The following is a 283,834-nucleotide window of genomic DNA, read 5'->3' as shown; positions in this document are numbered from 1 at the left end:
CACCTGCAAGCAAGCGTGGCGTGCAGTGAGCCCAGTGATCAGATATCCCTCAGCAACGCACATGCACAAACATCCACTTGTATGCATGAGGCAGCTATATACTCACCCAAATCTTCACACAGGGTGAAACCGTGGGCCTGCATATGCTTACACTGATGAACATAAACACATACAAGAAAAAAATGACGTGAACATGGAACCTGTCAAGTTGATGTATGGAAAGAAAAATGTATTTCCCAGTTGCAATAAACAGTGCTGCTGCAGATTCTTAAAGAATCAGAAATATTAATAGAGCTAATTTTGTTTACATATGGTACCTCTCCGACATAGGTTTCTGTTCAAAGCCATGTTAAACGGCAGCAAAAGCAATGAACCCTGATGAAAATGAGGAGGAAAACAAACATCATGATGGATACAGCATTGCATGGTAAGATCGCCGTCCAAGAAGAAACTAAAGCCTACTTTGAAAAGCAGCCAGGAGGACAGCGGGTGCTTGTCGACTGCTGTCCCCTTCAGGGCCTCATTCATTTACACATTCTGCAGTCGGTCCTCAGCCTCCCCTCTGCTCCACTGAGACATCCCACCCTGTCCAGATGTGCAGCTGTTTGTGTGGAGCAGTGATTTAAAAAAGAAAAAGCAGCTGGCCTGCATGTCTACAAAACGAACAGATGAGGTCACCATTTTCAACAGTTCTGGTAAAGATAGAAAAGTTTACCTTCCTAATCCTTAACCAAGATCAAAATGATATACGATTGAAGGCAAGTGGTGTTTCAGGTCACTTTTAGGGGATTACAAGTTTGAAATCAATTGGAAATTTGTATGTCTCATCACGGGAAAAAAAGACGGTTTTGCGTAATGTGCAAATAAAACACAATTTCTGAACTGAAATTACTGATTGGAGTACAGTGAAAAATCAAAAATCCAGGGTAAACAGGAAAAAGTGATTTTGATGTTATCAAATGTAAATAAATCTATAAACTATCCTGAAATGTATTATGCTAAATACATTCTTGTTTTTGAGATGGCAACATCCATCACATCAGTCTGAACTTTGCCTCAGGTCTAGCGCTGAACCTCCTGGCAACTTCTTAGACACTGGTGACATCCTGTGGTCAGGTTGTGTCAATGTATTTTTCAAACTCTGTTTCTCCTTTTCTCCTTTTCTCGCAATAGGGGCGCTACATGCAAAGCGGAAGCTCCTGGTTTGTGGCTGTTTGACAAGGGTACCAGCTGCTTAGGACATCATTATGACACGATGTGATGATGTCGCCTGACTGAATCAAACACAAGCCTGCTGCTAACAGGCTGCAGTGACACTGAAGGGAAAAATGTAATGCAAGAGCATCAGTCACACATCTCCTCTTACACAAAATGCAGCACTGAAATCATTGTCAAAGATAACCAAGGCAGTGTCTGTGTGGAGCTGTATGGAAAATAGAAAAATAGAAAAACTAAATGAGCAGAAACACCAGTGAAAATAATCCTATTTGTATTTTTGATTAGTTTAAAGTGAAAAACAATAGTATTTCATCTGTATCTGGAGAGTTTGTGCTTCAGATCCCATTCAGCTTAAAATTGGATGCTAAGACAAATTTGCTGTAAACAATGAAAAAAATAAGTTTTTTTTCTCTTGAGGTAGTTTTATCTTCCTTTGACCTGCACCGAACAAAAGTTCTAGCAGCATTTCTTTGTCCAATGCTTCTCTTTAGCCCATTGTAATCTTATTTTCTTCAGTTTGAGTGTTGATATTTAGCTTTTCTTGATCCCCTTTCCTGCTGCTGTTTTTTTTTTTTTTGAGCAGTTCGAACACAAAAACTTTCTCCTGTTTCTGTTGGTTAACGTCTGCAAGAACTCCCACTTAGCTGCAGACTCACCAGATATTTGTTTCAGAGATGATCATTATAAGGTTATGCCGTTTATAAAACATTTTTCCAGGTTTTTACATAATTTCTACATATGACTTATAGCCTGGATAGTCAGCTATTAATTAATTTTAAAAAAATGTATTTAATCACCACTCTTGGAGAGGTTGGGCATCCAAATTACACAGACTCCCCCAAAGCATCAGTTTGTTCAAGTACACCATGCAGATTGAACTGAGCAGAAAAACAGTTGACTCCATGGTGTGACTGAGGGAAAAAACTAATCATCTCCTTCTGAGCTGCATTACATCATGTGTTAAATAATACAACAAGCTGTATAATACAACAAGAAAGGGGGCAAGGGCTCACTTTTTCTTTCTAATGTAATGAGAAAAATGTATAGGCTATTTTAGTTTTTCTCTAAAAAATGGGACAACTGAGCATTTAATCTTCGTCACAAGGTGGCAGTGGAGGCCTACCTGCATTATACCATCTGCCCCTGCAACTGCAGGCTGTCCTGTGCACCTGCTTTCACAAATGTAGAGCCCACGAAACAACTGTAGTCTGCATCGTATGCGGTGTGAAGGTCAACTATGCACCAGAGGTCCATGACAGGGTCGAGTCCTTAAAAAATGAGCCTTTAATGAAATTCGTAAAAAACAGTTTGTAATAAATGAATCTGTGATGGACCCATGTGCTTTCTTGCTTGCTTTGTGCATGCATCGTTTGATATACTTTGAAAGGCCAAACCCCTGTTTCGTGACCATTCATTGTTGCTGCAACATGCAGGCACTGACTTGCCCTTGGAATAAATTTGTGAATGAGTCTAGGCAGTTAAACTCTCTCTCTCTCTCTCTCTCTCTCTCTCTCTGTCTCTCTCTCTGTCTGTCTCTCTTGCTCATTTGGATAAGTATCACCGATTACCTAACGAGCGAATCAGTGTGTTTATGTCATTCAGGAGGGGCGTACGACTGTCATTTTGTTGCCTTGGAGATTACAAATCAACTGCATCTTGCGGTTTCTTTTTGCCCATTCCCAATCCACAGCTTCTGTCACAGTTGTCGTCATCAGAACTGAGGGCGGAGGGGGCCCTGAGTCACCTGCGCTCCGATTGGCTCCTGCTGTTAATGAGTTGCCATTGAGGATTTTTGGCTCGTGCAGAGGGGAGGTGTGTCTCTGGCTGAGCGAGTGTACGCCTCTCGAATAAATACTCTGCACAGCTGTGTCTGTGATCAGACGCGCTAATTTGAGGAGCAACGTTCCTTGTTCGTTCAGTCCGACCCGGTGCACAGTTACTTTCAATTTGCGTGAGTGTTTGTGACTGGGGGGGAAAAGGAAAGAAAAGGCAAAACAAGACAAGACAAGACAGTGAGAGTAGAAAGAAGTCAGTGGTAGTAATCAGATCCCTGAGCAGAAGTGACAGCAGGTGTGAATTCATGTCTGTATTTTCACCGCAGATATACTGGTGAGTATCTCCATCTTTTCGCATGTCACCCGTTCACATTGAGTTAGCTTTATTCATTTTGTATTTCTAAATTTTGTGCCTACAACTATTTTTGTTTTCGTTTTGTTTGTTTTTTTTGTTCCGCTTTCCGTAGTTCCTGTATAGAACTGAGCAAACTCGAATATCAAACATTGCATGTGTTGGCTTTGTACTTAACAGGAAAGAACAATGAAAGATATACTTGTGGTTTAGTTTGCTTGGTGATTTCCCTGTGAATCAGCCACCTTTGTTGCTACACCCACTCTTGTTTCCTTTGAGATTTTCTGTGGGGTGTTGCCCCTGAAATTGGAAAATTTCGGGGCACACGGATTGGAAACGAGAACATTCAAGGTCTCACCACACATGCATGCATGCACACATGTCAGGGTCCACCAAAAAAAAAAAGCTGCTGCATTGGTCAATTTAAAGACGGACACATTGGTCTCGCAGTATCTTAATTTTCCAGACGCCCCCACCCCCGACTGCTTCTTATTTTTGTCCAGAGTTAGCAACTGGTGCCTTCTGATTCACTTCTTGATAAGAAAATGGGAGTGGAATTTTTGTTAGCGCATTTCTGCTCTGTCAATGGTTTCTTTTGTCTCGGTGGAGAGGATATGCAAGCTGCTTTGAAATATTGTTTTTGCAAACACGATGAAAACCCCAGCAGGCCTGTCTCTACCAGGAAACTCAGAAACAGCCTCTTTACTGTAACCACACTTTATTTTCTTGCCTGTGCCTGCTTGCAGCTGGTACATTTGCCTTTTTGTAGTATTATTTCTGTGAAACATGTCTTATTTTCCCCTCTCAGAAGCAGCCCCACAGTTTTCGGTTTTATTTTTGCAACATGTCTGAGCACAATTTCATTGAGAGCTGCATGCTCGTTGGTACACATTATCTGTCAGTTTGAGCAGGAAGCCTGGTTTCCTGAAAAAATATTCTCATATCTCTCTCAAAATGCATGTAAAGATAGAAAATCAAGTTTGGCTTTTAATGAAAGCAATCCACAATGGGCTTTCATGGACCAAGTTGACCCACAAGATCTGGATCCAAACCATTGATTCCTGTTTGCACATAGGGGCTCTTATTCACACCACCACCACTTGCATACCTGCAGAGCTGTGACTTGAGTGGTGGAAAGCAGTGTTTGTCTGGAACATCAGCAGATTTGCCATGCTGCCTCACAGGCTGAGATTTATGACAGTTGTAGTAGGATCTTGAAGTGGGGGGTGGCGATGGGGAGACGACAATGTCGATTATGCACGATGCTAATTCCCTTCTTATACAGTGATCGTTACAGAGACCACCTGAGTGTCTTTCTGCAGCTGGCGCAGTAGGAAATGTTCCTCATAATTTTGATCAGTGATTAAAGCTGGTGTCTCACTATCCCTATGAAGGCTTGATGCATATTTTAAAGATGGGTTTTGACGGTCGGGTATAGCTTATATGACTTTGGAGACCCCAAACAAGTGTCTCCTGTTAGTGTTACTAAGTTTAACTGAAATGCAGTCACTAGATGATTCAAAGGGAAAAATATGAGGCAGGAAAATTAGTCAATTTCCATGTAAACAAATTGACTTTGAAAAAAGGAAAAAACATTTGAATTTCTTTTTTAAGAGAGGGATGCAGACGTGCAACTGCAGCAATCCCCTAATCAGTCCATTGGATATTTGGTTCAGCTCTTAACTGTTGTAATCCACATTTTCTGATATGTTTCGCTCTACACGACCCTCTCGTGACTGTGTCTATGGTCAGTCTTTGCCCTGGCTGGTTTTGGCAATGGGAAGTTGGCAGGACCAGGTATGCATTATGTTGACGGGATAAAGAGGTAAAGAGATTTACTGCCATCTGCCCCACCAGCCTCGTCTGTAAAACAGCAAGGTCATTTAACTTAATGTGTCTTGCTTACAGATTAGTCTGGCCATTTTAAACGTTTTGTGTTGTGAGCTTAATAATTCATGTGCTATAGGGAACTGAAGTCCATGCTGAGCTCAACTGCAGATTGCTTGTTTGGAGAACTTAAACATGTCCTTTAGGTGTTCTAGTATCCCACTAAGGAATATTTTGTTAAGTCTGTCTTTGACGCTTGAGGCAGTGTTAGCTGTGACCTGCAGTTGTTGCATGTTTGTTTCCATCCAGGTTGACTTGTTACTTGTGCATTCCCACTTCCTCCTCATTGTGCCCCCTTTATGTTTTATTAGGCCGATGTTCTGTTATTCTTAGCCGAGCAGGATGTTTATACGATCCTCGAACAGAAATATGACTGGCAAGGCCTAAGTGTTTATCTTTCTTTCCCTTCACTCCCTCCCTTCCCCTCTCCTCCTCTGCTCAGGTCTTTTGCTGTCATTGTTCATCCCTCTGTCCTCCTCCTGCTGCTTTTTTGCATGACTGCTTCACCCGCCTCTGCAGCCCCACACGTAATGAAACAAGTTCACTTTTTTCCATGCCAAACCTTGAATATCCTTGTGTAAATATATCAAGTCTCTCCATTTTATTTTTGAATATCCGGCTATTGTTCCAAGCATGTATCTGGTGCAGGAAAAGTTACTTGGATTTTTTTTTTTTTTTGTCCAAATCTTCTGAATTTGAACATTGCAGAGCCACCCTTACACTCTGCCCTGATGTCAATGTTTACTTGGTGATGGAAAAATTGATAAACTGCCTTTGCTGTAGTGTTTGACCTCCTGAAATTGAGTGACTCGCGTCACGTTTCAGTCCTCATCAGGTTGAATGTGGGTTAATTTGGCTTCTTAATGTGTCTGCAATATTTAAAAAAATATATTTTTTTAAATCAAAACTTTGACAGTCCCCTAGAATGTTCTAGATACACAAGTCTGACTTTAGTTTTGACTTATACCACTAGTGACACGTACGAGATAATGGTTAATGCTAAAATGTCTCGTGAAGGGCTCACAGGTTTCGTATGTAATTCATAAGCCTGTCGTACTCCACTTTAGAAATTGTGACATTCTGCCTCCATTTGGTTTTTCAGTTTAACAGTTCGCAACACATTTGTCAACAATATATTTTTTTCCAGTTTGGACAGTACATAAATGCTAAGAACACTCAGATTCTCATGAATGGAGACCATAACAGATCTGCGCATTACTCAGGAATTCCACAGAATATGTAATCTTTCATGTTGTAACTTTAGATTGCATGAAAGTGGCACAGGCTTCGATAGTTGGTTTCCAAAGAGGAATGTTTAACTTTAAACTGAAATGTGTATTTTGTTCTTCCAGCATCATTTGGTGGACTGTTATGCGGAGGTGTTGCTAGACTAGTGAAACTGATTTAGTTGGGAGCACTTCTTTTAAGGTCCTACTCAAATCATCGCTGCCTTTGTGGAATTGTTCACGTTACCGCTGCAGCCAGAAAAATGTTTTGAAATGAACTTGGTCAAGTGAAGCCCACACATTGCGTCCCGGGGGGGAAAAACAAAAAACAAACAACTGGTCCACCTAATCGGATAATGTGAGGATACGAGTGAGCATCTTTGTCCCAAATAGCCGGTGACCACACAAACCACAAGCTTCTGGCCAGTGATGACCAGTCAGAATGCTTTAAATATAGAGCGTGAGAAAGCCGCTCGGCATATTGTCTCAAGATGGCTTCATGTCAGTGCTGGGATATGTGTCAAATCTTTTTATTTATATATATATATTTTTTTTCCTTTTAATCTTTTTGTTCCCCATTCTAAGATTTAATGACAAAATGCTGGAGAGTGAATGGCCTGGGCATGGAAAAACAACCCGATTTTACTTTAATCTAAAATGGAAACTTTGTCCAAGCTTTGATGCTGCTTAGTGCATGAGGTTCCTCTCCGTTCGAAGACCACAGCGTGTTCCCAGCACGCTCTCGCAATGACTGTTCCCTGGTTGCAACTGCAAGAGCACATCATTCTATATTCAGAAATGGCCACCTTATGCAAGCATTACCATGAGCTGTGCAGATTTGCAGTGCATTAGTACAGTTGAACAGAGACCTGATGTTTGTTGTGATGTGGTCAAGATGCACAAAGTATATAAACAGAACTTAACATGTGCAGGAAAGAATCATTGCACTCGGTCTTTGACTGGATGTAAAGCGTCAGTGGCATCTGTTTAGATTTTTTTTTTTTTTTCCAATGACCCCATTTAATCTCATTTAGTTGCACCAACTGCATTCACCTCTACTGTATTGGAAACCAAACGCATTGCCTTTACATTTATTTTAACTGTACCACTTGTTTATTCTTCAGTAAAATCCTTTTTAATGTTGCACTTCTCTTTTTAATGTAAGGCTTCCATGGAGAGACTTTTTGCTTCTAAATGCATTTTTTTTTTTTCTCATCGCAAATGTGCATCCCTCATCATTCTATCCAGTTACATAGACTCTTGTCTTTCAACCCTGCAGCCCAGTGTTTGTGCCCAGCCGAGATATGACTGAGGTGATGATCAGCAGCACCTCCATGGAGGACATGAGGCTCAGCCCCAGCAAGGACAGACTCTCCTTCCAGGTAGGAGACGCAGAAAAAGTGACACATTTGCTTTCCCGTCAAACACGCTGCCGCTCATTTTTTTACATGGCATTGATAGTTCAATTATGTGCTCATCCGTGTTCGCTTTCTGTTTTTTAATCTACAAGATTTTTGGCCTCTTCAATTTTTTTTTTTTTTTTTAATGAAAGGACACTTTTGCAATCATTTGGCTTGAACCATATAAATGTGATTACATTTATATGAATAGCATAAAAAAAATGCAGAGCCAGATGTAAATTACTAAAGAATCATCACTGGAAAAACTCCAGACTTTTTCACAGTGCTTTAATTTTTTGAGGGATCAGATACTTCAGATCATAGCTGTCATAACTGTAAACAGGAGGATGTGTTTTTGAAACCCTGCAGATTCCCAAAAATGACAGGAGTAGCCATCGGGTGGTCTTGGCAAGCTGTTGCCAGCAGCTTTATCTTACTTCTAGCACGCCAGGGTCCTCTTGGACTGTAAACTATTTAAATTCACAGCTGCTTGCCTCTTTTTGGTTTCACATTTGAACCAGAGTGCAAAAGTGAAAGGGTTTTTCTGAATATTTAAACTCTCTTCCTGTGTGGGTGTGGTGAGGAGGGGGGTGAGTTAGATGAAAGCCATTTTTGATTTGGGCACAGGAAGATGGATGACTTGAAGATGATATCACAAGATTAATCCTTTCATAATTGGTTTGAGATTAATTCACAGCAAGTTTTTTTTTTCTTAAATAAACTGTATAAAGCAGCCTGCTCAATGCCGTATGCGGATAATAGACTGAAAGGATACAGACTGACCCAGAGGAAAAGCCTTCCATTCGATCCTCAGTTCACACCCCAGCTGTGAGCCTGTCTGAGAGGACGACAGCAACGGAAGGAGAGGAGGCCAAGAGAAAAAGAGTTCCAGTGTGCCACTTCTCCACTTTTTCCATTCCCACTGTTTATTTCCTCACTTCGGCCATTTGCCCAAGGTCCCAGGCTTTCCTTGGAGAAGTATGTATGAAGTTGTGATGCTTCATTAGTCACTTCCTCCATCAGGGACTTTGAGTCAAATTAGATGACCATGACATTCCAGATGGTCTTACAAAAGGTAGTAAAGTGAATGTGACCCATAGTACTACAAGAGGAAATGGAGTAGATGGATGTTGAATCGCTTAGTTAGCCTCTCAAAAGCCAATGTCATAATTGAGCTGCCCCACCCCTCTTTGTTGGAAGCGAAATTGCTTATGTGTACTCTTAATACTTGCCCAACTTCTTGTGGTGCTGACGCACAATGAGCATTGGTTATGCAGGCCAAAAATGCAGATGCTCTCAGGCATTAGACATGCATATTTACAGGTGATGGTGTGCCTTTTATGAGCAGTAGGGTTTGGATAACTAAGCTATCGATGATTCATGCATGACTAAATCGCCTGAGAAAAAGCTTCTCCACAAAGCATATCTATAACCTTTTTGTCGAACTTTTATGGAACAACTTGGACACAGCTGCGTCTCTTTACTTCTCTCGGTTTCTCTCTCCTGCCTCATCAAATGCTCTTTTTTTTTTTTTTTTTTGCTCGGCTCTTTGCCCAGACAACGACATCGCCCCCTCCCCTCCTTCCCAGTGTCTTCAAGTGAAATATGCAGGTCTAAAAATATTAATCTACTTTAACCAAACAACAGCAAAAACAAAAAAAATGCTGTTCTTGGACCAGAAGTGGCAGGCTTTTCTTTTCCCCTGGGGGGGCCATTTTGCCTGTTCCTGAGAAAGTAGGTTGATGTTGAATCTTGTCAGGACGGGGAATGCTTGTAATCTGTCAGAATCCTTCATACACTGCAGTTCAGATCCAAACCTTTCAGTCAGGATTAGCTTATGGCTCGAACAAGTGGATGTTCTTTTCTAAAACTTTTGAGTCCTTGCATAAATGTGTAGTGTTTGCATAGGGACTATGGCAGGGGTGGATATTTATACATATTGTCTCAGGAAACCTTATCCTTTTGTGGTTTCCCATTATTTACACAATCTTCCGAGCAGTACCTCAATTCATACTAAAGTATTCGGATGAAACATGATGTGTCACTGGCTATAACTCTTACTAAGAATGTCTCATCTACCTCACGCACATGAACCCAACCTGTATTTGTGCAATTTGTTTGTGGGTGAGCAGCCGTCCATGAGGAAAACTAGAATAGTGACTGAAAGAATGAGGGATGGGCAAAAGCAGGTATGTCTTTTGGATTGGTAGCGACTTCCTCTTAGATATGTGCAGTCTTCACTTCCCTCATAGTTTCTTAGCCCTTTAAATGTACCTGCAACACTTTGTTCTGGTATCCAAAGCTATCAGAAATTGGCCTTTTTTTTTTTTTTTCCTTTTGTGGGACAGCCGACACTCATCCTGAAACAGCCTGCCTTGCATGCGAGATATTTTTATTTGAACTCTTCTTAATAAAATTTTAATAGGGTTTTAAATGTCTGTCCTTTTCAGATATTTCCAGACCCCTCAGATTTTGACCGCTGCTGTAAGCTTAAAGACCGCCTACCGTCCATCGTGGTTGAGCCGACAGAGGGAGAGGTCGAGAGTGGCGAGCTTCGCTGGCCTCCAGAGGAGTTTCTGGTCAGTGAAGAGGAGGAGGAGGAAGAAGAGGAGCAGAATGATGGCAGCATCCAGAATGGACAGCCAACACAGAATTCTCAGCAGTAGAAGTTGTTCTAGCACCCATACACTTTCTTTTTTCCCTTATTTTGTTACTGATGGGTTCTACCGTTCACACACTGGTCACTTCACCGGAGCACTCCAGCAGACTTGACTGACACATTGTGTTCCTTGATGCCGGCTTTCTTTGCCCATGGCAAGCCCCCACCCACACACGCATACACATACATTCTCGCGCATTAATCATCTTGTGTTGAAATCCACCTAAACAGAAGTGAAAAGCTCAGACAATGCACACCTTCAGCCCACACGTAGTTCCTAGCATGTCCTCCACCACATGTCTCAAGTCAAAGTGGGCGCCCTATTAGTGAGCAGCAGCTCATTGCTCCATGGACAGTTCTTACTCTGCAGGGGCCCACTGCTGCGCTCTACCTGACTTCAAAATGGCTGGCATCATGACCCCAAGAGCTTCAGACATGGGTACAGAACCAGAGTGGTACCTGTGGGGAATTATTGTACAGTACACATCCATGTTGTTTCCTTGATTGCTAACTGTTTTTGCCACTGCTGCAATTTGTCTTAGAGCCGAATGTTGTAACCGTTTCTGAGAAGTGGGTATCTTGTGCAAAATGTCACTGGGATTTTTCTTTACACGGGATTTGTCTAAATTATTATTTTGTGAGCTTAGGCATTTATGGTCAAAGGGCAACGGGGGGGTGCAGCAGCATGCTATGCTGTGTAGTGATCATTCACTTTTAAAGGCTTGTTATGCACTGAAACCAGAGTTATGCTATTATTCTTATCTATGTGACCTCTTTGAAGCAGTCTTTGGAAGACTAAGCAAATTTAAGAGGGTTTAACGGAGGTTGCTGTTCAAATGGGAATCCTGAGAGATGGAAAATTGTTTGCTTATATATTTCTTTAAAAAAAAAAAAAAGAAGCAATGTGCAGTGCAGAACCGATAAAGGCTGTGTAAATGCAAGTTCCCAGTGAGCCAACCTGAGGTCTTGTGGTGTGCTGAATTGAAAGTTGACAGTCTTCCGTTTTTTTTTCTGTTTGAAAACTGCCGTAGTTTTTGCCACCATGATGTTCTGGTTGCAGAAAATACACACTGCAGGACAGAGTTTGCATAAGAGCATGGACGATACCTGAAACAGTACTCTTTATTCACTAATGTGACCTACTTGCCAAAATCTGTTGCTTGGGGGGGAAAATTTTTTGTTTTTCCTCCCAAGCGGTTGCTTAGTATCTGTCTTTTTATTTGCCTGCATACAATTTCAAATGAGGTTCTTCTTCCGCCCATAATCATGAAGAGGGGAAAAAAAAAAAAATCTTTGGAACAAGTCTATAGAAAATAACTTCTTGTGGACTGTGTGATGTTACCATTGTAGAAGTATGATTGAGATGTTCCTTTCTTCAAACTTCTAATTTGAGTGGCATTAGGGCTTTGTACAGAACATCTCTTCCTGTCACCTACAGGTCCCACATTGTTTTTTGTAAAGCTCAGGGAGATTAGCCGCCATACTTCTCTTGCTGTTTTTGTTCTTTTCTTTTTTGTATTTAGACCACTTTTCTCATTGATAATTGCATAGACTGTAAATAAACATTTGAATTTGCTATACATCTGTGTGTCTTCAGTGAGACCAGGTTGCCTTATTACTGGGGTAATCCTCCAGTGGATTTGAAGTAGTTTCCAAGAGACTTTACCTCAGTTTAATTTTCCTTTATAACCCCCCCCCCACACACACACACACACACACACACACACTCACTCATTTCACCTGCAGTGGTTACAAAAAGCAGTGTTGCTTCCTGCTCGGCATCTTTCACATACAGAACTTATCTCTCCCTCTATGAAAACAGATGCGTCAAGTACGTTTATATATAGAAGCGAGAGCAGGCCACATGCAGCTTCCTGTCTTCAGCTTGCACACAATATTTCTTTTAGTTGCAGCAAAATCTTAGACCTGAATGCTGAACTGCTTTTGTTTTTTTTTACAATCCGTTCTTAAAATGGTCTGAAATATCAAATTGATGGCATTCAGCTCTATGGAGAACACAGGTTTGATTTGGCAATCTCTGAAAGTTTTTGAAAATGCGAATTAAGGAATAGTACAGAGTATTTCCACTCCAGAAGCCTCTGGAGTGGAAGCATTGACTCAAGCTTGAAGGTTAAAGTAGGTGACTTAAGGGGAATTTTGGAGGATTTAGAGGAAATAAAATGAAGCTTTCTGGTTACTATTAGAATGGAAAATGGTGATTTAAGCCCCGTATTACTGACTCTTAAGGTCAAGTTCTATTGCCCGGTACCAACAATTGTCTGTCAGATTTGCTGATAGGACCTGAAGGCTTTAAGGGCCTGATATATAGGCCAAATTGCAAGGATTTATGGTCACTTCCTGGAAGGGAAACAATGAACTGCATTCCTATCTTATTTCCTTCTTCCTGGGAAAAATTGAAAATAAAGTTATTAATATCCCACAATTGATAATGGTGGTCAGCAGCAAAGTGTGTGTCTGTGTGGCCCAAGGAGCCGGTGTGTGGTACTGAATAAAGTAACAAATGCCCTTTGTGACTTTCTGAATGATGGTTCCTTGATCTCAGTGGAAAAAGTAATGAGATCATGGAAAAAAAAAAGAAATTGCAAGAAGACAGAGCAACAGTCCTTCAGAAACACACTGAACTTGGACCCAGCTACGCAATCGTGTGACGTCAGCAAGAGACCTCTGAACTTTGCAGTGTCTTTCGAATATTACAGCGGAAAGTAATATATTTCAGCTTTAATAAAGAATGGTCCTGTGCCTCGGAGGTTAGGGAGATATGAAAGGGAACCCTGCAGCGTCTCTCTGTAGCATTTTGATATATTTGAGTAGCTCTCGTCGTCAGATTTGTTCAGCAGCATCTCAGCATATTAAGTTATCTTTGCAGACAAGGAATTGTTTGCTTATTTAGGAATAATGTTTTCAAACCAAATAGTGACCCCAAGCCTAAGATGCAGGAAAATGATGGCTGATTTATTACATTCAATCATAATAGCAATTTCTCTGAACTGGTTAAGGTTTAACTTCAGGGATTTTTAACTAACATCTAACCTCATCCTCTCACTTTAAAGGCACTCCTCAGTTTCTTTTTTTATATGTATAATGTGGTTCTGTTTCTGAAACAAAATTAGAAAGGTTAGAGTAAGATAGATGACAGAACGGTACTTATTAGGTTGTTTCCTTGTGCTCCCAAATCAGTGCCAAACAAATATGATTAAACCACAGCTTCTCAGACTTGATTTGGCACGGCCTCGTTCAGCATGTGAAAACCAACCTTGTGAAAACCAATCAATCAGCATCTTCTCTAAAGCTCACGAGGGTATCACATCCTCCTTGTTAATCTGCAAAAAAACATTTACCTTCGCCTACCAAATCATCTACAGACATCAGGAAAGGATCAGTAGCCCTCTGTAACTTTCCGAAAGGTATGGGACTGTTTTGTTAAATTTAGATGAACAACCCTGAAGCACCATGACTTCTTGTTTTTAAATGACACTTTTTTTTATAATACTGAACGGATACTTCACAAACCACCTTTATATCTTCCTTCTCTTGAATCGCAGGAGGTTCTGTCCATGGTATATATTTTTGTTAACCACCTTGTCAGTGGTTAGAGGTGTCAGTAGTCATTTTGCAAACGTCAGGTTTCAGTGAGATTCACTGAGAACCACTGACACAGGGGAACAGAGAGTGTCTCGTACACCATTGCTGGCATGAGCTGCAGTTTCTTTAAAAGTGTGAGAGACCGTTTGTGGTTGGCTATGTATTAAAACTGTTGTCCTCTGAGTGAAGTCACTGATAGCTCTTCTAGCTCATTCTTGGAATTCTTTCCAATGGAAACAATCCCATTGCTGATCCCAGTGTGTCAGCAGAGTCTGACCTGCCAACCCCTGAATTCTCCCTGACTCCCAGCTAGAGTCCACATTTACACTGTTTCTCTGTGGCTTCTCTACACTTAAACTCACACCAACCCTTTAAATTCCCTCACATTACCCCTCTTTGTGTCATGAGGAGAAAAATAATGTTTCTCCTTTTTTCTTTCCAGTTCCTCTTCATGCCTAATTTTTTTCTCCATTTTGGTTGTTTTCTTGTTCTTTCTATTTTTTGCTGCACTAGACTTTTACCCTGTTGTGTTGTTTCAGTAAGTTTCCCATACTTACGCGGCACTAGAAATGTACTCTGCATTCCCACAGTGCAGGTTATGTTTCACTGTAAACACTGCCCCTGCTCTTATAACCCTACTATCTTAGCACTACAACCTTACAGTACAAGCCACACGTTTTATTCTGTTTGTTCTTGCATAACTGCATCCGTGTGTTTGTGCTAAGCTTGCAAACGGATGGATCGCTAGGAGGTTTTATGTATAACCATGTCTGTTATTATGAGGGCCATGTGCGTAAGGGAAAGATTCTTTTCCCATGGTTCCTCTAGTGTGAGAAGAAAGTAGAGCTCTCAGCACACGAAGCAAAAACTCTGCTAGTTATTTTTAACCTGTATGAAGTTGGCGCACCAAGCATAGACGCATATCTAGCACTGTCAACAAGACAAGAGCTAGAATAAGATACGCTGAGCAACATATGACAAGAAGAATGGATTAAACGATGCAGTAGTGAAAAAGGAAAACATTGCATAAATAAAGCACAAGTAATGCCTGCACTGTTTCTTTGCTAAATCATAGGTTTAAAGAAAGGTTGTATTTCCTGGTGGCCACTTCAGATAAAGCTTGGTGAGATACGGTAAAATGCAACCAAAGCGAGACTGACACTTGTGTCACACCATTGTGTCATGATGCTCCAATTAAATTTAACCAATGTACTTTCCAAATGACACAGCAAACCACAAGAATGAGAAAGTAAAAAATAAAAACGAGAAATAGCTTATGACTGCTATAAAGTGATGGGGACACTCATTATGGCATCTGTTCTTTCCGTGAATTCTGAGTGCATTTGACATTTGAAAACCACTCGGTGACACATGCTGACACAAGTCGAGCGCAAACAGCCGCCAAGCAGGGATCTGAATTAAGAAATCTAAAACAAGCCCTTCACTGTTTCACTTGAAATCAAAGTCAAATTGCTCTGTTCATGTACCCACCAAACAAGACATAACACACCTTCATGATTTGCATCCTCAGCACAAACCGACTGACGTGGCTGAGCAACTTGGGACTCATTCTCTGCACACCTGGGTGGTGTAAGTTGCATCTCTGACTCATCCTAAAGCTATTAAAGTTTTGATCGAAACTAAAACGCTGGCATGTGCTTTGTGCGGCATGTCTTGTGTGCTAATGTGCGAAACCACAAGCGGCTGCTCTTCCATACGCTGTTGTTGATATAAATAGTCAGCCTTGTGACCCCAGCACTCTAATCCTCATTGCCTAGAGACCAGGGTGGAAAAACTGAGGAAAGAGAGAAGGGATGGAACTGGGGACACATACTGGGATAAACACACAGACGGTAAGATCCAAAAGTGGAGTTACACCAATGTGGATGTGTTGTTACAGGTGCAAAACTCAGACATGAAGAGAGAAAAGAGAGGACCCAGGTTAAACCATCCATGTCCCCTCTTTGAACTACCCAAAAAAGTACAATATGTTATTAGAAGCAAGAATGTTAAGTACAAAACAAAACAAATCCTCCTTTTCCTTTCTAGCAAAACCTCATTAAAGTTCTATCAATAGACTCCATTAAAATTAAACCAAAACACGGTGTACAATGGACGAGAAAAGTTCCTCTGTCTCTCCTGCATGGGCTTATGTAAGTAGAATGGTATGTCTAACATAAATTAATGTTATTGCTGGTGTCGACATTTATCAGTCAGTTTGATCTCAACATTCATTGTAAAACAGTTTCTCTTAGCTTGGCTTACCTCCCAAGTCGCCTTTTATCTGTAACCATACATGTGTGTATTGTGTTTTTCTTGGATTTAAACCTTATTTTAGCCAGAGAGCTTTAATACTTGGAATTCTATAAAGGGAATGTTTAAGAGTACCCGATCACATTACTCTTTTTGAATAATGTTGGACTGTGCACATCAATTTCGAGGAAAGGTGAGTTGGCAGCAAACTGAAAAAAAAAAAAAAGTGAGGTTGTTACAAAGCAAGATTTTTCCTTCTTCCGTCAAATACGTTGACCCTCGAGGAGTTTACACTGATAAAGCTATACAGTTCACTCAGTCTCTCAGATAGAGTGCATGCCATGGGGAGCAGGTCATGGAAAAGTCTTGAGTTTGACTAAGTGCACTCTCTCTTTTACCCTGTCTGTCAGTCCGTCTCAGCTCACCGTGTGCACACACACACACACACACTCACTCACACAAGAGAGCACAAGTCCATGCTCAGATACACTCAGACACATTGACCAGTCTACGCACACACATCACTGAATGCTGAGGTAATTTGTAACAGTAGAGCAGCTCATAACTGTGGGTAAAAGAAACAAATGACACATGCTAGGATTTACACTGCTTTAAAAGGTTATGTTGGAGGACTCCAGTAAAGGAGTATATCATCAATACCATGCTGAATGAGTTTAGATATATTACTAACATAGGGGTCTTGGGGGGGACACTGTAACACGAGACAAACCTCTCAAGGCACAGACAGAAGATTAGTGTTCACAAAATTAGTTACAGAGGTACACATACCTTTCCACTGGATGTTTATTTCAGCGAATTTAACATGATTAAAAGGCATTTGGGCTGTTTCAGAGGTTAAACTTCCTGAAATGAAGTAGGTAGAGTATGTTAAAACGATGCACTGTCTGCTGCTTATTTCCTCTTTAAACACCTCAACTAAGGGGTGGGAATGATGAATGTTTTGACAAACCTTTCAGTTTATTGTTCTAGATTGGATCTGTTCATTCGTAACCTCTATTAATAATTGAAAGGGCGATATTTTGTTTGGTTAATCTGACGAATGAGTGTCAGAGATTTTTTCCATTCCCACCTCGTTATAAGAGTTAGCTTGAATTATGGTTCTCTAACAAGATAAGTGACTTTCTCTTCACCAGTGTGGATTTGACCTTTTTTTTCACTGTGGTTTTAACCATAATATATTGAATTTGAGGCACTGCGATTCAATTGTTTTCCCCCATTAAAATATTTGCACGTTATGCCAGTCTACTACTTCTATTACCTCATTTGAAATGTTACAAAAATCAGTCTAATTCTTAAAAAATGTGATGAATTGTTCCTAACAATGCTGAGTAATTTAAAATCCTCACTCCACTTCCACCATTAACAACAATAATTTACCTTATCAGACATTATTGCACCTAAAATACTTCAGTAATATGATTATTTGAAAGGCACTGTGGCTCTTGACTTCTTTTAGCTTTTTGGACATGACTTTAAAAAAGTATGCAACATGCAGATAGTAAGTTCTACCCTCGCGAGTACATGAACTGCATGTGTTTCTATCTTTTTTTTTTCATTGTTTATCTAAACTCCTTTCAAACATCTTGTCAAAGCCTCATATGTGCAACAACATGAACTGCTACTTGGAATACAACAAAGCCACAGCAGTCAGTGTGAGGGCACAACGTTAGCTGCTCGTATGGAAGTATGTTGTACAAACAGCTCCCCCTGTCGATATATGGGTGTAAGGACAGGTGAGAGGTAAGAAGTTGAGAGGTCGTTGACACTACGGCTGCACTTTTGCTGCATTTGCTCTACTCAACTCAAAGACGGCGGGATTGTCTTGGCTCGAAAGTTGGATCAGCTGGCCCCTCCACGAAAAACAAATCTGGTGCGCAGCAGCCTCCACACGCTGCAGCCCTAAGGTGTGATACGCTGCTGCTCATGAGCTTTGCTTGGCAACTGCCGTTAGCTAACTGCTAGCTTTCCGGCTACTATGTGGCAACCAAGTGTTTGGGGCTAACTTGACAAGCTCACTTGAATCAGACTGTGACCGCAGAGGAAAAACACGAAAGGTGCGTGCTTTTATTTACAGTGTGTTGTAACCCAGCACAGGGTGCTGCATTAACGTCGGGTAACCTGAGCTAGTTTGCCATTTATGTAGCATTTCGTTTGCGAAGTTAGCAGGTAGCAGTTAGCATTCATGCTGTGCATGTTAGCCTGGCTTTGAGATTGTCTGCACTGCAGTCAAATACACTTGGGTTTTACTTGATTAAGTTTAATAGAAAGCAAACTGGAAATAGTTGATTTTTGCCTCCTATTTTTTTCATTATAAGTTGACGTTATGTATCTTTGCAGTTGCATCAGTTGTGCTCAACTGTCACAAGGTTCACTCTTAATTTTAGCTTTGGCAGACAATTTGACTCGACAGTATTCAAATGCTTCTTTGCATAGAGAAATGTCTCATATTTCTCTTACACTGTAATCTATGAAGGAATTATACTTATAGAGGGAAAATGGCATGGCTCATGGGTTAAAGGTTAATCTGTCTGGTTATTCATTATTCATACACTGCCCTAACCGTGGATGTGGAATACGGATTTCCTTTTGATTGAATCTTTTTATTTATTTTTATTCTTTTGCATTACAACCTGTAATTCTTCCTGTTTTGGAGTGGTGGGATTTCATGTATTGGACACAAAATCGTCCAAATTGGTGAGGTGAATTGAAGAAAACAACAGTTTATTTTAAACAACAGAGTTGTCAGGTATGGATCAGGACTGGGTTATAGAATTGTATCAGAAACTATGAAAATCCTACAGAGCACAATTAAAAACAGCATCACCAAATAGAAAGAATATGCCAACTATACAAACCTGCCTACAAAGGTCAGCCAACCAGAACTCACAAACCAGTCAAGGAGGACATTGATTAATTAAGTTGCAATAGAAACCAAAGATAACCCTTAGAGACTGGTGTAGCGGTCCATTGGACCACTACAAGAGTTGCCAGATAAAAGTCATTGCTTACAGAGAAGTTCACCTAAAGGCTTGTGGGAGACGGCCTCAAACATAAAGGGAGAAGGTCCTCTGGTCAGATGAGAATAAAATGAAACCTTTTGGCCATCAAGGAAGATGCTATATTTGTCGCAAACACAACACCTCTCAGCCCCCCGAGAACGCCATCCGCTGAGTGAAGCATGGTGGCTGCAGCATCATACAGCGGGGGATGTTTTTCATCAGCAGGTTGCTGGGAAATTGGTCAGCAGTGAGAGCCCGATGGATGGTGCAAAATACAGGGAACTTTTGACCTTCCAGCAGGAGAATGACCCTGAGCATACTACTGAAGCAATGCTTGAGTTGTATAAGAGGAGATGTTTCGGTGTGTTTGAATGGCCAAGTCAAAGCTCAGACCTCGGTCCGATTGAGAATCTGTGGGCATGAGTTAAAGGATGCTGCAAACCAGTAGAACCCAACATGAGTTAGACAACATGAGTTCGACGGAGCAGCTTAGCTTTTGAAGAATCGGCAACAATCCCAGTGGCTAGAAGTGGTAAGCTCATAGTCTCAAAGTGACTCTACAATATGCTGACTTTTAGGGTGTGGCTACCTATGCATGTTCAGAGTTTCTTACTTTTTTTTGTATTATCTCTATTTACCTCTTATTGGTCAAAATAGTATTGCAAATAAAGGATTCGGGCTAACTTAATAATTTCTCTTACAAAGCCTTGTTGAGTATTAATCAAGCAGTTCCTGGTATGTCATTACTTACCAAGGCCTTTTCATAGCTGGCTTTCTGACTTTTTAAAGCAACAAAAAGACTTAATGGGAGTTCAGTCCCATTTAGTGATCTTGTTAACCGTGAACCAGCACCAGCTGAACCTGCTCTAAATGGCATCTTATCATTAACACTGCATTTCCTGCTATGACCTTCTGGACATCTGCCAGGATAAAGGTCTTTATGCTTTTTTTTTGGACAGCTTAATAAGATATTTAACTACCACCTGTTTGGACACAAATAAACTCTTTTGTGACACTCAGAAATGACTGAAAGTTCTTATCTTGTAAGCGTTGTTTACACAGGATTTATTTTTAGATTTCCTTGTAATAGATTCTGAAAACTTCCTTGCCAGTGTGGATTTGAAAAAATGCTAACCTCATCTTCCTCCCCAGATATTATTAATCAAGATTTTTCCACTATACTCCACTCCATTCCAGAGGTTCATTTTATTTCCCCACATATGGACAAACGCGTCTTGTTAAATTGTCAATTTCTTGCACTGAAATTTTTTTCCGATGAAAAAAGAGGGGAAAAGTGTATGGAATTGCGTGGACATTGCATTTCTAAAACAAATTCTGAGCAATTTGAAAATTGTGCATAAGTTCGGAATTAAGAGAGAGCAACTTAAGCTCTGCAAGAGCGTACTTGCAGAGCTTAAGTTGCGATTATGCTCGCTGCATTGGTAATTGTGCAAGCGAATCGTTACGCCAACACAGTGCCGCAAATACCGACGCTTCGGGCACGCCGGCATGCATTCCAAACAGTAGGCTTCTCCACTGAGCCAATGGTGTGCCGACGCCACAGGAATAGTATCAGAAGAAGTCATACAGGAAGTGTGATATGCATGTGCAACAAACGCAACAGTACAGTTTCAACTTCTCCGTTTCACTTTTAAGCCGTGCCTTTTTGGGTTTTGATGCGTGGTGCAGATGCCTGTAGAGACAGACCTAATCACACACTCTTCCCTTGCCGCTCTTCCTGTTTTTCAAAGTCACCTGTCGGGCTGCTTTTGCCAAATAACAAGAATTGAGAGGTGCATAACCGGCTGAAATAACAGCGCCAGAAGTGCCAGCTTTTGTCAATTTTGGTGTGCAGCATTGACAAAGGCAAGAGTAGCTAGCATAAATTAAGCATTAAACAGCTGGAGGAGGATTCTAAAGCTTCTTCAAGAAGGTAATGTCATCTTGAAGCGACAGAACTTTGACAAACCGACCTAAGGAAATATGATTTAACATCCGGAAAAGCCAAATATTATCTACTGCTAACAAGAAAACAAGGTTATAGTGACATAAAGGAAGCAGTCATGGACTGGACTACTGAATAAAAAGACATTCAACAATCTGCCATTCCTAAGCTACTTTCCACAATCATTGATGATACAGGGTTAATTTTGGTGACATAACCAGATGTACTTTGGACACTTTTCTTATCTCGTTCCATCAATCTAAAGGCGGTTTGGAGTTGCTGAACCCACCATTGCTCAGAATGATAATGCATCTTGCCACAGGGCATTCATAAAATTGGAACTTTCAATCTTTCCCAGGAATCGTAGATATAGAGAGGGGTTTGCTTCTGGCAGCAAGTTATGGAGATTGAAATCTTTGGCATCACCTTTTCATTCCTCTGCCTTCTTTCCCCGTTTCTCTGTTTCTTATACAGACCCATACACACACGCACACACACCACTTAAGCTCATTGTTTAGCCTAGACATGTTTGACCTCTTCACTCTGTTTTGCTCTGTTGGGATGTCTGGTCTTAGCTTAAAGTTAGGAATGCAAAATGACTGCCAGAGAATTCAGACTTGGACGGCGAGGAGTATGCTCTGAGTTGTGTGTGTGTGTGTGTGTTTGTGTTTGTGGTGTATCTAGAGGAGCGCTGTCAGGACTATTTCTATGGTGAATAAATACATTTAAAACCAACAAACAAAATAGATGGGACTAAATAAAACTCACGAGTAGCCCTAGCCCTGGTCTATGACAACAAAGGTCTCTGTGGATGCCTTAAAATAAATATCGATGAGTCTCTGGTGTTCAGCAAGCAGAAGAAAAATATGTTTATTGAACACTTTATATTTCGTAATTCCATTCGCCTCCTATATCCCTGGCTCCAGGTGTGTCATGTCTAATGTTGTTTTATGAATAGTCTTATCTAATTGTTTCAGCAGGCACCCAGGAGGTGTTTTTTTTTTTTTTTTTTCATGTGTTGGGACACAGCCCTAATTGCGACAGTTGTGCTGAACACGCCTGTTGTCCTCACCTCTCATGCCTCACATTTTCCGTTGTTAAAACCAGCAACCCTTAAACCCTTATTACCAGCATAACCGTGCACACAAACACCTCTTGCATTGGTTAAATGCACCTTTAGACACTGTGGTCGCCGCCATGAGAAGTGCTGCGTAACGGTCCCCCTGAGGATGTGTGTATGGGCCTGTGTGAGAAACATCACGAGCATGTCGGCTACAGCCACCAGAGTAACTGAGGTGGGAAGTTGTGAGCTTAACCTCATATAGGTGAGGGGAAACACCTGTTGTGGGGAAATAGCTCCCTGTGGGATCAGTTCAGACTTCCTGCATCAGCCAAGGTCATGGCCTGGATAGATACCCTTTATATTTCTTCTTTAAACATTAGACTTCAGGGACTTGATAGTAACTGAATTTAATGCTAATAAAGGACTTTTTAATTTGTCAGTGATGTTGAACGCTTTGGATGAAACACTGCCTCGGGTCTAATAATTGACTTTATCATTTAGCCAGGGATGGATTACACAGCTAATGTGACGATTTTTGTTCGGGACATTAAAATCATGTTTGTGACACAGCATGCATAAGTGGTAAGTAACTCGCTTAAGGGAACTTAGCAACTTTGCTTTGTGGAGTTGCTTATCCAGCTGCCCCAGACTTGTTCGAGATTAGAACTGACCACTTGTGATTCAAAGAAAACCTTCTTTAGATTTCATTCTGACTTGCTCCTGATTTTCTCCAGCGACGCAAATATTAGCAGCGATGACTGAGAAGGTCAAGATGCTTCCCACAGTTTTTGCTGCACTCTTCTGCACGCTTGGGGTCGACTGCACGGAGCTTCTTATGTGACACATGAGGCTCATTCTCTCTTCAGCTGAGAGCTTCAATTAAGGTTGCTGCACACACTCTGAGTAAAAATTATTATAGTTGTATAACTATTACAGTTATTCTAGTTTTTTATGGCTATTAAATGTTCAGTTTCCATGGAAACTGTTATCGTGTCTTGTAATTATTTCAAACAAATTGTATAATAAAATAAAACAATATCTGATTTTATTTACAAGCTAACCGGATGTTGATTTGAATGTTGAGTCTTTCTCTTAATGAATTGATCTTCATGTTGTCCAAGCTCTTTAATCCCGATGCATTTTCTGTCAGTCGGCCCCGGACCCTTGGGAGGCCGAGCGTGCAGCTGTCTCTTCCTCTGCTTTTGTAGACTGAACTTTACTGCGGTGTTCAGCTGACAGGTTGACTGACATTCAGTGATTATTATGGGGCACCATTTCATTGTGGACATGCATTTGCTTGCCAGTAACTCAGTGGAAAGATCCTGCAGCATAAACCATCAGACCGATCATTAACTGACGATGGCTGAAAGAGCACAGCTGTGGAAAGTAGATCAGACCGTAAATGCCTGGGCGAATCATGAATTATGGGTCAGTAATTTCTGTAATGCAAAGCAATCGCTTGTTATTATGTATAAAATAACCGTCTGGTCAGAGAACAACACACTCTGGATATGTCTGATTAATTAATTTATTGCCATAAACTCTGGTAATATTGGGTCCTTGGGTCTTTTGTTCAAGGCTTTTACTAATTTTAACAAATTTAACTGAAGGAAAAGGTCAGGGTAGAGAGAGAAGCCTAAATCATTTTCAAGTAAGTTTTAAGGACAAGAATCGAGGATCACTTGCTCACAATTTAATCTAAAGAAACACATTTTTGTTGGCTTTTGATGGCATCTTTTGTGGCCTCTTCAACATTACAACTAATGTGTGTGTGTGGCTGTGCATTTGCAGGGTTCGCATTGAAATTGAGCTTTTATGACGTTTGGGTTAGGGATGTCACGATTGCCCGTTTTCACGATTAATTGCGATATTAAACTTTATGATGTCTCCTAGTAAGTCGTCAAACAGTTTCAGTGTCACGGTGCAATGACCTGCATGAGAACTTTACATTGTTGCTATATTATGTTGTTATGAGAGCATCCAAAGAGGCGAAAAAAATTCAAATAAGACCTATAAGGAGTGTTCATGGGATTTTTACTTATTCGTGGTAGTGTGAAATTAATTCATTAAAAAAAATAATCGTGATGTCGTGATTATTTCTCTGACAATAATCGTACCAAGAAAATCTGTAATCGTGACATCCCTCGTTGGGGTTACATCCCACAACTGAAGGGGAGCAAATTCTTTAGCATAGGTTCCAGGTGCTTTGAAACAATATTTGTTAATTTAGCTGTTCATCCAAGCTGTTCTGGGCCTTACGATAGATTGTGGAGGTTAATCCACAAAGGTGGTGCTGATCAAATGACCTGTGTAGCATTTTGATTGGATGGTCTGTCATTTTGGGAAAAGGAAAAAATTTAAATTTTTAATTTAGTTGTAATCTTCTTTTATGAGGTGTGAGTGTGTTGCGTTCTGTCCATGTGAGAACAGCTTATTTCTAGGAGTTGATGATTACTCGGTTACAACCTGTGAACTGAATCAGCAACGGTGACTTTTATTATTTGAACCTCTACTCACAGTGGAGCTATTCTACGAGTTCCACGAGGTCAAAGTCTGTTTTTTGTCGAACGTGCAACAGAACAGGTGTGCCAGAGCGAACAGCGGAGTCGCCAAGATATCAACCAAAGCGCGCGGCCTGAATGAGAGGTCGGCGCGTTTCACAGTTTGTTTCCGCCTGTAGCGGTGGAAGCTGAAGTGGTCACCTCTGATGTAATTGAAATGACAGGGGATCCCCTCTGGCATGTTCAGATGAGTCATTTTAACCTATCAGATGTGTCATGGGCGATTGAAGGTCCTCTTTTTTTTTGGTTTTGACTTTCACTTCCCTCAAGAATCCGGTGACCACGGGTAGTCGGTGTCGCAGCTACAGACAAAAGCAGTATTCGACCTCCTGATACGGTTTGAAACAATATATACACTTTTTTTTGTTTGACCTTTTATGTGAAACCAGTTTCTACAGTTACTTTCAGCACTGCTCAGTTCTACACCCATGTTACTTGGAATAAATCATAAGGATAGTCACTGAAGAGTTGTTTTCAAAGCATGGTGAACTTAATTTTTGGTTTAATAGAATTCTGTTTCAGTTAGAGCAACTCGTAACAGCGTGGCCGTCCTTGATTTAGTGGCAGTGCACCCACATTTTTATCACCCACCGTCGAAAAAGGTTCCCCTATTTACATTCCGTGCTTGGAATGCCTGCCCTGGATTTTCCATTGTTTGTGGGAAAATATGTCAATGGAACAACAGAGCAGTAGTCTTTGTTATTGATAAGAGTGTCAATAATCACATCTGTTTCATGTTGCAGATATTCGGCTTCACTGCTCTGTTCTATAAAGGACATAAAATGTAGGAGTCTACCCATTTATTTGTTTTGGACTAATCTTGTGGTGTTTTTCCCTCGCAGATGGCTGTCTCGGTGCGAGGCCTATACTTTGTCGTTACCCTATTTTTGGGTAGTTTCTTTGGAAGTGTCTTCATGCTGGGTCCATTTTTGCCTCTCATGCTGCTGTCTCCTGCTTGGTACCGCTGGATCACTGATCGAATCGTTGCTACCTGGCTCACACTGCCTGTGGTGCGTACACCAGCTCGAACCTTTACTTTTCCTTCTAATGTGCACACCGGGTGGTCTTAAGTCACCTTTTTTCTTTTTTTTGTTTTTTTTTGGACATGACTGGAATTTGCACCATCTAGACGTTATTTAGTTATGCAAATTATTTTAATTTGTCATAGTTACACCTCATTAATTCAGATTATACTTGAACTAATCAAATACAGACTTTATGTATAATAACCTCAAGATATGACTGCCTCATTTATCTTATTACTCTCACAATCTCTCCAAATTCTGTCCACGTTTCCTCTTCCCAGTCCCATCTCGCTCCCACTAAATTGTTTTTAAACTATTACTCTTGTATCTCCTCCTTCATCCACCTCTCTGTTTCTGTCTGCCACTCTTACAATCCTTCCACACTCTATTCTTCCCGCTGTTCCTCTCTCCTTGGTAGTCTTTGCTGGAGCTTGTGTTTGGGGTGAAGGTGGTGATTACAGGTGATGGCTTTATTCCGGGGGAGCGAAGTGTGATCATCATGAACCACCGCACCCGTCTGGACTGGATGTTCCTTTGGTGTTGTCTGCTCAGGTACAGCTACCTTCGTCTGGAAAAGATCTGCCTCAAGGCTGCACTCAAGGCTGTGCCCGGCTTCGGTGTGTATGCAGCGGGAGTTCCTTCCCACACACACTCACAAGCACACTCCTGAATCAAACAGTTGAATCTAAAGCTAGAAGAGGAACAGTATAATGCAGATTTGGTGTGATGGAATGGTATGAAAAGCAACAATTAAGACTATCAAAGAAAATCAGCATTTGACAAGACGCTGGTTAGGCAAGCTGTATTTATCTAGTAGGTCTTAACGAAGGGAAGGCCGAGTGTCGGGTGTTTTTCCTGAGAAACACGGGCCCAGTCAGGTTTGAAGATTTGCAGAGCCAGTTAAAGATGATGGCTTTATTTGTACTTTGCAGGTTGGGCAATGCAGGTTGCCTGCTTCGTCTTCATTCAGCGCCGCTGGGAGGTGGACAAGAAGCATTTGGAAAACATGCTGGACTACTTCTGTGACATCAGGGAGCCCCTGCAGCTGCTGCTGTTCCCCGAGGGGACAGACCTCACGGGTGAGGAGTAAAGATCGCAGCTCTCTGTACATCCATGGGACAGATTTCCTTTATTTCATTCCCAGAATGTGTAACCCAACAGCTTGTTTCCAGAGCATAAGTCATAACTAAATCCCTTCACACACACACACACACACGCATACCAGTGCCTATAGCCCCATCAGATCATAGTTAAGCTAGTCAAAGTCCTGGGTAGCTCACTTCATGAAGGCGTATTCTCTCTTAACACGTCATGTCATGGTGGTCTAGTTTACTTGCAACATAGTTGGTCTGTTTATTTAGGGTTTTAAATATTGTTTAACTGTCATGTGTGCACCCTGTATTATGTCTATCCATGCTTGCATGTACACACGTTTGTATCTAATCCTCCTAAAGCCAAAGGCTTAATTTGATGCATGAAACCAAGGTATGTATACACTATGTTCTGGTGTCTTATACGTAAGTTGTCATCTTTATTACTCCTCTTATACTTGATTCTAGAGGCTAACATTCCGACCCCCATCTAGAGGATGGACTTCAGGGTACACTTAAGCTTAGAAACTTTCCATGACTCCATGTGAAGCTAAAAGAACCTGTGAACTGAATGAAAGATTGTGTGAGAGTGACAAGCCACCGTGTTGTTTGAGAGCAGGGGCCTGATCTTCTCCAGTCTGTCTGTAGTTCTTTTGTCTTAGAAGTTTGTCTGAATTAGCTGCTTGTTACATAATGTGACTGATGGATCATGATAGAGTTTACATGTTCCTTCAGCAAGTTCCTGAGGAATGCTTGGTTAATAAACAGTTATCTTCCCTGTGCAGTCACATCCATTAACAGGTGTCATTATTGTAACTGCAGTATTTAGAAAAGTGGACTACAATTTTGTTATGTAGCTTTGTTAGCCAAGTTTTGCTTTTGCTATTAAGAGTAAGTGGCTTACAATCGACTCTTTTAATTGTATTACCAATTTAAAATGATGATAAGTGTAATGCATTAAGATTAAAGGTTTTTGTGGTTACCTAAAACTTAAAACAATCACAATATGGAGGCACATAGCATGTGTAAAGTGATTTTCTAAACTTAAAGGGGAGTGCTGTTGCCTGAGGTTTCTTCTATGTGTCGCCTGCAGAGAACACAAGAGCAAAGAGTGACGCGTTTGCTATCCAGAACAACCTGCCAAAGTTGGAGTATGTGCTACATCCTCGCTCCACCGGATTCACCTTCATTGTGGACAGGCTGAAAAAAGGTCAGCATGATCCACATCGCCGGTCTCTGAAATTACGGAATGTGTACATTCAGCATGATGACGGTCTATTTACAGTTAGTGAGACAACAGACACGCACATTTCTGATGATTGATGATGTTTGTTTGAATGAGAGTAAGCTGGACTTAAAGCCTGACATCAGGGTGGAAATATTGCATCAGCGAAACCAATGGAAAATGATATGTTAGCACGATGACTGTAGTTATTCCACCGACGTTTGTGGAAGAGGCATCACACCTGTTATTCTTTCAAGTCCTAGACCTATGCTTCATCCCGCTGCCAGCCATTACAGCTCCCCCGAGACTCTCGTGTTTCTGTATGAGCTAATTCTGGCAGTCCTCCAGAGGTCTTAAATACCACCTCTGGCCCTGCTGTCTCACCCACACTCTCCCTGGATGCTGAGCATAGCATTAACTCTCCAAGCAGGTGTTGTGAATCGGCGTGATATCATCAGATTAATTCTCATCCCCTTCTCTCCGCATCACTGACCGACACCACGTACATGTTCTCTTCGTCCACGTCTACGATGCCCCTCTCAGCTCTATTTTTACCATGGTAGAGCTAAGCTGTGCAGGAGCTGGCTCTGGCAGGTGTCACCCTGCACTTTTGATATTTCATTTAGTTCTCCTTGTGTGTTATAAAGGCCCTGCAGATTAGCGATGATGGCTCATGGTAGCTTTGAAGCAGCAAGTCCCTGGACAATTAGTTGTGCCTGAATAATGGGGTGAATGCAATGGGATTTCGAACGCAGTTGCTTAACGTAGTGCTTAACGTGGTTGGAATAACCAGTGTGGCTGTTTGAAATGGCAGTAGCATGACTTCACATTTTGAACTTGGAAGAGTGTCGTCAGTGGGTCTGTTTAGCAGTTCATGTTTGAGCTCATAATCAAATTCACTGTCTTTACACTAGGTTTTATGGTCATTTTAGCAGCCAGAAGTCTCCCCTGGATTATATAAATCTGTGTGCCTTTTCTTAGGAGACAACCTGGATGCCGTCCATGATGTTACTGTGGCATACCCCAAGAACATCCCTCAGACAGAACGTCACCTTATATTGGGCCAATTCCCACGCGAGATCCACTTCCATGTCCGACGCTATCCAGTGTGTTCACTTCCCACCTCGTCCTCTGACCTAGAGTCTTGGTGTCGAGAACGTTGGGCTGAGAAGGAGGTTCGTCTGCGGGACTTCTATTCAGGCCAGCCCCGTGGCTTCGACAGGGACGGGGTTGCACGTGTGCCACCTTGTAAGTCAGAGCTTCGAGTGGCTCTGATAAAAGCTGCCTCGTTGCTGTACTGGAGCAGCTTCATTGCTTTCTGTTTCACTGGCCTGTGGCTCTGGGCTCCTTTTAGGCTTTATACCCTTGTTATGGTTGGAGTATATATGGGCCAGCAAAAGCTAGCTGGAGGGCTGGAGCTGCTGGAGTTGGCTTGCCATCGATACTGGAAGTCCAGGGGTGCCGACATGGGTGAGAAAAAAAAAAAAAGGAGCTAGATGGAAAGATGCAGTAAGCATGCAAAGCAGTTTTAACTTGACAATGAGACCTTTCCACCCATAACCAGCAAGGACACTGAGGTAGATCAGTTGTCCTGACTTGTTCAGACCAGAGGGCAATGGGGATCCCTTTGAGGAACCCATGGTTCCATGCCTTAAAAAGAGAGTAACAAGTGCACCTTCTGATGTAATGCATGGCCTCAGTGGAGAGCTTACATTTCTGTCAAAACAAATTAGGAATGTAAAGTATATGTATCCTTGCTGGGTTCAAGGAATTCATCCAATGTGATGTTTCACTTGCTGTTTTGTATATTTCTCTGTACACAGTCATTTAGCTTGATGTTGGTACATTTTATCATTTTATGTTGTTTGTGTTGCTCAGAACCTCAATGTGGACATATTGATGTTTTGTAATACTCTTGTTATATCTTAGGGACTGGTTTTATTGTATTCTACGTTGCCCTTAGTTTTATGTCATAAATGGAGCAGAGCCATAGTACAGACCACCTGTACATGTGATGACTTGACTCTAACCAATACTCAAATTAGCACTGCTAGCTGGATTAGACATTCGACCGTTTGATTCAATCACTTTCTATTAGCGGTCTCTATAAAGGACACAAAGGGGTCTATGTAATTTTCAGAGAATTACAGAGGAGTATACAGGTATATACAGTCTGTGTCTTTGTTTACCTCACCTGGGTATAATAACCCTTTTTATACGGATTGGAAAAGTAACTTATTTCCAGTCAGTCCATAGAGACAGCCTGTGGTGTTCATTAAGTCATGTTTGCTTAGATTTTGCACATAAAAACCAAAGTTGAGAAAAGCAGACATGTTCTTTTTTTTCTTTTTTTTTAAAAAGAAGTAACCAAACAGATTGTAGTTTTGTACATTACCGGCAAAGCAACCTGCAGCTTTTATTGCGGCAATCCTCGCAGTACTATGAGATCAAAGATCAAGGTAAGATCGCACGTCTGAATAGTTCTAAAAGTAGATGAGCTTTGCTCCCTTTCTGGGAATGAAGGGATGGCTTGTAGAGGCAGGATGTGGGTGGTGCTGGGTGGAAGAATACCCTGTTGGGACAACATTACCCTTCAATGTGCAGGGGGGGGCACAGAGAACCAGACTTGGAGTGGAAAACTGGCCCTGAAGTCAACCTAATCCAAAAAAGCCCTGTAATGCCCACCTCTGCCTGTGTCCCTCTCTGGAGGACTGGCACCGAAGCTCCTGCTAAATTCAATTAGCGAGGGACAGCTGAGAGAGCTCCAATTGTGCCAAAAAGGGACAGAAATTAAACGAGTTAAGAGCATTACTTCAGTCGCACTTTTTATTCTCTTCGTGATTTTTTTATATTTTTTTTGTCCAATATTTTTTCAGACCGCATCACTTCTGTAGGAAAGGAAGCATTGTGTCTTAGTATAAATCAGTTTCTGTAACACTGTGCAATGTGTGATGTAGCTGACCTCTTCAGCCTAATTTTGTAAGACAAATCTCTGTCACAGTCACCCACACAACAGAAGTGTCTTTTTTTTTTAAAAATATTTTTCTGTTTATGCAAATCTGGAGCTCCTGTTGTTTAAGTGTTAATGAGTTGATTCCAGCCACTGTGATGCAGCTGTGTTAGCAGTTTTATCAGCATGTAGTAGTTTACCAAATATGGTACTGTTTCTTGAAAGCATTTAAAGCTCCTGAACCAGCCAGAATCCCTGTGTGTTCGTCTTTCAATTGTGTCGTTTTGAGTTGCTCACTTTACAAGTTCTCGCTCATGCTGGACCTCTTCAAAGTCACTGTCCTCAGGTAAATACATTAAACACTTGCAAGTCAGTCTCTTTAAAGGAAGAAATGTATACATATAAATAAATATATCTCATTATTAAAGCGTCCAGTCATTGTTTTTGGTCTTGTCTTGCTTGTTTGGGGTTTTTCCTTCAGATTTTGAAGGAATTTTTAGGTGTTTTACTCATCATTTCCAATATATGTTGTCATGTTTAATGCTTTCATTTTTATCAGCTGCAAGCCACCCTGTGTATTGTTTCAGCTGCCCATTAATCTATAATGTACAGTAACAGTCACTAAATTGCTATGAATGAGTCAACAAGACCTTGAATGCTCATATTACACAACACTAATAACATGGTTTGCCTTGCCTGTTTTGCACGCAGACACACACACACACACACACACACACACACACACACCCCAACCACAGACAACCAAAAAGGTCAGAAGCTTTGAAGGTGAAGTGCAGTCGCCATAGTAACTCATGTTGACTCCCCTGTCTCCTGGCAACGGGATGTAGAATGATGTCAATGGAAAGCATGCTATTTTCTCCTGGTGACAGAATGATGTCACTCTTTTGTGTGTGTGAAGAGAGAGGTGGAAAGAGAACTTTACATCTATATTCTGTATCTCTATGAGAGGGGGGGGGGTGTTGCTGAGATGCTGTCAAATCAAAGAAAGACTAAGGAAGAGGGTAAACTAAAATAGCTATCCAGGGATGATGAATCATGAGCCAATTAAGTGCTCAATTATGCTTCCCTGTTTTTTTTTTTTTTTGTTTGTTTTTTTTTTTAAATCTAATTTCCCTCCCACAGGTCGTCCGTTGCAGCTGAATATAACTTCAAATTTTGCAGTGGGTGGACAGATGATCCACAAAGACTTCATCAACATATATGAGACACGAGAGAATCTATGAGTTAGTTTTCTCATTCGTAGAGATGTGATCTTAAAACCTCTTAGTCGTAGAGCTTCTGCGTGAAATGAGTGCACGAGATCAAACAGGGAATTTCAATGTCCACGTGCCTGTACCAGGTACATTGGAGTATTTGAGGGTTAGTAGAAATGCAGTTTTGTATACTTGCACACTTGTGTAAAGACTGTCCCACCAAGGTTTGAGCCATGTTGCATGCAGACTAATAGGATCAACAAGGCAGTTAATTACCCTTATCTGGCCAGATGGCTTTTTCAATAAAGACAGCAGACAATCTCGTGATTATGCAGGGATAAAAGCGAAGACGACAGTGAATTATCAAGTATCTATGAGTTCTCTGGAGTAAGAGCTTCCTTCTTGCCTCAAGTCATGTGGGGCATTTAAATGGCCTCAGGCAGGGTCATGAAAACATTAGTGTTCTCAGTCCAAAAATGCCCTCTGTGTCTCAAAGAAGGAAAAAAAACTGCGGTATGTTCAAAAATAGCTGCAACGACATCAGCTCATCGTGTTCAAGAACAATATTTGTGAGCTGGATGCTCAATGCTAAGAAACCTCCATCAATGAATGCAGAAAAGCAGACCAGTTGTTGATTTTTCCCTCGGTGACACAGACACATCGACAACAAAAAAAAAAAAACGCCTTCCAGCAGCATCTGAGCTATAAATAACTCTACGGCAGCACTGCAATATTAGTGGGTGGATTAGGAGTGAGTCGTCATTTCCTATTTATAAACCAAATTCAGTCAAACCACCTCTTCTGGAATGATTCACAGTGACTGCTGCATAGCTCGGATTAAAACTGGGCTTGGTTTTTAATCTGGTGCACTTTTGCCTTTGGTTTTAAATCAGACGCAGACTTTGCAGACTGCTATTGGCCCACATTAGATATTTACGTTGCTTTAAAGAATTGATGAGAGACATTTCCCTTAATTTGCTCCAAGACATTACATTAATAAAACGTCTTTGCAGACTGCAGTGAAACCCTTAAAATATTGCCAAGCACGTTAACGTCAGAGGCAGGCAGAGATTCTGCAACACCAGCACTTCCAAGAGGGGGGGGGAATATCGCATCTCAAACCTGATTCCCAGTACTGTGCTGCCACCTAGAGGTTCAGAGGTTAAAATCATTTCTCCTCCTCATCATCATCTTGTACTTATGCCAGCAAAACATGTTCCACCAAAACATGTTCTATCTTGTTGACATTAAGCATTTTGTGAACACAGTGCTTTTAGGTTTCAACAGTATTCATATTGATCAAACAGCAACTTGGTGCAAGAGCCAAACTCGGCAAGACGACATCTTTATTTAGAAATCACATCAGAAAAAAGCTTGCCATAGCCACAGAGGATAACAATTTTTTTTTTTTTCAATTCTCAAGTCAAGAAATAAGATCAAGATCACCATCAAGATAAACAAATCGGTCCAAATATCATTCGTATAATGTATGATAAAATCCAAACAAATAGGCTGTGAACAAAATGACAGCAAATACACACTGCACTGACTTTGGAACAAGAATGGTGTCAGCGTTTTGTATTTATTCATCTTTTATCTGGTAGAAATGACAACTCGTACTGCCTTGCAAAAATATCGAAGGTTGGACCATTTTGGAAATGCCATGAGGGATTCTCACCAACCTTAACTCAAGGTTACACCGGGACTGCAAAGCGGTGCGATAAACTCAGTCCAAAACCAACCTTAACAGTCTTCAAAAGTTTTTTTTTTTTTAAATCTTACAATTTGATCATATAAAATCGAGGCTCTCTTCTATTCTATGCACAAGGCTTTGACTTTCAAGAAAAAAAATACTCCATTAACATCACCTTGTGTTGTGTTTTTAAAAAAAGACGAGTCATTTTGCTGAAAGCAGTTCCACGCGTTCAGACAGCATCTGCATTGAACCGTGTCTAAATGTACATATTATGGTCCAGCGCGGGCAGGATTTTAATGTATTTCCAGACTTGTACACCATTCACAGAGTGTTTTTATCATTTCTGTGTTATTACGACCATTTTCAAACCTGACCCGTCTCATAAAGCTGTCCTTTAGTCAGCAGGCAGCCTGAAAATGCCTCCGTCACCGTGGCAGCGAAGACACTTGGCTGAAAGATACAAGCTCCTGACAAGTCACTGAAGGGACATGTTGCTCTTCACACAGCACGAACAGGCACAGAATCCATGGTAACAGATGTGTGTTGCTGTAACTGAATTAAACGGCAGAACTGTGTGGGGTATCACTTCCACAATTTGGACAGTAGCAACTGCACAATTAGACCACTTTGCGTGCATTTGAAAAATGCCAGATCACTAACAATGCATGCAAGCAAGATAAAGAAAATAAAACAGCTTAATCAATGTCATGCACAACAACGAATACTTGAATATGACATCAATCTGTGCAGTCCTCGTTGTATCATTTGGATGAGAACAGATTTTAAACTCTAATACACCCATTAAACAACAAGCTAAGAGAATGTAACCATTGGAGAATTGACAGCTTGTTCAGTGCTAACCAGTGACGCACTGTGACAAAGTTCACAATACAGAAGCACAAGTACCACAAAAGCGATATGCAGAGTGACATCACAGTTGGGGCTGGTTGCTTTGCCTTTGTATGGACAGCGATCATACTCAGCCGTCCACTTATATAGATAAATAAAACAACTTGGTGAAGATATTAGATGTGACCTGTGTAATGTCGTGCTTTTATTTAATTACCATGAAAGTGTGTTGCGGACCTCATGAAGCGATAAAAATTCTGCGTGATTGTGCTCACACTTGAGTGAAGGTACAACTCCCTAACAATGTTCCCAGCTGTGTCGGGGGACTGCCCAATGACATATGAATTAAGGGATATTTTTGAGGAAGCCTATTCAGTGAGAATAGATCCAGCACGCCAGTCTTCGAATCAGCAAAGGTTTGTGGTCATATGCCAGAGACAGGGAAGGGGTGTGTGGGGTTGAAGTCAAAACTTCACTGGCCCCTAAGTTTGCAGGTGGTGATGTGCAGCGCAGAGGCAAAGGGTTAAAGGAGAGGGATAAGGAGGGCATGGCAATGTCCAGCGCTCAGGAGTTATCTGAGGGGACATGCTCTTCAAAACCCTCACTCTCCCTCACCAGAGCCCTCTCCAGGATAACACGTCCCTCTTTGTAACGCTGACTATCCTCAGTAGCAAACTCGTAGATCCAACCCAACTTGCTGTTGCAGTTCTTGCAGCTGACGTCCCTCACCATGTGCCTGCCGGTAAGCATCACTCTGTCCTGGACCTCGCTATACTGGAGGTTCACCACCTATGGGGTCGATACATAAGCTTGATACACCTTCTGAAGCATGAAATTAGACATTGAAAATGTATACCTTGGATTTACCCGTAACACTGTACCTTATTGAAGAGGAAAGCTCTGCCCGTAGCCCCTGTGAATCGTGTGGAGATGAGCTCAGATCGATTAGTCAGGATAGTGTCGCAGTTGGCACAAGAGAAGAGGCGCGTTCCGCCAATGTGGTCCAGGAAGATGCGTCCCATTGTTCAATCTCAGTGAATTAGGAAACTATAACCCAAAAAGGACAAATGATTAACTGTTTGAGCGTAAAATAAAAACAAGCCTTGACAACAAACACTATAGAGACAGTAACATCCTACATAACAGCCTCGAGTTGGCCAACATAAGAATGTATATTAATTGGAACAATAGGTTTGTAAACTCTAACAGGTTTAGAAATCTTGTAGATGAAATTGTAACTATTATTGTGACACTAGGTGAAAGGCCTGACTTAGAGTAACAACAGTGAAATACAAACCAAGTGATTTCAGTCACTGTTAGGTTGTGCTCTTATGCTCTTTCTTCCCTTATTTTTTTCCCTTTAACTAACTGTTTTTAAAGATTGGCTAAAAAAAACAATCAGAAGAGGGAAACCTATCTTAAGTCACTTAATTAATTAATAAAAAAAAATTAAAAATCTTTTTCACTCCCTTATTAGCTTTACTTATCTCATAGCAGTTATGCTACCCCTCATCTTACACCATTATCACCTGTGATGTTCATAAAAGGGCCACAAATTTGATTGATGACGTGTGATGTAATCATTGGCGGATTCTCTTATTTTCACAAAACAATTTTGACTGTTTTCCTGTTCTATGCTTGAAATGTTGGGGATTCACTACGAGGAAACCAGATAGGATCAGAAATACCATTAAAATAAATGCATCATCAAGCATTAAGAGCTCATATTGATATAAGTTGAACATTACGTGGAAGTGCTCTTGTTACCTCAGCTTGTCATAGTCCCCCTCCCCCTGTTTAAACATTTTAGTGATATCATCAAGAACTTCCACGTTATTGACTGGCTTGTCATGAGTAATGTTGACTGTAGGTGGCAGCTGGGCTTTATACACTGCTCATTATAAATGCCACGACGGTAAATACTTGGAAAAAAACCCACTTTGACAGATGTATGACCTGCCTCACGCGAAGACACACGTTAGCTGGGTTTCAGTTTTATTTGAGACCATTTAGCTATCAGGTGGAATTAAAAAGTCACTCGGACAGAAAGTCCAACGAAAATAACGTCAGGCTAGCTGCTCAGCTAACAACGACAACAGGCTCGGAGAAAGAGAACGACAACAAAACGCTTTTCTTCGGCTTAAATCCATATGAATGATTCCTACCTTTGTAAACTGTTTGCAATAATACACAGCTGTTCGTCCAGAAATGATGTCACCAATATGCAAAGTATAATTTGAGTGTAAGACTATCGTTTTGTCGTCGGAGCTTTGTTATTCTTTTTCAGCTGTTCCTGCCTGAGCTGCGCTTCAAGCTAGTATCAACATCCGGTCGTGACGTAGCGGCCTCTGCTGCAGCTTCTCGTGCTTGCTTCGGTTCTCCGCCAGGTGCCAGCAGAGCGGAGCACAACCCGTTCACTGTGGAACAGAAGCACATAAAGTCGGGTTTCCGAAAGCAAAAGTTGCAGGCTTGGACGGGATGTTGAACTTGCCAGTCGAGCACAGTCCCAGAGGTTTTATTCCAAAGTTTCATGTCCCACAAAAAACAAGCAAAACAACCATAAATGAGACGCTAAAGAAGATAACCGCAACAAAAAGATGTAAACTAACCAAGGTGTGACTAAATTAGTAAACCTAGCTGCAAAGGAAATCAAATAAGATAAACCAAATTACACACAAAACAAGAGACCTCAACAAAGAGGCAGAATCGGACAAAATATGAATAAATAGATAAAACGTCTTTGATACAAAACAACTGTGCACTTTGTGTTTGATTTTTGTGTCTTAGGTTCTTGTAGGCTTGGATGTGGTTTTGGAGGATTAGTTTCAGAATGCAGTCATGACTGGTAAGAAAAGCACTGGTGTATAAATTATGGCTGCATAGCAATCGGTCGACATTCTACCCCTGCATAGGTTGGCTGCTGCCACAGTTATTATTACTAGTAACACATGGGCTTCTGCACTTCAAGCAGATCAAAATGTCTTCTGTGAGTGATATAAAGTTTAACAACAAGGGGTATGACAAGTAAGAGAGTAAGAGCACCAGAGACTGAAGGAGATACTGGAAAGTAGTAGAATTTGTTTTCCCAGTGTGGCTGCAGCAGATTGTCTTCAAAGATCTCCAAGTGCAGACCCCTCAAACTCCCAGTCTTCATACAGTAATGCATATTCACTATATTCCGATTGCAACATACCATGTCATAACACCCTGTAAACATTTTGGCTGCTAGATTAGAATCTGATAACTCCAGAATATCAAGATATATTTTACACAGCACTGATCGGCAGAGTCAGGCTATCTGCACAGTCAGCCTCAGGACAAGGTCATAAAATACAGAATATTGCAATCTAATCCTATCTCAAAACATCACAAAAATAACCTGTCTGGTTTTATTGTATCAGTTCTTGGTAAGAGATGTAAGTATATTACCATGGTGAGATAGATTCAATGTAAGGATGTACGTTTTATCATGAATTGTGAAGAACTATCCTGCCAAGACTTTCCATTAAAAGTAGTGCTTAAACAACTATAAACGAGGCTGCACCCTGTATAGATAGATAGATTCTTTATTAATCCCGAGGAAAATTCAAATGTATGCTACCCTTATAATTTGCATAATTTTGGAAACATCATCAATGTTATATTTCCTCAAGGGAAATCTGCCTTGAAAGCTAGAGAAATTCTGATTGTTTTGAAGATTGTAAATTCTGATTTAGACTTTACACCGACTTAGAATTGTATGAGGACCCAGAAATTTCCCTGGAAAATAACAGTGCTTAGTTCCATTGTGTCTCGCAATGAATGTGGAACAGTAATGAATACAACACTATTGATTTGATGAACAAATGTCATCTCAAGGCATTTAAATAATATAGTCTAATTCAAGCCAATTGGAGTTCAATTCATTGTAATCATAATCCAATGAAATCCAATTAATTAATTTCAAAATAATCCAATTCATTATTAACCACGTTATTCATGAAGTGGTCATAAATGTTGCCTAGCATCTCAATACCTTCATACTATGTCAGTTTGCCATGTTAGTATGATAGTTTAGCTGTTTCATTCATAGAAAACCGCAGCTGTGAAGAGGAGAGCTGTAGAAAGAAGGCGATGTAACAAAGTTGAAGCAGACGAGAAGTATAAGCAGACGAGAAATGACGGGACAAGATTGAATTTAAAAAAGTGAGGAGAGATTATCAATGCACACGTTTTCACATGAGTAGTTTTCCTGTTCCTAGTTAAAACTTTGCCCTCCTGGAACTCATTGTCTTCTCCACCCCTTTCACAGGTACAGTGTGTTTTACAGCCCGTGACAAGTTACTGTCATTCTTCCTCTGAGGCTGAAGGGAAAAACAAAGAGGAGGCAATGGCACAAAGCCCTCAGTGTGGAAAACATTCTGTTCCTCGCTGCATGATGAGTAGATCGGCACTCTTGGTTCTGGTGGTTCTCAGCGGATCCTCCGCTATCTTTACAGGTAAATAAAGAGCATGGTAGTATTTGTAAGTTTTGCACAAATTTGGAGCACTGAATTGCTGGGAACACTTTAGGACTGGAGGTGCCAAACAGCAAAGCCATATGATGAGATCAGAGTGATTTGTTAACTAAACAACCGGTTGCTATGTCAAGGTTTTATTATTGACATGTTCACACTGTTTGCTGATGCAAGTTAGTAATTATGGATCATTTACCCAATTGTGAATGGAAAAAAGTTACATATTCACCTACACAGTAGCTGCGATTCTTTTACCAGTGCATTAAAGAGTTTAGACTTTCACCAGTGTTATAAAACTTCTGGCCTTTACAGATGTGCACAGTTTAGTGGAAGTTTATAGTGTCATTATTATTTAGACATAAACATCCATGTACTTTTGTCATAACAGAAAGACAAAACCACACTTATCATTTTTAGCACTGATGTTTATTGCACAAAGTCAGAAGGGTCCAACAACACAAGCAATCTGCAAAAATGAATAGCAAAGTCACTGCTTCGGTTTGTTGAGAAAATGAAAGGATGTCTTTTTTCTTTCCCGCTAACTTTTTAAGCTTCAGTAACTTTTCTTACTACAATCTTAAACTCACAATTTCCCGCCACGAGTTCATTCCTCGAGTTCATTCAAGTGTTATGTTATTTTCTTGCATTTTGTCACATGTAGACAAAGTTGGAGTTGATGTGCAAGGAAATGGAGTTGCAACAGATACATCCCAGAAGGTACTGAAAGCCAATGATGACTTCATGAAAAATACGCTAATTGTTTGGTCCATTGATATTGTATTTCCTTATAATGTATATCCTATGTCAACTGTATTGCCAGTGACAATCTGATTTTTGTTCTTACATTGTAGACAGGAGATTACATGCCAATACTCTGCTCTCCAATACCTGCCCCCTCGTCCCCAACCTCATCCGGTAATGCACTCTGCAGTCATAACTAATGGGCCGATGGAACTGTTGTTATATGAGCATTTGATTTGTTTTAGTTATAGATCAGTGCTGTCATTGTCTCGTGATATGTTCTGATTCATTTCCTTGTTTTCTCATCAACAGTTCATGCCCTCACACCTGCTGATATCACAGCTCTTTACACGCTGGGGATTCCTGTCTCACACAGGTACTCAACTGAAAATAACATGAACAAACACACACATGCTTGAAATGGCAACACATATATACTGCTTTCAGGTTAGATTTGTAGATAATTCTCATACAATAAATCTTCAATCATTGTTTGCAGTTTCTTACATTGTGTTTTTTGTCATTATCAGGGATGAAGCATCCAGAGTTGTCAGTAGAGTTGCAGGTAAGCTTTGATCTCAAAAATACGTTGTTTAGTATCAGCAGGAATTGATCAACTTTGCTCTGATTATACAGGCATTTTCTCACCTTTACATATGACAACTGAAAATAACTCGGCAGTTTTCCTCTACGTAATTACACAGCTTCATGAGATGAGGCTTAGGTCAAAGTCATTCACAAAACACCTTGCAAAACAGCAAGGTGCTTCACATTCAAATCAAAATGTATAATTAGAACATCAAGGCATTAGTAGCAGATAGAATGTGGGAACCCAAGACAAAATTATTAATTTGGGTATTAAGTTTATTTTAGTCAAAAGCAAAGGTAAAGAGCAGATTGAAAATGTCTAAAGACCGCACGGTACGTATATGTAGAAGTAAACTCTTCAACAAGTTCAGGGCAGCCACTGCTGAAGCTTTGTCACCTGTGTATGTTTCAGTCTTTTTCGTGGAACATCTGAGAGCTTCGACTGATTGACCGCGACACTTTTACAGTTATCAAATGTGAAGAGAATGGGTTAAAATGTTAAAACGTTTCAAAACTTTAAAAGTAAGCAACAAAATGTTAAATCAATCCAGAAAGGGAAAGTCAGCCAGTGACAGGAACGCCAAGACCGGAGCTACATGTCCAAGTTTTTTTCATGCCAGTTAGAAGACGAGCTCCTGTTGTCTTAACTAACAATACAGAGATTATTGATCTAAACTGACACAGAGCATTGCAGTAGTCCAGTCAAGAACTGATACAGGTGTGAAAACTTTTCTTCAGGTGTGGGGGAGATAAGCCTTCACTTTGCCACTCTTAGTGATGAAAAAATTAATTTGACAACTTTTTATCTACCTTAAAAAACTGTAGAAACATCACACACAGATTTTTGACAGTAGAGCCACTGTATGGTGGCAAAGCGCCAAGAGTGCCAGCTGAATTGCTCAACATATCAAGATTTCCATCTTATTTTCAATAAATTCTATATTGGATTTTCTTAAAGCAGACAGTCTTTACACTTTTAGGGGCTCTTTGTGATTAAAAATTTGAAAAGAAAAGAAAAGCTCAGTATTTAAAGAGAGTTCAGTTAAAGTTCACATCTTATCACAGACAATTTCAGATTAGCACACACTTTAAAGAAAAGTTATCAAAACAGTAAAAGTTTCAGTTCTGCTGATTATATCTGTAAAGATAAGATAAATTATCATAAACGCAGCATGCCGACCTTCATTCTATTACAATATGCATAAATGACAACATGAATGAAGTTGCTTTCACCTGCCCCCCCTTCCAGCTAACAATTGCAATACTTTATGATGAACATAATCTGCAGAGTAGTTGTGTTGTAAGGGATTGCACATGATATGCACTTATTAAAGTCTCCTTGTCTGAACAGAGTTGCTATCGATGTTTAATCCTGAGGTGATCACTCAGCATGTGGATCAGACCTCAGTGCAGACCAGGTAACACACACACACACACACACACACACAGGCAACACACATACAGTATAGAAGCTGCGTGAGAAAACTGTTGCAGCATCCCTCATACGTGAATAAATGTGTTGCAGGAGCTTATTACAGGAAGCTGAGGACATGCCTGTCTCAGTTTTAAATCAGGTGTGAGCTTTTTTCTCTTATCATTTTATACATGTCCATTCAAAGACTATTGCTTATGTTTATGTGGGTTTTATCTGTGTGATCTCCGTGGATTCATGTATTGGAGTTAGATGAATATAATATCTACACCAGCCAGCTGAAATATACGACAAGTGCACTGATTTTGTGTTCCTGCAGGGGACAGACTGGAAGATTGTTCTGTTGTTTCTCCCAGCAGATTTGATGTGTGCCTGTTCACCAAGTGTAAGATTCGTTATTTCACATCTAAAGAATCGTGCTTGCCGTGATACTTAATACTTGATTTCTGAGAGAGTGTCACTCTTTCTTTGCCCTTCAGATTGCTGCGGACATTGACACCTCAGTGCAGGAAGTGGAAGCCGCTCTGCAGATTCTGCAGAAAAAGGTACTGTTCATATTGTAAAATGCAGTTTCGCCACAAGCACATAGAATGGTAAAATAATAACTATAATAACATGCTGTGCATTTGTTTAGTTGCATCGCACTTTAGTTCATGTGGCGGTCTGGAGTGGATATAACCAAGAAGATAGGTGAGAGCTTCGACTGAAAATCTCGCAAACATATCCCATGAGTACAGTATGGAAATGACAGTATGCTGTTTTATTACTGTGTCAATTGTAAAAGCCCATTAAACTTACTTGCTGCTGATTATTATTTAGCAGGTGTGAGTGTATGAGAGATGAAGATGTAAGCCAAGGCCTACTGAAAGCAACACTTCTGAAAACACTGCAGGTACAGTACTGATCAATACATGACCTTTGTGTGCACGTTGATTTGCACCTGAGCCATGTTTTACTGCTTCTTTGACGATTGGGCATTTGACTTGCTTTCAGGACTCCCTGAGTCATGTTTTGGAAAATCCAACATGGCACAGCAAAGATGGAGACTTCACTGTTGTGCTGCAGTCCTCCCCAGTTATCCTAGAATCCAACTCTGATTATGTAAGGAAAAAGAAACTAACCATCTGTTCCTTTCAACTGGAAGCAATAAATCCTACCTTCCAGTAACAATGCATGAAGAAATAGATGTTAATGTATAACGTACATTGTTTGTTTATTTGTTTAAGGAAAGCGTTGGGACCATGCTTAATCAATTAGCTGTTCAGCTATGGACAAATCTGGTAAGGTTCTATAAATCACAGTGACACAAGATAGATGAAAAGGCCAGTGTGTGTTTTTACAAGGGGCTGTGTGACAAAGTAGAACGTTGTACATCAGTGTGTTGTAAAATGGGTCCAGAAAAAGTCACCATGATTGCTCAAATCAAAAGTAAGATCGAACAAAGATTAGATAAGAGATGTAAAGATTAACCCCATGACATCAAACTCAGGATGTGTTTCTCCAACATCGTTCTCTGTAATCACTATCGTTACACAGTGGTCGGCTGCACGGACCGATCCCATGTGACCCTAAAAGCTTAACTACTTGTGGTATTCTTCTTTCAGCTCCAGCCATCAACAAGCCACGCAGAGGTCACAGATAGCAGCGTCATCACCATTCCCTGCCCCACAAAGGTGAGGCATACCCACAAAGTCAACTCAACAGTTGCCCTCAACGTGATCTAATGTGTTGCTGCTCTCCAAATCACCAAGCTGCCTTTAAACCTATTTCAATTGTAAGAATAAAAATGCTAAAAATTGGACTTTTCAATCTTTCCAGGAGCGGCCTTTTCTACGAACACAGATCAACTCCCCCATTGAAAGAGAGTCAGAGGTTCTCAGCAAAGCCTCTGCCCTAACAGATCTTGTGAGAGTCCTTCTTTGACAAGCTCAGTCCAAGATTTACAGAGTTTGTGGTTGTTAATATTGGAGTATTTTCCATGTTTTCAGGTTATGGGTACTGAGGTGCCATGCACAACTCGTAGCCCCTCTCCTACCATACCCACATCAGGTAAAAGAATGTCTTTAAGCTTTGTTGACAGGTTTTTTTTGGGGGGGGACATTGTTCTCAATTTAACCGCGCTCAACCAAAATTTTATTTCACCCGTGTAGTTCATGAGGTCAGACCTGCCGATATCAAGGTGATCGGTGCTGTAGGCGACTCTCTGACAGTGAGTGCTTCCCCTCTATTACCTTTTTCTGCTGATGGTCAGATTTCTTCCATGAACCAAGACCTATTCACATAAGAAGATAAGGAATTCGGTGACTGAAACAAATGGGTGAAATATGTAAAACCATAGATCTATTGTGTTTGTACTGTTTGTGTCTGTGTGCTGATACACAAACACAAGCATGGTGTACACACTGTGATCAGTTTAATACTGAAAAAAATGTGCTGCTGCTTGTAAACAACCGTGTTGCAGTTGGAACTGTTGCACATTATATGAGTTTAAATAATATCCTCTGTGTTTCTATTGGTTCTAGTTGTAATATCTGAAATACAATGTTTCTGTAGGCAGCCAATGGTGTGGGTGCAAAGCAGGACAACATTTTATTGGTGATGAATCAATACAGAGGTTTGTCATGGAGGTAGGTGGCTCACTTTGTGATAGTGTGGGAGAATACTTGAAGAGTTTGGGGGTTTTTTTGCGCAATGTTACAATCAAACTAAAGACTTTCTATCCAATTTTCAGCATTGGTGGTGATGAAAATATAACAACTGTGACCACTCTGCCAAGTATGTCTGTCTCTTATTTTATCTTATTTTTTTTAAATCAAAACATTCGGTGTTATATAAATGCTTCCATAGCTGGAGAGTTCATCAGATAACAGATCATCACTGGCGGTCATATCACTGATAACATCTAAATTACAGCATATTCTCACCCACAATAGATACCTTACAGCCCACCACACCTGCCTTGTGTATCAGCTATAATGACTTGAAGAAAATGATAGACGCTGTATAAAAAAAAGAGAAAAAGTTTTTTTTAAATATATATTGCAGTATATATTGCTCCAAACATGTAGAAGTAGTTCAGCGTTTATGCTGCTTTGACAGATATCTGCACCATTTGCATTGATACAAGCCGGATGGACCTTCTCCTCTTCAGTCCCTGACACACAATACGTAGAGCCAAACTAAAAATGCTGATTCATCGGATCACAGGACAGTTTTTCCGGGATGTTCACAGGCCATGTTGTAACTTCAGTTCTGAGATCCTGAAGATCACACAACTCAATGTTTTTTTTTGCCCTTTTATGTCTAAATATTCTGTCCAGTCTTTCCCTGAGTTGTGAGCTCCTGTCTGTCTTTCCTTCTGATAGAACTTTTTTTTTATTGTTGTTTTTATTAAAAAATACAAATACAATTCCTCAGTTAACATTAGATGTGCACAAACTCTTTGTGCTACTTTCATTATATTTATACAATTAGATATTGGTTTGAAATGATTTGCAAATAATAAATACTCTTGTTATCTATTTAGACTTTAGAAAGCATCCCAATTGTTTTGAAAGATGGGTTCTGACCGTTTTTGGTTGCTTATATTAGATTAACTTAACAGATGATTAAATCATTAATTGGTATATCTGAAATTGAACCAGACATGCACCAGATCACAGGATTATATCACAATGAGGAGATTTCTTTCCATCAGAAACTAAATTCATTTGCACATTTAAAAATAATAATAAATCAAAACTAAACATTCAACATTTTACTTTTTGTATTTATGTAAACACAAAGGCTTATAAGTTGAGAACATCTGTTACAGAAAGCACAGAATAGGACACAATAGGATGTTCAGTTAAATGTCTGTTTTAGTTTTCTGACCTCCCAGTGATTGCTTACAGACATACTGAGGGAGTTTAACCCCTCCCTGATTGGATACTCAAGGGGAATTGGTAAAGAGGACAGTCCAGGAGCCTATCTGAATCAGGCTGTGTCAGGAGCAAAGAGCAGGTCAGTCCTAGAAAATTTAGAATATAAATTCCTCTAAATATAGCAGAAGTTATGAAGCACCATAAAGAATTTGTACAGCTTTGACAATCCAAATCTGTTCCACAGTGACTTGGTGCGGCAGGTCCGCATTCTTGTGGAAAAAATGAAAAATGATTCGGTAAGGCAGAGACACATCTATACATATTTTTATAGCAACATTTTCTCAATCTCATGTTCACATTTAACAGCAGAACATTTACATCTTCTCCCCTTCAGAATATTGACTTCCACAACGACTGGAAAGTGATCACCATGTTTATCGGTGGCAATGACATCTGTGACTTCTGCACAGACAGTGTGAGCACTAAAAGCCACAATCAACCAAAACGTCATTCATTCTGAAGAATTTCTCAATAAAGACACTGAAAAAAAACAGACAAAATTTCTTAATTTGTTTTGAAATTCATCATAAAAGCTCTGGGAATTTTGGGGATATTTGGCATTTTGCATGCTGATAAATTGTTTTAAAAATAAAAAACATTCTTTGCTCTACAGGCCCTCTTCTCAGCCAGGAACGTGGTCCTTCAAATCCGTCAAGCTCTGGATATACTTCATAATGAAGTATGTTTTAGTCTTCTTGCCCCTTGATAATACAATCAACAACTTTGTTGTGTGTTTATCTTGTCAAAATTATCATCCGGATTACAGAGAGCCAACAAACTGTTGTGTATTTTCCAGGTGCCTCGTGCCATTGTCAATCTGATTGAGCTGTTGAATATTGTACCTCTGCGTGATTTACATAAAGATACATCTTTGGGCTGTCCCACCTGGTTTGTGAAGTAAGTAATTTACTGTTTGATGAAAAAAGGGAAAAAAACAAACAAAAAAAAACACTCATAATTTAACAGTTGGATGTTCACGTTTCAGTTTAGTTTGCCCCTGCGTGCTGAAGCCTAAAGAGGGAACCTTTGAACTGCAAAGACTGAGTAACATGAACAGAGCTTATCAGGTACGAAACAAAGAAATGTCAAAACTGAGTCCTCAGCCATGTGTGTAGCAGATTTCTGAACTGAACTAATTTTGTATCACAAAAGATGTGTGCAGATTTCAAAGGCACCTTTTCCTTGCTTTAGACACACAGAGAAAGACAGTATAAAAAGTGTTGGCCTGAACAAAGTACAAAGGAAGGAAAAGTTCCCATAGCTCCAGTTTTTAAATGTTAAAAAGGGATATACTGTGGTCACAGTATTGTGCTTTCAAATTGATTTTCACTGTAAAATACTTCTTCACTCTGTTTTTTCTTGGTGCTTCTACTTTTAGTTTGCTATGAGGGAGCTAATTGACTCTGGGAGGTATGACACGCGCAACAACTTCACTGTGGTACTCCAGCCTTTCTTCAGAGAGATTTTCCTCCCCCTGTTAGAAGTAAGAACAAGTAGATCGGAAATACTAGTCACTTCAATTAACCAATTAGCTATTTTTTCAATGTATTTCCTGTACTCTTTTTCTTTGCTGAAGGACGGCCGACCCGATCGTTCATACTTCACACCTGACTGCTTTCACCTCAGCCAGAAAGCTCACACATTAATGGCTCGAGCACTTTGGAACAACATGGTAGGATTTGCTTTATTTGAGGACATTTTACATATTTTCGTTGGAACTTTTGGTTTTAATTTTCTTGTAATGATCTTAAATCATTGACCCTCATGATCTTATAGTTAGAGCCAGTTGGCAACAAAACCTCCACACAAAACTTCACAGCTGGCATTGATCTGAAGTGTCCCTCAGAGGTAACAATCTACCAGAAATTATATATCAAATATGGCTATTATCTTGTGTATATGTTAATTCGGTTATTTCTTTATTAGACCAACCCATTCTTCCGAACAGCTGTCAATAGCAACTACACCTTTCCAGACCCTCCACCCACTAGTGCTCCAGTAACAGTAGGTTATATTTCCTCATTTCAGAATGCCAAGATTTACGATTTAGATATGCTGTTGAGAGATTATGATTAGAAATATATATTTGTCATTGTGTAGAACTGGGGCAGTGACTTCTCCTGCGTTAACACAGCTCCATCCAACTCGGTGCCCACTTCAGGTAAGCATCCAGGTCACGTGTGGTTATCAACCTCAGCAGAATGCTAGTGTTAGATGTAAGATATGCTCATAATGGCCTTTTTTCAGCTCACAGAGTACGGCCAGCGGACATCAAGGTGGTGGCTGCCCTTGGAGACTCTATAACGGTAGGTTTTATTCAGGGGTACAACCAAGGCTGTGAATGATGCAAATCCTCAATACAGCTTGGCAAAAAAGAGAACTTAGGCTATATTTGTCCTTGTTTGACACATATGGATTTCTTCCTTAGCGGCCTTTAGAAAGAGAATTTGCTGCTATCACTGCTTTTGTTCTAATGTTATTGACAGATGCAGATGCATATTTAGTCAGCACATATATAAGTGCACACTTTCATCTCCCTTGGATGATTTTCTATCCATCATTTGTGCAAGACCCTCACTCACGTATCTTTTGAGTGCTCATGAGAGCTTGAAATAAAAGTTCTGTGGGTTTGACTATTGCTTGAAAGGGCAGGATGATACAGGCCCCTGTAAATCATGTTTAAGCTCTGAGAGCGAAATCAGTTTTAATGCACCAGCAGGTGAAATAGAAAAAATAAAACTCTTGGTGTCTGTATTAAAACAATTTTTTCCTACATGCAGGCTGGCTTTGGTGCAAAGGCAAAAAGTTTCCTGGAGTTAAGAACTGAGTACCGAGGGGTGTCATGGAGGTGATACACAGCACACAAATTACATAAACAAATTCATGTATTTTGTCAACATTTCATGAAATTCTTGTCTGTTTTCCATAAATAAGCATCGGAGGGGATAACACTCTTGAGACTGTCACAACTCTCCCCAGTAAGCATTAACCCTCTTAAGTCTTGAAGTGTAATGTAAATTATCTCCACTAGATGGCAGAGATGGTCCGAGCAAAGCTAGTGTTCAGTCTTCCATGCAGCAACATCTCTTTCATTTCAATTTTTGATTTCAGATATTCTTAAAAAGTTCAACCCTCATATCAAAGGAGTGTCAAAGGGGGAAGGAAAAACACAGACTGGCTTCAACATGGCTGTGTCCGGGGCAAAAATATCGTGAGTTTAGTCATTAACTCGTTATTAGCCACTTAGTGATGTTGTCAGCACTTTATGCACTCATAAAAATGGATTACTTTATTATATGTGATTGTGTGCAGGGGAATCCCGAAGCAGACCCGGCGTCTGATTGATACCATGAAAAATGACTCTGTGAGTTTTAAAGTGAATTGAATTCATTATCTGATTGCTTTGATGCCACAAATATATATATTCTTGCTAATCTTTTCTCCCTCTGTTTGTCTCTCTGAATCCTCCTCCTCCATCGATTGAATGGAACTAGACGGTGGATTTTCAGAATGACTGGAAGCTTGTGACCCTGTTCATTGGAGGCAATGACCTGTGTCAGTACTGCCATGACCGGGTGAGCTGCTCTAAAAAGTTGTCATCTCCCTTCCACTAAGTAAATGAATGTCATGCAGAAGTAGAGTGGTTAAACATCCCTGGGTGTTGTGTGATGCCCTGTGTAGAGCTGTCTCATGATATTACTTCTCAAATGGATCCAAGCACTGGAGCAGAATAATGAAGCTTTGTGAAGAGCCTTCCCCTAATAGGTTTATTGTGTCAGAGTGAGATGAGAGCAGACATGGTTTCTTTTGAATGGGCACATTCTGTTGCTCTAAAACAGATCTCATCCCTCCCTCCTCGATCTCAGCCTCTGTTTGCATTAAACAAGCACAGGTTGCACAGTGACAGGCCTTGTTCTCCAAGAGGCATAAACAACACAGAAGTCAACCCAGACTCTCTTCATCCTGCGTCTGTCTTGCTCCCACTCTCTCCATCTCATTTTGCCTCACCAACAGAGTGCTCTATCTTTTAATGTTTTCTCTTTGAAGCATGAATATCAAAAAGCAGCATTAATTTAAGATGGGATCTGACACTGTCGCAGTGATAGTGAGTTATAGCTTGTAAGGTCTTACACAATGCATGGTTCTTATGGTCGATATGTGATGAGATTCAGTGTTGGACACCTCATTATGCCTCTTTTTCAGAGATGAGAAAAATACATGAGTTAACCATGAATTAAGTTAAGTTATTGAGTTATTTTTCTCAAAACTGCAGGCCACTTATTCACCTCAGAACTACAGCTATCATATGATGACAAGCTTGGATATGCTGTACAAAGAGGTGAGATGATTTTTTTCTAAATAATAACTAAATTCCCAAGCAACAGACCTTTAGGGTCTTGTTTCTTCAACTTTACTTAAGTTCTGATTCATCCATAAAACTAATGTCTTATGTCTTTCTGGCTGTAGGTTCCAAGAGTGTTTGTCAATGTCTTGGAGATCCTGGAAATTGAAGGCCTTCGCAGGATCAAAAGGGACAGTTTTGGGTGTAACCTGTTACAAAAGTATGCTTATCGATCCTATCAATTCTTAATAAGCCAAGACCAATGGAGACAGATCACTCTTTTATTCAAAAACACCTTCATAAAGGCAAATTCTCTATCAATATATGCATGTTAAATTCAGTGAATTTTCCTTTGACCTTGCTCCACTTCTACTTCCAGCTTCATGAATCTTAGCCTCGTATTTTTTAACTATGAATCTGTGATTTTTTCAAAATCAGCTGTTTACTTTCATAGTTGATCCACAGGTATGTCTGCCCCTGCTTCTTGGTACCTGGAGAAGATTCACCAGAGTTGGCTGAAGTGAAGCGGATCAATCGGGAATTACAGGTTGGGAGACAGGAACAGTGAGACCAAAATGTGTGTGTTTACATCTTTTTTTTTTGTTCCAGTAATGACTTGAGCATTTACCTCTGTCAGATTGAGACAGAAAATCTTGTGTACGGAGGCCGCTACGATGGCAGAGAGGACTTTGTCGTTGTTGCCCAGCCTTTTTTCAGAAACTCCATCGTTCCTTTAAATTCTGTAAGCCAGCTGTGCACCCCCACTCTCCACTGCTGCACACTATATGTATAAACATTTATCTACAGGACCCAAGCACTCATATCTCCTGAGAACACATGATACACACAAACAGTGAAGTTGTCTTCACTCTCCCCCAGGATGGCATACCTGATGACACCTACTTCTCTGAGGACTGTTTCCACTTCAGTGAACGGGGACATGCTGACATGGCTGCTGCTCTGTGGAATAACATGGTGAGTCTGGCAAGGAAAACAGGAAAAGGCTTATTGAAGAGCTTGGGATGAAGTCTTTTGAATTTATTACATCCCAGTGGCATTTGTTTGTGTACTGAGCAAAAATACAGTATATTTCTTCTTCTTCTTTTTTTCTGATCTCTAGTTGGAGCCAGTGGGAAGAAAAAAGGCATACAACAATTTCACAAATGTCAGAAATAACATCAACTGCCCAAGTGAGGTAAGAAAGCTGCCACGCATGCTGCTGCTGATCTAGTTGTGCACAATCAAGTTACTGTAAGTACATTTGGCTCAGTTTAAGGCCTTTCTGTGTTCCAGGAGCATCCCTACATCTTCACAAAGGTGAACAGTTTCCCCAGTTTGGCCACAACCACAGCACCCACAACACAGAGCACAGCCCAGCCTTTCACCTCGGATTGTTCAGGCAGCGTGCCATCATGGGTCGCTGCTGTGCTGGCTGTTGTTGGTCTTCTGGTTGGCTTGGGCGTCACCTGGCTCCTCTTCTCCTGCAGAGCAAGAAAAAACAAGAGAAAGATGAATGCTGGCGAGGAGATGAAGAGCGCGATGTTTTAAAGTGCTACTCATTGTGCTTTTGCACCGGACAATCCAAGGCTAAAAAAAATGAAGAACCACACCTGCCAAATATCATCAGCTCAGAAAGCATGTATTTTGTGGAAATGATAAGGTCTTTCACATTAACATATGATGATATAGCTGTCAACTATGACTAGAGATATCAATTACTGTCCTTTCAACCACAAATAATTCACTGGATGCAAAGGTTTTAAAAAGATTAGGCTGTCTTTACTGAGACAACTACATGAAAGTCCTGCTTGTAAACTCCCCAAAACGTTGAAAACGACTGATTGTGAGGAATGATTTCCTTCAACAGTTAGACGTTGCATTCAACTGGCATATTTAAATGTTGTAGCTGGTCTAACAACTAACATGATAAACCAGTAAAATCACAGACCATTACAAGTGAGTAAAAGGTATGTGCAAACACCTGCTAACTGCACATTAACTTGTTCTGTGTTGTATATTCAATCTTATTCTAATTAAAATTAATGTATTTTAATTCACTGTAATATGTTTGACCGTAGTTATCGGTTAACGTGGAGTAAGCAACACTTCAAAATTTGTTGAAAAGCAAGAGTAAATATATATGTCTTGCTTTTCAAAAGAGTATTTTGTGCAATCACTCTTTTTTCCCATTTCTCTGTTGAATAAAATATTCTATATTTTATTCTTGCCAAAACATGTGTAACTGCTCACTCCAGATCTGATATGATGTCACCAGATGGTCTAGGAAATGATTGGAAGTACAGAGTGGCACCATTGATAAGACAAACTACTCCTATGTGCAACCATATGGCTTATCAATGCCAACAGTGATATTGCAGATAAAACATTGAAAATAATCATTTATAACCCTGTCACTATGATGAAAGCAACCGACAGCTTCTGCTAACAATATCACAAACCGAAAGGAGCTAAAAGCACATGTAGCATGACTTTTTAACCCTTTGACTCCCCTACTTTTAAGGTAGAATGTTTTTAACTTTACTGAACTTGATTTTTCATTAAGTAGTTGCATTTTAGGCAGTGATGTGTGCTGTAATGAATGAATGAACAAATGAATAAATGAACAAACAGAATAAACAGATAAAATAATGAATAAGAATATGAGCAATTTACAGTTTGATTTTTATCATTTACTCTGACAATATTATCTTTCTTTTCATTCGCGTCTTCAGTGATAATCAGAGTGATAATTAGAGTAACAAGTCTGTAATAACCTGAATAATGATTAGTGTGGTGTTTACTGTACATTTCACACTGACTTGTTATGTATTTCCACAGTTGTAAGGTGTGCTAACATATACACAGACTGTATTCATTCAGTTTTTCACAATTCAAGCACATGTTTTATGCTACTGAGGAGGGGATGTGTCAGACACTTTTATTCAGCAGAGTTGAGCTACATTACTTTGAAATTTGGTTAGTTATTGCACACAAACTACATTAATTCGTAGCATAATCTATATGTACTAAAAGATAAGACAATCCTAATTAGAACATTTATTACATATTTCATAATACTTGTAAAATTGTAATGTTATTAGATGTATATGTTACTCAGATCAAACACTAAAACCATGCATGTCCTAAAACCGATTTCCTCAGATAGTCCTTTATAATTCATTGAGTGCATAAAAGTGTATAAAGATTTCAGGGCAGACAAAAGGCGTTTCACACATATAACATTTAGTGCTGGTCGTACCAAATGACACTCACAGAAACAGTTCAGGACAAACTACATCAGCCCTGTCGATGTAGGATGCTGTTTGATTTGTGCATATCTTTGCTGTCTTATTTCCATATAAAACCATGACATACACATAAATAAATGTCCTTTACTGATTCATTTGTTTGCATTTGCACCCACTTGTTATTTAATCATTGAATATTTTCATATGATCTATCACCACCAAAGCCAATCAAATATCATAAAGGCGGTTCAACTGAATTGTTGTTTTTCCCTCAATGGCGCCCCCTGGTGTTCGCGGTGGGAATTGAACTGGTAGACGCTACAACATCAGTGTAAAAATGGCGGAGGGTGAATTGAACGTGGATAGCCTCATCTCTCGGCTTCTGGAAGGTACGCAATTTTATGTGGAACAGAGGGAGAGGTTTGGGTTGTTTTAGTTGGAGCTAAGGTTTACTTAATTGTCACCACGGCTGCATCAGGAAACGCAAGACAGTGTGTGATAACAGGGCCAATGTTGGTAACGGTATGTGCGCGGCTAGCTCTGGCTAACGTTGCCGTTAGCCGCCTGGCCATGTTTATAAACACTGTCAGCAGTGAACGCCTACGTGTCTCACGTAGCTCCGTTCACTTTTGATAACTATTATATCAAACGGTGGTCTCTGCCTTAGCGTGTAATTGGCTGCAATTGCCTGCTTGTTTGCGGAAACATGCCTCATTTATTTGTCAAACGTATTGTATTCAGAAGGAGGGGCAGGGACGTTCTTCCTATTCATTGAACATACAATTATTTCTAACGGTAATGACATATTCGAGGGAATTGTTTTAAGGATAGAAAGACAGGAACCGTGGCTTAATCAGCAAGTTCTTAGCTTTAAACATTGGTAAAAATCAGGCCATAATGCCCCTATGCTAAGAGTAGTCACTGTTTAGTTTTTAATGGTGACCCGAATCATGTAGAGAATGAAATCGTTTGACAGGTAAAACTAATGGGGAGGAAAACATAAAACACAAATAAATAGCTCACCCGTTCCAGTTGATAGTGGGTGTTCTTATAGCTCCAAATAGTGCTTCATAGTTTGTATATCTTTGCGTCTTCCATCTGGCTTGTAGATGTCTTTGACATCAGTGGGCAGGTTAATGTGATTCATTGCTCTCAGATTCCCTTTAGCTGTCCATGCGTTAATACAAGTCAAAGAGAGTTCCAACACATTAATGTGAGGCATTTGTGTTTTGATATTCTAAAACTAATGAAATGAAGGTCAAGGAAGGGATCGTTTCTTTGACCTCTACACAAAAATGTTTACATGCACAGCGGGGATCGTGCTGTGTTTGCAGTCACGGAGCTGCTTTTGTGTGTAGGATGTTCGTTGGTGTTTGAGGACCAAGTGTAAGAAAAGCAGAAAGAGGGATGTTCAAATGTGCTTTTGTGTTGGCAGTCCACCAGCTCCTGAGAAGAAGGGGAGTTTTTTTTTTTTTTCTGTTCCCAGGTGAGATATTCTGAGTCAGAAACGGACCGCTAAGGCAAATTCAGCTGTCCTTGGCATACTTTATAACAGATTCTGTGACTCATCTGATGTTGGATGGAGGTGACAATAGCTTTCATACGAGCAAGGTTAATAATTCAACTGGTGTGTACCATTGATTTATTTGACGATTACTTTAAGAGTTTCTTTTCATGTTTACACACAGACTTTTTTTTTTCAAGAACTCAAACAAATCACAACTGGTCTCTCCTTTTTCATTTGGCTTGCATTAAAACCAAAACGCACCCAGCATCATCCTGTGATGTTAACTTCACTTGATGATCATTGCAAGGGGCTCTGACAGTAATATAAAGGGATATCCCTCAAGATAATATGACTTATGACTTTTCTGTTAGTTTTATCCACCCGTTTTGGAGTGAAATGATGATGTTAACTGATCTGAAAAAGATCTTTATCATGCAACAAAAGGGGATTTGATGTCCAGTGACGAATGACACTGATGGTTTTTTTTTTATCTCACTGGCTAATAACAAGTGTTTAGCTCTGCTGTCTGCGGGACTTGTATCTCAGGGAAAATCCGAGCAACAGTGACTGTACTTATTCATTCCAATTAAAACTCACAGTACACGGTGTCACTTGAACCAGAATCATGTGCAGTCTCACAGCTTTAAATACCCACACAAACAGCTCTTTGGTTCCTAATGGTTGCAAGTCCTAGTCAATGCTTCATTTCAGCCTTTGCCCCTCAGTATTCGGAAGAATGTAATCTCTTTAAAAAGTGCCGGCCAGCAGAAACTGTGAAAAGGTCCAGTGTTGAAGCCGAGCATCCAAGCTAAACTCACTCTGCTCTGATGAGGCCTGGTAAGGAGCCCGACCTCTGCAAGTTCATGCTTTATTTGGTGCATGTCATTTGGACGTGGAACAGATCGGGGATAAGAAAAATTGAAGGTGAAAAGCATCAAGGATGACGGAGGTATCAAATACTTTTTGGCAGTCAGATTCATCATCTGCTGAGAAATTTCACCGTTTCACTTAACTTCTCTCTGATTTGGTTGGATTACATGACTAATGAGACTCTTAGCAGTGCATTTGAACACATTGTGTGTGTGTGCTTCTAAATGCACAAAAGTAGCGCTCTCTAAGCTTTTGGAATTTCTTCCTAATGCATCATTAGTCCATGTTAATTGCTCTTAGTTTTGCCATTTTTGTAAATTGTCATTCCTCGTGGAAAGAAACCAAATAGGTAACGGAGAAAAATAAGAAGGAAAAAAAAAACCCCACTAAGATGCATTTGCTTCTCTAGACTTAGCAACCCTTTATTAAAACGTTAAGTGGGCGTTTAGCTTTAAGGCAATTGGAGAATGGTTAGTGATTACATAATTCCTCACTTGTGAATTTCTTCATCCTTTTGTTTTCATCGCAAAAGAGTTTTTTTTCTAAAAATTCAACTGAATTTTAAGCACTGGGCCTCAACTGGGCCTCATTTCTTTTTTTACATATAATACCACCGCTTGTTTTGGCTGTTGACTGTTAGGATTTCTCAGTTTTAGTGTTATCGTAAGATGATAAATCTGAGACGTGGCAGAACGCCTTAAAGCAGGCTTAAGCTAACAGTGGAACTCCACAGCCAATAAAACCCACGCCACTGCTGAAGATGCAGGCTGTTCTCATAGTTTAAGCAGTGGGTTTCTAAAGCATGGCTGAGACTGAGCAGCAATAAGCCACAGGGTCATTACGCCCACAGTTCATCAGTGTGTGCATTAAGATAACTATGTGGTTCTTGTAGTATTGTTTTTCCCTTTGTTGGAACTGATGCCATCATGGGCGCATTCTGATGAACCTCGTGGTGCAGGGGGTTGCTGCTGCTGCTGTTTCATAAGAGTTGATGTTTTCAATAACACTGACAGTGTCTTTTGTCTCCCATCCAGTGCGGGGATGCCGTCCAGGAAAGATAGTCCAGATGACCGAGGCAGAGGTTCGGGGCCTCTGCATCAAATCCAGAGAGATCTTCCTCAGCCAGCCCATCCTGCTGGAGCTTGAGGCGCCTCTGAAGATTTGTGGTCAGTGTTTTCCATCTCTGCCCTTCTCTTTCTCACCATCTCATGCCTATTTTTTTTTTTTTTTTTACTTGCTTGTGTGTATTGCTTTCTGTATCTTCCTCTCTTTTGTTACCCTCTGTGCCTTTCCACAGAAAGAGCGTCCGAATTGAATGCTTTGCAGGGAGTCGAGTAAAACGAATAATCTGGAAATTGTCGGAATAACTGTCCTAAACTGAAGCACGGTTAGGACCTGTCAAATTTTCCTCACTGCAAGTGGAGAATCGTATGAAAGCTAAACAAAATGCAGAAAAAGGCAAACTCATCACACCTGAAAATAAGCACACATGCAAAAGAAAAAAGCTTGGCATTTTCTATTTTCTGTCTCTGTGGGTCAGTTATCGATTTCATAAGCACTATATATGTTTTGAGTGTTTTCGTACGGCCTTCCACAAATGTCAAACCACATAATCAAAAAATTTAAAGTGCAGCTCATGCAGACAGCTACATTTTGGCTAACTCCCACTCTGCAGCGCACAGACCACAAAGGCCAGAGCAGCAATCCATTTCTTTATGTAACACTGCCACAGCCTTGGTCATATATTAAGTCTCTCTTGCGTTCTTGACTCAGCTGCCCAGTGTTTATAAAGAGGGATCCATATAAACACAGATTGTGTATCACTAGCACACAGACATTATAATGGAGCTGGGTTGAAGTCAAGCAAAGAATCCCACACTCACAAGAGAGCTCCTGCCATTAACTGCTGAAAAAGCCACTGCTGTCTGTCTCCAGCTGGCTTCTGCATATCTAATCTGAGTCCTACGTACTTTATCTCTTCCCACCAGCGCAGCGCCGCAAACTCTGAACCAACTAATGTATGTGCCTTTCCTTAAGAAAACCAAAACTATCTTGTCCGCTGAGTTTCCGTCAACCGCATATGAAATGATCATTATGCAGGTCTGATACTGTACCAGCATCAGATCGTGTGATCAGTAATAATAATGCAGAGTAGCAATTTGATGAGGTCAAGTTCAGTGATATTTTTGGCATCCATATGTTTGATGCAAGCAAGTAAACCCCCCCCCCAAAATCCCTCCAACCAACTTTGAAAATATGGGTTTCTCCTCATCCTCCTTTGTTACTGAACTTCTAACCCCTGGCTGATTTGGAACATTTCACCCACACTACCCCGACGCCAGGCATCCTTAGCACCGGCGCTACATATAAAGCATTCCACGTCTTTAATTATTTGCTAACATCGCATGCTAACATGCTAACCTTAACCTACACCTCACTGGTGTATTTTAGTCCAGGCTAGCAGGTTTGCCACCGTTTGGTTTTCTGATTTAGTTGAGTGATATTCTAAAAATCCTCCCATTTGGAAAGTGACAGTTAACAGGCAGGTGTTTCTTACCAGGTAACCACCAGAATATATTTAGAATATAGTTATAGTTAATGTAGTTACCTTTCAAGTCACTCTTTTTTTTCTTTTTTTTTGACCAGTATAGAAGAATCTTATCACCACAGTGGGAGTTCTCCCACTTTGAAGTGTTTGTAAAACGGCTGCAACGGAGACATTTGTGTGTGAAGTGCAAAATATGCTGACCGTGTAGGTTGAGTTAGATTCCCAGACCCATCAGACAGAAAAAGGCGTGTTTCAGCAGTCAAACAGCGACTCGCAGTCGGAACAAGAAGTCTTAGCCTCGAATGGAGTTTGGATGGTCTTACGAATGTGAGGGTTTGTCGAGTCATAACCAGGGTCCAGGGTTGAAAAAAGACAATTTAATAGATGAATAAACCTGAAAACGGAAAAAAAGATGGTGAAACTCAGGCCAACTGGCCAAGGACGTCAGGAGCTCTGCGTACAAGTCAGAAAAAGACTCTCTTAAATCATTCATTTGCACGGAAAATATGCTTTTGCACCCTGGGATGCAGACAAAAATAAGTTTCGGCCTGCAGCTATATAGGTTTTGGTGCCAGTTGTGGTTTGGGTTTTGGTACATTGAATACAGATGGGCACCACAAAATAGAAAAAAATATTGCCTACCGGTTTCTTGACCTCAATATATTGCAGCCAGTTTTGTTGGTCATTTTAATCTCTGGGCCAGGCAGCTGCATGGCTTAACAAGGGCTATCGCTTCATTTTAATTTGTCTTTGGTGCCATCGTGTGATGGAGCGGAGCCATAAGAATAGTGTGGCACATGCATTTACTTTCCTTTTTGGTCACCATAAAGCCTGTTGTTATTGTCCTGTTCTGGTAGGACTCTCCTCAGTCATCTGTGCCTGGAGCACTTAACCCAAATTAGAGCAACTCTTAAGTTGGTGCAAGAGGATATAAAAGGAAGCAGGTCTGGGCTGGGTGATGAAGTGACTCTCCACTGCAGCAATTGTGTGCTTTGTTGAGAGCGACTCCAGCTAATCGCTTCCTGACTGATGTCAAATATAGAGGAGGTTGACCCCACATCCTGGGAGAGCTGTTAAAATTAAAGTTAGTTTGTGTGGATTATGTGTGTGCTTTACGTTGATCAACCTAGATCACGACTGCTCCTGGTGGTCCATCCTTTTGCCCCAGTGTGGTGCTTTTTGTATACATATCCTTTTGCTTATTGATAGAGCCACAACCATACCTCCTTATCAGTCTACATATCTGGAATCGTTCTAAAAATCTAAATACCTTCAAATTGTTGATGGGAGCTGGTGCGTATATACGTGGCAATTAGAATGTGGTTGCCTTTTTTTTTTTTTTTGTAATTTCCTGCAATGGCTTTGATGAAATTCTGGTATATTTTGATGCTCTCTACATCCTCTCCACTAACATCTCTGCTTTTACCCTCTTAGTTATATTTACACTTAAATGTTGCCAAAATAAACATCTTGTCTTCCTGTCTGCCCCTTTGCCTCCCGTGTTCTTTTTAGGTGATATTCATGGGCAGTACACAGATTTGCTGAGGTTGTTTGAGTATGGCGGCTTCCCTCCCGAGGCAAACTATCTTTTTCTGGGCGACTATGTGGACAGAGGGAAACAGTCGCTGGAAACCATCTGTCTCCTACTTGCCTACAAGATCAAATACCCAGAGAACTTTTTCCTGCTCAGGGGCAACCATGAGTGTGCTTCCATCAACCGCATCTATGGGTTCTATGACGAGTGTAAATGGACTCAAATTGCACAAAAATACACACAAACGCCTCTGAAGCGCATGCGCTCGCAGCTTGGTTCTGAAAATGTATGTTTATGCATTTCCAGGCAAGCGCAGGTTCAACATTAAGTTGTGGAAGACTTTCACCGACTGCTTTAACTGCCTCCCCATTGCTGCCATTATCGATGAGAAGATCTTCTGTTGCCACGGAGGTGAGCGCTTGCTCTGGTCCCCTCTTCCAGAATCCAAACTGTGGCTTTTCTATACTTTAGTTTCAAATGTATTTGTAGCTTCTCCAACCAAAAGAACGGTCTCTTCGTTTCCTGTTTCAGGGCTTTCACCTGATTTGCAGTCAATGGAGCAGATCCGCAGGATCATGAGGCCAACAGATGTGCCTGATACAGGTACTGTTCCAGTCTGCATGTGTCCACTTGATCCTGAACATGTTCACTTCCTCTGGATCTCTCCCAGGAATTTATGTTTGAATAGGAGAAAAACAGCCTCTCTCTTTCTGAGTGAATGATTTTCCCATCAGAAGATGTTCTGTGTTGCATCAGCAAAGTCAGCACAGAGCTCCACTCCATCTTTATGCTGCCTTTTCAGCTCTTTCCTGCCGTGAGTGTTTTTATCCTCCGTCTTTCTTCTTTTGTATCAGGTCTGCTGTGTGACTTGTTGTGGTCAGATCCAGATAAGGATGTCCAGGGCTGGGGAGAGAATGACCGTGGGGTCTCCTTCACCTTTGGAGCAGATGTGGTCAGTAAGTTCCTTAACCGTCACGACCTGGACCTCATCTGCCGAGCCCACCAGGTAATTAGAACTGCAATTAAGTTTGAGAGCCTGGATATGTAGCACACAAGAAACTGACCTTGCTTTTTTCATTTTTCTTCTGTGCTTTTTCTTCTTCTTAAAGTTGCTTTCAATTCACTTTAATGATTGCTGGACTCCATTTTTGATTACTTTACTGAGAAGAAAATAAAGATACCATAGCTAAACCACACCGTAACAGCAGCTGCTTTTCCTGAATTCCTGCTTTCATTTCTCCTCTTCTTCCACATGTGTCATTCTTTAACGGTTAAAATTGCATTAAGCAAAAAATGCACTTCATGCTCCGGAGTCGGTGAATTAGCCACATCTATTTAAACTCTATGTCATGTGTTTGAAATGGATTCGGGTGTTGGTGTAGCTGAATGCTCCACCGTCATAGCAGAGGTGGTTTCTTAAACTAACTAGGTATTGATCGCTGTAGGTGTTGGACTAACGCGTGTCTTCCAACAGGTTGTGGAGGATGGATATGAGTTCTTTGCCAAACGCCAGCTGGTCACACTTTTCTCTGCTCCAAACTACTGCGGGGAGTTTGATAATGCAGGCGGCATGATGAGTGTGGACGAATCCCTCATGTGTTCCTTCCAGGTAGTCCATAAAAACCAAAGGGAGAAGTGATGTTTTTCTGAAATGGAACGCTCTCTCGGAGGTAGTAACTTGTGTATCTTCTTTCTTTGTGTCTTTCTGCGTCTTCCAGATCTTAAAGCCGTCAGAGAAGAAGGCCAAGTACCAGTACGGTGGTGTAAATTCTGGACGGCCCGTCACCCCACCCCGCACCGCCCAAGCCCCCAAGAAGAGGTGAACACTCAGCCGTGGCTCTCCCCCTCCTCTCATCTTGTCCATCCCTGGTCTGCCGTCATGGCAACCCCTGTAACGCCCCCTGTAGAGTGAAGACATGGGGTTATCTAATTGCCCGAATCTTTCTCCTCCTTCTTATCCCCACTCACCCAACTTCTCCTCCACTCCACTGACAGCTCTTTTTCTTAATGTGTATGTGTACATAGATTTGCTGTGACCGATCTGTTGTTCTTTTTTTTTTTGTTTGTTTTTGCCTGTTTGTTGGGAGTTTTGATATTATTAACAAACATTATTTTTGGTGGCTTTACTTCCAATGCTATTTTGAAGTTTTCAGAGTTTTTTTTTTTTTTCTTTGCTGTGTAAGGAAATGCCTTGTAAGTAGAGGCAACGTGACCAAGTTACAGGACACCTTTTTTCAATTCGTTTGCCTTGACCTCTGAAAAAACAGAGAGAATCCTTCCGATGCTTCATATGGGACCGTGGTTCCAGTGCAGAGCTAAACCCACAGACGCAAATAACATTTCTCATGTTCCAGCCTAACACGTTTGACTCATTACAACATGTGTGGTGTGCTTCGCAAGTTCTTGTGCCCACACATATAGGTTTAACCCCTCCCCCCCAGTTAGTTTAAATGAATGTGTGAACAGACCAGTTTGAATGAAATACACAGGCTAAAACCAGACAGTGCTTGCTGTGGACACGATCCGAACACAAGGTCCTCTGAGCATCAGTTTCTCCACTCCGTTATGCCTCCCTGTGCCTCGGCTCAACTCCAACACAAAAGCATGCTACTTCTCAAACAAAGCTGGTATTGACCGCCCCCCCCCCCCCCCCCCCCCCCCAAATCTACTTATTATATCTTCTCATCCCTGTAATTTCCCCAGTTACTAATCCTCTTGTTTTGTAGCCAAAGATGGGAGTTTTGATGACACAAATTTGAATGAAACCACTATAGATGACAATATACGTGTTTACTGAATGTGAACATGTGTAAGGAGAAGATGACAATTACAAATGTCGAAGCACGGGTTACAATTTTGCATGTGTCTAACTTGCCTAAATTAAAAAAAAAAAAGGAAAGTATTACAAAACAAGACATCCCAAATCCCCAATAATGTTTGAAGTGTTAAGTGTGCATAAAAGAGGTTTGCTTTTGGAACCTTTTTTGGAGAAGCGATAGCTTTCTTCCTCTGATATCACCCATCTGTTGAGGTACAAGGTGTGAAAGCTGGGAGATAGGGAGTGGGTGGAAGGCTCAAGCAGTTTTAGCATTTCTGTGGGATTGTGTTGCCACCTGGTGTATAGATACAGCACTACTGTGCAAAGTCGTGCACATCCCGTGTTGTAAATGTCCAAAGCGTTCAGGAGATTTCATCTTACCAGCATGAAGTGTGGTTTCTTCTACCGCTACAAGGTGCCACAGTTCCACCGGCCAGCAGTAAGTCTGGTTAGTGCTGCACAGGAGATGCAGTTGAAATGTCGTGTAAAACAGTTGCCTCTTTTCTGCCGTTTCGTCCGTTTTGCCTTTTTGTTTTATTATTTCTGTTTAGTTTAGTTTTTTTTTTTTTTCTTCAGCAATATTGTTTACTTTTAGTCCACTTAATTTATTTCCTTTCAAGATGATGGGAAAAAAAACTAAAAGTGTTACCAAAAGCTGTTTTGCAATTTGTATAAGTTCGTTTGAAAGTCTATACATTCAATAAAATGGATGGAACCAAAAGTTGCTGCTGTCTTGGTCTTTACTCGATGGGCATTCACCTTGATAGTCCCAAAAATTTATAAACAATAATAGTTTGTGTTTGGCATTGTTCCTAAAAAAGGAAACACAAAGATTAAATTAGGTTTGGTGATCTCATAAGGAGTCTCAATTCTGAGGTAGAACAAGATGTAAAGCAGGAAGTGATGAAAAGTTTTCCGTTTCGATGATGTTTTATTCCTCAAATGTGTGTGCAGTTGACTCGATGCAAACAGTTCAAGTAGCTTGACCCCTGAGACGCCTCTTAGCCCAGGACAGAGCAATCTTCATTGGCCCTGAATACAACCAGAAGGTCAGCGTCAAGAGAAAACATGGCGCGCCAAGGTGGAGGTGTGACAGGATCCAGACGAGGAAAATCCACAGTGCCACTTTCATAACGAGGAGAGTGTAGTAGAGGATCTTCTGAGTTGTCCTGGAAGTTTTCAGTGAGTTTTCCTGGGAGAAGGACTAATTATATTTAATTTCATAAAAAATAATTATACGATATCTTTAGGCTTGTGAAAGTTGTGTTGATGCACCAAGTCTATGGAACAAACCTGTTCATCCTCCATCTTAAAGTATTCACTGTCCACAGACCTCAGGTAAAAGGTGTCATCAGAGCAAAGTCTTCCTTTGTCCTTTCTTTGCCCAGATGATCGTCGTGGCCGTGCTTCCTTCATTGTTAAGGTGAGGGACCCCTTATCTGAGTGCTTCGAACAACGTGATTATGATTATTGAAATATCATAAACAGTTATATAGAAACATACGATCAGTAAGATCAAGCTATTGTTTCCTGTTGGCTTTTCTTACTTAATTATCAACATTACATAATCGTTAAAGCTAAGTTTCATGTTTTAACATTTTGAATACAATGCCAGAAAAGAACATTGAAAGTACAAAAATGAATATATTTTCATTTCAGATGCAGTTTCAGCCTGCTTTACTTACTTGTGCTGTAGTGCTGTGTATTCATAATGTAAGCAAAGGCTGCAAAGAAAAACTCAGAATGTTTAATTTTGAAACAAGAACGACACCAAGATAATTCTATTATAAATGCATTTTTTTTCAAATGGAGACGGTTTCATGTAATACACCCTCCAGACGTGTGGGGGCGATATTTTACTACTGCTGAGGACGCGTGACATCAGCCTTAGATGACGGATAGGGACAGCCATCGATTATAAATAAGATTTCATTTACATGTCTATGGTGACAGCCGTTGGTGTGCCGCAGAACCAGATTAAGCTTGCAAGGAGGAACAATGATACACATTGATTGGTGTCGTCACAGATCACATCTACCCTCATTTTTCTTTATGTTGGAAAAATGTCTTATTTGGTCGTACGGATTATGAAATGCAGCTAAAATCTCGCTTTTGTGTATAACCTGCCAATTATTCTGTCAAGTCCCAAGTTCTCTAATCATAATCCAAGTTTCACAGAATGATTTTTTTTATATATAAAACACAACATTTTTTTTCAATAGAAGAGAGTACAAATAAGAAAGCATTAACTTGGTATACTCAAGTTGTATTTATCTCTGTTCTTTTTCATGTTTTCTCTCTTGTTATTTTTCTCCTTTCTCTATGACAGCTTGTTGTGTTGTTGTGCTTGTTGTGCCAAATAAAGTAAAAGAAAAAAAACCCGTTGTAAAATGTAATCTGAACTACAATTTCAACCTTTGTTGCCTCCTGTGATGGAAAATGTATTGCTCCTCCTTTAGGAGAGTACTGTGTTTTTTTTCTCTCTGTCTTACAAAAAATGGTTGCATCATCACTTGTTTTTCTACAAGTGAAGTTTCCTGGTTGAATCTGCTGTTTGCTCAACCGAGGTGGCTAAGCCAGGAAGTAAGAATTATCTGTTCCATGCAAACACTCCACCTTTGTATTTGATGATGTAGGGGATACATCATCAAATACAAAGGTGGAGTGTTTGCACATGTACATGAAAGGTACTACCTCCAGTAGGGGTCCTTAGGCAAGACCCCCTTACCCTATCTGCCTACCTGTAAGTCGCTTTGGATAAAAGCGTCTGCTAAATGCATAAACATAAACATAAACATGATGAGTTATTTCTTCCTGTTAAAAGGGAGTCGTTCCTTTCCACAGTCGCCACAGGCACGCTCAGGATGGGAGATTGGACTGAAGACAAGTTTCGGTGCAATCTGTTGGTTTCCTTAGCTAGGATATACATTTTTGAATTGGCTCTATATGAATTAATTGGATTATGATTACAATGAATTGAATTCCAATTGGCTTGAATTGGACTATATTACTTAAGTGCCTTGAGATGACAATTGTTGTAATCTGGCGCTATGTAAATAAAACTGAATTGAATTGAATTGAAATGAATTGAATGAGTACTCATGTAAGTTCAGACTTCTTCAGAGTTGCAGCCTAGTGCTGTTACTCTCTTTCATGAAGCACAATAAACCTTGGGAACGTTGGTGCAGACTCACTGTGCCACCACACCTCCATAATATGTAAACAGCTGTTGAAGCCATAAAACTGGGTGTGTTTGATGTTAGATATCCGACTGATGGCTTTGTCGCAGGCACAGCGGGTTATTTGCTTTTAAGAGGATAATGCTGCTAATGTGTCAACCTTGTAATGGCTGGCTGCTGTTGACAAGTCTGAAGTTCATTGATTGCTCTTTTGAAGTTTGACTGCTCAAAAAACAGAGAGAACCCTTCCCATGTTTCATATGGGACTGTGGCTCCAGTGCAGACATAAATCCACAGACACATATAACATTTCTCATGTTCTGGCCTAACACATTTGGCTCATTACAACATGTGTGGTGCACTTTGTAAGTTCTTGTGCCCACACATATTTTGTAGATTAGACTAGACTGGATTTTGTAGACATCAATTGATCAAATATCATCAGTTAGGCCTATATAGAAACAAACGATCAGTCAAATCTGTTGTTTCCCATTGGCTTTGCTTACCTAATTATCAACATTGCATCATTGTTAAAGCTACGTTTCGTGTAATTACATTCTGAATACAATGCCAGATAAGTACATTGTAATTACAAAAATGAATATATTTCAATTTCTGATACAGTTTTAGCCTGATTTATTTTTCATGTTACATGTTACATGTTTCATGTAATACACCCTCCAGACGTGTGGGGGCGATATTTCCCTCCCTGGTTCAGGTAAACTGTTGTTGGCTGCTGAGGACGCGTGACATCAGCCTTGTATATGTTATGGGTGAGTGACAGCCAACGGTTGCTCTGTCACAGAATCGGTTTAAGATCTTTAATGTTTCCTAGAACAAACTTCTGAATGAGGGTTGTTCCATAACAAGCTGTACAACCGGGTGCGTTTGATGTTAGATATCAGACTGAGATAGCTTTGTCGCAGGCACAGCGAGCTGTTAATGCTAATGCGTCAACCCTTGTCATGGCTGGCTGCTGTTGACAAGGCTGAAGTTCAGGTAGACATAGGTTAGGGACCACAAACTCCGGTCCTCGAGGGCCGCTGTTCAACACACCTGATTCAGATTAAATTGAGCTCTTCAAAAGAGTGTTAAATTCTGCACAAACCAGCTAATGAGGCATCGATTTGAATCAGGTGTGTTGGAGCACGGAAATATCAAAAACCTGCTGGGCAGCGGCTCTCGAGGACCGGAGAGTTAAGGTGACTACATTTATAAGCTCGCTGATTGTGTTTCCGCTGCATTAGATGGTTGAATATTCAGTACTCTTGATGACTTTTTTTCAATGACAGCACAGAGTAACACACCATATTGGCCAGCTATCCGTCTTATTCCATTGCATGTTCGCGTGTGCTCTCATTCGGAGCACAGCGTGTTCCAAAACATTGGAAATGCTCGAGGCACGAGTTAAAACGTGATACTTTGCTGATCTTTATGTCTTGTCTCAGTGAAAGTGGAAGAAAAGCAGCAACAAATGGCCATTTAACTGGTTAATATCTGGTCAGGATGTAATTGTGTTAAAATGAATCTCTGATTTGGTCTGTTGGTGACGCAATAAGGAATTCCCACGATGCACATATACATACTATATTTTTCAGTCTGGGGAAATTGTATTGGATTCAACTTTTGCTAAAATTTAGCGGCCTCCATTGTTATATTACATTTAAAAAAAGAAAAACCGCATATTAACAAGTAGCACATGCTATGGTAAATCACAAGCCCAAATTACAATTCCACATAATGCTCCTATTTCACATAATGTTTATTACCCATATTGAGCATTTTATGCCACTGCACAATTGTTGGTTGGTTCTCTTTTGTCAAACACATATCTCTTGTATGTTTAAACTTTTCCAGGCTGATCCAAGTCTAAGTTCCACGTGGACCGTGTCCAACACCAATCCCACACTGCTGACTCAACCATGAACTATGGAAAGCTTCAAGCTTTAAGTGAAGAATGGCAAGGTTTAGACGCAAATCTTGCATCACATTGATTGCTTTGGTGTTGCTTGTACTCATCGTAACGGTGGTTTTAAAGGCGCTCACACCTGAGGATTCTCCTTTCAGCGGCCCTGAAAGTGTCGCGCTGTTTCTAAACGGAAAGAATGATCCACAGATCCAAGGAGACGACAACAGTCGCTCTGACAAGACCAAAATGAATGACTCCGTTCAGTCGGACAAGGATTTGGAGCTGGAAGCCACACTGAGGAAGTTCCCGCCTCCGAACTACTATCTTCATGCCTTCTACTATCCATGGTTTGGTAACCCCAAGTTTGATGGCAAATACATCCACTGGGACCATCCACAGCTTCCACACTGGGACTTGAAGGTGGCTCAGGGATATCCACAAGGAAGACACACCCCCCCTGATGACATTGGGTCCAACTTCTACCCCTCCTTAGGTGCTTACAGTTCCAGGGATCCCTCTGTTATTGAGGCGCATATGCAGCAGCTGCGCACAGCAGCAATCGGTAAGAAAAACACGACTCAAAATCTCTGTTTAGAGTCATGAGACTCCTCAGAGATTAGAGCCTGTTAAGTCTGTCAGATAAAAGATCCGAATCTGTTTGATTGCGATGTCATGATGCAGTGATATCACGATGAGGCACAAAATTATACCATAAATGTACACCAGCAGCAGTGGAAAGTAGCACATCAGGTGCGATGGGAAAACTATAGCCATATATAACGGATCCCTTGTTCATAAAACTTTTTTTTCTTCTCTTTCTTAAATACACTCTCATTTTAACATTCTCAGGTGTTATTGTTGTTTCCTGGTATCCTCCCAAGATGAAGGATGACAATGGTGATCCAGTAGATGAGATTATGCCTTTGCTGTTGGAGACGGCACATAAGTACCACATTAAGGTGATCAGCAGTTGCTCAGCTGTAATGAGTCCCGAGAAAACATTGATATTTTAAAGATAGAGTGTAATGGTTGATGTGGAGCTTTTTTTTTTCTGTCCACTCTCTTTTTTGCAGGTTGCTTTTCACATTGAACCATACAGAGGAAGAGACGAAGTCAACATGTTCACTAATGTCAGATACATCATTGAGAGGTGAGTACTGATGTGTTTCCACCATGATCTGACTCTCTCAGTGGAGTCATTCTGTCATGATGCATTATTTTACTCAGTAATGAGATTATTTGCACCAGTTTTACTATTTAACATCAGCATTTCTATCTTGTTCCTCTCGTCTCCTCAGATATGGTGAGCACCCGGCGTTTTTCAAGTACCAGACGAACACTGGCAAACTCCTTCCACTTTTTTATGTGTATGACTCGTATCTGATGAACTCAGAGCAGTGGGCTAAACTGCTGAAACACACAGAGAGCAACAGCATCAGGGATACCCCGTACGACGCCATCTTCATCGCCCTGCTGGTCGAGGAGAAGCATAAGAGGGACATCCTGACTGCAGGGTTTGATGGCCTTTACACCTACTTCGCCACTAATGGTTTTTCCTATGGCTCCACTCAGCGTAATTGGAACTCTATTAAAGCATTCTGCGAAGATAACAACCTGATATTCATTCCAAGTGTGGGCCCAGGATATATTGACACAAGCATTCGACCCTGGAACTTTCAGAACACTCGAAACCGCATCAACGGCAAATACTATGAGACTTCGCTGAGTGCAGCGCTAGAAGCCAGGCCTGATTTTATCTCTGTCACATCTTTTAACGAGTGGCACGAGGGGACTCAGATTGAAATGGCAATTCCTAAAACAAGCCGAACGGTGTACCTGGACTATCTGCCCAATAAACCAACAATCTACCTGGAGATAACGCGCAAATGGGCAGCGATATTTGGTGGTGAGCGACGGAGATGGCAAGAGTGAACATAGTACATGTTCTTTAATGGAGGTGCAAAGTAATTTGAAGCAAAATAAGTGAAGTTCCTTTTTCAGAATGCGCAACAAGGGGCAAATGAATGATTGTATGAGAAAATGATTTGCGAAGACACATGGTGACTACGTGACTGTCCTAATTTTGGCTTCAGTGATGAATGTTGGTTTTTGCTTTTGGGTAAATCACTGTAAATATTGGTCTTGTTTATACTGCCTCACACTTTTGGGTTTTCACAAATGATCTGCATGTTCTCTCTATCAGAACCAGCCAAAACATGCAGGCATTTAAAAAAATATATATATATTTTTTTGGCCTTAATCCAAATAAGTTGTACCATGTGTGACAAAGAGTGGTGGAACAACGACACAGTTCAGGACTGAGGAGGCAGAGACAGTAGGTTTAAATGAGAAAATAAGTCTATTGAAATAATACTGCCAGTGATTAAAACTAAACCTAGATGACATGAGGGATAAAAGCTGCTGGGAAAGAAGAAAATGCAGACTCAAAATATAAGAAAGGTAATTTTAGTCACATAAATTAACTAAAATTACCAACTACAAAACAAAATCTTCATAATTATAACAGAAGACTAAAAGCAGGGGGCTGGGGCCTCAGTGGGAGGCAGACTACTGGGAAAGTGCCCCAGTGCCTACTTGCATGCAGATGTGAGGTCCTCACCACGGTGCCTCGCCTCCTATCTGGAGACACCCAGTCCACGCTGAAACTAAAGAAACTTCCTAGAACGCAAAACAAGAGTTTAACAAAAATCCAACAGAACAAACAAAATCAACAACCCAATTGGTAGATGAACAATATCTTAAACCCACACACAAATAAACACGACAGGAAAAACTGGCCAAGGTAAAACAAAAGCACTAAAAACCCAACCTAGCAAACCAACAGGGAAGCCACCCTCAGGACCCAGCAAGAGACAGCTCTAGAAACTGGGCCATGTGAGGCCTTAGTCCTAGTTTATGCTTCTCTGTCGTTTAATTGACGTTATGGAAGACCATAAATTAAGCTTTAAATGCTGCACCGAGGCAGGGGGAGGAGCCTAACTGAGTTTACTTCACAATGGTATTTCAAAGGGAGTCTAAAATATTAACACGAGTCCAAGCGCTTCCAACATTTAAGGCATTCCTATTAAATGGTCTTGCCTTATTAAATGGCCAGCCTTCTAAAGTCCAGACACGTTTGGGCACATTATACACACAGGAGAAAATATGGCAGTGTTTCATTTCTTTTTTTTTTTCTTAATCTAAGCAGTCACACGTGTAGCCTACAAGGTTTCATTTGAAAGTATCAAAGTGCTGAAGAATTGGAGCCATTTTTAAGGTCTCTTCATTTTCACAAGCTAATTAATTATACTAATTAGACTTTTAGCTGATTGGTAATTTTGCGCTCCTGCAACCGCAAGCGTTTTATGTGCAAGTATCAAAACCAACAAGCCTTTTGAGAGTTTGTCAAGATAGCTTTTTCAGCCTTTAAAAACTGCTGCACCTCTTGAACAGTTATTTTATAGTTGCTTAATCCGTAGGATTAGAGCTGAAAGTCCACACCTCACATTTATCTTTGAAATGGCTTCAGTTCAGTCCATTCAGTCCACGTTCTGAAACGTTGTGTCATTTTGCAAATACCTAAAGGCCCGGCCATCTTAATTTATTCATTTTAAATTAATTCAACTCAACGCATACAGAAAGCAGTTCTGAGTTATTTCTCAGTTGTAGAGGCTCTTTACAGTTTCGTGTCATGTGCTTCATTTTCAAACTAAGTTCACGCCGGACACCTTGGATGACTGGTACCAGAGCCGGCTCCATACCACCACTAACAAATCATCTCGCCTTGCTGTTATGCAAAGCTGCTTTTGCTCAGGTGACAGATTGAGATATATTTTGGGAAGATCTGATATCTGAGCTCGACCCTCACTGTTGAGAGGTTCAAAAATTGGGTTATTTCATCCACTGCGGCCTCAGTTTTGATAATTTTTAAATGAGTCTCTACACAATATTAAAACAGTGCCCTTACAAATGTTTCATTCATGAGCTTATTTAAGGTCCAATGGTGCAAACCACATTTGAAAGGCCTTTTGTATAAAGTATCCTCTCTGGTTAGTCATGTTTTAATCTTTTTTTTTTGTTGGATTTGTTATCCCCTAAGCTAATGTGAATAAAATCGTCACTGAACTTGGTGATATTTTGCATGAATTTACTATTTTTTTCAAGCTGTGGTTTTAGAAGGTCCAGGTTGCCTTTTGGCCACATCCCAGTGCACGAGTCTCGTTATTTGCAAGAAGCGTCGTGAGATGAAACCATTTGATCCCGTGCTTCTTGCAGCAGAAATGATTCACATGTTTATCCAAATGTGAAGCTGAAGCAGATTGCTGTTAAATGCACGGACACTGCATAGGCTACTAAGCATCCTACACGCACACACAGAGCCGGCCCAAGGCAAAAGCGAACTAAGCGTCTGCTCAGGGCCCCATGGCTACCAGGGGGCCCCCAAGAGCAAATGACAAAAATGATTCTTTTTATTTTTTGCATGTATGAGTGATGATTTCTACATGATCAAAGATATATTATTGTACAAAAACACGATTTTATGTCAAAGGGGGCTGCAGCCGAGTGATTCTTGCTGCCTCTTGTCAAAGCTCCACTACAGCGGTAATGTGTGCCTCCTGCTGGGCAGTGCGCACTGCTCATTGAAAGCACTGGTGAATGCAAAACGATGTCACAAAAAAGGACATATCCTTCAGGGGCAGAGAAAAGAAAGAGGAAGAGGAGAAAAACACCAAGATAAAGGTATGTTTGCATGTCTTGGTAGTGGAATTTAGTCCTTATTGGTACAAAGTCCACCCTCTCCAAACATCCCAGCTTCACCCTCAACATCAACAATTACTCTGTTTCCCCACAGGCTAAGAGTCTGGATGTCATCCTCGACAGCTATCTTTCCACACCCACATCAACAACTTACTTCCACCTCCGGAACATCAACCGCCTCCGCTCTTCACTCACTCCCAACAGCGCAGCTATCCTCGTTCACTCTCTGGTCACTTCCCGCCTGGACTATTGTAATTCCCTTTTATTTGGTCTTCCCCACGAGCTCCTCCATAAACTCCAGCTGGTCCAGAACGCTGCTGCCCGGATCATCACCAAAACACCATCGATCAGTCACATCACCCCCATTCTACACCAACGCCACTTGCTTTCCATCAAACACTGTATTAACTTCAAAATCCTCCTCTTGACGAAGCACGTTAATTTATGTGAATAAAATAAACATATTCTTTTTTACATCAACTCGTAAGTTATGTGAAACTTCCCCAGGAGCACTGTTAAAGTACTTTGGAGGCACAGAATCAGCCCAGTGCCAGTCAACATCCTCAGGCTCAACTGTGGGTAATGCATCAGGTGAGGGAAAGACTGTCAAATTTCCAAGTATAAGAATTACACCTAATGGGAAATTAATTTGGTCAAAGTGTCTAATTAATATATGTGTATATGTATGTATGTATGTATTTTATCTTAGGTCCATCTCCATCCTCTACAGAGCTCTGTCTCACACCCCCATCCATTGTGCCCACTGTCCCCTCCGTGTCTGCAACCACAGTTGATCTAATTGGTAAGTTAATAGCAAAACACCCTTTAAAATGGCTCATTGTACTGTAGAACATTCCGAGATTGATAATTATGTCCAAAACTGTAATTTAATGTCCTGATAGGTCCTTCTTTTTTTAGTCATTGTCTTTTATTGGTCACTTCCTCAGCAACTTCCACCACAACGTCCCCTTTTCACCATGGATCATCATCAGCTCCACCAGCTGACCCAGCTGAGTGGCCTTCTTTCCTCTCAGATTTAGAGAAGACTGAGCAGGTGATCAGAGGGCCACTGCCTAGGGAGAACTTTTCATCCCCCAAAAGGCATGATGGCCGAAGTTTCCATTATCACTATACCTACAGACAGTTAGTCAAAGGGGAAAAAGTCAAGCGGAGCTGGCTGACTTAATCAAGAAGCAAAGATGCAGTCTACTGCTTTTGCTGCAAATTATTTTCCAGAAAGTCCTTAAAACTAGCAACCGAGGGACAGCAGGATTGGGTCAACATAAGTGCACTGCTGAAACAGCATGAAAATGGTGAAGATCATTGTAGCAACATGGTGAAATGGAAGGAATTTGCCTTGCGTATTTCAAAGGGGAAAACTATGATGAGACAGAAATGGGCCTCCTCGAGGCAGAAAAGAATCGCTGGAGAGACGTTCTCACACGCTTAATCAGCATTATCCGGTCACTGGCAGAGAGGAACCTGGCGCTGAGGGGATCTGTTGTCACATTACATCAGGCCAACAATGGGAACTTTCTAAAAGAAGTGGAACTGATGGCTAAATTTGATCCTGTGTTGAGAGATCACGTGAGACGCATCGACAGTGGAGCAGAGATAAACGAACACTTCTTGGGGTTTCTTCTAGCTCCTGAATCTACTGGTCAAGGCTTGTCTGAACTAATTCTTCAGAGGCTTGAACATCCCCTTTGAGGACTGTAGGGGACAATCTTATGACAACAGTGCCAACATGAAAGGTGCAAAAAAAAAGCGTACAGGCAAGGCTTTAAAAAAAATCCACATGCTTTTTATGTGCCTTGTGGAGCCCATAGCTTTAATCTAGTGGTTTCTGATGCTGCTAACGTGTCCATGGATGCCACTTGCTTCTTTGGAAATGTGGAAAAATATACAAACACTTTGCAGGTTCCCCTCAAAGGTGGGCTGTCTTGAAGAAGCATGTGACCATTACACTCAAGTCTTGGAGTGAAACACGGTGGGAAAGCCGGGTTAAAAGTATCGAACCATTACGCTACCAAGCAGACAAGGTCAGAGAGGCTTTGTTAGCAGTCAGGGAAGAAAAACAAAGAAAATTGAATCAGTTACAGGTCAACTGGTTTTAAAGATGCACCAATCTCAGCAAAAGAGACGTGAACAAATAAACACTGAAGCAGTGCTGAAACAGGTTGCAAACCACAAAAAGACACTTTGCCTATGAGATGAGCCACAATCTGATGCGACAAAGAGGTTGGAAGTATCCTTTTTTAATGCCGTGGTAGACTGTACCATCCAGTCCTTGGAGGACCGCTTTCAGTCCCTAGGGGAAGTCAAAAGCATTTTTAGAGTGCTTTTCAACTTTGGCCAGCTTGATGCACAGACAAGGAAGGACCAGTGTAAACTTCTCAGTGACAAACTCACCTTCGGAGAACAGTCTGATATGGATGGAAGTGCGCTGGCTACAGAGATGGAGAACCTTCCAGAACTCCCTAAAGAACAGATGACCCCATTTGAACTGCTCACCCACCTCTCTCAAAATGAGATCTGTGAGTCGTACCCAAATCTTTGGGTAGCTCTACGGATAGCCAGCACTCTTCCTGTGACTGTTGCCTCTGCAGAGCGGAGCTTTTCCAAGATCAAATCAATAAAGAATTACTTGAGATCTTCCATGGCACAAGAAAGACTGAGTGGACTGGCAGTGATAAGTATTAACCACAAAGTTGGCCATCAGATTTCTTATAGTGATGTCATAAATGACTTTGCCTCCAGAAAAGCCAGTAAGCACAGGTTTTAAGGAGTGAGTGGAGTATTGAGGAAGAACAGTTACAAAAAAAATGTCAAATGTGTGGATTAAGGTAGTTTATTTTCATTTTTTTTTTATTTCATTTTATTTTTTTGCACATTGTTACATAGATTTAAATAGTTTTAAGACCTAATTTTTCAAATTTATATTATGTTATGTTGTGTTTTTTTTAAACCATTTTTGTTAACTTCTGTCAAGTAACTCATTAGAGTTATTGAAGTATTTGCTTGGTATTTTACTTAATTTTGTCATTTTATTGTACAATTGAATTTGTTATCTTTACATATCTAAGTGATTTTATTTGTTGTTTAACTTTATTGTTGTTCTTGCACTACACATTATTTTTGCACATATAATACCAGGGCGCTGTTGTAGCCCAATTTTTGCGATTAAAAACCGTATGTGGCACCCCGGACATCATGTATTCATTGGCATTCTTTGTATTATTGTTGCATTGGTATTATTTAAGTTATTAACTGGGCCACCCCCTTAAATGTGTAAAGACGTGTCAAGCTGACCACAGGATAATGTAAACAACGCTACCAGAGCCGCATTGAGTTTATAGTAGGTGTGTAAATGATCAACAACAACATTATTGGCAGAAATAGAGGGCCCCAATATCCAATTTTGCTGAGGGCCCCATGGAGGCTTGGCCCGGCACTGCGCACACATATATGTACACTCACGCTGGAGCTCTGCCACAGCCTGCAGTAGCATCAACGGTAAACAGAGCAAGGTAGCGCATGGGCAGCCAGCAGGGAATTATTCCCAATCGCATCACATCCCTGAGCCTGCACGGTGTCCTTTCACACCGACCCGTGAATTTAGTGTGCACGCTAACGAGATAGCCGCCTATTTTTCCTCATCTTCTCATTTGTAAGCATCGTTCTCTGTGTCGGGGTACGGCAGAAGGGAAGATGCAGCGCTCACTGCCAGAATAGTCTCGGTATTTATTTATTTTTTTATTTTTTATTTTTTGGATCAAGACAGTGGATGTGGGCTGCACGCACAGCGGACGAGCTCCGAGCTTTTTTTAATTCCAGGCGCATCCTCATCTTCTGTGTTGCAACTTGTCTTGAAAACGGATATGGACCTTTGGGGGAAATGAGAAGGGAAGCTTTGTTTTGCATCACGACTGTCAAGATGGTGAGTAAAATGCAAGGCTGTTTATTTATTTATTTATTTTCCTTTCCCTTGCAGTCCACGATTTTAACGGCATATCGGCTAATTAGCCACGATCTCTGCTGAAAAATAACAGATATCCACTGAGCGGTGTTTCCACATTTTACTCGGGGTATCTTTGACTACATCGTCTATATCATCGATTTTCTCACCAGTGAATAGAAATGATATGTTCAATCTTGCAATCTTAGCTTCATTCAATCAACGTTATTCAAGCATATTCCTGGCGTTTGAGGTACAGAAAGGGGTGTCGTATAAATCCCTGTGGATTTAACACCGTTCATCAACTTCAATACAGTGTCATTTTGCAAGACAACCATTTTAACGTTAAAGAGTGTCTCCAGTGTAGCATCATGTTAAAATGACCTTCAGTGTTCAGTGGTGGGAAATTAGTTTTCACCTGGGATGGTGTGTCTGCACAGTCATTAAGCTTCCTGACACGATTTTAAGCCAAGGTTATATTAGCTATTTGCTGCACGTGGGCTCAGCCTCTATCCCCTTTTTGTGTCCCTGTTACAAAAAGCACATCTGGGAATTGAAGCACCTCTGGTGCAGCCAAAATCAGTGGCTGCGACTTTTTTTTTTTTTTTTTATGTGGAGCCCTACTGCAGACTACTCACTCATGCGGCTAGCGTGTCCCAAATAAATCAAAATGCATTCACCAAAACCCATGTTATTCCAGTTGTGAATGGTTGCTTGGGCTGCACAAGTCTCTCTGTGGTGTCGTTTTGTTTTTGCAAATAGAGAGGGAGGGAAAACTCCACAAAAAAAGGGACAGAAAACATTTTTAAAGGAGTGAGAAAAGCACAAACGACCTGATGGGTACAGCTTTGTTTATGCGTGTTGTACTTGAACAGTTTCTAAAATCCAGGACGATAATGACTATTTATCAAAGACCTACTTAGCCATTTCGTTAGGTAATGATGAGATTGAGCCCTAAATACATCATACTTTCCTGTGTCTCTGTTTACTGAGAATCATTAAAGAGTTACTTATTCAGTACTGAATTATGAATAGTTCCAGTTATTGTGGGATGAAATGACCTCTTGTAACATTCTTTGTTGCAGGGGAGCTGAAGAAATCTCTGAATTAACACGCTTTTGCATTTGAATACATGTTATGTAGAGGGTGTGTATGTTGTGCCAGGTAACAGCATTCATCTTTGCATAATCAGATCCATAGGCTCCAGAGCAGTCCCCAGCACAGAACCAGTCTTCGTTTATCAGTTTGTTCAGTTTCTTTCACTGACTCTAATGCTACTAACCCAGCAGATTTCATTCTACACCACAGACTTACGTATTATATTTCTCCTGTCAATTCAAATTAATGTGGTTTAAAAAATGGGGCAACTGTCAAACCTGGAAATGCAGCACGCTTTAGGCATTGTTTACAACTGGACCACAGTGCACGTCTGCGGGTTACTAGAGTGAGGTACACAGGGCACAAAGCTAACATTAAATAACTTGTAAGCTAACATTCACACGATGACAATTTACCTTTAAATGGAAAGCCATAGTATTTGTCTGTAGTCACCCAACACAATATAATTCTGAAACTCTGAGAGTGAGAAACTTAAGTGTAATAAACTAGTTAGATAGCTACATACATTAATCCAGAGCTACTTGCAACACAGCACTCTGGCGCAAATTTTTTTTTTGTGTGCACGTGCCGACTTGGACGTGAGCAAGTGACAGTTAGATAGACAATCAAATGAATTTTTTCTAAAAAATTCTAAAAAAAAATTTCTGAAAAATAAAAATATATAAAGTATCCACAATTGAAGACGTTTTCATGCCCTTAGAAGCTCATTCCTCTTCGTTTCCAATATTGCGACTTTTCCCCTTCCTTTTGGGGTCTGCTTCAGGGGTGTCTGGCATTTTACTACAAGCATCTTCCTGGCATGAATATGGAATTTAATGTGTATTGTAATATTTACGATTACGGGTAAGAAAGATAAATGTTTCAACCTCCCCAATCTGTTATTTGTACCTCTTTTAGGGGGGATGAAGTCGTAACTGAGGGGAGGGTTAAACCTCCCCCAAACCCCCCCATAATTCGCACTATGACAGCAACTGCAGAGTAATCTGAGTATTTCTGGAGGTGACAGGACTCCGAGTTGTACTGGAAGTGTGAAATGTACGGTGAAGAGAAACGGTGAGAGTACAGACTTTCTCAGACACACAACCCTCAGAAATTCTGGTCTCTGGTCCAGGCAGCTGTGGAGCTATTCATCTTTATTTTATTTACTTATGTTCTCGCATTATAGAACAGACAGAATTGTATTTAAAACACAGGAGAAATTAAAGAAGCTGATCCTCACAGTGCTCACCTACTCAGCTGCTCCTCACCTGTTTTGTCCAGATGAAAATATGCTTGTTGTAGTAGGCAAATATGTAATCTCCATCCCAACCCCATGACATTAAGCAAACTACACAGGCCTTCAAATGTGTTTACTTGCTTACTTAGTTGAGCCAATAGCAGGCTTTTCAGTATTCTCATGATGTGGGATGTAAGAGGAACTGGACTGTAGTCACTGAGGGCAGATGGATGAGATTTTATAAGCCTCAGAACAAGGCAGGATGTCTTCCACAGCAATGACACTTTTTCCTGACTCAGGCTAAGGTTGAGGAGGTGCTGTAAAATCCAACATAGCTGTTTTACACAAGCCCTCAGCACTTTGGGGCTGACACCATCTGGACCTGCAGCCTTGTTCCAGTTTAGTCTCTCCAGCTTCTTCTTCACCTGACAGTTGGAGACAGAAAGGCCAGAGTGGGAGGCAGAGGAGAAGTTGGTGAGGCCGTGTTAAGCTCCATAACTGGTATGCAGGTGTGAAAGCTGTGACAGGGAGAATGTGGGTTCAGGAAGGATGAAAAAGTAAATATCCTACACTTACTTTATATCGAAACAAGATTTATGGGAAACATCTATCCACAAATGTTCTATACTACCGGAGCCAAGGGTTGGGCGGTAATAAGGTATACCGGTGGTGTCTTTCAAAAACAACGGTATCAGTTTTAATACCATTATTTAAAAAATTGCCTAAAAATGACTATGTCCAGCAGCACTTATATGTAGTTGAATTTTCAGTTTTACTTCCACAGTAGTTTACTTTTGGAGACTTTTGATAAAGTTTATGATCATGATGTCATCATGTGACAGCATGGAGGAGAGAGAGAGAGAGAGGGAGAAAGATGGCAAGTCACGCACCGAGTAACCTGGTCCCTAAGAAGAACACAACTTCTGCAGCCTGGCAGTATTTCGGGTTCCGAGCTAACGAGAAGGGAGAGCCGGTAAATATTGATGAGGCAATTTGTAAATTGTACAATAAAAAGGTGAGCTTTTTGTGCAAACAAAAGGGGAATTGGCATTGTGTAAGTAGAAAAAAAATTAAGGGAGGGATACTATTTGCTTGTACAGTTTGTGTGGAACATTTTTACACGATGATATACAGTAACACCAGTGTGACAGTTTTGTTACAATAAAAAAAGAATACTTAGACACTGAATATGAAAACAAAAAAAAATACAGATCCGCTGAGAAGTGACAGAAGTCAAGACATCGGTGCAAAATTATGCATGATCTTCCCCATAGAGACAAACAAGCAATGAGGAAAAAATAGATAAAGGAATACATATTGGAATCACCACTTTTGGAACCCATTGAGATAAAAGTCTCTTTAGAGCATTATCTAAAAGAATAAACAGGCACCCTATAAATAAACGTTTTGGGTCAGCAAATATTTCTTGACTTATTTTACAGAGAGTGCTAAATGTAAATCTAACACAAAGATTTTAAATCAAAATACTGTTTTTTTTTAACATGTACAATAGATATTACAGTATAATGGGATTTGTATCTTCTGAACATCAGAAAATGCAACTTTGAAACTGAATACAACTTCTAAATTTTTTATGTATCTGAAAGACTAGAATTAGGAATCCAGCTCCTGAGGTTTCACTCCACTATTTTCCATTGAAGGTTGAGTGTAATAAAGTAAATAAAGTAATAAAGTAACGAGCGTTAGAGTAAATGGGTTACTGTCACAATTACTGGATTGTTTGTGTAATTTGAATTTTACAAACTTTGTGCGTAAACAGTTTCACCAAAGTTGCTGCATGGACTGGTAAAGAATTAACACAACAAAATTATCACGGTTCATGTTTTGATTATTGTTATGTTTCAGGTTCTGTCATGTTTTATGTTTGATCTTCATGTTTTCAGGTCTTTGTTATGTTTCTGGTCATGTTTTTTCCCCTGTTACTTAGCTTCACTCAAGTCACCTGTTTTCTGTTCCACAGCTGCACATCATCACCAATCACTTCCCCACAGCATTTAGTTTCCAGGTTTAGTCTCACTAATTGCAAAATCCTCACTTTCCCTTCCACGCTCATGCCAGGAAAGCTAAGTCTGGTTTTGCCTAATAGTCACAGTGCCTTAGTCTTGTTAACTCATAGCCATAGTTTTCACAGTCTTGTTTATTTATTATTCACAGTCTTGTTTTATTTTTCACAGTCAAGTATATTTTCATATTCTTCTGCGCCCTTGGTTCATGCTTTTGTGTTTTTGGAAATAAACCTTTTTGAAGTCTGCATCTGGGTCCTCCCTTCCTGCATCGTTCTTGACAAAAATTTAGGTTTTATTACAGAACAAGTGTGTAACATTGAAATAAATATTTTCATTTGTGGGGTCTTGGTGACACACACCACCAGAGTGACTGCAGCCATTACCACCAGCATCCAGTCTTATCCAGTGTGTGGTATATCACTACAGTCATTAAAGTGGAATGTGTCTGTGTAAATGTTAAACAGAAAACATGAAAAGATGACGCATTGGTGAACTGTCGAGAGTTACACACAATCGTTTGTTTCACTTACTGGTGTATTTGGTTTATGTTATCGCATTCTGTTTTTTCCATTAGATCGTTGCATTTCACAAACAATATCATATTTGTTCACACCTGTCCCTGTGAAACGAGACCTCCTCCAAGAACGATACACTCACACAGTTTTTTCCATCCACACGTGTGAAAAGGATGCATATTTGCCGTTCCCCAAAACTTTTGCAATCACCTCTTCTTACATCTCAGACAAAGTGGCACTATTGTTTCTTGCATCCGTGATTCCCTTTTTTTATTAAAAGCTATTCTTATAACTTTCATTTTGGTGGGATATACAAATGCTCTAAAATTTCATATACACTAAAGCTTTATCTGGAGTGATGATATAAACGAACCTGTTCTTCTTTTCCTCTTGTTCAGATACTGTTGTCCTTTTTCTAGATTTCTTTACTGATTTGAAATCATAAAAAATGTCCATATACACAACATAGTGCTTTTCCACCTTCACCCTTATGCTTCTGTCATGTTTAGACAATAAGCATAGTCACATTTACTTTTAAGAGAGGGGAGGAGAATGCTGAGTGTTGTTTGGAACTTATCCTTTTGAGAAATATCTTCACTTCATTGGCTCTGTCTAGATTTGCTTTAGTCTTGCCCTACATTGTTTTACTCGAGTCCGTCTTTCAGCAGTTTTTGTATATTTCCTAGCTATCTATTTTTTTCTTTTTCAGCTGTTTCTGTGTACTCCTCAGTAACTCCCTTTGTCCCTCTGTGAAGGCTTTATTATTCATGCTCAGCAGCTTTTTTTAAGGTCTTTGTGCTGACAAAGATGGAATCTGTATATTTTGTGCTGTCCAGCACAATTCAATTAAATTCAATTAAGTTTTATTTATATAGTGCCAAACTACAACAATTGTCACCTCAAGGCACTTAAATAATATAGTCCAATTCAAGCCAACTGGAATTCAATTCATTGTAATCATAATCCAATGAAATCCAATTAATTAATTTCAAAATAATCCAATTCATTCATATAGAGCCAATTCAAAAAACAATATCCTAGCTAAGGAAACCAACAGATTGCACCGAAACTTGTCTTTGGTCCAATCTCCCGTCCTGAGCGTGCCTGTGGCGACTGTGGAAAGGAACGACTCCCTTTTAACAGGAAGAAACCTCTGGCAGAACCAGACTCAGGAAGGGTGGCCATCCGCCTCGACCAGCTGGGGTTTGAGAAGACAGAAAAGAGGGGGGGAAAACACCATAACACCATTCAAAGGATACTTGTGGGAACAGGCAAACACAAGTTAATAACCACAATAATTTCACATGTATCATTTGAGAAATTAAACGGGGGGAAAAAGAGAGCAAAGTGTGGAAAGGTGTGACAGATGAGGTCCCCCAGTAGTCTAAGCCTATAGCAGCTTAACTATGGGATGTTTCAGGATTACCTGAGCCATCCCTAACTATAAACTTTATCAAAAAGGAAAGTTTTAAGCCTAATCTTAAAAGTGGAAAGGGTGTCTGCTTCTCTGACATTTATTGGCAGCTTATTCCACAAGAGAGGGACCTGATAACTGAAGGCTCTGCCTCCCATTCTACTTTTAGAAACTCTGAGAACAACAAGTAAACCTGCAGTTTGGGAGCGAAGTGCTCTGTTAGGAAAATACCTTACAATGAGATCTTTAAGATATGATGGAGCTCGGTCATTAAGAGCTTTATATGTGAGGAGAAGAATCTTGAATTCTATTCTGAATTTAACAGGGAGCCAATGAAGAGAAGCTAAAACTGGAGAAACATGATCTCTCCTGTTAGTTCTCATCAGAACTCTGGCTTCAGCATTTTGGATCAGCTGAAGGCTTTTCAGAGAATATGTGGGACAGCCCAATAATAAAGAATTACAGTAGTCCAGTCTTGAAGTAACAAATGCATGGACTAGTTTCTCTGCATCACCCTGAGACAGGATGTTCCTAATTTTAGCAATATTATGAAAGTGAAAGAAGGCAGTCCTAGAAATCAGTTTTATATGTGCGTCAAATTATAAATTCTGGTCAAAAATAACTCCAAGGTTCCTCACTGTAGAACTAGAAGCCAAAGAAATACCGTCTAGACTAACTATATAACTAGGCAATTTCTCCCTGAAGTGCTCAGGTCCAAAGAGAACAACTTCAGTTTTGTCTGAATTTAGAAGCATACAGTTCTGAGTCATCCAGGTCTTTATGTCTTTAAGACATGCTTGTAGTCTGACCAACCTATTGGTTTCATCTGGTTTTATAGATAAGTACAGCTGAGTATCATCAGCATAACAATGGAAATGTATGCCATGATGTCTAATAATGTTACCTAATGGAAGCATGTATAAAGTAAAAATAATTGGTCCAAGCACAGAACCCTGAGGAACTCCACGACTTACTCTAATGTGTAAGGAAGATTCTTCATTTACAAGAACAAACTGGAATCTATCAAATAAATATGACTTAAACCAGCCTAATGCAGTTCTTTTAATCCCAATAACATGTTCAAGTTTCTCTAACAGAATGCTGTGATCGAGCATATCAAATGCAGCACTGAGCTCCAACAGGACAAGCACAGACACAAGTCCGCTATCAGAGGCTAAGAGGAGATCATTGGTAACTTTCACCATTGCTGTTTCAGTCCTATGATGCACTCTGAATCCTGACTGAAACTCTTCAAATAGATTATTTCTATGTAAATGATCACAAAGTTGAATTGCAACTATTTTTTTTTTTTATACAAAAAAGGGTTGGATATAGGTAGATAATTAGCCAACACTTCTGAATCAAGAGTAGTTTTTTTTAGTAAAGGTTTAATTACAGCAACCTTAAAAGTCTGAGGTACTTATCCTGTCAACAAAGACAGATTGATCAAATCCAATATGGAAGTGTCAATTAAGGGGAAAACCTCCTTGAACAGTCTGGTTGGTATTGGGTCTAAAATAGAAGTTGATGGTTTAGAAGAGACTATTGCTGTTGTTAGCTCAGAGAGTAATATAGCAAGTAATATATAAATAGTAGGACATGTATTTTTTTAATTTAACCGAGGAGGCAAGACGTGGCAGCCAATAATTCAGGAAAAGGACATTTTCAAATGATACATTGTTGTAGAGTAAGTTGTTATGCAAGCCATGATGTTTTCCTAAACTTAACCATTTCATTTTTAATGCCCAATCTTAACCAAGAACATTGTTATAGCTAACCATATGAACCATGCAAGTTTTGATACACGGTTTCATACATACTTCACTTCTCAAATCCAAGTGAGCATAAAGTAATTCCAGGTATATGAGACTATACTTGAGAAATTGTTGTGGTCACAAGACCCACAGGGATCAGAAGGGATCATTTTTAACATTAGGTTATTTATAAGAGATTGGGGTCACATGAGTAATGAAGGAATATACCCAGGAAGGAATATACAAATGCTCCAAAATTTCATATGCACTAAAGCTTTATCTGGAGTGATGATATAATTGAACCTGTTCTTCTTTTCCTCTTGTTTAGATACAGTTGTACTTTTTCTAGATTTCTTTACTGATTTGATGAAGGTATCCACAGGTTCTAAGCGCTTCTTTAGGTGTGATTTATGGTAGCATGTATACATCCATTTGCGTAACTTTTTTTTGTGTCACAACCGATGGTAGAGGGGTTGTGCGTGACGTGGTGGAGAGAGCACCCAGATGCAGATATCAAAGAAGAACTTGATTTATTTACAAAAGAACAAAAAGCGCGGCTGAGCTGGATAACATGATATCTAAATTGTGAAGTCGCCTCCTCGTCTCCTCCGCTTTCGAGCCTATACAGGGATCCACCATCTTTTCCAAACTGGACCTCCGCAATGCGTACCATCTGGTGTGCATACATCAGGGCGATGAGTGCAAAACCGCTCTCAACACCCTGTTGGGTCACTTTGAATATCTGGTGATGCCTTTCGGTTTAACCAATGACCCAGCAGTGTTCCAAACTTTAGTTAATGATGTCTTAAGGGACTTCCTCCATAAGGTCGTTTTTGTTTATCTGGACAACATTCTTATTTTTTCCTGCTCCCTGGAGGATCACAAGCTCCATGTTCGAGCCGTACTTCAGAGATTGCTTGAGAATCGCCTTTATGTTAAGGCTGAAAAATGTGAATTTCATACCCCTTCCGTGTCCTTCCTGGGTAATATTTTAGAGGGTGGGCAGGTGAGAACAGATTCTTAGGGTTCGTAAACTTCTACTGTCAATTCATTTGCAACTATAGTCAGTTTGCTACTCGTCTCACTCACTTAACCTCTATGAAACTGACATTCCTGTGGTCTCCCGAGGCTAATACAGCATTTGCTACCTTCAAGAACCGCTTCACTTCAGCTCCTATTCTCATCCAGCCAGATCCTGAACGACAGTTTATTGTTGAGTTGGATGCATCCGACTCTGGAGTCAGGGCGGTCTTATCCCAGAGATCGAAGACAGAAGGGAAGATGCACCCATGCGCCTATTTCTCACACAAACTGTCACCAGCCGAGCGGAATTATAATGTGGGCAACAGGTCCAAAGAGCTCTGACCAACTCTAGGAACTCCTTAATTTCTGCTGGGTCCATGCTGGCGAAATCCTACTGTCACAACCGGTGGTAGAGAGGTGGTGCGTGACGTGGTGCGTGACGTGGTGGAGAGAGGACCCAGATATCAAAGAAAAACTTTAGATTTATTTACAAAAGAAGAAAAAGCGTGGCTGAGCTGACATGACATGATATCTAAACTGTGAAAAAACAACAAAACAAGACTATGGCTGTGGAAAAACAAGAGGCAAAAACCTGACTTGACAAAACCTGATGAACATGGAACTCGAGTCAAGACTTTAGGAAAGGTGAGGAAAGGTTAGATGAGGAAACACTGAATCTTTACACTATAATTTTGGACATTTCTATATTACTACTAGGAATTATATTGATTGTTCTCTTGTTTGTAAAATAATAAAACAAGAAGGGTCAATTTTATTTTTATTGTTTTAAATTATGAAAATAAATAAATTAGTAAATTATTTTATTTACTTATGTTATTAGCTCAAATTTGTTATCAAATGTTCTTTACTTATATGTTTATGTCACTCTTCAATTTCATTAGATTGCTACAACACGTATACACTGCAAAAGAAAAAAAAAAGTACACTGCAAAAAAAAAAAAGATCATACGTTTACCGTGGTGACTATGACTTGCAATCAAACCAATAAGCTAACTGAATGACTGAAGCAGGTAATGCGAGTGTGAAGTTAGTCTGTGGAAAAGTACATTTTCATAACTTACCTGGAAGTCTTGCAGCCTCACACATTTTTCCCCTAAGCCTGCTCTTTTTTATAGTTCTGTCTTGGTACATGACCGCTGTTATCATAGAGCTCTGGTTGACAGCTATGTTAAATTTGTCCTCTTTTGTTAATTAGAGTAATTCATCAAACTAATTTGCTGATTCTCGCTCTCAGTGGCGTCAGATGAATCTCAATGTTGATAGACTGTTGCCACAAAACATCTTGCCAATTATTTTCTCAAGTCAAGCTTCTTTTAATTGAATGTAACATTTTTGCCTGAACACAATGCGGAAATGGGAAGAAACAGCAATTCACTGTCCAGTTAAACTGGCTCACTTAAGTCTCACGCAATGAGCCGGGTTGCAGGAATATGGGGGCAGTTTCATTAAAAACTCCAGTCAAGCGTCAGGATGGCCGGCTCATTTCTGTCGCGAGAACAGGGAGAATAGACAGTGTAGAAGCAAAACTGGATTAAAACCTCACCTAGGATTCTCTGAGCCTCAAGCTGAACCAAATCTTTAGACCCTTGTCTAAAATTAACCACACATTAGAAAGCTCTATTTTCAAAATGATCTGGTATGTGGCATATACCAGATGACAGACTGCTCTAATCACTAATATCAGATTCCGCTGTTAAATGTTGTTTCCTTCACCTGCCCGTCTCTCACATAGTCCTGTGTTTGGGTCCTACCCATCTACCTTTGCAAGCCAGGCATTGTGACATTAAATTCTGAGGGCTGTTGTTGAATGCAGATAAAGCCATGCAAACTCATTCGTTTCGCACTTGTAACCACAAAACCATTCAAAGTTTTTCTTTTTTTTTTTTCGTTTTAACTCTGAGGGATTTTTAAAAAGGTGTTTGATACTAATAACTGCTTATGCCCCTCTTTATTTTTTAGATTTAGCCTCTCTAAGGTGTTCTTTTTATACTAACAATGAAAATATGAAGTCCTCTGATCAGAGGTTATTTTGTTTCTTTGCTCATAACCAAAGGAAACCATACTTTTGTGGTTGTTACTCTTAAATTATGGTGCTCTTTATTTGGATTGAAAGCATTACAAGATTACGTTACATCACTGCTGCCCCTGCCCGCAGACTACCTGCACTATCTCCTCACTTAGGCTCCAAGAACATCAGGTAAAAAGAACGCTAAGGTCAGTGAATCCTGGTAAAGCCGCTGGAACCGATGGAGTACTCAAAAAAGTACTAAAAGCCTATGGAGACCATCTCTCAGGAGCTCCTTACCAGGACATTCAACCTGTTGCTGACATAAGCTATCATTTCATCCTGTCTGAAGTTGGCGACCATTGTTCCTGTCCCCAAAAAGATGCCAGTCAGCAGTCTTTATAACTACAGAACAATAGTTTCAACTTTTTTAGTATAAAATATTTTGAAAGACTCATAACTGACTACATCAAAGCAATCCTCCCTCCCACCTTCGATTTTCATTGCTTGCATGCAAACAGATCCAGAGAGGATGCCATCACCACAGCCCTTCACTCAGCCCAGCGCCATCTTGAAGTCCTGTGTAACCATATCAGGATGCTCTTTATCTAACTCATTATCCCTGAAATATTAGTGGAAAAAAGGTCAAACCTGGCCTCCATATTTGATTTGTACTTGTACTTGTTATCACACATTCAATTAGTCAATTAGTCAATAAGTCCACTCTTTGGCTCTATAGGCAACAATTTTTTAAAGGAATCACAGCTTCAACCTCCTGATTTCCAGCCTACACAGAGCAGAGGGAGAAATGATCATGACTGTATTCTTTTCATGAATTTGAACACATATCAGCAACCTCACTGTCAGAACCAAGCAAATCAAAATGAGTGGAACAAGAGAACTAATCAGTTATCGCTTACTGACAACAACAATAAAGCTAAATCTGCATCTGTTTGTCATCCTGTGTTTTTTTCTCTGAGCTCTTTCCAGCAGTAAAATGGAGCCTTGTCTTGCTTGTACACATTCTCTTTGCCAATTTTGATAAAACAAACAAATAAAAGTCAGTTTTAAGGGTAACACATTTTACCAGTGCTTTACACTTTCCACTTACACACCTTTAAAGAGCAACTCAACATCCATTAGTTTAAACTGGCTTTAATTTATTTTATTCTCTTTCATTCTCTTTCATCTTGTCATGGCATTTTTGTATCTGATCTTTTATTTTTTTCAACTTTTTTTTTTTCATATTATGTGTCTGACTTTTTTTTATTTTGTTATTTTAATTTTTGTAAGGCACTTTGTGACATTTGCAACGTACGTGCTCATAATAACTTGAGCAGTCGAGAATACACAGATACTTGTTCTGCGGTGCAGTGAGTGCTGTGTGCTGAGCTAAGAAGGCCATAAATATGTTTTCCAGCAACTCCAGATGAACTGTGTCACTTATGGAAGTCACTAAAGTCAGTATACTACTTCATAGTAATAGGTGTTATTGAAGAAAGGCAAAATTCTTTAAAGTTAAGGATCTGATTATGGAAATCAGCCAAACAGGTGTGAAAACAGTTTTGTAAGCTACCTTTCAGTAACACTGTGTTTCCTTATCAACTTTCAAATAAGTGGATGACGCAAACAAGCCAAATATGCTGAAGTTGCACTTGGCTTCTTCATAAGAGATGTTACTGCCGAAGTGCCAAAGATGTAAAGTTTAGTATCTGATTATTCACCGATAAACCACAAGACACTGAAATGACTACATTTTAGTACACATGATATCATTTTATATTTTGTCTCTGCTTTTGTTCCAGTTGCGCTACAAGGGGCTGAAAAGGCATTCATTCGAGGGAGGTTCCTATCAGGTAGCGCCACTCCTCTCCCATTTCCCTCCCCTCTCACATCTTGGGTGCAGACAGAGATGTGGATAATCATCACAGGTAATAGACAGAGTTTTATCCTCCGCACGGACCCCAGACAGACCTGCTCAACAGCTGCAGAATCATCTCATCTCGTCCTCACAGAGGGTAAGACAAGCTGCACATTTGTACTCTTCCAGTGTACTCTTCCTTTTGTATCGCACGGCAGGACAACCCAATGTGCATATACACGTTTCTGGGATTTGCTAAATATTAGAGAGAATGAACAAATATGTTCATAGAATCAGGTTGTTCAAAATGAAGCTCTTCCACCTTAATAGTTGCAATGACAGTTAAAGGATTACGTGGAAACCTCTCACACACACACACAAGTTAGCCGTTTGTCTTTATTTCATGTTCAAACACTGAATCTTTATATCAAGTAGACTGTAGTTTTGGACATTTCTATATTACTACTAGAAATTATATTGATTGTTCTCCTGTTTATACACAGAAGGAGCTTTGCGGAAATGGAAATTCACTGTGCAGTTAAACTGTCTGAACAGCTTTTCCCCTAGTATCCTGGATCACTTAATGATAAGGAAGTCAACTTAGAACTGTCCAGGTAAATAATTAACAAAGGTGTCACTATTATACTATATATCTCTGAAGCCATTTGCAATGATAAACTAAAGGTTTAAAAGTAGCTTTACGACCATCATATACACCTAACTGCAGTCTACTATGTAAAGCAAGGTAGGGTGAGGTACGCTGTGGCGTGGTGGAGGTTTATGATCCGGATGGAGATATTTAAAGTAAAAACTTGATTTATTTAAACACAGAAAACAACACACGGCGTGGCTGAGTCGTATTACAAAAACTTAACTATGACTATGAAGAAAAAACTTGATTATGACAAAACGAACAAAACCAGACTGTGACCAATAAACAATAAACAAACCTGACACACATGAAAGGCGGAAAGGATCTGACCGAGTGCATGGGGGAATCTGGAAACTAAATACTTTAGTCAGTAAGGGGAAGTAATACAGATATTAATACAGGAATAACAAATGAATGAAGTAAGAAATTAAATTAATTCCTAATAAATAAAAACAAGCTGAAGTTAATGTAGTTTAATATTAAACAGAAAATGTAATTATTTCACATTTTGTTAAATTATTCTTATTAACTTTAATTAAATTATTTTGGTATTTAATTTTAGTTTATTATTACCATATAAACATATTTATTTAGCCATTCATATTTTTTGTATTTATTTTGGATTTTGACAGTTACATATTTGTGGGTTTGGCAACTCAATTTGTTTGGATTTGTTTTTGCTTAATTTTCTACCAGTTAACTTGTTTTTTTGCAGAGATACATGTTTAAGTTGATTGTATGTAAATGTCACACATTTCATTGAAGTCTCATTTTGTTTTGTTTTTTTCTCTCCTCTTGCTTAATTGATTCTCTCTCTTTCATGTACAGGAGGCTATATTTGGAAGACCTGCTGATTCGACATCAAGTACATCTTTGTAGGTCACCAAGGATCTCTATTATTCTACATATTATCAAAGAAGCAGCTGTTACCTGAGACTGACACTTGATAGACCTGATCGAAGTTTTTTTTTCTATGATCACACAATCACTTTGGAAAGTGATCAGCCCTGTTTTCACTCTAATTCCCACAATCTCTACTCTTGAGTGGATTTTCAGCATACGGTCAGATCCAGGTTGGTATGATAGTGTCATTAAGAAACCATAACAGCTGATTATTGAGCCACACTGTTGGGTGTGTTATAAATACAAGGGTATTTATTCGAGCTAACTGTATTAAAATTATTTAGTTTTATTACAATTTATTACAATAAAGAGCAAAGACCTCACATAATTTTGTGACTGGTGTTGTTGTTGAATCTTGCTGATCTTGACTTTGTTCTTGCTTTTCTCTATGATTTACCTTTCTCAGGACAGAGCATGTCATCGGCAACTTTTCACAAAATCTTACGACCCCTTCTGTTTGCTACTTTTATTCTGGGATGCTTTGTGACTGTGTTTTTGATGTATTTTAAGCCATCCACCAGCTGGTTTTACAGTCCGGTAGATTCAACAGTATCCACAGACAGGGTCAAGAACCTCTTTTCCTCCAAGACCAATAAAAATGTAACCACTATGCTGGTTTGGCTTTGGCCCTTTGGACAAACCTATGACCTGAGTCTGTGCAGTTCTCTCTTCAACATCGAAGGTTGTTTTATCACAGCAGACAGAAACCTCTACAACAAATCAGATGGGGTCCTCATACATCACCGAGACATCTCCAGTGACCTGTCGAACCTGCCGCCGCCCCAGCGACCATCATTCCAGAAGTGGATATGGATGAACTTGGAGTCCCCATCACACTCATCCCGCCTTCCTGGGATTGAGAACTTGTTCAATCTGACTCTTAATTACCGTCAGGATGCTGACATTGAAGTGCCTTATGGGAACATCATAGCAGCAGAATCTGAGGAGGACTTTGTACCACCTAGCAAAAACAAGCTGATCTGTTGGATTGTGAGTAATTGGAACCAGGATCATGTGCGGGTGAAATACTACAATGAATTGTATAAACACATTGAGGTTCATGCATATGGACAGGCCTTTGGGGAATACATCGCTGACCAAGACTACAACCCCACTATGGCCAGCTGCAAGTTCTATTTGTCTTTTGAGAACTCGATCCACAAAGACTACATAACTGAAAAACTATACAACCCACTCTTATTGGGTACAGTACCAGTGGTTTTAGGCCCACCTAGACAGAACTATGAGAACTTTATTCCAGGAGACGCCTTCATCCATGTGGATGACTTCCCCTCGCCAAAGGAACTGGCTGAGTACCTGCTGCTCCTGGACAAGAATGAGGAAATGTACCTCAGGTACTTTGCATGGCGGCGGCACTTTAGAGTAAAGAAAGCTCATTTCTGGGCAGAGCACACATGCCTTGCTTGTGATTACTTGAGAAGGCACAAAGAGTACAAAACATTCAATAACCTTGATAAGTGGTACTGGGGCTGATAGTTCTGTGAAGGGCTATAATGCCTCCATCTCTTTTCCGTGTTTTCATGAAGTGATATACAGCACACATTAAAAATGTGGTGGGTGAAGAGAAAATGTATATTGACTATTTAAGTGCGGCATTATGATAAAAAAAAAAGAAATTTAAAGTGATGTGGTCACCTATGCATTGTACTCAACTCAAATGTGAAGGTAATTCAGTCATGTCATGGACATGTATTTTGAATTCTTTCTTTTTTGCCCATATTTTCGAAGTTTTTGTTTGCACTACTAATTCAACTGATATCTGTTTTTACACATATGAAGGAAGATAGGCGCTCATCGCATTGGATGAAGGGAGCATGGTACACATTACCTCAGTAGTCTCCCGCAGCAAATAGGACTTTGTCCTGTGAGAGGAAGTTACTATTTCATTATGCTGCCAATTGTTCACTGTCACTGGTATTGTGTATTGGTACATAATATAGTGTGGAGCTATTGCACTAAATCTGAAGTCCCAAAACACCTCATAATGATAAATGTTTTTTTTGTCATTGTGATTTTGCTGCTGAAGGTAGTTTCTTTGTGAAAGAGGGTGTAATTACTGTGCTTTCACTAACTATAAATCATCTCTATTCTCTGTTAGCTGGTAATTTGTTGGTTTGCTACCGACTACAGGCGACAGCGTCCTCTTCTTCTGTTGGCTCCAAGGCAGACTGGACACCACAGTGGCTCACGTGCCATCAAGTAGCACAAAGTAGAATCACAGAAAAGTCTGATATGCCCCTGAAGGTTTCTCATTTGTATATCTCGACTGCACAGTACTGCTTTTTTCATTTCTGATGATAACTGTTTTCAAAACTTTTTTTTTGAACAAAGAATTTTTTGTTGACTAGAGAAAAAACTATGAGTCGAGACTGAGTAGAAAGCGCATCTGCATCACATAACCAAATTATTTGATTGAGCTATTTTCTCTCTACTTTCATGTTACATTATGACCTCAAACAGCTACTCAAATTGTTTTTTTTGTCAGCAGATGTTATATCTTGGGTAATAATGATGGTTAATTGAATCTGAATGATCTTGTTTGGGATTTTTTGAGGGAAAAAAATTTTAAATTTATCTTGAGATATTAATATTCCTCTCTGTGAGTTGTCTGGGAGTCTGTCTGAACATATGTTCAACATCACAGTATTATTAACATGACATCATTTTTTTCTCCCCAAAAAGCAGAACTAAGCCACATTAACATTTTATGTATTCAATATGTGCCACTGATTTCTAGGTCAAAGCCAGTTGCAACTTATTTTGGGTCATCATTTTGTAAAATTAACTGCAAAAGGAACCAGCATATAGAATAACGTGGACTTTTCAGATAGAATCTGATCTTGCGATCATGAAACCTGTATATGAACCTTGAGGTGAACTGAGGCTTAAGCTGGATCAAACCAGCCTGCTAACTGAGATCATTCCTGTATATGTAGCAGTTTGAAGGAGCTCCAACTCTGTTTACATGTATCAAGGAAAAATATGGTGTGTTGTATATATTCTTGATGTTCAAATCTCTTTATCACGTGCAAATGTTGTCAGGAGGTGAATGGGATTCCATTGTATCTCTGTGAATATTACCTGGTGTTTCAAGAAGCTGTGAATCAGTGTGAAAAGCTCTTGAAGTAGATAAACAGGTAATGCTGTGAATGTCAGGGCAGCCAATTTTACATTCAATTAGTTCTTGTATCAGGCTTTGTTGGTGACTGTGAAAGTTGTGCCAAAATGCAGAAGAGATTTATCACTTTTATTTATGTGAAGATGTGTGACTTACTGTCTGTTTAGCCATCTTTGTTGGAGCTGTTGTGAGTTTAGATATTATCATGCAAGACCATGGCTTGTCCCACAAGTTAGCTATGAAACCCCCCACTCATGGTTTCACATTGTATTGTCCTAACTCATATGAAAACAAAGCTTTCTTGTCAAACATGTGAAGTGAGTTTGAACAGCAGTTTTTTTTTTTTGTTTTTTTTTTTACTATTTGGGCTGTCTCTCTTTCATTCTTTCATCTTTTCCCTCTCTCTTTTTTTCCACAAAAACAAGTATGATGAGCTGTGGCTTCTCTGTCGTCCTACCCGAGTCTGTGAATGTGCCACAGCACCAGAGAGAGCAGAAGGTCTCCGGATATTGTATGTCCAGACACTTTATTAATGCTCTTAAAAACACTTTATATGGAGTGGGATAAAATCTGTAACTGGGGTTTCTCCATGAATGCAAATATTCTGCCAGTTCGCTGAAATAATCAGTCAGTCAGTCAGTGCAAGTTTTTTTGCCAAATCATTGTATTTGCCAAATGTTTTAAGTTTAGGTGTCTGATAGTGTAAAAAAATAAAAGATATGGACAAATGGGTAAACGTGAGTGAAGTATATTATTCTTTTTGTAAACACTTGGTCAGTGACGTACAACTAACGATATGACAATCAGTTAAAGTCAATGTTTAAATGAAAACTTTTGAAAGCTGATTTTGAGCTTGATATTAGCAAGATGTTTTCAAACGAGGCGGGCAGAGGCAACAGAAGACCAGAAAACCGTGCTCGCACAGCTCACAATTAATTAGGGCAGGAACATGATTGACTATAAAAAGACTATCCCAGAGTGGCTGAGTGGGAAGAGTTCACTTCTCTGTGAGAAACTTTATGGACTAATAGATAAATGGTAAATGGACTTGTACTTGTATAGCGCTTTTCTAGTCTAACTGACCACTCAAAGCGCTTACTAATACTTAATACTATAACACAGAATATTATTGAAAGATTCAGAGAATCCAGTAATATATGCACTATATAAGCCCTTCAATACTGAAGGGTCATGTTCTTCGGGCTGAAATGAAACTGCCATCTTCAGGTCTGACCTTATTAACAAACCCCATTTCCAGGAAAGCAGAGAACTTTTCCAGAGTGCAACAAAAACTTGAATCTATCATTTTCTTTATTTAACCAACACAAGGACAATGACATTTTCTTTTTTCAGTGTCTTCCGTCTAACTCCACTGTATTTCAAAAGTTTGAACAAATACAGAATTTGCTGTCAGAATATGTGATGCATATTTACATCCCCACTCCTTTTAGTTGCACTTTTTAAACGTTTCTAAACTGAGAATTATTATTGTAGCAGTTTGGCAAGTGGAATCATTGTCCATTCTTACTGAAGATTTCAGCAGCTAAACAGTTTTTGGTAATCATTGATTCTTCTCATCTTGATAAGAGACAGATAAGATGTGCCACATGAGCCTCGATCAAAGTTTCTCAGCACACCCTCAATAAAACGCTTGGGAGGTTGTCTGGTATCCTGTCTTCTGTAAAGTATATTGCAGCAAGGGGACAATTTGAATGCAGAGGCTGTGTTGCACATGTTCAAAGATACAAAGTTCTCAGGAAGCTTTTATAGCGTAGAGTAGATGTATGCTTGTGTTTTTGCTGCATGAGACGTTCCCTTCTGCCCTACTGGGAGCAGACAGCAGTGCTGTTAAATCCGAGGTTGTGGTATATTCTCTTCTCGGAACAAACAGTGGTGTTGATACCGCCAAGACTATGGGGCACTGCGTTCTGAGAGCAGACAGTGCTGACCTCTCAGAGTGCAGTTATCATTCTCATGCATAGGTACAATATTTGCAAAATAAGCAACATAAGCTCTCACCCCATGACAGCTTGAACAGACTCCCACAGACGAGATAGATCCGGAGCTCACTGAGACTTTATACATTATCAATGCAGAATTTAATATTGTTAGAAAAAAGAGTAAGAAAACATTCTTGTGGAAACTCTACTGCTTGCGTGGAGTCGTATGAGGTAAGTATGCTTTCTTAAGTGTTTTACTAAGTATTATTAAGTGTTCCCCACCTTCTATAAATATGGTTTTAGCAATCAGATTGAAATTGGTCCCACTGAGCACATTCATACCTGTTCTCAGCGCTGTCTACTTGTGATCACCCAGGAAACAAACAGCCTGAACTGGCCTTTTGTGATCTGAAAATGTTATAAGAATAAGTAAAATTGTGGGAGAAATTCATAAGGACAGAAAAAGATAAATTCAGTTCTTCAAAATCTGTCAACATTTAAACCAAGCTCTGGTATGGCTGTGCTGCACCAAAAATAAACAGTTCATTACATATCCTTTTAAATTGACTGTTGCCAAATAATCTAACAGATATTTTCAACATCCACACCCCTGCAAGAGAACTGTGGTCGACCAGCCAGCTTCTCTTAGATGTTTCAAGATCTAGATCACGTCTCATCTATTTTCCTTGGCTTTTAACCTCAGGAGTGTAAAACACTGAAATAGTGAAAAAGTGAAATTGTATTGCGGCAGTCTTAACTATTATTAGTCTTAATTTATGTTATTGTTAAAGATAGATAAGGAAAAAAAAATAGCTGACAAACATGTAAAACGTTTAAGTGTAGTAGAGAGGAATGTGTGGTAGAAATCTTCAAAGGTCTCCATCAATGGTTTGGTCTGTTTTTGTTGCTTAACAGCCGAGACGATGATGTCATACACATACCTGTAGATGGCCACTCAGGGGCTGGGAGATAAATGACAAGTAATGTCATTTTAATCTTGACTATAGTGAGGCTGAACTCTGAACAGGTGAACTCTCTCAGCAGACAACATGGACAGGAACTCACTCACATCTAGGGTACAGAAACACTCCTTTTTGGGGACATATTCAGGATCATGCCATCTGTTATTAATAAGGGCTGTAATCCTCCTTTACTGTTACAACTCTGTCTGCAGTCTCTGTCTGCCCGTATAGTCTTAAAGTTGAATGGAGAGGGTTGTTCCAGCACCTATGTCTCTTGAGCCTGCTGTGTCCTCATCAAGGGTCAAAGCTTGTCCATTTTATTTGCCAGTAATCTTACGCTTTCCAGGATGATCAAGGGAGGAAATGGTTTAAACTTCCTCCTCCTCTCTCTCAGTTTTGTTCCTGCTCTGCATCCCAGCTCTCATCTTTTCAGCTCATTTTGATTTGAGGTCTCATTCTCTGCATTACTTGGGCAAAAGGAAAGTTAATTTTCCTGCTCCAACTTTCCTTTTGCCATGGTTCTGCATCATAACAGATGTAAAAAAAAAAGGGCAATATGTTCATCAACATTCATATTTGTTCATAGTAATTTTAGAGATTTTACAGGTGTAGTGTCTGACTCTTAACAGAAGTTCAGAAGGGCATCAGGTTCGTGTGTTCAGTGTGTCCAGACAGGAGATGAAGAATGGTAACCATGAACATCTGGAGAAACGTCCCTTAGTACCCATGCGTAACTCCCTTAGTGAAGGATGTCCTGAACAGCCATACCAGGGATATATAGATATACATATATCTTTCAGCCTAACTATTGAGCCCACCCAGGCTCAACCCAATAGGGAAAGGTTTTACCCAATATAAGGGAAGAAGCACCCCCAGAGAGGGAGAGATGATACAGACTTTTTGGCTTCAAGGATCTCTCCAGATTTGATGCATCTATCTGTAATTCTGATACGGACCTGGTGACCAATAAGCTACCTCTGTGTTTGACCAAGTCTGTGTCAGCAGAGTTCTTCCTGTACCATATTCACATCGGCTGTTTGAAGGCGACCATACCTGATACACCACACAGGTATTTGTACAAACCACTGTTTCCTTCTCTAAGAAGAACGATTTAGGCTTTACAACCAACATTTCTATTCTAATGCCACTATTCCCTCATATTAGCTGACTACATACTTAGCTTAATCATGTTATTATAAACCAAATTCCACAAAATTTGTGATACTTTCTAAAATATAAACAACATTTTTAAAAAATGCATTGAAAATTAATCTTGAATTTGATGACAGCGACGTGTCTCATAAACGTTGGCACATGGCCATGTTTACCACTGCGTAGCACCCCCTCTTCCTTTACAACAGTCCATAAATGTCTGAGAACTAAAGAGACCAGATACTGGAGTTTTGGGAGAGGAGCGTTGTCACATTATTGTCTGATATAGAATTGTAGCTGCTCATGATAAGTCGAATGTTTGTGAGTGGTGACAGGTCTGAACTGTAGGCAGGCTAGTCTTCTCCTACAAAGCTATGTAATACAGTTCAACTCAGTTCAGTACAGTTAGATTTATTGATACCTTATTTTTATGCAATAAAGTATTATTGCAATAACGTATCAACATGCAAAATAGTACCAATAATAGAATTATTGATTGTCTTTTATATAACTTTGATAGATGCAGAATGCATTTCTAGCATTGTCTAAGTAAAAAATGCAAGGCCTTTCTAGAGAAAGATGTCATTTTTCTCCAGACATGGAGGTTGCCAGTTTCATAGAAACTAATTTACCAACATACCATCAAAATGCAGGGTTTTTATCTAAATGCTCATAATGAGCTGGATGGTCTCTCTGCTCTGTTATTTCCAAAAAGCATTTCAAATTTTGATTGGTCAGACCACAAAACTGATTCCTTGTGCATAAATCCGTTTTAGATGAGCTTTGGCCCAGGGAAAATGTCTGCATTTCTAGAGCATGTTCACATATGGCTTATTTTGCATTTGTGGATGGCATGGTAAACTGTGCTTACAGACTATTATTTCTGGTAGTGTTCCTCAGCCCATACGGTGAATAAAAGGACAGAATCATTCCTCTTTTTAATTAAGAGCTGTCTGAGGGCCTTAACATCAAGTGGAATCCAATATTGATTATTAGCCATTCCTTATAGAGATGTCTCCAGATTCCTGGAATCGTTTGATGACATTAAGTACCAAAATGGTATATTCAAAGTCTCAGTTTTACACTGGGGAACATTATTCTATAATTGCTTCACAATTTGTTGCTGCATATTTTTGAAGTTTGTTAATCTCTGCCCATCTTTACTTCTGTGAGACTCTGCCTCTCTAAAGTGCTCTTTTTATGTAATAAAAGAGCTTTGACTTTTAAGCCTAGGAGCATAATTTTCATCAATTTTTCATTTTTCAGCATTTTGTTGGCCTTGTCCCAACTTTTTTGAGATATGTTGCTGCCATCAAAGTTAGGATGAGCTACTAATATTCATGCTATAATAAAACGTCTCACTTTCATTTTGTTTTTAATCTGATATTGTTATTTTTTTATTAAAAATATTTTGTTTGTTTTTTTCTTACTCTGAACATAGAGTCCAAACTTTTTGGGAATTGGGGTTGTATACCATTGTTTATCTTTTTAATCTTTGTTTGTTGAAATATGGGGCATCTAACATTAATTTGTCTAATTGGTCAGTGGCAAAAACAAAGATTGTGTCATGAGTGCAATAGAGTTGTTTTTGTTACAACCTGGAATTTTTTAAGGTAAAGCAATATGTTTGCAATGCATCCAATGCTCTGCTGTGAAAGATAACTAATTCATCTGTTCATTATATTATTAGTTTTAGGTATGGTATTCAGTGGCAGCAAACACCTAAAAACTCATGAGGGCTGGAAAAGATTACATAGAGGTAACAACCACTGCAAACATAAGCTTCTAAAATTGCTATTTGAACATCTCAATAACAATGAATTACAATAGTCTAACCTAGACTGCATTTTACAGAGTTACACAATGCTTATATGCATTATATACATTATATATATAACACAATGTTGTCACTGATACTATTCAAGTACATACCATGCACTCTGATATATATTGCTGTCCATAAATACTGTTTATAATCTTGGAAATACTCCTTGTATATATTGTAGTGCCCTTGTGGCTTTCTATAACACTTTCCTTATGCCTATTCCCTGTTGTAATGGATCTGATGCTGCTACAATGTGACTTTCGACCCTGTGGGACTAATAAAGTTTAATCTAATCTTTAGTGACCTTTTGTACAGTTGAAAGGAGAAAGAAGAAACAATATTTTTTTCACAATAAGATATTTTCAAACATGCCAGGCAGCTTTTCTCACTGAAGCAATAAATGCCTCAAAGGCAACTTTCAACATAGGATTTGAAACAACATGCATTTGCATTACTATGAATCTCACTTACCATGCATGGAATCTCAATCATGGTACAACATTATCACCACCCACAAATGATTTTAATGCTTTGTACATGCTTGTTTAGTGACATTCTCAATAGTACATTGCTTTTAGAAAAACAATCCGTTAATTTAAAGTTTTAAGACATATGCTTCTTTAAAGTATGCTTCTCTTTTCTTTAAAGTATATAGAATAATTGGACAATACTTGATTTGTTGATTTTTTGAGTCTGAAGTCATCAAATTGAGGACCAGAGTCTGACTCAAAACCAAGTCATGTAACTTGAATTCACACCTCTGGTAAACAGTGGTAAAATTTCAATGGAAAATAGCAAAGTCCTTTAACGTTAATTATGGATTTAATTAATGTTGCATTTAAGCCCAAGTCCAACACTCTGAGACTCTGCACTGAGCAGGTGGAGGGAGGCCAGGGGCTAGAGAACATCAGAGTTACTATCCAGGATGAAACAAAGTTCAGAGAATACAGTAGAAAAATGGCTCCCATGATGAAAAGCTGAGACCCAGTGAAGTAGAGGTAGAGAAGGAACCATCACAGAAGGATAAGCCTCTAAATGGCACACATCATCAACAGATTGTAGAAGTGGCTAATATCAGGGGAGTCCCATCAGTAGCTAGACAATGGTTATCTGAAAGACAGCACAGAAGCACTAATCATGGCAACTCAATACGGCACTGAGCTCAAGAGCAATAGAGGTCTGAGTCTACCAAACCAGACAGGACCCCAGGTGTATGCTGTACAAAGAGCTCAAAGACAGTCTAACTCCAAGCAGTGGGGTGAAAGATGCAGGCAGGTATAGCATACATGATAAACTGGTGATGGCTAACCAACTAGACATCGTGGTGATTGATAGACTACAGAACAAGGCAGAAGATATAGATGTAGCTTCATGCAAATCAGTTCCTGTGGAAACCTTCCTGTGGATAACTCACCTCAACAACCTATCTGCTTGCTCACCTTCCTATGGTTCCCACCAAACACAAGCAGTGGCTCCCCTCGAAATCCCTCTGAAAACACAAAACAGAAAGACAAGCTATTCCATAAAGATAACTCTTCTTGGATTCATCCCTGAATACTCACCTGCCTTGAGTACTGGAATTAACTTACTTCTCCTCTTCTTCAGAGACTCAAAGCTCTTTCCTGGACTGGTTCCCGGATCCCCTGTCAATACATTTTCCAGCATCTTCCTAAATAGACCTTTTATACCCTTATTTGCGGGGCTGCAGAGTGGTGTGGTGGTTAGGTGTCAACTCCCGGCTGGGGCCTTTCTGTGTGGAGTTTGCATGTTGTCCCCGTGTATGCGTGGGTTCTCTCTGTGTACTCTGGCCTCCTCCCCACTGTCCAAAAAAAGATTAATTGGTGTCTCTAAAAATTGTCCTTAGGAGTGAGTGTGAGCATGTGTGTGGTTGTTTGTCTCATTTGTCTCTGTGTGGCCCTGTGATGGACTGGCGACCTGTCCAGGGTGTACCCCGCCTCTCACCCAATGACCGCTGGGATAGGCTCCAGCCCCCCCGCGACCCGACTGACAGATTAAGCGGGTATAGAAAATGGATGGATGGATACCCTTACTTGCCTCCATTGGTGTCTGCTTAAGAGTACGCTCAGTACTGGCTTTATAAGCTATGTCACAACCAGTGAGAGTAAAATCTTAAAGTTGCTGCATTTGGCCTGCTGGAAGTTTTCTGTAAGCAGTGGACTGACAAGTGTCTTCAGCATCATTATTTACGTTTGTAGAGAAAGCGGCATGTAAATGTTGACTCAAGCAGGTCATATGATGGATCTTTAGTGACGCACATACACAATTGTCAGGATTTACAAAGTTATCCCTGTTTATGAGACTTTAAACCATGACACAGGTGTACATTAACTCAAATAAATGTAAATGTGAATGTACTTTATTTATAGAGCCCTTTACAACAATCCTTTCGGTGTACCAAAGTGCTTTACGGCAGATAATAAATAAAGAAAAGAATAAATAATAACAATAAAAGAACAGTAAAAGCAATAAAATTCAACAAAATCGAATAAAATGAGATAAAAGTGTCATCATACTACTGGGTATTAAAAGCCATCCTAAATAAGTAGGTTTTTGGCCTAGATTTAAAGAGGCCCAGGTCAGAAAGAAGAAATACTGTAAATACTGTAATGAAGAAATTATTTGAATCAGTTCCCAACGAGAGCTAAATACAAACACTGTGAAATGTCCCGTTTTAACGTCTTTCAAAGTTTAATTCTGGGTTTCGCAACTAATTCTGCTTGGATGATTTCTTTTTGTATAAAGCAGTTGTGGTGAACCCCACATGCTGGGGGCTGCACATGCTGGGGGCTTTCTAACTCTCCTTAGCCTTAAGATGGCAGCATTTTCTTACTATACATAATATAAGCCAAAAGCAATATGATAGAACTTAAATCCCAGCTTCAGTTTAAACTATCAAATAATACAAGGATTAGCTGGATATCTTTGGTATTTTTTTCATTATCTTCAAATTAAGCTATTTGTTTGTGCAGCTGAAGCCTAACTCTGCATGTTGATTGCACATTCTAGACATGTAATTCGGTGTTCGTTTGTTTTCCCGCCTCTACTTTCTTAATCAACTTTCTCTCTCTTCAAGGAGGCAGATCTGTAGTTTCTGTTTCAAATGCACCTCGTTAGATCACTATGGATCCCTGTTATTCTGCCTTGACGTTGAATCGTGTTGAACATGACTAATTTATTGCTTTTCTCTATAATTCATCTTTTTTTAGGGCAGAGCACTGGCAACTTTTCACAAAATCCTACAACCTCTTCTGTTTGTGCTGTATTTTAACCGGCTGGTTTTATGGTCCAGTAGAGTCAACAGTATCCACAGACCAGCTCTTTCTTTATCATCGAGGGCTGTTTCATCACAGCAGACAGAAACCTCCTACATTCAATCAGATGGGGTCCTGATCACGAAATATCTCCATTGATCTGTCAAGCCTGCCACCGCTCCAGCAACTTTTTTTGTTAAAGGTCTTTTTTTTTCTCTTTTATTTTGACCATCAATAAAGAGCATAGAGTCTTCACATTACCAACTAATTTGACTGCTATTTTCCTGTCTTCCTTACTCTCATCTCAGGAGATGACCTCAAATCTTTACGCTCAGATTTGGCATCTTCTTCCAGCAGATGCCTCATGGATAGAAAAAGTAAATTAGATTAGAAATTTTTTTTTTCTCTACTCTGTTTTCTCTTCCCTCTTGCATTTGTCTCAAATGATGATGATTGAAGAGGGCAGAGGAAGAGGAGTATCTGTCTTCCTTTGCAGGATGTGTTGTATACAGTCCACTGGGTTGCTGCTTTTTCACTATTCTGTCCTCTACATGTGTGCCTACTGTGCACCAGCTGACAGATAGCTAAACAGTCAGTAGTTATAGGTGGAAAGATGAGCCAGACATGGGGACTAAACTTCATTCTCCTTTACTCGTGTATGTTTTGGACACAGCTTCCTTAATTATTGACTAACTATTTTTATATGTCTATTTGCCTACATAGTCAGTACAAATAAGGTAAACTTGCATACGGTTTTCTGTCAACACTGTAATCATGTGTTAATCAAAGTGTTAAATTATAAGCTACAAACAGCCTGAGTGAGACTGCTATTTCAATCACTGCATACTTATAACATAGCCAGCAACTTAGCTAACCTGACAACACAGTAAACATAATGGGTGAACTGCTTACACAGCATCACAAAATATGCAAAATCACAAAATACACTCAAACACTGAATCTTTAGATTTAGATTAACATCATTTACAGGCAATGCTTATCCAAGGCTTTTAATAAGCAGATTAATTACGATTGCAAATATAGAAGTAAACAATGCTTTGTTGTGTCACAAAATAGCTGATTAGAATGCATGGCCTTACAGACCACCTGACCACACTCATCCAATGAACTGGTGACCTCTCTCTGACCAGGAACTGACCAAACAGCTATGTTAGGAATTGCCACCATGTGTCGCTATAAACACAGAACAATTACAGTGTCAATGACAACATGACAATCGTATGGGATTTCTAAGAAAACTTTTTTAGATTAATTCTAAACATTTTTTTCATATTTTTCACGTGAAAGATGATATTTGGATTTCCCATTTATTGCTTACAAATAACTCAAGATCACACTAAAAATATATCTGTGTCACGTGTCGATGGTGGAGGTGAGGAAAGAGGATCCAGGTGCAGACACTGAGCCCGGAGGCAAAAATGGAACGAAAATATTTGTTTCAAATAAAGGCGTGGCAAAGATAAAACACATAAAACACTAAGTAAACTTGGACGGACGGACTGACAGACTGACGGACGGACTGACAGAAATGGAAACCAATTTTTGTATGTACTAATGGTAGACCCAGACATTAAAAGGTTATTATCAATATTTTTATGTGATACCACCATATAATTAATCTTGCATCATGAATTTTCATTTATTTCCATATTCGCCTCATTTAGTTCAAGGCTACAGGGGGCCTGGAGCCTATCCTAGCTGCCATCAGGCTAGAGGCAGGATACATCTTGGACAGGTTGCCAGTCCATAACTGAGCCAACACCGAGACAAACAAGACAAACCCACACACAGTCCCTGCTCAATATAGAATCCCCAACTAACTTAACATGCATGTTTTTGGACTGTAGGGGGAAGCTGGAGTATCCAGAAAGAACATATACTCAAACAGGGAGAACATACAAACAAATAGAAAAGTCCCAGCTGGGATTTTGAACCAGGAACCTTCTTGCTGTGAGGTGCTGCTACCAACCACCACACCACCGTACAGCCCATCTAGAATATATCAAATGTAATTTGCTCAGTCACTGCCCTTACACTGAAATGCAGGCATGAGTATAAATAGCTATCCAAAAGCCTTGATAAGTGATTCATGGGTGGGGGAGGGGTGTGTTGTCAGGGTTACGGGTCAATCATACGGCTGTTATTGGTTATCTCATGTCCTTGATGGCACGTGAGTATTTATGGTTGCCGCAACATGCAAAGGTAGCACATCTTTGTCAAGGGCTTTCATTCAACTTAACAAGTCAAAGTATGTGATAAGTGTGTGTGGAACATATAGTCCATCGATGTCATTTGGGGATTAATGTGAAAGTTCAGACGGCAAGGGGGTTTATTCTTCCTGTTTGTGGAAGCTGAGACAGGGCCACATACGAGATCATTGCCATCAGCAGCGGACTGAGCGCTTGTTTGATAAAATGCAATGCCCATAACTGTAGTCCAATTTCTAAAAGTGCAGCAAACTGCTCTTCTATTCAACTAAAAAGATCAGTTAAGCCAGTTATCAGGTAGTTTTAAGGTTTGTGACTTTTCCAATTCTCAATAGAAACTGCCAACGATGCCATAATCTGGGGTTTACTGTCAAATTAAGCTATTACCTATACTACTTTATTATTATATAGATGTTTCACAGAAAATATTGTCATTATTCTTAGTAACTGAAAGTTGGGTAAAAAAAAAAAAAAACAATCTTTATTTTGGGTATGGGTATATTTTAATTTAAACTGATCATTTCACCCAAAGATCATCACTAACTTTGTGCACAGATTATCCAAGCACCACCAAATTTATGAGGCAAAGGAAAGCATACTTTAATGGGTACATACCTTGGAGTTGACAACTTTCTCTCCCCTTTTGCTGTGAAATGAACTATATATACCATGACCCATTTTGGTGAGAACTGACGGGAAGTGGCAGGCATCGTTGGTGGAGGTATTACCAGGGCACTCATGAGGCCTCCCTGAAGGGGTCTAAGGTTTTTGAGATTGTAGACTGAGATGATTGTACCTCATTGCCCCCTGCAGTCCTCTGTGTAGCTATCCTGTTCACTTGAAAATACTGTGTTGAAAGCAAGCTCTCCATGTTACAGAAGAGCAAAGAGGCCAGCTAGAGACAGGTTTGTGAGAGTCCTCTTTTTAACTACCAGAGCTACCCCTCATCCAAACCTAATGGGCCCCACTTATGTTGTCATCATCATGCCAACCAGCTGTCAGCTTTGGTGTGACAAGGCTTTTGTGCTTCAGAGAGATGTGACTGTGTCGTGTTGATCTGTCTCAGTCTGCAACAAGTCACCACCTCACAGGAGCCACCAAAATAAAAGCCTCTCTTCTTCTCTGAGATCGTTTGATTAAGGGGAAAAAACAGCTACTGACACCTTATTGTATAGCCTGAATACATTAAGATAAGAGGACACTCGAATCCAGGTCAAATAAAGGTCTATTTATTGGGGCTAGACAGGCTGCATACGAAATCTGTTGGCAGCTGTTCACTGGTTGACTTCAGAGGATTAAGCAGGCAAAAAGGAAAATGCAAGATCAGCATGGTTTTTGCTCAGCAGAGTTGGCGCTGCCTGCTGCAGAAGTTGATAATCCGAGAGACAAAGACCAGCACCTGTAATCCATTAGATCCACATCATATATGTGTCCCAAAATTGCAGACATGCCAGTACCAGTGTAGATTAACACATGCTAAAGTCAGCATATGATAATCTCCTTTGCTGACATGTAATTTACAGTTCATGACTTTCATTTACATGGTTCAATAGATAAAGAGTTTTTGTTTGACGGAGAATATGGGTCAACTGCTTTCAGCCTGGATGACAACAAATGTGTAGCAATGTGACAACGAAGATTAAAGGAGACAGTGACTACAATTGTCTTTAAATTGGTTCAGAGTTCATTTAACCCTTTAATGCCTCTTAATATTTTAATGAAAAATGTTTGATTGAGAAGATTGAGATATCACTTTCTGGTAAAAATATCGAAATGGTAGAGATGACTCAGGTTTGCTTACTTTCACAAAATTTTTATCAAGATACTGTACAGGGATTTACCAAATGATAGAGCAGAATTGCAGGCATAAGATCTTCATGGCTTTATTTTATCATTCACTCATGCGGACACCAGGAGGAGGATTTGAAACAATAGGCTGATCTTGTAATCCAGAGCAGCGAGGTTCTGGGTATAATCCAGTGGATCTGCCTACTTAGAAATGAGAAGAAAACAGAATGACTTCTAATCAGATAAGGCTATTGTGTTGAACGTCTTACATAACACATATCCTGTGGGTCAAAAATGATATATAGTCTTACGTTATCCCTCAGAGCTTTGTAGACACCACACACAAATCATGTTCCTTCATAACCGATTTATTAGAAAATGGACTGCATTACAAGGGTTTAATTCTTGATACTTTTATTTACAAGGAGTGCAAGTGAAGTGAATGTAGAGAGAATACAGAAGGGAAGAGAGTTCATGAACACAGATATGCATTCCCCTGCCCCATCCTGCTCATTGACCTTCCTGTGTGTGTATGTGAAGGATTAGGCCTGTTGGATGTGCTGGTGGACTTCCCAGGCTATTTTTATGAAGATGTCTGCTGCCTTGATCCTTTTGGAAAACTGATATGAGCACATGTACCAAGATTTAAATGTAATTAGTCAACTATCAGTCAAAGTTGCAGATGAGTTTGAGCATTTGATCAGTAAGACTTTTATTGTTTATTGTTTTATTCATAGAGCTTAAGCTACTGAGCCAAATATGGTTAACATTAAAAAACACTCCAACTACTGAATCTGAATTAAGCAATAAGAGTACCTCAATCAGGAAGATGGTCGACATCTAAACTGACTTTTAGACAGAGAAATTAAACATACACTTCCCCCACAGATTTGTCTTTCTGAAGTGTTGCCATGTTGTTCTCAATAGCCACTGTGATCAGCCATGACTTGATACTGAGCCACTAGTTCAGTATCTTGAAACCCCAAAGCTGCTGGCATCTACCTCTCACAAGCCATCTGCAACTGCCTGTGTGCTGCAGGCACTGACAAAGACTACAAGCATGCCCACACATGTCACGGCATTCAAATTGTCTCTGCTGTGGCCCCAGTGTTCAAACTGTTGTATTTATATGACCCTGATTTACCTTTTGAGCACTGGCATTGTCAGTTAGTGGGCTGTCAATGTTCCCAATAATAATCTTCTTTTCACAAAGCTGTGATTCTCTTTGCCTTAGCATTTTTTGGATTTAAAGAAAACAAAAGAACACAATGAAATCAGTTCTGTAGCTTAGTAACGTGAGCCTGGTGAGCTACCATAAAAGGTCCAGAATGATGCAGTGGTGTATGTCCATTTTCTCCAGAGATTACCACTAATGAGAGGGTCCATATTTATAGAAGAGCCCCTCAGTGGATACCCCATAATTCTGCCTGGCCCCTTTTCATCCCTGCCCCATCCCTGTGTCTGGACTGCTCACCCTGCAGTTTCTGCCTTCATCCTCATTCCTTCCCCATATCAACTGAGGTAAAACTTTGTTAATACAGTGCTACTTTTTCGAAAGAAGATAAACATGCCTTGGCTCGTTAATTGCTTGATGAGAGGGACACAAAATTGCTCAAACTATTTCTCTACTTTTTTCTATTTCTGCTATTCTTCCTTAGTGTTCAGGTTTTCTGCCTCTGTTCATTTTGACCCATAGATAAGAGAAGCAAACAACAATGCCCACCAGTGACCGTTTTGACTGCCACTACTGCAAAGACTCTCTGCTGGGAAAGAAGTACATAATGAAAGAAGACACACAGTACTGCACAAAGTGCTATGAGAACCTATTTGCTAACTGCTGTGAGGGGTGCTCTGTACCTATTGGCTGTAACTGTAAGGTAAGGAAGCGCAGTGATGTAGAGAGTAATGCTTTCTTCATCAAGACTGTTCTGTATTTACTTTAAACTGACTATATACAATAACTTCTGGTCATTCATGTAATTTATGGTCTAAACATTGTGAATTGTGAATGTTTGAACGCTGATTTTAAATGTGCTTTCATTTTCATACAATATAAAAAAATGTCTTAAATAATGTGCTGAATGTTAACAGGACCTGTCTTATAAAGATCGGCACTGGCATGAGCAGTGCTTCAAGTGTGCAAAGTGCAGCCGTTCACTGGTAGAGAAGGCCTTTGCTGCCAAGGAGGACTTACTACTCTGCACTGAGTGCTATGCACAGGATCACTCCTCCAAGTGTAGCACCTGCAAGAAAACCATCATGCCAGGTACATGTCGGGACAAATCTGGTTAAACACTGAAATGACCATAATACTGTATGTTAGCAAACTTAGTTTATTTCTATATACCTGCAATACATTAAACGCTAAACTTTCTTGTCGTGGTCCTTTCTATGTGGAGTTTGCATGGTGCGTGGGTTCTGTTTGGGTACTCCGGCTTTCTCCGACCACCCAAAAACATGCATACCAGGTTACTTGGAGACTCTAAAATGAGCACTGAAATTGTGAACATGGATGGTTACTTGTCTACTTTGTCTCTGTGTGTCCCTGTGATGGACTGGCAACCGGTTCATGGTGTACCCTTGTCCAATGACAGCTCGGACAGCCCCTGTGTTGTATTACGCGGGTATAGAAAATGGATAGAAGTTAGAACAAGAACAAAAAATAGAACTGAGGCAAGACAAGTCTGAAGAAAACGTGATAACAAATAATAACTCAAGAACACAAAACAGACAGAAACAATGAGCCAAGAAATAATCAAACCAAAAAATCAAACCAAAAATAATAATGGATCGTGTTTCCTCTTACGATTAGTCAGCTGATAAGTCAAAAATGGCACTGTAAGAGCAAAAAAACTCAAACAAGATAGCCAGCTGAAGAGTTGTTTCCTGTATAAGTAATACATGGTTTTCTCCTTGAGACACGCGCCTTAAAGCTTACATTTAAAGTTTACACTTGAAGATTTTCAGCGTTGTCAGTTGTATTGTTCACACCGCATGATGTTTTTCAGTGTTCTAGACTTAGAGAGTTGTAGCGTGTTTTAACTGAATGGCTGATCTGCAGCAGGGGCTTACAAGATACAAGATTTCTTTCCTCAGCTCCGAACTCATCTCACTGATTTTTATCAAACAGGAACAACTGTCACGCAGGACAGGGCTCTCTCATTTCTCATTAACATTTCACTATACACAACACACATTTCTGGAGATTTAACCTATTTTGCTTAACTTCTTAATAAGAAGAAAATGGAAGCTAATCCAGAGATTTTTATGATATTGTGTACTGAAGACATAAAAGAGCAGTGCTGTTCTTGAGTTCAGAACAGGTCACATCTTTTCCTTTGGGATCTCTGTCAGGTTCATTGCTGTCTTCATATCCCCTGAGCCAATCTTTTGAGCTCTTGCTGGCTGTAGCTTCTCAGTGATGTTTTTTTTGCAAAATGTTATCAATGATCAAATGCCACCTTAATCTTTCCTCTCCCCTCATTGGTGGAAACGTAAATCTCAGCTTTATGTGGAAAGTTCATTTAATTGATTTTTTAAACAGTGGTTAGTCATAAGATAGACTCAGTTACCAAGGTCATTTTGTGATCTGCTTTTTCTGAGATCAAAAATAAACTTACAACCTAAAGTGTAACTTACAAAATGCTCTTAAAAGTGTAATATTAACAAAAATTCAGATAATTTTCTATAAGGATTTATTATGCTTGAGTCTTTAGTATGATATAAACATGTTTAGGAAACATGATTTCTCTTCTCAAAAGTTTTGAGAAGTTTATCTTGATTTCACTGTCGCCCTATTAGAGTCTAAGTGGGACTATTTTAGGAGAAGTGTATTTCTGTCATCAAGGTACCATATGCTGACTAAGCTGCTCTTTCCCTGTGTGCCAGGTTCTCGTAAAATGGAATACAAGGGGAACAGCTGGCATGAGACCTGCTTTCTGTGCCACCGATGTCAGCAGCCAATAGGAACCAAGTCCTTCATCCCTAAAGACACCGGCTACTTTTGTGTGCCCTGCTTTGAGAAACAGTTTGCATATCAGTGCTGTGCCTGTAAGAAGGTAGGGTTACAACTAAGTGCTTCACATATACTGACCACTTATTTCTTCTTCTGCTTTCGGCCTCTCCCTTTATCAGGGGTCACCACAGCGAGTTGATCTCACATCATTGATTTGGCACATGATTTACACCGGATGCCCTTCCTGATGCAACCCTCACCATTTATCCAGGCTTGGGACCGGCACTAGAAATACACTGGCTCATGCTCCCCAGTGACTGAGTGCTCACACCCACTACTCTTATTTAAATGCCCTGATTTTGGCACCGTACAGTCGTGTTACTCACGCTGTGACTGCAGAGAAAATGTACTCATCACAAGACAAATGATGTGCCTTTCTTTTTTTTCTTGACTTTTTCTTTTGTCCTTAGGCCATCACATCTGGTGGTGTGACATATCAGGACAAGCCTCTGCATCGGGAGTGTTTTCTTTGTATTGGTTGCAAGAAGCAGCTATCGGGCCAACGTTTCACCACCAGGGAAAATTACCCATATTGCTTGGAGTGTTTCAGCAACTTGTATGCAAAGAAGTGTGTCGGTTGCACCAAGCCGATCACAAGTGAGTCGAGATTTTTGTTTCCATCTTCTCCGACAATAATTACATAGTTTCACACCACATCTTACACATTTTCATCTAGGGTGTAACTGTCAGCTGCCCAGGATAAAATGTGTTTTGTGTACAGGTCTTGCAGGTGCCAAATATATCTCCTTTGAAGAGCGCCAGTGGCACAGCGAGTGTTTTACCTGCATGCAGTGCTCCGTGTCACTGGTGGGACGTGGCTTCCTCACCCAACGCGACAACATTTTGTGCACTGACTGCGGGAGGGAGAAATGACCTTTTTTAAGGAGGAACAACAGCTTAATTCAAAAGACAACTACTGCTCATATTTCCTTTTTATGATTAGAACATAGACAAATTCCACATGTGAAAGGCTTATTTTGCTGTTATATATATGACCGTAAGTTTGATAAAATTACCTACACGTATACTCGCGTGACTTCACTCACACCTGAGATATTATCAACAATGTTTTAAATGATGGTGCCATTTGTGCCTATTGTTGAGGATTTATGCTGAAAATGTTTGTAGGTAGTAGCCTTATAAACATTTTGCACAGTGATAAATGAATATATAATCTCAATAAAGAAACTATATGCATGATTTTTGCTATATATGAAACATTGCTCAAATAAAGATTGTCTTACGATATGTTTTTACTAATCTTGGTCTTTCTTATTGTGATCCAATATTCAAAAGGAAAGGAGGCCTCTTGATATTTATCTGAAATTCATGAAACAGGACAGAAGACACAAAGTTTAGTGTAAGAGATCTTTTTACACTTTCTTGACCACTTTCTTCCCCTCTCAGCCATGCTTCAGACAGCAATAGCAGACTACTGACTTCATCACACTAAGCTTGTGCAAATAATAAACAAACTTACAGCGACCATATTCAGTTTGATCTACAGATCACTTGCTCTTCTACTTGTCCATTATCCACTGACCAAAGCCACCACTTTATTTAGCCCTTGCACATACCAACAATACAAGAGACTGTGACGGTGGCCACCACAAAATATCCATCTTCCTCACCATACATATTGTTTTCATACTTGTAAAAGATTATTTCCTCTTGCTGAAGCAGCTGGATGAGTTGTGTAAGTGTCCTCCCATGGCAGGAATGAACGCTTAAATTGAGCTGCATTTGCCTCATGATATTGTTGCAATGACTTTCACCCAGCATTTACCCAGACACATGTCTATGAAAAACAAGGAGTCTCAAAAAGAGAAGAATAAATCCAGAGTTTGGTGTCTAGACTGCTATGACTGAAATCTGTATAGAGGGACAGGAAATGCAACTCATTCTTATCAGATGTAAGAAAGGAGACCTGAAACCAGGTCACAATTAAACCAGAGATGAAAGGGCAAGAGGTTCTCACAGATTGGTAACCCAACAGAGAACCATTTGCAACCATCTGCTAGTTCTATGGGACCAGAGCATCATTGCCCTCAACATGTTCTCCCGAGAGTCTGTTCATGCTCTGAAGATGATCTAGCATGTGTCTTTGTTAGGGGTGTTCGACTCATCACTCAGAAGCTTGTGTGTAGATGGTGGAGTCCTCAAGCCACGTCCTCCCAATTGTCTGTCTCACCATGTGGAGACAGGTGAAAGTACCTCTGCTCCAAGATCCTGTGGCTTTGCTGTAAATGTTGCAAGTCTGCGTGCTGCTGTTATTGACAGGTCCTCAAGGACATTCATACTGGGAGCAGTGAGAAGCTTTTTCTCCAGAATCTCAGTAGGCAGCTAGTCATTGTTACCCCAGTAGAGTGAAGCCTGGCCCCAAATACTTGGCTGAAAGCTGCCAAAATGCCCCGAAGGCTGTCGAGCAGAGAGTTCATGTGTCAGTCTATGTTTATTTTCCAAAATACCACACAAAAACCATAAACATATCTAGCCAGGAGATATTTGTTTTTGGCAGGAAATAATTTCCCCCAATTTTATCCCATAGGCATGCTTGGGATGCAAACCAGGACATGTCAGCACTCTCCTCTGTAGTGGCCTTGGGAGGTGCTAACAACCAGCATATGTTTCCCTTACATCCTTACCCTGTAGCCCCAAATGCAGTCTATAAACTGCATGCAAGATCTGCATCACAAACAGACATCTGGTAGACCAGGTAACATCAAATAAACAGCTCATCTATGTTGATTCAGTCAATCATTCTCACACCAACTGGTTATACTCACTGAGTGATTCAGAGTGTCTCCTCAGGTCATGTGATAGTGTTCATAGAGAGAGACATTTTCAGCTTGAGCCTAGTGACATTTGAAGAGCAGAATGACACTAGGCTTGGTGGCATATTTATGCCTGGTAGGACATGAGAGGGTTTTAAGAGGCCTTATCACTACTGGATGGAGTTCAAAGCCATCACCCATTTGACACATACAAGATAAAAGGTGATTAATAAAAATTGTGCAGGATGCAAGCATGCCCCTGCCTTAATATCTTGGTAAGGTATTACAAGGTTGGTCTTAGAAGCTTTTTCTCTTTTATCTGAACTGGATTTATTTTATGTCACTGCTGTCTGTTTTTATCAGTTAGTATTCATTGCTAAAAGAATTCCCTTTTCCATAAATTCATAAGATATGTAGATAATGTTAAAGCATTACAAACCATGAATGTGGTGTATTATAGTATTTAAATTTAAAGACCTACCACTTCAAGATAGCTTCATCAAGCTGTAGACTAATTACATTCATCTGAGTTTATGGTTTGTACCAGTTGGATGAATGTAACTGAGGACAGGAGATGGTGTCCGACATAGAGTTTAATTTGTGCTACACCCTAGGTTACAGGTGAAGATGTTGAAATAAACATGCCAAAGATGGCAACGTATCATATGCTGTTGTCATTTTGCCTGGCTTTGTGTTGGCATGTAACATGTTGGCCTCCAGACAGGTCACAGTCATCTGCTTCAGCTATTTTATTAACATAGTGGTGCCTTTTTTTTTATTGGTATGAGCTGCACCTTGATTAAGCAAATAACCTCAAGGTGCTCTGGCAGAGAGACAAAAACCTGGCCTTGATTCAGGAAGGCTTAGAGTGCAGTAAGGAGGTGTACAGCGCTCTCCTCAGGTTGTATGTAGAATTGGAGGAAAAATGAAAATTTGCTTCTTGCTTTTCTGCAGCCTGTTTTGGAGCAACATGACAGGTGAAAATAAAACACAATATTTTACACAAATATATACAAGCATAGTTTGGTTAATCCACAGACATTGTTTTGTTTTTTAACAAATTACTATTTCAAACTTTTCTTGAAATTGGTACAGTCTCTTTTTATTTATATTTTTTGTGCAAGGTTCCCTCTTAAAACGTCATGGAGTGCCAGCGGATGCAATTAAAAGTATTGTTTCAAAAGACATAACACATGATTGAATGCATCCATTATGTGTAGAAGTGGTGTTCTGGCCTCTTGTAGGACTCTAGACTTAGGTGATGATTGTGGGTGCCTTACTTACACAAATACCCCTCCTGCGGTAATATCTGTGGACACATAGAAAGGACTTTATCATTTGAAAGACAGAGAGACTGTGTCAGCCTTTTCAGACTGAACTGCAAAAAAATGGAGGTGCTTTTTAAAATATTTCATCTTCTTAACTCCAACAGCAGAGGGCAGAGCTGCACAAAAGAACTGTGTTCTATAGATATAAAAATAAACTTGAATGCCTCCCTAAAAGAAGTTGCCCTATTTATTTATCTATTTGTTTATTTATCCATTTCTTTATCTATTTTAATCTAACAGCCACATTATTATCACTTATCTAAAATGGGTATTTATATTTTCACCAAGCAATCAACAGATCATAGATTTGAGACACACGATTAGCTTATTTTCTTGGAAGAGTATCCACTGACATTGCTTTTGTATCTTGAGTTTTTAAGCCCCGATTTGACGACTGAGGTGGATACAGAAGTAGTTTTCTAATCTAATCGCCTAACAATTTTATTAAATGCGCCAATGGTTGAATGACATCACTCAGGAGGAGAGCTATCAGAACCACCTCTCCAAAGTATTTGAAACCTCTGCAATGTATGGTGTGTGGAAAAAAACAATCACAGAATCTCCCTTTTCTTCTATTGGAGCAGGTGAAAATTAACATGCCTGCACCCAGGAAAAGTCATTCCCCTTGGTCGGACTGGTGATCACTCTCAGAAAAGACCTATTGCTGCAGGTCTGCACAAGGCCAGGACTCAAAGATCAGGCAGATTGTGTTTCTCACTCTGCTCCAAATCTTCTTATGCTCCTATAAACACTGCCCTCGTAAAGTTCAAGAACCATCCTCATGTCTTTGAATCTTGCTCTGTTCAATTAGTCTGAAAATCCCTACTTGGTCACTTCAGAGAAACCTTCCACCAGAGATTGATGGCAAGGTTGTTAAAGACATTGGTCCAGGCAGAGCTCTTAAAACACAAGGTCATTTAGGTGAGTTTAATGAAATATGAATACAAACATTATGTGTATTTTTGCCTCCTTTCTGACACATCGTGTTGCCTCTTCCCTTTCCACTGTAGATGCAGGCCTCAAAAACAAAGTTCAGAGTGGGCAGGGAGCAGAAGTGCACGGTTTGTCACAAAAATCTGGCAGAACCATAGTTTTCCTGTAATCTGAGAGGTGAGCTGATGCACACAAGCTGCACTGGCTCTACCTTGGGAAGATACTGAGACACATGTCCATTGTCTGTATTTTTGTAAACAAAAAAAAAGTCATCTGGGCTCTTAGATTATATCAATTTCTTAGTGGATAAACGTTTGCGTAACTAACTATTTTGTTCTGGACAAAACTGAATCATGTATACTAATCCGCCACAAGGACTAAATTGATGGACTTGGAAACAGACATGCTACCTTATTAGATTTAGAAAATACATTGTAAACACAACTGGTCTCAAATTGCAAAAGAGCTAGCAGTGCACTTTTCCAGGATGACATGTCTGAGCCATGTCCACGAGACTCTGTGGACATAGCCATAAAATGAATTGTGGAGGAAACTCTGGGGAAAATAGTCACTGATCAGACAGTGGCGTTTACATGGAAACCAACTGTGGTCAACGTGATGACCAGAGGGAATGTGACCATCCTACACCGCTGTATATATACATCTCCACCACCATGGTTTCCTCTGTGTATATTTGTCTGCATAGAGCTGGAAATAGAAAGTCGGCAGACTACTACCAAAATTCTGCTCATGTATTAATATACGTTGATGACCCCATGAAAGGAATCATTCGATAACTGGGTTAAAAGACAGATGGAAAATGGACAATGAACTGAAGCTTTGGTTCATTTTATTAAATGATTTAACCACTAAATGATGATGTCTGTACAAAATATGACAAATAAAATCAAAGGTGCCAACATCTTCACTGTATCATCTTTGAGCATCACAGCCATAGATTCCAAATAACACAGACTCCAGTGTATCCACGTGACCATTATCAAAATCTTCTAAATAAACATAAGTCGTTAAGTCAGACAACACCAAACTCATGATGTATTTGTCTGTTTCAGCTGTAACCTTGTTAAAAAGACTAAGTATTACAAATTCACTAAGATACATTTGGAGAAAAAAAAATGGTTTTGGGAGCTGGAAACGTAACTTGTACATTTGGCTGGACTGCCTGTAAGATAAAGGCAGTGTAGCTACATAGTTAATCAATAATATGCTTGTCATGTTGCACATAACGGCAACGACTTGGTGTAAGCATCAGCAGTTATGGAGGAAAGTATGGTAGGTATCCAGACATTGGTCTCCTATTATAAATACCCAAGCTGCCACACAGTCAACACTAGGAGGGAAAACAAGAACATTTTCTTCTTGTGCTTTTCTAAATTTACAAGGGGAAAAACAATTTCTGGTGTCTGGATGGTAGGATGGATTATTATACATGTTAAGACAGTTTTGCTCTGGACTGAAAATGAATGTCATAAAGACTGAATGATAATCTACATAGATAAGTTTTTTTACAGTTCAAATACATACCTAAAATAATTATCATCTTGTTGTTATAATCATCTTGTTACTTAAGAACATGTCATAAATTTTAGAGATGTTCCTTTTACAACAGTATGGCATTGAGAGATGCTTTATTAAGACCATATAAGAGTCATCTTCTAAAGCCTTTAAGTGATCAAAATTTAAATGTTTTACTTAAATGTGATGCTTTCTAAAAAGCTGTGGCAGGTACCTAACTTAACAAAGCCATGGAGAAAATGAGTACACAATGCCTCTCTGTGCATTTTGCATCATATTTATAGTTAAAGCCACAAATTACCATATCATGTCCCTTATGACGCATTTTTCAGTCATAGCGGTCGCAGACAGACAAGGAGAATCTTAATTTGCTGCCCTTTTGGTAGCAATAATGGTAAGGTAGTAGAAAACCTACATGATTGAACTTTAATTCCCACTCTCCCCCGCAAAACTAATTCTGTAGATATAGCTGAGCTTGTATGGGAATAAATAGCCAAAGAGGATGATCAAAACAGATCTTTTTTTAACTCCTAAGGCAAAACTCTCATTTTCATGGATTGCTACCTCTGGGTTTGGCAGAACGCCACTGGGAGAAATGTGTAGGGTGTCCCACTGGAGACAGAGAGAGCAGAGACAGTGACCACAGACACCCACCCTGCCCTGCTGCGCTGAGGCACGAGTTAAATACATCCTACTGTGGGGTACAGAGAGTAAAACCATTTTTAGAGTTGTGTGATATATCTCAAATTTGTTCTTAATTCCCACTATAAGGATAATTTTGTTTGCGTCGGCTATTTGCCTTCCAGATAATTAGTTGCAAATTAGTGGCAAATTATATAATTACGGTTCAAATATGGTTAAAGTGCTTGGGGATAGTAAATAAATTATTAGGGAGAACAGGTGTGGTTGTTTGTCATTTAATTACTTTCCAATCACACCTGCAAACATTTTCCTCATTCATTGGCAGTTTAGAGTCACAGAATTTATATTCCATTTTTCCACAAGCTCAGTAGATGTTACAGCGTTCGCATTGGTTAATATCAGTGCCAGCTAAACTTTCTTTCTTCATTTACACATCCAGTTGATGCAGACATTATATTCTATATGAAGTGGTGCCTATGTTTACTATACAAATCTAAACCCAATATTTCCTTCAGGTTATCTTTCTGGTTTCCAACAACTCGAAAAAAACAAAGGGTTCTTCCATTTATTAAAAATCAAAGATGAGGTTTCAGTAGGTGGAGGCAGCAATCATTGTAACAGCATAAAATATTTCTTTTAACAGACAGGTTAGACATTTTCGTTGCTTCATTCTTTTATGAAGAATGAATTTCAAGTGGAGCAGGGGGTTAAATCGTGGCTGTTGTTTTGTTGTTGTTTATTGATAAGGCTTGTGTCCGATTTTAAGATTAAGCACCATCCATCTCTGAACTGCTTCACACAAAAAAACAAATGATCAGCTTTGTAACCTAAAAGGTGAAACTAAACTGCATCTTTCCGTGTCATTGTTGTCTTATTCTTCATCTGTTGAGTTCCAGATAGAGGTTAATTTAGCATTGTAAAATTGAATATATTCCCATAAAAATGGCCCCATGGTCTTTTCTTTGTGAAAGAAACATAATTAAAGCTCTTTGAGGGGAGTTTGAGTCTGAGTGCGCTGCACCACTGGGGAGCTTTATCTTTGAGACTGTGCCTCATGTGGTGTCTGACATAACTGATTACAGAGCATGGGCTGCATTAAGTTACTGTTACTGTACCCTGGGAAAGTCAAAAAGTAGGATGATGCATAATTAGACATTTAGCGCCAATCCTCCCCACAGATGAACACACCCTTCACCACAACAGATTGGCCGAGGAGTTATAAATGTCCAAATGCCCACCAAGAGCTGGAGACTGAAACACCCTTCCTCTGCTATCAAGCACTGAACTCACTGTAACCTATACATTTAAGGCCCTAAAGGACCTCATTGGTGCTGTGACTGCAAAGGAATCTGTCCTGCAAAAGTAGCCCCATAATTTATCATAATGGGTATATAGCAATCAAAGCTCCACTCAAAGAACAGACATACAAGTGGTATATTGTACTCAAGCATAAAACTAGAATTATACAACAGATCGAAGCATCTAAATAAGGATATTTTGAAGCTTTTAAGAAAACTAACTACCACAAAGTGCAGAAGAACAAGACAATTCTTGACTGACATGAATACAATCTCAAACTTTGGTGTATTTCAGCAGTAACCAGGCATCCCTTACTTCAGTGTAGCACTCTTACCTTACGTTGTTCCTGGTTTCAGTCCTCAGCTGGGGCCTTTCTGTGTGGAGTTTGCATGTTATCGCTGAGTTTACACTGGTTTTCTCTTTCTTCCTCCCAAAGACATGCACGTGAGATTCTTAATTGACCTTAGATAGGAGTGTGAATGTGCATGGTGGCTGTCTTTGTGTTTGTCTTGCGATTGACTGTCAACCTGCCCAGGAGTCCCTCACCTCTCACACAAAGCTAAACACAATCTCATGACTGAACAAAGGAAAGTCACTGTACAAGCTGCAAAGATGCATGGCATGAAACTTTGCAGTTTCAAAATAAAGACTCAAACATTGTACCATCACCCCATTTTCCATGCTCATTTTCCTTTCTTGTCTATACAGAGTCATTGTTTTCGAGATGATGCATACGGTCATTGTCTACTCACTTTCTTGCTCCAAGATGAGGTAAACATGAGGCCACATGTCGCTGCACGATGTCCTCGATAATTTTTCATTTCACATATAAAGACCACAATTGACCTGTTGATTTGCGCAACAGAACAGAATCAGAACACTAACAGAATCGAGACCCACCAGACGTGTTTTCAACAGGACTCACACTTCTCTACTGCACTCTAACTTCACAACTCACAGTATTATCCCATGGCCGCTATCCTGCACAAAACAAAAAACACATCTCACAATTTGCAATCTTGAAATGTAACATTACATTCTGGACAAGTGGACAAAAAAATTAACCAATATACATTTTCTTGAAAAACAGGACTGCTAAGTCAGCTGGTTCCAGTCCTCCTGGTGTTATTATTTTAGTAGTTAGAGTAGCTGGAGTATACATTCTACCTAAAATACAGTTATAGGATAATGAATTCACAAGAAAATGAATTTCACTGATTAAGCCAAAGGCGCTCAGAATCTTTTTGGTTTGAGAACAAGTGTCTCGTCAGCAGTTCCAACAAAAAGAGATTTTCCATCTGAACTCCTTTTCCTGAGAAAATAAAAAAAAAGATCTATACTAAGTTGTCAACTTAAAGGGAAGAGTAAAAAAACAAACAATATGTCTGTAAAGTTGGATATGTTTATGCAAATTGTTACATTGCCTTTTAGTGAATCTTTCAATTACATTTTGGAGATAATGCCTGTATAACAATACTTTTATTTCAGTAAGTTTAGCATGCAAAATATCTGATACATATAATGGAGTGTTGTTTGAGTCTCAGTTGTAATTTAGTACATAAGTATACGACTTGAGTACGTCCTCCACTGCTTCTCAGACTGATCTGTTGCTGACATACTGACTTTGTCTGTGATATATTATTTGCTGACTGATGTGTTCACCGAACTTTCAGCATGTGTTCAAACCCCATGGTTCTAGATATAGCAGTAAATCAAAGAGCAGTCGTCATTGTGGCAACAGCACAGTGGATCACAGCAACCATAACTAAAGCTCTTTAGCTTTTCATTGTCTAAACACCAAAAAAACCTCACTCTCACCTCTATAACATAACCTTGTGTATGCTAAACATGCTGCTCAACAAAGCAACAAAACCATGGCACCAGACACTGTCATATGTATGAGTAAACCAGAGCAGGCATGTTCTAAAGCCCATAAAACCTGGGGAAGTACATTTCAACTACAACAAAAAAAACTCTTTCTGCATAATTAAACTGTAATGAACCATAGACCTAAATATTCATGCATACAAGGACAGTATTGTTTCACCTAAAATTCTCTGTTAAATCAGAATGTCTGAGGTTTTGTTGTAATTATGTTGCTTATTCTTAGACTATAAGACCGATTGGTTTCTACAAAGTAAAATTTGTACTGAATTTTTATTGTGTTTGGATGCAAGTTGAGTATTGAACATATATTATTTCAGCCATATTGAATTAAATGAGAAACCAGTTGTTCCACATTTAAATCAAATGGGTTTGACAAAGTGTGTATTTGTGAACCTCTGTGTGACCGCAAAAATACCAGTCTCGTCTCTTTATCCCCCAGCGATTACTGACATTTACAGTTTATTGCTGCATCTCATCTCAGAGCAGAAAGTCTAAAATATCTCAGAGCTCAGTCTCTTGTTGGCAGCTGATGTCAAGCTGGTTCAGACCAACAGACTAGTGAGACTGGCCTTTCAACCATCAAAAAAAAAAAAAACTCCCCAGCTTTTAATGTTGGGTTTTGGCACATTTCCGACCTTTAATTTGAAGAGGGTGTTTCGCAGTCATGAAACCTGACAAAGATAATAGTGTGTGAAAGTATAGCTTTCAGTGACTGCACATGTATAGGCGTGGAATATAATTAGCTTAATTTCAATGAGGCAAACCACTTGTCTGTGAGGTATACAGGGGATCAAACCTTACAGAGGGGCTTCACTCTGCATGTTTAAAGTGAAAGTAAAGGGCTTTGAAATAGGTGTCCAAACATGAAACTCACCTCAGGCAGATTTGAAATCTCCTATTTCACAAAGGAAAATAGCAAATGTATGCAATTTACAGGGGTGTTACAAGGGGAGAACAATCTTTGAGAAATACAATGTAATACCCGATTACAGACAAAGACTAATAAACCTTTACCTCAGTTTGGGTCCTTTTGCATGCTCCAACTCAATAGAAAGCAGAGACAAACCCTACTTTACTGAATATTTTAGAATAGAATCGTTTAGCACATCGTTTTGGTTTAGGTTGTGCACAACTGTAACCAGTTTTGTTCCCAGTTGCTGTAGATAGATATTTTAAGTGAAAATGTCTCATTAAACTCAATGCTTGCTAACAGCTCAGCACTACATATCAGACAAAGTTGGTGACTAGCAAGACTGTTCTCCCCAAAACTGCACGTAAGGTGTAAAAATTAGTGTATTTTTGCCCTAATCATGACTGTTTTATAACACTAACCAGGTACTAATACATCTGCTAACTCATTAAAAAGTTTTTGTAAAAATCAATGAACAAAAGAGGGTTGCGTATCTCTTTATAAATTGTAAAATTTCATCATCTAAGCATTTCATACTGTTACCCATTTTTCCTGTTGGATTTAACCCTATTACATAGTACATACAGTACATCAATCAACCAGAACATTATGCCTAACTTTAAGTAGATCATTCTTGTACCGATAAAAAAACCTCCAAGACTGTCTTCCATGGAAAAAAAGACATTTAAAGCAGATGAGCAAGAGAAAGGAGTAGAATAGAATAAACATTGGATTACATTATTGCGCAGAGAGAACTCAGGCAAAAACAGGATAACAGGGAGATGCAGAGAACAATTTGTTGCTATTGATGAGTAATATTCGATTGTGTCTCCTTCTTGCTTGGATCTGCTGAACATAATAATCATGACAAGATTACAATCATTCCTCTGTCTGCTCCTCATGAATTAGTGGAGGTTTATGCTGTGGTTGGTGTTTTTATGCTCAATAAATTGACTTTAGGGTTTTGTATCATGAATAACAGCAATTACACAACATTGTGACAACAGAGTTGATGTTATGTTATTCGTCAAATATTGTTATGTAAATGATAACTTTGTCATTATGCGCCTCACAGATGAAGCCTAAGGGAGCCTAACATCAAAAATTGCCTCCCTGGTACGTATTTAAAGGGCAACAAGTTTCACATCAATACTGGCCCATATTTTAATTTGCAAGCACATTTCTGTGGTTCTTTCCATTGTAGATTATGATACCCATTTACTTTGAGTGATTTTTGCCTTTTTTGATAGAGACTTGCTATGCATTATGGGGACTGGGTACAACATTGCATATTGCAAAGATTTAAAATGATGTGACACATCAGTGTCACATGTCCGATCCATTGTTTACAGTTCAATCTGGTAAACATCATGTGATTGGCCAGATAGCAAATATGAAATAGCCCAGACATTACCAGTGATTAAAGTAATTCCTGAAGAAATAAAGGGAGGTCGAACTCAGTTATTCCTTTCTCTTTGACTTTTGTCCTTTACAGCTACTTCTTCTGCTGAATTACATCCACTAGCTTAGTAGCTTGTACTGCCACCCTCTGGTGACGTCGTGCAGCCGAGTTTATTAGCTGCAGACCAGTTAACAGAAACTTGTCTGATTCAAGTTTCTTTTTATTGCTGTTCAAAAGATTTCTTCATATTTGTTTTGCTAGTGAATAGAAACCCAGCTAGTGGCACCATTTACAGCCCATTTATTTTTGGTTGTCAACACAAAGAAAACAGCAGGCATAAACAACATGTACTTGTTACTTTTACACCAATCCGCATGGAAAGAGATATGTTATGTGGACATAACGAATGAGGGTAAAAGAAACGTCTGTGCAATAATAGTATATTGCCAGATATCCTGTCTAAGACAGGGATAGACAAGGAGGTCAAGGAACAAGCAGAACTCTCGAGCCAGGCCTGCAATTTAAGTTTACTGGTGAGTGCTTTGTAGCCACGATGTTATGGTTATATAAAACTCCACATATAGTGGATGCAAGAAAAGAACAAAATTAATGTTTCCTTAAATTGTAAAACAATTAATAATCAGAGGAAAAACAAATAGTTTTGAATCAAAAGTTAATTAGATAAAAAAGTAGCAACTACAATAAAGGTAGTTACAGCCTGGAAATGGTTGGCTTGGTTCACGAAATTTGAAGCTCACAATAACACAGTATGTTAATGAGAAGCGGTTTCTATCTTTGAAAGCATGCTTGATTAAATGTTCTTTCTCTTTATTAGACAGCCACTTGAGAAAGCTTTTGCCGTTCAAATGCTCCTGCAATAGTTTCCAGACACAGTCCACCTGTCTGTCTGGCATACATTGGGATTCAAGCACCAGAACCACAGTTTTATCCAACCACATGCTGTAGCAATCTGACCAGAAAGCGACTAGACCAATGTCAACACAGCAGCAGAAAAAAGTGCACCAGTATTAGGACTGTAATTCTCTCTTCCTTTACCACAGGACCTCAAACTTCCACTTTTGGAGTTTCAGTTTGAAATACAGAACTGTAAATAGATGAGAAAAATACCGATCGGAAAGTCTTTTAAGTCTTATATGCCCCATTCAACCATGGTGGCAGTCCACCTTGTGCAACCTTAAGATGTCCAGCGCCAGCTTAGTGCTCCAGTGGAAGCTATGCACTTAAAGGTTTTTAGATGTGCCTTGAAAGAAAAGCCCATAACCTTGCAAAACGGTATTTACACTAACTACAGTATCCACGGCAAAAAAGGGAGATTTGCTACAGGAATTATTGAAGAGATTAACAGAGCCTCTTTGTCGGGAAAGAAGGTCAGAGACCCAAAATAGTCATCAGGCCTGTTCTCGAAAGATCTTCCAGCAAGCTGTCATTGCAGTTAAACTTATACATGCTGCTATTGAGGGAGAGAGCTCTGGGAAGTAACATTATAATTATTACGTTAAGAGGAAGGGAAAGTTTTACATGTGGATCAGGCCGTTAACAGGTTACAGTCGTGGTCACCTAAGACAGCTGCAGTGTGCCGAAATTACAGAGCACAATGACTCACACTCTTTCTGTGTTTAAGACCTCTTGGCTCTGCTCGAGGTGGGACGAGCCCTCCCAGTAAAAACAGGCTCTCCACAGTAAAACTGTTGGTTCATCAAAATAACAAACTCTTTGTTCTGCTTTGCAATATCAGCCCTGTAGACCACCTGGAAGCAGTAATTATTCTGTCATTTGTTGATTAACTCTGACAATAAAGTGAACTGAGCATTTCAGGGCCATTCTGATATATTTTTTCAAGTGGAATGAAAAAAATGAATCATCTAGAACCTAGTTTTAATCAATGAAATCCCATTTCCACATATTAAATTTCTTTTAAGGAGTTTCCCTGGACACCTGGTCTGTAGTTCACCAAAAGGAAAATGAGAAAAAAAAAAGTTTTTTAAGCAAGTGCTTGGAAATCTTATAAGGTAGAGAATTCCAAATGTTCACACACCCTGAACTCCAAAGCTACCTGCTCAGAACCGAGGGTTTTAACAGCTCATTTCATATAAATGCAGGTCTAATAGTTCCTTTTAAAATGTGCTAAACCGTGACTTTTCTTTGTGGGGAAAAAAAATATTTAATTGCTTGTAATTTACAGCATCGTTCAGTAGTGCATACACTAAAGTTCAGTCACTGTGTCGAAAAAAAATCGGAGTAAATGTTGAGCAAACACAACACAGTCAAATTTAGAGTATAAGCATTTTTTTTTTTACATTTCTGATTTGTTTTGTCTGAATTTCAGGTACAGTCTCAGATTTGTGGTTGGACACTTTTAGTGGCCTATGGTTTCCCTTGTGGTGGGTGATCAAAAGATCCACAGAAGGCAAGTAATACTTTGGACCCAGTCTATGACATAAAGCTTCCTCTGTCCACAATCAAAGGCCATGTGAGGCACTGGACAAATTCATATGACACAAATGTTTTTGCACTGAGTGCCTATTTTTGGCTCGTCCCTTCAAAATATTTAGCAAGTATGAAGTTTGGCCCTGTAAACTCCTTCAACAAATACAATGGGAAGCCAACTACCAACGAGCAAACCAGAAGGAATGAAACTCCAGTTTGTGTGTTCCCTTTTGATTTATTATTGGACGTGTCTGTGGATCAGAAGGAACAAACTCAAAAACAGCTGCAGTGAGAAATTTGCCTGAATGATTGTTTTTAAGACACCAGGACAACCAAATACTTGAGGGTTGGTTTTAAGGGACGACTTTAGACTATTTGGTCACATCTGAGTTCAATTGACAGACCAACAGCATATTTACCATACTTTCATTTTGTGGAAATGTGTGTGTACGGTTTTGCTCGTAATTGGTTTCACTGAAGTTTAAATGACGATTTGATGAAGTGGTTTCAAATTTTCCCAATTACAAACTCAAAGCCTGGCCGACCAGAATCCAGTGGCACACAGGGCAACCATAGGGGATGAGGCTACCAATGAAATTGTGTTATTGCTCAGGAACCCCCCCCCAGACTACAAAGTATCCTTCGGCAAAAAAATTAACCCCACATTGCCCCCAACTGTGTTTCTCACATGTAAGTTGCTGCAAATAAAAGTGCCTACTAAATAAATGTGATGTCATGCATTTCTATATATTCTTGAGCAGGTGGCAGTACATACTACCAAGATGTTCACCACATCATGTCAACAACAGACTTAGACCTAAAGGGTAAAATGCAGATGCTTATGTTAAAGCTACCCTGAGTGGCTCATGACACAGAGTAACACTGTGGAGCAAGGTTTTGAAATATGTCAGCTGTCATTTGTTCTCACATGTAGAGCCACATAAACAAAGATGAACAAGTATGACGCCCTTTCAACCACAGCAAACATAACAAATAAGTAAAAATACATGTGAGAGTGCCAAAGAGTGCTATTTACCATGAAAGGAGGATAATAAGTTTCTCTGAGTGTGAACACTAACTTGGATTGCCTCTAGGAGAGCTCCATTTTTTATTTCTACTGTTCATCAACTCCTCCTAGAAAGAAACGTCCGTCCAACCAAACAGGACATCAATTTCAAACTTAGAAATGACGAAAAAAAATTGGCTCTATGTATTTTTATTACTGATAATATGTTATGAGTAAAAGTAGTAGGATGACACTGTTTATGTATATTGCATAATGTGGAATGATTCCCAGTATGACACAGCTGGACCTTCTGTTTCAAGCTGTATTCAGAGTATCAACCCACACGGTGTCCATCAGCCATTAAAATAAACCTTCAAACCACACCGGATTGAACCTTGGTCCCAGCGTTGTTAAGGACACACTATACATTAAACTCCATCTAACTTCCTGTGGTCATGTCTTTATATACAAACGTCACACGTGAAGATATGTAGATTGTGTGTGCCTTAACTAACAGGTTAGCGCCATTGCTTATTTTGAGACCGACATGGCTCCCACCAAATATAATGTACAGAAGCAACACTTGGCCTTTCACTCTGCGAGTCCTCATGGTGCAGCGCTAACTGTCCTCTCGAGCAAGTGAAGTGACATTGTGTTGTGTAAATACTGTTTGTTGGTTGTCACATTGGTTTTAAGGCACAGACATACTTTGCAGCTGCAGTAGGCTCTCGAGTCAAACGTAATTATGAACAGACGAGTCAAATATAAATCCACCCCCCTTTCCTCATGTCTTTCACACTCCTCCGCACACACTGACAGTTTTCTTTTCAGCTTCTTTTTCTTTTTTTGGTACATTTTGACTATTAACTGGCTAACGCTGCCAGATGCAGACAGGGAAACCTAGAATTTTCTCAAGCTTGATGTCGAGGATTTGTCATTATCCTTAAATACAGGACTCTGCCACCTACGCTTAAGCGTCAAAAATACCATTAAGGTGGTTTTATTTTGCTTTGAAATCTTTAAATGATCCCACAATGAGCAGATACTTGTACCAGTCTGTCTACTGTTTGATGGTTCTTTATTTTCTTACTTACTATAAAGCAATGTAGAACAGAACAAGATGAGCCAGATACCAAGAGAAAGTTTGAAAAACTTCCACACATTTTTTTCTTTAGCTGAGGACAGAGCAAGATGGAAAGAGTGTCTGTCTATGTTCTTCTGACCTTTTCACCTTTGTACTATTTTGTGTGTGCATTAGTACTGTTTTGCAGCAGCATATTAACTGTCTGGCTGAGCACTTCTAATTATGTTCCTTTCAGGCTGCTGCAGCTCTAAAAGTCTGATTTCTTCAAAGCAAGACAAAGAAAGTTGCCACCAACTAACAGCTGAGTCAGATCTTTCCAGAAATAAACGTGCAGCACTCTATGGGAGCACAAAAGATTTAATCTGATAAAGTGGCACTCGTTTTGGTTGACTAGCATTAAGCAAGTGCTAACTTTCAGAAGTGTGTGCAACAGGTTCGGCAGGCAGCCCGGTGATAGCATCGCAAGCAGCCAGTGGGCACAAAATTCCAGCAATTTACAGCTTATCAGTTTAATTGCATAGGAAATTCCATGTGTTTCCACAATTAAAAAAAACATTGAAGTAAAAATAAATATACATATGTTGGTATATCTGTTGGGGAAGGCTTTTATGTCAACTACATGCATCCTAACATGGGAGGTAGGAAAGGACACTCAGCTGTTGCTGTCTCACCTATCCTTCCATTTTCCTGCCATCCTGGGTTTGAAACTGGTGACCTCCCAGACTCCAGGCTCGATTTTTCAGTTACTTTACTTTACTCTTCCGATTTCATTCGGGTCCATGTTTGTTTTCAGGACCCTGTAATTTCCCCACCAATCACTCGCAAGGGCCCCCATCAAGTCTGCCATTCATGAAGTTTAAAGTAGTTCTTAGTGGTCCGTGGAGTTTATTGAAACATTAAATTTGTATCCAAGCAGTGATGGTGTATCTTTAGCCATTGCTTAACTCACGTGCTCGGTTAGGTCTCTTTGCATCAACCGCCAATTATGTTCTTCTCTTGGGTGTGGGTTGAGCCTCGGTCAGCATGGCAAAGAAACCAGAAACATCAATTCCTGGGCAGTGAAGCGAACAAAAACAGAGAAAATGCGAAAACCTTCCTTCCAAGCACTGTTATCATTGTCGAGTACAAGCACAAACATCACTAGCATTGCCAGTAACACTGTCCAGAAGCGCTCTCTGGGGAACTTTGTTAAATTCATGGGCTGTTGTTAGATACAGATGAAGGCCTGAACAACAGATGGGACCTCGAAGTGCCAGCTGCAGCAGTGAAATATGAAAAAAGTTTGCCCCGTCATGGCTTCCCATGCTTGTTCTTATGTTTCTTTTCAGTTTATTTCTGTGGTGCATTTTAAGAACTGAGTAACGCTCTAAGAGGCACTTTTGGTTGAAGAATCTACTCAGATCTTGTACATCAGTAAAGGCTTGTCGCCCTTTGTCTGCACTCACTGACTTTGGGTGTGTTTTTAATAAGCCATGTACTTACTTTACCGAATTCAGTAAAAGCCTTTTATGTCATATTTCGAGTGTGTGAAGTGATATGAAACTAAACGCTTGTGTGTACAGTGAGGCGCTTGTGACAATATAAAAGCAAAGCAACGTCACCACCTTCACTTTTAGGGCCGTTAACCTAATTTCTAATGGTTATTACAAAGAAGCTTGCCAACCACATCAAGCTGTGGTGGCTCTGTAATGAGCAGAGCAGAGAACGCTCTGCCATGCGCTTTTACAGCCTCCAATTCAGCACGATAAGCACAAGGACAGAGTCCTTCTCAAATAAGTGCAGTGGCGTGTTTAGAAATCCTAAATCTGCTGCAAGATTATAAACAACATCCAAATTACACTGTTAATTCAAGTCTTCCTCAGGCCAAAATACACTCTGCTTCCAAGGCTCAGCATGAATGTTTGTCTCTTCAAGGGCTCGCATGCAGATGCAGGTTGCTGTTTTTCTCTGCATAAAGAGATGAATCATTGTTCTCAGAACGTCAAACTAAAAACGGAGAACCTCTTTTGCAGTGGTTTAGTCATGTTTGAAAAACATAAATAAACTGAAATAAACTGAACCTATAAACATATAAATCCTAACTCCACCCTTTCTAGCTCTGTCATTTCATCTAAATCTGACTAAAGCTGGAAAGGCTGGGCCTCTTAGGATATGAGCACAAAGAGGTTTTGAAATATTGTAGCACAGCTAAAAAATATCAGAACTGCTGGCATGTTTCTGCTGCATTCACCAGCAATTTAGCCAAAATAGAAAAAGTGCTGAATACATAAGTTTCCACAGCTGATAAAACAAGACCAAACATGTTCAACTAAAGGGAAAAATGTGGCTTGCGCTGATAACATTGGCACAAATGTGATGTGTGGTATATTTCTATGTCTGCATCTTTGTTGTATACTGTCTCTCCCATCATGGTTATGAACAGATTTTCAAGCATTTGGAAATTAAGATCACACGTTGCATTATCTTTTATTTGACAGGAAGAGCAAACTTAAACAATGCTTACCAAACACGATTAAGTACTTTAAGCCAGGGAAGGTAGCACTTTGGAAAATTGCAGATAATTTGGTCTAATTTACACAAAAAAAGAAATGGGGGTTGGGGGCGTTCAAACAAGCTATGTTGTGGAATCTCTAATTAAACATGTGGTGAAAGACGCCTGTCACAGTCACGTGTAGTATAGACGCCTCATATAGAAACTTAGTAAAGCCCTAAATCATGCCATTCATCATCATTTCTGCAAATATACACGTGTTTCCAGTATGATGTATGTACACGAAAAGAACATACGAACACTATGTACTATAAATGGATGCGTGGTCAGGAAGATTTTGGGATGGGACATGACCTACCCTACACATCGTTTATGGCTACTTGTGTGTTTGGGAACATGTGATTATTTGGGTGTATGCATTTCCTATGTGGCTGAAGTGAAACTGAGAAATTACAGTTGGAAGATCTCAAAGTAAACAAGGCAAGGTGGAGGGTGAGGGAGGATAACACTGTAGGAGAGAGCTGATTGAGGAAATACAGCATCATGATAGCAACCAGCTTTAATTGTAGGAATAGGCCTGAGAACTCTAATGATGTATGTGCACCAAAGGGGCCAAAAATAAGATGACCACAGGGGTTCGTCTGCTTCTCTGCAGCAGCAGAATCTTGCTACATGACAATGTGTTGTATATAAGTAGAAACCTGCCCTCTGCTGTCTAAATATGGGTACTGCAAGTGATAGGTGTGACACTGGGTTGCATTCACGAGGCTGCACAGAGACAAGCCCAAATATCTTTCCCAGCGGTTCTTTATATAGCTTTATTAGCTGTTTGGAGGGCGAAACACTTGCAAGAATATACAAGTTAAGAAAAAATGTTCACCCCAAAATAGAGAGTGAAATCAAAACCACTTTGTCCCAAGCCGCAATCACAATCTGACCAAATAATCCTCAGGAAATGAATGCTGAACTTAATTATGGGAAAATAATGATTTGTCCTTAATTACTAGCTTTGCATAAGTTAGAAACATCATTATTTGATTCTGTCTGAGGCACTAAAAGACCCAGTCGATTTCATCCAGAGGAATCTTTCCCCCCCAATTTCCCTTGTTTATGTTTTTTTTTTTTTATTGGCATGAAGGTGCCCAGACAGGCAGGAAGGTAAAGGCGAGTTTCCTCCAGCCGGCTGGACAAGATTTAAATTTGGAGACAAATCTTCAGAACATCCTAAATGCAAGCTTTGTGAGGCAACAAAGGTGCCTCTACAGATGCTGCTGTTTGTATTTCATTGATCAGATTTAACTATTTTGAGACACTTTTTCGAATCAAATAAATACAAACTACTCATTTTAGAAACTAAAGGTTGCTGAAAAGCTGCAAAAATAAAGGTGAAAGAGTGCAAGTGAAAAGACATCATTAGTTAATTTCTCCTCTGAGCTTGTTTGTGTTCCTTGTATTAATTTATTACTTAATTTTGAATTATATATGATGATCTTCTTCTTGTTCAGGAAAAGACTGAAATAAGTGATAATCAAGTGTCTGGATATGCAAGACATGGAGGCACCCTGATGTGACATGCCTGCTTTGGGCAGATCTGTCTGCTAATTACACCCTTGCTCTGAGAAGGGAGGTACTTGTGTGGTGGGGGCTTTCTTTTTTTTTAATGATGCAAGGGGTAGATATGGTATAAATACCCACATCATTGTACTGGAGGACAGCATATCCTCAGTTGTGCTCCTACCCTAAGGATATACAGAAGCACCAGCAGCTCACTGGTGCTGAAGAGATTTGGTTTCCCTGTCATTGGATGCTGGTATGTGTGATTTCTTTCCTCTCCCATTGGTTCTATAGTTAGTGATGTGTTTTCAACATCTAGGCTTTGTCGAGGCCTTTTGTAGGTACTGTGACAGGATAAGGAGATGATAGAATGTTTGGCTGGCTTAGTGCTTCATTCATGACATTCAGAGAGTCCTGGACTCTCCAGAGTCCTCTGGCTGAGAAAAAAAATCTACTTTGTTACTCTAAAGTATCCTTGCTAATTTTCCTTCTGGAGAGTGTTGGTAGCTTTGTACTTAGCATAGAACGTTTTTAAACATTTTAAATAAAGACAAGAATGTCATAATACTGGAAATTTTACCTTTGACATGGTTATTCTGACTGTGTTCTTCTCTCTCCTGCAGGTTTGACTTTCCATGATGGACATTCGAGTGGTGAGCATCCTGCTCTTCATTGCAGCCTCTGCAGCAGCCCATGGAAAGGGATATGTGGTGAAGAAGGTGGTGCCCTTCCCTGTAAAGAGCCACGGTAAGAAAATGCAGCCTGTCTCACACTTCATATTCTATCTGTTTATGACTCCAAAACAGTCCAAGCACTGCACAGAAAAAAAAGACCATGTTTTCACATGCATAGCCTGTAAAATCAGATTTTTCTCTCTAAATGTAAATCTCAATCAAGCAACATTTCGAGGCAGCCTTACCAAACCTTTAGATCTTGACTGATAAACAACTTTGCTGTGGCTAATAGCAGCACTGCAAACAGCCAGACAGAAGCAGGCACCACTAGCATAAACTGAACTCCACCTTACTCTGGAGCAGACTTGTGTTCTGATTGGTTGCAGAATTTTCCCTGCCTCTCCAATCATAGTCCAGTTAGATCTCATATTGAATTGTCAGTACAAAAATGGATTGTACTTTGTAGTCTGTTTGTTCTTTCTGGTGCACAGAACTTATTGTTTGATTAGCAAAATTGATGTGTTTTTGTCATGGTTTACATCACTAAATAGCTCAAATTTTGAAAAATGGAAAGTCATATAACTACTATTCTTAATAATCAATTAATCAAGTCTTGTAGCCATTTCCCCCCCCACCTTTTTTAGGTATTTTAGCTTAAATGTTGCTGATTTGCTTTAACTCAAAATCAGGACATTATTCTGTTCCTCTGCATCTGAGTAACTGCATTTTCTAAATAGTCCTGTTGCAAAACAGGAACAAGATCCAAATTTCAAATATATTCAGAGTGTAGCAAAAAAAAATTAGGAGATTTTTTATTCTTTCCTAAGATCCAATGCAAAATATGAAATGTTATGTTTGTGTGCATCAACACACTGTTATATTTCTTTGAGAAATTAGCTGTTAGTGGATTATTTTTAGTTTGACACTGACAATTAGAGTCCAGTCACCCAGCAGTGTGGTTTGCCTGGGTGTGCCTGCTTAACACAAAAGTAGAAACATCTGTTTGACTTTATGCAAACTAATCCAGAGTTAGTAAAGGAGCGAGCATTTTACACTCAAACACATGTGACCACATTAAAGCAGAAAAAAAAACTAATGTAGCCCCACTTCACCACAAACAAGTCATGTGCACTCTCTTAAAATCTTTAACTTGTACTTTGTATTAGAAATAGATCTTTTTCTGTTTACTTTTTTAATTACATGTTTAAAAAAACAGGGTCATACATACATACATATGTATATACATTAAACTGAATTCTGAATTAAGCAGTCACTCCCGGCAAATTATTTCATTGGTTCGCACAAATAAAAACTGACCCTCCTCCAGGAAATGATGAGATGAGATCATTTCTCAACCTTTTTCTTTTTTTAACTTTATGATAAACAGTAAATGAGAATATATATTTTTTGATTAACTTTTTTTAATTGCCTCATATTACTTATTCTCAACCAGACTAAGACCAGAAAGCTTACCAGCACAACCACAGACCTACACTAGAGCAGATTTAATTTTAGGTACTGAAGGTACCAAGTAGACCTGAGATGTCACTGCATGAATATGACATCAGGCTATTACAGTGTAAAAACAGACTAAACTAAATGTTTTGAATATGTACTTCAACCTACATACTCTACTGGATCTAAGCTGTACTGCACCATAAAAATATTTTAACTTTTAAGATATTGAAAGACATATTTTAACCATTTTTGTAGAGACAATGATTTAAAACAAAACAACACACTGTTTTTTTAGTGCTTCCAGTTTAATACGTAGTGTCCATGCTTGTTCTAATGGTTTTTGTTTATCATTATATTCATATTCTTATTTTATTTTATTTTGGAACTCAAGATTATCACTTTTGTCCCCCTCAGTGATGTCAGTGGCAGGTGAGCCTGGTCCTCCAGGTGAGCCTGGCCCTGAGGGACCTTCTGGCCCATCTGGCCCACCTGGGGAGGATGGTGTAGGTCTGCCCGGGCCACAAGGACCTCCTGGACCTCCTGGATCTCCTGGTCGCTCCATTGCTGGTAAACCTGGGACTCCAGGTGGACCCGGCAAACCTGGCTATAATGGAGCACCTGGTGAGAAGGGAGATACTGGTGCTCCTGGCCTTCAGGGGCCTAGGGGAGCCCCTGGATCTCCTGGAAACCCTGGACCTGCAGGTCTGTCTGCTACTGGCAAGCCTGGTTCTTCTGGTCTTCCTGGACCAATGGGACCCAGAGGAGAGTCTGGCCTGAAAGGACATCCAGGTGTGCCTGGTCTGCCAGGTGCAAAGGGTGATAGAGGGTTTGGAGTGCCAGGACCTCAAGGTGAGACTGGAGCTCAGGGACCTATGGGCTCACCTGGAGCACCAGGTCCAGCTGGAATTGGAAGGCCAGGAAAACCAGGTTCAGCAGGTGAGCCAGGAAAGTCAGGTAGCCCAGGAAGAGATGGTGCTTCTGGTCCCATGGGTCCACAGGGACCTAAGGGACACACTGGTGCACCAGGTGTAGGTCTTCCAGGTAAATCAGGTGAGAATGGTGCCCCAGGTCTGCCTGGTCCTGTTGGGCCTAAAGGCCACCAGGGACCTACTGGAGCCACTGGTGCCCCTGGAGTCCCAGGATATGGAAAACCAGGTGCAAATGGTGAGAAGGGAGAGAGGGGAGCAACTGGTAGTCCAGGTGCCACAGGTTCAAAGGGTGAGCAGGGTCCAACAGGGTATACTGGTGCTACTGGTGCAACTGGCCCCACTGGTCCTACTGGACCTCAGGGTGAAAGAGGTTTCCCAGGTGAGCCTGGTTCTGTTGGCCCTAAGGGTGACACAGGTGCAGGTGGACCTCAGGGACCTAAGGGAAATAAGGGAGATCAGGGAACACAGGGTTTCCCAGGTAAACAAGGTTATACAGGTGCAGCTGGTCCTCCTGGACCCAGAGGGGCCACTGGACCTGCAGGTGACAAAGGTAACGTAGGTGCCCCAGGTACTCCAGGTGCCCCAGGTATTCCTGGCCCTGCTGGACCCAAAGGCCATCCTGGTCGTGCAGGTGAGCCAGGTGCCTCTGGATCTGATGGTGCTCCAGGTTCCAGAGGACCTTCTGGGCCACAAGGTCCCGCTGGTACTCCTGGCCTCAAGGGACACCCAGGTCTCCCTGGTGCTCCTGGCCCTGCTGGTTTGGCTGCTAAGGGTGTCCCTGGACAGCAGGGTGCCCCTGGTGTGCCCGGTGAACCTGGAGCTGATGGAGAGCCTGGCCCAGCTGGCCCTCCTGGTCTCCCCGGACCTCCTGGTGAGGTTGTGTTTGAGAAGGGCATGGGAATGGGTGAGATTATGGTCAAGTCCCCTATGTCTGCTTTTACTGCAGCTCTGGCAACACCTTATCCTTCTGCTGGCAGCCCCATTAAGTTTGACAAGATAGTGTACAATGCTGAGAATCACTATGACCCTGAGAGTGGCATTTTTACTTGCCAGATTCCTGGAGTTTACTACTTCTCCTACAGCATCCATGTTAATGGAGCTCATGCCCTGGTGGCTCTGTACAAGAATGGCCAGCCTGTTATGTTTACTTATGATGAGTATAACAAGGGTTTCCTGGACCAGATGTCTGGTAGTGCTGTCCTTTTGCTTGATGAGCAGGATACAGTCTACGTGCAGATCCCAGATGATGAGGCCAATGGTGTCTTTGCTGCCGAGAATGTCCACTGCTCTTTCTCTGGGTTCCTCATTGCTTCAACGTGATACGTTGATACAGTAGATCCCAAAGGCCACCAACTAATTTTGCGATCTATTTCTCAAAGTTAACTCCCTGTTTATTTTCCTCAATCCAACAGACAGGCAGACGTTCTTTGAGGAATAGTAGCATCTCGACTTGAAAATTACAAGAAATAGGTGCTGAGAAGAAGGAAAACTAATTTATGAAAACAGGTGATCAGGGATGGGGGGAAGCAATCCACAATGTTCAAGTGAGCTTTTGTTATGGAAACAGCATGTGAAATTGAGATGTTATAACTGTGTTGTGTCCTGACTTTTTCTTTTCCATATTGCTCCTTTTATACTGACTTAAACTGGTGACTCTTAATTTAGTGTTTGTCTGTTTTTGTTTGTTTTTGTACAACCTTGGATTTTTTTTTTCTTTCTGTTTGTTTGGGTGACCAATAACCTTTTAAAACTACACAATTTCTTTTCTGTGCAACTTGTTGTAACTAAATGTGACTTGAATATGTTGTGAAATGGTAATGGTCAAATTGACTGTTGTAATGAAATAAGTCACCTGAATACTGTTATCGAAACACAAACTGTTTAACAGCAACATTGTTATAACCCTGGACATGCAATGTGTCATGTAAAACATAATGACCAAATTAAATGATGTCTTAATGAATGTTTAGTGTCAGATGCATTTCTTCAATGGGAATATTTGTCTAACTACACAAATTACTTGAAGCCTTATATCAACAAAGCAATAACATATAGCACAATTCAGACAAATCAAACACTTTTCAAAGTATTGTACAAGTGACTGACAACATGGGAAACAAGAGGATACAAAGAGTAATGCACACAGAATAAGCTAAATTAATTAAAACAACAATAAGGGATAGAACAAATCATACAAACAATAAAAGAATACATCATTTAGCATTATGCCACGACATCATGCAAACCAATAAATGGGTGATAAAGGAAAAAATGATTAGATAATCTGGAAACCTAACTGTATCATAGTAAAAAACATTTTTTTAAATACACCAAAACAAGAACAAAATCAATGTTTTTCAACACCTTGTTCCTGCTGCGTGGAGCATAATCACTGTTAGTAACACAAACAGTTCTAATCAGGTTTTGAGCAGCTCTGCACAGTCAAAAAGGTTAATCCACTTTGCCATAGTATTGCTTGCACAGTTCTTCCTTTTTGCACAGAAAAAGGTTAAACCCATTCATTTTGTTGCACAGCATTGGATAAGATTGCATCACTGTCAAAATATAGAAAACTCATAAAAACTGAAATGATAATATTCATAAGGACAAGACTGACTCCTGTACAGCAGATATTAGCCCCAGAGAAGAACTGCATGCTGTCTCCATTCAAGGAAAGCAGTGTCCATTTCCCGCTCCTCATATCATAAGATGGTAAATTAGTCTTGCATTTTAATGTTTAACATAACCAGGTCATTGTTTCAGCAGCTCACATGTTTGTGAGCATGTTAATCCTAATCTGCAGAAGTAATTGATTAGGTAGAATAAACCGTGTCAAGTGAAATATAGAGTAGTGAAACTATACAGTAACAACAATGACAACATTAACTTGGCATACTTGTATGTTCCATATTATTCTTATGTGGAAATCTTCTAATTATGTGGAAGACAAACAGCAAGGTTGACTCGAACCAGCAGGGGGGGATCATTAAATCAATAACTACCTCTTTCCTTAGAAAAGTACTTCCCTCTTCTCTCTCATACCAGAAAATTTGAAAAAGCTCTTGCCTCTTTTTGGAGGTGGGAAAATAAACACTTACATCCATATGTAACTTTATAAAGAGAGCCTGTATTGTACTGGATGAACATAAATTGAAACCACTATGGGGATGGGTTTAGTGTAACTTCATACTTGTAGCTTTCAACACCTTACTCACCTTACCTCTTTATTTTAAAGTAACTAAGTGGTTTGATATCCCTTCAAAATGTGCAATTAATCATTTACTTTAACTAAGTGAAAGTCACTAGATATACAGTCTAGGTTTAGCTTGGTGAAAAATTGATGTGAAATCTACACATAATTCATGACAGCACTTGATCACATGTATATAGCTGCTACTGATCGCAAGCAGAAGCTTAGAAGGAGGAGATTAATAAAATATTCATCTTTCCTGACGTGATGGCAAATGGATGCCTGCTCCGCAGCCAAAGTTTACCGAGGCAGCTCTACCATGAAAGTCTGAGTGTGGGTGTGCTGGAAATAGCTTGGGTGTGGGATTAGGGACAGGGATGGTCGTTTGGCAGGGCAGCATGTTTGTGATCTTCCTTGGGAGAGAGGGCGAGACGGTGGTTAGGTGAGAGGCCCAAGGAGCAAAGAAGAGGAAGCCGGTTGAAAGAAACCGCTGGGGATTGCCATCTGAGGAGACTGACTCAGACGTGAGCTGTGGTTGGAGCATGAGGTGGGACAGACAGGAGTACAGATGGAGGGCAGCCGTTGGTCAACTCCATATGAAACACTCCAAAATTGTCTGCATACATTTGGCATATGGAGGCTCACCTGGTATATCATCCATACATCTGTGCACTTATAAAGAAAACAAATTTAGACAAACAGTAGGCAGTTTTTATGATGGAGGGTGATGTGACATGATGGGATATTTCAAAATGTGAGGCACCCTGGGGTACAAACTTAGCAGCAAATGCCTCAACAATCTGACCAAGCTGGACAAGCACACCGAGGAAGCAGAAATAGAACTATTATGTGTAAAGCACGCCCTTCTTGCGGTGGCCAGAGCTAAAGTACACAGGGTTAAACTGGGTGCAAAAGGAAATAGGTGGTTTGCAATGAACATAGACACAGCTGTGGACCACTAAAAACACCCTGGAGAAGTCTGCAGCAATCTCCTACACTTTTTAAAAAGAGTCTGGTGTTTTTATGGCGTTTTGAGGTTTCATAGAAAGGATCCCAACTCGCAGATGGAGAGGACAGGCATCTGTGCCGCAGATACTAAACCTCTAGATATCTTAAAAATGTCCGTTTCAAAGACATATTTCTGGAGCAAAAACAGAAGCTGGGACCGATTTAAACATCTAAATGTCTTGACATGTGGTTCCTCAATCCGTCATTTCCTGAAAAACTACAGTTCAAGTAACAAACTGAAAATTAAACGTATATGAATAGACATGCCAGAACCTTCAGAGAGAAGGTTCAGCTGTTTTTGCCACCAATTTTGATGCAGCTAAAAAGTTTTAATTGAAGCCGATGTGTGAAACAGAATCAGCTTTTAACATTTCCATTTGAGAATTTCACTTTTCTAAGCTTGCGTTGGTGCTTACCAACTGACAGATGCTGCCTTATTTCTCCAGTGCTCCACATGAGGGTGCTGCAAAGCAACGAAAAGTCATTGAGCTTTCATCTAGTTGTTGATCTCACTGTAAACGACCCCCCCCCCCCTCAACTTTATCAATCTACATAAATATAAAAGGCAGTTGAGATTTGCTGAACTTTATGAATAAATGAGTTCACAATGCCAATTCACATTTCATTGCTTTATTCTTCAGCAGAACTCACAGAAAAACTGAACACCTTGTTACCAGTTTGCAGGCAATGTTACATTCCATATTGAATAAGGTGAGCCTCATTATATACAGAAAGAAATGCCGTTTAAAGACTGCATCCTTAACTCTGACTGTGCTTTGTGTAGATTTGAAGTGGTTTTGTAGTCATCACAGCTTGATGCAAAATCTGCTTAAAACATCTCCCAATTTTATTCAATCTTACAAATGGTGAAAAAACAAGAAAAAAAAAATTCATTTACAATGGGTAATCAGTTAAAAACTTCAGTCATTAGGTACATCTCAGTCATAAAACCAGTAATATCAAAGTCTATACAACGTGCATTACTACAGAATAATGAGATGGTGGAATCTAATGGAGTGATGAGCACCTATTGTTTTGACAGGAAACTAAATCTAGTTCAGGAATGGTTTGAGTCCACAGGAGCATTGAGCTTGAAGAATTGTAAACAACTGTGCACTGCAAAGACAACATTTAAGACTTGGATAAGGACTTTCCCTTTAAATATCACAATGTGTCAGATATTGCAGACACAGCTTTAGCTGCTACATCCAATTGCCCAGCACCAAATACTTTGATTAAATATGTTAAAGTCAGCAACATGTCATGGTATAGTGTAGGGAAGAAAAGAAAGGAAAAAAAATAAATCCATTCCCACTCACAGTCGCACTTTCACACTCACCCATGTCACAAATGCAAGCACCAATAAGCAGTGAGGAAGCAGCACACTCTCTGCTGCACCTCCTTTCCGTCACTGCCTGGGACATTGCAGTCATTATGGATGAGATGGTTGCAGAGTAGTAAACAAACAAACAAACAAAAAAAAAAGATTCCCTGGTTTTAGACAAGTCCTCGCATTCCTTCAGACAGGCTACGTCATCATCCTTCATTCCGGTTTCTCGTTCAGCAGGACTACTCAGCGGCAGTGGCGGCGGCAGCCTCTGGGCTGGCGGCCGTCTCAGGCTCAGTAGGTGAAGCTTCAGCTGGCTTCTCCTCTCCAGCAGCAGCTTCCTCTGCCTTTGGCTCCTCGGCTACAGCCTCGTTGGCTCCCTCCTCGCCACCCTCAGCTGGCTTGGCCTCCTCTGTAGCTGCCTCCTCTGGTGCAGGCTTCTCCCCCTCAGCTGGTTCGGCGGCGGCTGCTGCTGCTCCGTCCTCCGCTGCCTCTTCAGACTCCTTCTTGGATTTCTTGAAAGAGAAGCCGCTGAGCTTAAAGGAGGGCTTCTTGAAAGAGAAACGCTTTTTCTTCTGCTTGCCATCCTCGCTGGTTGACGGAGTGCCTTCCTCCGGCTTGGCGGAGGTCTCTCCGTTTGTGGCAGCCGGCTCCTTCTCTCCGTTGGCCTCAGCACCCTCTACTTTCTCACCCTCTTCTTTTGGCGCCTCTTCAGTAGGAGTGCTTCCATTGGCCTGCACATCAGCTTTATTGGCTTCCTCGGTTGCAGGGGAGGCATCTCCATTCGTCTTGGCATGTCCATTCTCCTGAGAGGAAATAGCAAAAATGTTATTTTTAAATTTTTTTTACATTTTAAAAAAGTACTATATATATATAAAAAATAAATATAATATAGGAGTTGGGCACTCTTGACTGTGTGACGATCAACTGATGCCCGTCTTCATTCATATTTGCAAGACTAATTCACGCAAAATCTGGAGTTCAGTGATATTTGAGCAAAAGTGCAAAAAAGTGACAGCCAATTAGAAAATAGCCCCAAAACTGCTGCAACATCTGTTACTAGGAGAATGACGACAGATCTTTGGCTTTCAGCAGTAGGCTAGTTTGTCAGCTGCAGTACAGTCTGGATCCACAGGGGGGCGTTCGGCGTGGAGTCGGTGGAAACAACATAGGAATTTGGTTTTTTGTTTCCATTTTCCTTCGTTTCTTTCATTGACCCATAAAATACATAAACGTGCGTTCTTTTAATTTTAAGAAGCTTCGCCATTTTTTCTCCATTTGCTCTGCATATTTTCTTGATTTGGGAGGGGGGGGTTGGGATGCATCTCGGCAAAAACGTGGCTCTTTTCTTGAAACTGGCAACAAAGGCGTGGTACCGTTTTAAAATGGCCATGCCACAGTGAGGCGACCACAAAGCCCTGCTGCACATATTTCAAGCAAATGTGTGAAAGCAGCGGTAGTTTGTAAGCCAACAGACAACCCACAACTATGTTATTTTAAGTGTAATACAGAATTTGAAATTTTCCATAATAAACCTTTTTTGTCGAATTACTTGTGCAGCTTAAGCCGTAGATTTCTAAAGGATAAAGTGTTTACAGCGTATGCGTCAATGGAGAGCTTTTGAAGAAAATCTAAAATAAAGCCTTGCAAAGCAGTTAAACAGCAAATTTGCGCTCATTTGGAGAACATGGATATACATGTGGCCACTTTCCCTGAATGCCGGTGAGCGTGTGGATGCGCCAGGGAACATGGAGCACGCCATTGACGCAACACATTGCTAAATTGAGACGAAATTCCATTTGAGCAATTACGACTTCAACAATCAAAAGCACAGTTTACCTGCCCATTTGTCTTCGATGCAGCAGCTTCACCTTCTGCAGGCTTTTCCACCGCAGTCTCCTCTTTTCCAGCGGTTTTGGAGATTTGTGCTCCCATGCTTTTGTTCCAACAAAGGAACCCAACCGATCAGATGAATGAACAAAGACCGCAAGCTTCCTCTCCAAAAACTCAAGGAACGCCGACGCCTCCCTGTGCAAGCGAAGCCGAGGAATAAGCTCGAAATCAAAACGACCGCAGAGAGACTAATGAGCACTTGGAAAAATATCGCGAAGGTGCGAAAGAAACGCGAATTCTACCAATTTTTTTTTTCCTCGAGCGGAGTTTGTAGATGGAGAAATTGGCCCCGCCGCAAATGAGATGCGGAGTACAACGCCCAAGTCCGCCGGTGAATGGGCACTGGGGTTATGACGACAAAGCCACACCGTCTCCACCAATCATAAGTCTGGAATCTGAAAGTGGGGAGGTCACGGAGCGGGGCCCGTGGACAATAGGAGCGACACAACAATATGGCTTACAACTTTCTATCCCCAAGACGGAGTGCCGAAACTTGATTTGTGGTGTTTCATGTTTCACGGAGCTCCACAATCTTCCAGACAAGAGTGGACGCTGATTTCAAGGCGAAGAAACGTTTGATCGTCACAAATTGAGGCGCTGATGGTTGGCCCTGTGATGCAAAAACTTAACGACAATAAAAGCAAAAGCACAGCAAAAAAATAAAAAATTTACAAAGAGAGAGAGAGAGAAAGAGAAAAAAACACAACAAGTGTTCACGAAAAACTACAACAACAACAACAAAAAGAACAGTTTGAAACACAACAAAACCGTAGTTAGATATCTTTTGTGTGTGCGTTTATATGCTCATTGGTTATTATCAGGGCACCCTCCTGACACATGTTCCACTGAATAAACAGGCCTCCCTGTTAACTATGAGCCCCAGCACCCATAACTTCGCCAGCTCTCTTCTTGCATAATAGTGTCTTGTCTGCTTGTTGCAGCTGGAGCATCCCAGTGACCCAGATATAATGAGTTTATGGCTCTCTACTGCTTCTGCTGTCTGCTCCGCCAGCCTGCAGTGTTCTAACGCCACCACCAGCCACAAGTCGCCCCTCTCTCTTCCATTACTGCATGACCCACATCTCCATGGCAACCAATCCAAAATGGCTGCAAGGAAAAAACTGCACATTTGCTGGTGAGGGCTTTAGCGATTGTGACCCCTGGCTAAGGAAAGGCAGGGTGAGAGTGAGAACATGGCAACAAACAGCAGACTGAGGATTAGGGTGACTCCTTTTAACCCGCCCTACCCTCCATTTTTTTACCCCGAGCAAGCTAACTAGGCCACGTCCATTGTTATGATATTCTGATTACATGCAAATCTGTAATTACTGTGGTGAGTTGCAATTAATATGTAAACCTGGGGACAAAGCCAGTGGGGCATTAAGTGTTTTCGAATAAAAACAAAAAGGTTAAATTAAAAAAGAGATATTTTCATGTGCAGTGCTTCAAACAAAGGGAATTTGATATTATTCTTAAACATAAAGCATTTTTAGGATGCTTTGAATAAATAATTCACTAAATTGTGATATTAATTTCAACATCATCTTTGATGTGAAACTTTAAATCATGGTGGACAGTTTATCATAGCCCTGTTAAGAACCTCTCTGGCCCACAACAGGCTGATCTGCAGAGAATATCAAATTGTTTCTGACACTGACGTCAGCAAACCCCCAAATGTCTGATATTTACCTGGGGGGCTTAGATATCTGGCAGAAAATGTGTCAGAAATGTTGGTAAATGGATTAAATGCTAAAGTTATGAAGCATGATTAAAAAACACTGAGGAACTTTTGGATTTCCTCTATTTTGAACCACAATTATTGGAGCAGATTTAGTTTTGGGTTGGTTCAGGCATTAGATTGCACTTAGGGGAGGGAGACAACCGTGCAGTAGTCTGTCCTACTATATATTTATATATATATATATATATATATATATATATATATATATATATATATATATATATATATATAAACGGTGTTAAATATGGCTTCTATGTTACAAATTATTGAATGATGTGGTAAATCTGGTAACTTCAATAATAATTATTCTCTCCACATCCATAACATCTCAGAGTTTAAAATACATGATATGTTCTGATTCGGGAAGCAGAGAAACGTTCGTCCTTCAATGTTGCGATTCATGTTTCATTTTGCACCCAGGATGTTGTCAGTCTGAATTTTTCTCTTTCACTACTGAGGGACAAACGCGGCTTTACAATCTATCTTGCTCCACTGGGCTGTTTTTAATCTCGCATCGTTGTTTTTAATCATTGCAAAAAGGGCAGCAGCTGATTTCCACCCTTACTAAACCTCCGGGTTAAGAGGAAAACTCCTGTCCAGAGTAATTGTTGAATATCCCAACACGCACAAAAGAAAAAAAAATCCTGCGCACACTAGACTTGTTTTCTTTTGAGTCTGTGTGGAAAGCGTGTTTCTTACATTAAAAATACACAGCGTTGGACTGTACCGAGAGCTCCGAATGACTTGGACAAGAGCAAACTGTCAGCGTTGCCCTGTTTCGCAGAGCTCAAAGAAAGGAGAGGTGCGCCGTTATTCATTGTGATCTCTCATTGGAGGAAAGCGGTGTCAATCAAAGTGATTGGTCAGTGTAGATCCGCATCAGCTGTACGCAATAACAGCTGCGTCAAAACAAGTCGAAGACGAACCGGATTTTCACGCAGCCTCTTCTAACCAAAATAAAACCCCAGAAGAGCTTCGTTTTTCCGTGTTTATTAGCGGTGCTCATTTGTGTGCTTGTGAAAGCCGCAGTGGGATCATTTAAGATCCAAGAGGAGTTCAATAAAATTTGGCCAACTGTCATTGTTGCTCTTTTTTTAAAAAAAAAAACAACAAGTAAATTGTTCGTGAAATATAATGAAATAGGAGTGATATTAGTGGCGTTTATGGTGATGGTAGTTTTATCTTGAAATCCATAAGAGGAAGTGTTTTTCTTTTGCTACTACAGTAACTTGACGGTGTTCACCGTCGTCATCATCTGTACACACGGCGGCGACTGCTTCTCCGGATTTGGCAGGGTCGGGTCTCCCACCGCTATTCTCCCTCTGTGCGAGGAAAAGACACAATTGCAGAGGAGAAAAACATCAGCGAATTCCTCCACATACGTCCCTCTGGAAACTCCGATGGATTAGTCTGATTTCCTGAGGTAAGCGTGGTTTTTTGTTGTTGTTGTTTTTTTTGTTTTTTTCTAGCGTTGAATTCCAATCGGTGCACCCGCCTTGGCCCCTCTTTTGCTCCGTGGGTTGAATCCATCTCGGGAGAGAGCGGAGGAGATAAATAACACATTTGGAGCCGCCGTAATCAAGTCATTTGTTCATGCAGGCTTTTGCAGGTGCATATATGTGTTTATTGAAAGATAACTTTGGCCCCGTGAATGGAAAAGAAATGTTTGGTTTTTTGTTTTTTTTTAATTGTGGGTGATGTTTTGCCGTGCTGCGATTCACGAGAGGGGGCTCTTGCGTTGCAGCAGCAGCAGCAGCAGCAGGGATAGGTGCGTTGCAGAACAGAGCTGACCACTGAGGCCGTTTACACCACGGCCAGAACGACCCGAACGCAGCCTCCTATTGATTCACCTCCAAACTAATGATCATATTCTTTCAGCTAATTGCATTGTCACGTTGTTAAAGACCCCGGTAAAGCTGCTTAAATCGGGTTATCTGTTCTGTCTGGAGGTACAGCCATCCATCTTGTAGGCAAACGCAGGGGACGATGAGCCGTGTGTGTATGGCTGCGAGCCCACTGTTACCCATGTGCAGTAAGTTAGGGAATAGTTAGTGCGTTGGCAGGCAAAGGTTCACTCAGCACCCTGAAGCTGTGAGTGTTTAGTCTGTCCACGAGTACGGTTGTTTCGCGTGATATGTCACATTTGAATGAGAGGAGTTGCGTAATACGGTTTATGCATCATGTCCTCTCTGTCCATTAACTTAAATCTACACACCAAAGACTGACACACAAGCTGGTAGAACTGAAGTACTGCAACTAGTAGTACTGCTTTTGTTGTCATTATTAGTATTAGTATTATTGTTATCAAGTCTCAGCAGAGTAAGCCTTGATAGGTCACTTTGGTAAAAAAAAATTTTAAAAAATCTATTGATTTACAATATATATGGTAGGTCAATACATGTCAGTCATACAGTTACCACTTGGGACTGTTTTTATTTTTTATTTTAGGTTTAGGTAATTTTGTCAGTCAACAGAACACCCATAAAACAAAAAAATAATAATAATCCAGCCTCTACAAGTGTTTTCTTTATCAGTTAAAGCATGAATCCATTTTTGAAGATGCTTGTCAAATGGGTTGATTTACCACTTTTCCCCCACTTTGTCCATACATTATGTTCAAACTTTAGATAGATAGATAGATAGATAGATAGATATATAGATAGATAGATAGATAGATAGATAGATAGATAGATAGATAGATAGATAGATAGAAGCTCCTCCACCTTGATTTCCATAAAAAACTCAAATTGATTAATCTAAATGACAATGGTAGTCCATTGCAGTAGTAGCTTCTGTGCTTCGAATGATCAAATGAATCTGGTTGTAGACGAAGTTGGCCAATAATCTTAGAGATGGGAGTTTGGTTGCTGCTTCATGTCTTTTTTTTTTCTGCCAAACATATTTCGCTTACAGTTTTAAATCACAGAGGTCGACAGCAAATGTCCACAGCCTCTGAAATCTACTGCAGCACTTGTCCACTTCATGGCTCATGCCTTGGTTTGCATTTTAACGCCATCTCAAGTGGGATTCTGTTCAACTAAAACACAACACTGGACTTTTTACACTGAGTGTTGCCCTGCACTTGCACATGAAAAATGGAAGGAAACATTTAAACCTTAGTTAAAACTGTCTGGCATAATCTGCTTTTGTTTCTGGAAAAAACGTTTGCTCTAATAAGCTCTTTTCTCCTAATTGCAAAGTGTTCATCTCCGAGGTACAAATCTCACTAACTGAATGGATATTTACAAGGGGCTGAGTGATTTAACACCATGACTCAACACACTCAACTGTGAACATTGTGACACTAAAACGCAATTGGGCTTAAACCCACATACTGTATGAAGCTCAGCTGTGGGTTTTATAACTGGCTCTGTTCATTCACTACATGAAGAATGCTTTGAAAGCTTTAACACTACATTTCATTGTGCTCATAATCTTGTAGCAAAGTGCAATGTGGCCATTGTCTTGTTGTTGATACACTGAATGAACTCACTTGTCTGACACAAGCAAATGTTGTAACTATTCAGAGAATGGCAGCCATAAGGAGGAGACTGTCAGTTTTGTACCAAATCCAGTAAACAGAACAGTGTGTTTCACATGCATTGAAATGGCACACAACTGAAAACGATACTCTTTTGCGTCTGTCTTTGTGGAAAGAACAAAAAGTCAAATTTCTGGCTCAGATAAGGTCAATGCAAGTGCGATGTCAGTGGGTGGGGTGTGGGATGTTCGACCGTGACTTGTGCCATGTCAGTGTTCTGAGAGTAAAAGGCCCATACATCAAATTAAACAAGGCTGTCCTGTTTGAGAACTGTGTTGAATTGCAAAATGATTCTGTATTCTGGAGTGATTAGTAAGTTATGTGTGGTTGAATATTGAAGACATTCCAGATTTGAGCATGGCCTCTCTTACCAACCAAATTCCAAAGGCTCAGAGACTGTTTTATTTTTCCAATTATTAGATTTAACCCTAATTTTGTATCACTAGAATAGGTTAATCTTGTTACTAAATAGATATTCTGCTCCCATTTTGCCCCAAACACCAAGTATATGAAGGTATCAGATGACCAACTGAAAGAAAGGTAGCTACTCACTTCTGTCATATCAAAAACGCCCCTGATTTCAGCTTGTAAGATAAACCCATTTGTAAGTTTAAGATTTTTTGGTAGATGTTTTCTAGTTTTGAATTGGAATTTGAGAGAAAGCAAATACTTTTTTTTATGTAGAAAGGAGCCGCTCTTGTTTCGAAGTGTGACAAGACAAGATTTTGTTTGTCCTCAAAGGAAAAAAAATGTTTTTCAGCATTTAGAAAAGCCTAGTCTTTTAATGTGAAAATAGCATACATACCGATTAAATAAATTCCATTCTTCAAAATCTAAGCAACACTGATTTATTTTAAATGCATTTTATGAATTGATAAATGTTATCAGTAAAGCTGTTGACTTTTTTCCCATCCACTTATTGATTAGTAATTAAACAGTTTAAGATTGTATGGACAATTAAAAGCAGTACCGCTGATTGTTTCAGCCTCAAACACCATGTTTTTCTCCTCCATAAGACTGCACATATGTCCGTTTCTCAGGCCTTTCTGACCATCTCCTCTTTAATCAATTAGCTACACTGAATGACCCTGACATTCGCGTCCTTTCAATTTACTTTATTGATTGCAGCTTTTCTATAAATGACCCATTCTCTCATTATGGCTCCCAGCACTGTGAATGTTATTATAGATGATTAACGTTTGTGCTTGCACGGCATCAAAATGCAGTCATTGTGGTAAATTAATTTCCAGTTGAGCCCAGTGGTTGAGATTGTTGCACCAATTCTCTTCCTGCCACGTTAGCTAAGAGTATACAACAGATTGAAAAGAGGAGATTTGATTTTTACAGTCCTGACGACTGTGTTTTTGTCTTAAAGTCAAGTCCTCCCACTCTCTCATCGTCTTTGCCATTTGCTGTTAACTCTTTTGTAGCAACAACCCTGTCCCCACAGGACCGTCATTCTTATCACGCCGTTGTGGCCCTCTTTGAGGCAAGCTGTTCATTTGGGGATGAAAATAGCACAATGATTGTTCTCGCTGAGGCTGAGGTGGTCATGCGATACCCAAGGAAAGGAACAAGTCCCGAGGCTGCGATACCATCATCTTCTTTCTTTGGGGGTAACGTGCCGCAGGTCAGGCACTGAGCTGCGCATGCTACCATGTGTCTGTTTGCGTCTCCGTCATGCTTAGAGAACTCTGAGCTAAAATCACATTGTTTCATGGGTTCACCTTTTAAAATGATACATGGTGTTGACTCATGCATAACATGCTTATGAAATTGTTATTTTGTTACTGTGAAAATGTGATAACGCTGCCTGTTGCTGTTGAATCCTCTTGATAAATCTGAGTTATCATTTCTGTGGTGAAACTTCTTGTCCAAAGAAGGCTAACTGCTGTCTCAAATCACAGTGCACACTCACATGATTCATGTTTGCAAAATGAGAAGTGAGCTTAAAAAAAAAACCCAAGGCACTTAGAACACTTATTTACAAAGGGCCTAGACTCTGTATAGCAGAATGATTTTGTATATGTCAAAGCTACAGAAGTCCCTGGCCTTTTTACCTGAAGAGCCAGACGATTTTAATAATCCCCACAGGCAGCACGAAGACATGAGATCTCCCTACATTTACTCTGCTCCCTCCAGGAGTGAGGCAGTGCTATTTCAATCACTGCAGATACACCAGAAAACAGACCTTATCCATTGTATTCCAGTCAGCTCAGAAGATATATTCATGCTTGTGGGATTCTTCATCAAAGCAGTAGTAGACAATGTTACAAACTCTGTATTCATTAATGGAAAGACTCGACTGTTTCACTTAATTCTTCTATTGTATTCATCTGAGTGATTAAAAATGATTATTTTTTCCATTGATCAGTTATCAAAAATTGCCTATAAGATGTCAGAAACACAGTAAATACCTTTAGAGCATACATTAAAAATGCCCTTATCTTCAAATAGCTTGTGAATAACAGTCAATCAAACAATCGCGTTTTATAAGCTGTAAACATTTTGCAGATATGGCCTCTGTAAACACCAGAAGATTGGAGATGTGAATATTAATGTCAAATAAGATTATTTGATATCTTTAGGATTACTGGAGAAGCTGGAGTTATCCATCTTGTCTTTCTTTCTGCAGTCTCAGCTTTGGTCAGGGATCATACTGTAATGCTGCTGCTATAGCTTTGTTTCTTCTTCTGGGTATTTTATGGGTGTTTTATTGGCAGTCATGAATCACAATGATCTCTTTCTCTCTGCAGTGGCTCCCTTCTTGTTAGTTAAGCAGAGCAGAGCAAATATTGTCCTGCCTGGAGGAAAAGAAATCCGGCACAGGGGGTGATTTTGAAGTTGGTGGGCATGTGTTTTCTGTTTCAGAGACCCTCAGGGTACAGTGGTAGTGGGCTGCAGATAACGCAGCAGTGATTTGTAGCTTACATTCGCTTTGCCAAAGCTATCATTTTCCATTATTGCAGCATGTTGACAGAGAGAACAGCCACATTAAAAGACAACAGCAGTATTGATAAGCAGAATTTACTTAACAGTTCTGAAGCAATCATTCTTGACTTGAATTAATTTGTTTGGATAAGATGATAATACTCAAAACATTTTAAAAGACAGTCACAAGAATCATGTTACTTCTCAATTTTATCATGGGATCCTTAAGAGGAGATCTGGCCTTCAGCTAAACTACCTCTGGATTAAACAGCTATAACAAAAGTACATAAACTAGCTCCCCTTGACCAGCCACAATAATAAAATGTTACTTATTTTTGTATCTTGTATTAGCATCTAATATTATCAGCTCATAACAGGCAGAAACTAAATGTAAGAGTTGTAAAGGCAAATACAAAAAAAAAACCTGTATTGTTATAAATACTCAAATCTTTAAAACTTAGTTTGCTTTCACAATGTTCTTACTTCCCCCACCAATTCACTTAGCCTTTATCAAGATGAGATAAAGGCTTTAAACTGAAAAGCTAATGTTTAGTGTTTAAAGGAGGGCAGCTTAGATGGGATACTCGTCTTTTTTCCATCTGACATGTTTGCTTTGCCTACAAGGGCTATTCTCTACTCCAACAAATGTGCAGTAATGACACCAAATGGAAACCTTTTTATTTTCCATTTGCCTTAAACATAAAAGGCTTTTGAATGAGTCCACATGCTTAAATTTCATCCTCAGCTACATGTAGTGCCTCACTTTACTGGAACCCTGTTGCTCACAGTAAACAGCGAGCGACACATCTGTTCACACTTTTTTCCTTTGTAGGCATTTAGTAGTAAATGTAAAACAGGCCCGAAGGACTTCAGTCACATACTGTTGAGCTTTGCTTGTGACCATTAAACTCCAGTGCTTCAAAGCACGGCTCTGATTCCAGCTCATTTTGGGGATCCAGAAGAAGTTCCTCATAGAAAAGGCTTCCAAAACATCTTTTTCAGAAATTTCCCCAGTTTGCTGTGTTGTCAGTGAAAGTAAAAGGTTCTGTATAAAGAAAACCTTTTTAAATATAAAAGGATTATTTTTATTTTAATCTCTATTCATGTTATTGAAAAAAACCTTTTCTGTGTGTGTGTGTGTGTGTGTTATTCCTCACAGACACCAGACATGCCCTTTGAGTTCAACAACCATGTTTTATTTTGGATAGTAGAATCTTTAGCCATGATCAGAAGAGATGTTTCCCTTATCCTATGTCTGCTGCAGGGCCACTAGCACCACCTCTCTCCAACCATAGACACTGTAAACAAGTATGTTTCCAATTAGTTGTGTCTGAAGTCGGCTGGCTGCTAAAGTTGATGAAAGACGACGCTGCTGTCAATGGCCTTTTCCCAGCCATGTTTTTCCGGCTTTCAGAGCATAAAAGGGGTGCACCTTCAGTCTAGATGTTCATTAGTTTAACTGGGTCTATAAAGATGGTAAGGCTCTTTTTAATTGACATTGCAGATTGCCTTACTCATTACAGAAACTGGTTTAGCTTTGCTTTAGTGAGGTCAAATCCTCCATCGGCTCCCCTCATGAGACCCAGTGTAGTGCTAGGGAGCGATTTGCTGTTGAGGGGCAGTTAGTTTTAACTCAGTGCTCAGAATCCATAGATGTGTTTGTGTGTGTGTGTGACTCCTTATAAAGTAAACTAAAATAAAGTGCATGCCTCGTAAATGCAGCGGATGGGTCTAAATTCCTTTCAAATGTGGTCATGCTAGCACGCCATAGTAAGTTGCGGTGTTAAATATTTTTCCAGCAATTTAAACTGAATATTCTCTGCCTAAAGTATTTTACTTCCTTAGTGAAGTGTACAATGGTTATATTAGCTTAGCACATATGTTCCGCTGTTTAATTAGCAATGTGTAAAGTATCCTTTTTAATTTTAGCCTAATTGAAAGATTTTTCAGATGGCTCTTTAACTCTCAGAGGAAACTCTGAAATAATGGCACACTGAATGATGATTTCCCCAGCGGAGACCGCTTTTGAGCTATTATTTCACCTACGTTCATTCCGTCTCTGTGTCTTTCTCTCTTCACCCCACAGACAGTAGAGAATGGGCTGTGTCCAATGTAAGGATAAAGAAGCAGCAAAACTCACTGATGACCGGGAGACCAGCCTTTCACACAACACGAGCTACCGCTATGGGTCCGACCCCACGCCACAGCACTACCCCAGCTTTGGGGTCACCACCATTCCCAACTACAACAACTTCCACGGCGCGGCTACACAGGGAGTGACTGTGTTCGGAGGAGTCCATACGTCCTCACAGTCTGGGACGCTTCGGTCTCGGGGAGGGACAGGTGAGGAGGAAACAGTTTGTCCGGGATGTCAGCTGTCTGAGAGTCCATGTACGATCTTAAAATATACACGGCAGAGTTTGGCTAAGCCGGGGCTCTCTGAGGGCAATTTTTTTTTGTGCAGGTGTTGAAGACATCCTGACACTTCTTTTCAGTGTAAACACTTGCAACATTGGGGCAGACAGTATATTGTTAATGAAGTTACATTATTGTTTTAGCCGTATATCCACAGTTTTTAGAGTTTTCTGTCAGTCTTGTATCTATACAGTAAATAACAATGTATGGATAACAGGCACTTTGCTTAGAGCAAGGTAGTTTTAGAGAGTTTGTGCTACCACTGAAGGAACGCCTGGAAAAGGCGAGGATAGGATTGTTTTCAGTGTTGCCAGCTAAGTGGATTTGTTGCTAGATTTACCTACTGTTTATACCCCCTCCACAGCTCTTTTTCAAGAGAGCGACTCGCGACAAATCCGGTGACTTCTTAGACAAACCTTAGATATTTTATAGAGAAGAGAGTTGCCAATGTAGCCCTGTGAGGGCATGATCTGTTGTGTGAGCCATGCTCTCACAGCTGACAAGTGGACATTTACATGTCCATTTAAAACATAAGAAAGGTCTTTGCAAGAAAGAAAAGAAGTGTATAATTTATTTGTTTCCTTACCAAATAATTCTGAAATATATTGCTGTCATTAAATTGGTCACATTACAAACTGTTCAATAAAGATGAAAATATCTGCTCGCTTTCGGTTTTTTAATATTCGGCTTTCATTAAATATAACAATAGTTATATTTCTTTTTTTGCTTCTTTTTACAACATAAACACATGATTCTTAGCTTGTATGTATTGTGTGTATATATATGTTGTCTTGCTTTGATAAGTTTGTTTTTCCGTAGAAGATATTCTTACACAGCCTGCAAGTTAATGGAAAACACGGTGACCTAAATTATTGCCAGAGCTTACATCTGACAAGCAGAAAGACCGGACACTGTGCTGAAGAGTTCAAAACTGCCTTCACTGTAGAGGAACTGACTTTACAGGCTGCCATTTAAGATTTTAAAGATACATAAGGATGTGTAAAGAATATACAAACAGCATTTCTTGCTTTGATGTAATTTATTTTGGGTCTTTAGTCTCACAGTACTTAAAGCTTGTCTGTATCAGCAAGGTCAGCGCCATCAACTTGTATGAAGAAGAAATTACTCCCGGAGGGCTGCTTGAAGCAAAATTTTGTCTAAGATTGTAAAGTGAGGACTTGGCTGGACGGCAGGTTTGGCTGACACAGAATTCGGGCCCTGTTGCAGCATTGAAACTCTTGTAGAAGGATTTAGATCAAACAAGAGCATTAAACAGTTTCAAGCTTATTAAATAAAACATACATGAACTGGAGACATCTTAATCAATTGAAAAAAAAACTGTTGATTTTCTTCTTTCATTTACATGTTTGAAAGAAATACAAAATAAACCACCTAAATAATCCATAAGAACTTGTTATATTCATTTCAAGTTAGGAAATGTAGTGACTTTTTGCCAATCATAAACAGTGGCTAAGGTCTTTTAAGTCTCTGAAGAATGTGGGCTGTTTTTTAAAATCTTTAAAAGGAAGTTTCTGTGGTTTCTACTCTGAATACTGCCCACATTTCCTCAGCAGTTCAGTCTGCCCTCAAGATGTTTGGACAGCTAAAGGCCTGGCATTTTCTGGGTGGTAAATCTGTGACCGTTTGAAAATAAGACATGGAGTTGTGTGGAATATTTCTAAAAAAAAAAAAAGAATGTAGGTAAGAGTAGGTTGTAAAAAAAAGAAATAAACAAAATGGCAGTAGCTATTTGTGCAGTTACATGAGAGGCAGCTTATGGGTTGGACAGATGAACAAACCCAGCAATAAAAACACAATGAAAAAAACCAGCATAGATTTAATCCGTTTCAGTCTCTCTACTAACTCCACCCACCACATGTAATGTTTTGTATTTTTCTCCAGGGGTGACACTGTTCGTGGCTCTGTATGACTATGAAGCCCGGACCGAGGATGACCTCAGCTTCAGGAAGGGGGAGAGGTTCCAGATCCTCAACAGCACGTAAGTGTGAAAACATCTACATGACAGCATTAAGAGGGTGGTGGTCGTGCTTTCCTTCCCTGCTTTTTGTCTGTCATGCACGCCTGATGGTTGCATTTGGGAGGAAATGTTGCCACATAGGTGCAGATAGAGGAGCAGGATATGTGTTAAAACTTTGCCTGGCATATGGCAGATTTAGTCTTTTCCAAAGGTGCTACTTGTAAGTATTTCATTTTGAAAGGGCAGTCGCAGTGCAGTTTTTTTTGCTTTATTACTTTCCTCTTTAGCTTTAGCTATGCTTACTCTACCTTTAACCAATCACAGTCCTTGGGTTGCACTTTCCTTTTAGATTTGAATGAGCCATCCTTTGCCCTTCTTTAAAAAAGAAAATAATCCCTCCATGTCTCGAGTCACTCTGTATCTTGTGAGTCTGGCTCACTTACTGACTATTTGCATTACTCAGACAAAGATTTAAATACATGATTTTTTTAAATTCAGAAATCACGATAGGATGTCTCTGCTTTTACTTGCACTGAAATCATCCTTGAACTATTCAATTAAAATGAAATGTGAATTTTCCCTTTCTCTGTAAGTAACAGTACACTACAATTAATCTGATGCTGTTGTGTATAAACACTTTGGAAACATGAAAACAGAGCTCAGTGTAGGTGTTGTGTTACCCATGGCAACGGCAGAGTGACATTTTAGGAGGAAATGCTCTGCCAAATACTGTTTCCTTGTCAAAATGTGCTATCCTCTTAAATAAAACGGAACCAAAAATTTGAATTAAACTAGTTATCCCTGCTACGCCTAACTAGAACCACACCTAAGCCTTAGCTCATGACACAATAGGGAGGCACTGCATAATACATATTTTCATTCAGGAGGAAAACTATATGAAATGGTGAATAGACTTCAGTATCTGGTGTCGCTACCATGTACACAGATTGCACTACTTCTCTGTCTCTGTGGATGTTTTGGATTGAAGTAAACTCTTCTCTCAGTACACTGATTGACACACATGATGTCCCAGTCTAATTGTGGTGCCAGACGGTTAATTCCCAAAGTAATCTATAAATTAGGAAAACTAGGTTTTAGAATTTGACTTTCCTTTTTTTCGATTCACTGGGGCTTCAAATAGCTGCTAGAAAACAGCTGCTTTGAATGTTGTTAACACAGGTGCCCTCCTCTTGTCATCCTGTAAATCTGTGCATCCACTAAAATGCAATTGTTTTTTTTCTCTATTGTGTGCAAATTTCAATCCATCTTTCTGTTCCAACACGCATTTTCTGTCTACCCTTTGGCACCCTCCTTTCAGCGAGGGAGATTGGTGGGAGGCTCGTTCCCTTACTACAGGTGGAACTGGATACATTCCCAGCAATTACGTAGCTCCTGTGGACTCAATCCAAGCTGAAGAGTGAGTGAAACTTCTTCATTTGAACATGCAGCCTCACACACAGCCGCATCCTGGGGAGTACAGTGGCATAATCAACAGAAAGCTTTATACATATTTAAGAACTCATCTCACTGCCTTTTGTTTCATCCAACATACTGACACAGCCACTACAAACAGAATATTTGAAAAACATTCAAAACAAAGTCTTTTTTTCCTCTGCAGTTGGTACTTTGGTAAATTAGGTCGAAAGGACGCAGAGAGGCAGCTGCTTTCCAACAGCAATGCCAGAGGCACTTTCCTCATCCGTGAGAGTGAAACAACCAAAGGTACTCAGACCGAGCAGCACTGACATGTTGAATGCTTTTAAACTTCAGGGGAAGCAGACGTATGTATTTGTGAACAGTGTTGGTCATCTTACTTTAAAAAAGTAATTAGTTACAGTTACAAGTTACTTCTCCCAAAAGGCAATTGAGTTAGTAACTCAGCTACCTCATTGTAAGAGTAATTAGTTACTCAGCAAAGTAACTGTGACGATATTTTTCATGTTCTATACGCTATTACGTTCTATAACATCTTTGACGTCATATAAAGATGTTTATATTAACTGATTGAAGAACAAAAACACTATATACAGTATTTTAGAACATTTGGTATTTATTTGAACTCAATAGATTACAGCCTGCTATGTTAGCGTGTGTTGATGTGAGGTGCTTCATAAGATTGGAGTTGCTTGAGGCAGACGTGGATTAAGTCTTTTTTTCCTTGGCATAGCGTGCATGTTACATAAACATTGTTGCCTTTAATTTCAATAAGCAAGAAGTAGTGCCGGTTCCTCCTGTTTGAGAATGCTACCTTCGAATTTCCCTGGCTCGTCGCCATTGTCGCTGTCTTGTTGTGTTTGGCAGTCAGAGCATATAGTGAGACAGCGTGAGCAGGGCATGATCCCCCCCCCCCCCCCCCCCCCCCCCCCCCCCCAGTCAATCTTTATCGCATTTGCAACAGCATCATCATCCCCACCCCTGCTCTCTCCGGGCTGCTGATGTGTGGCCAAAACCTGACACCTTGCGCTTCATTCAACCAAATTATAATAACGCACCACGTCACATTCTCAGTAATGCCAAGGGCGTTGCAACGATGGGAAAAGTAATTAATTAGATTACTCGTTACTGAAAAAAATAATGCCATTATACTCTAACGCCTTTATTACCAACACTGTTTGTGACTAAATAGAACTTATCAAATAAAATTACTTGTCAATAAACCAACAATAGAGTCATTGGACCAATGTCAGTAATTTTTCTCCCTATTCATTGCATTAGGTGTTGTTCACAAAGCACTGTATAGATTAAAAGTAATAGTTCTCCTGCATGCTAAAGCACCTTTTTAAAAAACAACTTGGTTACTCTCGTGTCATCCCTCTTGCAGGGGCCTACTCACTCTCCATCCAGGACTGGGATGACGTCAAGGGAGACCATGTCAAACACTATAAGATTCGCAAACTGGACAGTGGAGGCTATTACATCACCACCAGGGCCCAGTTTGAGACACTCCAACAGCTAGTTCAGCACTACTCTGGTGAGACTAACACAAATTATTAGTACAAAAACATCCTGACGTGACAATTCTAGTTCTTCTATCTTTCTCACTTGTACTCACAAATGCTGTTGCTATACGTTTTTTCCAGCCAGGGCCGCAGGGTTGTGCTGCCGACTGGTCGTGCCGTGCCACAAAGGCATGCCTCGCCTGACCGACCTGTCGGTTAAAACCAAAGACGTGTGGGAGATCCCGAGGGAGTCGCTGCAGCTCATTAAACGCCTCGGCAACGGCCAGTTTGGAGAAGTCTGGATGGGTGTGTATCTTTTGGAATGAGAGAAGATTTGGACAGCTGTGGGGAATGTTGCACAACAGCTGAATGTGACAGACATCAGTGAGAGGAATTCATGATTTAGCTGTATTGAACAGTATCCATTTTGTCTGAGGCAAGAGCTTTGAGTAGAATTTAGTATTTCAAGAGGCCTTTAGACTAACTTGCGGTGTAAAGTTTTTTTTGTGATCTAACCTTGGTTTAGACACATTCTGTGTTAGTTTTAATTCAGTATAATAAATTTTAATTGAAATGGTGTGTATCAACCTGATTTCTCTGAGTATAACTTTGTCCAAATATGGGTTAAACCAAATCCTAGCCTGAAGTCTTTATTATGACATTTTTAACCTAAAACATTTCAGTCATGCTTAAGGTCAAATATAAGATCATAAACATTTCTAGCATTAGTATTCTAGCAGTGAGATGTCAGAGTATTTCTCTTCTTTAAAGTAACAATGACCATATGAATGTAACTGGAAACTGATTTTATTTATTTATTTTAGTAGATTTCACTAAGAAATTGTACATTACTTTCATGTACAGTAATGTTATTCCATCCATCTTGTTCGGTTTTGTTATTAGATTGTTCAAAAGATTAATAACCTACCTTAGAAATAAGACCCTGATGCAATACAAACCTGCAACATCAATTATTCCTTTTGTCAGGCACGTGGAATGGCACCACCAAGGTGGCGGTGAAGACGCTGAAGCCCGGGACCATGTCACCTGAGTCCTTTCTAGAAGAGGCTCAAATCATGAAGAAGCTCCGGCACGATAAGCTGGTGCAGCTCTATGCCGTGGTGTCTGAAGAACCCATCTACATCGTCACAGAGTACATGAGCAAAGGTGGAGTCTGTTAACATTAAATGCATGAATTCTTGTTCACATCTACAAGTTTTCTATGATTTACAGGACAGACACTGTGTTGATTGAAGCAAAAAGTCTGTTGTTTTGATCCAGTGATGATCGCACAGGAGTAATTTGTCATAAGCAAAACAATAACGAAACCATGGTGATAAATTATACTCATCACTCTGATTTATGTATTTATTTATGTAAAATGTGATGCAGAAATTGACACAACACCAGCTAAAATGTGATCTGAGTTGCGATGTGAGAGCTTCGAAGACAGTAGATCTTCAAAAATTTGATCTTAACGTTTCAACATCTTTTTTTTTTCTTTTTTTTACAGGAAGTTTGCTTGATTTCCTCAAAGATGGAGAGGGGCGAGGCCTCAAACTGCCGAATCTAGTGGACATGGCAGCTCAGGTGCGCTAATATTCACAGCATCATTTTTCCACTGGTGAATTCTTCTTTCAACCACACCTGTCACCTGTTTATTTGATTGGGATTAGTTTTGCTCATCAACAGCCATTTTCTATATTTCTAACATCCATAGTTTGTGATTTAGCCTCCATGTTGGAATATGATGATGAGGTGACAATAAGGTTTTGTAGCTTATGTCTCATTCTGTAACTGTGAGTCATATCTTTCTGTGAGTTAACTGCTTGTCATCACTGGAGTTTATCTTCCAAATATAGAAATCAGATTGTTTTTTCAAGAGGTATAGATTAAGCAGGGTTAGTGTTAAAAATATTTTGTTTTAGGAAATGTAGTGACTTTTTGTCAATCATAAACAGCTACTGCTAGTTAAGCGTAGCAGGGATAACTAGTTTAATAGGTTCCTTTGTGTTGCCAAATTAGCCCATTGAAGCACAAGACCTCAGAGGATGCATTGGGGTTTATGGGATCAGTGCTTATAGGTCCTGAGGGGCAAAGCCAACATAGGTTTGGTAGCTGAGACAACACTTAGTGTTGAATGTCATGTTGAATGTAGCACCGGCCAGAGGGGTGGTAAATGTCAAAGTAACATCCACAGGAATGCCACAGCCCAAGACCCAGCACAACAGTTTCTCTGACTTCACATGGCAGTGGTTTTAATCTTGTGGTTGACTGGTGTGCCTCTCAATTGATGTCATGTGTAAGACTACATAGAAGTCTTGCTTAGCACAGATCTAATGACCTTGAAACCGTTCAGACATATTATGTTTAATGAAAAAAATAACCCGATTTCCCAGGTGGCAGCAGGAATGGCGTATATTGAGAGGATGAACTACATCCACAGAGACCTGCGTTCTGCCAACATCCTAGTAGGAGACGGCCTTGTGTGCAAGATTGCTGACTTTGGTTTGGCTAGGCTCATTGAGGACAATGAGTACACAGCAAGACAAGGTAAACTTGCTGCACTAAGTTGCACCAGCTTTTCATACAAGTTGCTAATTGCCAGTTTGGAGAGATATGAAAGCATAAGTAAATGTTTAAGAAATATCTGTACTACATGTCAATGTACAGGATGAATTTGATATCAATATCATTTTTACAATATATGTCCACATACTTATTATTATGTTGTGATCCTTCTCAAAGCAATAATGCAATTGTTATTATTTTATATAAAAAAAGATGATATCATTATAGGAAAGACATCTTTTCAAGTCTGCTTTGAAATGATTGAAAATAACTGCAACCATGAGCTGGTAATATCTCACCAGTTTGCTTAATGTCAAGAAATACAGAGTTTGTGGTTGATCCTATAATCAGGGCCAGTTTGTTGACCCTAATTCACCTGTTTTTGGATGCTCACAGGTAATATTTGTCACAGAGGTTACATAAAATACTCCTTTTTTTTAAGTATGTTAACTTTTGATATGTGTACACATCTGTTACTTTACTTTAATGTTTCCGTCATATTCTCTAAGTTCCCCAAAACCACAACATCCTCTGAAAACCTTGCCGTCAGAGGAAAAAGTTGGTGGGTTGGCAGATCGAGAATAAGTATCTTAAAGTGAGCATGATTTTGTTTTTATGAAACCAGTGTTTTCGTGATGCAGGATTCCAGACAGATAGGTGTCTTTATCAGCATCTTTCTGAAATGGAAATCAATCTGTCAATGTGATTGTTTTCTTAGTGGAAGAGGAATAGACGATCAAACTCTGGATGACGTTTAAGGGCTGTTCTGTCATGAACTACACCTGGCGGACTTCCAGACTCTATTAGTCACAACTGACACATTTAGTCACTCATTTGGTAACAATTTAAATGTTTATTTGCTTAACCTGGGCCAAGTGTAAAGTGAGACGAGGATAGATAATGGAACTGTTCAGTTATTTCTCTTGTGGGATGCTTTGATGTCTGCACTAATGAAACCACAGATGAAGGAAAAATATCTGTGCAGTGACAGCTGACCTACTTTGAGTATTTCTGCAGGAATTGCAACAGGATCACAACAAATTTGTTGCAGCAGTTTGAGAATTAAATGTCACCCATCTGGTTGGTTTCAGGCGCAAAGTTTCCTATAAAGTGGACTGCTCCCGAGGCTGCGCTCTATGGGAAATTCACCATTAAGTCAGACGTGTGGTCATTTGGCATCCTGCTGACAGAGCTGGTGACTAAGGGCCGAGTGCCCTATCCAGGTGAGATTGTTGGGCTTTCTGGGTTATGTAATCACTTGAAAGTGCTAGTTGATTGCTTGTGTTTGATTAATGCTGCCTGTGGAAGTTTGTCTGATGAGAAAGTAGGCTCAGTCTGCTAAGAAAAAATAAAAAGATAAAGCACCATGTAGCAAAATGTGCATTACACTCTTCTGTGCCATTGGCAGCTAGAAACGAGGTCAGTTAGAATGAGGCAGGAATGTGAATTATTTATTTATTTTTCTCATCTCCCAAGGCATGAACAACCGCGAAGTGCTGGAGCAGGTGGAGCGAGGCTACCGGATGCCGTGCCCACAGGACTGCCCCACATCCTTGCATGAGCTGATGGTGCAGTGCTGGAAGAAGGACCCAGAGGAGAGGCCAACATTTGAGTACCTGCAAGCCTTTTTGGAGGACTATTTCACTGCCACTGAGCCTCAGTATCAGCCAGGGGATAATCTCTGAGCACCGTACCTCTCATCCCATGTAATTTCACTGGCTTTCCACCAGAGGGAGCCAGACAACATTTCTGTCTCATAATAGAAAAGCTTATTGACTGACTTCTTGACTTCCAAACCTCAAACAAACATGTATGTCGGACGGACAGCAACAAAACAACGGTCAAATCACAGGATTTTTGGGTGGTGGGGGGGGGTGCAGGGCAACAAATGACTGCCGTGAATGAACGACATGAATTGTGTTGTGCAATTTGTATGTAATGTAAATATAAATTGCTTGGTTACTTATCTTTTTTTGTTTGTTTATTTTGTTTATTTTCATATTACTCTTGATCATTTGGGAACATGTGGACTTTTCTTTTTTTATCAAAGGCTAAAGATGTTTCAGATTTGCAGCTCATGAAGAAAAGTGTGACGCTCACAGTTGGTGACACACCTTCACATGGTAGTTACTGTTGGTAATGGTAATCGTTCGACAGCATGGACAGAATTTTTCTGGGAGTTCACTGACCTTTTTTATAAGGTAATATACCAATACTTCTCTCCTCTTCTCAAGGAACTTAGCTGTACTATAACACCTGTTTTTGCCTTTTCATGTTTAGTAATATTCTTATAATACAAGAGAATGCCTTCATGCTTTATACACACTAACTTAGCGCATCATGGGCTTGTCTCCCCAGACTGAAACTGTATGATATCTGCACTGATATTATGTGCATTCATTGCATTTCGGCTTTCATATTTTTAGATCGGCTTAAAATAACTTTTAGTTTAGTTTTATGTAGTTGAACAGAGGGTGCACCCAAGCCCCCCATCTTCAACCATTCTTTAACTGACTGCTCGGTATAATGATGATAATTTAAAGTGTATGTTGCATTAATGTGTGACAGCAGGCTGTGTCAGAACTTGTCCTTTTGCTTCAGGGGGTAAACAAACTGCCATTGACATGATGGGAATGAAGGATGTGTACTTGTATTTGTTTCTCCATTATGTGTATTTTTGAATAACATGTCGTTTACAAGACCATTTCTTAAAAAATATATATTCTCCCAGTGTTATGTTAAAGTTTTGTTTCTCTCTTTTTTTTATGTCAAGGGAAGTCTACTGCTTTGAAAACATTTTACCATCCTTAAGCATTTCTGTGCACACTTGCGTTACTTTCCATAAGTGGTAAACAAAAACCTTGATTTTTGTATCAGTTATTTTACCCTAATTTATTTGGCATTAGAAAAGTGTTTTTTTTTCCATTATTTATTGTCTGTCATTTTCTTGTACATAGCTGGTTTTGAAATAAACAGTCCTAAATGATTTTCTTGGTGCATTCAACACTGGTTGAAGCTTATTTGGCAGTTAACATCTAGCTAACACTTGATCTCTTTTTTCCCCCCACAGTCCAGAAAAGCTCACAGCAGAAACCTGTCAGTAAAATGTAAATGCAGGTAAAATTAGTGCAGTGCTAGTGACACACTGATTTTTTACAGTTTTATATAAGGTTGATCTGTAAAAAAAAAATAATTCCAATCATTGTACAACCTCTGTAAGTCTTGTTCAAGACTCTCCTATCCAATGTTGTTGAACAAGTCACACCACATTCTTGGTTCTGATTGGACGCGGTCGAAGATAGGACGAATTTGCATATAAGAGGCTGTAACACACAAGCCTCCGCACACGCCAGTGGAAAGAATCCAGCTGGGAACAGATAGGTCATTGTTATGCCTACAGACATTTAATAGTATGTAGGTACACTGATGTGTGAAATTAGTATGTGTGTAACCTTATCTGGTTGACTCTTTTCTTTTGCAGGAGACTCTGTTGCCATGTTGAAATGGAGAAATCTGAAAAAGGACCAGAACTGAGAGCATTTTCCACCACAGAAGAGTCTGAAAATTTATCTCAACTTAGGAGCTCTGAAACATCAGTAAATCAAATCTTGCCTGTCAATCCGCATGACGACAGAGTAATGCCAACCTGTTGCATGGATGCCTACAAGTTCTGCCGAAGCCCACGCGGAGGTAAACACCTGAACAAAGACCAGAGGAGACGTCCTGCTGACATTTTGCAGCATGTAGAACAACTGCTGCACACGCCTTTTGAGGGCTCTTTAATCTATTCTGCAGGAATCGTGCAAAGTGGTGCCAGAGAAGGGTGCAGTTGTTGGGGCTGTGGGCTAGATAAGTGTGAGAGAGTTAAGCCTTCAAACAGAGACCCAACCAGGTACCAGAGAAAGCTCTTTGTGTAAAAAAAAAAAGTCCTCAATAATACAGTATAATTTGTTTTAATTTAATACTATTTTTTCCTTTAACATTCAGAAGGGTGGATGAATACAGTCCTCAGTCTCAGAGTGATGTAGAAGAGGAGCTTGAGCTTCCTTTGCCGCTGAAAGCCGATGATGAGTGGCAACATCAAAGTCCTTTTGTACTTCCTCACAACTACATGGACAACTACAGTAAGTGAAATAGCTTTTCTTTTGGTTTGCCACTTTTTTGCTTTTTTTGGAATCATATGGGACATGACCTAAAAGTTGACCATGAAAAAAATATGAAAAATAATTGATTTGATAAGTGAAAAGTGATAAGTGAAAGAAAAATGTCCTAACCCAGTACCCACAGTTCTGTATGTAGATAAAATTCCTTCCGTAAGAATACACTGATATTGTGAATTACTCCTTCTGCAATAACTACTATACTGTAGCACTGGGTCTTTCGTACTCTATAGATTTGAATAATCTTATAACATACCCATGTGTAGCTACGTGTGCCTCCTTCAAGGAATGAAACTGCCTGTTTAATGCAATGTCATATGGATAAAAGAAAAGCACCAGACCTCTCTTTCTGTCAGGGGTGTTGTGCCTTAGCGACATTCCTCTTCAGGAATGACAAAAATTGAGAAAAAGCAAAGACTAGAGAATTCTAACTTAAAGTATGACTACTTCTGATTTAATTAGCAGAGACCAAAGGTCAGATAGAAAGAGCATCAAACAGATATAAGCAGACAAACTGCTCCGGTATCTGTTGCATCTCTTCGGTAAATGATCAAAGTGTGGCCACATTCAATTTTGACATCTGGCCTCAAAAGAGTTTGATTTATTTTGCAGCCTGTTTGATAATTGTTTAATTTTTGTTTTCCTTTTATAAAGTTTAATACTTTATAACTTTTATTCTTTTGAATCAGGACACATAACTGCATATCTTACTCCTCTGAGCATTCATGCATTTCGTTATTGTATCGTTCGTCCCACGGCTCCCTTCTAAAATAGTTCATCCCCACACAGTCACACCATACCATTGATTTGTTATTTTATAATATGTCTGTCAATAGATGCGTATTTGTCCCAAATTTGTCTCACTGAAGTTATTTCAGCTTCTGTGTGAGACACTCTTATGTCTGTTCTACTCAGAAGTGACATGTAATTACCAGTTTTCAGGCTCATACTATAAAAACTGGTAATCACTTTCAAATCTAATCTTTCTTGCATCTTATATTTTATCACCTGACTTATTTGAGATAGACTCTTATACACAGAATGTCTCGCACCCACCACTTTGCTTTCATGAGCTTGTAGTCTTTGTCATTTCATTTTCTCGTTCAAACTTGCTTAACACACAACTTGCTTCCTCTGAATCCTGGTTGAAAGCGAAAACTGCCATTCACTTTTGCTCTAACTTCAGTCACTAACTTGTTGAAATGGTAACAATGTATCCACAGACCTACGTCACATGATGGATGCCAGATATGACTATCCTGCACAAGAAAGGCAGTGCGGCCTCAACCCATTCAACACATACCCTCCTCACGCAGCTACCCCCCATCAAAAATGGAATGACCCTGAAAACTGGTAATCACAGATCACTTTTGAGTGGATCAGATTTATAAAAATGTCCCACATAGACGTTGTTAAATGCACCCTCCCTTCAACTTGAAATTGTGACTTTAAGCTGTGTGACAGTCCTTAGCTTTTGTTATTTTTCTTTCCAGCTGCTTCAGTCTCCACCAACATAACAGCTTTTTGAGTGACATCGCAGCTCAGAGTGGCGTCTCTATCAACGTGCCTCACTTCTCCGCCCCGCCTGTGCAAAGCTTTTCAAAGGTTAGCGTGCTGAAGCTGAGCGCGGCAGCTGCCGAGGAGTCTGTTTCACACACACGGGAGAAAAGAAGAACCATCAGTTTGCCTGAGTGTCGTGAGTCACTTTAATGTTTCATTCAAAGGAATTTAAAGAAGCAGTATAATTAATTTAGTATTTGAGAAGGATGTTATCCCCAACATATTTTGCGTGAATCCAGTAATGTTAAATGTAGGACAATTGGAAGTAATTGTGGGTATCTGGATTATGTCAGGGAATTTTATTGATCTTTTATTGAATTATATTACTGTTATCTATCTATATCAACCTTCTAAATCTTTCTGTTGAGGTAATGACTTATGTTTAGAAAAAGCGTTGGAATAGTTTGGATGTTTATTGTAGATTATTTCCCATGTAATTTACAGCTGTCAGTGCAAAGCAATCAAGTCATTAAACACCTCTGGTACTTTCAGGACACCAATTTAAACTAAGACTTCACTTATTCTTTTTTGTTGAGTCTGTCGTCCTTTGAAATTAAGAGATCAGATTTTATTGTCATGTACAGGGGAATACATGAAATTTGTCCTCCGCTTTTAACCCATCCAGGTTGGCACCTGTTGAACACGCACACACACACGCACACGCACACGCACATGCACATGCACACGCATACGCACATGCACAGGGTCACACACTCATACAGACAGATGGCATACACTGGAGTGGTGGGCAGCCAATCACAGCCCCGGGGAGCATGGGGGTACAGTGCCTTGCTCAAGGACACCTAGAACAAATGTTGCTCCAAAATCAATGATTATTTCAGGGCAAAACATTGGATGCCTCTAAATCGTGCAAAGCAAAAGAAAGAAACAATAAAACTGTGAAAACATCCACTGTTACTTTCAGAAGAGCAGGGGGAGTATGGAGCTCCCCACCACAAGATAAATACTATAATCATCTGTGCACACTATAATTTTCTGAAACGTAATTTTTTTAATCAAACGTTCAAGTTTTTGTGATCTCATCTCTCCTCAGGAAATGTTTTTATAACTTACTCTTTGGACGTGTCCTCGGAGATGGCGACCTTTGTAGACTTCCTCACAAAGCAAGGCTTTCGACCAGCTGTAAGCTGCTATGTTCTAACACAGATGTTTCACATAAAGCACTCAACATTCTGTGAACAACCACAACTTTGATTTCACAGATTGACTTATTGGACAACCCCGTTAGATGCATGGACATCAGTAAGGGGAGAGACGCTTACCTAAAAGATGTAAGTAAATGCACAGATTAATTGATTGAATTGGCTTTTTTTAATTTGAATTCGATTTTTGAAGTTTTTTTTCATCAACATCAGTGAGGTCTGTGAAAGCAACTAGACAAACACCTGGCAGGCCATTAATCTAATGACTTGATGAGCTCATTGCACTTTTATTGAATGGATTACTGCAAGATATCAAAGAAATGGTCTGGTAGCAAACCAGCAAACAGACTACTATGATTGTTAATGCTCTGAGCCTCTTAGTCCTGGCTCATTATTGATCATGTGGTTTTTAATTCACTTAATAAAATGAAAGAATACTTTATTCACCCCAGAGGAGAGTGATGGAATTAATTAATTTATGCTAAGTGCCAAGCCATAAAACAAGACATCCCGAGACACAATGAAGTGAAGTCAACATCCTTAACATACTGAAAGAAACCAGCTGGAGAAGCAGATCCACAAAACAGATCAAGAAAAAAAACCAACAAAGTAAATCCAGAGCATGATTAAATGTGAATTTGTACTTTGAAAATTAGATCATTGTATAAGTTTGACTGTATTAATTAATTATAGAATTATACAAGTATGTCTTTAAACAATGTCTAATGTGTTTCTTGTGATTGTTTTTTTAATCCTCGATAGGCATCAACCCTGATCATTATCGCTATCAGTCCCAAGTATAAGGAAGATATTGAAGGATCTGTAGCAGACAATCATGGTCTACAGACTAAATATATTCACTCAATGGTGAGAAAGAGTCATTGTGAAGGAGATCTTCAAATTCTTTACCTCACTAAAGGTAGTAAGAATATTACTGTGCAAAAAAAGCCTCATTGAAGGTAATGTAAGGGCAGTTAGAATAGGTAAATGTACCTGAGGTAATGTAATGTGTGAACTAATCGTTTTCAACATTTATCCAAATGTCTGCTGAATTCTATCTCCCTTTATGCATTGTTTAGTTTTTATAATTACTTTTAGCTATTGTAAAATCGCTTCTTGGTTCTGAAGATGACAATAAGAAGCCAAACTGAAATTGTGGATCTGATTTTGCCAGATGCAGAATGAATTCATCCAGCAGGGCAGCCTGAATTTCAGATTCATACCGGTTCTCTTCCTCAGTGCAACCCAGGTCAGAAAACATATCAATAACTATAGAACTTTCCCCCCAAATGTTCTCCTTTTTTCAGAGATTCCTTTCCATTTGTATTTACTTCAATAAATATCTCTGCACACTCCACACAGAAGCACGTTCCAAGCTGGCTTCAGAACACGCGGGTTTACTGCTGGCCGCAGGACACTGAAGATTTATTACTGCGACTGCTAAGGGAGGAGAGGTATGTCCCTCCTCCAGTCCCTGTGGAGCCCACCCTCATCATCAGGCCTGTGAACATGAGTGCTGCAGCTACACTGTGATGACGCACCAAAGTTTTTTTGCATATGTTTGCGTGTTCGATACTTTTATTGTCTTTACATTCTTATCATTTCTGTTCTTGCCATTTTTTGGGGGTTCAACCCGAAAATACTCTGTTTGTGATGTTTGAAAGTTGTAATGTCTTTTCTCTGTTTCGCAGTACTCATCACAGAGGCATCAGCCTTTTGTCCTTATGCAAAACACCATAATGTGTAACTTTTATTAAGTCCATTTGGGACTTAATACTAATCAAACTAAGGAAAAAATGCCAAATAGAATCTGCTCATCTTTTTTTCATTCCAGCTGAAAATACAATGGGTGTAAGCTTGATGAAAATTTCTGTGGAAATTAAGGAAACATTTTTTTTTGATAACTTAATTGAGGTATAAAATCTCAGTTTTAGCAGCACTCGGTTGTTGTGACTTTGTTATGTGGTTATGCTCACTACTTACACTGCTTTACATATTTTTAATATGTTTCACTTAATAATAATGTTCATGCCTTTTTGTATTCTTTTATATATAGAATATAAAGATGTTATATATCTACTCTAACTTGCATTAGACTATGGATGGAAATCAGTCTGTCCATCAACCAGTTTGGTTGATTTTGATTTCAACTGAAATAATTGCATCTCCAAGAACCTGGAAGCCAAATTGTGTAGGAGCTTATTGGCAAATGTAAGCAAGCCAACTGCCAGCTATGGTTAAGATGATAAAAATTAAACCTATTGTGTATAATCCATGAAGCATTCACAGCAACAGTAACAAAGTGGTTAAAGCTGATGCACATTGCAAAAGAGTCACATGATGGTGCTGCATTAATGTTACTACTGGACATCACTTTTCCATCCATGGTTGAAGTGATGATTTTGCTAACTGTTTGCTCTCATGACACCTCATGCCATCAGAAAAGTAATAGGTAATCAAAATCAAATCCTGAACATAATAAAATATCTAATTAGTATCTTCTCTCATAAGAGATTTGGTGGCCTCAAATATGAGAATATTGTACTGAGCAGCAAATTGAATAAAGACGATTTCCCTCTATGTTGTTGTCAAGTCCTGATTTTGTTCACAGAATTTGTTGTTTGGAGAGCAGATTTTAATGGCGACCAGTGGGGGTGCCCAACTCAAGCAGCTGATCTGATCGCACACACCCTTCAAATGCCAAAAAAGGCCTGTCGGAGCAGCTGGTGTGCCGAGCTCCCGCTAAGAATAACCTGGGCCTTCTGGAGGATAAAGTTACCATAAAGTTCTCTGGTCTCTGTGCTGACCTATACCCATGTGAGGTGCCAATAACACTGGGTGGGATACTCTGTCGTTCCCCTCACCCTACCCAACGCTGTGCTTAGCTTGGCTCTTTCATCCCCTGCTTTGCTTTGCTCCACCGCCACAGACCCCCTTCTTCAACGCTGCCGCATTGGCAGCTCTAAATTTCCTAACACTTGCGAGCTTACAATTTATTCTTAATTTTCCATGTTCTTATTTTTTCTCCCAACACCTTCTTTTGGATAACATGGGGAAGGAAACAGGACTGTGATCCCCAAGTGGAAATGGAATAATTTATCAACTGGGACTTGGACATTTTTGATTGATAAGTTGGGACTGATTGGATATACTGAAGCTGTCACCAGTCAGTTCTGCATGAGCGGGCTTTGCCCCCAGCTCAGAGGATCCTACCTGAAATAGTCTCCACAATGGCAGAAGGTAGGATTGTTGTACATGTATCATTAACCACTGCTGGTCAAATTAACTGTAAGTGAGCGGTAGAACTCAAACATCCTCAATAAAACAAGCTGAGCGATAGATAAACTGCAATATTTTGATAAGCTGAGTCCTCCTTGGAGTATGTGTTGAAAGTTAGTTGCTATTAATACAAGATATCATGTAGCAAGAGTATTAGCATTGCTGTCCTGTGACAGGCATGCCTGCTGCTGCTGACGTCTGGGTTTCCAACTCTGGAGGAGGAAGCATTTATTTCTTTGCTTTAAAAACCAACTCATTTTTGCCATAGTACCCTATTATATCTAAAAGCTGTAAAGTGGATATCAACAAAAGCAGTCTTCTGTAATCTGTTCAGACAAGTTGTGTTCTCCAACCTTTTTTTCTGTTTTGGCTTCAGGATTTGAACTGTGTCAGTAAGACGTGCTATTACAAGCAAATGTTGAATGTTGTGAAAAGCTGGTAGTGTCTGTACTTAGAGGATATTTCATCTGAATTAAGGGAATTCTTTTGGAGTACTTCCACCGGCTACCCTTTACATATGTGGAGATGTGTCATGTGTCAGGGGCATGCTTATAGTTCACTCACAGTTTGAAGGTGTCTCTAACACCTTGACAGTCTTTAAGTACGGCAATACAGATGCTGTTACGCTCTGTTTACTGAAGGGTGTGAGGATGCCATTAAATGTCACAACCATTCTTCACTGTACTGAACAGGAGGAAAATATATAATAATCTTGCTTTGGACCTGGAATGGCATGGGTTTTCTGCTCATCAGATGTTTCTAAACAGATATATCATATAAGATGTTGATAACAACAATATAAATGACTATAAAACAGAGGAATGGGTCTTAAAGGTATGTGATGATATTCAGTGAAAGCAGTAGCTGAACACACTGTCTCCAATATGGAATGTGTTAATCTTTCAATCAAACAGGAGCTATCATCTGTCATGATTGGCTGCTGTGTGTAGATGATAAGGCCGGACAGACAGACATTATGTTCCACAGGAACTTCCTCGTTAGATATTGGACTAAGCTGTGTCACTAGTTGAATTGTTGTTACCAAAAGATTATTGTGAGAAATTTGAATGTGTTAATATCTTGGAAATATTCCTCCTTTAATGTCTGAAACATTTTTTTGACAACATTCAATCCTGACAGCCTGATATTCAAGGCAAAACTAAATCTACAAGGATCTTCTGCAATATGAATAAGAGCCACTATCTTCTGTTATTTTACAAAATTGCTTTTAAAGGGATTTTACTTTACTAGAATTGTCTGTATTTTTTTTATTTGGTTCTTGGCTTCCTTGCTGATTTGAAGTGGATCTGGTTCAGATGAATACACAGGATGAGTCTTGAAAACCGACAAGAAGAAGTTGTTGTGTTTTAGTCAGTGGCAGACGCTGACTCAACGTGTGCCTCTGGATCATTTTGAAACATTACACTCGTGTGTAGAGAGACTTTTGCAATGTCTTTTATTTTCAAGACTCCAACTGATTGTGTCTTTCCAAAGGTGAAAAAAGTTAACAGAACATTGACAGACCCAGTTGGGATTAGGAGATATGTCCCCAGAGGAACGCTTTAAATCCCAAACCTAAAAATATCAGTGCAATGCCCTCTGGTGGACAAACTGTGTTATCTTATTTTTGTGATATATTTATGATACACTCATCATATTCATCAGAAATCACAACTGAATTTGTAGCATTTCTATATCATATATATAGTAGTCATGACATAATCATATATAGAAATCCCAAAACACTTTAAGACCCAAAACATTTGACTTTTTTTTAACTGTTATATCCTCCCAGCTTGACTTGTGTATCAATATGTTTTTCCATATACAGGAGCCAAATCCCCCTCTGTCGATGCAGCCAGTGGGGCCTCCAGTGGAGCAGCAGCACCACAGACGAGCTCTCTCAAATCAAAAGGTTGGGGGCTCCTCGGGAAGCTCAAAATGTCTGTGGAGCTGCTGATTGCCCTGGCTGCTCTCTTGTCCTGGGTGGTTGTGGGTGTGGTGATGTTTGACTTTGTGGAGTACAAGACAGTACCTGGTGAGTCTCTATACCTAAAAGTACATTTGCTTTGCTGCCTCAGTCATTTTGGCTGACACATATGTAGAGTTATGAACCTGTTTCCCTTTATTATCAGATATTCAACAAATTATAACGGACCCTGTTCAAGCTGTAAACGATGCTGTTGACGAAATGTCCAGTCTGCTCAATAAGTTCCAAGGTACACAAGTGGGACATTCAGCCTGACATGCTTTTCTGTGTTTACTAGTATTAGACTGTGATGCATATCCTTGCTTCTCTTCCAGAGTGTGCACCTGATTTAAGTGACCCTATGTCGGCTGCTACTTATGCAGCTGAGGAAATAACAGTGGCAAAAGATGGATTTGTTCACTATTTGTCTGATGAGGAAGGTATGACAATTCACTAATTCTAAGGAAAAAAAATGATAGGAAAATAAGAGTTTAGTAATAATTTGAGGTACCCATCTTTCCGGACTTCAGGAAACTTCTACCTCAGCTACATTGATCCTGTGGTCATTGGTCGAGGAGTTTTTCATTCAACCAATGACTTTGTGTCTGGAGTGGTGGGCGTCCTCAGAGACTCACTGTGCGCTGTTGTGGATTATTTATTGGATATGATACTGGATATAAGAAAAGGTGTGTATGTCATTTTCAAGTATTATTTTCTAACTTATTTAACCAGTTTCACACATAATCAAATGACAGAAAAACAAATCTTTTGATTAATTTCACTAAATATTGCTGCCCTCTAACTGTCTGGTTGAATAATTGGTGAACTGATTTGAATCTGGGTTTTTTTGTTGCAGGAAAACTTGATCTTAGCTACATTGACCCTGTGATAATAGGCAGAGGTTTCTTCAATGTAGCTAATGAGTTCATGTGTGGAACGGCGGGCTACATCCAGGATGTGCTCTGCCTCATCCTGGACACTATACTGGGTGTAGTGCAAGGTATTTACTCTCTCTTTTTTGAACCTGCAACATCTTAACAGTTAAGATTGAATACTCAACAGGGTTTACCTGATTTATCTTTCATCCTGTAGCTGTGCTTGTTTGTTTCCTGTTTGTGTTTATTCAGGAGCCACTGATATTAGCTTCATTGACCCAGTTGTCATCGGTAGAGATGTCTTCAGAGTTACAGATAACACAGTGTGTGGAGTACTGGGCTACATCCGGGACATTCTCTGTGCAATCGTGGACACAATACAGGATGTTTTCAAAGGTACATTCTCTTTATTTTTTTTCTCTCTTTTGTATGTTGTTCAGTGGTTACATGAAACAGGCAAACGGAAAAAATATTAAATCTCTACATTAAATTTGATTTAGTATAAAGAAAAATAATCAATAGGATTTCTACATAGTATATGTAGAATTTTAACTTGCATTCATGGAGGCAAGACCAAGATTCTTTTCAGAAGTGTTCCTGATAGCACTGAGAGATTTCCACCACACAATTTCTTTCAGTCTTTAAGAGCATGTTGATTTTTTTTTTAACAACCATGTCCCAGGTTTTTTGGAAACAGTCTTGTATAACTTCACATCCATTTTGTTTTACATTTATTGTCTACTCACTTTATCTATATATCTGTTACAAATTGACTACTAAATCAACATTATAACTCGTGAAATACCAGCTTGTGTTGATGTGAATCGGCTATAACATTGCATTTAATACCTGTAGTAACTAGACATTTGCTTTGATTGTGTGCTGTTCTTCTCAGGAACAACTGACATTAGCTTTGTTGACCCTGTGGTCATTGGTCGACATGTCTTCAGTGTTACTAATGGCTTTGTGAGTGGAATAGCAGGCTACATCCAGGATGTGCTCTGTGCAGTCTTCGATGTGATACTGGATACATTAAACGGTATACATTAAAATGCAAACTCTAACGTGGCTTGTTAGTTGGAGCTTTCACAAACTTCATGAATGATTGATTTCCTTTTTCTGTCAATCAGATATCCAGCAGGCTGTAGGATTCAGTCCCATGTCAGTCCTGAAGACAACAGCAGAAATCACTAAAGAACAGATAAACATGCTTGTGAGCTACCTCTCTACAACACTGACTGGTGAACAAGGTCTGTTATAACATATTCTGTGCAAGGAATATATTTACATCTCATAATGTGGCCACTGTCCACTGTGTTTTTCAGAATATAAGGATACGATGGCATGAAAATGAAGGATCTTTTACTCAAACTTTCATACTTTGATTTTCAGGGATCGTGCCTGAAGCGTCCGTTGATCCGATGAAAGTAGTTGAGGAAGCAGTGCTGGAGTTAAGTGATAAGAAGGACTTGTTCTTGGGTTACATGTCAAGCATACTTGTTGGTGATCAAGGTGAGATTGTTTGCATAAATTAAATCCTACTGTCTCGGGTTGTTCATAGGTTTTGATCTGTATGTGTAAAATGAAACTGCCAAAAATACATTGTTGTATACAGAATTTGTTTTGTTTTAGGTGAACCAGTTTCCTCTCCAGTTGTAAACGTGGTTACTGAAAAAGGTAACTTTTTTATTGTTTTTTTTATACACTTTGAAACATATAATTGCTTAATTATTGTCATGCATTTTACAACTGGCAGTTCTTTAAAAAAAAAATCTCTCTCTTTAGATGAAACTGTAGCTTCTCCATCAGGCATCAATTTGGTTAGAAGAAAAGGTATGTACGCCCGTATTCACCTGTTTTGATTGCAATAATTCAGGTAATGATCCCTTTAAAAGCAATCATCTTTCTTTAAATATTTTAAACACAGGTGAATTTCTACCTTCATTAGAAAAAGGTAAGAAAACACCTCATTACAGCACGTTTCAGCTTAAAATGTATTAGCCAACAGGTTCAATGTGTGTTGACAGCAAATACAGTACACAGACTTGCCAAATGTATTCTTTTCCTGCATGCCTGCACTGATGTCTGTATTTCTGATTTCCTGCCACATTATGCATGATGATAATGTGGTGTCCTTTATCAAAACGCCTTACAGTCCAGTATAATACAGCAACCCTAAGGCATTTTGTGTGTGTGTGTCAGCCCTGTGGTGTGTGGTATGGGCCAATCTTCATCATAACCATTGTTTATCGTTATAATGTATAATTGTTATGGACTTAGGGACTACATTCATCCATTTCTTTGTCTCTGACTGAATTTTATGTTGTAACCTTTTCTAAAACTGTGAACTGATTTGTTTGCCAAAAGTTTCATACAGCTGTGGTGTTTTGTTTCCATTAGAAAAAGTTTGTCCTTGTAACACTGCATATGAAAACTTGTCTTTAATTAATTAATCAATTAATGTGTCTTTATGAGTTGCATTCCTCTGTTTGTGTTTGTTTCATGCACAGTCTGACTGACTGTCACCATTTTAAATGGATGTCATGTGCACAATTGAACCTGGAAATATTGATTTAAACAGAGACAACTTTCGTTAGTCGAATTCCTGAATATTGGGTTTAGAATGCAGACTTCAAGCGGGGGCTGTTCCTCCATCCTATTTTAAGCAAATAATTGGTTTGCAGTGTGGTTTTTACATTTGGAAGCTGTCACTGTCCACACAAAGCACACAGCAAAAAGTGTCAAAAACAAATTCAGATCTATCAGAGCAAGAGCAGACACATCAGGAATGGATAAATCAACACTCTGTTATATTCTGAGAAATAACAAAAACAGACTGTTGAGCTTGGCAATACAAAACAGCCCGTAGATGTCCACAGAAGACAACAGAGGTGAACGATTAATGGATTATTTCCACAGTGAAAAAATAAATCTGTTCACATCATTAAACTAGAAAACAAAACTCTGCAGAAAGTACAGAGGGTTCACCACAAAACCAGAAACCATAAGCCTCAGGAATACAAAGGATGGATTAGACTTTACCAAAAAAACATCTTCAATAGCCAGAGCAGCTCTGAAACAGCATTCTTTGGAAAGATGAAATTGAGTTCAACCTCAACTAGAATGACACATTGAAAAAAATATGGAGGTTTGGAGAATGAAATATGTGTCTGTTAGCATTGACACCAGGTCACTAATGTTTACTAGTGATTGCGACAGAAGACCTAAGCAGCCACATCAGTTCTGAAGTGTATATTGAAATACTGTGTGTTCACATTCAGCTGAATGCAGCAAAGCTGACGTGACAGTGCTTTAAAATTCCTGGGAAACAACCCATACTTATAAATACTCTTAAATTAAAGCTAATAAAGTGCTCAGCTAGCAAAACAGTGCCATCATGTCTATAAATTTCCATCTATTTTGATTGTCTTAATTGGATTATGTGGGTGTTAACATGAAATATTTCACTTGACCTGCGCATGTAATTATGAAAGTCTCCACCACATCTTTGATCAGTGTTGGTCATCTTACTTTAAAAAAGTAATTAGTTACAGTTACAAATGACTTCTCCCAAAAAGTAACTGAGTTAGTAACTCAGTTACCTCATTGTAAGAGTAATTAGTTACTCAGCAAAGTAACTGTGATGTTATTTTTCATGTTCTATACGCTATTACGTTCTATAACATCTTTGACGTCAAAGATGTTTATATTAACTGATTGAAGAATAAAAAACACTATATACAGTATTTTAGAACATTTGGTATTTATTTAAACTCAATAGATTACAGCCTGCTATGTTAGTGTGTGTTGATGTGAGGTGCTTCATAAGATTGGAGTTGCTTGAGGCAGACGTGGATAAAGACTTTTTTCCTGGGCATAGTGTGCATGTTACATAAACATTCTTTCTTTTAATTAAAATGAGCGAGAAGTAGTGCTTGCAGTTTGAGGACGCTACCTTTGAATTTCCCTGGCTCGTCGCCATTGACGCTATCTTGTTGTGTTTGGCAGTCAGAGCGTACAGTGAGACAGCGTTAGTAATGCTGTTATACTCTAACGCCGTTATTACCAACACTTTGTTTGATACATTTGAAAGAAATTGAATAAAGCATTATTTAGTATTGTGAATTAAATATTACCATATCAATGTCCATATTTTAGTTGATAATGCGTTAGAGAACCGCTGGCAGGGTGTGTTTTAATCAATGGCCAGAAGCAAAGTATGGGATAAGTCAATTACAAAAACTCTATCAATATTGATATTAAACAGGAAAAGACACAAATTGGAAGATGTGGTGTACACTGTCATAAGCAATATTATGAATTATCATAGCCACTTGCCATTTCACCCTAATTTCACCCCAAAAATGTTATTGTTTGTACTCAAAATCAGATTTTGAGCTGCATTTTCTTATGAATTGCCAAAGATGTAATTGTCACTTTAAAGTGATGACAAGGATTCATAATACAGTTACAGAGATGATGCACGCTGCGGAAGATGAAGCTACCTCGGCTGCAGAGAAAAGTGCAGGCTCAAATACAGAGGAAGCGGAGGCTGAAGAGTCCACCCAAGCTGCCGGTACAGCGCGACTGCCTGAGGCAGAGGATGATGAGGGTAGATGCTTGTTTGTTTTTTCATTAATAGTTACAATAATAAGATTCGAGATCAATAACGGGTTCTAAATTCACTGCTATCACATCACTAGTGAAACTTGTCGAAGAAACGCAACCTGAGCTTTCACTGAATGGGGATGAAATCACAGATGATGACAGCAGGGAGGAGGAAAGGGGAGAGGAAGAAGAGAATGATAATGAGGAAGAAGAGAATGCAACAAAGGAGGATGCAGAACAGCTGAAGCAAGAAGAAGAGCAGAAAGAAGAGGAAGGTGATGGTAAAGAGAAGGAGGAATTCGAAATACGGCAAGAACAAGAAGAAGAGAGACACATTAGGACAGAGCAGACTGTGTTAGAGGGAGAGAAGAAACATCCAGCAGAGGGAGTAGTAGAGCATATCGAGTTGGAGGAGGAGGAACCCAAAACTGAAAACACTTTTTCAGTCAATAAGGATGAAAAGGAAGATGCAGAGGAAACTGATGAAGTAATACAAGATCAACAGCAGGAAAGAATAACCAATGAGGCTGTAGAGGATGAGCAAAGGGAGGAAAACAAAATGAAAGAGGATTTGGAACAAAATAGGAAAGAAGAGGAGGACACCAAAACATATGTACTTGTAGAAGATGTGGAGAAGGAGGAAGAAGAGGAAACAAAAGCAGAAGAAGAAGAGATAAAAACAGAAGAAGTGGAAATTGAATACGGCGATCTCCATGTTGATGAAGCTAGATATGAACAAAGCACTGATAAACCTGGCAGTGATGTTGGAGATCAGTTTGAAAAAACTGATGAGGAAGATAAAGATGAAGACAAAGAAAAAGAGTCCTTTGCCCAAGAACTTGAACTTAAAATAATGTTATCTGAAAAGCTTGAAAATGACAGCGCAGTACCTGAAACTAGTGAACACGAGGAAGAGGAAGTCAAAACAACTTCATTACCTGATTACAAAGAATTTGAGTTCACTGGCATAAGTGATGATCGCGATGAAAATAACAACAACAGTGAGAGCAGGAAGACTGAACAAAAGAGGAAGACTCGCAGTCCCTTCAAGAGGCTCAGAAAAGCCAGAGTGTCACATAAAGAACACGGCGATAAACATGAGAAAGGTACAAAACAATAGCCATTATCATCAAGTATTCATCATCCTGTTGCCATTAAAGTCACTAGAATATGTTGACTGTCTTGATTAATAATGAATTCATCAAAGGGAGTACCAAATGCTCCTTAACCACCTTGCTGTGTCATAACTGAAGGTTTGATGGTTGCTGTTTCGTGACTGTATTTTAAAGTTTTCCTTCCTGGTGTTCTAACAGTGTAATTTGTAAATTGGTTGTATGACTACTAATCATTAAGCAGAACATTCAGCCTTGTCGCTTACAGTTTATTGTTTAGATAATAAAAATTTGGACATTTAACAAAACACCTGCAATCAAAGGTTGACATCAGCAGGTCATTTCAGCTTGTATTTATATATTAAATCATTAAAGTTGTTGTGCTGGTCAAATAAATGGCAAGAAATGCATGTTGCTTTCTAAAATATACTTTAGTTCTCGAAAAGCTGAAGGAAACAAGCAATGACAGAAGTTTTCTAACATTTTACTCACTTGCACTGATACGATATCAACATAAAGATGTGATCAACATGTGTGACAATCGTGCCTTTAAAAATGCGTTGATGCTTACAGATCTCAAAGTTCCAGGATCTGAAGAGGAGGACGAAAAAGAATATATAGCCAAAGAAGAGGAAACTGTAGTTTCAGAACTAAAAGAAGTAAAGCCAAAGGAGGAGGTCAAACCTGAGATCAAACCCCATGACAAGTTACCTATAAAAGCAAAAGGTAATGACATTCATTGGTGACCATGAAAAATAACATGTAAAATCAATAAACCGATAAAATATAGGTACATATTATATCAAATATCTTTGTTGCATATAAAATAAATGTATGTAAGGAATATTAAATATTACCAAAAAGGTGTTCTGAAAATGTATCCATATAAACTGTACTTGATGGGTTGATCAGATGAAAGATTGTCATTGCCAGGTGTTAATTTTAAGATATATTATCATGGTTTCTTTTAGAAGAACAAGATATGAAAGAGGAGGCAAAGCCATTTAAAGAAGACAAAGAAAAGACAATAGCAACAGAAGATAAGGAAGAGGGAACACCTCCCATGGAGGAAATACAGGAAAAGACATTAATAATAGACATAACAGCTGAAAATATTTTGAGAAAAGAAGCTGAGAAACTAACACCAGAAGAGAAAGAAAAACATAGAGAAGAGGGGGAAAGAATGAAGAAGCCAAAAGAGGAAAAAATAGAAGTAGAAAAACATCTAACACAAGAAGAAGAAATAAAGAAATCTACAAAAGATGAGAAAGAAGTAAAAACACCTCCCACAGAAGACATAGAAGTAAAGAGACCTTCAAAAGAAATTAAAGAAGAAAAGATACCTTCCGGAGAAGATGTAGAATTAAAGAAATCTCCGAAAGAAGAAAAGACACCTCCTACAGAAGAAGTAGAAGTAAAGAAACCTCTGAAAGACAGAAAAGAAGAAGAGATACCCCCCACAGAAGACATAGAAGTGAAGAAGCCTACAAAAGAAGAAGTACAAGTAAAGAAACCTCCGAAAGAAGACGTACAAGTAAAGAAGCCTCCAACAGAAAAGGAAGAAGACGAACCTCCTGAAGAAGAGGTAGAAGTAAAGATCTCTCCAAAAGAAAAGAAAGAAGAAAAGAAACCTCCTAAAGAAGAAATAGAAATAAAGAAGCCTCCAAAAGAAAAGGAAGAAGACAAACCTCCCTTAAAAGAAGTAGAAGACATAGAAGTAAAGAAACCAAAAGAAATTAAAGAAGAAAAGAAAACTCTAAAAGAAGAGGTAGAAGTAAAGAAACCAAAAGAAATGAAAGAAGAAAAGAAAACTCTAAAAGAAGAGGTAGAAGTAAAGAAACCAAAAGAAATGAAAGAAGAAAAGAAAACTCCCAAAGAAGAGGTAGAAGTAAAGAAACCAAAAGAAATGAAAGATGAAAAGAAACCTCCCAAAGAAGACACAGAAGTAAAGAAACCTCCAAAAGAAAAGGAAGAAGAAAAGAAACCTTCCAAAGAAGATGTAGAAGTGAAGAAACCCCTCAAAGAAGACGCAGAAGTAATTAAACCTCCAAAAGAAGATGTAGTAGTAAAGAAACCTCCAAAAGAAAAGAAAGAAGATAAGAAACCTCCCAAAGAAGAGGTAGAAGAAAAGAAACCTCCAAAGGAAAAGAAACCTGCCAAAGAATACATAGAAGTACAGAAACCTCCAAAAGAAAAGAAAGAAGATGAGAAACCTCCCAAAGAAGATGTAGAAGTAAAAAAGCCTCAAAAAGAAAAGGAAGAAGACAAGACACCTCCCAAAGAAGACGTAGAAGTGAAGAAACCCCTCAAAGAAGAGGCAGAAGTAATTAAACCTCCAAAAGACAAGAAAGAAGCCAAGAAACCTCTCAAAGAAGACATAGTCGTAAAGAAACCTCCAAAAGAAAAGAAAGAAGACAAGAAACCTCCCAAAGAAGAGGTAGAAGTAAAGAAACCTCTAAAAGAAAAGAAAGAACAAAAGAAACCTCCAAAAGAAGACATAGAAGTAAAGAAGCCTCCAAAAGAAAAAACTGAAGACAAGAAACCTCCCAAAGAAGAGGTAGAAGAAAAGAAACCTCCAAAAGAAAAGAAACCTGCCAAAGAATACATAGGAGTACAGAAGCCTCCAAAAGAAAAGAAAGAAGACAAGAAACCTTCCAAAGAAAAGGTAGAAGTAAAGAAGCCTCCAAAAGAAAAGACTGAAGATAAGAAACCTCCCAAAGAAGAGGTAGAAGTAAAGAAACCTACAAAAGAAAAGAAAGAAGAAAAGAAACCTCCCAAAGAAGAGGTAGAAGTAAAGAAACCCCCAAAAGAAAAGAAAGAAGAAAATAAACCTCCCAAAGAAGAGGTAGAAGTAAAGAAACCTCCAAAAGAAAAGAAGGAAGACAAGAAACCTCCAAAAGAAGATGCAGAAGTAAAGAAGCCTCCACAAGAAAAGACTGAAGATAAGAAACCTCCCAAAGAAGAGGTAGAAGTAAAGAAACCTCCAAAAGAACAGAAAGAAGGCAAGAAACCTCCCAAAGAAGAGGTAGAAGTAAAGAAGCCTCCAAAAGAAAAGAAAGAAGACATGAAACCTCTCAAAGAAGAGGTAGAAGTAAAGAAGCCTCCAAAAGAACAGAGAGAAGACAAGACACCTCCCAAAGAAAAGAAAGAAGAAAAGAAACCTTCCAAAGAAGAGGTAGAAGTAAAGAAACCTCCAAAAGAAGAGAAAGACGAAAAGAAACCTTCAAAAGAAGACGTAGCGGTACAGAAACCTCCAAAAGAAAAGAAAGATGAAAAGAAACCTTCCAAAGAAGAGGTAGAAGTAAAGAACCCTCCAAAAGAAGAGAAAGAGGAAAAGAAACCTCCTAAAGAAGACGTAGCGGTACAGAAACCTCCCAAAGAAGAGGTAAAAGTAAAGAAACCTCCAAAAGAAAGGAAAGAAGAAAAGAAACCTCCCAAAGAAGAGGTAGAAGTAAAGAAACCTCCCAAAGAAGAGGTAAAAGTAAAGAAACCTCCAAAAGAAAGGAAAGAAGAAAAGAAACCTCCAAAAGAAAAGAAAGAAGAAAAGAAACCTGCCAAAGAAGAGGTAGAAGCAAAGAAACCTCCAAAAGAAAAGAAACCCCCCAAAGAAGAGGTAGATGCAAAGAATCTTCTCAAAGAAAAGAAAGAAGAAAAGAAACCTACCAAAGAAGAGGTAGAAGTAAAGATCTCTCCAAAAGAAAAGAAAGAAGACAAGACACCTCCCAAAGAAGAGGTAGAAGCAAAGAAACCTCCCAAAGAAAAGAAACCTCCAAAAGAAGACGTAGAAGTAAAGAAACCTCCAAAAGAAAAGAAAGAAGAAAAGAAACCTCCCAAAGAAGAGGTAGAAGCAAAGAAACCTCCAAAAGAAAAGAAACCTGCCAAAGAAGAGGTAGAAGCAAAGAAACCTCCAAAAGAAAAGAAACCTCCCAAAGAAGAGGTAGAAGTAAAGAAACCTCCCAAAGAAGAGGTAAAAGTAAAGAAACCTCCAAAAGAAAGGAAAGAAGAAAAGAAACCTCCAAAAGAAAAGAAAGAAGAAAAGAAACCTGCCAAAGAAGAGGTAGAAGCAAAGAAACCTCCAAAAGAAAAGAAACCCCCCAAAGAAGAGGTAGATGCAAAGAATCTTCTCAAAGAAAAGAAAGAAGAAAAGAAACCTACCAAAGAAGAGGTAGAAGTAAAGATCTCTCCAAAAGAAAAGAAAGAAGACAAGACACCTCCCAAAGAAGAGGTAGAAGCAAAGAAACCTCCCAAAGAAAAGAAACCTCCAAAAGAAGACGTAGAAGTAAAGAAACCTCCAAAAGAAAAGAAAGAAGAAAAGAAACCTCCCAAAGAAGAGGTAGAAGCAAAGAAACCTCCCAAAGAAAAGAAACCTGCCAAAGAAGAGGTAGAAGCAAAGAAACCTCCAAAAGAAAAGAAAGAAGAAAAGAAACCTCCCAAAGAAGAGGTAGAAGCAAAGAAACCTCCAAAAGAAAAGAAACCTGCCAAAGAAGAGGTAGAAGCAAAGAAACCTCCAAAAGAAAAGAAACCTCCTAAAGAAGAGGTAGATGCAAAGAATCTTCTCAAAGAAAAGAAAGAAGAAAAGAAACCTCCCAAAGAAGAGAAAGAAGTAAAGATCTCTCCAAAAGAAAAGAAAGAAGACAAGAAACCTCCCAAAGAAGAGGTAGAAGCAAAGAAACCTCCAAAAGAAAAGAAAGAAGAAAAGAAACCTCCCAAAGAAGAGAAAGAAGTAAAGATCTCTCCAAAAGAAAAGAAAGAAGACAAGACACCTCCCAAAGAAGAGGTAAAAGTAAAGATCTCTCCAAAAGAAAAGAAAGAAGACAAGAAACCCCCCAAAGAAGAGGTAGAAGTAAAGAAACATCCAAAAGAAAAGAAAGAAGAAAAGAGACCTGCCAAAGAAGAGGTAGAAGCAAAGAAACCTCCAAAAGAAAAGAAAGAAGAAACAAAACCTCCCAAAGAAGATGTAGAGGTACAGAAACCTCCCAAAGAAGAAGTAGAAGTAAAGAAACCTCCAAAAGAAAATAAAGAAGACAAGAAACCTCCCAAAGAAGAGGTAGAAGCAAAGAAACCTCCCAAAGAAAAGAAAGAAGAAACAAAACCTCCCAAAGAAGATGTAGAGGTACAGAAACCTCCCAAAGAAGAAGTAGAAGTAAAGAAACCTCCAAAAGAAAATAAAGAAGACAAGAAACCTCCCAAAGAAGAGGTAGAAGCAAAGAAACCTCCCAAAGAAAAGAAAGAGGAAACAAAACCTCCCAAAGAAGATGTAGAGGTAAAGAAGCCTCCAAAAGAAAAGAAAGAACACAAGAAAACTTCCAAAGAAGAGGTAGAAGTAAAGAAGCTTCCCAAAGAAAAGAAAGAAGACAAGAAACCATCCAAAGAAGAGGTAGAAGTAAAGAAACCTCCAAAAGAAGACATAGAAGAACAGAAACCTCCAAAAGAAAAGAAAGAAGAAAAGAAACCTCCCAAAGAAGAGGTAGAAGTAAAGAAACCGCCAAAAGAAGACGTAGAAGTAAATAAACCTCCCAAAGAAAAGAAACCTCCCAAAGAAGAAGTAGAATTAAAGAAACCTCCCAAAGAAAAGAAAGAAGTAAAGATCTCTCCAAAAGAAAAGAAAGAAGACAAGACACCTCCCAAAGAAGAGGTAGAAGTAAAGATCTCTCCAAAAGAAAAGAAAGAAGAAAAGAAACCTCCAAAAGAAGACGTAGAAGTAAAGAAACCTCCCAAAGAAAAGAAACCTGCCAAAGAAGAGGTAGAAGCAAAGAAACCTCCAAAAGAAAAGAAAGAAGAAAAGAAACCTCCCAAAGAAGAGGTAGAAGTAAAGATCTCTCCAAAAGAAAAGAAAGAAGACAAGAAACCTCCCAAGGAAGGAAAAATAATCTCTCTGAAGGAACCTCTCAGGGGAGAGATGGAAATAAAACCATCTAAGGACGAAACAGAACCCAAAAAGGATCCAAGTGACAAAGAGATTAAGTCTAAGGAAATGAAGGAAGTGAAGAAACCTTCTCAGATAAAGAAAGAAGTGTTGAAACCTTCACAGGAAGAGAAAGAAAGAAAAATATCATCAGTGGAGGACAAAGAAGTGGAAATGGTTTCACAAACAGAAATAGAAATGAAGAAAAAAAAGACGTCTACGCAAGACGAAAAGAGACCTGCCAAAGAGATGAGAGAGACAATTCCCAAAGAGGAAAAGGAAAAAACAAAGCTCCAAAAAGAAGGGGAGGAACTCGTGATTACTCCGAAAAAAGACAAGGAAGCTGTGAAGAAGAGAGCTACCAAGACAGGTAGTTAAATGCCAACCTTCTATTTGTTTCCAGCATAGCTCAGACACAGTAGTGTGTCATGTGAACTACTTTCGTCTTGATGAAGCTGATGGGGAAGCAATTAGTGTTGCAGATATTAGTGAGCTTAGTCAGACATTGAATGACCAAAGTGTAGCATTTACCTCAAAAGGTTATCTGCTCAAGAATAGTTTGTTTTGGTGAAAAATGTGGACTGTGTGACAGAAAATAATCCCTCTTTGGGAGGTATGAACTGTTTTCAGTACAAATTCATACGACTTAACTGTTGTCGCTGACAGAGTTTGTCAAAAATAAACCCAACCGGAGCCGAAACAGTTTAGGCTTCCTTATCTCTGTATCATATTCATTCCTTCCAAACGTTTTTATAAAACGGTTAAATGTGTTTTTCTTCTTTTTATACCAGATGCCAAACCAAAAAGGAGAATCAAAGAAGTCAAGCAGGAGGTTGCTTCTCTTCTTAAGAAAGAACATCTTAATGTTACAAAAACAGGTGACACAACACGCTGAAATATGAATGTTAATGTGTATTTATCAGGCAGTCTCATTATGGATGTCTCTTTTATGCACCAGAGACACTGACTTTAATCATCAGTATGAGCAGATTATCAGTTTTATTATGCAAATGTCTGCAGTATAATCTTTAGAAAATAACTGATCAAGAGGCGATGCTTTGCTAACACGATGTCCTCTGTTGTGACTTAGAAGTACCAAAGAAAAAAGCCAAACCAGCCCCTGCCAAGAAAGGTAACACCCATACTGTCTTTTGATAATGTCTCGGGAACAAAGAACAATGGGACTTATTACCCTGAGAATGAAAATGTTCCTGAAAATGAATATTTTGCATTTGACAAACAGAGGCTGCTGCTCCTAAAGAAAAGGGCGAACCATTCATCTTGACAAAAGGTAATCCCGATGCTTGACTTGATATATGTCCTCTAGATTATTACACTAACTACGCAAACAGTATCGATTTCATTCTCAAACTTCTGTTGACAGAAGAAGAAGGCGCCCCAAAAAATGCATCTCTGGTGAAGGAGAGGGTCAAAATAGTGCCGATAAAGAAAGGTGTTTCCTCTTTAATTCAATTTATTATCAGTTTCTTTGGTTTCAGGGTCACATCTTACCCCTTGCTTAATAATAATTATTAATATGTTTTTTTCCTTTCTGCAGAGGTCAAGGTACCAAAAGAAAAAATCCGAACAGTCTCCGCAAAGACAAGTATGACCCATATTGTTTTTCATTTATGAGACCATCAGGATGTTGGTTTGATGATTAATGTTGTGTTTAGCTGCCAAGGTTTCAAAACAGAAGTTTAAACTGCTTTTACAAAAGCTTTTAAGAATGAATGACTCTCGTGCTTAGCTTTATACTTTTGTGTTGCTGAACCTGAACTGTGTGTACTCAGAACCTGCTCCAGTCAAGACAAAACCACCACCACCAGTTAAAGGTAACACAACATAAGTGTTATGCTCAAGTTTAAGTAACTGTATATATCCGAATGTGTAACTAAGCAGAACAGCTTTTTTAATCCTCACAGAGCTAGAAGTACCAGACAGAAATGCCTCTTTTACAAGAGAAAAGGCAAAGGCGATACCACTGAGGAAAGGTAAATCTTTAACCCGATTTTTTTTTTTTCAATTCTTTTATGTACCACCATACGTCTTTAGAAAGTGAAAATTGCTCAATATACACGTTCAAATGTTGAATATTCTCCGAATGTTTCCATCAATGCTTTTATTTTTATTTTTTCTGCTGTAGTGGCCGTAAAACCGAGAGAAAAAGTCAAACCAGCGGTGACCAAAAAAGGTATTTACAATGACATTTTACTGGTCAAGTAAAGAAAAGAACCAGATGTACTCAATTCCAATGAATCTCTTCATCGTATATGTGTTTACGATATGTCCAAGTGTTTGTATTTCCCATGAACATTTTTTTGTGATCCAGCTTTGCTGCTGGGAGATGTTTGATGTTGCATGGTGGGAATGGATTACATCATTTGTTGCCGTGATAACATCCCACACATTAATGATTTTTGCAACCAAAGCTGGAATGATTTGTTGTTGCTATTGTTTTCTTTAGAAGCCGTAGTTCTCAAGGAGAAGAGGGTCGAGCCAGTGTCTCCCAAAAAAGGTGTTTCTGAGTTTTTTCTCATTCTCCTTTTCCATTCATCTCAGCACATGATGTGAATAGAAGCCTACAATCGATTCTCAGTAGTTCAACAATTTTCTTTATAAAGAGTTTCACATTTTTAATGTCAGTAATAAGTGTCGTTTGGGCTGTATTTGTGCCAGTTCGTCAGTAGGCTTGATTTTGACACTTTATCTACCATAATATCTACCACTTTTTTGTTTTTGTCATATTCAAAGCTGAAATACACTTTGGGTTATTGTTTTGTTTTGTTTTTTAGCACAAGTTCCGAAGGCGAAACCAACACCTGCTGAAAAGAAGAAAGGTAAAGAGCGCAAATGGATCTGTTGGTATTTCAGTCCAATCTGGTACAACTCAAGTCATGACCGGTTCTACTAACATGCAGCTACTGACAACAGAAAAAAATCATCTGTTACTTTTCTTGTCTGTTGTTCTTTTGTCAAGTTGATCAGTCAAGTTTAAGAAGTCGTGAATTCCATCAGTCATCGTGACACTCATTTTCTCTTTTTTCTCTTTAGAAGTTGAGTCCAAACCAGCTCGTGCCAAAAAAGGTAATACCTATATAATCCATCATTATTGTTTTGTGAAGTTAGCGACCATCAACAGAACGACTGAAATGCTTCTTTTATCATGTTTTATATTCAGAATCAGAGACTGATGGAGTAGGTCAAACAAATCATGCATGTATACACACAGCTACACTCAAATGGGCCTTGGCACTCTGTATGTGCTCATAAGTTCCATCTTTTTGTAAAAACAGTGACGAGTAAGCGTATATTAAAATAAGTTTCATTAAGACTGCGTTTCACTTTCCAGACTGTGGCACAACATCTGTGCAGTGAATTCAGCTGTACTTATAACCGTTGAAACCGTTTTTTTTTCAAATGCTCCACAGCATTCGGGCACATTTTAGTCAATGAAGCGACTCTGTGCCCTGCAGTGAAATGGGACAGTCGAGCTGTGACTCGCTACTCAGTCATGAATGAACCCATGCAGTGTATTCCACTCCTATATTCACCTAAATCACATCAGACATGACATGACATATGCTGTATTTTCTCTACGTATTGTGCATACATTGATTCTGAAAACGTTACTTTTAAAAACTTTTGAAAAGTGTTATTTGTCATTTTTTTAGCTTCTTCTAAAAGAGAGACTGAAAGACAAAAGGAAAAGGAAAAGTTCAAATCACTGCTAAAGAAGAAAGGTAGCTTCCTAAAGCTGTCTGCCTGCAGATTCTGCTCCTGTGTTGTAGCTTGCAAAAACTATTATCATCCAACACATTGCAACATAGTGCTAAAGCAGCAACAGTATACTGTACGTGGCACCAGAACTAAATACTAAATTAACTACACTTTCTTTCTCACAGTCTGGTCATGTTGAGGGAAAATGACAAACCAATCCATGTCCTTCTGTGAAAGCTAATAGAACATTTGTAATTGACTAGGTCAGGCTGATCCACCAAACATTAGGAATGTGTTGTAAATGTTGACATTTGGGCAGCCTATCTGACAGCTTCAAGCTCTATGAAAAACTCCATCTAGAAGAAATAGAGGCATACAACACAAAGCATGTGTTCACAAAACCAGAAGCATCAAAAGTGGTCAAACCAGGAAGTGGGTTGCCCAGGCAGACTTTAAGACTTTATTGGTCAGTAAAGCTGTTTTTAGAGAACACTTTCAAAAACCGATCACAGCTTTTTAGTTATAGATGCCTCACGCTCTGCTCATGCTATCAAGAGTTCATTTTGGCGTGGCTATGCTGCTGAATTCAAGTTTCTATTAGCATTGTTGGAAAATACTAACTTTCTGCTGTTTTAAGTTCTGTATGTCAGTTGTTCACTTTTGATTTCGCTTTACAGAACTGGAGACCCCCAGAGAAAAGGACAAACCTGCTGCGGTAAAGAAAGGTGCGTTGCTCTTTAAGCTATTTTCTCACATTACTGAAGGTCACTTTATGAGGCAAAAGCATTAGTGACACATCACTGGTACAATGTGTCGATAGTCAGCAAATCTGTTAAGAATTTGTGTCTAGAAGAAGATTCTATGTTCTGTTGAATATGCCGAGAAAATTATTGCCAGTTTTTGCCAGAAATCTTTGCCCAAATAAAAGAACTCTTTGTTTTATCGACTTTTATCCCTTGTGGCACAGCCATGTTGAGGGAAAAGATCAAACCAGTCCGTGCAAAGAAAGGTAAAATCCTGCAGGTGCTTCAGCTCAAACAGCACTTCATTGTAACCAGCAGTGGTAATCTGATTACAATTTGTACAATTTGTAATCTGATTACAACACGCAGGCCACTGCAAACCTTAAATGTATATATATGTATATGTTTTAAGTTGTTCAAGAGAAATCAGCCACAATGAAAAAAGATAAACACTAAACCTGCTGCTGAAAGCTGAGAATATTTCCCTGCTGGAAGTGAAAATGGTCTGGATTAAGTTTTGCAAATAAAATCTAAATTCATGTGCATGTTTACACTCAGCAAGGGAATAATCTCATGTTTATAGACCAGACAAATAAGTAGAATTGTTTTCCTGAAAAAACAATGATTTATGGATTTATGTCTGATAAACCTATTAATAGCACTGCTGCAGTAATGTCTGTGCTATCACTGCATGCTGGTAGTTAGATCAACTCTGAATTGACCTTTTTCTAATAACGGCCCATTTATAAGGGGTTTATAAGTCATAACTAATGACCTATTAAGTTTGATCATTTATGACCAATTATTTACCAATGCTTGTTGTTGTGTTATTAGTTCTCAGTACGCATTTGCAAAGCCAAATTGTGTCAATCTCCTTGTTGTTTGTTTTTTTTATAACTTTTTATCTTCTATTTAGCTTCGATTTTCTGTTGATTAAAAGACAGAGTGGGTCTTCATAAGCTTTACTATTTCCAAATAAATTAGAATTGATTATCATTACAGAGTATTAGAAAATATTAGCTATTCTTTGAACCCTAAACTACGACTTATAATCTCTTTATAAAGATTTCTAGTCAGTAAATGGGGCCGACTTGAAGCTTATTGCTTTCTTATATTTATTTATTTATACATTTATTTATCTATTTAATCTAATTTATCCTCTCCTGGTCATCTGCATGTCTTTTCTTAACAATATTACGATACTGACCTGGAGGATGGATTGAGGGAAGGGTCTGTAACAGAAACAAGAGTTAGTTATGCCAATACATCAAATCAAACCAGTTCACAGTATATCCTATAAATCATTAATGGACAAAAACTTATTTTGTGTCGTTTTAGGAAAAACTGCTGAGAAGACGGCAGCTAAAGAAGAAACTAGAGGTAAAGTGTGCAACTGCCTTTGAAACCTAAATGGTCTAGAGTGTTGATGTGAAGAAGAACCATTAACAGTAGTTAAACAATCAAGATAAATGCCTTTAATATCTCCTTGAAATGTTTTCATGACATGTTGCCATTTACAGAAGATCGGGTTCTTAGAGAGATATCGGAGCCTACAAAGAAAGGTATTGAGTTTTTAAAGCAATTCAGTTTTGAGTGTTTTATTATACACAGTGTAGCTTTATTAACTTGATTCGTTCACAAAACTACTGTTGTAGAAAAAACTGTTGAGAAGAAAGTTGTCAAGAAGGTTAAAGGTACTCGGTAGGTCTAGTTGCTGTATTTTGAGTTTGCAAATAAAACATTTTAACGTTATTTTCTTTTCTTGTTTTTTTTTCCAGAAGAGCCGGCTGACAGCTTTTTCATGGATGGTAAAAAAAATTCCCTTATTAAAACCGCAGTATACATTAGTGTGCAGTTCATTATCAGTGTCATCTCAAGTGAAAACACCCTTCTGAACTGTCTCACTGCTTTTGCAGACGAACTGCCCTACTTCCAGTGTTTCTTTGTGGACGAGGACGAGGCCCAGATTCCATTTTATGCCTTCTCACCTCTACATCTTTGACACTTCAGTCTGAAGACAGTCTGAGGTTTACCATTAAGTCCATCTACTGATAATGACATGGTCACGTCACACTCTGTGCCGCACAAACACGGCTTCAGCTCATCACTGTTTGCCTCCAGCAGGATATCCCTGGACGGCGGGAGATGATAGCAGGATTTTGTGTGATGGGACTTTTTTATTTCTGTTTCCAGAATTGGTTGAGCTCTCGCACCAAAATACATGCAGTCAGTGTCATTCCTTTCCATTGTTTTTCTTCTTTTATTAACTTTTTTTTATTTGATTTGATGTATGCAGTCGTTTTTAAAGGTGATGTTATTGGGAATATTTTGAATGGAACAATCGAGTGCATGAACTTCAGTTCATCATTCACGTTGATCTTAAAGCAACGCATAGAAAATTTTCTTCACAGCTCATTTCATTTTGCTGTAATTAGTTAGTTTAAAAGTACTGTGAGACTGTATAATAATGTTTCTTGTCCTTGAGTAGCATCAAGCACTCTATGCAGCTATGCTGTAAACGGGGTACAAAAAAAGCCACTGTTATTTACGTATTTAAGGTGGACTTGGATTCAACTCCTCTCAGCCCACATTTACTTGAAAAGTTGTTGGTTTTTTTTACATTAACTGTAAACCTACATTGAAGCTTACTTTCAATAAGCGCTTCATGTAGTGAAGCGCTTTGAGTGGTCAGCTAGACTAGAAAAGCGCTATACAAGTACAAGTCCATTTACCAAGTCCATTTACCATTTACTTTCTGTCATCAACAAAGCTTTTAATGCTCTGCTTGGATTCATGGTGTTTGTTCACATTTTTTATATGACTTCAGTAAGTTCAAAGGATTTCTTTCTCACAACTTTTAAAGAAATCATAATTTGAGCATTTTCTAAGATAGTGCAGGAAAGCTTTTATTTTATTTTGTCCATTGTTTTAAGGAATGACCATGCACTGTATATGAGAGCTCCCAAAGTCACAGGTGGAATACCGCCTGAAATGTTGAAAGTCTTATTTAATGTTACCATCTGGATGTCTGCACCAGCTCCTCATTTATAATTTTGGTGCTAATGGCAAGCATTACATTTCCTGAACTCTTAAAGTGAGGCTTGAGTTCAGTTTTATTATTTGATTTTTTTCTACCATCAGGTATCAGATTTATTCTGTAATTCCTTGATTGACCAAACACACACTGTCACTGACTTTGTCGCTGGCTGTTTATCTGTGTAAAGGAGGTAGAAACTTGACATATTGTGGGAACTTTTTGACAGGTTCTTTTGTAGAAGAACCCAAGACTTTTATGCTATATGCATACATTACATGGAATCATAGCTTCTGATGGTGTCTCAGATTAACTGTGTTAACCAGAGGTCATATAATCAGGATTTCTTTTTTTATCTGAGCATCCTGTTCTGGATATGTGCCGTGAGGGCTGAAAATGATATTGAATATTGTTTCTGGTCTTACTCTAGCAGCCAAATCATGTATTCATGGCCTCTGAAAACCAGTATTGTAGTGGTTGAGAGTCGAATGTTTTTAAATCGTTGATTATATCAGCGCATCCTGTGGTCATGCTCACACATGGCGGTGCAGATTATTTCAAAATGTACAACATTATTTCTCAGTCGTCTGCCTTTGTTCCATATGTTGTGCAGACGAGAGTTCCTACAGCTCGTGGCACTAATCCTGAGACTAATGGAAATCCAATTATCTTTTTAATGTGAAAGGATAGGAACGCGCTCTTCATCAGTCCAGGAACGATGCACACGTGTGCAGCTCTGAGCGAGCTCAGGCTTCAGTAACTAAACTGTTACAGCTGCAGTTTTATGGTGATGCTCCCCTGACTGACGAGGATGTGGGCAGTGCGCTGTTCTGTCTTTAAATATCTTCATGAGTTATTGGAGATGTGTGAAAAGACACACATTTTTTTCAAACACAATTATAACTAAAGACAGATTTTTACCTGGTGAACATGTGCAATACTTTAGTTTTAGATTATCTCAGTGGTTATCGTGCTTATTGTCTTATAGTCTCTGAATGATCTGTGCATGATATGTGCATGTGTTTTATGCTCTGAAATCTTTATGTGATATTTTCCTCTCAATCTAAATTTCATGTACGACATATACACTTGATTTAAGGAAACAATTATTTGATCCTTAAAAAAAGACCTCGTCTGTCAATGTTTTTGAGACGCGTGTGTAAAATCATTTGATTACAATTAACAAAAAATGATTTTGTTGTAAATAGTTTAATAAATAGGAAGAAATTACTTTTATCTGAAACTATTACTGCTGAAATTTTATCTGCAGTAAAATATCATTATGGATCATTTTTTCAATTATACCCTCAATGCTTGTGAATAGAAGCAATTCAGCATTAAAACATAGTATTGCAAGTATTTGTCTCTTCTTTAAGGTACCGATCCCAACATCTCTTACACAAAGAGCCGTTCAGCTTCTCTTCCTTGATGATAGTGATATCTTGTGGTCAGTGCTAAAAAAGAAAATCCCTCAAACTGAGTGTCGTTCAGTCAAGATTCAAGAGAAGAATGAGCAGGTTTCTCAGTCCAGACATTATCAGCTATGGAGGTCGGGTCAGTTCTGGAACCGGTTTAATTTTTTTTTGTTCAATTTGCTCACTAGATGGCACTGATACCACTGATCATGGCACTCTGAATTGTCTAACAACTTCTTTCATTTCAAGACATGGATTTTATCCAGTAAAGCTCTGGCCTACCTGGGGAAATCAGGCTGAATCAGGAAAACATTATAAAAAAAACAAAATGCTACAATATCTTGATACAAGAAAATGTTTCCTGATAGCAGATATACAGTAGCCTGTGGTTTAAAAGCCTTTAAAGAACTTAATTTTGCTAGCAACATGTGTAAGTTGTTGCCCCTTATTGTTAAATAATTTAGTTTGGTTTATTTCATACAAATGACCAGGATGTTGTCTCATTATTCTCACTGATAATCTTGATTTCGCAATCTGAAGTTTGAAAATGCTCCACAACTAAAGATGTCGAGGTCATCTTACTCCCCAAAGGGGGATTAATCTAGGTCAGTTTACGCCACTGACACAGATTCCTCACAAAGAGGAGACTCCTGCTGCTCTCCTGAGAAGAGCAAGTACGCTGAACTGTTATCTTTTACTGTTCCTCTTACACAGAGGGTAAAAAAGCTCCCTCTCTGCATTTTCAATGCAATGATACCTCTGAGAAAACTGTGACATAACTTGTCTTTTAACTATGTGCAGCCCAAATACTTATGCAAATGGTTTTGTGAGAGTCGGGGCTGCTATATCTGGAGCATAAAGACTGATTTTAATCTAAATTAATTCAACTGGCAACTATCAATGAGTTCCACTCCAGTTACCACAGTTTCTTTGTGCCACAGACTATTCAGAAGTGGCCAAAAACTTGGCAGCAAGTGTGCTCAGATGAGTAGAATGGCCACTTGTAGTCACAGTGTTCAGTAGGCTCGTCACAGCACACACAGGGCAGGGCAGAGAGGCTGTACTTAGCCTCTCAAAATATGGGGAAAATAAATTAAATAAGGAACACTGAGCATTAAAACAGTTAGAAATACTCTGTATCAAGGATGTAAAGATACACATTTGAACAAAAATCTATTGAAACTATTTATATGCTTTAATCATCTAACCATTGAAATTAGATGAATACAAACTGCAACATTCCTCACTGTGTCCTCACTTATCATCATCTGCCCATCACGCCAGCAGAAGCATTCAGTCAGGGTTGGTCCACACACCATCGTATGATGCCTCACGTAATGACACCACAACTTAAACCGGATTATCCCGAAGCGAGTGACATCAGCACACCTCCCCCCCAGCTCATCGTCTCAGACCATCTGTGGGTTACCAGAGGGCATTCACTCCAGTGAGTTCAATGGTCACACTGGCTGTCGCTGCTGCTGCACGGTCGGGTCTGGCCTGGCCTGCACCGTCACCCTGCAGCTGTCACCTGGAACGGACCCATCACAGGGAAATCACTGTTCCCACGGCTCAGGCTGACACATCTGAATAGAAATGTGTGACCGCATGCAAAGTTCCCAAAGAAAGACTGAATGTAACTGAGAGATAAAGGCGTTATAATGTTGCGCTGACGACGGTCAGAAACAAATGAAATGCCTGAGACATTAAAAAAAAAAGTTTAGTTTAGCAGTTTATTTCCCTTTTTCACATTTAACACAAAGATCGAAACAGTTCACCATCCAAATTTCTTACAAAAGATCTTACAAAAGGTTCCCAAAAAAAGTTCATCTCATGTTACAACAAGAGGTGAAGTGCAAGCCACTGCATGGAGTAAAAACAACACATTCTGTTTTTATCTTTTTGTAAAAAGTGGAACACGTTGATCATTCACAGCCCCGGGATGATTGGCGCTTTCAGGTGGACGGTAAAGTTTAGGCTTTCTCATATGTGCGGACCGCTGTGACTCCCTCAAAGCTTAACGTCTGTAAGCAGAGAGGAAATAAAGCAAAAACACCAACGGTATTACAGGCAGGTCACAGTAAGCTGTGAGTATTTTGGAAATGTGAGGCAAGTTTTCATCTGCCCATGTGAATGCAGTTACTTCACAACAAGGTAGATCTGTTTGAACAGCACCCTTCAAGAGTGAGTTGGTATAAGCCCGCAGAAATGTAGCTTGTAAATCACAATTTACACTGACAAATGTAAGCACTAAACAAGCGAAAACCTCAGAGGCGTTGTTTAATCTTACCATCACCATCTTTCCATCCTTGAGTTCTCTGACAAATTTGGTCTCTTTGCCATCCCATTTCTGCACATGCACAAATTTGTCTCCCTCCATGGTGAAGGTAGACTGTGTGAGAAAATGATACTCAAATCAAAGCCAGCACAGAAATATGCTTGAACAACACCAAAGAACATCTTGCAAACTTTAAACAAGCTTACTTTGACATGCCGGTCATCGGGTGTGGTCTCATCAAACTCTTCTCCCAGTTTGGCAGAAAGCTCAGTGTTCCTGAAGGTGCTCAAAGTTTTCAACACCACTTTCTCTCCATCTTGGCCGATCACCACCGTCGGTTTGGTGACATTGCCCACTTGTCTTGTGGCAAAACCAACGCCTGAAAAACCCCAAAAAGGACCTCACCTTAGTAATATATTACGCTGGACAATATCTCTATAATGAGTGTCTCACTGCAAGGAGAAAACAAATACAATTTACTCACCAATTGCTTTCATATAGTCGTCAAAGTTCTGGCTGTCAACCAGTTTCCATGTTGCGCAGAAAGCATCAACCATTTTTACAGTCGTTATCGCTCCACTTAAGAATTAAACTGTTAACCTTATTCCCGCTCTGATTCTTCTCCGCATCCCTTAAAGCGTGGCTGCCTGTCAATTTAATACTGTCAGAAGGCATGGACGTAAACTGCAGCGCGGAAAGCTGATTGGATGATCTACAGGCTGCGTGGGCTGTGATTGGTCAAAGGAAAATGTGCTGTTAAACCATCGTAATTACAAGAGGAGGAATTATTACACGAGGGAGTGGCACTCATGTCACAGTAGATTCGATTATTATGGAAATATAAACACGTTTAGTGCTAAATTACAACAACGAAAACTAATTTTCTTTGTTGTAAATTAACTTGCTACACAGGTGAACTTCCACTAATGCAACTATGACCAAGCCGACGTTTTGCTCATGTTGGGTTTGGCGTGATAGCGCTCACATGTCTTCATTTGTGGTAAACTAGACACAAAATGTAGTTTTCGAATGATCTTAGTCATGAACAAAAACGCAACGCAGACCTAATGTTTCATCCTTAGGTGGGTGTTAACATACGTAATTCTAGGTAGTCATTAAACGTGCTTTTGATAGACTTTACAAAGCAGAAATGTCCACAACGGAGAAGTTACTGGGATTAATTCACTGCAAACCATACTGTATGTGGACTTCTGTTTCTGCTTTAATTGTTTTGGCAAGCCCTGTTCTAGACAGAGTGGTGAAGCTCTTTATAGGGTTGCATTTATCCGTAGACATAATCTGTGAACCTTTAATATTTGTGCCAAATGTCACGGTGACTCGCTGAATAGTTTCTCTGGAAAAACAGAATCCCAAAAAGCCACCGCCATCCGTTTAAAAGCAAGCTCCTTTCATAGAGAATCTGTTTGAGCATGAAGAACATGACAGATCATTGCGTCTGTATAGCCTTTATTGTTCATAAAATACTTTCTGCAAATACAATCTGGCATGGATAACAGAAGATTAGTCATGATCAATAACACCAACAATGTGATCGGTAACAAGTAATTGAAACCATATGATACAGAACATAATCCCCCTACTGCCGAGTTTATTATCAAACTGTTTTTATCTATAGATTATACTTCTGCTAGCAAATTATTGGCACTTATCAAGGCCAGATTCATATAACAAAATTAAATCCCTCCCAAAAAAAAACCTAATTTATACAGTATTGAAAATAGTGAGTTTAAATTCCCTAAAGGTCACATATAGTGCATGCAATAAAAACATTACAGAAATCGCAGGGATCTTTAACTTTAACATAAATCTAGTTTTACAGTACATTTCCAGGGCAGAGGTGAGCTGATTTCATCTGGCATCTTAACCGGTCATATAACATTATAACAGTTTCAGCTCCAAACAGCTCGTTGTTCAGTGGAAGATGGTGAACTACAGTGGCATCCTGCTTTAATATTCACCTCTAAAAAGGCTGGAATTAAGTCACCCAATATATCCCAGTTATTTCATCATGGCTCATCCAATGTTAAGTGCACTGGGTTAAAACATTTGACAATGTTTCCAACGTTTCACCTGCTCCACTAGTTATTCCAATAAATAGCAAGTGAAAAGCAAAGGACTAGAAAAAGTCATCGACAGGCAGGTCAGAAGAGGTAGAGGAAGAGAAGTGGGAGAGGTTGAGAGTGAGGTAGGGAAGACAGAGCAGCACTGGAGCTTCTCCACATTAAGGCCTATCTCTCCTCTCCCCAGAAACCTAAAACCTAAAAGTCGCCAATGATCTGGAGCAACTTTCAACCATAATGCAAAGTGAAACGTTTTATCATAAAAACTTTAGAAAGAATATGGAGATTTAGTGATGGCAATTCCCTGCATGGATTCAAGTGAAATCACTTGAAGAAAGCAAGATTTTAAAATCCACTGGATAGCAGTCTAAACCGAATTTCAAAATAGAAAGTCAAAAGAAACTCCAGCAGGTAATTGTGTCCGTTTAAAAAAAAAAAAAAAAAAAAAAAAAAAAAGTCGTTTATCTCAGGATGTATATGCATAGAGAAATGAAAAATGACTACCAGTCATTACAAAGTAGCAAATCAAAGTTCTTCTCTTCAGTCATCACTAAGATAAGAAGCGGGAAGGAATTTACGTTTTCTTTTTTGTTACCTTTGAGTGATTTGGGGAGAGTGACAGTATGCAAACGGTTCTAGAAAAACAAACAGCACAATACTGATTTGGTTGGAATGTCCTAATTTGCAGTGTTGCATCCCAATGTGTGTGCACATATACTGTTATAGAAGTCCTGATTTGTCCATACACCAGCGGAAGAATGATGCTATCTGAATACACCGACACTGATTGATAGCGGCACCTCTGGCTTCCTGGATTTGGTTCGCCCGGCACCGTCGGAGGCTGCGGTCTGCCCTCTGAAAATAAGCAAGAGGACAAAAGTCACCAAAAGGATCGTGAATTAAGAGGAAACGCAGCTAGAAAAACAAAACAATCTGCATGGATTTTCTTTATGGATCTTTTTTCCTCGTTCCTTTCTAGTGTAGCATCTGTGAAGCCACAGAAATAATCAAAAAGTTGTTTTTGACAGCGGTTGCGTGTGCAAAAGCTAAGGGCTCCCACCCTTTCCTGCGTTGCTCTGCCTGCTCCCTGAGTCTTTGCTGGCCCTGCTCATCCTCCATTGTGATGAAGTCCCTGTTGTTGTCAACCAAAAGGTTCTGAGGAAGAAAAGAAAGAAACAAAAAGCTTTGTGAACCATTTCAGGACAACTCAGAAAAACAAAACCATCTATTAAATAACAAGAACTTTAGGATTACCTTGGCACCAATTATGTCTCCATCTTTGAGGTGGAATGGCGCTCCTAGCAGCGATTCTGCCTTTTTCTTCTTCTTCTTTTTGGATACTTGCTGAGTCTGACAGTAAAAGGAAGTGAGAATGCAAAAATTTAGCAATAACGGACCATCCTGAAACTCCCTAAAAACAAGATATTTTTCAAGAGTGACTCTTAATATTACCCAGCTGGAGATCTCTTCCCAGACATGTTTGTCTGGCTGGTGTTTGGCTAAAAGCACAGAGTCAGGTGAGAGGCCGAAGTGCGCAGCCAGACATGTACGTAGAGATCGAGGAGATGAATCATGAGAAGCATCCCAGATTAGCTCCTCTGAGGGATAGTAACATCTCTCCCCAGGTATTCCCATCTTAACATTCAGCAGCACTTGCTTAGGCCTTTAAACCAGGAATAAATTTACACATAACACATTAAATAGAGGAAAACTAAGCAAAAAAAAAAGGTTTAAAAAAGAAAGAAAAAAATTTAGGTACCCAAAACTTACCCAAGATCCTCCTCATTCTGCAGGTGCTGCACACAAAGGTCTGTACCACTGCTCAGCTTCAACTTCCTGGGGAAAATAGCATTACTTTAATCCATCGCTGGCCAAGAATGTGCAACTGTGAAACTTCTGAGAGGACAGTGTTTAGACCTGAGTGTGACTTGTTGTCCTCTGAGTATACGTGCCAGCCTTTGTCCCTCCATCTGCCACAGGCGCAAAAACCCAGTGGTTGGGGCACACACATCCTGAAGTGCCGGCAGCGTCAACACCTGAAAGGATAAGAGGAACGTTGGAGAGCATCCAAATAAGAATGCACCAATCCATCCATGATCTAAACCCGCTTTATCACGTTCAGAGGTGCAAGACAACGGAGTCTAACCCTGTTGTCCCTGGGAGAGAGGTGGGGGACGCTCCAGACAGGTAAACGGATTTAAGGTTGCTGATAAAGACTTTAAATAGGAAGTCAGTCATTCAACAGTACAACGTAAGCGTTAAAGTAGAGAAATTAGGTTTATTATTCAAGATCATTTTCAATAATTATAATAAGAAGAATAGAGTTCAGAGAAAAAGTCATTCTAAGCACTGAAAAACACTGGAACTGTGCAATAAATCCTTCTGCAGTAGAAATCACAGCATGCGCTCAAGAATGTTTCTGAAAAGTAGCGTCAGTAAACAGTTTGTCACTGCATCCACAATGGCAAGTTCAAACTAAGACATTAAATCAAAGATCCTAAACCGATGCCACTTTCTCTGAGCCAAACACTGATGAAGATGGACAGAATCTTTGTCTTTTTTCTTTTTTTTTTTTACTTGGTTCTAAAAAGAGAAATGGATCGTTGGACTTGTCCTCGGTAACTTGCACATCAACGAGGAAACCTGTGAGCCTAAATGATATACACAGGTTCTAGAGCAAAAATGGAAATGTCGAGTTCCTTTCCATCTTAATTACAACTCTTTCTCTGTAGAAAAATTAAATATTTCTGATAGAAATTCAGGTTCAATGTGAAAGAAACATAATCGCTTCCTGGTCGTGCATGTGGTTGTGGTTGGTTAAAACAGAAACTCGGGAACATTTATCACTCAGGAATGAAGACTGAAACCACCTGGATGGAACATTTAAGGGGGAATGCCCTGAATGAATGAGTGAATAATAAAAACCTGAGTCTTGAGCTCCTCCAGAGTGGCCTCATCTGATATCTCAACTTGTCCCACACTTATCAGCTCTGCCGTGTTTGTGGCACAGAGGGGAACTTCACTCTCCACTCCCAGCTCTTGCTCTGTGGCAGAGCCGTTGTCTGTGTGATTAAAACCCGTTGGCATATTTTTGGGATCCACACACAGCCACACAGATAGCTTAAGAAAACCCTGAGAAAAAAATAGAGACAAAAAGGGCCTGAAGAAAGAAGCTATGATGCTGTAAAACGTGATGAATCTGCAGCCACACTAAAAACATTCAAGTACCTTCGGAGGTAAAAGTCCCTCTGTGACAACCACTGTCTCTCCATTTACAAGCTTCAGCTCTGACAGAGAAGCATCCTGGGAATAAAGAGGGTGCTGTTACTATGTGACCAAAGGTTTAAGGGTTATCTAATCGATGAACATACATGGAGAACCTAAAAGAGATACACAATATGAGGGCAAGCTAAAATCCACATAAAGTAGCACATGTTTCTGATTATTTTCATACTCATTGAACCTCTCAATAGATCAATGGGGCTGTATGAATGGGGCATTGTCCTCCTGGAACAGAGTGCTCCCATCAGGATAGAAATGTTTCATTACAGGATAAAGGTTATCTCTCAGAACAACACTGTACCAATTTACAGCGACCGTTCCATCTAAGAGGACAGATAGATCAAGACAATGCATGCAAAACACCCGCCTTACGCAACGGATCAAAATCCAGGTTGCGGGTCCTAGATGTTTGACTCGAGTACGAGATGTCGTTTAGAACCAGCCAGCGACTTACCTCATCCATGAGTGGCTCTCCAACCTCTTCACACCAATCTAGTCTCCTCAAGTGCCAACATGTGCCTGAAAAAAACAAAAACGGACACTTATCATGAGTGCAACAACAGAAAGGACTTGAATTTGTGACGAAAGCAGAGATAACCTTATGAATTCTAATTTCACCAAAGTTGTGTTTATGGTACGTGAAAAATACAAACGGGGAGAAAAAAACCTACAGAAAGAAAGAAAGAAAGAAAGAAAGAAGTCTTACCATCAAGTCCAACAGCATCCAGCATCGCTTTAAGACACTGAAGAATAAATAAGTGAAACAATGACAAATCTTTTTTAAACTACACCTACATCTAATGGGAGCAAACTGTGAGTCTTTTCGTTGCCTCACCTCTTTGACGGTGCAGTTCTTCTCCACAATTATGTCCATTTCCATGCCAGCAGAGGGAGCTGAACCCACAGTGTAGCACAACAACAGCTGCAAAGCACGGAGAAGCACAACTTCAATCAGGTACCTTACACTCATAACTCCTGGATTTGTTTTATTACAGGTTCTGGAGCTTTCATCAGTGCAGGTGCGAGGGGGGGGGAGAAAAAGATGTTGCTGAAGAAGTAAAAAGACACACCTGTGATGCCTTGGGGCTGCTTCCCGGACAGAGAGTCAGTGTGGTCATGAGTCGCACTCCTGCCTCCCGAACACTCAGCTCCTCACAAACTGTAAGGCAAACCAGGATAAGGCGAAAAGGAGCGAACTTTAGAAACATGCTCTGAGATTTCAAAGGCAGATGATAAGAAGGAAAATTACAAGCAGGGGGAGTACCTATTAAACATTTTTAGTAGGACAGTATAAAGGAAAGTGTTTCTGATATTTTGTGAAAATGAGGGGGATTTCCAGCTCTTAAGTGATCTTCGAGCCTGAAATAAAGCCCCAGGAAACAAATGACACGGTACCTGGAGGAAGGAGTTTCCCTGTGCAGTCGACCTGCCTCAGACAGAACTGTGCACCTGCAGCACAGGGGAAACAGCCGGGTTTAAGAGCGAGGCCGATGAAAACACTTTGTGACCGTCTCAAGTGTGGCAAAAGAAACGCAAACAAAAACAGTTTAGGTATACTTAAGTCCTTCTCTGATACAGCACATTAACCACCGAACCAAGAGGGTACACGAGTCTGTGTCTATAGGGTTCCACAGCTGATGGTGCGTGTCAGAATACAAGCCAGACGATCTAAGAGGGATGGGTAAAATTTTGTGAAACTCCTGTGCTGACCAAGGCAGAGTCTGGACCTGAGCACAGCACAGCACCACTAAGGACACTAAGTGTTAGGGTTACTGGAGCCTAAGTTAGGGGGTCTGAATTCTTATTCAAATATGATTATTTCAGGGAGTCATTTTTTATATATTAGCTAATTGGATTGTATCATATTGTCTGGCTTGACAGCTTACATACTATATACATATAGTGAAAAATGGACACTCTCAAAAGTCTAAAAAAAAAAAAAATTTGCCTCAAGTTTGAAGTGTTCCAGTTAAAAAAATGTTTTTGCATCCCCCTTCTTATTCATTTTACACAGCAAAACCCAAACTTCCATACAGAAACTAGATTAGTTGGACAACGTTTGATGCGCTTGTGCTTTAAAGAGTAGTTCTTCTGCTACAATTCAGCAGCTATGGATGAAAATGTGCATCTTGCCTGAGGGAAGATCCTGCAGCTGCAGCTCCTCTATGGCCCTCTGTTTCACTTCACATAGCAGCTGCACAAAAGCAAAATTAAACAAAAACCCAGATGATCTTCCTAAAGAAGCACATGACAGATAAAAAAAAAATTAAAAAAATAAACACAACCAGAAAAAGACAGAAACTACTGACCATATTTCCTGTGGCTGGAACCTTGACTTTCTTCCTCTCCTCCTCTTTTTTATCTTCACCTCCTTTTAACTGAGGCCGAAAATCCACCTGGAGCCAGCGGCAGTCAGACGGTGTGGTCACCGTGACAACGTCTCCGTTTAGGGCGAACACACTAAAGGAAGTCGGGAGTACAGCTTAGACACCAGCAGAAACACCCTGCATGCATACAGAGTACCTCAGAGATCCTACCTGCTGTCAAACGACTGTGGCTCCAGCACCAACAGCGCGTCTCCGTCTTTTAGCGACAGCTCCTTCAGAGTGCGCTGCATGTCGTCAGGTGGGAAGACCCTCCACCCGCTTGCGCCCCCTCCCTCTCCTGCCCCCTGCTCTCTTCCCTTTCCCTTCTTATGCTCCTGGCACAGCAGACTCTCCTTTGGTTCCCCCAGTGCCTCCCTCACCTGCCCAAGAGTAGAAGCACCCGCAAACCCTCTTGCTTCCCTTTTAAGTCCTGGCTCCCCATTTTCAAAATCCGCCTCGCTCCTGTCACATTCTACCCCATTCTCCACCTCTTTATCCACATCTTCACCCAGAAAGGGACGGACAACAGTCAGCAAGACCGGCTCCCACTCGGCTCCCGCTTGAACAGTTGCTCCAAACACCTGAAAAAGGAAAAAAAAAAAAAAAGCATTGAACATCACTGAGATAAACCACAACAAAACAGAAAGAGGAAACGTATGAGCTAAATGAAGCATTTCCTCACCTCTCTGCCATTCCACACAAAGAGCTCAGTGTTTGTGTGGATTCCCGCACTGTACAGGGATACACCGTCGTCTGTAAAGCGCGACAAAACAAAATAATATTACTAGAAAACAAATTATTCGCTCACAGTTTCCAGTTAATTGTTTCAAGTGTCGAACCTGTGAGAGTGTTGTAGAGATGTAAACCTGCTGGAAGACTCTTGGCCACAGTTAGAGCCATATCTCCTTCCCAGAGTTCCTGCATCTAAGTGGAGGGGGGGGGGGATTAAATTAAAAAAGGGTTTCTTTCATGATTTCAAAACAAAGTGGCTATTGTTTTTGGAACTCCAATACCTGATAGATAGTGATGCGCAGCTCCCCCACGGTTTTCCTGCGGTCAAAACTGAGAGCAACGCAGCCATTTGACTCTTTGTTAACTGGCTGCAGGGCTCCGTTTTCTAGCCTGTATGAAGGAGCCAGGTGCAGATGCAGCTCCACTGTGTTATTCGTGGCTTCAAACTTTTCACTGTAACAGAGGAAATGCAGAGCTTTATTAAATGTAAATTAAATGTTAAAAAAATCTTATAAAAAGTTTCTTCTTCTTTTTCTGGGTGTGGTTAGGGTTTGTACTTCCTATACGCTCACTCACTAGTTTTGAGTAATGTTAGACACGAGTGAATTCTCATGACTGAGTCGGATCATAAACGGCTACAAAAACATGACGACGCAATACGTTAAGTGTGCGTTTCTTTCTATACCGCATCTGCTGCGCTTTGATGTTCTCCTCCTGAGCCAGCTGGATGAGGTGAGAAGGAACTTTATATTCAGGATTGTTCAGAGCTGGAAAAGAAAAGAAAAAAAAAAAAACAGCAACTACTCAGTAAATGATTATCGGATCCGAAAAGAATGAATAAACTACAAAAATGTATTCAGCCCTTTTTGAATGACTGTATTCACCTCTCCTCCATTTAATCCGCCAGCTCAGCGAAGCAGATGTAATCTTTCCAGTACAAATGCAAAATGTGGTACTCATTACCTTCACTGGGCCTGTGCAGCTGTGTTTTCCTGTAGAACAGCATGTAGGCGCTCTCTTTGCCCTGGAACTGCTTCTCTATGTCCGACTCCCTGATGGAAGTCACCGTGGAGTCATTAAGGTCAAACCAGTGGCTACCCTGCTGACAGACAGGAGGGCGCACCGTGAGAAAACCGGCATCAAAGGAATCCCAAGCTGTCCATCCAGAATTTAGATAAAGAAAGAAAACTACAAAAGCTTTACACGCAATACATTTTCATGTAAACTCTGAGATGGGCTTTTGCTCCAATACCTCTGGTTTTGAGTTTTGGTGTGCTTCTAACTGTTGTTCAGGGGCTCCTGGCTCTGGAGCTGTCAAAGGATCATAGCTGATGGCCGTCTCTGCTGGGTGAGGAGGCTCAGTCACTGGGCTTGGTGGATTTGCTTTCAGTGCCACTCGAGTACCATTGGACACCAACATGAAAACATCGCTGTGGGACTGCAGGAACTAAGCAAGCAAAAAAAAAAAAAAAAAAAAAAAAAAAAAAAAAAAAAAAAAAAAACCATGAAAACTGCATTATATCTACAAAACTAATGGAAAACTAAAAAAAAAAAACAAAGAAAACAACGATACCTTTCCAATGGGACCATAGTGTTTTCTGAACTTTTTGCTCCAAGATGAGCCAATTTTATCCATGAGTTTCTGACCCAGCTGATCCAACAGAACACTCTTTGATGACTCCTAGTGGACAGTAGAAAAGCTGCAGTTTAAACGCTGATCACGGGTCAACAGTGCCATCGTCTCGACAAATAAAAAGTGGCACAAATTCGGCACAAGAAGGTCAGATGTAAAACGTACCTGAGCAATTATGGCGGCGAGGACAGACAGGGGGTCGTCTTCTTGTACTTTTGGCTCACAAGCGTCCTTGACCTCCTCCTTGACCTTTTTCTGAGTTTTGGGTTTGTAGTCTTCCACCTGACAAGACAGAGGTGCTGCTTTTGCTAATGCATATATCCAAAAGCTTGAAGATAATGATAAACTTGAAAACGCATGATAAATTTGCCGACAGGCACAACAATCTAAACAAACTCCTGCAGCGAACAGCGACCAATTTTAATGAAAATCTGCATCTTTTTACTATACAGTCACCCATGTTGTTTTCTTACCGGTGGCTCCCATTGACCGAGTTCATCAATGTCCTTGATGTGGACGTGGTAATGGCCACCATAGCAGCCGCCCTTATGGATGATGACAGAAAACAGCTCATAGGTGAAATCAGAGTCCTCTCCATCAGTCTGTGAAAACAAAACGGTTTTCAAGACATCTTAAAGGAGCAAAACATTTGTGTCAATTGCCAAATATGCCTGTTGGCAGAGTCGGCTCCCTCCAGTACCTGTTCACAAAAAGGTCGCAGGTTGATGGTGAGGGGGAAGCTGTAGCGGCCCGTCTCCTTGTATCGCTCAAATTTGGCAAAGTCGAAGCTGAATCTCAGCAAAGACATGGTCATGAATGGAGGCAACTTCTTTAGCTTGGCAGACTAGACAATAGCAGATAATACAATTTCAATAATAATACCATTTTAATGTGTTTAAACATTTGTTACCATGGTTGCACACTTTAAAAACTGGCACCAACCTTGGCAGCAGTGACCAATCTGTCACACTGAGCACAGCGGTACAAGTTGTTGCCCTCAAACAACTCTTCCTCTACAAACATGTTCCACAGAGCCTCCTCCAGGCTAGATACACCGCAGACGCACACGGTCAGGTCCAAGAAGTCCTCCTGGAGATGAAACAAACACATATTTCAAACAGAACTGGGAGGAATAACACTAATCTAAGTGAACTGTAACTTATCCTTCTACTGAGATAGCCAAATCTTTCTTGGCCAAAGCACAACATCAAGCGACAGCGTTCTCTGCCTGCGGTCAGAAAAGCCTGCGGCAGGTTTCCACAGGCACACACCTGTCTCTGGCTGACATTTCCACACTCCTTGCAGACAATGCTGTTAACACTGGTCCCATGATAGAGGCGTTGGATAAATGTACTGCCGCTGGTGCCCACAAGAGAGTGCTCCAAGGCACTGAACAGAATCCTGTTCAGCTCCTGCACATCATGCTGATTTGTCCCCTTTAAGAGCCAGAACAAAAGGGGGAAAAAAAAAGGATCAATGTCAGGAGGGACAGACAGAAAGAACTTTTGTTATTTTTAATCTAATCAAATATTAAAACACTTCTGTTTTATGGGATAGGTATACTGTGTGTATATAACATCTAATTCACTGGAATTAGAAAAGGAATCAGTGAGATTCACTATTTTGATTTTCTAGTACCAAAGGAACAGACTCGCAGAAGTGAATCAAATCTGAGAAATCTCAGCTGACCCTCTTTTTATAATTCTGCTGATCCAGTAGCTCATTCTGATTTTCCACCGCTTCCTAATTATTTTGTTAGAGATGAATACAAAGTGGAGAATTAATTCAGTCACCTTATTATCAGGAACACACCGTAGATATTGAAGGGCTAAATAAATGAGCTCGTTGTAAACTGGGACACTGCATGTCTCCCTGTTTTAAATGAGCAGTTTACAACTTCTCAATGCTTTTTGCAGTTTTCCTAATAGTCTCTCTCATCTCCCCCACTAAACAGCAGCTTGATGGTTTTGGAGCACTACTTGCAGCTTAATCATATCGTGTCTTTTTTAAGAGTGAAAATAGGTTACAATGCCCTGTGGCAAATTCTGAGCCCGTTTCTTTCTGTTCTCCTTCTCGGTGTATTAACCTGGACAGCCTGCAGTGGGAAATGGAATTTCGAGAAGGTTAACGGCCTGTCTGCCATTTAGTAAGTATGACAACAAATTTTCTTCATTACAGCAACCACTGAAACGCGAAAAGTAACTTGAGCCTCCCTTTCTTTCTGTGTCACATATAATGGGCACCGACCTCGCTGCTGTTCCAACCAAAGCTGTCTGTGAGGTCAGCGGTGGAGGCGCTCTGCTGGTCCACCAGCAACAAGCGGGCAAACAATCTCTGCAGCTCTAGTGGGATCACTCTGACCTAAGCAAAAAAAAAAAAGGATGGATTTCATCACACTCCGCAGTCAGTCACAGACTACACTGGTGGTTACCACTAGGGACAGCTTGCATCCCTTACTTTCGCCTCTGGTTTGTCTTTGTCTTCAAGACATCCCAATTCTTCTGGCCCCAAACTGAACAGCTCCTCTGCGAACACACACCAACAAATGGACAGGTAAACAGAAGTGAACTCGGTGTTGCTCGTGGGAGAGTCACCTGTCCGTACCTCTGAACTCAGGGGTGAACAGCAGGGTTTGGAGCAGAGAGTTGAGGTAGCAGGTCCCACCCTGGTTCTTGATGCCACACAGATTGCTCCGTTCACGAGGTGGAGGGGGCTCATCTCCACCCTTAACAAGTCTTCCTGTAGTTGAGGTCGATGACAAACCTTCGTCCTCTTCTTCTTCGAAAAGATTCCCAAACATGTTGCGTGGGGTTTTATTGCTTTGTTTTCTCTCAGTTATGCAGGGGTTTAGTCCAAGTGAAACGCTTGATAGCACTCCGACGTGCCCTCTTGCTATCTCATCTTGGTCTTACCGAGTTCTCGGTTGACAGTGGCCGGACTGACTCTGAAATAAGAGGACTTCACGGGGCTAAACATTGCGAATACTAACCGGTGTGTGTGCGCTGAATTCGCGGGTGTGTTGTTAAGCTAGTTTAGCACGCTATCAAAGGTAAATCAATCGCAGCCCCTCACCGATGAGCGGCTCGACAGCTCAGCGAAAATAAAAGAAATCAGTCCTTCACCGTCCGCGTGAAAAGGTTGGAAAAACAGCGCTACCTCACAGAAACTCCAACTAATATTTGGATTGAACTTTTACTCAGAATTGCTTCGGATACAAGCTCTTTCTTCCACAGTTCGCATTGAAGCAGACAACAAGCGAAATGTAAATAAAAATACCATCGCTGAACAGTAAGCAGCCATGTTTCTTCCTAGAAGAGCATGTAATGATGCATTGTGGTACTTGTAGTGCCTCACTTGTTAAAATGCTAACCTAAAATTAAACAACTGATGATAGTTTCATAAATAGACAACTAACTTTTCTGTAATCTCCTATCACTCCATGACATGGCAATATGGCAATGTTAAAAGCTAACATTTTCATCGACAATAATCACTGTCTGTATTAAAAAAAAAACACCTTTCCCGAGATTGTCTTCTTTGGTATTGTAAAGGCATTGTGGGACATGTAGTCTTTTAAGAGCCAACCATGACTGATTAGTTTTTGTACTGATTTGAGACAAATATGTTCAAGTGGCGAGGAGTTAAGCTTTGTGTAACAAAACCCATTACGAAATCAATAAGACAAAAGTACCAAATGAACAAAGCTGGAGATTATCATATGCATAAACCACCACCGTCTTTCATTCCAAGTTTAGTTTAATAAATTTCAATAATTTACTTTCACTTTACATATGTAATTCATTTACTCTGAGACAAAACGCAGAAGTCCAGCTCAATATCCCCGAGGGGACACATTTCCTCGCTAGTGAATAAAATGTTAAATGATTTTTAATAATACACATTGTTACATAAAGATTTTTCATTTTAAAGGGCTGAGCTGTATTAATTTCTCCCATGTTCGTTTCAAAATTAGGTACATCAGTTGTTAACATAGTACTGTATGTTGGTATACTTGGTTGGTCACTGTACCAAATATAGCCAAAACCCCTGTAAAACTTCTAATAAACAAATAATCATTTAATAACATTTCTAATTTTAGTAGTTTATTTGACTGTCCCATGACATTTTTGTCAATGGTATATTCTTCCATGATGGTTTTAAAATCTCTTCTACGGTACAAGGATATCAAAATACACATAGAAACAAAATAAATCGCACAAATTAAGTATATTGAGCCACGAAGACATTTCTTTAGTAGGTTTTCAGTTTAAATACTTTAGAGAGCGGTGCTTTGGCACTAGAGTAGATCAGATATGACTCTCCTTTATAGCTGAAAAACTCCCAGTCGCTGCACCCAATCGTCGGGAGCCAGTGAACAGGAACAAATCCTTCATATCCCTGCCACCTACAAACAAACAAACACAAATGAATCACATTAATGGACAATTAGCATCTGCTTATCGATGGATAAAATTCCTGTCTCAAGTTATTGTTCACATGACAAAACTGCTAGTATGCTGTATCCTATCTGGCTCATGGTAAGAAAATGCATCTACATAACAGCAGGACAGCTATATGTTTTTAAGATGGTGTCATGACGGGTAACACATAACAAAAAGGACTGATGAAAGATTTTACATGGAGAGGGGGTTGTTGAAAAGTTGAATACCTGTAGAGAATGCTGTTGAGAGAGTAGGATTCTCCATTGTAGGAGTTAGCAACAACCAGAAAATATTCCTCCCTGAGGCTGAAGAACTCCCAATCCACAGCACTTGAGAGAAAGAGGAAGGTAGGTGGTGATAATAAGCAAACAAAATGGCAGCAAACATCTCTAAATCTATTTAAATGCTCACAAAAATGCTTGTATGGCCTATGTTTGTACCATACATTGGGTATATTTCATCTGGTGACTGCACATTAATACCTGTAGGTGACAATGTCCTGGAAGCGGACAAACAGTTGTGCACTCATGTCCAATTCGTAGATAGTTGAGTTGATGGTGTACTGACTTGGTCTATTACCATGGAGTCTGTGTCCATTGGCAACAACCAAGAACACCCTGTCGCCAATCTGGAACATTTCCCAGTCTGTTGCACAGAATGTCTACATTGACAGACAAAAAGAGTCAATCAATCAATCAATCAGTCAGCCAGTCAGTTGGATAATTTATCCCTTAGGGGGAAATTCATTGCATACTGTAGTGTAGTGGATGTGTCAACAAGTGTGAGCATGAAAGCACAAATATGGATGGTGAGCAACTACAGATTGAATTGTTTAAAGGAAAAATACGAATACAGAGGTGTGAGAAAGACAATAAATGTGGCTCCTTCCCCATAGGAACATAGCATTGTGCAAATAACAATCATCCTCTGGCATGTATGATAATGCTAAGCAAGCCCAGAAAAAAAAATCCCTGCCCAACACGTCATTTAGACACTTGTTGTTGGTCATTAATTTATCTCTTCAATTTAAGCAAGACTGAGGTACGTCAGTGCATACAAATATGTGCATAAGAACATGTTCACTGCCATGATAATGCAATTCTAGTGATTAGAGGACAAAATATTTATCATAATCGCCACCTTTTTTTTTTTTAACTTAGCTGAGCTTATTTTTGCTAGTTAGAACTAAGTATTTCCCATAAGGCAATGTGAGAATTATGTGTATAGTTTTGTCAGTACTTGACTAGTTAAAAGTGCTACAATATACGAAAAGTCTTGCAACCACCAAAAATTGGGGACTATAAATGTCTGTACAAAATGTAAAAGGATTCATAAACATAGACCAACAGACTGACCTTGCATCATGGAGCCTCACAGCTACCAAAAATGTCTAAAGTCTGTATTCTCACTCTTCTCTGATGATTTCAGATAATTTATTTCCACCAGCCCCAAGGTGTTCTTGTGAATCTTCACATCTACCTGCGGAGTTCCCCTTAATCACATATCTCTCAGTGTTTTGTCACGTGGCTATCAATGTGTCAGCACGCCCACATCCAATGTGACAAGATTCAATTAAAGCATTCGCTATCAGTTACAAAGCACTGCCATCGCTCAAGCAAATCGTGCCAAACCACACAATCTATTTTTGGCCCTGCCTTGAACGCATTTACACACTTGTTCCTTGCCCCCCATCTCTTTTCCCTTTTATCTTTGTATTCCCTTCACTCTGTCTGTGCAGACAAGATAGTTTTTCATACTCATCTCAGAGATACAGATCTCATCAGAGGAAATCAAAGCCCAACAGCTGAGAAGATGAATGGTATGGAAATCATCTAGCAAAGTGCTACCTTAAAGTGCTATTAAGACAGATTTGCTGTCAACTGTGGTGGGGTATCAAGCACCTGTTTTGTAAAGTGAATCAATTAATGATATGGTATATTCTTTGCAGCCTTTTAAGGACAACTCTCGGTCAGTTAAACCCTTTTTTTATACCAATACATTCTCACCACAAACCTTGATTGTCTGGAAAACCTGGAAGCTTCCATCAAGCCAAACATAGATAACAGAGTCTATAGAAGTGGTCACTCCGTCAAAGGCATTTGCAACCACTAAGAAATGATATGGTCCAACAGTGAAGAACTCCCAGTCGTAGGCCCCTGAAGTAAGCAGCTTCTGGTGAACTTCGAAAGACTTTGTTGATCTGTTCCACTTGTATATCACACTGTCTATAGTGTGATTACTGTCACCTGAAAGACAATCCAGTATGGCACAGAATGGAGAAGTTTATTCATGACATTCCAGAAAACGTGAATGGTAACAGAAGGTGTTTTGTTAGATATTTAATTTTACCCTGTCTATGATTGGCCACAGCAAGATAGGTATGTTGATTGATGTTAAATGCCTCCCAGTCTCGTGCACAGTAGGTCTGCAGAGTCTGGAACCGCACAAACCGTTTTCTTCGTTTGCTCCACTTGTAAATAACAGAAGAGTCTGACTCTTTGTTAAGTTGCTTATCTGTTCCGGTTCCAGAATTTGACACCACAAGAAATACCTACATGAAAACAACAAAACACTGGGAATGTAACTTCAATTAAAGCTTCCGCTGAGCATTCAGTGATCTTTCCAATAAACAGTTATACCCTTTGTCCCATGTTGAAATGTCTCCAAGCCAGAGCTCCCTGTGTGCTAATATTCTGGTAGTGTTTGAAACCTGACTGGGTCCAAAAATACACAGCCGAGCCAGAGGCTAGAGACCGGTGAGCCATAGCAGCCATCAGACCCACGCCAGGTACCTGAAAAACCTGGAGAGCAGACAAAAACCCAATTGTGACATGAAAATTAAGACAAAACAAAAACATATTAACAACAAGTTTACATACAGGTCCTATACATGGAGTAGGTCTGTGGGTTGAGCAGTTTGGAATGGGTGCTTATAAAGACAAATCACTCATTTTAAGCTCTAATAAAGGAAAAAAACAATAACTTCTTTCCTCCAGAAAAGAAAATAGCTGCATTGACCACCTTGGTCTTGAGAAACACAAAATCTATAGCAGTTTTAGAGGGAAAATACATGAAGGTAAATACCTCTATATCGTGCGTCTCTGAGGTGGTGGTGAGGATCTGATGTTCCAACACATAGTCCAGCCTTTTATGATCTGTGTTGATGGAAAGGAAATTTTGTGACCTGTCACACTAACAAGAAGAGAGACTTCCTTATATAAGTTGAGTTGGATTCTCACCCTCCATCACAGTGATCCATACTGAACCATCACAGATGAAGAGGCCCTTCTTGAGCGGATTAAACCACAGCTGGCCTTGTAGCAACCTTGAGCATGGCCTCTCCAAGCCCACTGACACTCTCATCTCAGATTCTAGTGCATTCGTAATACAGAGAAGTAAAAAAGATGGTAACTTGTTTGTGCTCAATCAAAAGTTCTTGCGAATTAAATGTTAAAAAAAAAAATTACCATAGGAGGCCACTTGTCCATCACCCTTCTTCCCTTTGACAGGCAGATCTAGGAGCAGTGGCGGCACTGACAAAGTTGCTAGCTGGGGCTGAGAGGAAGGGCAGATTTGATGAGTGGCATCTGAGCCCGGCACCAGAACCAGCTGTCGCAGCAGACCCTGATATGGAGCAGCAGGTGAGATATTCGTTTTCGAATGGGTTGAGGTGATAGCATAATTCTCAGGAATATTATCGCATTGTAAAATGTGAAACTTACTGAAAATAGGCCCTTCCATCTCCCGCTACTACCAATGTGGAATCTGGATCCCTGAATGTTGAGGTCTGCAGGGAAAGGCCTGGAGGGAACGCTGTTTGCCATAAAACATCATTACTTCTAACAGAAGAAGTAAGCTATTTCCCCTTTGTAAATGGGTTAAATTCCCTTCAATTAAAGTTTTTATCTCTGCTGTGTTTATGCAACTGAAACATAGTACCATGAGATGTGAATTGTATTACATTCATAAGTGCTACAGATCTTCTGTGCACCAGAGGGAGTTTCCACTACAAATCATCTATCACATACCGTCAAGACACTGTGATATGGCTGCGGGGGGCAAGTTGATTGGGAGCTGTAGCATTTTATTGTGGTGAAAGATAAACTATGCTTCAAGGAAACTGAGGAGATGATGGCACGAGGCAGAGATCAGAGCAAGAAAGAGCAAGAAAAAAAAAGTGTAACTTACATTTCTAGCGGTGAGCTGCAGTCCACTGTGAGCCTCATATAATTATGAGCTACAGCTAAAACAAGAGTGTGCCATTGGTTATCAGCCAGCCGGATGCCTCGAAACACCAAGTTTCCATGACCTTTAAAAAGGAAATGTAGGCGTTTTTGTGAGAGCTTCAGTCCAAGGATGATCCGCTCAGCCTCTCCATTACTCTTGACTTGCTTCTCTCCCATATGCTGATCTTTTCCGGCAAAACTCTTCTCTTTAGCTGCAGTTTTTTCTGTGTTTTGCGGTTCCAGCAATGAAAAGACATATTCATTTGTCTGTGAGGGAAACAGAAACCAACCAGACACATTTGGCACTGATGCAAAGTAACCAGGTACATTTACTGAAATACTGCACTAAAGTGCAATTTCGATGAAGTTGTACTTTGAGTATTTAAGTTTTGAATCAGTTTTCCTCCTAAACATTTTGAAAACAAAAACTACAGTAAGCCAAGCATACATTACATATACAGCATCGATACTTTAAATTGGCTCTATATGAAATTGCCAAAAAATAGTTCAGTTGCACGACAAATACTTTTTACCTGATATTGTTTCCATGTTTGATTTTAAATGCAACATTTCTACTTTAGCAGAGGATCATCACACTCGAGCAATCATCTAAGCTGGTAGATCCTGACAGACGCTCACCTTGACTGCACTGCTAGTGACTTTCAGTGTCAGAACAATTGAGAATTCTTTAGGGAAAAGGTCGCAGTTTGGCAGGAGCTGGGAGGAGGGAAAGCTCATGGATGTACCAGGGCTCAAAAAATGAACACCCCTCACCCCACCAGCCTGTTTTATGCGCAGCCCAGGTGCAAGTTTAGAAGTGTCCCTCTCAAGAACAAAAGACAGAAGATCCAGGGGAAGCAAATCTGAGGACAGTAAGAAAATAAAGAGACCTGAATGACTGAAAAACACTCCATAAACCAGTGGTTGCCAACCTAAGGGGCTTAGAGCCACTAGGCTGCAAAATAAACAAGATGGGGCCCTGGATTGATTTTGCAAATAATTAAATCATTTAAAACTCCCAAGTTTCTAAAATATGATCAAACTAAACAACTAGCGAAAAGAAACCACTCATTGGCTGTGGTGAGTATTCTCTTTCATGGTCATTCTTGCTTTTTACAACCTCTAGAACTACTACCGGTGCATCTAATACTTCATTATTACTTTAGTGCAAGATTCTATGTTTATTCTATACATCTGATAGTTTTTAGCTACAGGTTTTAGCCTACAAAACATAGGATAGGTTTTGAAATGAAAGGGTTTGCAACAGATTAAACTACCCAATAGTATTTATAGATAGAGCTGAAATGTATTATGATAATAAATACACAAGAAATAAAAAGATATTAGTCACTGATATGTTACATCTTTATATACTTTACATTCATACTGCTGATTGTATTGTCATGCTTTTTATGAAAAAACATCTCAGTTTCAGATCTCAGTTACATGTCACTTTATTTTCAAGTAGACGTAATTCAGAAAGGGTGGGAGCTGCAGCTAAAAAGTTATAAATACATTCAAATACACCCCACCAAAGTATAGTGTGTGAGAAATGGCCCCAGGAGGTGGTGGAGCTTACTGAAATTTGGGTGCGGTTGTTGTTTAATGTAACTTACTCTTGGTAAGACCGAAACTAATTCATGAAGAAATACTCTCAAGTTAATAAGACAGTAAATAAACATTCCCCCTCCATCCATTTTAATGTGTACAGGATTGGAGTTTAAGCCTAACCACATGCAATGTCTGTACTTGCTTGTGGATGTTAATTTAAGTTAATATAACACACACATCTACACACACACACAAGCACTCCCACCATCCAGACGCAGACAGCTGGAATTATCCAAAAGAATTTTGGCTGCAGGGGCTTCCCAGGAGTCAGATGAGACCATAAACAGTCCACTGGTTAATTATTAACTATACATCAATTGTGTTGAATTGAGTTGAGGTAATGGAGCATAAAGTTGAAGATGGAAGAGATAGAAATGAATAAAAGTGTTTCATACCTGCACACTGTCTCCATGTGTTGGAAGTTGTGTTGGAGACCCATAAACCCAGGAGGAGGAACAGCACAGATATCAGCGCTGACATTGTGGAAAATCAGTTTGCTTCAGTTGCCAGTCACTAAACGCGTCCTCATGTTGAAGGTCTTTTGCAATTGCAGTGTATTGCTCTCTCTACTTTAGGGGATAATAATCGACATAACAACACTGAACATCCATTATATTGATCCCAATGAATATTTTCCAAAGAAAAATATCCAGTCAAAAAAACGTGATTGGAAATCAGCAAAGTCTTTCGACTACCTACTACTACCTAAATTCACAAGAAGCAGAAGTAGAAAGTACCCCCATCAGTGCTTTGCGAAATCCACTCATCTGTGAGGAGAATCTTGCACCTGCAGCTCCTTTTAAATGCCTGAGCTATGCAAATGACTAACCAGCCAGTCAGTCATCCTCCCTCAGCCACAAATCTGACAACACAGATCTGCCAGAGGGGTGATCTGCTCCACTTTGTGCATGCGTACCTAAATGCAACACCCTGACCGACAAACAAGCAGACAGACACAATATCTGACTGCAACTGTAAAGGAAAAAAAAAAAGCTTTTTTTTAAATCATTATTATTAAAATGCAACCAAAAACCAACAATAAAACACCATAAGACCACAATAAGACTCTTAGACCTCCATGTTTTCCTTAAAGTTGTAGAAACAAAACTTTTTTAATGAATATGAAACCGACTCAATTACTTGAGAGTAGTTGTAGAAGTACAAGGACAAAATACTTTGGGAAGATTGTCTTTGCAAATAAAAAAATTTCCAATTATTTCAACTTGCCGCAGACAGTTTTAGGGAAGTGTATGGATTCTAATTTCACGCAGTCTCTGACACACAAAGGACTTTCAAATTTAGTGTTACCCAACAAATTTATGCAATTATGGAGAGTTGATAGACTTTGGTTTCACAAGGGGAAGGGGCATTTCAGTTTGTACCAGATCTCTTTCAGAATCCCACCAACCAGTGTATTTATAAGGCAAATGCTCTCCAACTCTCTTCTTCACATCCATATTTGGATCACAGACAACACACAGATCAGTTTACAAGATATATACTTCAAGCCATTTTCTTTATCCATTCATCAATCTTTCTTCCTGCCGGTTATGACAGGAAGTTCTTTTTTAGTTTGCAGAAAAGTTGATGTAGATTGTATGCACATGCACTCTTTTCCTTATTCCTGGTTTGACTCATCAGTGCCACTACTAATCTTATCACTGTTCCATTTGTACTTAGTTCAATCATGCAGTTTTATCAGAGATCAAGATTGTTTTTAAAAAAAAAATGGAATGGGGGACGATTCATAAAAAGATGCATACAAAAAAAGAAAAGTTGTCACGAGATGTTAAAAAAAGTTAATTTTTTTTTTTTGATAAACAGAACCATTGTGTTCTCGTATATTTCGGATTTGCATGATTCTATTTAATGTATCATACCGAATTAGTTTGTTTTGTGTGGGAGTAAACAACTGCTCCACGTGTAGGTGCCTGATATGAATTAAATCCTTACCACAAAGGACGAGGCTTTCCATGGCTCAGTGGCGCCATCTACTGGTCAGTATTTAACATATGGACATCATTAGCATCCATGGTATTTTTGAGCATACATCTAAGACACGGGCCCAGCAAGAGCTGAAATGACGTAACAATTCATACCCCAACTAAACGTACTTCAGTAACATCCAAACAGGTAGCAGTGAGGCTGACACTGAAAACTGGAATAACACCAAAGAATTGGAACATTTTTTTTTTTTCTGAATCCACAAAATTATGATGCACATGGCCGCAAATCTGAGTACCAAACTATATTTATTGTATACAGTAGTAAAAGACCACAAATAATGTACAAATCAGTAGAGAAACATAACATGACGAGACCTGGACCCCGTTCTTCATACATTACAGTGTAGTTCTGCTGAATGCCAAAGACCGCTGTCCAGCTAACTCAGTTCTTATAATGCAGGTGGAAGGCTGATTTGTTGGCATTTAAACTGTGCTCTTGTTTTGTGGGAGAAAAGCTGAAATCACAATCATTACCCGTGACCGTTTCGTGCAGAGGCAAGTGGCGCAAAGACTTAACACGTCTCTGTACCACGCAAGATGTTTGTCATCGACTGAGGAAGGATGGGAGTTGGAGTCTCAGATAAAATGCCTTCCCCACTGGTCAAAGTGAACTGCAAAATGAAGACTGATGGAAGGTATGAATTCATAAAAAAAAAAAAAAAAAAAAACATCTGGATACTGGCATTGACTCAACTATTATATAGAATGCATACAAAAATACAGCTGAAAAACATGGATGAAGATAGTTTGCTATACGAGCGGGAAAAGGACTGCACCTCCCCAACATGGCTGAGGACACTGTAAGGTGAAATAACTTTTCTTTATTGATCATATTCACCATTCAGGAAGTGTGACTTTATTCAGCTCTTAACCTGTCCAGTTACCACAACACTCAACTGATCAGCTGGTACCTGAAAAGAAAGGTGCAGTCTTTTTTCTGATAAGCCTAACAAACTTCAAGACAAACTATCACGATCCAACTCACTCGAAATAAGCTTCCATTTTCGCATGTTTTTTTGTTGTTGTCGTTTTTCTTTTTTTTTGTTGTTGTTTTTAAGATTGACTAGTCGTTCCAACCACAGACCTTTTATTCTAAACTGACACATCCGAGTTTGTGTCGGACCGTAAAGGATGAAATAAAGCCAACACGGTGACTTGGGCACAGAACACTTCATCTCCCAAACCCCATTGGCTTATCTTCCACGCTGTCCTGATATGCAACAAAACACAAGCGTCTCCCTTCAAACCATAAAACAGCAAAGACACTCAAGACATCTGAGATATCTCCACCGTAACACTGCAGCAAAAACTTTTAAATACACACACGCCGGCAACAAATGTCTCAGCAGTTGAAATAGCAGTGAGAAGTGTCTGATGTGTGGTTCTGTTGGATATCCTTGCTCAAACTGAAAGGTGCTCATCTTCGGACCTCATCTAGAGGTTGTTGGCTGAGCCGTCCACGTGTGCAACAACAATACAGAGACGAGACAGCTGGCCCCAAAACAGTGCTAAGGAACAACTTCTCAGGGACAAGTCACTGGCCAATTCAATCATTAAATACACAGAGTGGAGGTGTTATGTACTCTGATCAAAAGACTATCCTTTCACAGCCAATCCTCCCCCCCAACCACTCAAACTAAGGATGCAGCTTAAGGTTATGATTTTTGTCCTCTAAACAACGATTTTATCTGCTTGTGCATGTAGCTATATGCCCCCACGGATACCCACAATTAATCATTCTCAAATACCAGCTGTGGAATAAGAAGCGAAATACAGCGATGCAATTCAGCTTTTAAACACCTTGAAATCCAACAGTTTTGTACTTGCAATTAGCTCCTAGAGAGATGTACATCAAAACATGAAGCTGACGCTCTGTCTTTGGATTATTGGTCCAAGCCCCACAATTTTTTTATCTAACACCCATACCGATACTTCTGTACAGAAAGAAAGAAAATAAATCCACAAGCCCAGTGGGTGTTAGTTCTTAAAACAAGAGGCAAAGTACAAAAAACAATGCATAAGCACCTAAAATGCAAAGAGAATTAAAATACATTTTTTGACAGAAAAACAGGAGTCTTGATTCAGACAACAAAAAAAGGAAAGCAACGTGAAATGATAAGCAGGCGTGTAGTAAGTTCAGATGGCGCTTCCACTTCAAAACATTTTCGTGCCCACTGACTGTGACCCCTGGACAAAAAACTCGCAGAGCATCACACCCCGATGGATGAAACTACTCGATACTAAACTTTCACCAGAAGTAGCGGATTACGATGAGCCGTTGGTCCAATTACAGCCTGTAGGGCCCAAGAGGAAAAGGTTGTCCTGATTGGCCGGCAGAGAGACTGTTGACACACACAGAAGTTCAGTCCCGACTGTGATAGTACATAAACAGCTGAGGAGCCCCACCCCCCCCACACACACACACGCCTGGCGAAAAATCATGACGGACATATTTAAACTGAGGGAATAATAATAATAACAACAACAACAGTAATAATAATAATAATAAGCTGAGGGGAGCGATGGGGAGGGAGAGACAGTGAAGGTGGTTGAGGGTGTGGTCTGAAGGTGGCCGTCAATGAGGTGGGTTGGGTTTAGCAGCGCCCGCCAGTCTGCTGCTGGAAAACATCTATGGTGTCTTCATCTTCCATCTCCAGCTGAGAAAAGCAGAAGAAGGGAAGGGGATTTACTGCGAGTCGTGAAACGGCAAGTATGAACTGTGCAATCAGTGTTCCATAAACTGAATAATGTGGGCTTTTGTAACGTGTTGCTACAGCATCGGAAAGGTGTTTTCATTAGGGTTAAAGGCGACGTTAAGGTGACTAGCACATACTCATACCTGTGCGGGTGTATCCGTCTCATTGATAGGCTGGCCATCAAACCTGAACCTGATCTGCCTTATTGAGAGACCCTGCAGACAAAGACAAATAAAAGATGAGCCCATGTTCAGACAACCTTTGGTACAAGAACAACAAACCGAGTAGTGCAACCATTCAGCGGGCCTTGAAAATGTACTACAATACATGGTGTTGGAGGAATTTAAAAGCCACCCCGGCTGGTTTTCAGCTCACCTGTCGTTCACAATACGCCTTCATTAGTTTGCTGAGCGGTGTGTGTCTTTTGATTTTGAACTGGACCACTGACCCATCTTGCCCTGCAACCTTGAGGTTGATGTGATCATTCTCGGTCTTTACTCCCTCCTGCAGAGGCAAACATGTTTAATATTGTGTAAACCAGCACGAAGTCAATCACATTAATAAACGAGACACCGCGGTCTGGAGCGTACAGTCGAGTCCTTTAATGCTACGAATAGTTTGTGACATAAAATGTAAATTCACAGAAGACGAGATGAGACACTGACATGTTGAAAAAGAAATCCCAATCTATTCAAATATATTTTAAACAAAGCCAACTTGCACTGGGAGGTAACTTGCACTGGGATTACAATATATTGGGTGACTTTTGTGGCCCAAACACTGCAGACATTACGTAAATTTGTTACCATATCTTTTTGATTTGTTGCCAAAATGATGCTTCCTGCTATTACAAGCTGTAACACACATTCAATACTTTAATCAAAACCCATATGATATTCAGATACAAAAACAAAAACAAAAACAGGGTCTTAAGTTTAGATGGCTTATACAAATTAAACAGTGTGTGTCTATTTCACCCCAGTTTTTTTTTTTTTAAATCGTATTTTGGGTTTTTTGTGTTACAACCTCATCTACCACAAATTTAGCCGTTTATTCGTGTGACCATGCGCAAATGCTTTATGCTACATAGTACAACGTAAGGAAATGGTTAGGAGAAAAAGCAGAAAGTATTCTTACGTTATACTGAATCTTAATCAGGTCACAGAGCATTAGGGGGGTCCGTTTGTTTCTGGCAGTCCCAGATGCTAACGTTAGCACGATTAGCTCCGGGCTAAAGTGGCAGGCACGCCAGCCCTTCAGGACGGATGGAGAGTTCCGCTGCCGGCTAACGTTGCTAACAGTTTTGTTTTGTTGTACTGCGGTCAAATGAGCATTGGCATTAAAGAAAAACAAGACTAAATTGTGCGGCCACTTTTGTTTTTAAGCGAGTGCGTCACCTCTATTTGCGCACTTTTGCCACTGCGGCAGTTGCAGCGTTGCGGACATAGCGTGGTCCCGTTTCGACAAAGGGAGAAAAAAAAAAAAAAAAAAACGCAAATGACAATCATGGTGCAACTGACATTTCTTTCCAATACCTTTGCAACACGAGTAACCGGGACAACACATGTCCCAATACCATCAGCCCTGAGCAGTGTAAGCGTGTTCCAGGCTAGCCACGGTTGTGCGGGAGCTCATTCATTTGCGAAACAAACATTGCGCCGATTTAGGGAAACGTGCAAACCAGGCCATTTTAAGATTGCACATCTGAGAAACGGTTTTGCAGGAGCCCGACTCAGCCATCGTAACATATAAAGAGCTCTTTAAGCGTCAGTATCTTACCTTTGGCTTTTCCTCCGACATCTTTGCGGTATTTTGTGTTGCGAGTTTCACAATACTCAGTTACAGGGCTTTATTTGTCCTCCTGCCGCCTTCTGTCCGCTCTTCTCCCCCCCACTTACGGGTACGCGCACAGGACCGCTGTTACATATACGCGATTGGTCTGAAAAATCCACGTGGTTTTCCTGTCGCGGGAGCGCGGACGCGGGAGCGCGCATCTATACAAAATACTCGATCACGCGAACTGAGGAAGCAAGGCAGGTCATTGAAGTCTCTATAATTGATCAAAAACTCTGCATGTGAATACAATACACACTTTATTTAACATTCACAGAAGTCACAACACATGACTGCATCTCAAAGCAAACGGTCTACATGTAACTTAGATTCACACACCTTTGGATTACAGGTCAATTGGCTGAATGCTGCCCTGAGTTGGCACACGTAACCTTTGCTCAGGGTCAATTTTTTAATGAGTCAGGTTTGATCTAATAAATGTTGCCACTTTTGATCAGTTTTGGGGTGTGTGCCTTTGGCTAGTTTGGTACATTTATTTCAGTGCTCAAGCTTGTGCTCCAGAGGATCAAAGGTTCCCACGAACCAGCTCCTAAAATCTCTACGGGTGTTTTCCCAGCCAACGAAGCAAGTTGTGTAACTTGAATTTGGCCAAGATACAGACCTTGCACAGTTCCTGTCTATTCTGAAACCTCTATCATGCCTCTTTTGAGCAAAGTATTCTTTCTTGCGTGTTTTGGACCATTACGTGAAAAAAAAAAACATTTGGTTTTGTGGTTTTCACAAGGTGATGTTATTTCAATGATATGTCATAGTCAACTTAAAGATAATTGATACAGGATGAAAAAAAGACGTGATAAGTATTAAAACTAAAGGGTACAACCAAAAAGGAAGCACAAAGTAAAAACTAAAATTCCTTCAAGCTAAATAATAAGGACTGACTTATTCAAAAGAACACTGGAGAAGTTTGTGAATCTTAAACTGTGTGCATCTGATTTGCTTTGAAGTAAGCTGACTTTAGTTATGAGCAATCTCCTGGCCTAAAACTGCCTGCAAATACCGTAGTTCACCACACTGTTTTGCTTTAAAGACACTTTATATTTTTGAGGGCTTTTGATGGTGTCTTTGTTACCTCTACAATATGCCAATAATTCAATGCATATGGCCATACATTTGCAGGACTCACACTGGGATCTGTTTTTACTGCCCAGTATAGGGGCAACTGAAGAGCAAAAAATAACCAACTTCTCTGGTGTTTCTTTAAGACATTTTTGAGGTGCCAGAAGAATAATAGCTTTCTTTTGTCTCATAATACCCTTTGATTTATCTACCTGGAAATGTAATGTTCTGCTGACAAAAAAAGGGTTGTACAACTGTATTTTGTTACCCATCATAATGCCCAGGCCATGACGTGACATGGTCATTTAAAAGAGCCATAACATCTATTGTGTTGTGCTGTGTTTTGTGTTAATAGCTGGATTGAAGGACTGTCCACAACCAAACAAGTGTAATGCTTTGCTTTTAAAAAAATGTGGTAAATCATGTCATATTTGATACCACATTCATCTAAACACCAATTCATGTTTAGATCAACTTAAAAATGAAAACAAGCCCTGTATTTTTATTGATTACAACTTAACTGGGTCAAGTCAGCTACTGTATCAGGTATATATTATAATAATAATTTCAGTTGCTTGATAACAAGTTTCTCATTTATAAAAAACAAAAATCATCAATCACATCTTCAAATATTTGATCATATTCATTATCCTATTATTGTGTTATTTGTTAGAAACCTTCATCTTATGAGCATCGCATTGAATTTGTCACCAAATAGCAAACATGATTTTCCAAAAGCCTCCCTTTAAAGAGTGACAGCACCCAGCTCTACAAATTATATGACAAGCTTAAAGTTCAGATTCACCATCAGTTTTGACTCAAGCTGTGAGATTCTGCTATTCTTGTATTATAACTAGTAGTGTTATAAGCTCGTGTATTGCTCCTTTAAGTTTTCGATTGGTATTTCAAAGCTTTATTTCTTCTCTTCTGCCAGAAACCCATTTTCCTCCAGTAGAGTCAAATTCCTGAACAGCAACCGTATATAGGACATTGCACCATCAATTGAGGTTTTTGCCAGTGTTTTGAAAGAAGTGTGCTTATGTATGTAAAAGACCCAAAATCTAATTAGGTGTTTTAAAATATTCATAGTAAGCAAGTGAGTTAGGAGAACACCACTTTGCACTGTAATAGTTGTTTAATGATTCTCCATATATAAATATGGTCCTCAGAGTAATTCAAAACTCACTTTTTGCAATGTTAAAGATTTGGATTTGAGCTTCAGTAACTTCCTGGATTGTCTTAAAGGGTTGTAGTGGAGTGGTGTGGTGGAGTGTAACGCAGTGTGTAACTAAAATGAGGAGATATAAAAAAAAAAAAAAAGCACAACAAAATATACACGACAGATATATATATATAATCACTCTAAAGTCCTTTATTCATTATGCGTCTTCACAGGATACATATCCAATACAATTAGGCTGAAGTTATTTATGATTATGTAACAATCAAGGATGAAGCCTTCATATTAAGGTATGACCATATTCTGCAGCTGTGTTAAAAAGTGTTAAAAAGTCATTGCCATTAGATGAAAATGCTTCAATAAAAACTGACTTTAGAAATTTCAAACGAGCAATCACACAAATAACGAAAGAAACACTGAACCCCTCTAAAATCAACTGCAACTCAGCAGCAAAAGCAATACGAGAATGTTTAGTTGCAACAGATTTTCTTATGCAAATGGAAAGAATCTTTCAGACCCTAACCTGATATCTACCTATTCCGTGCAAATAAACTAAAGAAAAATAAATATTACAAGTAGATTGATGCTATAGGAACCATATGATCATTTTGAAGAACACTCCAGTTTTTGGTTCCAGCCTCTTGGCTTATTGCAGTGCAGCATTCTTTGAATGGACATGTTCATCGGCTGTATGATGCTGGAGGCTGCCTATACAAAACTACTATCACTTGCTAGAGATTTCCGTAGATACAGTTTACATTTATTAGTAGGTTCTATATATTCTCACAACCAAAAGACAGGCTGCGGTTTGTCAGCTGGGTTCATGAAGTAAAGCCTCAGGTCACCAATCTCATGCAAATTTGGAGTATGGATTTTGTCCACTCAGACCTAGAAAATAAAAACAATAAGTGACACAATTTCCAGAATTTAAATGATTAGTTAGTAGACATTTTGAGAGATGTACATACTTGTTTTCTTGCTTAGAATTAGATTAAAGGATCAACACCATCAGGAGATGTTAGCTTAGTATAAAGAGTGCAAAGAAGAAGAAACTGCTAATCTCAAAGCAATTTCAGATAAAACATGATTACTGCTGCACTCAATGGGCTCAGCACCCTGTCAAGAACAGTCTGGGAAGTCGGAGTAAAATTAAAAGTTTTATCTTTTCCTCTGCTTAATATACATCTATGCTTTCCCTGAACCATCTAAAAAAGGGGAAAAATAGAAAAGGAGAAAATGCTTTAAAAGTTTTCTGTTGAAATACTCTTTACAGGTATTCTTGGATGGAATATTTCCCTTCTGAGGGCTTGATACAATTGCAAATGTAATTTGGAGGAGACGCATATAGAACAACATAATCTCTTCCTCAATTCTAGCAGATGCTCCCTTTCTTTTAATTATGCAGGTATTTGTCTTAGCACTCAAAAGTTCAGCTGTGTGCTGCACATAAGGTGTGCACCGACACAACTGCATGGTGCAGAGCTCTGGAAGCCCCCATCACTATGTCTGATGATAAGAAAATCCACCTATAAGCAGCAGTTATTGTCGCTAAGTAGTTTGATACACAAGTTTCATACAAGAAATTTGTATTTGCGATTTTGAAAATATATGCATGTAAACTTGGAGAAGAGGGAGTCATGCCAACAGTTTCCTTGAGTTTTAAGTCATCATATTAAACTAAGATACCTGCCTGCAAGGTATATTGTTGTATTTACCATACAAACATAGTATCACAACACAGTACAGTAATTTTCTCATGTAACTCTAAGCAAGAAAGCAAATAAGCACATTTCCCACAATGTTTTTTATGAAAGTTTTCCTTTCTAAGGAACTGAACCTTGTCAAGTGTACAAAACATTTCCCATGATTTATCCATTCTTTTCCATGTACACACATGCGTGTACGAATATGCAAGTGTGATAACAATTAAGAAGGCTCACCATATTTTTGCCTGATTTCCTGATGTCTTTGTTTCATCTCAGCCCTCCTGTAAAGCAGAAAAAAAAAAAAAATCCTCCCATGAGTCAGACTGAGACTATTTCTCACTTCCAGAAATCATGTGGCCACAAACCCGTTTGGGCTGATATGACGTGTGCATTTTTCCCTCATCTGCAGTATGCTATGAAGGGAAAAAAAACAACGACTGGCAATGCAACAGGGGCCGCAGGTGCTAAACATGGTACACATATGTAAGCCCCATAGTTCTAACTGTTGTGCTACTGTACGAGTGTGTAAAGTTAAAGTAAAGACAACCGTGTACTTTATATACGATATGTTTTTGCAGCAAAACTGAAATATAAAGATGTCTTAGTAAATTATATTCATACAAAAACCAAAAGCATTTGCAAAAAAGAACAATGAACTTTGTTAGAAACTCCATGTTACTTTAACCTATTTCAATTCTCACCTTTCCTCCTGCTTGGTTTTCGTTTTAGTCGCCTGTTTCTGCATTTTTGCCTCAAATCTTTTGGATCTTGAACACACAAACACAAGACCAGTGTTAAGCAAGGATTCATTGAGGTCCAAAAGAAATGCACAGCATGTGTCTCCCGTGCCGACATGTTAACCACGCCCAAGCTCAAACAAAAAAAGTAGTTTGTAACTGCATTTGGAAACAGACATGAACGGGGTTGAGATGGGATCAGGATCAATCTCAAACTATTTCAACTACTCATGAGTCACAGTGGAAGACATTCTGTTAAAATTCTATACATTTAAAAAGTCACTATTCAAAAGTGTTTTTGTGATTCTGTGGATTCGCTCCATGTAAATGTGATGTTTCAGATGGAGAAGCACATAACATACTGGGCACTTACCCAAAGTTTTCACATTTGCAGCAGCAGAACAGACAGACCAAGAAAGCAATGATGATAACTCCACCGATCACTGCCAAGGTAATTATCAGCGTCTGGAAGTTCACTAAAGAAAGAATAGCAAAGTTATGCTGGAATGACCAGAAACAGATTGACCTTCAAGATAGAAAAACATGTTCTACGTCCTGTTATTGCTCACATTTTAGTTTCCTCCTGCGCTTTTTCTCAGAGTCATTCTAGAGCTGTAAATGTATGTCTTCAGGGAAGTTAGACATACCACACTTAGGATGAGCACCAAAATAAAATGATTGAATACAAGGGGAGCATTTGATTGAACATCAAAACATTTACATATTTGGTACTTAACATCCAAAAGGAACGTGGAACATTTTGAACATTCACAGTGATAGGCTTGTTGTGTCTTCCCCTTGATGGTAGCAACAGCTTTTGATTCTGTCTAAAATCTGCTTAACAGCTGGGAAATGCAAGTTCTCTTGGTGAGAACAGGTAAAACATGAAGTGGACTATACTGTTGCTGCAGAAGTACATCCATGGAATGATTGGCATTCATTCACCTGACTAATTTGTTCTACTTTAGCTGGCCTCATGCACACCAACAGCTTCTTTCCCTCTGTGGTTTAGTCAGCCGTGGCGGAAATGAGAGATACGTGCAAAACAGCCAATTTTCTTGTTTACAGGACTGGACCACACAAGAAAAGTTGTATTTACTTCTTTTGTTGCACAGAAATTAAGCAGAGTGATTCTTTAGGATAAATAAAAACACCGATGTTAAAAAACTGTAAATGAAAAACATTTAATATGAAAGAGAAGTGGTGCATTTACAAGGTACAGGTCTTCATATCTATATGAATGGTTTGATGGTGTAAGTTTTTCACATATCGGTTGCAGCTTATTGGTGCAAATATAAGCCCACTTATTTTTGTCTTTAGTAAATCATACATGCCAGACACAGCCCTGCATTAGTGTGTCCTTACACACACATCAAGTAAGCAATGTGGAATCAGCAGTCACTCAAAGTATTTCTACACCGTTGCTCTGCTCTAATATAATCCTGATTTTATCCAGTTTTATAAAGAAAATGTTTATGCAGCAAATTTTGGCTGTACTTAATGTATTTTTATCATCCACAGAGAATGTTAAAAGCGTCTGAATGTCAAACTTTTCTCACACAGTTCAGTGTGAGACATACTTTAGTCAATAACTCAATTCCGCTCCGATTCATATATGCTGTTACAAGAACCGTGGTCTAATCAAATGGCCCAGGAAACTAACTGTAGCCTCATCCAAAAGTGCATTTATCTGTGCTGGGAGTCGTGTTTATACAGGATAGGACTTTCCCCAAGCACACCATTGTCTAGAATGATCCCAAACAATGAAAAACAGCCACAGACCAAAGGTAAACTAAGGTAATAGGAGAGAGACTTTTATACAAAGCAGAGTTCCTGTGAAGACTGGTACGTCACTGAAGCCAGCACATTAAAGGTGCTCTTTGCAGAAAGATTAAAAACACATCTAAGATAAAAATTTTTTTAAAAAAAGCCAAGACATCCCACTGAGAAACTTCAGGGGCGGACCAGACTTTCTTGTACTACCACTTTGTACCTCTAGATAAGACGTAAACCACCTCAGTGTCTAGTCTGCTCTAAAGCCAACAGACAAAGAAGGGAAAGCAGATCCCTGTGCTGGTAGATGCACACAAACTTCCAGCTAATAGAGCATAGAGATAAGTAATAGTTTGTGAAAATCACAACAAGAAGCTACTCTTAAGCAAACTTTACCTTTGTCCGTCCCATCCAAAAAAACCTCATTCAGCAGCAAAGACACAAAATAAGAAAGAAAAAAAAAAGAAAGCCAAAACCAGAGTAATTACTTTTCTTTACTGATGCCTGCTTTTCAAGAGTCAAGAACTAGAATCTGGTGCAGAACTTTTAACTCTTCTTCTGCACTTGTAAATATAAAACTTGTGTTGTCGTCTTTGTAGACCGCTTATGTTGTAGCTATATATTTCTGAGCCAATTCAGCTGGTCAGCTGCATGTATTCATACAGAGCTGAGTCCGCTCTGATGTGTGTGATCAAACAAAGAAGAACAGCAGCAGGTTTAACATAACATAAGTCAGAATCCATATGTGAAAAGGGCTACAGTTTTTATAGGTTTGCTCACATGTTTGTGCTAGAAACTTAGCTAACTAAAGCGTACTTGTGTAAAGGTAATGATGTTATCATGACCGACCCACACAGTGAATTAAATTAGTACATGTTCATCTTATTGTTAATCGTTAGTTGGCTGTTTCTATTGATAATTTCTTATTCAAAATGAAAGAAGCCAGAAGTAATCAACAGGCAACAAAGTCAATGTTTAAAATGCAACAAATAAAAATTTTTTGTTTTTAAAAAAAAAAACTTTTTATCATCCATCCATTTCCTATAAGCTATCCACTTTATGCCATTCAATCCTATTGAGAATCGCAGGCAAGAGTCAGGGCATGCGTTTTATATTTTTCTTCTTTTTAAATAATTACATGTCACACTTTTCTAAAACTGTGGCCAGTAAATCTATTGAGTCATTCATCACCGTAAAACAAAATATGGAAAGCAAATCAAACAGACAATTCAGGTAAAAACTATCATTTAAATTTTCAACATATTGAATTCAATCAGAACTATGACTTCAGTCTATTGGACAAATGTGATATTGCCAAGTCAAAGCTTGTTTAACAGGTAATGAAAAAAAAAACAAAGACAAGTACATAGATACATACTCTGAAAGCAATCCTGACTAGCAACAGAGCTCACACAGTTCCTGTCCAGTATACATGACTTGAACACTTTCTCACACGGTCCACAGCGTGGGACATACTTTGGTCAATAACTCGATTCCTCTCCCATACTTCTATTCAAAGACAGCGGTCCAAGTGAAATGGACAATTGTAACTTTAGCCATAGTTTGATTCAGCTGTGTATCTGAATACAGTGTGTTGTCAAAGTGACTGACCAAGTGCAGACATAAGTAACAGAAGGACTTTTCAATAAAATGAACAATGAAAATTGTTATTTACATCACTCATAGTCGTCTTAGATATATGGTGTTAAGCTGCATGTATGTGTGAGTGTGTAAGTATTTCTTACTCCAGCAGAGCCCCCAGCGGGCGTCATTCAGTGGGCAGAGTGCATGGGGTGGAAGAATGGTCCGCACTGGATATGTTACACAGGATTTAGTTGGGATGCACCATAAGCACTGTCAAAAAGAAACAACATTTGAGATATTCAGGCCAAGTGATAGACGAACTGAATGATAAACACAGACAATACATGAGGGGGGAGGTTTGGGAGGGGATGTCGGATCAGTTACTCCTCAAACCAGTCTAACAGGTGTAGAGGCAGAGGAGGAGCCAGCAGTTACAGTTCCTCCACCAGGGCCACTTTTTCCATCATGCATGCATGTGCACACACACACACACACACACACACACACACACACACACACACACACACACACACACACACACACACACACACACACACACACACACAAACTGTATGAGACCAGAATGAGAGCAACTGAGCAGAAATAAAAGGCTTTCTGCTTAGACTTACCGACACATTTCTCAGACATTCCTCGCAGCTTGTCCCATTTTTCTTCTCACATACTGTAGGAAAAAAATGTGTGTTTAATAGGGGGAAATAAGTGGACCAATTTCATTTCAGACGATTCATTAAAACATACAAACACATTGCCTTCATAAGGGAAAGTACAAGTGACTTTACTATAGGACAAATCAGCTGAAAATTGAGGGGTGTGAGGGTTTGGTTTGCACTTTTTTGTAAGCACTGCTAATCCTCCTGGGACATTTTCTATGGAGACAGAGCACAATAAACACTTACAGTCTGGACCAGTCACATTACTTTCAGGAGGCAAACACAAGGACAACAGCTGAGTTTGTGTTAATGCACAAAATCTTATCTGTAAAACAAACAAAAAGTCCTCTTCTTTTGGGATCATTTTGTTTGTTGCTGCTGCTTCCTCTGCTCTTTTCACTCTGAAACAATTATATACCCAAAGGGGCTAAGGAGGGGCCTGAAGAGGCTCATTGTTCAAGATAATGTTTATTTGGTTTTTATGCGTTGCTTTAGAAGCAGAAATTAGACATTTGCCTCATATTTTATCAGTCCCATTAATTCGGACACAAAGTTACGGAGCAAGACTGCCAAATGAGAAACTGTAAATTAATTCAGGGTAAAATAAGAGAAAACAAAAAGGAGGCTTTAGTACACCTTAGAAAAAAGAATTTTTGAAGTAGATAAATGAGCCCAAAGGAAATGGAGAAGTGATTTCTTTCCTGTCACCTGCCGCCACCGTCCTCATTCCTACCTTCGCCAGGAGTAGAGTCGGCGAAAACGGTTGCCAAACCGAAGACAAGCAGGAGAGCAGGGAATAAAATCCGCAAATCCATTATCCAGGCACTTCAACGACGCAGGTTACTCTCGATGTTGTTCCTCGGGTTTTCACGCTTTGTTTGCGAATCTCTGAAAAACAAAGGAGAGCGAAACGGGAGGAAATGCTTTCGCTGCCCGGATCGACGGCAGAAACTCGAAATGCAAACTTGCCGAGAAGGAACTGAGCAGTGTGAGCACAATTTGTGACGCACGCTCATTACGCACCGAATATAAAGCAAGTGAAGGCGTCGTCAGTGGTGGAAAGCATTCTTTTGAAATACATCTTTCGAAATTTGCTAATTATACTCAAGTTAAAAAACGACTCATTGTACTCTGTAATATATATATATATATATACATAAATTTAGAGTATGACTGTATTAGATTGGTAAAGGTGTTGCCTACAATTCTCGGCACAAGTTGCGTGGATATGGCTTTGTCATTTTAAAAATACAGCCCACACCTGTGTTGTTATATCATTTGGTTCCCAGCGGTGTGTTGAGCTTCCTGGGGCTCAGATTAGTGATGGCTTTGGAGTGAGAGGATTATTTGGAGAGAAGATTTAGTAAAAACGTTTTATATTGATTTTATTTTATTTCATTTTTAGGTGGGTTGTAAAGGAAACTATCATTTGTTTAAGGTCGGGAAGAGTGAAGCTATGCCTGTTTCGACCTGCTTTTGTGGTACAGCTGCCTACACTCAGAAAAGCGGGAAAGCAAAGTTAAAATACGTTTCCCTGTCCGCTCGGTGAACGTCAAAGTAAAGGAGACATAAAACAGGACAGTTTTCAATAATTTAATAAAGCATAATTTTGTAAAGCCAGTTACAAATAAAAAAAAGAACGACACACATATCTCTCTCTTTCTCTTTTTTCACAAACACAATTATTTAGTATGTAAAGATGATAATATGCATAACATAAGATAAAAAGGGGCCCCACTCAGGCCGCCTGCGGCTCATAACAGGACCCTCCTATGATGAAGTTGCCCTTGAAGATACATTTGTGATCAAATACTTTGAACCCTAAAACTCAGTTTACTCTCAGCAACCTCATCACATTTCAGCAGCAACAGGGCAAGTTCTTCTCACTCATTATAATATCAGTGACAGACAGAGCCATAGATATAAAATAACAAGAACTGACTCATTACTTATGGCTTATTAACTTTCCTTGTTTTGCACATATTTAAGCCCAAAGCAAAATGTCAAACTGGAACTTTGAGTGAGTTCTGATTATTCTAAGTCTGTTGGCAGGATCCCAGTGGGCTGTGTTTACACTGTCAAGGCTGTAATTCTGATTAAAAAACACTGAGGTCATTTTAGTGGTATAAAACCATTCACATGGCAGATAGTTAGGGCTATTTCTATGTTGTTAGACAATATATTTGAGTATGAAGGAGCGATCAAGTATTTTGCAACCAGGCTGTATGAAAACTTTTGTAAGTGTGTGTATTTAGCAGGATGGTGTTGAGGATACACAATCCCAGTATTTCCAAATTGCTACAGCCCTTTACAGAGTGTAATACTCAATATAAGCCACAGAAATGGTCAACTCAAGAAGTTCAACTTCTCTTAAATATCTGCTGTGAAAAGCCCAATTCTCAATGTCTGTGGAGTCAAATCTTTTATTGCCACATAAACTAATTTAGAAACCTGAGCTAAACTCAATAAGCCAATTATTTGGACTATACGATAACGTTAGAATGGAGCTGTCATTGTTATCCAAGTATCCTTGATGGATATGACGTGTGGAAACACTTGTCAGGAGACAGAGCTGTTTCTCCACCTCTCAGTCCAAAAACACACACATACCCACAAAGTAGTGTTGGCTTTTAGCATTCCATGTGCACAACTAAACCATTTCAGAGCCAGTATTGTCAGTGTCTCTTCTGCCCCTCTTACACTGAGACTGGAACAGTCCGGTATATTTTCAATCCTCTCAAATAAACGTTGCAATGCATACAGTACAATATGTAATAAATAACCCATAATCTTCCCTTTTCCTTTAACTCACAGTTACAACACCATTCTTCGCAAGTATTAGTCATGTAAATACATCTTATCTCTAAGGAATACAGTCAGTAAAATCATTTCTCTTTTCTCATTTCCATTTTCCACTAGTTTGCAGTACATCATAAACACACTCACGCACACAGCAGCAATCCAGACATCACACTTACGGGTGGTTAAGATATAGGGGGGCATACAACAATTATAATAATATCAGAAATAAAAGTCTTAATGTCCATTAAGAGGCTGGAAACACAGAAAAACTGGAGCTTGTGCACATATTTGCCGAAGTCTCCTGAGTAAAAAAGACAAGACAAGACAACTTGAGCAGACACGGATAGACATTATCTCATGGCTCCGAGTGTGATTCCAGCAGACAACAACAATGATAAATTCATCAAACACAGTGAAAACGTGACCACGATAGCAGCCACTCTCAGTATAGGCTGTGTTTCCACTGATTCTTACTTTTCAGTGAACTCACATTTAATGGCACAGCCAGTGAATGATGTGCAGTATTGGCATCATATTCACACACACAATGGGCATTATTAACATGACTCCCTTGCATGTATTTTACACGACATGTGACACATTGCTTTTAGTATGGCATCTATAGACTTTACAGAGCAGTGGCCACCAAGAATTTAAATAACCTTTGTCATAGTGCCTGATATACAGTACAAAACAATACGTCTGTTTAATCTATGTGCACATGTTTGTGTCTGTACAGATTTATGCAGGTTGGTTTATAAGTACATATAAATGGGAAATGTTTGGTCTGATCTGGATGATATCAATCACCTTGTAGAGCCAAATGAGGCTCTTCACCATGCATGCTGAACACGACTAGAGAGCCACCAAAGTAAAACGTTGATTCTCTCTTCTCAGTAATATCTTTTGTTCAAAGTATATTTCAAGCCACAGACTTTGGCTGTATTTTCTTCTTGTGCCCACACTGACAAGGGAGCTAGTGAACACTGGTTTGGTGGGCAGCGCCCCGAAGAAGAATCGTCATTTCAGTCGAGTCCTTTTGGTCAAATGTGAAAGTGTTGACATTACAGATTGAAGACAGAGAGAGAACAACAGTGAGAAAGCAAGCAAGAACAATAGTTAAGGATTATAACTTAATGGCAATAGAAAAAAGATGCAGCAAGAGCAAAGAGACATGAAGAGAAAGAGAGAGACTTTGGAGGAGGAGTGAGAGAAAAACAAATTCATCTGAGAAAGTGTGGCTTCCTTCTGTCTGGCAGTGCACAGGGGGGTTGGAGGAGCCACCTGGGACTGACCGGGACTGGGCAGCTGAGTTGTGCTTGATATTACTGAATTTCCCTTGTTCCGAAAAGGAAAACGGAGAGACGTTTGGAGTGTGCTTGAACATCTACATGCAGGACTACAGCTGAAGGTTATGTATTAGATGTGACAGCCCCAAAAATACAGGTTGTTTTCTTCGTCATGCTCATTTTTAAGTGAAACCGCAGCCAGTAGAGTGTGCATTTGGCTTCTGTGTCCACTTCTCCCCATTTTGCTATTGACGCTCATCCACCCAACTGGATTCTTCTTGGAGGATTAGCTGGCTGATGCGGCTGCCTTCATCAAAACCAGCCAACTGATGCGGCTGGCCGAGGCGTCTTGTGGCACTGGATGGATGAACCTAGGGCTTTGATAGGTTGGTGGAGATCACCTGACCCAAGAACTGGACACACTGGTCACAGACATGATGCTGCAACGTTTCTTCACCACCATGTTAATGTAGGCCTTCATTATCTTGGGGATCTCTCCAACCTCGAGGGTAAAAAAAGATAAGTTAATGCGATCCAGGTTCCCAAAATGGCTAGGATAGAATCAAATTATTTTTGTTCATTTGTTTACTCAATAAAGAAAATAACATAAGAAAGCCTACAATAATAGAATTACATGGGTAAAAAATATCAGAATTTCAGTGAGATGTGCTCACAAGTCTAAACAAATACAAACAAGACTTGGTAACAAATAAAAGCTGAAACTATTAAACAAATAATCAATTGGTCACTAGTTTTCAGTGCTTCATAGGCCAATAAATCAGATAAGGATACCATCGGTCTATCCTTTAAGATTGTTAGTTCAAAAAGGAGCAAATAACAAATGAGATGAATGATGAACTCTCACCAGTGGAGTCTCGAAGAACATCTCCCTCTCATCCACGATGATCTTATAAGTGCAGGACTGAGAAGCTCCAAAGAAGGTGATGTGTTCATACTGGAAGGTCTCCAGTGGTTTGGGCTCACCTCGTTTATACACAGACACATTGTCAGCGCTCACGCCCAGCCACAGATCATGAGGGAAACCACCCTCTTTACACTACCAAGACAAGACGTGTAAGGGAGGGAAGGGGTTAGTCGTCAGGTATTTCACCTATACAGATCCCCGAAATCCATTGGCTTATTTTCTTATTTTCTCACCTCCACATCAAACAGAGTAGATCCGTACCCAGGCCACTCCTTAATAATGCTCATATATTTAAGCATAGCCTGGTGCTGCGGCATTCCCTGCAAACGGGTCCACTTCTCCAGTACGCTAGTGCGTGTGGCGGAAGTCTCTTCTTTTACCCACATCTCCAGCATCTGCTCCTCCTCCACCTGAAGCAATCAGTTAATCCTTTGTTAAAGAGTCAGTCAGTAAGACAGCAATCCAGTCGGCAAACAGCCTCGCCTCTCATTTAGTGCATTAAAAAGGAGAGTAATTTCCCTGAACTTATGTGAGATTCATGTACATCAGTGTTATAAGCAAAGTCTGCACTGGGGTCACCACATGGTTATGATCAAAAGGAAATGTGAGCTTAATATGCTCATACGTGAGCTTAAGATATAATTACTGTTATATACTGACCATTTACCATTTGCATTCAACATTCCCACATTTTGCAAAGGTAAAGAACTGAAATGTTACAGCCAATCGTATCTTAGCTGTATACAAATGGCACACACCGACATCTGGAACACTAAGGATCAAAAAGTAGTTAAACATAAAAAAAAAATCTGTTTCACTTCTACTGCCTACTGTTAGTGCCTGTTGAGTTGAAATCATCTGTGTGATTCAGTGTGAAAATTTGGGTTTCCCAGTCCTTCCGTGCTCCACAGTGAAATGTTAGTTCCCGTCACTAAGGGGCGCCATTGATGAGGTTTTGAAACCAGCAAAGGTAGAGGCATCAAAGACTTCTTCCAACAAAAAACAGGTTGGTTTTTTTGTAGAAGAAAAGCATGAAATGTGCCATGTAGAAATGCGTGTAAAAAAAGCTACCACAAGCGGTTTGTTAACATTAAGGAGAGCTGTGAGTTTTTGAGCAAAGCTAGGTAGGGAAGCTCCTTCTAGGCAAACAAAAGAGGCGGAGGCAGGGTTAAGTTGCATATTCACAGATCAGATATTAAATGAGCCAAAGTTGTAGAGTTACATTCAATGCATTTCAAAACAGGAGGGGGTCGTCTTCAATCTTCATCAACTGTGATATATTTAATTTTTGATAAACAGAGTTTGTTTGTTTGTTTTCTGTTTGGGGAAATGGATAAAAGCTGAGGTTTAAGTAAAGTTGAAAAAAATAGATTCTGTAGTTCTGAAATACTTAATTGACAGAATGTTTTTAGCACTCGGGGCAGCACCAACAAAGTGAACACTGACATATTAAAGTAATTCTGGTGTTTGTGTTGTTTTGCCTGCTTTATTCTTTTCAAACAAAAATGCTGATAAGAGAATCTTTAGTCAAACAGGTCTTTGCTTTTTCCTCCTCTGTCACTGACCTTCTGCTTTTTCAGTGAACCCGTTTTGAAGCTTCTCCTGAGTGTGCCGTCGAGGAAGCTGGGAGTCTTTCGTTTCTCTGTGCCTTGCCCAATAATGCCCTGTGCTATTGTGCCAATTCCATCTCCTGATATTCCGCTCCCTCTTCCTCCAGCTCCACCTGCCACGCCCATGCCCGGTTTGGTGGAGTGCAGGATCCGATTGCGAAGACGTCCGATAGGGTATACGTTTCCCAGGCTCCATCCGGCCCGACCTGCCCCATCACCATGGAGATACTGGAGACGTAAAGCTGCCAAGTGCTGCAAAGTCTCCTCTGAGGCTGGAAAATGACCACTTATCAAAGACTCATGGGCCTGAGACAGAAGCAGAGCGACGGCACAAAATCTTACATTTTTTGTAAAATAATTGATCAGGTTTGTATATCAACATAATTTGAGTCCGTACTTTGAACAACTCGGAAAAACACTATTTTCGTGACATACTGAAGAATAAAACACCAGAGAGATTTTATCAGCAAAGGACCCACCAGAAGTCTAAGCTGTGCTGTACATTTCTGGATATGAACAGAGACTTTAAGTCACATATCTGATACATAAGACTAATTTGTTTAATCCTCCTGGAGCTTTGGTCCTGCTGAGGAAATGCAAATTACAGAGGGCAAAAGGAACTTTTGACCCTTGGGAATATTTCTCAGAATTCATTTGTGGAAAATCTTTGGAAAGGTCAATGAATTAATGACACAGCGGAAATATAAATGCTTTCAACCTCTTGGTCAATATTTAAATTCCGTGTTTGTCAAGGAAATCTACCTGTTCAAACATAAAAGCAAACTCCACTCCCTCTTTTGGCATACTCTCGACATCCAAGAAGCAGTACAGTTTGAAGTAAAGTTTCCACTCTCCCTCCTCCTCCTCCTCTTCACTGCCTGCCAGTCTGAGCAGATAAAGCAGACAGAGTTACAACAGAGATCAAAATAACCTCAGTGTAGTTTGAAAAGCAAAGCTGTGGTTAAATACAGTAGACCACTAACTGCAATTGGCATTTAATGTACAGAGAGATACCTTTCAAATTTAGCCAGAACATCTGCCACAATCACCCTGCTCTCCAGAGCTCGGTCTGTAAAGGCGTTGTGTTCAAACAGTGAAAACAGGTTCTTGCTGTCCTCCATGGCCAGACCTCTGATCAGCTTCTCAACAACCTGCAGCAACAATAAAGCAGATTTTTAATCTCATTTGTATGCGTTTATAATTTCTCTTAGCCTCTTAGTTTCTTAGCCTAATTATTGGTCTATTTTTAGTTAAAAGCCACCATACAGATTTATCTTATGACTTTCGAACTCATTAATTAGAACTTCCTTTTTTGTAATATCATTCGGTTCAATAAAAATGAAACTATAGAAAAGAAAATCATTTAAAATTTAGGGGAAAAAAAAAATACCTGAAGAATATTTGAAAACGTGAAAATCATCTACAAGATGAAGATGATGGCATGTCTGTGTGTTTGCGTGTGCACACCTCTCCAGCGGTGGTGTGTGAGTTGATGGAGATCTTGCAAGAGCCTCCTCCATGGCAGTACACGGTGGTGCTCATCTCCTGTCTCACCAGCAGGGCAGCGATCTCCTCCTGAGACGGAACAAACTCACGAGTCTTGGTCTTCTTCAGGGATTCTCCAATGAAACTGGCATAACGCTCGATGTCTGTGCCGGGATAACGCTCGCGTACCCTGATTTGCAAAAAAGCACATCATGCATTCAGTTCGCATTTTTTTTAGGGATGATCATCTAAGAAGTATTCATATGACAGACACGCACCTCTTGAGGTGGAAGCGTAGGTATCTGAGGATAACTCGACTGGGTAGGAAGGTGCAACTCATGCAGGTGAGCAGGTGCCAGTGTGCCCGATTGGCTGGGCTGTTAGGCTGAGGCACGTGATTGGTCTGCTTGATCACCTGACAATAAACCTTAGGGAAGAGAATTTTAATTCACTTTAAAAACGTTTAAGAGTTAATCAACATCACAGGAACGCTTATATCATCACCACTTAGGTTATTTAGTCCAGAATATGTTAACTCTAATGCTTTCCAGCACGAGAGACTGTTGAAATAACCTTTTTATATATTTTTCTGTAGGAAGAGGAACGTTTCTGCACATCAAAAATACCTCATCCCTGAGAGGACGTAGGTCGTGGCAGGTCTGTAGGATGCCCTGAATGATAGGCACAGTGTCTGCCAGCGTCTCCATCTCCTGTAGCGAGTTGAAAACACGCACCGCCTCATCCTGCAGACTGGCATAACCCTGCTGCCTTTGTACTGTATTGAGAGAAATGAAGAGAGAACAGATCAACATAGACAGAAAAATGGCAACTGCAGGGACCACAACAAAACAAAAGATGATTGTGTCATTGAGGTCATCTGGGTTTGCTTTATTTTATCTTGTCTCTTTGTCTTGGCAATTCCTGTTTTATTTTGAAACTCTCCTCTCGTTTCAGGTCACTTGCCCTAGTCTGATTGTCTTCTCTGATTCTGATTGTGTTCACCTGTTCCCCACTCCCCTCCATGTGTACTTATAGTCTGCGTCTCCCTTTGTCCTGTGCCAGTGGGTTCGTTTCCATCCTTGTGTTTGTGTGGTCACTCTAGCCTTGCCACAGTAATTCCAAGCCTTGAAACCATAGTTATTTGTGTTCTCCTCTGTTTATTCCTCCAAGAGAGTGATTTTGATTTGTAAGTTTTTGTATTATAGATTTTAGTTAGTTTATTAGAATTTTCAGCCTTTTGTTTCCTCCTTTTTTTTTATTTGGTTACATTTCATAGTGCCTCTAGTTTCCAGGAATGTTTTTTGGTTATTTGAAGTTGCCTCCACTTACCCGATAATTGCTAAATTTTAAAAGTCTTTTTGTTTTCCTCCTAGAGTGGAGTGATTATTATTTTTGATAAATTTTAGAGCCACACTTCTTCCTCTTTATTTATTGGAAGAAGTGTGTTAGAGATAATTGTGATAGCCATATTTATTTCTCTGCCTTGAAGACTTTAGTCTCGATAATAAAGACTACCTTATTTTTGAAAACCCTACTTCTGCGTCCTGCCGGGTCGTGATAATTTGTTGCCGTCCCCATGTGAAAGGCTACAAGTAGCATAACCTACACGAATGCCCAGTGTGATGGAAAAGGACGGAAGAATGGGAAAAGGAAGAAGTGGCTTTCAATGGAGTTTCACTCACAGCTGGTGACCTCTCCGTACGGGAGTGGCAGCAGAGGAGAGTGCAGAGGATGCTGAGTGTATCTGAGGATGGGGTTCCTCCTGTACATCTGCTCCACTATGTCTGGATTCACACTGTTCTCCTGATGGGACACAATAGTGGGGGACTCATAATGAATACACATTTCTGCTTGTGTATTTAAACTCTCTCTTAATGTGTTTGTGTGACTATATTTTACCTTGATGTCTCTGATAAGCTGCAGAGTTGGGGTTTCTATCGGCGTCTTGCTGTCTATGACTCCTTGTATGGCAGCTGTCCATCTCATGGCTTCATTCAGCATCTTAGTATAAAGACGGTAGGAATGCTTCCTCCCATACACTATGATATTCCAGTAGCCTGTGAAGGCAGGATCCAAGCGGCATTTGTTACATAAGACTGAACCAAGAAACATTTTCACTAAGGGGATAATCATGTCTTATGACTCACATATGATCCTCCTCTTTTCACGAGTTTGATAGTGTAACAAAAAATCCTGTGTTTATCCCAAACAGCCTGTGTATAATTCCAGATTAAACCTGCCTTTTCTGCATCTTCCCTCAATTTGTTCTCCTCACCTGTCTCCCTGTGCACCCGTTCATCTGGCTGAATGACAGAGCAGAGGGAGTTAAGGACCAGAGTTCCCATCTTGGAGGAGTTTCGCTCTGAGCTCTTGTAGTAATCCAAGGAGTTGTGGGTCAAAACAAACCAGCGCTTCTTCAGCTTGAGGGAGGTACTCTTAGCATTCGTCTTCATCTCCTTTTGGAGCCAGCCTGAACATGATGAGGCACGAGTAGAGGAAAATGGGAGAGTTAGACAGATTAAGAGGAATGCAGGGATTATCAGAGGCATGAATGGAATTATAATTGAAACATTTTATCAAAAACAACAGGGAATGCAAAACCATTGATAAACATATATTGTTATAAAAATGACAAAATAGTGGTTTCTGAAAATATTACAGACAGAATATTATACCATTATCATACTCAAACACGTCTATCCCATTATGTTGCTGATATTTGATATAATAACAATGCAATTTATGTTTCAAACTGACCTAATTCTTGTTCTTTATCTCAGTTATCACCATCTATAAATATTTGGTGGTTAATTTTTTTCCCCAAAGTTCCTTGAAGGAAAAGGATGAAATACATACAAAATCTTACAAATATTTCAAAGAAACTCTCACCTCTGACAAGGAACTCCTGTCCATCTATCCTGGCGTCTCCTTTGGGCTTCTGCAGCAGACTGATCCAGTGATGCATCTCCTCTGGTGTGTCACTGTTGCAGTGGATCACGCGGTTGGCCGTGATGATGACAAACGAATTCGGTCTGCAAAAGTGAAGCAAAAGACCTCAATAAAAAGCAAAAAAAGTTTTCCATGAAAAAGTGGAAACACAAGCTGTGATGAATTACAAACCCTTTCTACAAAAAGGGAACTGAAAAGCTGAAATTTAGAGCAAAGCATGGGCGCAACACACATAGGGAAACACATTTTTCCTTTTTTTTTTATCAAACTTACCGATCAGGGTTGTCTGACGCACAAACAGAGTCAATCAATCCCACATCAAGAGTTCCCTGAACAGAGATGTAGGAGGAGTTGACAAAATTTTAAAAGAGGGACAAATAAGAAGTCTCAAATTGATCTAAATCATAACTCTATGCACTCCTTTCTGTATTGTTGTTGTCACTACAAGTCATAAAATAGTAACCTCTCTCCTGAGGCCTTGCTGGCTAAAGTGAATCATAACTTTGGCTCAGATCAAGTTAATGGTTTACATGTTTGAAGACTGACCACAGCATTTTTTGGGTTGGCCTGCTCATGGGACATCTCCAGCAGTTGCTCAGGAGTGCACACTCTCACCTTACTGAGTACATTAAACCACCCACTACACAGAGAGAAAGAGACGTTAAAAAGATATTTTGTTTCCATTTTCCGTAACATCACAGAGGACTCCTTCATACCTTGCATCCTCTGGCGACTCGGCAAACACTTGGTATGTCCTCTCATCTGTCACAATGTTCAGAGCGTTCTCCTTTTCATGATTATCTACTATCTCCCTGCAGAATCACAAACAGGGCAGAGAAGTCTGAGAAGTGCAGCTACAGCCATAAAACGGCTAACCAGTGAATAAAGTTGGATTATTTAAGATCTGGGTGTAAGATCAGTCTTACTTGGCCGCTCGGATGTCGATGGTCCCTTTCAGTTTCTCCTCACTGTCGTTGTCATAGTACATCAACTTGCTGTCTCTTAGTACAAACCAGCGCATTTTCCAGTTCCTGGTGTAAAGAAAAAAGAAGAGACCATGAGAATGAATGCTAATATCACTTTCTCTCTACATTATCGAGGTTTATGTGAGTCTGGTTCTGAACTTCTGGCATAAATGCATGTAGCGCAGGGTGAAAGAAAGGCTTGTCAACTTACAGTGCAATTCAAAAGTTATTTTAAGTTTTTCCAGTCTCTTGGTTCTATTTTCATCTCACATCGCCTATATTGCTGTATCTACTCAGTCTTTCTAACTGAACTTTAAAAGATCACAAAGGTGTCTTCTTTCCAAAAAAAAGGACACTCTAAACTCTAGTCTAAAAACTGTACGGATAGAAATATGACAAATTAAGTCACGTTTCAGCAAAGGCGCAGCACATCAGCTTCAGTCAAACATTTTAGTGTTTCACTTCTGTAAAGGTTTTACTGCTTCAAGTTGGACAAATACCCAAGTACTCCAGCAGCACTCAGGACTGTGTGAGACTCCACTAGAAGCATATAAATACATTAACAGTGACAAAACTCTCCAACTGAGGCATTCCGAATAACTTAATACAATTTATTAGAGAATCAGATTGTACAACATTGTACTTGAAACAGACATGTATTGCAGGATGTGATTTTATTAGCATGCAGCTTCACTCAGTAATAACTACAACAACCTCCGTGAGAGAGTGGAGAGGCCTCCTCCTTTCTTGTACAGCCAGCCAGACTTCAGGGACTCTTGCTTGGACCGGAACCACATAAAAGTTTCATCCTTCAGCACGCACCAACGCCTCCTCCATGGGATCATCAGACCAGCTGGAGGGGCACAGAGGGACATAATTTCATTCAGGGAAGAAGCTCTACAGATGAAATTTGGTGTAAATGGTTTGACAGGATCATCATTCCTGCTTTTAATGTTAGTCAGGCGCTTGCCTGTATGGTAATAACATTCCTGCCTACCTTCCTCTTTGGCTTTACCTACCTCCACTGTTTGGGTCTGGGACTAGGTGGACATAATTTACTTTTGTTCTGTGTCAATAGTTCTTACATGCCAGCAGATTAACTCTGGACTGTTGTCGGAATTTGTTGTGTTGTACGTACCCTGTGAACTAGTATGAAGGATTTGTCATATCATAATCATCTACTGACAGCAAACATTACACTAAAGGTAAAAAAAAATGGGACATCCACTTTTAAAAAACCTTGGGATTTTTACATATAAGCCTGAAATATTGCACACTTATGTGTACAAAAGATTTTTATTTTATTTTAGTTTAGTTTTATTAAGTTGACTTTAAAAAACAAATGCCTATTGAGTGTATCAAAGTATTATAGAGATTAATACAGCAAATTTATGTTTACACATTTACTCTGATGTTTGCATTAAAAATCATGCAGCAGTAACTAGGTAAACTGGATTAACAAAGGCCCACAACTGCAGAAAAGTCTACCTTCTTTTGAAAAAAAAAACACTTGGTAACATATACGCACCCTTCATGTAGAGGTAGCCGTGGAAATATGGTGGTCCATTTCCATTAAGCAAGGTCACTCTGCCGTTTGTCACCTCTTCATCAGTGTCCATCATGCCATCATGTTCATCGTCACTATCTGCATACTACAGTATCACAGAAAATATCAGTCAATGACTGGTACATACTTAATTAAAGAATAAAAAGTTTGAAAAAATCATAGATGATCAGTTTTTCAGAAGAGGGAGTAAAATATTAAAGATGTCACTGTCTAGTTGCTCATAGATGTCTGCGTGCACATGGGTGACGATGCGTGTAAGTGTGTATCCTCACAGAGTCAGAGCTGCCTCTGTAGGACTCGATACTGGCGTTGGTGCAGGTCGACTTCCTCGGATGCTCCTCATCTGTCACAGTGGTGCTCCCACGGTTGCTTCCGGACACAGAGCCGTCGTCTCCAGCGGTGACGGATCCCTCCTCTTCTTCCTGGTCATAGTCTGACTCTGTGTCAGCCGGCATGCTGTAGATTGGCTCTTCTCCATCCACAAGGCTCTCCACCATGCTCACTTTCCTCTCCGGCTCTGTCTTGCCTCCCTTGTTCTTATCCTCCTCTCCTGGGGGAGGTGGTGGAGCTGAAGGAGGAGGTGGAGGGACAACAGCACCATCTCCGGGTGGAGGTAGAGGAGGAGGTGGAGGAATTCCATCAGCTTGCATGCCATCTGAGGGTGCAGGGGGCACTGTTCCTTCTGCAAAGGCAGGTGGGGGAGGAGGGAGGTGAACAAATATGTCCTGATCCAGAGGAGCATCTGACTCAGCAGGAGGAGGGAAGTCTGGCAGAGGGATGCACTCCTCCTCAGCGTGAAAGCCTTCATCTACTTCCTCCTCTTTAGATGCACCTCTTGCGGCGCTTGCCTCTTTTGGCGCTTTCACCTCTGCGGCAGGATTGGTTCCGACTGCTCCCAACGAAGGATCCACGCCTCCAAAGTTCAGAAGGTCGATGAGCTCCGTGGCTTTGCGTGATGCTTCCTTTTTCATCCGTTTGAGCTCAGCGTCCCGGCGTAGCTGCAGCTCCTGCTTGGAGGACTCGCAGAGCTGTGACACCTCATCCTCTCGCTTCTTCTGCAAGCGTTCAATCTCTCTCTCGAGCTGCAGGATCTCCTCCATTTGACGGGTATCATCCTAGATGGGAAGAGAGAGGATGAGAATCAAATCTTGGTTCAAGTGCCATTTTACAAACATTTGCTTTATTCTGTAAATTAAAAAGACAGAAATGAGCTGCAATGCACTTTCTGAAAGGGAATTTGGTCGGCTTAAAAGTGGTGGGTGGAATTTCATTTATCTATTTTGACTGTATTGACAGAAATCCCCCTAAAAATGCAGCACTTGCCTCTGACGATTTTTCTACATCATCTTCGTCTGCATTCGCCTCCTCCTTTTCCACTTCACCCGTTATTTTCTTCTCTTCCTCCTCTTTCTTCCTTTGCTCATCCTCCCTCTTCTTCTTTTCCTCTTTGAGCTTTCGAACACGAGCACGTGCCACCTGACCTCGTCTGTGTTTCTGAAGCACCAGTGCTGCCTTGCGTTGTTTAACAAACCGTCTGTGTTGGATGTGTTTCCGGAAGTGTTTCTGGAGGGTGACGACGCTGGTGCGTACACGTTTGAAATGCTTCCTGGGGGCGAAACGACAAACCACACTGAATTTGAACCAGCACAGATTTTCATCCTTGATGACCCTTAAAACATGAATTAGGACGAGTCCTACTTTGCAGAGAAAGTGAGAAGATGAGCTCGGATTATCATGGCAGCTTGGCGGCGCACTTCATCCCTGTCCTTCTCCAAATGATGTTCCAAAGACTCTTTCATGAACACCTACAAAAGAAACAGCAGCAAGTGAAAATTAGGGGAAACGTTTCAAATTTGAGGTCTCACTAGCAGCATTCAAAACATTTTATACATATCTGTCTTGCAAGCCTTCCTTAGTCTTACCTTGGTCTTGCCTAACTGCCACTCTTTCTTGGTCTTATCATACTTGGTTAAAAGGTCTGTGCTTCTTTTCTTATCATCTCCTGCAGCTGGCACTTTGTCTTTCAGAATGATCTTATACCTGAAACAGAAACAGAACTGAGGGTGAGATGACAACAAAGATCTCAGAAATGCAATCTTAAAGGGTAAAAAGTGTCAGTTTCATAAATCTAAAAAAAAAACAGTAGATAAGTGTAGATGATGTAGAGATGCTTGCCGTGAGAAGAAATCTTTGAATGTCCTGCGAACGGGAAAGCCAGCACGACGGATTTTCACAGTCTCCAACATCCCAGAATATCTAAGCTGGTTTATGACGACCTCCGGGTCAAACACGTTTGGATTCTGCAAGGAAGACAAGAGAAGATTTAGAGTTCGAGATCATGTACATTCACGTTCTAAACGAGGGGGATTAATGAGAGATACAAAACAAACTGACCTTTTTCATGTTGGGCTTAATGCAGCGAATGAAAAATGGATTGGATGCACTAAGAGTGGCCATGAGAGCATGAAGGGAATCCTGAGGGGACAAAGAAAAAGAAATGTAATATTTCCACGGTGTTAGATAAATCAATAAATCATTACATACTTTAGAGTTAGAGACAAAAAATAAACAGTAAAAATAATGAATCGCTAATGAAAAAGGCTGGTCTGAAGAGTTGGGCATCTGCAAAAAAAAAAAAAACATTACTTCGTCCACAGAACAAGAAAAGGAGATATGAGTGCCCACAAAAATTTGACCTATGATGACAGGAAACAATTTCTCTGCGCCGACGAAAGCAGGTTTGAACTATTTGGTTGAAATCACAGAGTCTATGTCTGCAGACAAACTGGTGAATGTCTTAGAGCACCATGGAAGTGGTGGAGCCACGGTGTGGGGAAGTTTTGTAGGTGAAGGAATAGGTGATCTACCACCGTCCAAAAGCTAGGTTAATTGGTGACTCTAAAGTGTCCCTAGGAGTGAATGTGAGTGTGTGTGTGGTTGTTTGTCTCATTTGTCTTTGTGTGGCCCTGTGATGGACTGGCGACCTGTCCAGGGTATACCCTGCCTCTCGCCCAATGACGGCTGGGATGGGCTCCAGCCCCCCCGCAACCCTACAGTTGGGTTAAGCGGGTATTTGTTTGAAGTGAAGGGTATTATGAAGAAGGAACAGTACCACTCCATCCTCCAGCATCATGCATTTCCATCCGGACTAAGACTTGTTGTGCAGCAGTTTAATAACCCTAAGCATTCTTCCAAACTCGGTCAAGGTTACTCAGACAAAACAGATGGGGAAAGTATTCTTCAAAAGATGTTTTAGTCCCCTCAGTCTCCAGACGAATTGAAACGGAAAAGTGAGCCCCCCTAATCAGCAGTCTCTCACTGATGAACTTAAGAAAGCTTGGAATACAATTCCTGGCAGATACCTTAAAAAACCTGTGGAACGAATGCCTCGTTGATGCCATGCTGTTGTTAAACCAGAGGAGGTTACTTTAAGGAAAGCAAAGTCTAAGCAAGAAAAACCCAAATTCCTGATAATTATAGTAAAAATGTATTCTGATAAGTGACTCTTTATATAATAATCATGTTTATTTTGTTGTACCAATGAAACTACCATAGTTTCTTTGTACAATTTTGATTTTGGTTCCAAACTTTTGGCCTGTAGTGTATTCATAATCATCCTCTCCATTTGTTATTAAATGCCACTCATGAACTCATGAACTGTGAGAGCGTTCCCTGTTAATGAGTGTAAATGAATCACTCACCCTGAACTGGGAGCTCACTGTGGGTTTGCGTCTGGCTGTTCCCATCTTCTCCTCATTGTTCCTGCTGCCAACCTTCTCAAACAAGTCATAGATGAAGTCCAGTCTGTGAAGCAACAGTAACGCCAAAGGATGGAATACCTTCTAAGTTGTACCAGAGAAAATAACGCAGTAACAACAGTACATGTAAAACTCATGACTTAGCAGGATGAGATTAGACGTTTTTAATATAGCTTTCTGAGTGATTCAATTGTTCCTTTAAAACCTCTTAAGGCAGAAATCCTTTTTTTCCATGTATTTTCAGTAACTATTTTGAATATTTTTGCTGTATTGTGGCTTTAACCACACAGCAAATGTTTGTTTGCATCATTTCTAAAATGTAAAACTGAAACTGAAACAAAAATTTACATTAGCTTGAAAAAATATAAAGAACCCTTCCTTAACGGATGACTGATTCACAACTATCCATTGCTTATGTTGCTGACTTAAATACCTGCTGTCCTTGAGCATGTTTAGGATGTCGTCTCTGAATGTGTCTCTGTTCTTCTCCAGGATTCCTTTGACATCATACAGGACCTGTTAAAGCCCCAAATCAGGATTTTGCTCTTCAAACGATTAGTTATACAATTTGTTGACATAAAAGCTCCTCAGCTTTCCACAACCCACCTCTCCAGCATAATGTTTGATACCAAACTGATGATCGGCAAGTCTTGGCTTGACATAGTAAGGGTTTGTCTACAGAAAAAAAGAAAAAAAGGAGAACAAAACATAAAATGAATTGCAGCTCAGCAGCGTAGCATTTTGTGATTTACAGGGTGAGTTTTTATGAAAAAACGTATAAATAACTCACTGAGTGTCTGCTGTGCAACTTCTCCAGCAGGGTGAAGTCTGTTCCTTTGGGGAATCGGCTCTCTTCATTCACTAGTGCCAACAAGCCCAGTTTCTGGAGCAAGGAGGGGAAAAAAACATCATATTACTGCATTAACGTTCATTAATCAGCTCCACTTTCTAAGACTACAAGTATTAGCTGAGTTTCCAGAGAGCATCTAACCAGAGGCAGGTTTGTAATAAGGAGTATATCAGACCTTCTCTATAAGGTCAAGACACTCCGCATTGTCCATCCAGTCAATTGCATGCCACTGAACACCTTCTCTGTAGAAAGAAACCCAAGCGTACATTAACAAAACGGTTGGCACATTAGAGTAGAGTTTGACTTACTCCCAGATCTTTTAGAAACACTGCACATTGTTCTATAGTCACATCTTCACCTGTTGTACTCTAGCTGCTCCAGGGAAAAGATGTGCTTGTTGAAGTACTCCTGAAGCTTCTCATTGGCATAGTTGATGTTAAACTGCTCGAATCGATTCACCTGCAGGCAAGGTGACACATACTCTATCTTACATACAAATCCTGTTCAGTTTGAAGAGTGTGAACCCACAATGAACACAGATATGCGATGTATTTCGAAAAGAAGATCGAGAACAGTTCCATAGAGACCTTAGGAAGATAGATAGAAACTGTTATGAACAAGTAATACAAGTACAACTACTTAAAATAATCACTTTTTCCTGTGGCAAAGCTGAAAATCAGACATCAGTTCAATAAATACTCAGCTAGTATTTTATTAGGATGGAATGAAGATATCTGATCTACAAGTGTATTGTTTTCTTATTATTATTTTTCTGCAGGCTTGCTGTGATTCTGTAGGAAGGATAGTCCAGTTTTGCAAAAGATGAAAAGTTAGCTGACTAGTTTATGGCTTCTCACTCAGTTTCTTTGGCAGGTTAGCAACAAAGTTTTCTAACTGACCACAGATTGAAGTGAATTAATCTTGTGATGTTGGAATGCCTCATTTGAGTCTGAAAATAGCTACTTGAGCATATATGCTACTTAGTAACAGAAAGAAGAAGATGAGTACTCAAGAAAGAAATGTGCAAAAGAGAGTTATCATAAGAAATATGACCTCAAAGTTTTCGAAGCCAAAGATATCAAGAATCCCGATGGATTTGAAGTTTTCCTTCCCTTTGATCTTCTGATTAATCTTGAGAATGATCCAGGAGAAACACTGGGAATATAACGCCATGGCAACGGAGTCCCGGGAATCAATGGCCTACAACACAGAGAGGAAAACCAGAGGAAGGGTTGGGATAGGTGTGTGAGAGCACAGGGAAATGGCAGAGATAAATCAAACGGGAGGAAAATAAAATGTGCGTATTTATGCTGACCTGCTCGATAGTGAGAGGGGAACAGATTTCCTCTCCTCTGAGGATTATGGAGCGCTGAGTCAGGACCTCAGACAGCTGGAAGGCATCCAGGCCCAACAGCTCACTGGCATTAGTGACCACTGGAAACACAAGCAAAGATGTGTTAAACTTCTGAAATCCATCTGTTTAAGTTTTACTCTTTTTTTTTTTACTCATTTGACATAAGCAATGTCTGACTTTGCTTTGTGGTGATCTGGGCTCCTCCTGCAGTCATAAACTCGGTGTTGCCGAGCTGTAAGACTCCTGACAGCAGCTTAAACATGTCTCTGATCTCCTCTTCTGTAAACTCTAAGACCTTCAGCGCCTCCTGCACAAAGACAAGTAGAGGAAACAGATAAGGTCTCGCTGTTATAATATTTTTCTTTCAGTTCTTTGCTAGCAAAGGATCAGTATTAAGTCAGTGCAAGGGCAAAGACAGAATAAATAAGCTCCCCAGGGTTTGATAAATTGTTACTGATACCATATTTCCCTGTTTCCCAGCAGTCATTCTGATTTACAAATATTAAACACAATCAAAATGTGAGGGGAAAAAAGATCACACTGACCATAACGCTGTTATATAGCTCTTTATCATTCAGACTTTTGTCTTTCAGGCATCCTGATTGGCTGAGGTAGTGGAAAGATTCAGCAGGATCCTCCAGGCAGTAAAGACCTGTAAGATAGAATAGACATTTACATTGTAACTGCAGATACAAGCTATAGAGACATAGTTAGTTTCAGAGAGATGTGCTCATTAATGTACATTTTGTTGAGTCTAAATTGCAGGTAGTATATAAAATATGGACTTGTTCAAAGTAAAACTTGTGCAGAAGTGCATTGAAGTGCAAACATGACCACTTGACGTGGGGATCAAAACATCACTGGTTCAAATGGACTTCCAGTCAAAATATATCAACTTCTCTGCTGAAATATTAGCTGGATTTACTCCTTCTGATCGGTCTGTTGGAGGTTCTTTGAAAAATAATAGCATTCTTCAACAGCTATTAGACCATGAAGAAATATATCTTTATCCAGTAAGGTTTTGCTCTCCAGCTGTTATGGTCACCTCCTGTTCTAAAAAAGACCAAGGTGGCAACAGCCAGATGCAGAAACCAGAGGATGACATCAAAGTAGTTTAGTCTATTTCTTATATACAGGTCAAACATATAAAACAATAATTTCTTATAAAAAGTATAGGCTACATTAGGTGTTTGAAGAGAAAGAGCAAAAAGAAAAAGAAACATTAACAATTAACTGAAGAAAGACGTTTACTTTTGTGCTCTTTACTAGCTCCCGCCAGCAGCGCATAGAAGATGTGATAGTTTCGCTCCCCCGGGTTTTGTCGCACCACACGGTTCTACAGAAAAATCAACATAGCAGAGCGGCTATTACCATTTACTTAGGAGTCACAATGCTAAACTGACAAAGCACTCTCAATAGATCCAAATTTTTCAGGAGCATCACCAGGCATGCTTACCTTTTCAAGCAAGTCTGTAAAGTGGAGAGTCAAGGAAACAACAGCTCCACTTCAATCATTTTTTCAACAATCAATAAAAAAAACGAAAAAACTTCTTTCGTGTCCCTGTTTATTCTGAGCGGACACAATAAAAGCTCATGCATACATCTGGTGCCTATACATTTCTTTCTGTCGAGAAAAGAGGATACAATCGATGACACAGCCTCCTTGGATGTTGCCGCCCTCAGAGAAGTGAAGCTGGATGAACTTCCCAAAACGACTGGAGTTGTTGTTGTAAACAGTTTTAGCATTTCCAAACGCTTCCATGATCGGACTGCAAGGAAAACAAGAGCTCTTCACAAACACATTTCTTCACCTATCCTTGAACAATATTTTCTAATCTCTTAATTATGTAAATCGGCTCTATGGCACTTGATGACGAGTTCCTGGTCGGTTTGTAGACCCGCCAAAGGTTTCTTCTGCTAGTTTCCAGGTGAGCCTGGTTTCCAGCCCCATATAGTCTGGCTCAACATCTCCTGGCTCGGCCTTGCTTCTCTGTTCTGCAACCAGCCTTAGTAGATTCTCCTCAGCTTCCAAGCGTCACATGTCATTTGTCCCTCACAGGGCATGCAAAACAGCACCAACCAATTCTGACCACTTCCAGGTTGGGGCTGTTCCAATAAATAGTTTATGTAGAACATTTGGGCTGTCTGACCTCACGTTTCTGATACTTTCAGTGGAGCTCTGCAAATCTAAACACCTGGAAACGTTAACATGTTCGCATTCGCTCCTGTGTACCTGCTCTGCACGATGGCCTGCTCCACTCTTGTGGTTTTCTCTGATGGAGGAGTCCCGGCTGAGTTCTGGCTCATCACCGACAGAAACTGCAGCAGCAATTTAGTGCTCTCCGTCTTTCCTGCCCCTGATTCACCACTGGAGTGTTCACATACACACACACACACACAGACACACACACAACCCAATTCAATTATGAACATACTGACCTTCTCTGACATTTCAGTGTCTCACACTGATCTGGCTATCTATCTAATTGATAGTGAGGTTTGATAGCTTCAGAGATATTTCATTAGAACCTGGTCTCTCTCAATTAAGACACTGAATGAGACAAAGGATAAGTGAATCACAGTGAGCTGCAAACCTATCCCGGGATGCATGACTGACTCATTTTCTTTGGAAAGATGTATTGATGATGGGCACATGTATGACTTGAATTAGTATTTTGAATCCTGAACTCACCTGATAAGGACACACTGGCTGTCATGGCGTTTCCAGATGCAGCGGTAGCATTCATTGGCCACTGCAAAAATGTGTGGGGGGAGCTCCCCCAGATGATGCTTGGAATATAAGTCCACTCTCCCTAAATCATACAGACCTGGGACCTCTTTGTATGGATTGACAGCTGCCAGGATGCTGCCGATATTGGTCTGAAAACAGCAATAACATAACAACTCATTTTTGGGCATTTCCAATCATTTGTTTGTTTTATTTGCTTCTTTCCCTTTAAGTTGATATCAGCTTTTTTTGCACTTTTCTTTCAAATAGGCATAAACAACAGAATGACAGACACATATATATATACATTTAAAAAAGCTCTCAGCAAGATATACAGTAGGCACCAGTCAAATATTAAAGCAGCCTTGTTTCCATGTTAACCTGAAATAGAGGATGAATAACCACAGCAGGGTGGAGATATGACAGCAAAGAGAGAGAGAGGATTTTTTTTTATCAGAGAGCTGAGGTCAAATCATTGAGATGATGGAGGGAGGGTGATAGATTTTCATTTAGAACTATTTTTTGCTTCGTCAGTCACCTTCTATCTTTCTGCAACAGGAACAAAACAAAAACCTCATCAGCCCCTCCATTGCCTCATATCAGTATTATATTTGTTTGTGCACACAATGACTGCACACAGAAATCTGCACTGAAGGACACACAAGGTACACACATAAACGCGTGGATACACAGTGACACAGAAAGGAAATTCTTATGATCGGCTTAAGGGAAATCCGTATATGGACAATATTTCATCATCTAGATTAGGTCTCGCCCAGGCGGACTATCCAGTAATCTTCCAGGTTTCCAGGTTTGTTTGTTTGTTTGTTTGTTTTTCAAATGACATCTTACAATAGAAGAGATTGAATTTATCCAGTTTTTGGTCTTGACATACGAACTTTAAGGCTGCAGAAAGAGACTCTTGACTCATCAGGACACATGGGTACTGGAGTCTTAATGACAACAGCTAATGCAATCCATTTACTCCACTTTATTCATACTCAGAAACAAATTACTGGCTCATTTTATATGTCTTCTGGTTATGAGTCAGCTATGGGATATGAAAAGAATGTTGATGCTACACATAATCAGATTTACTCTAAATGCTACAAGCAAGTGTGATCAGGTTAACAGTGAGTAAACAAAGAATAAACGCCTGTGACCGCTTTAATTTAGTTGTTGCGCCAAGTCATGAAACTGAAGAGCCACAATTTACTGAAACCATTCAATTGTTTGTTAATCGTAAAAAGATTGCATGCACAGGAAAATCCCTAATGACTCAAATTATTATTTCTGTAGGCAAAAACAAGGAAGCTTTAACTTGCAATTGCAAAACTGATGCAATGTAGTCCAAGAGCAAAGAGTACACATGACATCAAAGTTAAAGTGTTTTTTTATTACCACTAATAGGCTGAGATTATTGCTTAAAGTATATGAAAACCAAATGTGTGAAAATCCTGATGTAAAGATGTTTATTCATTATCTCACAAAGGCGTTGTTCTGAAATTTTGTAAGAGTTTGAGGAGAATAGTAAAAAAAAAAGTGGTGTAAAGTAACGTAAAGAGATAGAGCAGGGAAAGTATAGTGTTCTGCTTTCAGATAGATTCAGAAACTGCATCTCTGTGTCAGAGCTCCATAATCAGCAAAGCTCTGAAAGACTGACTTTGGACTACTGGGATGTGCTGCATTTGTGGTCAGTTGTTATGTCTTTATGTGACATATGTTATGTCACACCATGATGTTTACAGTGAAGAATTTGACATGGATGACTGCAGCCAGTCAAATCTGCATCTTCTCCCTCCTGTAGAGGGGGGAAGGGGTCATTTTATTAGCTAAAGTAACTTTATTGACCTGGTATCCGTACACAGGAAAACTGGCAGGCTTATGGCGAAATGGGCACATATACTTTAATGTGGACTTTGCAGCTGTTTGACAGCAGCCAGTTTTAATGTTATCACTCAATACTTATTATAATTGATTACAAATAGTTTTTGTTCCTATTAGTGATTTAGATCATATAAATAGGAGAATAGGGCCACATTACTAAAGAGGCTATTAAAGTGTGAGCAAAGCAAATGCAGAGATTTGCATAAAATCCCGGCTCTGTGATGCAACAAACACTGTAACGTTATCTTCACATGAGCAAACCATGTAATCTTCCTCTGATTTTGATAGCTAGCTAACTGTTCTGCCTTTATTACAGAAACACATCTTCCCTGGATGCCAGAGTTTGCAGAAGTCAGGCTGCCTACTTAAGCAACCGAGTAATATTTAGATGAATTTGATCCATTTAGTGAAGACGAAAGTTAGAACTCTGAACAGCAAAATGTTTAATAGCTGCACTCCAGCTCACAAAATCCAATTGCGCTTAGTCAACTGAAGGGCTGAGTAAAACTAACTCTCCACTGGTTGCACACAGCCATAAAGCAGAGAACACTGCTCGTTTTTTATCACCTTGAAACCTAAGCTTACATACAAGGTGATTGTTTTTAATAACCTGTTAAATTAAAGAGATGAATAATATCCCTTTGGAAAATACCAAATCACAGCAAATTCCTTTATCAGGTTTTAATGTATAACATGTCAAACCAAAACATCTCATGACTGAATACTGGCCTCAGATTTTTAGCACCTCTTTAACATGTTTTCATATCTGACAGTAAAAGGCAGTAGACATTGCTCCTAGTAAAAGTTGTTGAAGCTTCATTTTTTTTATTGTCTTTTTCTTTTAATTTTCTAACAAAATTTATATCTCTTTGATTAAAACTGGATGACTCAAAATAAAACTACAATGGCAAAAATAACAAAGTAACAAAGGCCCTCTATGTGCTGCCCATACCTTTTGTACAACAGTCCAGCAGAGTGAACTATATATATCAGGAGACAAAACCCAGCTATGGTGGGCCTTTTTCTTACTTCAAGTTTGTTCAGATGCATGTAATTCTAGTTAACTCTGCTGACACTGTATTCCTCTTCACTGATGCAGTGATTTTTTCATCAATCTAAATGTGATAGGTATGTGTATGTTTTCAGCTACAGAGCTCCTCCACTGTAGTAGTTTTTGCATATTTAAAATTAATCTAATCTCAGAAAGAATTGTGTGTGAGGGGACAGGTTGACACGACCTGCATTCCCTGTACACGCACAAACACAAAGACATGTGACGGTGGGACGCACTTACATAAATGTTATCCTTCTGGTAGCGCTGGTACAAGTTGTGCATAATAGCAGCCTCGTGCAGCTCGGCCAGCGCCGACATGTCCTCAACCCCATCGATGCTGGACTGGTGCATAGCGTACACCCGCTCCCTTGTGACCTCGGCCTGCTGCAGGTACAGCACCTGTTCGGAACGAGACGTGCAGACTTGTCATCACTTCGGGATGTTTCTGAGGTCCATAAGCAACTGTGCAGTAGACTGGTATGAAATTGTGTTACTTGTTATCAGTATGTACCCCTGTTTACATCAGCCTGCAGCAGCTTTTCACATTTCTGAACCATTTCTTGCCATGGCTTTTAGTAACACTGAGTAAAATAATGCTGTAACTCTGTTGTTTTTTTAGGTGTCAAGCTATTCATGATGCCAATACTGATCCTGTTCAGAATAGGGAGCAAGTCAGTGTGTTCACACCAGGTAAAAAAAGATGCAATTTTTTCCATTTTTAGCACAAACGGGCTAATTGTCATGCAGCATGATGAAAATTCACATGATGAGAATGCAGAGCTTCGTAGCTCTTCTTTCCTCTCAGACCCCCCATCTCATCTATGTCATCCATTGCCATGGCAACTGGAGAGTAGGGGACAAGACGGGTGGATAATGGGGTTGTGGGAGGGAACAAAAAAGAAGGGCATGCCAGAGTGAGGAAAAAAGCAAAGAGTAACTGATCTGATGTGGCAAGACCTGACAGGTGAAAGTAGCTCGATGTGTATTCAGGTCACATGCTGCAACTACACTCTGTCTGTTTCCACTGCGTACAGTCCACATAAACACACATCATCAGGAGACAATCGTCATTCTGTTTCAGCATAATAGAAACCATGCCATTTACAATACTGGGATTTTAATATTTCAGTCTCACAGACGGCCTCCACTCTGTGAACAAGCGAGTGTGCGGCTGGAACAGATGTGGTGGAAGTCTGTTGAGAGTGGCAGAAGGGTTTGCTGTAGGCGCTCAGGCATCCTGTTCTTAAATAAATCTATTTCACTCCAGTAGCACTGTCCTGCACAGCACAGAGCTGTTGCGGGCAAACAGCTCTCTCAGGGCAAAATTGCTCAACACAGTATCGTCTTTTGCCAGCTGTCTGAATGTATGATGTTGTTAACGTCCGACATGTGCAATATGCCGCAGTTTGCATACTCTTCTGCTTCTTCTTCTAAATGTCAAAGCATAGGAATCTTGAACACTCAGTTGGTAAATGCTGATGAGGGTCCAGTCCAAAAAGTCACTGACCTTTCTCACTTAACTGTGATGAAATAATCTAATTATACCTCATCTTTCATTGGATGTGGTATAAGTCAAACAGGCTTAACGCTGTCCTTTTGAGTTTTCATCTTCACCTTTTGCAATTGTAATTCTATATTCTTCTTATAGTTCTTTCCAAATGTTGATATAGGGTGATCTTCACAAACATAATTCTGAGATTGCTCCACAATTTGTAGATAGTTTTTTGTAGATTGCTGAACCTCTGCCCAGCTTTATTTCTGAGAGACTCAGCCTCTCTAAGGTATTCTTTTTATACCCAATCGAGTTACTAACCTGCTTCCAGTTAATCTAATTAGTTGCAAAAATGTTCTTTCAGCAATGTATCACTTCCATTTAGTTCTTTTTGCTTCCCTGTCTCAACCTTCTTGCTGCCATCAAATTCAAGATGAGCTAACATTTGCCATAAAGCACTAAAATGTCTCACTTTCAACATTTGATATGTTTTTTTAATGTTATATTGTGAATAAAATACTGGTTTATGATATTTGCCAATCATTGCAATGTGTTTTTATTCAGATGTCACCACACAGTGTGCTAACTTTTTTTGGAATCGGGGTTGTAATAACATGACTGAGTATGAACCTTGAAGTTATGTTACTCCGAATTACTTCAAGTTGTTATCATTAATATTGTAATATAAATAGAACGTTTAATGCAAAAACACTCCCAGATCACTGCCGAGGTTTTCTGGATATGCGAAATACTGGAAAAATGCAGTCAGTTAGTACATTTAATCTGCTAAAGAGCATGAGCAAGTGGAGTGTGTTAATTTTGGACATACATTCACCCTTTAATCATATGTACTTATTAGTGTCTCATCTGCCTGAGACACATGTTTATTTGAGAGACATGGTGCACTGACATGCCTGTTAGTCATGGGCTGGACAGTGTCGCAGATAGACAGTATCCATGTGTCTGTGAGAACAGAAAGACAGAAAGTCCATGTAAAATGTATTTAATTCTATTACTGTTGGATAAGTCTTTCCCCCTTCGCCTTCATACCATGACTCTGTTGCATCACTCTCCCCTGCTCTCTATCCTTGTGTAATTTTTTCTCCACTCTTGCTCCTGTCTCAAACATCACCTCTCTGTCTCTAATCTGTCTTTTTTCTTTTTATGTCCCCCTCTTTTTTCCCTTGCCCAACATTCGCTTCTCTTCTCTGTCCTCTCAGCCTTCGCTTCTCTCACATCACCCTGCACTGTGTTTCTCACATTTCAGCCATACGCTAATTAATTTTTATTCCTGACTCTTTTTCCCCCCTCTTTCTTTTTTTTTATTGTTAATTACCTTTCTGGTTGCTTTCTTCCTTAGTCTTGCTTCTTTGCTCAGAGTCTTTTTGAATAATTTCTCTATGTATCTAATGTTCATGCCTTTTAATTGAAGCCTCACAGAGAGTTTTAATCAGAGGGAAGCAGGGCTTGCAATCCAAGGTTGATTATGTTGAATCAGAGGGTAAGTCTTCACCCGACGCACACACAGACACACACTCATCATCATATCAGCACATGTGTTAAGTGGGAAAAAAAGACACAAGAAAAGCAGAAGCTACATTTTGACTGTCAAACCTCACAGTCTCTACTTGGGTTATTTTGACCTAATTTAAAGTTACAAACTATCTAACTGATAACCAATTATTATTCCAGAGGCTGAGTTGTTTGAGCATGCTTTTTTAAGCAAAACGCATCACACATTGTCTTCATGAATGCTTATATTCTAACAATCACATTTCTGTTCTATGCCTGCTTTCACAAAAGTTCAAGTTTTCATGATGTGCTACTTCATTTGGCCATTTGTATGCACTGTATTCAAGAATTTTCCATGAATATTAAGAATGTAATAAGACTGACACTGGAGTTATTCATTGACTGCATAATTTACATGAAGAGAAAAATATGCAAAATAGAAACTTTTATTGTGGAACCGTGCACCGTTTTCAGTTTTTTGTCACGTTTGAAATCAGTGATTTTTAAAATGTAAAGATTTAATTTCAACAGAGTCTGAGATATTTAGACATTTATGCCACTGACCCTAAACTTCACATGCGACAACACAACTGTGACTTACATTCTTCTACGTGAACCAGTCATTCCAAGTCCATGAACCACAGTTCTAACTCCAGCACTCGGTTGAAACACATCAGGGATAACGCAGCCTGCAGAGCTAAGGGAGACTTAAAGAAGAACTAAGAACCTGTGTACACAAGTCTTTGGTGAAAGGGTCTAAATCTTTTGATAAGGTGTAGGTGTAATTGCAGAGCAGATAGAGCAAGAATGCATAGAGATCTGCTTGCTCAGGACACATTCTGAGGTATTTTGGGATGCATTTGGCCACAGTTCCTTCGCAAAATGACAGCGAATGTGTCCCGGGCCACAGAGAAGGGACCTTCTCAACTCAGATGCCTCCCACCAGGGGAGAGAAAACAACTCATGTAGCAGAGTTCTCAACCATGTCGGGCACAGCTTTTACCTGCCATTCATTTTTCATAGGATGTTGGCCAATTGCACAAGTAAAAATAAAGCACTTTAAAGTGAGAGACCATGTAGCCTTGCGTTTAGTTTCAGGTCAAGTCGTCAAACTCATAATAATAGATCACAGTGGGATTGTCCTCAGAGGGGCAGTTTCAGTACTATGGAATTCTATGGGTTGAAGTTTCCAGAATTAGACCTGTGGAGGACTTCAGCATTTAGAAATGGAAATAATGAAAGGTATGCATTTATTTGCATATAGATGATTTTTGTGAGAACTTGACACATATATCTATAGTCACCACTTGTGATACGAGGTGTGAAGTGACACATCTCCAGCACAGTACCAAAGAATACTCCACATGACAAATCACCTAAGTTTGATGTGGAAGACTCTTTTGAAGAAAGACTTGTCTGCAGTGATGGTGGAAATGAAAAGCATCTGAAAATGTTCACTATAAGAATAAAACTTCTGCCTCTAAAGCTGTTTGTCAAATGTATACCCCTTAAACAGCAGATAAAGCACAGGCAGGAAAACAACTTGGAGGGACCCATAAGCAATATGATTCTGAGAAAGTAGTGAACCTACAAAGTGGGAAAGTATGTCACCAGTGACTGAAATAAAACACAGCTGAAATGGGAGATTAAAAAAAAGGGTTTTGCAAATGTCTTTGTCTTCTCACATTTGCCCTCCGGTTGGTTTTAACACACATTCTGTGCACAGCTCCTCGCTGCACATTAGCGTTGAAAAAAAAAAAAGACAAGAATGTTCTAACTGTGCTGTATGGGGTGCAGATGTACGCTTGATAGGCTAGACAACACAGAACATCCAAAATGGAATACTTCATATTCAGTAATTCATTATTCAAGAGAGGTACAGAAGAAAAACATTGGATTAATGCGAGAAAAAAAAACCTGAGAGAGTAAAGTGGAGCACGTTTAACTGCTTCTGATTTGTCGTCAGTTGTGCATCACTCACTGAAGGACCAGCCTGCTGTTGCTCTCTGTTCACCTTTATTGTCAATACTTCTGATAAAAGAATTTACAAAATAAAACTACAATGTATTTCCTCTCTAAATGTGTATCTATGTCTTTAAAATGAAAATCATAAATATGGTTGTAGTCATTCCCTGAAAACTTTTTTTGGCAAATTTTGTATGATGGCCAGATGGGAGTAATGAGTGCAAATGTTGAGGGTTATTTTCAGGATAAGTTCACCCTTGCATATATTGTCACTGCATGTGAATGCACGAAGTCAAACCGTTGTAATGGCTATTTTCTTGTGCATTTTGTTGCGTTTTACTTGACTTCCAGATCCTAGTTTGTTTACTGCCACTCATCTGCACTGTGCTTGTCATTATCTTTCTTAGTTTACATACTATCAGATTTCCTTTGCTCTCTGCCAGACCAGCAATCGGTCCAAACTTAAATCTATATTACTCATGTCATGTCTTTTATTTTCTTTTTCATTTTAGCATTGAGTAAAATAGGAGCCTGTCAGACAGGCATGAGAAGGATAGTTCAAAAATATGTTGTCGAAAATATTTACACTCTCAGAAACACAGTCCGCCTTTTCTCTTTCATCGTTTCCTATTTCTTCTCTTTTCTAGCAAAACTGTTTCTATTTCAACCTGCTTTATGGACACACTTTTGCACACACACACACACACACACACATGTACAGTGAATGCATTCTCTCTGATGTCTGAAGCTGCTTTGCATGATTCAGGAGCAGAGCCAGGGGAGACAAGCCTCTTCATCTGACTTCACATATTAGCTGCAGCACAAGTGAGGAGAGCAGCCAAGAGAGCTAGAAAATGGAGAGACAGAGAGAAGAGGCCTGTGGGCACAGTGACCTATATATTTTGTTCACCAGAACGGGCTACAGTATCACACATTACTGTACACACCTGCAGCTCTCCTTTCTGACCTTGGATCTGATCTGTCAGGCGTCCGTGTATCCGATTGGGGAACACTGATATAAGGTCTTTGGTGCAATCTGATCCCACAAGTACAGAAGTCTAGGGCCATTTGAAGGGAGAAACTGGCTTGTTTCACAAACCACTGACAGGCCTCCCCAACTACCAAGCTTAATAAATTGGATTAAGAGAAAGATGTTGGCAACAAGCATCAAGAATGAACAGTGATTGCATCCCCACAGCCCCACAGCACCCTCTCATTACCAGGGAACATATCACATTTAATAAGTCATCATCCTTTTCTGATTTCACTCATCCCATCCAAACAGGATCACTGCCTTCTCTCTTCACTGATAAGCGGGACCGCTAAAAGACAGGAGATCACGCAACTACATCAGTTTGTTTCTCGGTGGAGAACCAAACTAAGAATGTCCTTTCTGAACTTTTCATTAGGTGCATTCAAAGTGCATCTGAGTATATGGACCCCGCTGCAACCCTGCAGCATTTTCTCTGCTCGCGTGTGCTCTCACTGCAGCTTTTACGCTAGCTATTGAAATTCAGGTCACACAAACCATAACTCATCCCATAAGTTATCTGCATGTGAACATGCATGTTGGAGTAAGTCTGTGCATACTGTGTAACTGTAAGGAAAGCACAGCTATAAAAACAAGACTGCACAATTAAAGCAGCAACAATAAAGACTTAATCATATTCTTAGCAACAAAACAACCAGAAAGAAGCAGACAGAGAAAACATGTCTGGTTATTAACAACTAGTTGAAAATAAATTCCAATTTGACCAAAATTCTTTTGGAATTAGAGAGCAAACAATTAACGTCCAGTTTTTATGCCTTTATATTATCTAGAGAACTTTCTGCTCTATCTTTATCTACTGTCCCATTCTTTGCTGACCCAGTTTCACCACAAGTTCATTAATTTTTTTCTCTTATCTGATTTAATCTAATTACATTCTCTACGCTTGAAGCTACACTCAAGTGAGAAAAAAAGGTTAAATCTTGGACCGAGGATGACGTGTTCCCACGTGTGGAGTTTTGTCAACCCAGGGACACAGGTTCTCCTGTAAAATAATCTTCTAACCCTCATTTAAGATCATGAGCTTTAGGTGCTGACATAAAGAACAATACTGCAACCAGGCGTCCTACTGAAATAGATGACTTTGAAAGTGGGGCTAGATAGAAAAACATACACAATTAGTTGGTCCTACAGAAAAAGTTTCTGTTTTTTGACTATTTCACATTTTCCTGTGAGGCCGGGCTTCTCAGCCAACCACATGCAAAGTTTGTGACAATGTTTGTCTTGTTGTTATTTTTGTCAATTTTTCCCATTCAGGGTTCTCTATGTGTAAACTAAAAATAAGCATGACAGGAATCAAAGAGCACTGACATGGTAACACTAGGGATAAACTATAGAATGTCTCAATCATCAAATATCATAGTTGATGTAGTTGATAATGGCATTTGGCTTCTCCGTAACTTGACAACATTACGACTCGTAACAAAAATTATTTTCACTCCAATGCCTTAAATGACCTTGCAAAACCTCAAGAAGAGATTCAGGAAGTACCTCTAACTCACTAAAGTGTTCACATGAGACAGAGAACTCTTGGATTAGATCTGAGTTACAAACAAGAGTAGCTGTGTTTTGACTTGGGTCAGATTAACAAACAAACAGAAATTATTAGCATTTCATCCATATACAAATGTTTAATTTAGCTCCTGTAGTTTACTGGCAGGACTGGCAGTTTGAGGAAAACTCAACGTTAAAAAAATACTGACCAAAAGTGCGGCGTGCAATCTTGTGAGTGCTGCTGATTTGATATCAAGGCTTGCAGTTATGATGCCAAAGCATTTGTAAGCTGGAATAAGTAATGTTGTGAACTGGGTCAGTGTCATACTCAGTACATTACAGAACCACGGTGACAGAGTAGCAGGAACAACTAACAGGAAATGAGGAGTAAAATAAAACAAAGACCTAAAAGCAACCAAATGCTGTCACAGTTTGTTTTTATCTGTTTTACGCTTTCATTTAAAAAATGCCTCCAGCATTCATGGGGCTCAGTGGTTGTGTATCTATGACAATTCAGGAGAACATAGGCAGAGCAGCAGGGATGGATGGGGACCTTGGGATTGCATTGGTCAGATGCTGTTGTAACAGGGTATAGTCCCCCCATCCTGCGGTTTCTCCATCAAATATTCACCATCTTCTGCAGAGCTAACATTTAAACACCAGCAGCTAGCAGAGAGATGGCAGGAGGAGGAGGGGGAGTCAGAGCTGGATGGGGGTTGGGAAGTGGCTCATAATCCAGAGCAAAGAGAATGCCTGCTCCTATAACCTCTATTTTGGGAAATGCCTGTCTGTCCCTGTTGTTTCATCAAACAGGAACCCTGTGGCAGCTGCATCAAAAGGGAAGGGAAGCTTTTAGTGCAGAATTTGAGCAGTTCATATCTAAAAGGCCACAAAAACATTAATTCATTGCACATCATTAAAAGAGAATCCAGATGTTCTTTGAGGGTATAAAGGCAAGACTGGGACTCTTGAATTTTGGCAAAAGAACCACGTCTATAATTAGCTCATTCTTTAATAGCTGCCAACTAGAGTGCATGGGCAAGTGTGTGCCAAATACATCAGCCATAAAAAAAAGGAACATATCCAATCTAAAATCCTGAAACAAGCATGTGCATTTGTTCTCTCATAAGGCTTTCTATCTATTATTACTTTCCTCTGAATGCTGAATGTGTGTCAGAGAAGAATTTTGAATATGTATGAGGATAAAGAGGAGCAGAAGGAAAAGGAAGGAACTGGAGCAGGAAATTGGAGCATCATGACCGCAAGTTTCTATTGATTCGCACCGGAGAGGATGAACCTGCACAGTTGCTTTACCATCACATTGACCTTTCTGTGTATTCAAAATCCACAGTGCATATGACAAATTGTGTGCAGCCACTGCAGTTCTCACTGACACTGCGCACTTCACTTATCTTGTTTAAATTCATTGTTTGTTTAAGTAGAACAGCATTAGTATCCTGGTTCCAATTCCACAGAATCACAAAATATGATATTCTGAGGCTCTCAAAGTTTGGCTCATCACTCTTGCCCAACAAATGCCTTGTGCAAATTTAATTCAAATTATCACATTTCTACCTGGACCTGTCCAGGATGTACCCTACCTCTCGCCCAATGACAGCTGGGATAGGCTTAAATTGGATTAAGCGGGTATCGGAAATGGACATGGATGGACATTTCTAACTGGAACTTTGCTGCAGGTAGTGCCTCTATCCAAAAAAGCACCTCATCTATAACCCAGTAATGCATCTTATTCATAAAACATCCAGTTCTGTAGTTCAGTTAGAGTTTCCTGTACACATATGTGTGACGATGTGTTAAAGATTGAGTCAGCTGTCACAAAGATGACTTTCTGGAAGGTCTCAATGTTGTCTAATGTCTGATGTTGATTGTGTATGAAAGATAAATCCAATCAGAAAAGATAGGTATGAGCAATTTGTAAGTGTGTGTTTTCCTACATTACTTACATCTCCATAGTCAGTTGTGACCACAAGAGTTCCATCGCCGCAGGAGTTGACGGTGGCGGGAAGCAGCTGCTCCTTCTCTCTGACCCAAACTCGGGCCCCCTGGATCACACAAACACACACACAAATACAGTGGTTATGTAAAATCATACTTGATCATGTAAAGTAGCAATCCCTATGCTGAACAGAGAGCCTTGAGCACTCGCCAATAGAAACCACGGAAGGCAGGTTAGCAGAAACAACTTGCATATTACTGTAGGTTTGATGATGATAGAATAAATACAGAAAAGGGTACAAAGTCAGTAGTGGTAACTGACAAAGTGCAGGAAGCTGTCAGAGTGAATGGGATGACTAAGAGTAGGTGCAGACAGATGTGGGTAAATGGAAGACTGTAACATCTGGTGAAGCAACAGTGCTTGAATCACTCAGGATTAGAGGACGTGTATTCTTCCCAGACCCTTCAGCACAGACAAAGCTCTCTTTCAGAAAGTCACTGACCTCTTCCCTGAAAACCTAAAAAAGGGGCACAGTATAACAATGGAGGCAAAGAAGAGGGGGCTAAAAAAGGAAATATGAGTCAATAGAGTCACTGAAGTACTGTAAAATATGCCAGAGGACCACCTCAGTAGGGACTGCTACTGTAAAGGAGAGACATTTTTATGATGCAGGTTTCCCATCAGAATATTGCTCAGGAACTAAATGAGCAGGGTTTCTTTACATCTGGCTGGTTTTGATGTTATGACCGTTTGGTGAAGTCTTCTTGTGTCAAAAGTGAAGCTTTTTGCCCTCGAGTGAAACACATCTGGTTGCTGCTAAGCACTGGCTACTAAACATCTCTGACTCTGACAGACGTCCATTCACAAAGCGTGAACTTTTTCATGTTATAAAAAAGTCAAAGACGTTTTAAGTCATTATGGTGTTCAATTTTCACTCATTTTGATGGTTGTGACAGTGATCCTAAGATGCTTCTATATTGAGGTAGATAACATCCCTAAAAAGTCAGTGTTTGGGGCTGTGATTGACATAACTAACTAGGAGCCAATGGGAGTAATTGACAAGCCATGTGGATGAAACAGGCCCCAGGACTCACTTGAGTTGCATTCTCACAGTTTTGATTCAGGACTTTTAGACACTGCTTTTTTCAATAGACAGTATTGCTGTGCAAGATTGTTTCACTCAGTTTTTGGTTTGGTTTGGTCCTCAACGGATTCTGATATCCAGTTCATTTCCTCTTTTTTCCTTATTCTGGTAAGATTTTGGATTCCACCACTGGACCCCACTATGCAAGCCAGCCAGCCAGCTTGGCAATATACATTGTCATTCAAATATGGCACTTTTAGCTACAAGGACTCCAAGACGGCTTGGACAAACTGCAGTAATGTCAGTATGTTCATCTTTTGCATACAGTCTCTAATCAGGACAAAGCATAATTTTGCATTTTTGCTTTGTCAGCTGAATGCATATAGATTTGCAAACAGTTTGCACTTCATTCAGTGGTATTGCTGACATAAAACTAATTACGTTTGGCTATATAACCTTAACTGAGAATCAATGTCACTTACACAGAGAATATATAAACAGGAGAATGTCATGTGAAAAGCTTTTGAATTCTAATTAAAAAACCAAAACTCAGGCACTGTTTCCTCAGGCAGCAGTTAGGTGTGCTGCATATGTTACCATAGTGACCTAGCCAGGGTAAAAAAAAAGACCCATCTTCATGAAAAATCTAGCTCTACACTCAACATACCTCGCTAACCCACTAGCAAGACACGAGTCTGTTTTAATATACTGAGAATTAAACAATTTTTTCATTAACATTTTTACAAATCAACATAAAAATGATTCTTTCAATTTACATTCAGCATGTTCAGCTTCTAGATAATGAAAGTCTGCCGGTTTTCTCTGCCTTATATTATTGTAAAATCAAAATGGGAGAAACATGGGAATTTTTCACAATTAACAGCTCTGACAATTTGGCCAAATAATCCGACTTGCCATGATGATTATTATAGATGTTAGTCATGTTACATTTATACATAAAACAGGATAAGTATGGTAAAGAGAATTTTGCTGTATACATCAGTGTACTGGCATCTTCAGTAATGTATGAGTTTTTCAACTCTCCAGTTTGAAGCCTATGTGATAGTTGTAGTCTTTTCCCTCCTCTAAACCCTGCACACATGCACTCAGATCTTAAAGAAACCCAGTTGTGCTCCAAGCCATGAAGTTAACCAGGCAGAAATCAGTCCCACACGCAAACAGTGTGCTATATATATACAGGAAAAGATAGCTTAAGGTTAGGCTTAAGGATAAAATGTCTGGGTCTGTTTGATGCAGGTTAACACTGCTGGTTTTAACAAACGTAAACTCTAGTGTTTTTGTATTGCTTGTGCTGTCTGTTGTTTTTTCCTTGGCAGTTCTCTATTTTTAACTATCTCCTTGCACTTCTAGGTCTTCTCTCTATCTCTCTTTCTCTCTGTCTGCAATCAGTCAACCTGCCTTGACATTACCTCCAGCTCGTCTGTTAGATTCCAGCACAATGGCCCATTATAGAGACCTGATGATCTCTCCAGCCTGAGGCCACATGTTCACAGTTCTCCAGTACTTCACTACATTCTGCTTGAACTGATAATCTGACCTCTGACCCTAATAAACCTCTAACACTGATCTTTTAGCATCAGCTGTTGAGCACATTCATGGTTAAGAGACACACATGCATCTCCAGAGATCATTATGCTTGCTTTAAACCAGAGTTTAGTGCATGTTTCTACTTTTCATCTCTCCTCTTCAGGTAAATTGCTCTCCATTCCCAGATTGATGTGCTATTTCAGGGTAAACCATGATGAAGGGGAGATAAGGTGTTACAAATGATTTGCCAGCATTACAACATACAACCCACCCACACCCTCACACCCATCCTCTCCTCCTCCTCTCGGTGTCCTCCTCCCTTCCCCCTTCTATTACAGACCCAGACAGACAGGAATGGTCATGCATTTCAACAAAGCCACATCCTTTCTGTGCCCTCAAAACTGCAGCTAAAACACCATCTCCCTCTATGCTTCCCATTGTTTCTATGCTATATGTAATACACACTGGATTAAAAGTCAAACTCGGGCCTCCAGCTCCATCCATCTCCTTCTTTTCAAGCTCCATTAAATCTGGTTCACCCTCCATTGTCACTTTAGCCTCAAACACGACCCCTGACCTCCATGCAACCAGAGTTTAAAGAGTGCCAATATATCCTGCTCAAGGGATGATATCTTAATTAATTCCTTTGAGCTAGTTAGAATAGTTAAGTAGGAGTACAAATAAAGTAAGCTATGTAATTAAGAAATACACTTATAGAAGACATTAATTCTCATAACTGACAGTATAAGCAAACCCTTTTCAAGCTGACAGCTGTTCTGGTGTTCATTTTACATTACTGTGAGAATCACTCTTAAGATTCAGCTATACTGATTTAAAACATAATCTGACTAAAGACCTCTATATCCCTTTTCCTTGAAAGACAAGATATAAATTCTGATCCTATTTGAAGTATATCTATACAATAGCTTAAAATCCGCCACAAAACTCTCCAAAGATATGACTATCAGTTAATAAAGGGTTCAAAACTTCTGCACTCGATGAATGGCTGAAAGAGATTGTGGGGCAGCATCATCTGTTTTCCTTTGCTAAAGTGTGGTCCATTGTATCGCATGCAAAAAAAAGAAAAGAAGCTTAAAACACGAGTTCATGAGTTCAATCAGCTCATGTCATGGCTGCCTCTTAGATACTACCTGGTCATACTTAGTTTGTAACCCTCTAGACATCAAAACTATTTGATCCTGTACGGCAAAACAGCATCACCAATAAGACAATAAAACCTTCCGGTCTCTGCAGCCTGTTTTTAATAATGTATAAGCTAACAGAAGCTCTCGTGTATATAGACTAAAGCATTTGTCAAAGTCACCAACCTAACAACTCTTGAAATAAAATTTGCCACAGATGAGCAAATATCTGTTGTTGAAAGTCAACAACACACTTTTATAAAGCGTGGTTTTGAAATAATTTTGTGTTGCAGGAAAGATAGCAGAGGGGATAATCGATCCAGTGAAGGTAAAGAGATAAGACACGATAATTCAAGAGTTTCGTGAGTAACCCTAACCCGAAACAGATGAATAAATGATGACAGAAACAGCTGACCAGTCAGCAGCTAATGGAAGATAATTAAATACCTTCTTGAAGGTGGACACTGTAGTATTTCTGACTAAAAGTCAGTGATACACAAAGACATGGCTTGTAATATGTGTTCAGAGCAGGCAACATATACAAGGTCAAATTCAGAATGAATCTTCAGTCCAGACATGACTGTGATAAAACTCCCTGATCTTTCCCGTCAGGGCACTCCATTCTGTGTCAGAGACCTAAACTGTGTCAGCAATATTCCATTAAAGGTGATAATACAATCAGGACAGCGAGGATTTAAGCAGATTATGGTAGCTGGAAGGAGAGCAACAGCTGTTTATGTGTGTGGGCATGCGTGGGTGGCTGTCACCTGCCTATATATAAGTCACATCTGTCACTAAAAGAGATTATGATGCATTTTAACACTACAAGTCCAAAAAAGATCTTGGGTCAAACAGACAGAAAAAAGAATGAATACAGCAAAACAAGTTTTTTTTCCAAAGAATATAATTATCTTTTGATGTAGGACTTTATAGGAAGATTCACTTTAATTCAATGGAATGTTGCATTATCATAACCAGCACTTTAAGGGGGACGGGGACTCACATTCCAAAAGTAGAATTAAGTTTAAATTTATCCATCCACCCATTTCCTACACCTGCTTAACCCAGTTAAGGGTCGTGTTGGAGCTGGAGCCTATCCCAGCTGTCATTGGGCGAGAGGTGGGGTACACCCTGTACAGGTCAACAAGACAAACAGTCATGCACACTCACTCCTAAGGTTCATTTAGAATCCCCAATTAACTTAACAGTGTGAGGAAGCCGGAGTACCCAGAGAGAACCCATGCATGTATGGGGAGAACATGCTCCACTCCACACAGACAGACCCCAGACCCCAGCTGATCCCAGCTGAGATTCAAACCAGAAACACTCTTGCTGTGAGGTGACGGCACTACACCACCGTGCAGCTGTTTAAATTCATCACGCAAATTCATTTGCAAAATCAAATAAAACGAGGAGCCACCTTTTTCTATGTCTTCATAGATTAAGATGAAAAGTTGAAAAGACTAAAAGTCCCTGCATTCGAGAACCCTGAGAAGTGGATAGTAACAGTAATGAAAACTATTTTTTTCCAGCAAAAAGCAGCTACTAGGCTACTAAAGGTCTATGTCTACATTTTGGATACCTCGGCTTCTTTGACAGCGGATGTTGACCAATAACATCGTAGACAAACACCATTGCTGCCTCATTTAAAACCCGATCTCACAGAAATAAATGGGATAAAACATTTTCACAGCATCTTGCTGGCGGGAAATTATATGCCAGAACCACAGTAGCTTTGGCATGGTTGACATACAAATTCACTGGTAAGGTAGTATAAAACAGACAAGAGCAGCAGGAGAGTTGGTGCAAATACAGGACTTTCGTCATTTGGCGCTCTGAAAACATATAGATATTGCAAAATTTGAATCCCAAAGTGTGTTTTTTTCACTCAAAAGTCTACTTTCATTCCCAACTCATACCAAGTTTTCCTGGTTTATGCCACACATTCCTCCAAAATGTCAGATGTTGTTTCATTCCATTTCTTAACTGTGATTTAACTAGAGTTGGTTCTTTTCAAACCAACAAAATGTCCCCTCCTACCTATTCCTGTGAGAACATTTGGCTAATTTGGCACACAACCCCACACACAAGGAGCAGCCATATTGGGTCAAAGCTCTCTCTCGCACAGCTACTGTAGTGCACGTGAAGTTGAAGCACATATATAATGCGTTCTGTGTTCCCTTTTTTTTTACTGCTTAACTACTTTATCTTTTATCCTGTGCTGAATTTCAAAACAAACACATAAATGATTTATCCAAAATTCACAAGAAATCTGGTCACAGTCTACTGCAAAATTTAAAGCAGGGATAATAGCAGCAGATATAAGCAGCTGTTAGCTGTACTTTGTGGGTGTGTGTGTTTGTACAGTGCAAATCCTCTTTGAGAATTCAGCTTATTATCACGTTCTTTCTCATCTTTGATTAAAACACAGTCACACACCCCCACTAACACCCTGGCAACAAGAATCCACAGCAACAGTGTGGAGACAGGACACCATGGAAACAGCATTTATCCTCTAAGTACTGGTGGATGCTGGGAGTTGTCCTGGATAGTTTGATCTAATTTCATTTACAGTTGTTTTTACATATTGTGTATGTGCTACAAAAATTGGAATTTCCAAAAATATTTGAACTCTGTATAATTGAAAGACTCCAACTTAAGCTGTCACTACTATGCATGTCTTAGGATCAGAGTAGATTGTGAGCATTTCAGCTATTAGCCTTTGTTGACCTTTATAAGCGCCTAAAAACATAGCACATGCATGCACTGCAAGATATTTGCCAAGTATTATTTGGTCAGAAGGGAATTCAAACCCTCCATCCGTGCATTATCTAAGAACATGACTTGAAAACTCCTAACGGATGGTTTGCTACAAACCGTCTCGCCTGGAGGCACAACATCGCATGAGCAAAACTACTTTGTGCGTGTGCATTTATAAAAATAAAAAAATGAAAGGTTACCATAACAGTTAAGTATTTTGGTGAAAATGTGTGTACTGTAGATAATATTTACAACACAGTTTTAAGTTAAAAATTTTCTTTTTTTTAAAAGATGTTGCATATTTCTATTGTTTTTAGCATATTTATACTTTTTTTCCCTCTTTTTTTGACAGAGAGAACTGCACCCTGCACCCTTTGTTGTATAACGTTTCCTTGCTACAATAACAAAAATGAGATTCTGATTCTGATACGATGGTACATTGTGCTCTGTGGATGCTGGGACTGGAGTGCCGTCTTGTAAGGATTGTCGTCCCGTTCCCTCAACCCACTGTTGCCAGGTTAGTTTTTGTTTGATTTGGCTAAAAATGGTTCAAACTGGTGGAGAAAAGACAAAATGGAAAAGGTTCAGGCCTGAAAGGTCAAATGACGCATGTCATTCCAGGTTATAATGGGTTAAATAAGCTGTGTCAAAGGTAATCCTGAAAGGACAAACAATAAAATATCCCTTTTTTCCAGTCTAGTAGCTAGTCTCTTGACTGGCTCTGTCTCTGAAGGATGGCAACAGGTATATTAAAAAGAAAAAAAAATAACACTACTGAGATGCCAGCAGAGATTGAGTCCTTATCAAAGCCAGCGACAGATTACCATTCAGCTAATGCCCAATGATAAACCGATTTTAGTCACAGAAAAGCCAGCAATATGAAATGAGTTTAACATTTATGAGTTTAACCCAGTAACATATTGCATCAACTACTACCTTCGCTGGGCATTAGCACGCCTCGGCTAACAGGCATGCTGAAGTTCTGGAGAATGGAACTTTATATATAAGGAATGAAGCTTAAGCAGTCTATGTCCACACAAGCTTTTAAATTTATTTGAATTATGTGTCCATGTTTTATTTTTTTCCTTTTCATTCCTTTTCAAAGTACTTTGCGTATGTGATATGATGTTGCTACTACGCTCCAGTAGCAGTGTGTTTTTGCAGATTGCATTCGGTGACTTCAAGATCAGTGGTTTGCTATTTAGCCAGATTCCATCACTGCCTTTTTAATGGGGCTGTAGTGAGGTTGAGCTGCAAAAAGAAAAGAAAAAGGAAAAAGAGGAAACATAAGACAGAGAGCTGCCAGAAGGGTGAAGGAGACCAACAAAGCAGCGTTAAGAGTGGTTGGTTGAGCAAGACGGAGTTGCACCAAGAGAGTGGCTGCAGGCAGTGACAGAGCATCAGAGGGAAGGGGAAAGAGGAGAGAGAAAGAGAGAGAGACAGGCAGAGCTGATGCAGCTCCTGAGCAGAACAAATGTGTTTGGAGCAGCGGAATATAGGTCACACATCTCCAGTGACTGCTTCCTTACCTCCACTGAACCAGCTTCTTTGCCATAGCTTCTTTGCAATATGTGATTTACAAGAAACACTACATCATCTGGACCACAAGGTATAGACACAGGCTCTGCTAAATTCCACAGAACAAGAGAGAAGGTTCACATTTTTGCTTCTATTAAAATACTTACTATTGCTCAAGCTGCCAAAAAATCAAACAGTATATGCTTTGATTTTTGCTGGTCTGTTTGCATGAATGCTTCACCGATTCTGTATTTAGACAATTATTCTGTGTGCATCGAAATAATCAATATTTTACTATAAATCAAGTAAATCAAGCATCAACACTCAATCTCAGCGTGAGAGAGCTTTTGATGCTCTACAACGATACTTACAGTGGCCGAACAGTGATAAATAGATTTATAGCTTGTTAGGTTTCATAACCTCAAAGGAGAAAGACTTTTGATTTGAACATAATATTGAATGTAGTGACAATCAAAGTTTTTCTTTCTACATTCACTGGTCACTAGTTTTTGTTGAAAGTGAAGAATAGTACCAATGCATGACCAACGTACCAAGCAAGGACTTCAATGTTGGTGGAACCCAATCCATGTGCAAATGATAGTGGGACTAAATATAAGTATGCTTAACAAATTTATCACTGGATCACACTGACACAGTTTTTCTATAGTATCTTTTATGCCCACTTAAGTTTTATCTCAAAATTCTTAAATCACTTTTGGCTTTTTCCACTGTGGTTTAAACTGTTGTATCCAAAGTTTTGGATTCTTGTTTGCACATACTGTCACTAAAACTGTCATATTTTACAGCTAATCAACCAAATTTGAATACGCACATTTCATACAGTAGTCTAATGCCACATTACATTCTAATGCCACATGACATTTCATGCTTGGCTGATCAGCCAGCAACCACGTTTTCTGCCTGGGTTGAGAGAGCAACGAAGAGAGGGGTCAGCTGTTCACTCTCTGGTTTTTAGGGGATAGTGCTGCAAATGGAGTTTACGACTGAGAGATGAAGGGATGAAATCAGTTGAGGAATGAAACTAAGTGGATACTGGACAGACACCTCCCAGGAGGACTGATTACTCAGTGCTCCACTGGATGAAGTCAAGTTTCTGGGTATCAAATATGCAGTTTATGCAGGGCTGCAGGCCTGAGCATCATAACTCAATAAATCACTCCATTTTCAGATCTCACAGAGGCTTTCAGTGTGTACTGTTTGGTGCTGCGGGGCTGCTTATATGGGGGTCTGTGAATCAATAATGGGATCAATGAATTAGAGACAGACTGATGGGAAATGAAGCAGGAAAGGTGGTTGTTGCATTTTGCTGTAGTTGTGTGATAATCCAAAGGCTTATGATGGTTAGTTATGTTGTATTCCCCAGAAACAGCAAAGAAGGACCTCGAATAAAGAGCAGTAACCTCTTTGGCCCTTTTACTCCCACATCTATCCACCCAACCACTTGCACACACTGATGAATGACATCACTGTCAGTGTGAGGAGCATTTAAACCCATATCAGATTAACTAAAGATGGGGGAGGATAAGTAGCTTGGACAGGAAAGATACTGGTATCAAAGTCAGAGGAAAAGACTGTGTTTTGTGAGATTGTGGGGGAGTCTGTGCTACAGATTGGGGTTGGTGGAAAAAAAATAGAGCAAGAGGTAAGAGGCTTGCATCTACTGAGGGGGATGTAAAATGAAGAGGAAAACATTTTTGTTATATTTAAGGCAGAAATTAAATCCAGGCAGGCCTTTGATGAGGTTTACCCACCAGAAAATGTTAGCTGAATTGATATGTTGTTGATTTTTCTCCCTCATCTCACATATTCCAGCTACACACACATATCCCTCATCCTGCCACTCCTCCCACATCAAGGAGCCACCCTCCTCCTCCTCCTTCACTCTCCTGTACCGGCCAATATACAAACCCATGGATCCCATCTCCATCCCACTCACAGCGCAATAAAATCGGCTGAAAGGGTCTCTCCACAGCAGCATGAAGTGGGATGGCTGTTGCTGGAGGCCAATACTGCCTACCCTCCCATAACAGATTGGCTTTAATCCGAAAGCCAGCCTTATGGATGCAAAAGCCCGTGTCAGCCCTCGTTTGGCCAATTTTTCTGCGGCTCTGCTCTGAATTAATCCACCAATCCGGTAGCCAGGCCCTGATGCTCTGCAGTGATAATGAAATAAACGGGGTGTTTATATGTATAATCGATACATGTATGTACTTTCAATGAAATCAGGCCAATTTCTTGTGCTTTTGTTGGGAACGGTGTGAAGCCGACGGTAGTAAATCAACACCTGCCATGACCTCGACATGCATCAAAATGATAAATCGTAAAAGCTTAATGCAGAATAGACGTGCATCGGTGGAAATCCAGGCTTTATCAAACCATGACTGCTAAATCCCTCAGTAATGTTTAGCTCCGTTACAGTGACACATAACATCAATGCCTCACCTCTGTAAAAAATGACTCCATCCTGCCTACTCCTCCCAGACGAAGCGCGCCCGGCCCGGCAGAGAGCAGACACCGGCACCGGTCTCAGGTGTGCAAATCTCACCAGTGGAAAGGTGCGCGTGTTTGTCGAGATGGGAGAGGTGGCGGTGGCTCAGTGTTCCTATTTCCCATTCAACGATCGTTAATTTTCAGTCCCTAAATGGCTCAGTTGCTCAAACACACCTCAGCAGCGTCCGGGCGCTATGCGCAAAGAAAAGCACATGAGGAAAATCCAGGGAGGCTGTGATGAAAAATTGAAAATGTCCACGCCAGGGATCCGTCGGAGGAGCTTTAATTGAAGCGCCCAGTCTTTTTCAGGTCTGCGTCGTTTGAGTGACCCAGTATACGTGTGTTAGAATGTGTGCTGATACGGGTGTGCGTGTGTGTGAGGCTGACAGTGGACCAGTCCGGGGTAGAATCAGCTTGACGCTGCCCACCGCACACACCGACGGGGTGGTGCAGACACAGCCTTCTCCAATACAAAAACACACACACATGAAGCTCACACATAGCTTTACTGCTTACAATCAGACTAACATCTGCGTCTCAATTCCATCAGTCACAAAAAGGCTCAGCTCTCATGAAAATAAGTGACCTTGCTCTGCGAATCAGAACAGTTGAAAGCCGCGATCCCACTTACCCCAATTACAGGTGTCCAATCTAACACAAGCCAGATAAGTGCAGCAGCACCATCATGTCAGCTTTCAAAATATAAAGATCTCTTGCAAAAAAAAAAAAATACCAGTAGAGCAGAAGTAAAACGAAAAATAAGTAATAATTCAAATAAAGGATACAAAGTCGAAGGGTTTCTGTCTGGAGTTGGAGGGATTTAGCCGTTTTATTTTGCTCCAGTGGACAATAATTAGAAGTGAATGTCATCTAAAGCAGATTTTTATGCAAACTGCATTCATTGTGCTAATGTCTGGAGAAAAATAAAAGTTGTCATTTATTGGTTCTTATGGTATCTTCTTTCATTAGATTTCAATGGATGTCTTGATCTTCAATCTTTCAGGGAAGAGCATCTTGTCCAAAAGCCATTGAAACAGAAACCATTTCAGCTTAATTTCCCTTAAGTGGTGCAAAAGGCTGTTGTTATCCCATGTAAGTCATTAAAAAGTATTTGAAAAAATCTACTATCCGTCAATAGGGCAATAAGTTATAAAAAAACAAAATATCAGAAAGCCATGCAAAATTCATTTCCGAATGTGTTAACTTTTGGTTGTGTGTTGTCAGTAGAAACTATTTTGTCAAAGGACAAGACAATGAAGTTATAAATGTGAGATACAATCAAGGAAGAAATCCCCCTGGCAATTAGTTGATGTCTAAATCAGCAAAGTAGCAACAGCTGTCTGGAGTGTACAACAAGGAGAGGAGAGTGAGAAAAAAGAGAGTTAGTCTCTCTGTATAATAGTTTCTAAAAAAAAGAATAAATGAAAAAAAGAAAATCTGGTTGTAGAATCTGCCAAAATGCCTTCTGGGTGAAAAATGTCACTGCATACACAAATACATACAGGACCGGAGCAGTGATGGTAATCACAAAGCAAAACACATCATGTCCCAAGAGACAATATTTTGTCAGACTGAGGTGGACAGAGAGACAGCTGGTCCATGTGATGCAGAGCATGTGTGGCTTAATTCTTCTTTTGAGAGGACCAGGCTGCGAGGGCCAGGTGCAGCCATCAGGAAGCCCAACAGGCTGAGGCCTCTCTGGGGTTGAGTATTGTGATGCTCAGCCTGTTCCCTCTGGAACCCTGGAGTTACAGGGGAGGAGGTGGTGGGGGGCTTATTCTTGGAAGTACTACTTAGCTGCATGGGCACCGGACCTAATATCAGGGCGCTTGCTTCGTTAGAGAGAGAGAGAGAGAGAGAGAGAGAGAGAGAGAGAGAGAGAGAGAGAGAGAGAGAGAGAGAGAGAGAGAGAGAGAGAGAGAGAGAGAGAGAAATATGCTTTACATTCTGGCTCCATCAATACTGCAGCATTTATGACATCCAACAAAAAATATCTCCACTTTCCATGGTTACATGTCAACAAGCCACCAACTCAATAAAATTATCCTATACATAGAAACACACACAGGCTGAAATACAGAGAGAGTCTGTACTTTAAATTCTCATTACCATGACAACGCGGAGGCTGAGTGACCCTTAGCACTGAATTGTGGTTTAGTCAGAAGAAGCAGGACACTGCTTACTCATCTGGCCACAGCTCCCCCATTCTCCTTGATGTCTCCTTCTCCTCTTACTGTTACACTGAATATGTGTGTCGGTGGGTGCTGTGGACAGATGATCAATAGGTCTCTTGGTACAGACCACTGAAGAGCTGGGAGCCGAAAGCTCTCATCCATGGTGCTGAGCCTCAACCTTTATGTGCATATTTAGCAAAAAAAATGTGACAAATAGTACAGTTATGACAAAGCATAGCAGGTAGCACATATGTCTAAATGATGTGAGTATGTGTGTGTGTGTGTCATATGTTGCATGTGCTAAAAGGCATCACTCACAACGTCACAGCCAATCGGTTTTACGACCGCAGCATCCATAAATCTCCTTTCATTTATTACCCTCTTTTTTCTTCCGGGCTCTCCTCCTCTGTGGCCCTCCTCTTCTTTCACTCCAGACACATCTGTTAATGGCTGTGAGAGGAGACACCCTGAATCAAAGAGATGCTTAGAGCCAAATGTCTGGATTTATCATTAACCGTACACTATGGTGGTTAAGTGGTAAAATGGGACAATCCAAAAGAGCACCGTGGGGCTAAACTTGGTTCTCAGCAAACTCTTCTACTGGACATGCAGTGACAAAGACAAATCAAAATAAGACAAAGAAGCTCTGTTAGGTTCAAATCTGGCCAAATGAGTTATATTAGTAGTATATGTATGAATATAAATCCTAAGGTCTCTTACTGTTGTAATAACAGAAAATGTCGGTGTTAATAAATTGACAAAGTCAGTTCTCTGGCAGTAGATTTTCTTTCATAACTGTAATCGCTGTCTATCGTCAATCTCAATTATGGCAACAGTGCACACGCTGTGAAATGAAATACTGAAAATCTGTGGCTACTTTGTCTTTCTAATTTGATTTGTTTTCAATCATTTAGCAATATCAAATCATAGCCACCACAGAGCAAATATATTCAATTTTCATTGGATCTCTCAAATACTCATCAGTTTGAAACAACATTAAGAAATTATACTAAACATAAGCCTATAAATAGAGAAATATAAATAATAACAACCAGTCTGAGACACAACAAACCTTTTGCTCTGGCATCATTTTTAGGATGAACCCTCCCATCACATAAAACACTGAAAATCTCAAAATCCTTTTGAATGAAATGGAATGATAATACAGTTAATAATTACAGTTTATCTTAGGCACACTTGATTGATGATTGTTGGGCCAAAAAAAGTCAAATGAAAAGAATAAAGACTAAACAAGCTGATGCCTGGTGTCAGGGTAGGTTCATTGTGGATAAGGACACTGAGTGATATAGTGCACACTTTGCCATGCACACAAAAACAAACGCACACACAAGGAGTGACATAGATGAGGTCACCTGATGCGCATGACTCATCCGACACTCAAAATGAACATTTTGTTTCACTGAAGTGAAACACAGTGAAACAAGGTCATTTTTTAATCGAACTTACTGTTGGGGTTTCTTAGAATTCAAAATAAATCATTATCAGCAGGAGGTATGTTACAGCTGCTGTGCAGAGATAGTAGCAATAAAAACACTGCAGAGACCGATCTCTTCAACAAAACCCAGCTGTGAAACCACTGCTACAAATTTCCCAGTAACCCACAAGTGTTTTTTTCTTTATAATGCAACCGTGTGATCAGTATTTGTATATTTTGGGCATCATTTGCAACTAACAGAGAGCAGGTTCCCCCACTTATCCTCTACATGGGAAGATGAAGACGGAGGCTTAGCAATGTCTTTGTTCAGGTGGCCTGCCTTGATACACAAGTAACACACACGCTTCACATGCACACGTCTACAAACACTCACAAATCTAACCTTGTCAGCTTCCCTTTATACATCTTGAATACAGACAGGAAATTAATATCAAACTGATCCAATGTCTCTCTCTCACTCTTTATGTGTATGTGTGTGTGTTGAATGACACGAGAGAGGCCCGAGGTTGAGATACAGTGATAAATATTACTCACAAACCAAAAGATATTTTATTACCATCAGCGTGTGTCATGTCTTTTTTTGGACATTGTTATGTGGCGCTTAACAAACCATTGATGAAAACATAAAAACCTCCTTTGGTTTCTATTTCTTCTTTTTAATTGAGAACAAAAATAGTTCATAACCCCAATTTACGAATACGGTTGTCTCTGGGCACTTTACATAAAGAAAAATCCAGCAATGCATTTTGAGCAAAGCTTGACAGCAATGGGAAGAGAAAAAAAAGCACAAACTATAAAGGAAGAGGGGCAATTAGGGTCGCCCCAGAGGTACCAGTAAGGAGAGGAATCAGTAATTACATATTAAAGGGAGGTTTGAGGGTGTAACGACACACATATAAGCTTTGTGAATTTTTAGTGTCTCTCTGTATGAAAAATTCTTACCTGCTGTCTTTGGGTTTACATGGTTGCATTACAGGAATGGGCTCAATCTAATTAAACTGCTCTAGAGAGATGACCTCATCCTCTTTCTCTTATCAGTCTCCCCACTCCCACCCCTGCACAAGCACCCCCACCTGCCACACCCTGCCCCCACCCTTACCACCCCCTGCGCCACCCGTGGAGTTGCACAGCACCGTGACTGTCTTTGGACCAGATTAGCTGTGAGTGCAACCCCTGTAATTCCCAACAGGGAATGGGTTCTAATTCAATCAGTCAGCCATTGCCTGCAGCACAGCCCTCATGCCTCACAGGCATATACAGCCAAACAGATCAGAACTGCTTTTATTATTAATTACCTATAATTGAAAAAAGAAGCAAAACTTCGCGTCAGCCCATCTGCTACAGCTTTAGTGTTACTCTAACACTCATGCCAACATATAGAATTGAACTTTTCAAATATAGTTTGACAAAAAGAAAAGATCGATCAGTTAAACTCAATGATTGGCTCATATTACAAATTTTGAATACAAGGTTTAGTACTTGTGGAATTGATCTCAGTTACTGTTAGGAGGTTATTAGCTAATATGTATTGTTGTGACAGGCTTTGTCCAGTGGATTAAGTTGAAAGAGGCCTAATCCTAATCAGAACAGATTAAATTACCCGGATCACTATGATAACCAGATCACTATAATAACTGGACACTGGAAACTCAAGACACTCGTGCTCTTTTTAATCACTCGTGCTCTGGGAAATTAAATTGCAGAGGTGTAGTGGAACAAAAGATGTCGAAAAATGGCTGAAAGAAGACTGAAATGGTGATGCCAGTGGTCATTTGTCTGTATCTTTCTGCCTCATGGCCTGGGAGATTGATGAATGAAGTCATCAGGTTTGATTCTAAAGGGTACAAAAACACACAGTCACTAATGTTAACAGTGTAACTAAGACAGCAACACAGTGGACAAAAGCCCAG

General features: G+C 39.8%; 20 protein-coding genes, 1 long non-coding RNA gene and 1 pseudogene across 39 annotated transcripts; 13 read left to right on the top strand and 9 right to left on the bottom strand.

Moving 5' to 3' along the window:
- The first annotated feature begins 3,086 nt into the window (after positions 1–3,086).
- On the top strand, positions 3,087–12,097 carry lbh (LBH regulator of WNT signaling pathway). The gene is made up of 3 exons (XM_072365525.1): positions 3,087–3,327; positions 7,738–7,840; positions 10,309–12,097. The coding sequence occupies exons 1-3, from the start codon at positions 3,299–3,301 to the stop codon at positions 10,522–10,524; spliced, it is 348 nt and encodes a 115-aa protein (XP_072221626.1). The 5' UTR covers positions 3,087–3,298; the 3' UTR covers positions 10,525–12,097.
- A 6,028-nt stretch (positions 12,098–18,125) lies between these two features.
- Positions 18,126–31,311, top strand: lclat1 (lysocardiolipin acyltransferase 1). The gene is made up of 6 exons (XM_072364853.1): positions 18,126–18,448; positions 25,805–25,972; positions 26,406–26,604; positions 26,920–27,066; positions 28,172–28,288; positions 29,285–31,311. Exons 2-6 carry the CDS (start codon positions 25,805–25,807, stop codon positions 29,797–29,799), a joined length of 1,146 nt encoding a protein of 381 aa, XP_072220954.1. The 5' UTR covers positions 18,126–18,448; the 3' UTR covers positions 29,800–31,311.
- A 2,474-nt stretch (positions 31,312–33,785) lies between these two features.
- On the bottom strand, positions 33,786–37,328 carry LOC140270534 (protein yippee-like 5). The gene is made up of 3 exons (XM_072365704.1): positions 37,178–37,328; positions 35,894–36,059; positions 33,786–35,801 (listed from the first exon to the last, which is right to left on the bottom strand). The coding sequence occupies exons 2-3, from the start codon at positions 36,032–36,034 to the stop codon at positions 35,577–35,579; spliced, it is 366 nt and encodes a 121-aa protein (XP_072221805.1). The 5' UTR covers positions 36,035–36,059; positions 37,178–37,328; the 3' UTR covers positions 33,786–35,576.
- Positions 37,329–40,371: 3,043 nt separating this feature from the next.
- On the top strand, positions 40,372–53,139 carry plb1 (phospholipase B1). Its single transcript, XM_072365246.1, has 41 exons — positions 40,372–40,423; positions 40,562–40,625; positions 40,780–40,814; positions 42,189–42,255; positions 42,363–42,411; positions 42,589–42,654; positions 42,749–42,814; positions 42,904–42,959; positions 43,089–43,161; positions 43,263–43,370; positions 43,496–43,549; positions 43,874–43,942; positions 44,088–44,174; positions 44,258–44,318; positions 44,420–44,478; positions 44,823–44,896; positions 45,001–45,044; positions 46,163–46,271; positions 46,377–46,428; positions 46,527–46,607; positions 46,806–46,871; positions 46,989–47,089; positions 47,178–47,259; positions 47,571–47,675; positions 47,769–47,864; positions 47,969–48,040; positions 48,119–48,196; positions 48,293–48,353; positions 48,440–48,498; positions 48,973–49,040; positions 49,127–49,170; positions 49,304–49,403; positions 49,505–49,556; positions 49,687–49,767; positions 50,466–50,531; positions 50,660–50,754; positions 51,000–51,081; positions 51,172–51,276; positions 51,414–51,509; positions 51,655–51,729; positions 51,828–53,139. Exons 1-41 carry the CDS (start codon positions 40,372–40,374, stop codon positions 52,080–52,082), a joined length of 3,165 nt encoding a protein of 1,054 aa, XP_072221347.1. The 3' UTR covers positions 52,083–53,139.
- Positions 53,140–54,094: 955 nt separating this feature from the next.
- LOC140270235 (serine/threonine-protein phosphatase PP1-beta catalytic subunit-like) lies at positions 54,095–63,780 on the top strand. Its single transcript, XM_072365350.1, has 8 exons — positions 54,095–54,171; positions 57,194–57,325; positions 60,220–60,450; positions 60,548–60,652; positions 60,773–60,844; positions 61,096–61,247; positions 61,716–61,850; positions 61,960–63,780. Exons 1-8 carry the CDS (start codon positions 54,120–54,122, stop codon positions 62,062–62,064), a joined length of 984 nt encoding a protein of 327 aa, XP_072221451.1. The 5' UTR covers positions 54,095–54,119; the 3' UTR covers positions 62,065–63,780.
- Positions 63,781–66,996: 3,216 nt separating this feature from the next.
- On the top strand, positions 66,997–70,105 carry manea (mannosidase, endo-alpha). 3 transcript variants are annotated; one of them, XM_072365537.1, is made up of 5 exons: positions 66,997–67,011; positions 68,096–68,709; positions 68,997–69,106; positions 69,221–69,297; positions 69,446–70,105. In XM_072365537.1, the coding sequence occupies exons 2-5, from the start codon at positions 68,196–68,198 to the stop codon at positions 70,077–70,079; spliced, it is 1,335 nt and encodes a 444-aa protein (XP_072221638.1). In that variant the 5' UTR covers positions 66,997–67,011; positions 68,096–68,195; the 3' UTR covers positions 70,080–70,105. The 3 variants fall into 3 exon arrangements, with proteins under 3 accessions (XP_072221638.1, XP_072221637.1, XP_072221636.1); XM_072365536.1 differs by lacking the exon at positions 66,997–67,011 and adding an exon at positions 67,035–67,120; XM_072365535.1 differs by lacking the exon at positions 66,997–67,011 and adding an exon at positions 67,425–67,440.
- A 6,349-nt stretch (positions 70,106–76,454) lies between these two features.
- fut9a (fucosyltransferase 9a) lies at positions 76,455–95,242 on the top strand. The gene is made up of 4 exons (XM_072365284.1): positions 76,455–76,845; positions 89,763–89,975; positions 91,299–91,543; positions 91,780–95,242. The coding sequence occupies exons 3-4, from the start codon at positions 91,444–91,446 to the stop codon at positions 92,865–92,867; spliced, it is 1,188 nt and encodes a 395-aa protein (XP_072221385.1). The 5' UTR covers positions 76,455–76,845; positions 89,763–89,975; positions 91,299–91,443; the 3' UTR covers positions 92,868–95,242.
- Positions 95,243–109,085: 13,843 nt separating this feature from the next.
- On the top strand, positions 109,086–112,914 carry fhl5 (four and a half LIM domains 5). Its single transcript, XM_072365820.1, has 6 exons — positions 109,086–109,200; positions 109,376–109,556; positions 109,771–109,945; positions 111,568–111,737; positions 112,105–112,291; positions 112,416–112,914. The coding sequence occupies exons 2-6, from the start codon at positions 109,395–109,397 to the stop codon at positions 112,565–112,567; spliced, it is 846 nt and encodes a 281-aa protein (XP_072221921.1). The 5' UTR covers positions 109,086–109,200; positions 109,376–109,394; the 3' UTR covers positions 112,568–112,914.
- On the top strand, positions 112,813–116,956 carry LOC140269814 (uncharacterized; annotated as a pseudogene).
- Positions 116,957–133,149: 16,193 nt separating this feature from the next.
- col10a1a (collagen, type X, alpha 1a) lies at positions 133,150–138,012 on the top strand. Its single transcript, XM_072364855.1, has 3 exons — positions 133,150–133,244; positions 133,612–133,735; positions 135,535–138,012. The coding sequence occupies exons 2-3, from the start codon at positions 133,624–133,626 to the stop codon at positions 137,367–137,369; spliced, it is 1,947 nt and encodes a 648-aa protein (XP_072220956.1). The 5' UTR covers positions 133,150–133,244; positions 133,612–133,623; the 3' UTR covers positions 137,370–138,012.
- A 2,849-nt stretch (positions 138,013–140,861) lies between these two features.
- Positions 140,862–143,788, bottom strand: marcksb (myristoylated alanine-rich protein kinase C substrate b). The gene is made up of 2 exons (XM_072365714.1): positions 143,414–143,788; positions 140,862–142,380 (listed from the first exon to the last, which is right to left on the bottom strand). The coding sequence occupies exons 1-2, from the start codon at positions 143,507–143,509 to the stop codon at positions 141,817–141,819; spliced, it is 660 nt and encodes a 219-aa protein (XP_072221815.1). The 5' UTR covers positions 143,510–143,788; the 3' UTR covers positions 140,862–141,816.
- Positions 143,789–146,474: 2,686 nt separating this feature from the next.
- Positions 146,475–164,566, top strand: fyna (FYN proto-oncogene, Src family tyrosine kinase a). The gene is made up of 12 exons (XM_072365572.1): positions 146,475–146,631; positions 153,767–154,023; positions 155,998–156,094; positions 157,392–157,490; positions 157,692–157,795; positions 158,895–159,044; positions 159,154–159,318; positions 160,000–160,179; positions 160,526–160,602; positions 161,412–161,565; positions 162,675–162,806; positions 163,060–164,566. Exons 2-12 carry the CDS (start codon positions 153,777–153,779, stop codon positions 163,266–163,268), a joined length of 1,614 nt encoding a protein of 537 aa, XP_072221673.1. The 5' UTR covers positions 146,475–146,631; positions 153,767–153,776; the 3' UTR covers positions 163,269–164,566.
- Positions 164,567–168,327: 3,761 nt separating this feature from the next.
- LOC140270539 (E3 ubiquitin ligase TRAF3IP2-like) lies at positions 168,328–170,113 on the top strand. Its single transcript, XM_072365709.1, has 5 exons — positions 168,328–168,446; positions 168,527–168,595; positions 169,229–169,333; positions 169,641–169,715; positions 169,829–170,113. The coding sequence occupies exons 1-5, from the start codon at positions 168,399–168,401 to the stop codon at positions 169,997–169,999; spliced, it is 468 nt and encodes a 155-aa protein (XP_072221810.1). The 5' UTR covers positions 168,328–168,398; the 3' UTR covers positions 170,000–170,113.
- A 1,185-nt stretch (positions 170,114–171,298) lies between these two features.
- On the top strand, positions 171,299–182,195 carry LOC140269813 (uncharacterized). The gene is made up of 17 exons (XM_072364797.1): positions 171,299–171,706; positions 173,577–173,783; positions 173,881–173,964; positions 174,050–174,154; positions 174,245–174,400; positions 174,571–174,714; positions 174,842–174,985; positions 175,720–175,839; positions 175,982–176,101; positions 176,222–176,266; positions 176,375–176,422; positions 176,517–176,543; positions 179,058–179,201; positions 179,293–180,303; positions 180,883–181,035; positions 181,281–182,134; positions 182,190–182,195. The coding sequence occupies exons 1-17, from the start codon at positions 171,697–171,699 to the stop codon at positions 182,193–182,195; spliced, it is 3,378 nt and encodes a 1,125-aa protein (XP_072220898.1). The 5' UTR covers positions 171,299–171,696.
- Positions 182,179–193,333, top strand: LOC140270008 (uncharacterized). 14 transcript variants are annotated; one of them, XM_072365068.1, is made up of 29 exons: positions 182,179–182,762; positions 183,141–183,200; positions 183,741–183,800; positions 183,969–184,028; positions 184,077–184,106; positions 184,215–184,262; positions 184,569–184,598; positions 184,677–184,982; positions 185,073–185,252; positions 185,283–185,506; positions 185,687–185,870; positions 185,991–186,584; positions 187,006–187,092; positions 187,305–187,346; positions 187,458–187,505; positions 187,599–187,667; positions 187,773–187,820; positions 188,008–188,049; positions 188,140–188,208; positions 188,361–188,408; positions 188,682–188,732; positions 189,010–189,054; positions 189,269–189,301; positions 189,889–189,957; positions 190,612–190,659; positions 192,016–192,057; positions 192,198–192,239; positions 192,456–192,485; positions 192,594–193,333. In XM_072365068.1, the coding sequence occupies exons 1-29, from the start codon at positions 182,216–182,218 to the stop codon at positions 192,677–192,679; spliced, it is 3,222 nt and encodes a 1,073-aa protein (XP_072221169.1). In that variant the 5' UTR covers positions 182,179–182,215; the 3' UTR covers positions 192,680–193,333. The 14 variants fall into 14 exon arrangements, with proteins under 14 accessions (XP_072221169.1, XP_072221166.1, XP_072221167.1 ...); XM_072365065.1 differs by having other exon boundaries at positions 184,077–184,150; positions 184,247–184,322; XM_072365066.1 differs by having other exon boundaries at positions 184,077–184,166; positions 184,233–184,262.
- Positions 183,730–184,675, bottom strand: LOC140270011 (uncharacterized). Of its 2 annotated transcripts, none has more exons than XR_011907681.1 (3): positions 184,569–184,675; positions 184,029–184,106; positions 183,730–183,800 (listed from the first exon to the last, which is right to left on the bottom strand). It is a non-coding gene; the product is annotated as an uncharacterized lncRNA (long non-coding RNA). The 2 variants fall into 2 exon arrangements; XR_011907680.1 differs by having other exon boundaries at positions 183,757–183,830; positions 184,077–184,106.
- A 717-nt stretch (positions 193,334–194,050) lies between the features above and the next one.
- usp40 (ubiquitin specific peptidase 40) lies at positions 194,051–210,807 on the bottom strand. 3 transcript variants are annotated; one of them, XR_011907666.1, is made up of 32 exons: positions 210,103–210,807; positions 209,956–210,023; positions 209,746–209,859; positions 208,770–208,934; positions 208,441–208,587; positions 208,199–208,342; positions 207,972–208,100; positions 207,664–207,780; positions 207,439–207,546; positions 207,118–207,312; positions 206,829–206,967; positions 206,551–206,632; positions 206,147–206,318; positions 205,973–206,057; positions 205,816–205,886; positions 205,305–205,714; positions 205,077–205,227; positions 204,901–204,961; positions 204,163–204,216; positions 203,838–203,926; positions 203,603–203,689; positions 203,474–203,510; positions 203,222–203,286; positions 202,714–202,788; positions 202,411–202,617; positions 201,403–201,521; positions 201,256–201,321; positions 200,938–201,148; positions 200,740–200,835; positions 200,546–200,640; positions 200,081–200,340; positions 194,051–194,067 (listed from the first exon to the last, which is right to left on the bottom strand). XR_011907666.1 is itself a non-coding variant. In XM_072364729.1 (31 exons), the coding sequence occupies exons 1-31, from the start codon at positions 210,296–210,298 to the stop codon at positions 200,250–200,252; spliced, it is 3,846 nt and encodes a 1,281-aa protein (XP_072220830.1). In that variant the 5' UTR covers positions 210,299–210,807; the 3' UTR covers positions 198,855–200,249. The 3 variants fall into 3 exon arrangements, 2 of the variants coding, with proteins under 2 accessions (XP_072220830.1, XP_072220831.1); XM_072364729.1 differs by lacking the exon at positions 194,051–194,067 and having other exon boundaries at positions 198,855–200,340; XM_072364730.1 differs by lacking the exon at positions 194,051–194,067 and having other exon boundaries at positions 198,855–200,340; positions 206,829–206,964.
- LOC140270037 (fatty acid-binding protein, brain-like) lies at positions 196,842–198,052 on the bottom strand. The gene is made up of 4 exons (XM_072365108.1): positions 197,889–198,052; positions 197,611–197,783; positions 197,417–197,518; positions 196,842–197,150 (listed from the first exon to the last, which is right to left on the bottom strand). Exons 1-4 carry the CDS (start codon positions 197,959–197,961, stop codon positions 197,100–197,102), a joined length of 399 nt encoding a protein of 132 aa, XP_072221209.1. The 5' UTR covers positions 197,962–198,052; the 3' UTR covers positions 196,842–197,099.
- Positions 210,808–211,236: 429 nt separating the features above from the next.
- LOC140270161 (thrombospondin-type laminin G domain and EAR repeat-containing protein-like) lies at positions 211,237–218,431 on the bottom strand. Its single transcript, XM_072365257.1, has 13 exons — positions 218,173–218,431; positions 216,806–217,029; positions 216,129–216,433; positions 215,663–215,753; positions 215,408–215,564; positions 215,180–215,311; positions 215,025–215,095; positions 214,580–214,741; positions 214,290–214,491; positions 213,954–214,186; positions 212,423–212,601; positions 212,168–212,269; positions 211,237–211,903 (listed from the first exon to the last, which is right to left on the bottom strand). The coding sequence occupies exons 1-13, from the start codon at positions 218,255–218,257 to the stop codon at positions 211,750–211,752; spliced, it is 2,097 nt and encodes a 698-aa protein (XP_072221358.1). The 5' UTR covers positions 218,258–218,431; the 3' UTR covers positions 211,237–211,749.
- Positions 218,432–220,010: 1,579 nt separating this feature from the next.
- LOC140269963 (small ubiquitin-related modifier 3) lies at positions 220,011–224,397 on the bottom strand. The gene is made up of 4 exons (XM_072365002.1): positions 224,259–224,397; positions 222,855–222,983; positions 222,623–222,694; positions 220,011–222,440 (listed from the first exon to the last, which is right to left on the bottom strand). The coding sequence occupies exons 1-4, from the start codon at positions 224,277–224,279 to the stop codon at positions 222,378–222,380; spliced, it is 285 nt and encodes a 94-aa protein (XP_072221103.1). The 5' UTR covers positions 224,280–224,397; the 3' UTR covers positions 220,011–222,377.
- Positions 224,398–226,737: 2,340 nt separating this feature from the next.
- Positions 226,738–234,036, bottom strand: LOC140270447 (pituitary tumor-transforming gene 1 protein-interacting protein-like). Its single transcript, XM_072365590.1, has 7 exons — positions 233,774–234,036; positions 232,999–233,051; positions 232,531–232,639; positions 229,386–229,488; positions 228,977–229,042; positions 228,510–228,556; positions 226,738–227,457 (listed from the first exon to the last, which is right to left on the bottom strand). The coding sequence occupies exons 1-7, from the start codon at positions 233,853–233,855 to the stop codon at positions 227,420–227,422; spliced, it is 498 nt and encodes a 165-aa protein (XP_072221691.1). The 5' UTR covers positions 233,856–234,036; the 3' UTR covers positions 226,738–227,419.
- A 611-nt stretch (positions 234,037–234,647) lies between these two features.
- Positions 234,648–278,655, bottom strand: myo10l1 (myosin X, like 1). Its single transcript, XM_072365802.1, has 43 exons — positions 278,247–278,655; positions 267,739–267,837; positions 258,504–258,662; positions 255,287–255,474; positions 254,828–254,962; positions 254,239–254,363; positions 254,051–254,064; positions 253,846–253,930; positions 253,140–253,246; positions 252,772–252,901; positions 252,556–252,674; positions 252,294–252,440; positions 251,599–251,699; positions 251,416–251,482; positions 251,181–251,273; positions 250,997–251,065; positions 250,824–250,906; positions 250,334–250,436; positions 249,027–249,107; positions 248,808–248,932; positions 248,555–248,672; positions 248,331–248,437; positions 247,950–248,238; positions 246,905–247,747; positions 246,594–246,717; positions 245,780–245,918; positions 245,027–245,131; positions 244,817–244,912; positions 244,647–244,740; positions 244,374–244,429; positions 244,041–244,183; positions 243,427–243,621; positions 243,051–243,208; positions 242,834–242,954; positions 241,778–241,926; positions 241,430–241,578; positions 241,134–241,341; positions 240,681–240,817; positions 240,429–240,552; positions 239,622–239,972; positions 238,290–238,466; positions 237,997–238,188; positions 234,648–237,633 (listed from the first exon to the last, which is right to left on the bottom strand). Exons 1-43 carry the CDS (start codon positions 278,265–278,267, stop codon positions 237,529–237,531), a joined length of 6,231 nt encoding a protein of 2,076 aa, XP_072221903.1. The 5' UTR covers positions 278,268–278,655; the 3' UTR covers positions 234,648–237,528.
- Between the last annotated feature and the right edge of the window lie 5,179 nt (positions 278,656–283,834).

This window comes from Leuresthes tenuis, unplaced genomic scaffold (assembly GCF_036924035.1).
Source record: "Leuresthes tenuis unplaced genomic scaffold, fLeuTen1.0.hap1 SCAF_15, whole genome shotgun sequence".
In the NCBI taxonomy this organism is placed as follows: Eukaryota; Metazoa; Chordata; class Actinopteri; order Atheriniformes; family Atherinopsidae; genus Leuresthes; species Leuresthes tenuis.
Note: the sequence above shows the minus strand (reverse complement) of the source record. Positions and strands in the feature narration are given on the sequence as shown.

Bases quoted from the DNA above. Each gene is read 5' to 3' on its own strand.
- lbh (XM_072365525.1), top strand. From the start codon at position 3,299: ATGTCTGTATTTTCACCGCAGATATACTG. The intron at 3,328-7,737 runs GTGAGTATCTCC...TCAACCCTGCAG, and splicing joins TTTTCACCGCAGATATACTG to CCCAGTGTTTGTGCCCAGCC. The intron at 7,841-10,308 runs GTAGGAGACGCA...TGTCCTTTTCAG, and splicing joins AGGACAGACTCTCCTTCCAG to ATATTTCCAGACCCCTCAGA.
- lclat1 (XM_072364853.1), top strand. From the start codon at position 25,805: ATGGCTGTCTCGGTGCGAGGCCTATACTTTGTCGTTACCCTATTTTTG. The intron at 25,973-26,405 runs GTGCGTACACCA...TCTCCTTGGTAG, and splicing joins CCTGGCTCACACTGCCTGTG to TCTTTGCTGGAGCTTGTGTT. The intron at 26,605-26,919 runs GTGTGTATGCAG...TGTACTTTGCAG, and splicing joins CAAGGCTGTGCCCGGCTTCG to GTTGGGCAATGCAGGTTGCC.
- LOC140270534 (XM_072365704.1), bottom strand. From the start codon at position 36,034: ATGGGACGCATCTTCCTGGACCACATTGGCGGAACGCGCCTCTTCTCT. The intron at 35,802-35,893 runs GTACAGTGTTAC...TCGACCCCATAG, and splicing joins GAGCTTTCCTCTTCAATAAG to GTGGTGAACCTCCAGTATAG.
- plb1 (XM_072365246.1), top strand. From the start codon at position 40,372: ATGCCAATACTCTGCTCTCCAATACCTGCCCCCTCGTCCCCAACCTCA. The intron at 42,412-42,588 runs GTGTGAGCTTTT...GTGTTCCTGCAG, and splicing joins CTGTCTCAGTTTTAAATCAG to GGGACAGACTGGAAGATTGT. The intron at 42,960-43,088 runs GTGAGAGCTTCG...ATTATTATTTAG, and splicing joins GGATATAACCAAGAAGATAG to CAGGTGTGAGTGTATGAGAG.
- LOC140270235 (XM_072365350.1), top strand. From the start codon at position 54,120: ATGGCGGAGGGTGAATTGAACGTGGATAGCCTCATCTCTCGGCTTCTG. The intron at 57,326-60,219 runs GTCAGTGTTTTC...TGTTCTTTTTAG, and splicing joins GGCGCCTCTGAAGATTTGTG to GTGATATTCATGGGCAGTAC. The intron at 60,451-60,547 runs GTAAATGGACTC...ATGCATTTCCAG, and splicing joins CTATGGGTTCTATGACGAGT to GCAAGCGCAGGTTCAACATT.
- manea (XM_072365537.1), top strand. From the start codon at position 68,196: ATGGCAAGGTTTAGACGCAAATCTTGCATCACATTGATTGCTTTGGTG. The intron at 69,107-69,220 runs GTGATCAGCAGT...TCTTTTTTGCAG, and splicing joins CACATAAGTACCACATTAAG to GTTGCTTTTCACATTGAACC. The intron at 69,298-69,445 runs GTGAGTACTGAT...TCGTCTCCTCAG, and splicing joins GTCAGATACATCATTGAGAG to ATATGGTGAGCACCCGGCGT.
- fut9a (XM_072365284.1), top strand. From the start codon at position 91,444: ATGATCACACAATCACTTTGGAAAGTGATCAGCCCTGTTTTCACTCTA. The intron at 91,544-91,779 runs GTTGGTATGATA...TACCTTTCTCAG, and splicing joins CAGCATACGGTCAGATCCAG to GACAGAGCATGTCATCGGCA.
- fhl5 (XM_072365820.1), top strand. From the start codon at position 109,395: ATGCCCACCAGTGACCGTTTTGACTGCCACTACTGCAAAGACTCTCTG. The intron at 109,557-109,770 runs GTAAGGAAGCGC...GAATGTTAACAG, and splicing joins CTATTGGCTGTAACTGTAAG to GACCTGTCTTATAAAGATCG. The intron at 109,946-111,567 runs GTACATGTCGGG...CCTGTGTGCCAG, and splicing joins CAAGAAAACCATCATGCCAG to GTTCTCGTAAAATGGAATAC.
- col10a1a (XM_072364855.1), top strand. From the start codon at position 133,624: ATGATGGACATTCGAGTGGTGAGCATCCTGCTCTTCATTGCAGCCTCT. The intron at 133,736-135,534 runs GTAAGAAAATGC...TGTCCCCCTCAG, and splicing joins CTTCCCTGTAAAGAGCCACG to TGATGTCAGTGGCAGGTGAG.
- marcksb (XM_072365714.1), bottom strand. From the start codon at position 143,509: ATGGGAGCACAAATCTCCAAAACCGCTGGAAAAGAGGAGACTGCGGTG. The intron at 142,381-143,413 runs GTAAACTGTGCT...ATTTCCTCTCAG, and splicing joins CATCGAAGACAAATGGGCAG to GAGAATGGACATGCCAAGAC.
- fyna (XM_072365572.1), top strand. From the start codon at position 153,777: ATGGGCTGTGTCCAATGTAAGGATAAAGAAGCAGCAAAACTCACTGAT. The intron at 159,319-159,999 runs GTGTGTATCTTT...TCCTTTTGTCAG, and splicing joins GTTTGGAGAAGTCTGGATGG to GCACGTGGAATGGCACCACC. The intron at 162,807-163,059 runs GTGAGATTGTTG...TCATCTCCCAAG, and splicing joins GGGCCGAGTGCCCTATCCAG to GCATGAACAACCGCGAAGTG.
- LOC140270539 (XM_072365709.1), top strand. From the start codon at position 168,399: ATGGCGACCTTTGTAGACTTCCTCACAAAGCAAGGCTTTCGACCAGCT. The intron at 168,596-169,228 runs GTAAGTAAATGC...AATCCTCGATAG, and splicing joins GAGACGCTTACCTAAAAGAT to GCATCAACCCTGATCATTAT. The intron at 169,716-169,828 runs GTCAGAAAACAT...CACTCCACACAG, and splicing joins TCTTCCTCAGTGCAACCCAG to AAGCACGTTCCAAGCTGGCT.
- LOC140269813 (XM_072364797.1), top strand. The intron at 173,965-174,049 runs GTACACAAGTGG...CTTCTCTTCCAG, and splicing joins TCTGCTCAATAAGTTCCAAG to AGTGTGCACCTGATTTAAGT. The intron at 175,840-175,981 runs GTCTGTTATAAC...TTTGATTTTCAG, and splicing joins AACACTGACTGGTGAACAAG to GGATCGTGCCTGAAGCGTCC.
- LOC140270008 (XM_072365061.1), top strand. From the start codon at position 182,216: ATGAAAGATGAAAAGAAACCTCCCAAAGAAGACACAGAAGTAAAGAAA. The intron at 186,585-187,005 runs GTAGTTAAATGC...TTTTTATACCAG, and splicing joins GAAGAGAGCTACCAAGACAG to ATGCCAAACCAAAAAGGAGA. The intron at 187,347-187,457 runs GTAACACCCATA...TTTGACAAACAG, and splicing joins ACCAGCCCCTGCCAAGAAAG to AGGCTGCTGCTCCTAAAGAA.
- LOC140270037 (XM_072365108.1), bottom strand. From the start codon at position 197,961: ATGGTTGATGCTTTCTGCGCAACATGGAAACTGGTTGACAGCCAGAAC. The intron at 197,519-197,610 runs GTAAGCTTGTTT...TTTCTCACACAG, and splicing joins CCGATGACCGGCATGTCAAA to TCTACCTTCACCATGGAGGG. The intron at 197,151-197,416 runs GTAAGATTAAAC...CTCTGCTTACAG, and splicing joins AGGATGGAAAGATGGTGATG to ACGTTAAGCTTTGAGGGAGT.
- usp40 (XM_072364729.1), bottom strand. From the start codon at position 210,298: ATGTTTGGGAATCTTTTCGAAGAAGAAGAGGACGAAGGTTTGTCATCG. The intron at 204,217-204,900 runs GCAAGATGCACA...CCTGTGCTGCAG, and splicing joins GCTGCAGGATCTTCCCTCAG to GTGCACAGTTCTGTCTGAGG. The intron at 202,789-203,221 runs GTAAGTCGCTGG...CTTTATTCCCAG, and splicing joins GAGAGCCACTCATGGATGAG to GATGCTTCTCTGTCAGAGCT.
- LOC140270161 (XM_072365257.1), bottom strand. From the start codon at position 218,257: ATGTCAGCGCTGATATCTGTGCTGTTCCTCCTCCTGGGTTTATGGGTC. The intron at 215,754-216,128 runs GTAAGTTACACT...TATGGCAAACAG, and splicing joins TGCAGCTCACCGCTAGAAAT to CGTTCCCTCCAGGCCTTTCC. The intron at 212,270-212,422 runs GTATTAATGTGC...CTTTCTCTCAAG, and splicing joins CAGGACATTGTCACCTACAG to TGCTGTGGATTGGGAGTTCT.
- LOC140269963 (XM_072365002.1), bottom strand. From the start codon at position 224,279: ATGTCGGAGGAAAAGCCAAAG. The intron at 222,984-224,258 runs GTAAGATACTGA...TTGCCTCTGCAG, and splicing joins TGTCGGAGGAAAAGCCAAAG to GAGGGAGTAAAGACCGAGAA. The intron at 222,441-222,622 runs GTATGAGTATGT...TGCTTTTCTCAG, and splicing joins AGACGGATACACCCGCACAG to CTGGAGATGGAAGATGAAGA.
- LOC140270447 (XM_072365590.1), bottom strand. From the start codon at position 233,855: ATGGATTTGCGGATTTTATTCCCTGCTCTCCTGCTTGTCTTCGGTTTG. The intron at 233,052-233,773 runs GTAGGAATGAGG...TTTTTCCTACAG, and splicing joins CGACTCTACTCCTGGCGAAG to TATGTGAGAAGAAAAATGGG. The intron at 232,640-232,998 runs GTAAGTCTAAGC...TCTTTTTGACAG, and splicing joins AATGTCTGAGAAATGTGTCG to TGCTTATGGTGCATCCCAAC.
- myo10l1 (XM_072365802.1), bottom strand. From the start codon at position 278,267: ATGGAGTCATTTTTTACAGAG. The intron at 252,902-253,139 runs GTCAGTGTGATC...GTCTTTGTGCAG, and splicing joins AGCTATATAACAGCGTTATG to GAGGCGCTGAAGGTCTTAGA. The intron at 242,955-243,050 runs GTAAAATATAGT...GTGTCCCATCAG, and splicing joins AGCTTATCAGAGACATCAAG to GAGAACAGTGTGAATCCAGA.